Source organism: Ursus americanus, chromosome 1 (assembly GCF_024610735.1).
Source record: "Ursus americanus isolate L20-20 chromosome 1, mUrsAme1.1.p, whole genome shotgun sequence".
Lineage (NCBI taxonomy): Eukaryota > Metazoa > Chordata > Mammalia > Carnivora > Ursidae > Ursus > Ursus americanus.
This window is the reverse complement of record NC_142127.1, coordinates 50,104,943-50,348,735: the sequence shown is the minus strand read 5'-3', so window position 1 is coordinate 50,348,735 and position 243,793 is coordinate 50,104,943. Positions and strand designations below refer to the sequence as shown.

Here is a 243,793-nt window from a genome sequence, read left to right as displayed (position 1 = left end):
TAAACAATATTAATTCATGAATTAGTTAATTGCTCTTAAGAGTTTCAACTTTAGCCAGAAAGTACATTAGCACTGGAACTGGAAATTGCTATCCTGGTTATATAATGAACGTATTCATTCAAATGTTAATGTATAATGGTGGATCTTGGAAACAGAAATATTATGGTACTTATTAGCTTAATCCAACAAAGTGTATACCATAAGAGTAATTATGAACTTTCCAACCACATGTTTTATTTAGAAAAGTACAATTTTCTCAAGATGTTTTTAAATTGAGGCTTGGAAAATTATGAAGCAGTAAATTTGTGTTTGGTTTATACCATTTTCATCCATGTATTTCTTTCAAAATCCAACCTTTCACAAAATAATATATGAAAGCATTGTTTTTACATAGGGGGGTATCAGGGATGGGTAAAGTTGCCTAAGTGTGGAGTCAACACTATCAGATCCCAAGTAGGGACCATGGCTATTTTGAATGTGAATGGATTTCATCAAATGCTTTTTCTGTGTCAGCTGATATTATCATATCATTTTTCTTCTTTAGCCTGCTTATACGGTGGATCATGTTGATTTTTTTAAATGTCGAACCAGTCTTACATATTGGAATAAATCCCACTTGATATGGTATATGCTTCATGTTATGTACTTCTTCATATACATTGTTGGATTAAATTTGTTACAATTGTGTTGAACTTTTGTATCTGAGTTCATGAGAGGTATTGGTCTTTAGTTTCCTTTTTTTTGTACTGTGTTTGTCTGGTTTGGGTATCAGAGTAATCCTAGCCTTATAAAATGAGTTGGGAAGTGTTCCTTGCTCTTCTATTTTTTTTTTGGAAGAGATTGTGTAAAACTGATGTTGACTTTATTGATGTTTGGTAGAATTCTCTAGCAAAACCATCTGGACCTGGAGATTCTTTTTTGTAAACTTTAAAATTACATAAACCATTTCTGCAACAGTTAAAAGACGATGCAGATTAATTACCTAGTTCATCCTGGTTGAGTTTTGGTATTTTGTGATTCACCTTTTCACTATTTTTTCTTCGTGTAGTTGACACACAATGTTACATTAGTTTCAGGTATACAACTTAGTGATTTGACAAGTTTATAGATTATGCTATATTCACAAGTGTAGTTACCATCTGTCCCGTTACATTGCTATTACAGTATCACTGACTGTATTCCTTATGCTGTGCCTTCTATTCTCGTGACTTATTCATTCCATAACTGGAAGTTTGTATCTCCCACTCCCCTCTTTTTGGCTATTTTGAAAGGAGAGAGGAAAACTCAAGGAAAGGGCCACATATAATGTGAAGATCTGAGTAGTAATTTGATTTTACATTTACATTTATAGAATGTAAAGTATTTGATACTCAGAATTTAACTTGTTAAATGGACTTGTTAATCATGAATCCAAACGACTGCTGAATGCAATGTTGAGGGGTATATTTGCTTTTTCTTCTTCTACCCTAAATCTCTGATTTCATTGGCCTTATTTTTAAATTATTGAAAGTAAATGATTCCGTTTTTGCCACCAAAACCCCAAGATCCTATCGAGTATTTCACTCAAAATCATACATGGAGCCTAGGAAATAAAAACCTTCCTCTGCTGTTGAAATAATGCTTCAGATACATGTTTGCTGTTTTTATAGCTGTATTGGTCAGGGAGAATAATGAGGACAGAAATTACATATTTCAAATAGAGGAGATTTAATGTGGGGAATTGATTGCACAGATGATAGAAGACTGAAAGAACAAGGCCATTGTGAGGTAGCCCAAAGATTAATACCTATAAGAAAGTAAGTTTTCAGTCCTATCCAGGGCTGGAGAACAAAAGGGAAGATGTGAGGCTACAAAATCTTTGGTGTGACGAGGAGCACATGTGGCTGGTGCTGGGACCCCCATGGAGGTGTTGTGTGCCTGGTGCTCAGGGCTCTGAGGGGGGGCCTCACGGGGCTGGGGACTGGATGCCTGAACACACTGGATGCCTATTTGTCTGTCAAGTGATAACTGTAGAACAAGCAGGGCAACTAATCAGTGACATAGTAGATCCATTTCAGGGAAGACCAATCAAGAAAAGCCACTGTTGGGGTGCCCGGGTAGCTCTGTGGGTTAAGCGCCAACTCCTGATCTCAGCTCAGGTCTTGATCTCAGGGTCATGAGATCGAACCCCGCACTGGGCTCTGCACTTACCGTGGAGCTTACTTTAAAAATAAATAAATATAGACATTAAGGAGGGTGTGCGATGTAATGAGCACTGGGTATTATACAAGACTGATGAATCACTGACCTTTACCTCTGAAACCAGTAATACATTATATGTTAATTAATTGAACTTGAATTTAAAAAATGGAAAAAAATTTTTTTAAATAAATAATACGCGATTAAAAAAAAAGGAGCCACTATTGAAGGGACCTAAGCCTGAAATAGTATATTACAGAAATCATAGTAAAAGTATAGCTGGACAAGAAATCATTCATCTGGAAATTGAAAGTGAATGTCCATGGCAACTTGTACTCAATATCAGGAAGGTATGTATTTAGCACAGGGCCTACCACGTTTGTGGGATGAATAGTTCAGTTTCCTTTGGGGACAATACCACAAACATGAACAGCAGGGTAGCCATGCCTTCCAATGATGATGAGCATTTAAGAAAATGCATATACTCATTTTATAAACCTAGTACACAGGAATGTTTCCTTTCACTTCTTTGGGTTGTTTGGAAGAACCTCTTCTGTGTGGTCTTTATTTTAAAGAGTGCAGTGGATAATTTGGTGCCTGCAGCAGTAATAGCGCAAATTGCAGTAAATCAAATTCATGTCACTTAGAATGCTCCTGAGAAAAGTTAATCAGAGAAAAACATAAAACTTTCTTTCCATTATAGTAAAATTTCAGATTGGGCTTTATATGCTCCTTAACGGGAGAAAGTCCATTTGTTTACATTGAAGAGTAGTAAAAGGTATCTTTTACCTTGTTAAATTAAAGGTACTTGACCGAACTACCCCTTCTAAAACAAAACAGAGTATCTTCTATTTGAATGTGTTAAGTTTTCACTTTAAGAATCATTTTCTGGAGGCTTTGAGTGTACTTGTCATAACATTACACAGAATACCTCTGTAACTTTCTCTCGAATTGAAATCAAGTGCTGCTATCTGCTGATTTGAAATGAAAAGTACATTTAGTGTATCTCAAAAACACCCATTACTAACTCTACCCCTGTAGAAAACATAGATTCTAAGGCAAGGATATTTTTAGTTTTGCAATAGCCTTTTAGTCACAATAACCTTCCATGATTTGGGACTTATGTGATTTTTCATTATAGAAATTCAAAATTACACAATTGAATGTAATTTATGAAAATATCCAGCTGTTGTGGAATCAATCATCGTTGTGGGGCTCCTCATTCAGCAGGGAGTCTGCTGGAGATTCTCTCTCCCTCTGCCCCTCCGCCCCCAATAAATAAATCTTTAAAAATAAATAAACAAATAATAAATAAGTGAAATCTTTTTTTAAAAAGAGAAAATATCCAATTATCTATGAGCCTCCAATTTTTCTTTTTTCTTTCTTTCATTTATTTATTTTTAAAGATTTTATTAATTAATTAATTAATTAATTTATTTATTTATTTATTTATTTGAAAGAGAGAGAGAACATGCAGGGGAAGGAGCAAAGGGAGAAGGACAAGCAAACTCCACACTGATCGCAGTGCCCATCATGGGGCTAGATCTCCCAGGACTTGGAGGTCATGACCTGAGCTGAAATCAAGAGATGCTTAACCGACTGAGCCACCCAGGTTTTCTAACTAAAAATGAAACCCAATCAACTGAGTGGCTTATTAAATGATTTGGAGAAAGAGAAATTTAATTCCATGACATGGAAAAGCCATCCTTTTGTCCCAGTGCCTTTCATAATGCCTGGTATACAGTAGGCACTCAAAAATATATTTCAATAGATAAACAATCATAATTTAAAAAAAAATTAAAGTCTTTAATTAAAAAAATTTTTTTCAAAGGTTTTTCAAAGGGTTTAAGTGCCTCACACAAAAATGAATAACATATAATAGAGAAAAATAGTAGAGATTTTAATCAAACAGAAGAAAATTTAAGTGAAAAGATAAAACTCAAAAGAATAAATAAGTTGGGGGGTGGTAAAACAGCCATTGGTAAATCTATGGATTTGGTTTCACATGAACAGACTAAAACCACAAAGAATCATAAGCACTTGTACAATTTAGCATGATGGGACTTTTAAATTTACATTTTATTTTACCATTTTGCATTAAGGTGTCTCACCCTCAGCTGAGTCACGTAGTAAGTAGGCTACTATTAATGATCCTTAATTCAGACTTTTGCTTTATACTGCAAAAATTGCAAACCATATGATACTGCTTGAACAACTGTAGTCTAACACTGAACACAGCTCTTTTAAAAAATATTTCTTTCTAGATAATTGCCCAAGAAACTTGTTGGAGGGTGAATATCCACTGGATATGGTGGACTGTCCTGAAATGGAAGCTACAGATTCCAAATGTCAGTTGCCAATTATTATTCCCCTCCTGAGATTTCCCTCATTCACTGCTTCTCTTGCACCCACTGCTTCTTTCCCTGCTGCCTGCGGGTCCTTGAGGTTGGCTATTGCCAAAACTGCTTCCCCTAGGGCTGGCCCTGCTATGCCAGACACAGGACCAATCTCTGTTTGGAGTATGACCAACTTCCTAGTGCCATAGTTTCAGATTTGCTATCATATGCCTGTCCTTTCCATCTCATTCCATCTCCATAGTCAGAAGGAACAGGGAACTCGGCGTTGGCTGACAGCCTGCGGCTGCAATGATGGCATTACCCAGGCAGTGAGAGCTGGCTTGCTCTGGGGCAACAATGCATCTCATTTTGGTGTGAGGCAGACTGAGGGGTGCAAGACAACTGGAGGCATGTCGAAGTTATAATCCTCAACCGGTTCAAACTGTGCTTAGAGAGAAGTGTGACCCTCGGTGGTTTTGGACAGAAGCGTAGACACGACTTACCCAATTATATTTTCACAATTGTTTGATTCCATTTCCAAACTCATAAAAAACCAATGCACTTACTATTTTGGATTTTTAATTTAAAATAGACTCAAAATGTAAGCATGTTGATGTTAGTCTTTGGTTGTTTTGAAACATTCCTTTGAAGACAATATGTCCAAGAGCTAATTTAGGCACAAACTGTTTCTATAGACTTACCCTTGTGTATTTTTGCTCTTGCATAATTATACTGCTGTAGAAAAGAACTCCTGGGTAAGTTCCCAAGAATAATATCCCAAACCATGCTACAAAACTAACATGAGAAAGAAACTACCATTGCTTAATGGATGCAAGGTTTCCTTTTGGGGTGATGAAAATGTTTTGGAACTAGAGGTGGCATTGTACAACCTTGTAAATGTCCTGAGTGCCACTGAACCGCACTGAAAATGGTTAGTTTTAGGTTGTGTGAATTTCATCTCAACGAAAAAAAAATGTTAAAAAAAAACAAAAGAGGAGAGGGGAGAAAAAAAAATCATGACTATTCTCTCTGTCACCACTGAGTAACCTGGGAACTTGACTTTACCGCAGCATCTACCAACACCAGTACCATCGCCATTTCTGATTCAGGAACTCAACCATGATACCCTCTTTCTGAAAGCAAGTTAAGATGTGCCGCAGCTTATGCCAGCAATATGGGAAACTGCCCAGAGCTTGTTCTTCATGTTGCAGATGTTTCTAATTGTCAGCACCCAAGGTACTGTCTGTATTCAGGCAGCCAAGGAGACTTGAGGGAGCAATACTCATAACATGGGGGCTTACTAAGATACAGAAAGACCATTCAAAAGATGGTGGGCTACCACAAAAATAGCAACTATTTATTACATCATCCTTGCTATGTGGATGCTGTGGATACTGATTGAGAATTGGATTAAGTTCTAAGAGAAAGGACATCTTGTACCTTTTACTTCCCAGATGATGCAGGCAAAAGCTTGGTTTTGCTACAGTACCCAATTTCTGCTTGGGGCAAATCAATATTTGGAGTATGTACTCCAAATTAGACTATATACTCAAATATGTCATTTGTTGTTAAACTGGCCTGCATTCATCTCCCAGGCTTCACACTCCCATGAAGTATGACTGACCATTGACCCCTTTAGACATAGGACTAAGCAGGGGCACCAGAGATGCCACCTTTGGGGTATCCACAGAAGTCAATGATTTATTTCTGTAATAGTAAAGAGTTTTATGGTCACATAAACTGTGTGTGTGTGTGTGTGTGTGTGTGTGTGTGTGTGTGTGTGTAATGTGGCACATAGGGTTTGGGGAGGATGGTGAACTGGACTGTACAAGTTATGGCATCTACCATGTTCTTGAGGGGAATGGGTGGTTAGTGAGTATCTACATGCTGATATTCACCTACTTCTTTTCAAACAGGTAGTAAAATATCATTCCACAGATCCCACCCCTGTGTTGACCAGAGAGAAGCAAAGTGGGTGGTTTTATTTTGTGACAATTAATATTGGCATTAATGGGATAGCAATGAATATTAAAATCTAAGGAAACCTATTAGGCACAGCTTTAATGAGCCCAGTACACTGACTCAGATGGAGAGGGTGGACCAGCGAACAGTCTACATAGGTCCATATGCATATCTTTAAGCTCAGAGGCTCCTGTAGGCATGTGTATCCTACACAAGGGCCTTCAGTGTCCTTGACTGTTCAGAGTAGAATAGAGGGATGCATTATGGTATTCACTTCCATCTTGTGCCTCCTGTTGACTGGATCCTCACTTATAGGTAGAAGACTGGCACATAACTGAAAGGATGGATTGGAGTAAGATGCTGGAGAGAGTGATAAAGGTGTTCTAGTAACTAAATGGGCCAACCAATCCCATGTTTCCTAATTTTGGGGTGGGGGGGAGAAAGGGGCAGAGGGAAAGGGTGAGGGAGAGAGAAACTTAAGAGGCTTCACGCCCAGCACGGAGCTCAATGCAGGGCTTGATCTCACAATCCTAAGACCACAACCTGAGCCACAATCAAGAGTCGGATGCTTAACCCACTGAGCCACCCAGGCACCCCAGCCCATGTTTTCTTCTTAAAGAGGGGAGTACATAGAGACAAAAATTTTCTCTAAAAGCCTCAAGAATGTCAAGCATGACACCTACAAATAGCTGTGAGGCTGAGACCTTGAACCTTATATTTGCTTAATAAGCCATCTCCTGTCTGTCATTATGGAGATGAATGACAGAAGGGCATCAGAGATCAATGCCCCTGATGATGCTTGGATAAGGACATAATCAATATAAAGCTCCAAGATAATCCCAGTTAAAGACAGAACTAGAGAAATGGTCTGGCCACCCCATATTGTGGCACAAGACAAGAAAATTTCAACTGCCCCAAGTCAGGACAGTGAAATTATACTGCTGACCCTCCCAACTGAAGTCGAACAAATGATACTGTAGATGGAGGGGACTAGAAAGGCAGGCATGGTCAAGTTCATGGCAGCATGACATTAATTGGACATGCAGCCATTTACTCAATAATGAAGACCACATCAAGCACCAAATGAATATATGCGGAGCTATCTTATTCAGCTATCTATAGTCCACAGTAAAACTTCAGAAGCCATGGTTTATTCTGAGGTGATGTGCTGGAGATTTTAAGGGTGACATGTACTAGCAATGAACAATTAGAGAACAAAAAGATTCTTAAAGGATATTTATATTAGCTCTGAAAAATGAAATATGTGGATTTAAATCTAATAAAGTATATGCAGGATCTGTATGCTCAAGGCTACAAAACACTGATGAAAGGAATCAAAGACAATCTAAATAAATTGAGACATATAGATTGAAAGACTCAGTGATATCAAGATGTAAGTTCTCAAACTGATCTGCAGATTTAACATACCACAGTCAAAATCTCAGCAGGCTTTTTCCACATATTGATTTGAATGTTTTTGCCTATTAATAGTGACAAGGACATTCACTTTTCCAGCCAGGTCATAAACTAACTCTCCTTCACTATACCCTCAGCAGTCACCCTCTCACAGAACAGTCATGTATTAGATTATGCTTGATTACTGCATCATCTGCTAAATTATTGCAAAACATTACCTTCACAGGTATAAGAGGTCTTATCAGCTATCTTTGATATGCCCTGTCAAGATCTACACCCTGGAGACTGGATCCATATGCAAGTTCATCAGGGAAACAGTCACTTGGACCTTGCTATAAGGGGCCATACCAAGTCCAATCTATCTCACACTTCTGTCAGTGCCAGCACTTTCGGTCTTGGGCCCGTGCTTCCCACCACCAGAAGACTTTGCTTATTGCCTGAAGCAGACAATAAGGAGGTTAATGAAACTATCATTATCCACGAAAATTTGCTGTCATCACCCATAACCTCCCACGAAATGAATTTGAAGATGAATTTTTACATATGGGCATCACTTCTTTGCATAAACAAGGACTTCCACTACTTAAATGCTCCAGTGGGTAAGATCCTTATAACCCAGATTTTACCAGAGTTAACTAAAGAGATTAGATCTCAAGGTCATGGGTACACCTGCTAAGTACTCTGACTATCAGGAATGGATCCATCCTAGCCCTTTTTAGTACTCTTAGAATCAGATTACCAGATCTATCTGGCTCCCCACTCAAACTGCAACTGGTTTCATCTCTTCAGTTAGTCTTTTGGGATACTGATGGGAGTTTATCCCATAGTCTCTAAACCCTTGCTATTCAAAGTGTGGTCCATGCAGCAGCAGCAGCAGTATCACCTGGAGACTTGTCTGAAACTCAGAATCTCAAACCCCACTTTAGACTCGCTGAATCAGAATCTGTGCTTTATAAGATTCCCTGGGTGATTCTTGTGCACATTGTTTGAGAAGCATTGCTTACAAGGATGTAACTGTACCTTCCATTTGTTAACTGAGTCTGTGTGCAAACATATCGACCCAATAGTGAAAATCAAGGTCAGCTGTGCACCACAGAAAAAGAGCAATTGTCTGACGGTTCCTAATTGGTGATCATTCCTATTGGTTGCTTTTCTTGGTCACTGAAGGTTGATTTTGAGATTAAAGGGACATTTTTCTCCAAAATGAAGATTTGCTACTCCAGACTGAGAAAGTCTAGGCTTTATCAAACAAATGTGCTTGCCAAAACCACTAAGCCCTTTTATTTATTTATTTTAAGATTTTATTTATTTGACAGAGAGACAGCCAGTGAGAGAGGGAACACAAGCAGGGGGAGTGGGAGAGGAAGAAGCAGGCTCATAGCGGGGGAGCCTGATGTGGGGCTTGATGATGTGGGGCTCGATCCCATAACGCCGGGATCACGCCCTGAACTGAAGGCAGACGCTTAACGACTGTGCCACCCAGGTGCCCCACTAAGCCCTTTTATACTTTGTTTGCCCAAACACAAAGACATTGGATGTTTCTTTCTTCCATGTTGCAAGTATTGGACCAGAGTTGGGAGGAGGTCTCTCCAGGCCAGAGCTTCTACCTGGCAAATGGTGAAGCTCTGGACATAGAACTAATTACATTTTCCATGGCAGGGCTAACATGGACTCAGCCCAACAGATGATTCCAGGTTATGTCTTAGATCAGACAACCACTATCCACAGTTTATTGTAATGTCCAACAGTGGCCTGTATAGCGAGTTAAGCAATCATAATTATGACTAAATTCTCTTCAAAATAACATGAGTATTGAATTTTCTGTCCAAATATTGAATTTTAACTTGTAGTGTGATAAATTGCAGAAATTTTTCAGGCATTGAAATATCTTTGGATTCCTGGTAAGTGCCCCACTTAGTTCCTGATATATTATTTTTTATACACCATTATGTCAGTTTGCTCCTATTTTACTGGAAAATTTTTCCTCTCTGTTCATAAGATTAGTTTATAAATTAATTTTCCATACTGTACGTGGTCAGGTTTAGCTTCGAGATTTTATAAACTTTATGAAATGGATTAGGTCGCTTGCTTTCTTTTCTATTCTCTGAAAGTTTCTTTAAGATAGGAATTATCAGCTTCTTGATATTTTGATAAAATTCACCTTTAAATTGTCTTTTGGTGAGGTGTCATTATGATTACTAATTCCATTTCCTTAGTAGTTATTGGTTGATTTAAATTGCCAAAATCTCTTAGATGAATCCATTTCTTTTACGTTTTCAAAATTTGATCATAAAGTTAATGGTATTCTTACAATTATTTTCAATCTCTATTTGTAGTTATATTTTCTTGCTTTTATCTAAACACTGTTCATTTGGGCCTTTTTTCCTGATTAGGCCGTGCTACTGGTTTCTCTGGCAGAATTCCTCTGGATGCAGCTTACAAGGCTCCCTGGAGGTACCACCTCCAGCTTTTTGATGCCACACCTATCCTAACAGTGTTTGCTCAATTACTTCCTTATATTTTAAAATAAACCCACAGCTTTAGTAGTGCAGTTTTGCTACTCCTTCAACTTTTTTTCTTCTGTATTTCCTCCTTTTGGTAGGTTTCAAGTGCTGGTTACTACCTATAGTTTTCTTTCTTGTACTGATTCATTTTTGTGTGAGCTATCATTTTGAATTAGGGCGCCTGTTGAATTCATGATTCATTACGCATTCATAGAATACAGTTGTAAGTGCCTTCTATGTACTGGGCATTATGGGAAATACTGAGAGTAAATGATGAAAAGAAATTCACATCAAATAAGATCAAATTACAGTATTTTTATACTGTAATAGAGTAAAATAAATGACATTCAGTTTCTCTATTCCAGTTATGTAATGATGGACTTTTTAAAGTTTTTGGACAAATAGATATTTTCATACAGTATTATAATTCTATTAACTGTTATATTTTGAATTCTATAATGGAAGACATCATGGCAAGAATACTGTGGCCTTTTATATTTGAGTTAAACTTTTAAAATGTCCTGGCCTCATAAGCTGTTTCCGAAAGGGAATTTTCACCATTTAAAATTTATTATAAACAGATGTCAACATTTCCATTCAAAACTACAGAATTCCTGACAATATTCTATGTGACAACTGCAGGAAGTGCACTTCTAGACTTTCAGAAAAATAACTCCCAAATGAATGTAACATTCAAATGGAAGTTTCTCTGGTTTACCTTCCTAGAATGAAAATTGTATATTTTAGCTCAAAAATCTGTAATTTAATAGAGTAAAATATAGCTGTCCACCATTCCCTAATAAAAATAACAGCTTTTGCAAGATAAGAAGAAAGGCCTAAAGTTTTGCAGGAAAAACGGGCAATCTTACATCGGAATGAAGGGACCTAGAAACACATTGCAAACTCCACTAAAGTGTAACCTCATTGCTGGAACACTTTTTAAAATTACAGTTGGACTATGTATAACTATGTACAATATTGGCCCGGGTGAGGAAAGGGTATTATTATGAACGATAATAATATACACCAATATTGTGTTTACTAAGTGACAAGCACTGTTCTTACATGTATAAACAGATTAAGTTTCAAGTTGTAAATTAAAGAAACAAAACAGGCAATCTTGTCTTTTCCTGTTAAAATCCTATGGTTAGCAATCGCTAAAGAAATGCGAAGACTCTAGAAAAAAGTGCACAGTATGTCTAATTCTTTACAAACATGTAAACAGAACGAAAGGGCAGTCGTTTTAGAATGCCTGAACTAAGCAAACCAGCGTGTGCTCTTTTTTGACATATATAAAATCCTTCACACCTCATTATAGTATTTTTTCCAAGCATTGGGCTTGGCTGTAAAAAGATTAATCATTGGGGTCAGAAGCTAATCACATATGATGAAAAGTTCCTCCAGGAAAAGCCCTGTTTGCAAACCAGCTAGCTCAATCCTGATTACCCATCTATTAAAACTTTACATTTATGACAAAGCAATTGAAGATACAAACAAATTGGTTGACTGATTTTTGGCTTCCTCTCTGATTAGCCATTCACAGACCACAAAGGGACAGGAACACTAGTAGTTTGTTTCCCCAATTTTTCACCTATTGGAGTTTGTTACAGAGCTTGTTGGATTTAACAATGATGGGAAGTTGAGTCACATCCCACTATTCAGGAATAAAGATAGGAATCTATCTTTGACTAGAGTTAGTTCTGACTTCAACCGGTACAGAGGGTAATGCTAGTTAAATTAAGATCTTTCCTATAATTACTTATATTGTGAAAAGTTATTCAAAGAGTAGATTAACATAACTTTTCAAAAATCACACAACAGAAGATCTTCACTTATGCAATGAGTTAGTCATCAGTGGGTTTTGGATAATGAAAATCTGGGATAATTCAAACCATGCAAATTCTACCTCTTGCCTTCTTCATAAGAATATACACATTGGAAATCTAAGTTACTGTCTTACTGAAGACAGTGAGAACTTAATGCGAGTCATCTAGGTACAACTATTTGAATGTTTATAGAACACTGATCCCCGATGATGGAAGAGATTTTAATTTAAAAAATATAATTATATTAAAAAACCCTTAAATTGACCCAATGAATTTTCAAAATAAGATTGATTCATGTTTTCAGTTTATTGCCACACACAACACATTTTATAAAATAATATGGTAGACTTCCACTTCAACATCTTCATGTAAAAACTTCACAGTGCAAGAAAGTGATCACTATTAAGTATGAAGACATCTAAAGCCAGCCAGTATTTTAAGGATAGGGCAGAATATTTTTGCGAATCTTCCTAAAAAATGTTGGCACATTTATTAAATGCCCAGGTTATTAAAACATCACTTAGTATCCACTTCTTATCCTTCTGTATACTTCTATGTCTACATGGCATCACACTAAATGCTGGTGGACAAAATAGTGTTAAGAATCTAAAAACTTTACAGGTAGCACAATGATTTGAAACCATTGAGGAGAATGCTACCCCCCAAACATTTTTGTATGTAACTTTCTGTCCATAACCACATAACAAAGTAAAAAAGCTGTGATACCTTAAAAAGAAGCGAAAGAAAAACATTTCACTTTTGCTTTAAAAACATCATTTCTTAGCTCATAAATAGAGAAAAACTTTAATTTTGGGGTGTAGGGAAAGTGTTTCATAAGTAAAACATCAAGTTTATGTCAGTTGTACAAATGTCTCATTTAGGAAAGAAACTATTTTGATTCTAAAATATTTCATCATTACAAAAAAAGTGTAATTTAAAGCTAAAAAACTGTAACACCTTGAACTAATATAAATCATCCACTAGCATATCCTATTATTTTTCACAAAATCCATAATTAAGGAATAATAGATTGGGTAAAAGATCTCTTTTTCCAACATTCGGTCAAATTGGCTAAGAAGCCCTGGGCAAACCACACACCCTGAGTCTCAGGACTATCACCTCTCACATGAGAATCCTGGACTTACTGCCCTATTCCATCCCTTCCAATTTATAAATTTTTATAGAATTGTTAAACTTATGTAATCCTTTTGAGAATGAGGTGTTTCAACCCAATGTATTTTCCAGATAAATTTCCTGCATTTAAGTAGTAAAGCTGTTCTTTAAATATTTAAAATCTTACTTTAAAATTTATTTTCAATATATTTCCCTGTCACCTTAAAAGTCGAGGTATGACTAACAACATAGTCTCCTAACTTTATGGTCTCCCAGACTTGGCGGCTGACAGTGATCAGCAAGACAGCTCAGGCCCTGACTCCAATTCTGTGCAACTTTGGGCCACACTCTGAGTCTCAAAACAAGGATGATACCACCTGCTCTAGATCTGTTGTAAAGCCCAATAGAGTTATCGTAGTATACCAAAGTTTTGTAAACTACAAATTACCATAAGAATGCAAAGAATTGTTGATAAGCCCTAGCTGAATTTTTCCTGATAACAAAAGTCTAGATATTTCTTATAAAATATATGATCTTCATCAATACGTGAACATTTATGGTTCTTATTTTTTGGTTCCTGACTGTTCTCATGTAGTCAATTTGTCTCCTGCTTTTAATTGCACCAGGCCTGCGAGTGTTGGTCTCTTCTGGAGTCTAGAAGCCTGACCTTGCAATAAGTGAAAATCAAAACCTAAAGATCTCTGTTACTTTAACAAATGTGGTATCATTACACACTTTAAAAGCGTGGTTTTCTAACTAGGTGAAAAACTGAGATTTCTGGGCTCCAACTGTCAAGAGTCTGATTCTGTTTGTCTGGAGTAGGACCCAGAAAAACTGTCTCTCAAAAGTCCCCCCCCACCAGGTAATCTCAATAATTGATAGTTCAATTTTGGGGACTCACTGCTGTGTCAATTTCTTCTCTAGAATTTTAGCAGCTACTAGCTTGTTTTTAGTATAAGAATTTCCCCCTGCATTAATCACAAGCACATTAAGAGTATATTACCTACGATCTTGGCTTAGCTCCATAGGGAACGTATTCTAATTCTTTGCAGTGAAATTAAAAGATGATAAATCAACTTCAGAGGAAAGATTATGTATGTAGATGCTGAAAGGTGGCTGGTGCTACATTTACAGGGCAACTATTTTTTGCTTCTACTTAGTCACTGGTACATCTGAAGACCATCTTATTACAGTTGTCATTACACATTAATAAAGGATGGCAGAATTCCAAAAAACAGGTGGATGGCTAACTAGCTAATCAGGATCATTAAGAAAAGGTTTCTAATACACATAAATGAGAAGTTCTTTAAAAACCACACAGCTTTCTATAGAAACCCAAAGACTTCCATGCTTCTGAAGTCTACCATAAAGAGGCAAGTTGACCAAAACTACAGTTGTTTAAAAATATGTTCAATTAACTGTGAAAATATAAGTGCAAAATAGGTACAATTTCATCCTTTAGGAGGTTTAACAGACATAAATGGAATTCACTTTCCATTTATTCTACCCAAATAGTTAATTTTGAAAATAACACATGAAGTATTTGGTATAATGAAGTTCTGAACCTCATCGCTTCCAAATTTAACAAAAGCCACATTTGGGTTTTCCAGGTGTCCCAAGTGTATCTAGGCACTGCGAAATGTTGTCATGTCTTTTGGTTCCCTGCTGGGGACACACCAGTCATCAGCCTCATGGTTGGTGTTGTAATGCTTCCAGGCAGCTTTGTTATACACTGGGAGTCTCTCTATCGATTCCGTTGACAGAGCCTGAAAGAAAAAAGTGGGATCTAAGTCTGGCATTTTTTTTTAGAATCCACTATTTGAGAAAATATACAGTGGCAAAAGGTTACGCCAAATTAAACAGCGCTTTATTGGATTTGTATTTTACTAATCATTCGCACCATCTACATACATTTTGAAACAGATGTGTACATATTTGCAATGCATTATTTACTAAGTCTATGGCACTGCTTGGTGTACACATTGATTTTTTTGTTTGCAGTAACTGTCCAACCAGCCTGGAAGCTGCTGGATTGAAGTTTTACACAGGTGTAGGAGATGCCTCTTATAAAAACATGACCCAGAACAGAAGTTGGTTAATTGAAAAAGTCATTTAAGTGTAAAAGCATAAAAACTGACATATGCATCTTAATATACATAATTGTAAAATCATTTAATGAAATCTATTTTAATTATTTGTTAGAAGAAATACTATTTTTTCAGCAGTCATGGACTTAAAAAAAGTCATCATAACAACATTATCAATAAATACAAAACTATGTCTAAGGCTTTTGACTGAAAAATTCTTGGTCTTGTGTTTGATCCTGTGTCTTCTCCTCCTGCCATTAAAGCCACCAATTTCATGTATAATGGACATGATATCTGCATTGTGCATTGTTTCATGTTTCCAACATATCATTACCATTAATTCACTGTTCTATTTCAGCATCCTGCAAGTCACTGGGACCCAAGATAAACCATGTTCCTATCTTCTTCAAAGTTAAGATATTTCAGTAGGATTTCAACCTTTAGCCACAGGTATTCCCCAAGATGTAGAAAATATTGAACAGGCAATTTCACTCTAATAATGATAAGGAAAGTCTTCGACATTGACTTTAATGATTTTTTTTTTTTTAAAGTAGGCTCCACACCCAGCATGGAGCCCAATGGGGGCTTGAACTCGACCCGAAGATCAAGACCTGAGCTGATATCAAGAGTCAGATGCTTAACCAACTGAGCCACCCAGGTGCCCCCGATTTTAATGATTTTATAAGAGACCTGTCTTCTATTTTGTCCAAAGTGGAATTAAAAACCTTTCACCTATGTATCCTCTTTAAATATGCCAGAACTGCCAGAACCCGTTGATCTATGGGCTTGATCTATGTGCTAGATCAAAAATGTTACGGTTAGTGATAAAAATGTTACCTTCATGTTGCCCTTTTCAAGTTACTCACAATTGAGATGGTTTAAAAGAAAAGAAAAAGAATTATTATCTTGAAAATTTTAATCTTTTCCGTTAAACTTATTTTTTCCATTTTACAGTCTTCACCATTTCCTATACAATGGGTGCCATCTAGTGGCCAGAACAAGAAACTTGAGTCACTAAATTAGGTACCAAAGCCCACTGCTTAACCAACCCAGTGGTCTGATGGGCTCATCAGGGTTGGGTTGCTCTCCAACCCTTTAAAATATGCTGAACTCTGATAAACACATGCAACATCACAGGTCAGCAGGCTAAGTGCTTCTGCTCCCACCAGGTGAGCTATATGCTTGCCAAGAGTCCCCTGCGCTTGTTCCCAAATCTGTTCATGCACTTACATCTTTCATTTTAATTACATAATTTAATCAAATATTGCATAAACAAAATGAAAAAAAAAAGGCGGGGGTGGGGGGAGGTTCTTTGAAAACTAAGATGAATGTTTGGAAAGACTCATGAAGGAAAGCCACATAAAGACTGACTCAAATCTGAGTCAGAAGACTTATATTTTAAGTGATGAGGTAGAAGAAAATTTGATTACAGCTAAATATTGGCATCTTTTCTAATAACCAAAAGAAGTATCATTAAATAAAAAAGGACTATAGTTATTACCTTAATGTAGATGACCGCATCTGTCCCATAACCTTCTAGAGAATATAGCTTTAGGTCTCCTTGGAAATATTGGGCATAAAGACGTGATATGGGCAATCCATAACCAAAACCAGCCTGTTCGATGAGAAAAGTGAAATTCTATTCAGAAAGTCACATAGTGAAATACTTTTCTAGTTAAAAGAAATGTTTCTGAGTATCCTGAGGCTATCGGGGCCTGCATCTAAGAGATCGTTAATACCTAACCACTAATACAGATCAAGCTGAAGCCTATTTGGGGTACTACATTAGAGGACTCCCCTCTGGTCATTTAAAACTCATTTTTCTTTTTTCTATAAAATGACTCATGTAGATCTAGAACAGCACGTTGCTTTTCTTTGCTGCCTTGCTCTAGGGTATCCCAATACTACTTTTGGCAATATCATATGAAACACGTTCTCTCTTTTAGGAGCAAGGGTAGAAAAAGCTTTGTTGGCAGTCTCAGAGATACATCTCTTGATTTATTTCCAGCCTGCATTCTCAACCTGGATAGACCAGTAATAAGTCCACTTTGTTACTCACTGACAAATCACTACCCCTGTTTAAAAACCTACAAAGCACATCACCACTAACACCGTGCCCTACCCACCTACCATCCCCAACCCACTGCCCTGAGATAAAAATTCAAGCTTCTAAAAAGAACTTTCAAGACCTCATCAGATCAGGTCTCTGCCTCCCACTTTCTAGTCCAGCTGGACCAAATCTCCAGCTCTTAAGTTTCTCAAACAAATGTTCTTTTTCATTTCTGTGTCTTTGTTCATCCTGTTTCCAATACCTGGAATGGCCTTCTTTACCTGAATAAATCCTACAAATTCTTTAATACAAAGCAAAACATCTGGACAAATGTAAAAACAGTTTTTATCACCAAGCCAGACGTTCAATGATATTCCATAGAACACTTTAGTTAAGAGCTTATGTGGATTCAGGAATCGGAGTACTATTAACAAATGCAGGCTCTGGCTTCACCTACCTCTCCTGTTTATTACCTGGCTTTTCCAACCAGAGTTTCTGTTTACCCCTCCAAATCAACTATCCATTCTCCGCATGACTCCTTGCCCTGGGAGGATGCTATCAACCGATTCCCCTGCCCTCTGTTTCCAGTGAGTCCAGCCAATGGGGAACCCAAGTAGGACTTTAGAGGGAGTCAAGTCAAGGGTATTCACTCCTGTTTCCTTCCCACTGAGGTTTGCTTCCCTTGGGATTAGACCACTTGGGCGTAAGCAGCTACTCTGTCACTGTCCCTTCTTCTGGGTTCTGCTAACTTCTCCTTCTCCCTTTGATTCAGGGTGGTGACAGCTCTCCTGCTGCCAGACCTGGATCCCTGTACTATCCCTGCCCACAGCTCTGGAATTTGTACATCCCATCTCTCCCTTACTTCTTAGAGTAAAATCAGAATCTAAGAAGGCACTCATGTTTATTATTTGACTGTGTCTGCCTGTTGGCGCATTGATGATATGTACCTCAACTTGAGAGGCACAGTACTGGTGTAATCATTTTAAAAGTATGGTAAGTACAGATCACAGTTGCAGTTATAGAATCTGTGCTGTGTAACAGGTGCAATTCTAAGTCCTTCTAGTAACTTCTTAGAAAGAATCTAAAATAGATCCATCTATTTTATATTCTTATTTATACTGCATTTATATTTATTTATACTTATCTATACTGCATTTCATCCTGTTACAGTGTAACTCCAGTACATACGCCAGAGAAGTGTCAAAGCCCGGAAGACCAGTTCTCCCCAAGTTACAGGTCAGAGATTCAGCAAAGTGCTTTTCTAGGGGTTAGAGGGCAAGGATGGAGTCATTTCAAAAGCTGATCACACGAAACCTGAAAACAGGTGACTGAGATCAATAAAAAATACCACCACAACAATTATAATTTTAGCCTTTTCCAGGTTGGCAATTAAGCGATCAGAACTCTAGTCTTTTTTTTCTGAGTCTAGATTATGAGATTTTTTTTTAATAATAATTTTTTATTATATTATGTTAGTCACCATACAATACATCCTTAGATTTTGATGTAAAGTTCCATGATTCATTACTTGCGTATAACACCCAGTGCACCATGCAATACGTGCCCTCCCTAATACCAATCACCAGCCTATCCCATTCCCCCACCCCCCTCCCCTCTGAAGCCCTCAGTTTGTTTCCCAGAGTTCATAGTCTCTCATGGTTCATTCCCCCTTCTGTTTACCCCCCCTTCTTCTTCCCTTTCTTCTCCTACCGATCTTCCTACTTCTTATGTTCCATAAATGAGTGAAACCATATGATAATTGTCTTTCTCTGCTTGACTTAGATTATGAGATTTTTCTAATTATAAGTACCTGAGGAAAAACAATCAACAATGAAGATTAAATCAGTGCTGACCAAGTGCTAGCAAAACCAGTAACTTAGTCTTCATATTAAGACATAGTAACATCAAAATGTGGTTAACCACATGAAACTACTGACATATCACTACCCAGCTTGGCAGTAAGAACTGTAAAACAATACTCTCTGTCTTGTGCTCTTTTCAATCAGAGAAGAAATGAGCCAAAAGCTGTTTAAATTCAGAGGAAAGTGTTTTTTCTAATAGCTTCCTTTCTCCCTCATGGGTACCCTATACAATTGCTTAACTGATTTATTTGGTAATTTATTTGGTATTCATTTGATTTTGGGGGGGGGGCAATTCACAGAAACACACTCAATTCTTTCTTTCTTCTTTTCTTATATTCCGTTATTTCTTGATCACATACCAGGGGCACTGCTCGGGACGTCTCAACACGAGGCCGGGGTGCAGTTGAGTACATGTAGTTGAAGAGTCTGTCAATTTTCCTCAAAGGAACCCCACCTCCTCGGTCACTCATCTAAGGTGAGAAAGGATCATGCCTTATGACCAAGTCCCATAAACAGCAAAACACCAACACACACTCACAGTGTCACAGTTTAACTGCTGACTGGAAAGTACTCCTTTCTTTTCCTTTGTTTCCTTTCTTTCTCTTTCTTTCTTTCTTTCTTTCTTTCTTTCTTTCTTTCTTTCTTTCTTTCTTTCTTTCTTTCTTTCTTTCTTTCTTTCTTTCTTTCTTTCTTTCTTTCTTTCTTTCTTTCTTTCTTTCTTTCTTTCTGTTTTATTTATTTGCAAGGGAGAGAAACATGCAAGAAAGAGCAGGGGCAGAAGCAGAGGGAGAGACAAGCAGACTTCCCACTGAGCAGAGTCCCACGCGGAACTCGATCCCATGACTCCGAGATCATGACCTGAGCCAAAGTCAGCCACTTAACCAACTGAGCCACGCAGGTGCCCAAGGAAAGTACTGCTTTTCGAAACAAGTACCATGCAATTCAAGTTGTGAGTGTAAACATTTTCCTCACTGGTAGACTTCATAAAACTCCTCCAATCTGCACAGTTCTAATAACATAATGAGCTCCGTCATGATACGGGGTCAGTGCCGTGGCTCTGTATAGCCACTGGTCGCCCACGAACAGTGCAGGGAGCACAGAGTGGGGCATCAACTAAGTCTATCTTGGATATAACAATAAATTTGTTATTCCTTTCTGGTGGGCGGTTTGGAAATCAGATTAAAAATGCATGAACCTTTTGACCCAACAGTGTCTATCCTAAAAAAATAATCAAAGAAGTATGCAAAGTATGTATGAGAATACCCATCACAGCACTATGTAGAGTAGCTAAAACTGGATTATAACCTAAATAAGGAACTATTTAAGTAAACTAATGCACATTCTAAAATAGAAAACTATTGAGCCATTAAATATTATGTAGAGCTGTATGTACCGGCCTGCGAGAGGTCCTCACAATACTGTACAGCAGCACAGACCCCCAGACCACTTTCTGCTGAGTTTACAGAGTACACTGGTCTTTGTATTGTTCTAATGTCATTTGTCAACTCAAATCATATGGTAGGTTGAATTTAGTGATTTATTTACAGACTAATTTCATTCTGTCTTCCTTTACAGTTAATGTGGCCTTATTTTCCTAATTATTGTACAGTTCACATTCCCATCTACTACAGTCATTTCCCTTTGTCACAAAATCTAAATTGATTCCACTATCTATAACATTAATATACAAATAAATCTGCTTTAACATGTGTGTGTGTGTGTGTGTGTGTGTGTGTTGTATACATATATGTGAATGAATGAATAAATAGGCAGATGGATAGTGTTGAATGATTAAAAGGTCAATAGGCTGGGTGTGCCTGGCTGGCTTAACTGGTAGAGCTTGATCTTGAGGTCATGAATTTGAGCCCCACGTTGGGTGTAGAGACTACTTAAAAAAAAATAAAAAATCAAAGACTTGATCACAAATAAGTTTAAAAGAGCATTATTTAAAAAAAGGTCAAGGCTGGATGGCTTATAGCTGAGCTTTTAAATGATCTTTAAGTATCTTTATAGTATGCATATATATTACTTTCATAATGAAAATGACATATATATTTTAATTTTTAAAATAAAAATCTGCTTTGAAATACCACTTGAAGGCCTGCCTCTGATACATCTACAATTAGGAAATCACAGTATAAAAATATACAAAGACTTTAATCAGAACTTGTATGTAAGCATGCTTGAAATTGTTCTTGGCTATGAATTCAAAGTCCAGTGAAGAGATTTATTTTCATAAGATTAATAAAGAGCTTTGGGTATTTTCTGAGATCCATCGATTTGTTAATTATTCATTCTTTAATTTAATATTCTGCTGCACATTTACTGGTAACATGAGTAAGAAGTGTGGGTGTTCTGTAAATATTATGTAAGTAAACAATATGTTAGAATACATATTAAGATAAAAAGGTAGTCTTCAATAAATATTTCCTGGTTTTCCTTAACCTTTGGCCAGAAAGACGATAACAATCTTGTATGAAACAAGAAGTAATTTCTAGCTAAAGGCCAGTATTAGGAAAGCAGAGAGCTGAGCAGAAAGGACAGAGGTGACTTTGAGAAGGGTCCTCTTATTAGTGGTGAAGGGGGTAAACTAAGCCATTAAGAATGTAGTTAAAAACTGATAAAAGTAACCTCCTTTGCTTTGCAGCCAAAAACACAATAAACTGGAGCCAGTAGATTTTTAAAGTGGTCAAAACAATTTCCAAGGGAATTGTAACATATGATATTATGCCAGAGGATTTGAGTTCTTTAGAAAAAGGGGAGGTGGGATTAATGGGAGAGAGAGGGACAGACAGTTGGTCTATACCTATTTAAGAAGAATGGCAGTCTGATGACAAATATGTTGAAAAAGATATGTGAAAATTAAACAAAAAATTTCTGATTAAGATAATTTGAAGAAAAAATCTAGAATCATCAGAAGCAGCCTATGCCAAGGAAATGTGAAGAAATTATGAAAGAGATGGGTAGTGTGGAGTAATGTCAACAGAAAGGCTGGGAAAGAGAAGTTTGCCAATTATTCTTAAAGTTTTCTCTTAGTGTATGAAATCACCACTTCTCAATGTCATCGACCCAAGAGTCGCCATCCCTAACTTCCTGTTCCCCATAACACTGGCCTCCCTGGGCTAATCTGTGTGAATTTCAGGTCCAAGGGAAATGAACCACTACTAACTTGACAACAGCTCTAAAGGCAGGAGATTTACTAACCCTCTATTCACCCAGAGCTCCTTAAGTCTCTTACTCAACAGCTTTCTCAATGTCAAGTTTGTAAAATCACCAACAGGGAATGAACCAAGACATTTACATTTTAATTTAAAAGACATGTGGCCCTAACACTTATGTTATTTACTGAATATAGCACAAACACCAAATCTGAAAGAGCAGCTAGAGTCATTGGCCAGAAAAAACCAACTCTCTCACAGGAGTCTTAGCAGAGGGAAAAAAGGTGAAAAATGTCAAAAATCTGAGTAAGATAAAGAATGGGAAGAAAGACTACAAAGACTACTTAAAAACTCAACTATAAGCCATCCTGTTGACTTTTTTAATACCTATCATTCGACATTAGTTTTCTATGTATCTATAGACATAGGCTGAAAGCAGACCTTGATCCTGAAAATCTAGTACTAGTGATGGCGATGAAAACTCTACTGAAGAAAATTAAAGCAAGCATTTAACAGGAGCAGAGATAACAGGAGGAGATTCAGTCATGTGACCTTGGATGTGTAGAGGAAGAACAATATATGGAGACAGAGCCTAATATAGGTAGGGCTTTTACAGGGTAAGCTTTTAGAACAGTCTGTTCAAGACCCTTATGAGCCTTTTTTATTTTTTAAACAGCTTTATTGAAGTAATTCACATACCATAAAATTCATCTATATAAAGTATGAAACTCGATGGTTTTTAATATATTCGTAGATATATACAATCCTCACCACAAATTTTAGAATAGTTTTATTACTTCAAAAAGAAACCCTGGACTCTTTATTGGTCAGACTCCTAAGCAAACACTAATCTGTTTCTTGTCCTTACACATTTGCCAGTTCTGGACATTTCACATAAATAGAATTATATGATATGCAGCTTTTTGTGATCGGTTTCTTTCACTTAGTGTAATCTTTTCAGCATTGTAGCAGCCATGTCTTAGGAGGTACCCATACTTCATTTCCTTTTATGGCCCAACAATATTCCATTGGATGGCTATACCACATTTTATTGATCTCTTCATCAGCTGATGGACATTTGGGCCATTTCCAGGTTTCGGCTATTATGAATAATGCTGCTATGAACCTTCATGTATAAATTTTTGCTTGAATATCTGTTCTCATTCCTTTGGGGTATATACCTAGGAATGGAACTGCTGGGTCATTATGAAACTTTCTTGACACTAAAGAGACAGATTCCCCAAACAAATCCTGTCTACCAGCACAGGCCAAGTCTCTGCTAAGTGTCTAAGAATTCAGTGAATCTTGCTTGATCCATGCTGTGATGGATGACCACAAGTAAAAGAAAACAGCTACAGACCAACGTGTAAAAGCACATGAAAGACAAAACAGCAAAAGGTTATGAGAAAGACCATGCTGTAGCACAACTGAGGTCCCAAGCAGAAGACATGGGGGATTTATTCTGAATCAAGAAAACCTTAACGAGCACGTAGCTGACACATAACCAGCCAAAAAATAGACATACATTAGCATCTGGGCTGAAAAAAAGTGACGTATTCACATTACTTTTTTAGGAAACAGATGGTATTTGCCATATATTTATTTGTGCATCACTCTTCTTAAATGAACAGCCAAGAGAGACAAACAGAAAAAGAAACTCAGAGGAAACAGTGTAGAGAGTTAAGGCATATTCATTAAAAAAAAAAAAAGCTATTATTATCCTCAGAGTGATAAAAGAAGATAAAACTAAACAGAATACTATAAAAAAGGAACAATAAAAAAATAAAAAGTTCCTGGAAATTTATAAGATAATAGAAACAAAAATTCAATAGAAGAGTTGGGAATTCAAAGTTGAGGGTATCTCACAGAGTAGAATGAAAAGTTTAAAGAGATAAAAAGCAGGAGAAAAAAGATAAGAAAAATCAGAGGATCAATTCATGAAGTCCAACATCGTCCAAATAGGACTATCAGAAAATGAAGCAGTAGGGAAGAGAGTACCAAGGACACAGTGGAAATTCTAAAGGGTCCAGCTTGATGAGTAAGAAAAGACCCACACCAAGTCACATCATTATGAAATTTCAGAATAGAGCTAAAGAAAAGATCTTAAAAGCTTTAGTTAAAAGAGACAAATCAAGAAACCTGACACTTAAAACTGGTCGTATACAAAGGCACAGGAATTGGAATAAGCAAAAGTCTTCTCAAAAGGAATAGCAGGAGTTACGTCAGCAAAAAGAGTGGAAAAAGGAAGTGTCTCATCCATCAAAGCACCAAGAAAAAGGCAAATACTGTCAGAATCAACTTTGTTCAGAACTCTAGAAATTAACCAAAGATTAGCAGCAATCTGGGGAGCATTTAGTCAAGAAAAACGATGGACTCTGTGGTGTTCTAACTTGGCTTATTCCCACCCCCATCTCCACTCCCATCAATAACATGGTATCAGAGTGAAACTGGCAGCCCAGCAGCCACTGGGAAGGCTATCATTTTTTGGCCTGATTCTGCACTCCCCAGTGCAAGAAGTCTTGTATGCACCCACTTCCCATCCTCAGAAACATTTGTCAAAAACAACTGGAGATAATTGATTAATTTGAAAGCTGTCTAGGGCCATGTACAAGAGTTAAGGCAAACAATAGACTAACCAAATAGCTTAACAGGAAAAACTATGGAATGAGATGTCCTTAGGGGCTTAGAAAAGCTCAAGGATATCCTGGGAATCTAGAAGGTCATGTGTATGCCCAGGGCTATGTTCATGATCAGGATGACTGACTGAGGTTCTGTACACGCAGGACCTAAGGGTTAAGTCAGAGTTGTCAACTGCCTGAGTGTTGAAGGTGTGCCCCAATATGCACATGGAGTCCCTTTACAAAGACTGGGAGATGGCAAGCATTTAAGGAACTCTCAGTCCAATCATTAGTTGACCATTAAGCTAACCAAGTAAAAATCAGCGGCCATACACATTAAAGAATAAAGACTTTACAGAAATAGTTTAGAGTCACTAAACAAATAACAACAACTAATCTTGGAGAGAGGGGAAGTATCTTTAGATACTTTAGAGTTGTCACATTATTTTAAATGTCTAATTTTCAACAGAAACTATAAAAGATGCAAAAAAACCAAGAAGTATGGCCTATGCACAGGGGAAAAAACGGAATTGATAGACACTATATCTGAGGAAACTTAGATTTACTAAACAAAGACTTTAAGTCAGCTATTTTAAATATTTTGAAAGAACTAAAGGAAACCATTTTTTAAGAACTAAAGTACAAGGTTGATGTTTTCCCAAATAGAGAAGAGCAATAAAAATATATTTTATTAATTATACAGATAATTATATAGAAATATATAATTATATAGAAATTGTATAAGAGAACCAAACTGAAATTCTAGAGTTGGTAAGTATAATAACTGAATTGAAAAATTCAGAAGGGCTCAATAGCACATTTGAACATGTGGAAGAAAGAAACAGTGATAGTGAAGACAAGTAATTGAAATTATCCAGTCTGAGGAACAGAAAGAAAAAGAATGAAGGAAAATGGGGGAAAAAATGAAGGAAAAAAGTGTCAGCGACCTGTGGGACTCCATCAAGTATACCTACATGTACATACTTAGGAATCCCAGAAGAAGAGGAGAAAAAATGGCAGAAAGAATATCTGAAGAAATGAAGGCTAAAATTTTCCCAGTTTTAATTAAAAAGATGATGTTAATCAAACTCCAGGTATAATAAACTCAAAGAGATCCACATCTGGACAAGTCATAATCAAACTGTCAAAGGCCAAGAAGAATCTTGAAAGCAGCAAGAGAAGTGATTCATTACATACAAAAGACCTTAGTAAGATTAACAGCTGATTTCTCTTCAGAAACCATGGAGACCAGAGGCAGTAGGATTAACATTTTCAAAGTGCTTAAAGAAGGGCTATCAACCAAGAATTCTATATCTAGCTAAACTGTCCTTCAAAAATGAAAGAGAAATTAGGACATTCTCAAACAAGCAAAACCTGAAAGAGTTCATTGCTGGTAGACCTGCCTTATAAAGAAATACTAAAGGGAATCCTTCAGCCTGAAATGAAAGAACACTAGACAGTATATCAAATCCACATGAAGAAATAAAGAGCACCAGGAAAGTAATTACATAGGTAGATATAAAGGATGATATAGGTGTATTTTCTGTAAATTTTTTCTCCTATCTTATTTAAAAGACAATTTCAGAGAACAATAATTATAAGTCTGTGTAGATGAACACATAATGTATAAAAATGTATGTTTCATGACAATAACAGTACAAAGGATGGGAAGGGGGAGGGAATGGACCTATATAGGAACAAAACCTGTGTATACTATTGAAATTAAGCTGGTATTAATCTGAACTAGGTTGTTATAAATAAATTAATGTTAATTGTAACCCTGGGACAACCTCTAAGAAAATAACTCAAAGAAATATAATAAAAGAAACAAGAAGGAAATGAAAATGGTACACCAGAAATATCATTTTAACAAAAAAGGCATTAGAAATAGAGAATAAATAATCAGAAGAGACATAAATACATACACAACAAATAACAAAATGGCAAACATAAATTCTACATTAACGCTAATTATGTTAAACGTAACTGACCTGAACACCCCGATTAAAAGACGGACACTGGCCAGCTGGATTAGAAAAAAAGGAACATAATTTAACCATATGTTGTCTATAAGAGACACACTTTAGATTCAAAGACACAAGTAAGTTGAAAGTAAAATCTAGGGGAGCACCTGACTGGCTTAGGTGGAAGAACACGTGACTCTTGATCTCGCGGTTATGAGTTCAAACCCCACAGTGGGTATAGAGATTACTTAAAAAATAATAAAATCTTAAAAAAAAAAAAAGGAAGTAAAATCTTGGAAAAAGATACACTGTGGAAACAGAAACCAAAAGAAAGCTGGGATGGTTATACAAATATCAGATAAAAATACACTTTAAGACAAAAATTATTATCAGAGACAAAGAAGGACATTTTACAATGATAAAAGGCCAATATATCAAAGACATAAAATCATAAACATATATACACTTTAACAACAGAGCTCCAAAATACATGAAGTAAAAACTGACAGAATTGAAGGGAGAAATAGACAACTCACAATAATAGTTGGAGACTTTAATACCCCACTTTCAAAAATGGATATGACAACTAGATAGAAGATCAACAGGAAAGCAGAGGATTTGAACAACATTATAAACCAACTAGGCCTAAGTACTATCTATAGAACAATCTATCCAACAATAGCAGAATACATATCTTTCTCAGGTACACATGAAACATTCTCCAGGATATGTAACATTCCCCATAGACCATGTGTTAGCCATAAAACAAGTCTCAATAATGTAAAAGGACTGAAATCATACAAACTGACCATAATAGAACCAAAATTAGAAATCAATAACAGAACAAAATGTGGGAATTAACGAATACATACAAATGAAACAACATACTCCTAAAGAACCAATGGGTCAAAGAAGAAATCACAAGAGAAATTAGAAAATACTTTGAGATAAATGAAAATGCACCACAAAAAAAACCTTATGGGATAGAGAGAAAGCAGTACTTAGAGGGAAATTTATACCTATAAAAGGTCTTAAATCAGTAAACTAAATTTCCACCTTAAGAAACAGAAAAAAAAGAAACTAAAAAAATATCAAACTAAATCCAAAGCAAGCAAAAGAAAGAAAGAACAAACATTAGAGGCGAAATTAATGAAATAAAGACTAGAAAACAATGGCAAAAACTCAACAAAAGTTAGTTTTTTGAAAAGACTGACAAAACTGACACGCTTTTAGCCAGATTGACCAAGAAAAAAGAGAGAAGACTCAAATTGATAAAGTCAAGAATGAAAGTGAGGATATTACTAGCAATCCTACAAAGTAAGGACTATAAGGGAATACTATGAACAATTCTATACCAAAAAATTAAGACAATCCAGTTGAAATGTACAAATTCTTAGAAAGACACAAACTACAGAAACTACCTCAGGAAGAAAGAGAAAATCTGGGGCACTTGGGTGGCTTAGTCAGTTAAGTGTTCGACTCTTGATTTCAGCTCAGGTCATGATCTCAGGGTCATGAGATCAAGCCCTGCATCAGGCTCTGCTCAGGGACCGTGGAGTCTGCTTGAGTTTCTCTCCTTCTCCCTCTACCCCTTCTTCCCGCCCACATATTCCTCTCTCTCTAAAATAAATAAATAAAATCTTTAAAAGAAAGAAAGAAAAGAAAAGAAAAAAGAAAATCTGAACAGAGTGATAATAAATGAAGGGTCAAACTAGTTATCAAAATCTTCTCCCACCACAAACTCAGGCCCGAATGGCTTCACTGGTGGATTCTACCAAGCATTTAAAGAAGAATAAAACTGGGGCGCCTGGGTGGCTCAGTTGGCTAAGCAGCTGCCTTTGGCTCAGGTCACAATCTCAGAGTGCTGGGATGGAGCCCCGCATCAGGCTCTCTGCTCAATGGGGACTCTGCTTCTCCCTCTCCCTCTGCTCCTCCCCCTGCTCATGTGCTCTGTCTCTCTCTCCCTCTCGTTCTGTGCACTCTCTCTCTTCCTTTCAAATAAATAAATAAAAATCTTAAAAAGAAAAAGTGAAAAGATAAGCCACAGAATCAAACATTTTCAAATCATATATCTTATCAGGAACTAGTATCTATATAAAAAATATATACAGAAAGAGAATTCTTACAATGCAACAATGAAAAGACAATCCATTTAAAAACTGAGCAAAGGATCTTAACTGACATTTCTTCAAAGACTGACACATGGCCAATTAGCACATGAAAAGATGCTCACCATTATCACACAAATCAAAACCAGTGAGATATCACTCATAGCTATTAGAATGGCTATAATCAAAAAGACTGATTCTAACAAACATTGACAATGATGTGGAAAAATTGGAACTTTCATACAGTGCTGGCAGGAATGTAAAACGGTAAGGTCACTTTGGAAAACAGTTCAGCAGTTCCTCAAAACTTAAAGTTACCTATAAGCAGTTCGACTCCTATGTATGAACAGAAGAGAACTGAAAACCTATGTTCACACAAAGACTTCTACATGAATGGCAGCATTATTCATAATAACCAAAAAATGGAAACAACCCAGATGTTAATCAGCTTGATGAATGGATAAACAAGATGTGTCATATCCATATTACAGAGTATCATTCAACCACAAAAGGAGTGAAGTACCGATACCTGCTATAACGTTACATTAAGTGGCAGAAGTCAGTCACAAAAGACCACATATTGTAGAATTTCATTTTTATGAACTCTACAAAATAGGGAAAGCCATACACAGATTAGTGGTTGCCAAGGACTGGGGAGAAGGAGAATTTGGGGAGTGACTGCTAATGGGTGTGGAGGTTTTTTGGGGAGTGATAAAAACGTTCTGAAATCAGACAGTGGTATGGTAGCACAACCTTGTGAATATTCTTAAAAACCACTGAATCATACACTTTTCTTTTTTCTTTTGTCAAATTTTTATTTAAATTCTAGTTAGTGAACATACAGCGCAATACTGGTTTCAGGAGTGGAATTCGGTGGTTCATCACTGACACACAGTACCCAGTGCTCGTCATAAACAGGTGCCTCCCTAATACTCACCCCCATCTAGCCCACCCCCCACCCACACCCCTCCAGCAACCCTCAGTTTGTTCTCTATCGTTGAGTCTGTTATGGTTTGTTTTCCTCTCTCTCTTTTACCCCCTCACATATATTCATCTGTTTTGTTTCTTAAATTCCACAAATGAGTGAAATCATAAGGTATTTGTCTTTCTCTGACTTATTTCACTTAACATAATACATTCTATGTATTATGCACATCGTTGCAAATGGGAAGATTTCATTCTTTTTTGATGGCTGAGTAACTGAATTATATGCTTTTAAAATAAGGAACAATAGATGCCTTCAAAATTCTACAAGATGATTATTTTTAATCTAGAATTTCATGTATGAACTTAAATACTGGGAAAATAGCATTTGAGGCTGGGTTGGGGAGGGGAGGTGCTCTAAGAGAGCTAACTCCTCACCTACCTTAACAGAAATTAATATTTGCTGTTGAAAATTTTTATATTTCAGAAATAGTGATATCAGAATACTACTTAAAAATACACCAATAGATTCCAGAAAAAATAAAAGACTGAGTAGTGACCCACAAATGGCCATGAACAAATGTATTTGATTTTTATACTCTTTCCATTTATTACTTTAAAACAAAATTTAAAATTATTATTTAAAAAAGAGAATTATTATACTGTAAGAAACTGAACTATCTGAACAATGCAGTGGAAAAAGCCTGGGGTCAGAGAGCCTGATTTCATGTTCTGTGGCATTTATTTGCTGTGTAATTATGAGCTACTCACTGTGTCTTAGTTTCTTCATCTGTAAAATCAACAATAAGATTACCTGTGCTCCTAAGTAAGGAGCTTTTATGAGAAGCAAATGAAACAACATAAAAGTAGACTGAAAAACATTGTTTAAAAATGAAACATTATATACGATCTACATAACACTGTAAACACTCAAATATTTTAGAAACTTTTATTTATCCAAGTGGATATTCATGATTACTGCTAAACGGTCTGTCTTCAGGATTTACTTTTACTTGAATCATCTGGATTATGGACTGGAATAGAAAGAGACTCGGGATAATTTCCAGAATCTGCCAGGTATATGAAGCAATGTGCTGATGAGATAGTAGAGATAGGATTTCTTTCTCCCAAGAATAAGTTGTCTTCAGGAAATTATGTACATGCCTGTACACCAATTAAAAACAAACAAACAAGCCAGAAAGCATTTACCTTCACAGTCAAATCCTCATTACCCAGTGTGATGTGGACTTGAATAGGAGGGTAAACACCTTTGTCTGCATGGTGTTCCATCGTTGCTCTCATTGCATTCTGAAATACATTAGGGTTCCATTCAAAATACAGCTAAAAAAACAGAAACTAATTATAATTTTCAAATATATATGCACAATTTGAAATTTAATTTTTTTAAGTTTTTGGAAATATGCCAAAGTATCATAATTCTTATAATTATATTTAAAGAATTTTTAAAAACTATTGTCCATTTTGGAGGACTTGTGAGATACTTTGATTTAAAGATTTCAACTAAATTCTGCACATTTCCCAAAACCAGGCATCCCAACTCTTTGACTAGTTTACATTGAAGCCGAAAATTCTGTCCAAATACTTTTATAATTTAGTAGATAACAAGCAAACCTTACTTTTGAAAAGAGTTTTGTCTCTATTTTTAAGAATCCTTTTAATTGCCATAAATTACTTTGAAGGAAAAAAAAAATTTTTCATATAGCATTCACAGCAGTGGTCTCATTATGATGTAGAAACTAATCCAATTCACCACCAGTATAAAACTAAGGATATTTACACTGTAAACCTGTTTTGATCAATTCCTAAAGGATACATGGTCCACAAGGCCAACATAGTATAAGCACTAAAAGATAACATGACATGTAGCACTGGAGTAGAAATTGATAAAACTAGATACAGTTAAAAAGGCAAAAGATGGGACTGAATTTGGAAATAAGTGCGGTCCTGCACACCCATCAGGGTTGGGTATCCCTGAGGCAAAGATGCTATCGTCTCTACCAAAGGCTATTTAAGATAAGTTCCAGATGAAAGCCATTATTAATGACACTATGTAAAATCTATTCTATAATACAATCATATTTCTTTTATTAAGCATCATGGGGAATAAGATCTTTAGTAACTGAAAGTTCAAGGAAAAAAATTAATTTTAATCCTTCAAGTGCCAATCGCTTATATATTTAACCACTTTGATAGAAAGATTTTTGTATGCTGTCCTAGGAACAAAAGAGCATTCTCGAACTCTTGCTGTCCTAAGAATTCAGTCAGATTTTCTGTGTTTTGGCGTATTTTTCTTTTTCATGATCAGACTGAAGGCCACCTCTGCTCTCTACTAATCGGCTGCTGGCTGAAGACACGGTAACTAAAGTAAGAGAGACTGACTATATAGGCTTGATTTAGGATAGTCATTTTCAGCCACAAGAACCTGTACCACTCCTCATCACTCACTTTTCTATCAGCAAGTGTCATTGGTGTGTTATTGGGGAAAAAAGTACTCTTAACATTTCTAGCATAATTTTATTTAGTTTTTGAAATTTGTTGTAAAAAGCAAATATAGCAAAAACTCTTTATGTCTTATAAATGACTTTCTCAAAAAACCCCACAAACACGTAATAGTGGGACTCTGGTCTTCTAAGGGTAGAACATGCAGAATCATTCTTCTAAATACTCTGTTTTGTAAGAAGAGAACTTTACTGAGCACTTACACTGAGCTGCCATTGGGAGCATGCTACTCCCAATCTTCATAATAACCTGGATAGTATTATCCTCATTTTACAGAAAAGGAAACACAGGCTCAAAAAGGTTGACTTATTTGCCCATCGTCACACACAGATTAAGTGGCAGAACTGGAATTCAGACCCAATTCTTTTCTGACTTCCAAGTATGAGCTTAGCACTACACCAAAGTGCCCATCAGGGTGGACAAAAGGCTGATCTCCAGCAGCATGACATGACACTGAGCATGAAATGACATCTTTCAATGAAACTGAGGAAAACCTGGTAGAGTACTTAACTTTCAGAGCAGATCCCTAACCTCAGGAAAGGACTGATAAAGGTTATGTAATACTATTTTACAAACCTTGAAAAGTTCAAACACCATGTGATAGAGATGGGATGGTACATAAACCACTTGTATTGGCTGTCCTGGTGATTTTGCTACAGAGCAGAAGAGAAAAATATAAAAGTACAGAGAGATGTGCTTAAAGCATTTTTTAAGAATATATTGTGTAGTGATGAAAAGAAAACATTTACTATGGAGGGTAGTATTATTTGGGGGAGAACTGTCACCCCAGTTCTTCACTGTATTAGTATTTGACCCCACGTTCACATAGATTTATAACTAATGGTGACAACATGAATTTGCAGTCATTCTTGTGACCTCACATAACCACCTAGCCAACCCAGCTTCCCATTTTCTCTGTGATGGTGAGTCTTTTTAAAGGACTCTCAGCCTTAAGGTCAGAATTTTACTTTCCAAAAGTGTTAAAGTCTGTAAGTTTCATGGTCCAACTCACATAAATAAACTATTTTTTTAAAGTCATTTTTTAAATTGTTCATCCATGTGCAATGTTTTCTGTTTTATTTCAGGCATTTCTATGGATACAGATCTGAATTAAATTAAGCTAGCATCAATTTATCAAGGGATATGAATTCTACATTCAACATTTTATTAAATTTAGAAGCCCAGTTGGGGATGCAGTGGCAGGGGCAGGAGGGGGGGCAGGTAGTATGTAAAACAGAACTTTTAGTAGAGCAAAGGAGTAAGACTCACCATACCTTAGAATTCTAATTGATCCAATAAATTGGACTCTCCTCTGAATAAACCACCCCGTGGAAACATGGATGGGACACCTGGAAACTGCTCACAGTTCAGGTTCCTAAACTATCATTTGTGCACTGTGATTCTTTACTGAATGGTATTATTATGAAACAAAAGAGTTAATATAGCTTTAGAAAAACACCAAGCAATTCTATTTTCAACTGAAGAACTTCTTCCATTGCTCTCCTACTATAAGGTCCAGAATACAGCTTAGAAAAAGCCTATTTAATTTTATTTTTCTTAAAGTGACATCTTAATTTAGTACCTGTTTTTCCCTCTACCAAATTACCCATCCCCACAGAAACACAGTGCAACTTATCAACCTCCTTCCAAGACATCTGAATTTTTTTTTGTCCAAAAGGTACTAGTCAGGGTGAAAAGACCATCAGAGATTAACAGATTCTCAAACAGATGAGCATTTTTCTTTCCTCTCTACACCTCCGGTCTTTTTACTTTCTCAACAATAAAAATGATTCACTACTCAGGAAATAGAATTCTTAAAGGGTAAATTCCACATTATTGGAGTGCATATAATAGTCAAATGTAATTTTCTTGGCATCATTTTTTTTCTACAACTAACCAAAGACAGAAACAAAAATAAGAAAAGAATCAACATCATCAATTAAATACAAACAAAATGGGGAAGAAGAAGCCAAAATGCTTTTCAGACAGAATCCAACTAAGTTATACACACACGCGCGCGCACGCACACACACACACACACACACACATTCTTAACATGATTGGTCCCCTCAGCTTTCATATTCAGTAAAGAAGTTGATGAAAAGTCCGTTTATATTCAGACATATCTAAATTCTTTTTATCATTCCTCCTCAGATAATCACAACACTAATCATTGAAGAAAAGACACCATCAGGCTTACCATTTAGTTCTTCAAGTTCTAGTTCGGGAGAGTTAATATAATACAAATCACACAGACGCCTAGCATTTTCATAGCCATCTAGTATGAATCAAAACAAAAAAAAGCATTAAAATAAATTTCTATATCATGCATTAAGGTGGCAATAGTATTGATAAATGAAATTTTAAAACCGTCTATAGGAAATATACTGTAATTATCTTAGTTTGGGAAGGTCTTCTTAAGTATGACATGACAAAACCTGATAGCCATAAAGTAAAAATGACAGATAGATTATAAGAAAATAAAAGCATCCAAATAGAAAAAGACACCATAAACAAAGTAAATACAGCAGGGTGAAGAAACTATTCACAATACACATAACAAACACGTAGAGTTGGTGAAAGTTTAGGATATAGACACTCTCATTCATTGTTTGATACCTTTTTGGAGGTATCAAAATTTTAAATGCATTTTAAATGTCTTAAATTTTAGGAATCTTGCTTTCTAAAATACTAGCAAAGTCAGCACATATCTAAAGATGTTCACTGCAGCGTGTTGGTAATAAAAAAAAATGAAAACAACCTGAATATGCAGCAACAGAAGGATGGATTAATATATTCTGATATATTCATTAAGACATTCAAAAACCTGAGGTATATCCATATGTACTGAATGTGGAATGATGACTATAAACTTATAGAAAAATATACATACAGCACCCCATTTTCCAAAAACAAACAATGTAAGACCAACAATTATGATACATGAGTATATGTGGTATAACAGAAAAAAGTATGGAAAGATGCAAACCAAATTATGAATTATGGCTCCTAGTATAGGGTATTATATACTTTTTGAAGTGAAACAGATACCCTCATGGTATCACCACACTTTGCCTAACAAAGCATTATATCAACAAAATATTCATCTGATACATAATGTACAATTAACATCATAAAATCATTTTCAGATCCACACATTTGTTCCTAACATTTTATCTCAAGGTATAAACAATTGTTTTAATAGCAAGAAATAACAGTCAACAATTTTGATTTTTGCATCCTTCCTGAAAGGCAAAATATAAATATTTACCTTTAATAACTTCAACTACATTGCAGTTTGGATTTATGCTTCCAATGTGTTTTCGATGAGCTGGGCTTCCTTTGCCTTTTCCACCAAACAATAAAGCTATCAAAAAATATCAAAAGCTATCAAAAAAATAAAAATAAAAAACGAACAAAATAAGCTAAACTCTCTAATGCCCTTTTCCAGATTTGAATACTGTTTCTCTAAATGGTAGCAAACACTAGAACAGGTATTTTCCTTAAACATAAACACTATTTTCTACATTCAATAAGAATACCTCCTTTGTATGGCAATTTACTTAATACACAAAAAGGTAAAATTAAATGTTTACTAAAGGGAAGTTTTCTAAATAGATTTAAAATACACCAACATACTCATTTTATTTTGCTGCTTCTCTTGACTTCTGGATACTTACAGTGCTGATTGAGTAACATTCTAATTGAAATGCGACTCATGTAGAAACGATCCAAAAAGTACTGAACATTCTGGCTGGTGACAGGGTCCACCCCAAAGCTCTCCTTATATTCAATCACACCCTGGGCCATCGTGGGAATGACATCGTTGTGTCGGTTCCTGATCCGAATCACAGTATCTGTAAAGCTAAACAAGCCTGACTTGTCAAAACAGCTAAATGTTTTGCAGAGTGAATTTAATACTAAAATCTAAGTTTAACTAACCTACACTAGGCAAGAAATCCCCAATTCAGTAAAAAGATCATTGGTGTAGGTTTTCTTATGCTTATTTAAATATATTTCAGATCATAAATATATGGAATCTATGACAGTACAAAAACCTCCAATATAAAACCTTTGAAACTTAATTATTTTCTTGGCACTCCTAAGAGTAAGGCTGCCACAAAACATAATCCTAAAAATGTTAAGGGTTTTCTTTAACCATTATGAACTAAGATCATCTAAGCACTCCCTGTGAGGACAGTATTCCGGGGACATTCAGCATTAAGAGAAGACAGAGCGCTTGCTTCTAGGGAACACATGCTCTGTAAGGAATAAAGATGAATAAGCCAATAAAGCCTGCCTGTTTGGGAACTATTCCCTATGGTTCCAGAGAGAAAGAACCACTGAGAACAGAAAAGTAAAAGGAATTCTAATTTCATTGATCCTATTAAGTTTAAACATGGGAGAGGAAAATCCGACTGTTGTGTTAAAAGAAAAATTTTCAAGTCATCCAGCCTTCCCACTACTGTCATTTAGAAGACATTACCGCGTGGTTAATTTAAAGAACTAAATGAACGAGAAAAGAAGTCTTAATTATGAAATAACAAAATCCATCTTGTAACATTCCCATCAGAATTTACACTTCTGAATGAGTGCTTTCCCACTCAGAGTCATCATCTTGAGTACTATTAACTTATTCCAATGATGCTCTCATGGCTCAAAATATTTTGGGAATGCTTAGTTTGTAATCTGCTTCAAAACCAAACTGTTAATGCAAAATACAAGCAACAAAACTCAAAACAACAAACTCCTCATCATTTCTAGTCACTCTTTATTATACCTCTTCCATTCGGCTTGCTCTCCTTATTTTTTAGATTCAGCTCTGACGAACCATTTTCAGAAGGTTCCGTAGCGTAACATTTATTTTTAAGTAAGAGGGCTTGGGTTCAAATCCTGATCCCACCACTAGTTGGCTATTTGATTTTAATGCTAACTTAAGTTTCTTAACTTCTTTGTGCACAGGCAGCATTAACTTAATAGCATTGTTTTAAAGATTAAACACACAACGTGCTTCATACCTAGGCAGATATTATTTTCAGACCAAAACATGTTGAAAAAGTGAAATGTTGCCATCATCTTTAAAGACAGTAAAAAAAAAAAAAAAAAAAAAAAAAAAAAAGCGTAATAAATTCTGAGGACAACAAAAGAAGTGGTCTTTAAGCTCTAAGCAACATTCATTGGAATAAGCAGATAACTGCCTGAGAGGACTACCTGGGCTTATCAATTCTGGTATGCTGGTTATTAAATTGGTTATATTACTTCCATTATCTTACAGACCACAGGTCATAAAGTGAGACCCACAGACATGTTTTTATAGGCCTTCAGTATTTAAAAAAATTTTTTTAATTAGTTGCAATCTTCAAAATTGTGAGATTTTACATTAAAAACCTAAACTTACTGCTTTTCTTTAAACACACACACACAAATCAAGACAATCCGGATAGTGTTTCTACATTGGCAATGATCAGCTGGAGCTGAAGGTGGCATGCCCTCTCCAGGTGAAGAGTGTTCACCAGTCCCCTATCGCCCACATGGCACCGAGCCCACATTTAGATTTCCACTGATCATCACACTTGAACTTTGTCTTTTCTTATATTTACTGATTCACGGTATTTGCCGTACCTGTATCAGCTGCTATAGACACATACACTATTATACGTTCTGGAGTGGAGAGAAACTAAAAGTTAATTTCCCTAAAGTGATCCAATAGTAGGTTTAAGCTTAATACCTTTATGTTTTTTATATGACATTCAAAGAGTACAAAAATTATAGTCAGAATAGGGTCAAAATAGTGCACTTACTCATAAATAGTTTTAGCATCTTCAGCACTTTTGTCTTTAAATTCAAGAAGCTCCTGAAGACTCTGGATATACCTAAAATGCAAATCAGTAAGGTAAATTTGTTCTTTTACGTTTTGAAAGCTCAATATTGTAAAAATACTAAAAAGGTATTTTTAATTTTAATATCTTTTAATTTTTAATTTAGAATAGTGCTACAAATTATGGTTGAAGTAGGATTTTTAGACCCATTCACATCTAAGCAAAGTGCCTGGCACAAAGTAGTAGAAGGTGCATTTTCTCCTAAACACAGGTTAAATTTGATTTAAGAATTTCAACGTTTTGGGGTGCCTGGGTGGCTCAGTTGGTTAAGCGGCTGCCGTTGGCTCAGGTCATGATCTCAGGGTCCTGGGGGGGAGCCGGACTCCCCCCCACACACACACTGGCCTCCCTGTTCAGCAGGGAGTCGGCTTCTCCCTCTCCTTTTGCCCCACCCCCTGCTTGGGGGCACACAGGTACCTGAGCACGCTCTCTCTCAAATAAATAAAATCTTTTATAATAATAATTTTAAGATTTCCTACTTTTTTTTTAAGTTCTATACTCTAAGATAGCTTTTCAGTTTCTTAAATTTACCACTATACAGTATAAATGCTGATTGTCATGAACACTGAGTCTGTTACCATTAACTATGTGATCTGGGGCAAATGACTTAACTTGTCTTAGTCTCAGTAAAATGTGGAGGCCTGCCTCCTTCAGTTTATGAGTCTAACTTAAAACCTGAGCTTTAAAACCTTATATGCCTTATAGGCCTTCAGTGTTTTAAAAAATTTTTAATTAGTTGCAATCTTTCAAAATTGGGAGATTTTATGTTAAAAATCTAGATCTGTGGCTTTTCTTTAAATACACAAAAATCAGATGATCTGGATGGTGTTTCTGCATGGGCAATGATCAGCTGGAGCTGAAGGTGGTTATCCTTTAGAAGCATGCACTCTCCAGGTTAATAGCTTATGTCCAGTCAACAAATACTTGTTAAAAGCCTATAACTTACCACACAGTTCTTTTAAACAGAGCTGAACAAAAGCAAGTCATGAAAATGTCGGTTTTAAATTTATCTAACAATTCAAGGTGGCAAATCACCTGTTAAGGATGGAGCAAAATGAGGAAAGTCAAATGACTTTGTCAAGGTCATGCTGCCAAGCACAATGGCAGTACAGGGCCAGAGCTGAAAACACTTCACTACTATTCAATGACCTTCAATAATATAGCGTCTGCTTTGGCTGCTCTGTTGGCACTTTATTTACAACTGTCTTTAGTAGGCATTCAGGGGTAATGAAAGTGTTTTAAAAATCTGTAAATCCATATGTTGGTTTGGAAAGCTGTTCTTGACAAGCAATGTGCCTCTCTGCAGTTCAAAGCATTCCAAGTCAAGTGATTTTGATATTTGCTTTTAACCCTTACTTTTCACTGGCAAGAAAAACTATGCTCTTTATTCAAGAGACAGTTGAGCACAGACAATGTTTTAGGCACAGATCAGAATTCAAAATGCAGCATATTATATTTTTAATGAAGACTTTTAAAAACAGGAGTAAGCTTCCATAGAAAATTATATATTCTCATTTATATTCCATCATAGTTCCTAAACAAATGCCTCTTCTTTAAACCACATTTATAATTGTCCTGTATTTGAACTAGATAGCATCTCATTATCACATATTATAGCAATCATACTTCTTTCGCTTGGTTTTTAAAATTGAAGTACTATCAGTTTCTCCTATAAACTATGATACCTACAAAAAAAGCTAAGATCTCCATGAATCATAACTGGAGAAAATCTTGCAGCTAATTTTTTTTCCATTTAAGACTGAACTCTGGTAAACTCTTCTGTCTGAAATGTACAGTGCTTAAGAGAATAATACTTTTAAATTAATAATATTAACAAGAAAGGCTGTATTTAAGGCCACATATGTATGCACCTCCACTGTCATATTTCGAAAGAGAGATCATAGTTTCTTATATGATTCCACTAATTTCTAATTATTTTTAAATGGTAGAAAAAAGATTTTAACTTTGTTGTTTGATAAAGATATATTTCAATAAAATAAATTCAGTTTATTAAAAAAATATACACCCTTTAATACATTTCGTCATTCTGACTATAGCATGATATAGTAGAAAGAAACAAATCCGGGCTTGAATCCCAGCTCCACTATGAGTGGTACTGCCTTTGACAAAAGACCTTAGGCGCCTCAGTTTCCTCATCTGTAAAATGGCGATAATAATGCCAAAAGGGCAGAGTTGTTGAAGGGATTAAAGGTAATATATATATAGATATATATATATCTCTCTATCTCTCTAGCCATCAACACATGGTAGATATTTTTTATTATAATATAACATCCTGCAGATTCAATAACACAAATCATAAATTTAGTGTATTTCTGTGTAGTTCTGATTGGTTTGTTTTTTTTTTTCAAAGCCAAGGAATGGTAGAGTCCAGGATTCAGGGGACAAGCCCAGACATACCCATAAAAGGAGGAGGAATGCTCTTACTACCAGAAGATTCCACTGAAGAGTAAAAAAAAAAAAAAAAAAAAAAAAAAGGTACTTGCTTTCACCTTAAGTAGAGTCTACAAATCCACTGAAATTGCAAACACAAGATGGGAATCTTACCAGCTTTGTACCAATTGAACTGATGGAGTCCTGAGAAGATTATCTGGGAGAAGACTGATTTCTTTCATTATGTTTGCCAATCTAACAGGCAGTTCTTGCCGCAGAAACATAAATGAGGTTTTTTCACAAGCATTCATAGATCCTAAAACCAAACACAGTGGGAACAGCAATAAGTAGAGGCCACAAGGCAGTAGAAGCCAAGAGGCAGGAAGAAACACAGAGGGAGTGATGGGGCAACGTCAAAGTTGTAGCATCACCATAATGACAGGGAAAGGAAGAGGAGGCAAGGGACAAGATAACCCAGTCGGTAGGGTTGTGCGACATTCTAAATAACCTGCTAATTCCTGACATTTTAATTGTAGAGAGATGAAGATACTTTCCTGTCTCCATCACTTGCATCCTTACTGGGACCATTTTAGAACCAAGGCAATCTGAGCCAGTCTGAGCAAGGTGTGGAGTCTAATTCACAGGAGGACCTGCCAAAGCCTATCCTTTATAACCAGGTGCTGCTATTATTTAGAAAAATCTGTCTCCTAACTCCAGGTTTATAAGAAATGAATACCTAAGATAAACAGAGAAATGTTATCATATGCGTGGGAACCACGATAAGCAAGACTCAATGTAGAGGAGGGCTTTCAGGCAACAGAAAGCAAAAAATACCAATGCCTTTTCAGCAACCATCTTCAAGGTTTGAATCCCTGCACCCCCACCCCCTGGTTTTATTCAATTGTCTGATGCTTGGAAAGCAGGCTGCTCTCCTTCCACTCCTATCAAGATGCTAAGCAGAACGGTTATAGAATGGCCTTTGGCAAGCAGCGCCATTTAAAGTTAAACTAAAAAGTCATGTTATTTCAGCAATGCATTTTAAACTCACGAATTTTTTTAATCTTGCTGTTTTAGCAAGAGGCACCCTTAGCAAAAACTAGATTGTCCATAGCAGGAACTATCAAATTAAAGGAGAGCATTTTCTTGCTAAAGTTTAATAGGATACTGTGACCAAGCTCAAATTCACCCCTTAATCACACTGCAGTCATCTTAAGGTAAAAACAAAAAACCGAGGGCTTTGTGCCAAAAAAAAATTTGCCATTGTACACCACGATTTTAAGATAAAGCTGCCAGCTATGCTTATATCTTTTGAGCCCACTAAAGAGCCATTACTGACTTAACAGTCAGTACTCACAAAGCAGAAGATAACGTTTTCTACTGAAATTTTACGACTTTATTAGTTTATTAGTTTTCCTCCTCACCACCCTCATACGAGAAGTCAAAGTTAAAAGTCTAACTTTGCAATTTATCTGCAATCTGTTGCATCCTTTCTAGAGAAAATCAGGAAGCGTCCACCAGAGGAAGAGGAAAGTGGGTAGTCCCTTCTGCAGGGTGAAATGTGGCAATCCCCACAGCACTTGTGTTCACGCACTTTACACGTGCTCAAGACTTATTTGCTGATGATGAAATGAAGGTACTGTTGGTGGAAACACTATTAAGCAAGCGGCAAGGAAAACATTCTCTGAAACACTTGGGCCAGTTATAACCTGCTTCTCCTATCATCACGTCAATTTTATGCAATCGTCATGTACAAAACTGAGTATTTATCATCACTCTTAAGAATCCGAACACGACTCCCAGAGGTGTGCACACACTTGTCTCTAGCCGCAGCTCTGCTCTTCGGAAGGGAACTGGCAGAGAGCGCGGTTCTGCACACGTGCGCTGAAAGGCGGGAGGTCATTCCGCCCGCGGCCCTCCCTGTTTGTTTTTCAACAATACACAGTAAAAAGGCACACGCCCCCAGTTATTCATCCGGCCCGCCCCCGCCAGCACCTGAGCTAGAGGATCTGTCCGCAAGGGAGGAAGGAAGCACCTAAAGCGCTGGGGAAGGAGACGTTAAGGAGAAGGGGTGCGCGGGCGGTGAGAGGGGGATCAGCGCCAGCCGGGCCCGGCCCGGGTCAGGGGCCGCATTTCCCCGCGCAGGGCCGCGCACAAAGGCCCGAGGCCCGGGCCGCACTCACCGAAGTCCAGGAACTGCTTCATGGAAAGCGGGGACGGCGAGAAGCGCGCGTAGAAGTCCACCTGGCCCGGAACGCCGCTCTCAGGCGCCGGCCCGGAGCCCGAGTCGGAGGTAAGGCTGCGGCTGGCGCCGGCGCTAGCCGTGAGCAGCCGGGAGCCCCGGCCGGCCGAGGCGGCTCCGCGCAGCAGCCGCGCCAGCCTCATGCCGAGCCCCGCCGGAGGAGCCGGAGCCGCGGCCGCCAGGTCGCTGCTCCGCGCCTCGGCCCGGCTGTACGTGAGGGACGTGGCGACCCTCAGGGGCGGGGAGCGGCTGTCACCGCCGCGGCCACCGCCCCCCTCGCCGGAGCCCGGCCCCCTGCGCCGCTGGGCGGGACCCAGAGAGGGAGGCGGGGAGAGAGGCGGGAGCGTGCGCGGGGTCCGCCCCTGTGCCAAAGTCCAGCCTCCGCGCGCGGGGGCGGGGCCGGCGAGCGAGGGGGCGGGTAGTGTGTGCGCAGGTCCGCCGGCGAGAAGCCGCGGGAGCCGGAGCTCGCCCAGTCTCCGCAGTCCCGGGCCCGCCCCGCCCCGCGGCGCAGCTGGGAAGCCCGCAGGTGGCGGCGGCGCCGGGGCTGCTAAGCCGCACTCGCCTTGTGGCGCACCCCCTTCCCACGCTCTTTCGGAGACAACCACACCTTCCTGCTTTCTGTGCCTCCCCAGCCTCAGCCAAAATGCTCAAAGACTGGGCCGCGCTCCGCTTCCCACAACGGTGTGCTGCTGCGAGACCGAGTGCGTTCCAGACACTCTCCACTGTGATGCAAGCCCCACATTTTACAGGTGAAGAAGCCAAGACCCAGATTGCTTAAAGATCTGACCTTTGCCAAGCAGTGGTACAAAAATGCGAATGGACACGGTGGAATGTATCCCTAAATATTATCAGCTACTGCAGACCCAGAAGATGACTGGCAGCCCAACTTGAAGCTTTACGTGCAGGCTTTCTAGGCACGGTCAGCAACGTACTGAAAGGGTCCCTCGCCTTGACTGACTTTCTCTTTAACTGTCTTCTCAGCCTCACAGTTTGGCCGTTCCATCCCTTCCTCTTCTCCAATTTCCTCGACTAATGATGGGGTACCTCTGGATCTGGTAAGTTGAAAATGCATTTAATACACTTATCCAGCATCGTAAGTGAAAAACGGAATGTTTGTACATGGGTTGTTTACCCTGGTGATTGTAGGGCTGAGTTGGAGTTGCAGCTGCTGCTGCAAGCATCACAAAAGAATACTGTACCACTTTTTACCTTGCTTGGGGAAAGATCAAAATTCAAGGTATGATTTCCACTGAATGGGTATCGCTTTTGCTCCACTGTAAAGTAGAAAAATTATAAGTTCAACTGAAAATCGGGAACTGCCTGTAGTGAATACAAGCCTAGACAGTTTCTCATATTGGTTTAACCCCATAGAGCCGCAAAGCCAGCAATCTATGCTGAAAATCACCACTGTTGTCCTTTCCACGGCTACTTTCCCATATATCCATCCCTAGGGCTTTCATATGTCATTAGGTGCAACAAAATTTTTCATGGGTAGTTTATCAATAAAACATGTATACATGTATATCTCCAGCAGTTACTGGTATAGAATAGCAATTCATTTCTCCATGGTGTCAGGTCTTGGGTTGTATAAAAATATGATGTGTATAAAGAATGAGATGGCAATCTCTTTTTAGGGTGTATTAGTCCCACAAGTTTAGCTTGAAGGAGAGCAGTGCCCACCTGGAAACAGGTGTCGGTAGTTGAGAGGATGGGGTGGAAACAGCACCTGAACATAGTCTCTGAAAATGGTGCCTCTTAACAGTTTTTTCAGGTATCTGTTAACATGGTCGTTGTTAAAACTTTGGTGAAAATATCTTAGCAGAAGCAGTATGAACATAAGACCATGAGATATGTAGAGAAAGTAAGGGTGGTATCTCTTTTATATGTTTGCTGTTCCACCAGGAATACTCTGTACCCTCCAAATTTGGTCTTCCTTCATCCATTCCCTGAATGCTTCTTGAATGCCTACTCTAGGTACCTGGTAATGTTCTTGGTGGCTGGGAATAAAGCCACATGCAATTCAGATAGGATCCCATATTCAGGTATGCCTGCTCTTAGAAAGCACATACTATAGAGTCCAACATGGTAGAAGAATTTTATACCGTATCTTCAAAATACTAGAGCGCCTGCTCCATGAAAGAAGGATTAGATTTTTTCTGAGTGGCTGAGACAGCTGATGGGAGACTTAGGGGTAGAAACTATAGGGAAACAGATCTGACTCACACATGGAAAAACTTTGGATGGTTATTGCCATTTGACTATGAACCGGCAGCCTTAGCATACCCGGGGTTCTTGTCAGTTACCATTAGCGTCTAGAGCAGTTTTGTAATGACACTACAGGGAGAATTATAGGAAAGCAGCATGGTATAATGAAAAGAGCGTAGCGTCTGGTTTCAAATCCTGGCTCTGCCATATACTAGCTCTGTAGCCTTGAGTGAGTTACTTAAACTCTCTGAGCTTCAGCCTCCTTACCTATAAAGGGGGAGTAATACTATCTCCCTCAGTGACTGTGATATACATAGTGTAGCTGTTTATGTTAGCACAATGTCCAGGATGTACTAGACCCTCAGTAAATGGCATCTTTTTTTTTTAAATCATTGTTGCTGTTTTTTTTTAAATTATTATTTCTTTATTAGGATTTTATCAGAACCACTCATACACATGTTTTGCCTAAAGCCAACTTTACCAAAGGTTTGGGATAAAACAATTTAAAATTAAATATTAGTCATCCTTAAAATAGTCTCTCAACCATTTCTGCTACTCCGCTGCACCCTCCTGTTTGGTTGCCTTCCCCCTTTTCCTTTTAGACCACTCCCTGAGCTCCAAAATCTTAACTAGTAAGCACAGTATTATTCAGCTCCCTTGACCTTGTTTGCAACTCTGCTGCTTTCCACCTGAGCATGTCAAGGTACTCAGCTGAACGGTATCAAGTTTTGCTTTTTGGTCAAAGGCTTAGTGTCTAGAAGCTGGAGAGAACATTAGATTTTTTTTTTCAGGTATCTGTTATCATGATGGTTGTTAAGACTATGATAAAAATACCTTAGAGGAAGCGGTTGTAGGGAAGGAAAAAAATGCCCTTCCCTGTCAGGTTTCTCCAGCTGTTTTAGGAATTAAATTGACATGAGACAGATTAACAGAAGAAAAAAAACCCAAGATTTATTATGTGCACATGGAGACCCAATAGTGAAATTGACACTGAAATAAATGGCCAAGGCAGGCAGGTTTTATACATTTTAGGGAGACAATAAATTTAAGAGGAATTGACAGGATAAAGAAAACATGTTTGGGAGGTTTAATTAATAAGGAATTCTAAGAATTTGGGAGGTTTAATTAATAAGGAATTCTAAGAATTTGGGCTGAGGCTGTAGATTAGTAAAAAGGAATAAGGTTTGTTTCTACAGCTTTAAAGTCTCTGGTGATATGATGTCTTTTTACTTCTTAGTACAGGGAAGGTACCTTTCACATGGAAGATTTACTTCCTGCCTTTAGGGGGTACAGGGGAAGGTCTTTCCTTGTCCTGGCTGTTTCCCAAGTAGCTTTAATTCAAAATAATCAATATACCATTGTGGCATATTTTAGGGTGGCCTGCCCCGGGCCTCTCCAGTTCCCTCTGAAACTTGCCTGGAAGTCTGACATAGGAAAAGCTGAGCTGGTGACTATGGAGAGAGAAACTGAGTAAATGAGTGGTAAGGGATCTGCAAAGAGAAAAAGGCACATAGATTAGAGTGAGGATGGGCAAACAGAGAAGAACAAGTCAGAGCCCATTTCCCACACCCCATTAAACTAGCCCGCCAGCCCTAGAGATAGATCAGTCCAAAAAAATGTCCGTGCTTCATTTACCTGCTGAAAATATTAATCCTTTCTTGTAACAGATTGAAGTTAGGTATTACTTGTCCCATTTGGTTTACACGGAAGGAACATTTTTTCACCAGTTACTGCTTAAGTTCCCCCTTGCTGCACTGCCAGTGTGTTATCGGGCATGATGATTTCGGAGTATCATAGGGGCTAAGCTGTTAACTTCTGACTGGAGTAGTTTCAAAGTTTGTGTAGTGGTATTGAACTCTTATTCCACTACATAGAGAGACTTAGGATTGCCTTTTCTAATTCATAATCTACAAGATTTGGGAATAAAAACCCTAAATGCTGAAAAGAAGGCGGACTTGTGATGTACAAGCAGAATTTCTATGATTTTTCAACGATCATATTTATGTGGCATAATTTTACGAACAAAGGACCCAAGTTTGCACGTTGGCATTTAAGCTGGAGTGTTTAGTGACAGAAGGAGCCAGGTATGAGTCTACATTGTCCTGAATATTTAGGTGGGAACCGTTTATATACTTTGTTGCCACATAAAATAAAAAGAGGGATATGATTTACAGACAAGGTTAGGTTGAAACCTGTAATTTTATTTTTATTTTTTATTTTTTAAAGATTTTATTTATTTATTTGACAGAGATAGAGACAGCCAGCGAGAGAAGGAACACAAGCAGGGGGAGTGGGAGAGGAAGAAGCAGGCTCATAGCGGAGGAGCCTGATGTGGGGCTCGATCCCACAATGCCGGGATCACACCCTGAGCCGAAGGCAGACGCCCAACCGCTGTGCCACCCAGGCGCCCCGAAACCTGTAATTTTAAAAGGCTGGAGCATTCCATGACCTTTGCTGTTGATAATGTTAACTTCCATACATCTCTGTTTTTCATGTGCTCCTATCAGTCTGTGAGAGCAGAACGGGTAGCTGATGTAGGTCTATAGTTTGGTTCTGGCGGCTTTGAAGCTTACTTCTGTCACCCAGCCAAGGAAATCTGCAATTTCCGTCCACCCAAATATAGTTCGTGGTATTGGGCAGTCTAACAAGAGAGGCAGCTGAGCTACCTCCTCTTGTACAAGGCTGATACGTAAACCACTGGGTGATTTGGCAAACTTTTATGCTAGTTATTTTTAATCTTCTTGCCAAGTTTGAAAATGCCATTTTCAGCATCAAACCAGAGAGTTTGGTTGTAATACAAGCTTGGTTTATCACCCAGGAGAAGTCCAGTGGCATGTCTGTGTGCAGTGTAAAGGGAAGAACCTTCAGCTATTGTTTCAGCCTTGACAAGGAATAGTCCTTCAGCTTCTGTAGAGATTTTCTGGGGCCCACGTAACTCACCAGGGAAAAAGGCAGAGTGACTTTCTTCTGATCATGGATATCACACCTTGTTGTTTACCCTTTGCCCATGCTCAGTCCCTCAGGTGTTTCCCTTGGCAGGGACATAGACCAGTTCGGGGTGTTTTTTGCATTATCTAGCTGTTGACATAGTCAACAGTCAGACTGATTAATGTTTGGTAAACTGGCATAAGTGGCTGTTTGGTCTGCGACCAACTTGTTGAAAAAGAGTTGGTAAGAAGACGACATGGGTTGGAGAAGAGCCCACAGTGGAAACTTAAGAGCAGGGAAGTAGGACAGATAGAGACAAGCATTCTCTAGAAGTCTGCCTTTTATTAAATGATTTATAAATGTGGAAAAAGTATTAGAAAGGTGTTTTGTTTTAATATCATGGGGTCTTTTTAAAAAGGAGGGGTAGGTGCAAGAGAAGTTTCTTGATCCATGGTCTTGGGAAAAGCTATCTGTGTCATGGTGCCATCTGCTTCTGAGGCCTGGGACTGGGCCCTACAAATCCTTATTTTCAGGTCACCTGTAAGGGTCATCTCCCAGTTGTCTTGTGAGTGATGATCTGGGTCTATTTTAGTGTGGCTTGCTTGAATCCCGGGAGGATTTCTTTTCTATTTTGATGGCAGTGTAGGTGGTCAGCAGCACCTCGTAAGCTCCTTTTCAGCAAGGCAACAGTGCATGTTCTCTTTTAAAGACTTTGATGTATGTCCAGCCTCCGGGTCGAAAGGGGTGGCAAGGCTCCTCAGTTGGTGGAGGCCATGTCTCTTTTGGTAATATGCTTTGGTAATATGCTTCAAGTATAGTAGTTAGTTCTTGTATATAGTTAGTGATAGCATCAAATTTTCTTCACTTAATCCACAAATGAAAGGTTTAGAGATGTCAGAGATGCCAGTAGGCCTTGGGTTACCAAACACTGGTTTTTAAAAAAGTGATCAATCCATGTCTCCCATTTGGAATATGGGCCAAGTGCAGTGCTTCTGGCCATTGAAGTACAGTTTCTTCACAAATCTTTTCTAAAGTCCTTTTTAAGTCTCGATTTTTATGTTCCATTTGCCCTGATGATTGAAGTTGATATGGGGTGTGAAATTTTAATGAATGCCCGAGTTTTTGTAAGCAGGTTGTTTATCTCTGCTGTGATGAGTCCCTTGGTCTAACTCAATCCTTAAATGAATGTCAAAATGAGGAATAATCTCAGTTATTAATTTCTTTACCGCTGTTGTGACATTGGCACTTCTGGTCGGATAGCATTCAGTCCATTCACTAAACAGGCAGACAGTAGCCAAACAGGGAGAAGAGCTCAAGGCTGGGGGCAAGTCTATAAAATCCATTTGAAGTGCCACAAAGGGCAACGTGGGCTTAGAAGAACAGCTTGGGGTATGCTGATTCGGGAAGATTTACAAGGAGTGCACTGCGAAATAATTTGGTCAGAAATTTTGTGGATGCCAGGGCAGACCAATTGTCTTTTAGTTCCTTAATTACTCTGTTTTTTGCACGTTAACCTAAAAAATAAATTGCCAGTTTATTTTACCAGCAAAAATGGGTTTATGTGGGAATAGCAGAGAATTGCAGTTTGGCAAAAGCAGTTTATGGCAAAATTGTAGGCAAGACTGCAGAACAAAGGAAAGCAGTGCTCTTTTATAGAGGGAGGGGAAGTTGGGATGGCTGTTACAAACAAAAGGTCCATTGGAGTAAATGGGGTGTTTGAAGTATAGTGGCTTTTCATTGGCTGATTTGTGACTGTCTCTCATTAGCTGAGCTCCTGGGATAGTAAAGTAGTTTTTACTTGCAAGGTAGTCTCTTCTGGTTGGGTCTGCAATTGAAAAGGAGTGGGAGAGTCGGAGAGCTCCCCCTGCTGAACCTCCCAACTCCATTCTAGTGAGCTTTCCCTTCATTAATTTTCACACACCTGTCCCATTTGGTGGGAGATAAGTGCTAGCCAAAAGGTTAAAAGAAAAGGGGCTACAGTAGAATCCATCTGGTAATCATGTGCACCCTTTTGTATCCAGTTATCTTTTTCAGGTTGGAGGGCATTTGATAATTAATAATATCAGACTGGGATAAAGGTAGGGTTAAAAATTGGGTGGACTGAGGACAAGGGGGGGTGGTCTGTTTTGGGCTGCCTGTTTAGCAGCTCTGTTAGCCCTATGGTTTCCTAAAGATATATCAATTTCCTTAGTATGAACTGTAGTGAATAATGGTAATTTTAGAAAGGAGGTGAATAACTTTTAATAGGTCAGCGATTATGAGCCCATTAGCAATGGGAGTATCTGCCAAAGGTAAGAATCCATGAGATTTCCATTTGGGCTTGTTTACAGTGAGCAAAGAATATGCCTCCATTGTTTTGTGTGGGGAAATTATGGCACAATCAGTGATTATGTTTCCCTGGAAATTTTGTTTACAGGAGCCATCACAAAATAGAAGTAAGTCTGGATTGTCTGGAGGGATGTCTAAGAGATCCTCTCATGGTTTTGAAATCATACTTACAGTTGTAAGGCAATTGTGGGGAACGGTGGGGCTCTCCATTATCAGAGGGGGAGTCAGGTAGCTGGATTTAAAGTTTTTCAACGATGTAAGATGACGGGTTAGTTACAAGAGCTTATTCGTAAGTGGTCTGTCATTGTGTAGAGAGATGCTGTAAGGGCACAGGCACAGCATGGGAACACACGAGTGAACAGAGGAGCCTAATGTAAGAGTACCGGCTGTGTCCATCAAGGTGGTGGCTGCATGTAAGTATGGGGGCACACCTGATGCCACACAGTCTAATTGGCATAAGAAATATGCACACAAGAGAGGCAAATGTCCTGGAATGCCTGCCGCAAAGCTGTTATTTTCATGGCAGTATGAATGGAAGGGCTTGTCAAAATTAGGTAAGCAAGGAGTATGGACAGAGGTCATTTTAAGACTTCAAAAGAGGTTAATGCCTCTGAAGACCAGAAAATAGGCTATGGGGTGATATATCTGAGAAAAGAGCATACAAAGGTTTAACAAAAACTGCAGAGTTAGAAATCCATTGGTGGCAGTAGCCAGCTGCCCCTAAAAATTGACTTAACTATTTTGGGGAGAGGGCTAAACAAAAGAGACTTAAGGCATCTTGGAGTGAGCTTTTGAATGCCCTGAGATACCTCATGCTCTAAATAGATAACAGTTGCATGTACTCACTGATGTTTAGATTTGGAGGTTTTATGGCTTTGTTCAGCTACTGCCTTTGAGTGAATTAGAGAGTTATAAAAGCTCCCTACTCGGTTTGATTACAGAGCAAAAGGTCATCAACATATTGCACTAGGGTGGAAGCTTGGGTAAGGGTTATAGAGTCCAGTTTGGCTTGAAGGACTTGGGGAAATATTGAGAGAGACTCATTGGTAGCCATGTGGACTGTGAGTCCGTGGCAGCTGTCTCCCGTTAAATGGAAATAGAAAAAGAAATTGTGAGTCTGGGTGGGATTGAAAAGAAAGCTGAGGAAGGTGCCAAGGAATCACAAAAAAGTTTATGTCCCTTAGGTCCTTTACAAATCAATAAATTTGGTTTCCCTCTGAGTCAACCTTTGCCTTCTTTCTCCACTGGCAAGATTGAAGTGTACAGGTGAGGTAATAAAGACAAGGACGTCCCATTTTAAGAGAGCACCTGTTACGCCTGCGTGGCTCTTGATTTCAACTCAGGTCATGATTTCAGGGTTGTGGGATCAAACTGCACGTCAGGCTCCATGCTCAGCACTGACTCTGAGATTCTCTCTCCCTCTGCACCCCCCACCTCATGCTCCTGCGTTTGCAAGCATGCTCACTCTCTCTCTCTCTCTTTCTCTAATAAATAAATCTTAAAAAAAAGAGGGCCTGGGGCACCTGGGTGGCTCAGTCAGTTAAGCGCCTGCCTTCGGCTCAGGTCTTGATCCCAGAGTGCTGGGATCGAGCCCCGTGTTGGGCTCTCTGCTCAGCAGGGAGTCTGCTTCTCCCACTGCCTCTGCCTGCCGTTCCCCCTGCTTGTGCTCTCTGTCATGTAAATAAAATCTTAAAAAAAAAAAAAAAAGGAGGGCCTATCATAGGGTTAATTCCTTGCTGTGGTTTCTGGAGAGAGGGTTTTGAGCTACTGATTGAAATGGTTTATTCCTTTTCCAAGAAATAAACCCGGGCTCGTTCAAGACAGTTCAACTTCATTTGCATGTGTAGCCCAAAGGCAAATTGGACACCTTTTAAAGACTGATCCTCTTCTGAGGAATTTAGATTAAGATGAGTTCCCACGAAAGAAAGTAGGAAACTTGGGATTTGGTCTAATGGTAAAGAAACAAAAATGCCTTTCTCACTGCGATGTATAGTGGCATTAACTTAACAGAGTTCTCTACCAAGAAGGTTTGCTGGTAAACAGCTGGAAACAAGATAGGCGTGATAAGTGTGAAAAGGGCCTAAGGGTCTTGGGCTGGGCTGAGATACAGGCAATGAAATAGGTTGCCCTGAGACTCTGAGAGCCTGAAGAGAATCAGAGGTAATAAATAGAGATAGATCTTCCCAGCAGATGGTAGAGAAGGGCACACCAGTGTCAATTCAGGGATCCAGTCCTGAGCCTCTACTTTATGTTTTATGGTAGATCCGGGGTGCGACTGAGCCTCTACTTTATGTTTCATGGTAGATCTGGGGTGCTACTGAGGATCGGCTGTCACTTAAGGGAGAGTTGTCCCTCAGGAGAGAGAAGAATTTTCTGAGGGTTGTGGGGTTTAGGGTAATTGCTTGTTAAGCCCTCCTTTTTCTTAAGTGCAGGACAGTTTCTTTTCCAACATCTGCTTTTGTTTCTTGCAATATCAGCAATTGTTTAGAGGCAAATAGGGAGATTTCTGAGTGGGCTCTGAGTTATTCTCAGCGTCATGCTTCACCTTTCCAAAGATTGAAGTTTCAAGACAAGAATTACTGCTTTTGGTTCCTTGTTTTCCCTGCTTTCCTACAAACTATTTTCAAAGAACTGGGTGGGTGCCTCCATTCTTAGACTTTGCAGTTTCCCCACCCAACTGACCACATTCTTGTGGATTTGTTTTTTCAAATTAGGAGGAAATTTCCCGTTACAGCAGAGATTAGAAGATGTCTATGTTCTGAGGCTTCTGGAATGAATGCAGTGTGCCTTTGAAAAGGTTGTGTAAAATGTTCAACAAAGGCTTTTCAGTGTTCTCCTCCTTTCTGAGTCCATATTTCAACCTTAGACCAATTTGTTTGGGAAGGAAAGTCTTCCAGTATCACTCTATTGACCCTTGAATACCAGCCTGTAGCTGAGCCATCTCCTGGTCATTCATAGGAGGGCTGGGGTGAGACTCTGTCCATCTATTACCCTTGTCAGGGAACTTTTCTCCAGGGAGAAAAGTTGGCCTGTCTGAAAACCACCCGATAATCACAGGCTGGAAGAACTCCCCTTAGTAGCCAGGCAAGGGCTCTGGGTGTGAGGGGAGGTTGTGGAAGGTTACTAGTCTTTGCAATTCCTCTCTAAATTTGGTAGGATTCTCTAAGAATAGAGGTAAAGCAGCTTTACAATTTAAAAAGTCTGTTACTGTCCAGGGGACATGAATTCTTTGCAGTGAATGTCCAGGGTATATCCATAGACATTGCATAGGAATGCTTGAAACTGGCAGAGCTTGATTACAAAGCCCTGGGAAATATGAGGAATTACAAGGAACAGCAAAATGAGCTTTGTTGGACTTCCCAGGTGTTCCTGCTAGATTTACTCCCTGAGGTTCAGCATTTACTCAAGTAACCTGTTTTCCCAGGGCCTAGAGATAAGGCCAACATGCTCTCTGTAAATCTTGCAAAGAAAGGGTAGTTAAGGTAGGCAGCTGGTTGTTTAAGGGTTCTTCTTGGGGAAGTTGGAGTTCTAGGATTTAAGGAAATTGGTCGAGGAGATGGCACTGGGTTTTAAAGGGAAGTGTCTAGATCATGGGCCCAGAGATTCAAAAGATCTTCTAGAAGGTCAGTGATAGGGATTGGGGAATAAAAGAAGGGTATAAGAAGGAAGATTTATGTCAGATACGGTTTCTAATTCTTGTTTTAAATCTAACTTTGGTTCTTTAATTTTATTAAGGGATTCTCTAAGGTTATCCGCTATACTTTTCATGTTTTCCTTTCAATTCGATATTCCCACAAATACCAATAAGGCAGCTGCTTGGAATCGGAGCTTTCCGAAAAAAATTTCAAATATAGAAGTTTTTCCAGTTCAAAAGATCTGTCGTTTGTCCATTGACATGTGGGATCACCTTAATATATTTATTCCAATAGTAAATATATAGAAGAACCTGGAGGCAACTTTACAGGCTTAGAATAAATCTTTACCATGGATGTAAGAGGTGACCCTGGAGAGGGCCTAGATGTTGCAACCCCCCATGATCCAAAGTTCACTCCCAAAAATAATCCAAGAAAGAAAAAACTTTGTTGCACAGGTGGTAAGAATGATATGGTGTGTATGATGTCTCTGGTCTCCCGCAAATGTGAGACATAACTAGTCACAGGCCCACTAATCTGTGACACCAAGCAAGCACTACTGGAATGGGATTTCTCCAGCTCTGACAAGCAAGAAAGCTACTCTCACACCACTGGACCCTGCAGATAGAGATTCCAGTAGGCTGACATGGTAAGAAATCTTACTTTCCTCTGGCTATATGTCAGATGTCCCACAGTCTCTCAGCTGAGGCAAGGTGAGCAGTCTCCAGCAAGTTAGAGTATCCTGCTTGCTACGCCAACTGTAGGGAAGGAAAAAATTTCCTTTTTTCTCTCCAAGATTCTTCCAGCTGCTTTAGGAATTAAATTGACGTGAGACAGATTAAAAAGAAAAAAAAAAAAAACTAAAGTTTTATTATGTGTGCATGGAGGCCTGATAATGAAATTGAGACCCAAAGAAATGACCAAGGCAGGCAGTTTTTATGCATTTTAGAAAGAGACAGTAAATTAGTGAGGAATTGAAGAGATAAAGCAGATGTTTGGGAGCTTTAATTAGTAGGGAATTCTAAGCAGAATTTGGGCTGAGGTTGTAGATTAGTAAAAAGTAACAGGTTTGTTTCTACAGCTTTCTCAACTTTAAAGTCTCTACTCTGGTGACAAGGATGTCTTTTTACTTCTTAGTACAGAGAAGTTATCTTTCATATGGGAGATTTATTTCCTACCTTCAGCAGGGGTGAAGAGGGTCTGAATGTTCTTGCCCTGGCTGTTTCCCAAGTAACTTCAATTCAAAATAACGAATATGCCATTGTGGCACATTTTGGGGTGGACTGCCCTGGGCCCCTATACAGCATGAACATAAGACCATGAGATGTAGAGAAGGTGATCAAAACACAGTACCTCTTTTATATGAGCTTTACCAAAGAGCTATATTATTTAACTATGTAGATATAAAGCATAGTTATATTCTAAGGTTCTGTAAAAGTCTTTATGTATCACATACTTGGACCAGATCTTCTCAATTCACTGAGAATTTATGGTTCACGTTGGCTGGTTTGACTGAAAAAAGCGGAAATAGCAATGAAACAAGCTAGACTCTATCATGGGGCTCTCTTGCTTCATGGAGCTCGGAGGACAAGGAGAGAAAAATCATATTTATTCTCCTGTCCCTTCCTGCCAGGCAGTGATTTGTGTCTGTCTTAGGTGTGGCCACAGCTCTCTCCCCATGCCCAGTGGGCCCGAGAGGTGGTACCAGTTTCCCTCTGTTGTTAATTGGGATGCTTCAGCATCCTGGCTACTTAACTCTGTCAACACCTCTATTAATACTCCCTTCAAGCACTCTTCAGTTTCCTCTTTGAGTGTGCTATAATTTCCTGCCCCACAACCCTGACTGATACATCAGAAAGGTAATTTTTGAAAAAAGTAAAATCATGGCTTTGAAAGTAGCTATAAAATGAACATGTGATTATCACATTGTATACTTTAAATATCTTACAGTTTTGTCTGTTTTACTTCAGTAAAGCTGAAAAAAGTGAATATGCCAAAAATTTAATTAACACATTAATTAATTGAGGGAAACAGAAAAGATGTTACAACCAGTTCAGAGGAAAACTAAAAAAAAATAGGAAAAGAGAAGTGAATTAGCATAGGGCATCAAAATTGGGTTTTTTTCCCCTAAGGAGTCAAAAACCCTCCATCTGACTGTTTGTTTTCATGGATATAGGCAAGAATTATTTGCATTATCATTTATCTACAATTTACAGAGTTATAGCTCAAAGAGAATGAATCAGAATCGGACGCCTTAGAAAGTCATGCTGTAAGGAGTTCTTTGTATTCCCCTGGAACATAATTTTTTTTTTCTTACATACGTTTACCTCCTTAAGGAGAACAAAAATTCAACTGAGTACAATTTTTAAAATTTTTTTATTAGTGGGGCGCCTGGGTGACTCAGTCATTAAGCATCTGCCTTCAGCTCAGGTCATGATCCCAGGGTCCTGGGATCAAGCCCCGCATTGGGCTCCCTGCTCAGCAGGAAGCCTGCTTCTCCCACTCCCACTCCCCCTGCTTGTGTTCCCTCTCTTGCTGTCTCTGTCAAATAAGTAAATAAAATCTTTAAAAAAATTTTTTTTTATTATTGAAGTATAGTTGACATACAGTATTATTAGTTTCAGGTGTACAACATAGCAAATCAGCAGTTCCATACATTATGCAATGCTCACTACAATGAGTGTAGTTACCATACATCATCACGTTATTAGAATATTGTTGACTATATTTCCTATTCTGTAGTTTCATCTCAGTGACTTATTTTATAACCAGAAGTTTCTATCTTTTTTTTAAAAAAAAGATTTTATTTATTTACTGTGAGAGAGAGAGAACACGACGAGCAGAGGGGAGGGGCAGAAGGAGAGGGAGAAGCAGACCCGCCCCCCTGCTGAGCAGGGAGCCCCATGCGGGGCTCCATCCCAGGACCCTGGGATCATGACCTGAGCTGAAGACAGACACTTAACCAACTGAGCCACCCAGGCGCCCAGCAGTCTGTACCTCTTAATCCCTTTTACCTATTTTGCCCTTCCTGCAACCCCTGTCTCATCTGGCAACCAAGAGTTTGTTCTCTGTATTTATGAGTAGTATCTGTTTTGTTTTTGTTTGTCCATTTGTTTTGTTTTTTATATCCCACATATAAGTAAATCATATGGTATTTCTTTGTCTGACTTATTTCATTTATCATAATGCCTTCTAGGTCCATCCATGTTGTCACAAAGGCAAGATCTCATTCACTTTTTATGGCTGATTAATATTCCATTGGGTATATATATGCCACATCTTCTTTATTCATTTATTGATGAACACTTAGGTTTCATCCGTATCTTGGCCATTGTAAATAATGCTACAATAAGCATAGGGATGAATATATCTTATCAAATTAGTGTTTTTGCTTTCTTTGGGTAAATACCCAGTAGTGGAATTGCTGGATCATATGGTATTTATATTTCAAAAATTTTCACAAATCTCCATACTGTTTCCACAGTAGTTGCACCAATATACCTACCAACAGTGCATGAGGGTTCTCTGTTTTCCACATCCTCACCAACACTTGTTATTGCTAGTCTTTTTGTTACTAGTCAGTCTGACTGGTATGAGGTGATATCTTGTGGTTTGATTTGCATTTCCCTGATGATTAATCATAGTGAGCATCTTCTTATGTACCTGTTGGTCATCTGTGTCTTCTTTGGAAAAATGTTTAGGTCTTCTCATTTTTTAATTTTTTTTTGTATTTTGGGTGTTGAATTATATAAGTTTTTTATATATTTTAGATACTAAACCCTTACTGGGTATGTCATTTGCAAATATCTTCTCCCATTCTTTCATTTTGTTGATGGTTTCCTTTACTATAAAAGCTTGTTATTTTGTTGTAGTCCTAAAAGTTTAACTCTGCTTTTCATTTCTTTTGCCTGAATATATAAATATGTTGCCAAGGGTGATGTCCAGGAGATTACTGCCTATTTTGTCCTAGGAGTTTTATGGTTCCAGGTATCATATTTAGGTCTTTAATTCATTTTGAGTTGATTTTTATGTGTGTTCTGAGGAAGTGGTCCAGTTTTAGTCTTTTTTTTTTTTTTTTAAGATTTATTTATTTATTTATTTTAGCAGGAGAGAGACAGAGAGAGCAGGAGAGGGGACAGAGAGGGAGAAAGAGTCTTAAGCAGACTCCACACTGAGCACAGAGCCTGACTGCGGGGCTCCATCTCATGACCCTGAGATTATGACCTGAGCCAAAATCAAGACTCCAGTGCTTAACCAACTGAGCCACCCAGGCACCCCCAGTTGTAATCTTTTTTTTTTTTTTTTTATTCATTTGTTGGGTTGAGAGAGAGAGAGAGAGAGAGCAAGTGAGCACAAACAGGGGGAGAGTGTCAGGCAGAGGGAGAAGCAGGCTCCCTGCTGAGCAAGGAGCCTGATGTGGGACTTGATCCCAAGACCCTGGGATCATGACCTGAGCCAAAGGCAGACGCTTAACCAACTGAGTCACCCAGGCATCCCATCCCCAGTTGTACTCTTTTGCACATACTTGTCCAGTTCTCCCAACATCTTTTATTGATCAGACTGTGTTCTCCCCATTGTGTATTCTTGCCACCTTTGTCATAGATTAATTGGCCATATAATCATGGGTTTATATTTGGGCTCCCCATCCTGATATATTGATCTATGTATCTGTTTTTGTGCCAGTACTATACTGTTTTGATTACTACAGCTTTGTAGGATAGCTTGAAATTTGGGATTGTGATACCTCCAGTTTTGTCCTTTCTCAAGATTGCTTTGGCTGTTTGAGGGGTCTTTTATGGTTCCATACAAATTTGTTCTAGTTGTGTGGAAAATATTATTGGTATATTGGTATTTGGTATTTTGATAGGAATTGTACTGAATCTGTAGATTGCTTTGGGTAGTACGGACATTTTAACAATATTAATTCAACTAGTCTATGAGCATGGTATATCTTTCCATTTGGTTGTGTTCTCCTCAGTTTCTTTCATTAGTGTCTTATAGTTTTCAGAGTATAGGTCTTTCACCTCCTTGGTTAAGTTTATCCCTAGGTATTTTATTCTTTTTGGTGCGATTGTAAATGGGATTATTTTGTTAATTTCTTTTTTCCCTACTTTATTATTACTGTATAGAAATGCAGATTTCTGTGTATTAATTTTGTACCCTGAAACTTTATTGCATTCATTTATTAAGTTTAATAGTTTTTTGGTAGAGTCTTTAGGGATATATAGTATCATGTCATCTGCAAATAGTGACAGTTTTACTTTTTCCTTAACCAATTTGGATACCTTTGATTTCTTTTTCTTGTCTGATTGCTATGGCTAAAATTTCCAGTACTATGTTGAATAAAAGGGTGAGAGTGGATATCCTTGTCTTGTTCCTGATCTTAGGGGAAAAGCTTTCAATTTTCACCAATGAGTATAATGTTAGCTTTGGCTTTGTCATATATGGCCTTTATCATTTTGAGGTATGTTTTCTCTGTGCCCACTTTGTTGAGAGCTTTTTTCGTGAATGGATGTTGTATTTTGACAAATGCTTTTTGTCCCTCTATTGAGGTGATCATATGGTTTTTATCCTTCATTTTTGAATGGGATGTATTATGTTGATCGATTTGTAGATATTTATCCTTCCTTGCATCCCTGGAGTAGATCCCACTTGATAGTGGTGAATGATCCTTTTAATGTGTTGTTGAATTGGTTTGCTAATGTTTTGTTCTGGATTTTTCTTTGCAACTGTGTTCATTAGGGGTATTGGCCTGTAGTTTTCTTTTTTTGTAGTGTCTGTCTGGTTCTGTATCAGTAATACTGGCCTTTTTGAATGAATTTACAAATTCTCCTTCCTCTTCTGTTTTTTGGAATAAGTTGAAAAGAATAGGTATTAACTCTTCTTTAAATGTTTGGTAAAATTCACCTGTGAAGCCATCTGGTCCTGGGCTTTTATTTGTTGGGTGGTTTTGATTACTGATTGAACTTTGTTACTAGTAACCAGTCTATTCAAATTTTCTGTTTCTTTCTGATTCAATCTTGGAAGATTATATGTTTCTAGGAATTTATCCATTTCTTTTAAGTTGTCCAACTTGTTGGCATATAATTTTTTTTAGTAGTCTCTTAGAATGCTTTGTATTTCTACAGTTGTTATTTCTACAGTTGTCAGTTGTTATTTCTCTTCTTTCATTTCTGATTTATTTGAGTCTTCTATCTTTTTTCTTGATGAGCGTAGTTTAACAAAAGTTTTGTTTATCTTTCAAAAGAACCAGCACCTGGTTTCATTGATATATTCTATTAATTTAAATCTCTATTTCATTTTTTTTGATGGTCATAGCTTTTATTTATTTTTTCTTTTTTTTCTTTTATTATGTTAGTCACCATACAGTACTTCATTAGTTTTTGATGTAGTGTTCCATGATTCATTGTTTGCATATAAGACCCAGTGCTCATTTATTTCTGCTCTTCCTCCTCCTAACTTTGGGCTTTGTTTGTTCTTTTTCTGGATCCTTCAGGTGGAAGGTTGGGTTATTTGAGATTTTTCTTGTTTCTTGAGGTAGGCCTGTAGTGCTATAAACCTCTCTCTTAGAACTGCTTTTGCTGTGTCCCAAAGATTTTAGACCATTCTGTTTCCATTTTCCTGCAGGTATTTTTTATTTCTTCGTTGGCCCATTGGTTATTTAAGTAACATGTGGTTTAGCCTCCATGTGTTTGTACTTTTTCCAGTTTTTTTTTTAATCGATTTCTAGTTTCATACCGTCATGGTTAGAAAAGATGCTTGATATGATTTTGGTGTTCTTAAGTTTATTGAGGCTTGTTTCATGGTCTAGCATATGATCTATCCTGGAGAATGTTCCTTGGGCACTTGAAAAGAATGTATAGTCTGTTGTTTTTGAATGGATTGTTCTGTATCTACCTGTTAAGCCCATTTATTCTAATGTGTCATTTAAAACCACTGTTTCCTTATTGATTTGGGGGGGGGGGTCTGGGTGATCTATCCATTGATGTAAGTGGGGTGCTACTATAAGTGGTCATCCTACTATTATTGTATTACCGTTGGTATCCCCCTTTATGTCCATTGGTAATTTGCTTAATGTATTTAGATGCTCCTGTTTAGGGTACATAGATATTTACAATTGTTATATTCTCTTGTTGCATGGATCCCTTTGTCATTATGTAATGCCCTTCTTTGTCTCTCCTTATAGTCTTTGTTTTAAAGTCTATTTTGTTTGTTATAAGTACTTCTCCCAGCTTTCTTTTTCACTTCCATTTGAATGAAATAACTTTTTCTGTCCCTTCACTTTTCAGTCCGTATATGTCTTTAGGTATGAAGTGAGCCTCAGGGTAGGCAGCAATAGATGGGTCTTGTTTTTTTAATCCAGTCACCCCATGTCTTTTGATTGAAGCAATTATATAATTTACATTTAAAGTTGATTATTGATAAGCATGTACTTATTGCTGTTTTGTTCATTGCTCTCTGGTTGTTTTTGTAGTTCCATTTTTTATTCCTTTGCTCTTTTCCCTTGTGATTGATGACTTTCTTTATTGTTATGCTTTGATTCTTTCCTATTTGTTTATTTATTTATTGTCTGTTATAGGTTTTTGGTTTGTGGTTACCATTAGGTTCATATATGACATCCTAAATATATAGCAGTCTATATTAAGTTGATGGCTCCTTAATAAGTTTGAACCCATTCTAGCATTACATTTTTCTCACCTCCTCCATGTTTTATGTGCATGATGTCATATTTTGCATCTTTTTATTTTGTGACTCCTGTAACTAATTTTTTAGATATAATCGATTTTACTACTTCTGTGTTTTAACCTATACACAAGCTATATTAGTGATTGATCTACTACTCTTATTGTATGTTTGCTTTTTTACTCACAAAATTTTTTCATTTCATGTTTTTCTTCTAATTATGATCTTTTCCACTTAAAGAAGTCCCTTTAATATTTCTTGTAATGCCAGTTTATTGGTGATGATCTTTTTAATTTTTGTTTGTCTGAGAAACTCTTTATCTCTCTTTCAATTCTGAGTGATAATCTTGCCAGGTAGAGTGTTCCTGGTTGTAAGTTATTTTCCCCTGTAGCACTTTGAATATATTTTGCTACTCCTTTCTGGCCTACAAATATTCTGCTGAAAAATGAGCTGATTGCTCATGGGATTTTCCTTGTACATTGCTAGTTGCTTTTCTTTTGCTGCTTTTAAGTTTCTTTTTATATCTTTAATCTTTGATATTTTAATTCTTATTTGTCTTGGTGTGGAACTCCTTGGGTTCATCTTGTTTGGGGCTGTCTCTGCTTCTACCTGGGTTTCTGCTTCCTTCCCCAAGTTTGGGAGGTTTTCAGCTATTATTTCTTCAAATAAGTTTTTTGCTCCTTTCTCTCTGTCTTCTTCTGGAACCCTGTAATGCAAATGTTGGTATACTTGATTTGTCCCAGAATCCCTTAATCTGTCCTCATTTTTTAAATTCTTCTTTCTTTTTGCTCTTCAGTTTGGGTGCTTCCCATTAGCCTGTTTTTCATGTCACGGATTCATTCTTCTGCATCCTGTAATCTGCTATTTATTCCCTCTAGTTTATTTTTCATTTCAGGTGCTGTATTCTTCAACTCCGGTTCATTTTGTATTTTCTGTCTCTTTGCTGAAGTTCTAACACAGTTCCTCCACTCTTCTGTCCAGTGAGCGTCTTTATGATCATTACTTTGAACTCTTTATCAAGTACATTGCTTATCTCTGTTTTGTTTAGCTCTTTTTCTGAAGTTTTGTCTTACTCTTTCACTTGGAGCATACTCCTCTGTTTCTTCTTCTTCTTTTTCTTTCTTTCTGTGTTTGTTTCAGTGAATTATTCAGCATAGCTATTTCCCTTAGTCTTGAAGGAATGGCATTGTGTAAGAATGTGCCTGGTAGCTTTGGTTTTCTGGTTGGAGCTAAAGTGGGTATGGACCAGGGGCACCCTGGAAAGACAGTTGAAGCTGAAGTGGACACAGTCCAGGAGGGTCCCAGGGTATTCTGTACAGGGTACTCCCTGATGAAATAGTAGGAGCTGAAGCAGGTGCAGGCCAGGTGGTCCTGGGCCACTCTTCACAGGGGGCCCTCTGGCAGCATGGCTGGAGCTGATGCAATGTAGGTGCTCCATGCAGGGGGGCCATGGCAGAATAGCTGGAGCTAAAGTGGATGCAGGCTGGGAGGTCCTGGATGGTCCATGCAAGGGGTATTCTGGCACATTGTCTGGGCTGAAGCACATGTGGTTCTGGTGTGTTCTGGTGTGCTTTACACCTGTGTTGCTTTGGCAACATAGCTGGAGCTATAGTGGGCACTGTCCCTTGGTGACTCAGTGTGCATCACACTGGTGCTACTTTGGTGGTATGGCTGGAGCTTTGGTAGAATGGCTAGAGCTTAGGTGGGCAGGGACGTGCAGGATGTGTTTAAGTGCTCTCGTGGTGTTTCTGGGTGAACTGGGGCCTCAACCCAGCCTGTCCTAGAGATGTTGCTCAAGTTCTTGGTCTTGTCACAAGAAAGAATTCAAGGACAGGCATGACACAGTTGTATGAGCAACACAAGTGGGGAAGTTTATTAAAGCTGGAGAGAGAGAGAGAGAAAGAGCTGTGCACCTTTGGGGTTTGGTTTCTATCTTTTATTGACATTTGCTAACTAGGGGTGGAATATTCATTACTCGGGGCAAGGATTTCTTGGAAGTAAGGTTTCATGCCTTTTCTTCCTTATTTAGCCAGGAGTTTCCTGTCATGGCACCTGCCATCTCGAGCCTGTCTGGTTTGATCTGGCTTCTTGTGGAGTGCTGCCAGGACAGGCCTCTGATTTTCCTAGTAGCTGGCCATAACTTCTGCTTTCCTGTTAGGACCTAACTGCCTACATTAACATTCCCCCATCAAGGACTCTGGGTCCTAAACACCTTTTAAAGAAAAATTGGGTGATGGTGCATCTTCTGTAACTACTTCATGCTGGTGTGGGATGTTGACCCTGTCTGAGGGCTCCAGAAGTCCTTGCTGTCTAAGTTTTAGGAAATCTGGATGGATAGGAGGGAGTAGAAGGAAGTCTTGACTTGGTCTAGTGGGTGTCAATAGTCATTTGTTTCTGGGTTTCCTGCAGACCAACATCTGGAGATTCACCTGGTTGAGGCAAGAGGAAATCAATTTTGTTAGTAACTTTAGAATACAGGATCTAAACATCAGAATAAGGAGTATGGTTATTAGGGTCCAAGAAGAGGGTAAAACCATGAAAGGCCTGGAAACTAGGAGAATAAGAAGTCCCACCAGGAGGAGGAGGAGGTAGGTTGGGTTTATGGAAGACCGTGGTCCAGTTAGCTACTGCCCTGGTGACCTGGAGGCTTTTAACTTCTCCAGCTGAATTGATTCATGCACAGCATTGTGTGTTAGCCATTATGCATACTTTCCTGATTTTTCTAAGAATGAAGGCAAGGGCATCCTGTAGCCAGGTGGCTGTTGCCTGATTTTATCTCTATGGATTCTTACTTCCCAGGAGTAATACAGGTGCAGCAGCTGTGTCAGCCATCATAAAGACTCTGCCTTATTTAGTAAGCCAAAACGTAATTAACAAGAGGCATCTCTATGAAAACAAAAGGAAAATAACTTAATGAGTGGAGCAAATTACAAACCCAGTGTCTGAGTCCTGAGTGCTGCCAGTAAGAAGGTTTCTAGGTGTCAGGCTCAAAACATCCTCAGATGGAGTGGGAGCAGGAAGTGGCAATCTGATGGGTCCTTCTGGTTTGTAGTTTAAATGTTTTGGGTGATCCTTTTGAGTGGCCCATAGAGCAACAGGCACTAAGATCCTCTATACCTGAGTTTTGTGGCAATTTCTCCGAAGTTTTCCTCAAGTTGTCCAGCATCCATTTGCAGGGCTTCAGGAGAAAGGGTAGTTTTCATTTTTAATGATTTTAAGTCAAGAGAATGGACGAAGATTGGAAACCTTAGTTTGGAGAGTCATAGCCAGATAGTCAAGGAAATCGGAAGAATTCAGGATCCATCCCAGTTTTATAGGCAAACAGCAAACACTAAAACAATCAGAACTAGAATCTAACATCCACAAAGATGTGTTATTGAAACATAACTTTTCTCTAAAATCACCACTTTTCCATCAAAGATAGCCAAATCAGGACTAAGTCGTTTGTAAAGCAAGTACAATTTTAACAAACTTTGCTTAATTATTTACATAAACTCAACAAGAATAGTGATTGGCCATGTAAGTTTTCTTTTAATCTACTTTGCTGGAACTTTTATAAGGAATTTCAGATTGAACCCTTAATGGCCTCTCAAGGCCAGAAGCAAATACTTGCCATCAGATTTGCCTGCAATACCTGTAGATTTGGGTGAATTCCTCTTCTCGGGGTCCCCAAAATACCCTGAGGTTTCTTGCACCTGTGAGGAAATGACATTCTTTCCTGCTGGGAACTCTGTAAGCAAGGGGCTTAACATTTAACATTTCCAGGGGGCTCTGTTGGCTAAAGTCAACCTTAGCTCCTTAAAGCTGCCTGGGCGTATCTGAATCCATGCATGTTTCTCTCAAATTTGACATTCCAGTCAAAGCTTTGGTAATATAACCAATGTTTCCAGTGGTATCTCATTACAAGGAGAACAGATTCTCACTGAACTTATGCAAATAATTATAACTGCCATAAAAAAATACTCACAGAGAGTTACTGAATCCTGGAGGCTTCAGAGAGGGAGAAAAGATAAATGTTTCAATTTGTTCATGAAGAAATATTCTAACTGGCTGCCTTCGGCTCAGGTCATGATCCCAGGATCCTGGGATCAAGCCCTGCATCAGGCTCCCTGCTCGGTGGAGACCTTGCTTCTCCCTCTCCCTCTGCCTGTCGCTCTGCCTACTTGTGCTCTCTATCTCTATGTCAAATGAATAAATAAAATCTTAAAAAAAAAGAAATATTCTATCATATTTCTGTAATTCATAACGTCAGAGAAACTTAAGAGAAACTTAAATCTGGGAAAGCAAACATTAGAGAACTAGCAATGTTTGAAATAAGTAATAAAAACTATTCTCATCTTCTTCAATTCATTTAGTCCCATGTTATTGATTTTGTTCCTTTTGAATGCAGCTTTCCCATTAGTTTGGAAGTTCTTACCCAGTTTAGTTTTATGATCTTAAACATACCAGAAACCTCTGTTTGTTAGAAAGTTCTTTTCATGAATCTCCTTGAAGACAAAACACATTTCTCAAGAGCATCAGGACGGTAACTATAAATGACAAAAAAAAACTAAAAAATGGCCATGGTTAGAGATCTGATGAGAGTTCATTATAATGAAGTTGACAGGGAAATCCAATTACTTCTGTGACACACGTTTCAATAATTAGAACATCAAATGATGACCTTATGCCAGAACATATTAAAATTTTAGGAATTTCGTGTAATTTATAAAACAGTTATAAACCTTTACCTATTCAATATAACTGAAGGTTTTTCATCATTTGTTTGATAGTGCTTCCCATGTAACGTATATCAAATAAATAAGCCTAATTAGTCAAAAAGACTTCATTTAGATTTTGAATCTTGGGAATTTTGTTAAAAACCTTAGAAAGTTTTAAAGCACATACCTAAATAGGATTGCAGATTATTAATAAAATGTAATATTTAATTATCTATTTAATCAAGGTGGCAATAAGAGATTCTACAGAAGTTTATATAGTTGCTAGTACAACTTAACTCCTTAAGTATTAGAGAAGTTTCAGTTCTCTTAAGTAATCAAAGACCTGATAAAGACAAAACATAGAAACTTTGGTCTTCTGGGAAGATAGAGGAAAAAGAAAAAACTTTGTTTACAATTTCTTATCAAGAGCAGACCAACAATCCAAGAAGACATTGTCTTTAATAGAAAAGCTCAATCTTATACCAGTGTACTTTTTAAAATTCATTCATTTCTTAGTTCTGATCACACACATAAAATTCTTTTCCAAAGCTTTCCCTTCACAAACCTTCTAGAACTTTATTTTTCATTGAGATTTCATCCTAAGTCTTCTCTCTCTGAATAGCCACTCTCATTGTAGGACAAAATTACTTCCTTTTGCCTCAACAGAAATGTATTCCTGTTCCTCGTACCTCTTTTTCTTTTTTTACATATCTTCTACTTTCCTACATATGAGTTGCTTTTTTTGTCATTTCTGTCAGTCTTAATTACATTTGGCAGAATTTTAACTCTTAGAAACCTTGGTCTCCATTGAAAATTAAGTAGTAAGCAGTTGTGAGTTTTTGAACTGTCTGCTAAACCAGAATTCTTTAGATCTAATATTTATGAGTACATTTTACAATTTTTAGAATCCTTAGTTTCTCTGTAACAACACACCAAAAGCAGACAAACCTACATTCAGTAATTAATGTTTTAGTATTTTATCTTATTTGGGAAAGACTTAAATATCCAGTGAACTTAATTTACCATTTAACTTAGCAAAACTTCAAAGTTAGGCTGCCAAAGATTTTGAAAGCTATTTAAAAGTTTATCTATTGGCTTTTTTTAAAATCTATTCAGCCTACTCATTCTTAACAATCACCCATGAAAACTTTTATGAGACAAAGTCAACCATCATTTTAAGTCATCTTTTGCTGACAAATTGAAATAGGTACTGAACAGGTTGTACCTGTGTCCACTGAAAATCAATCGGTTTGTTCCCCACTGTCGATGTACTTGGGGCTCCTGTGGGGAAATCTGAAGTGGGTATTTTAAGTCCAGGGGAGTCCCTGGGCCCCCTCATGCTGATTTGGGAGGTGCTACAGTTTGAACCTCACAAAGATGTGGCCCAATGGCTCAGGGTGCTGTTGGCTCCTTGGTAAGTGTAAGAGGAGAAGGAGCCATTGGCACTGGTGACCCAGGATGATAGAGGAGCCAGTTTTGGAAGCCACACCCATGGTGGTGCAGAACAGGAGGGGAAGGTGATGGCGGAGGAGGTGAGGTGCTACCAGCAAGGCTGAAAGCCAATAAAAGCCCAGAGGACAGAGAAAGAGGACTGCCAGTCCTAAAGTTCATCAGCTCGCACAGATGAACAGATGCATGTTTTCTTCCCACCAACCAGAAAGGGAAAACAGGCAGTCCACATTGGGCCAGAGAAGACTGGGAACCTCCTTGAAACAAAAGGAGTTTCGGCAGCTGCTTGGGAATATTCCTCAAAGTCCGAGGCCCGAGGTAGACTAACCACAGACACTTGGCTCCACTTATAGCCATTAACGCAGGAAATGAATGAGGGAGAAGCCCCCACATCCAAGAATCAGGCAACATTCCTCCGGTCCTCTCAAGATATATTTCAGATCTGATACGCAAAAGAAACAAAGAGGAGATGTGAGACTCAGGAAAAGCAGAGGGAGAGAAGAACATGATCTTGGCACAACCTGTTTACAAGAGAGACAAAAGGGGGCACATAGATAATAGAACACAGGTGAGGTGGCAGATTAACAGAAATAGAAGGGCCTGAGGCAGCTAAACTGAGGGTGGGTTGAGGGGTAGAGGGTGAGGAGGGGGGTGTCTACGGGCCCCCTAAAGGAATATGGACAGATCAGGCTTTGGGTATAGGGCCATAAAGTCCTGACCATAGGGAATTTAGGTCCATTTCCCTGCCTTTTACAGAAGAGATCAAGTTGTAATATGGGGTTATAGTTCTGACTAGCATTTTCCTGTCAGACTTCCCCATTCTCTAGTTTATATTGGGGCCAAGCAGTGTTACAAAAGAAGATAAGTACTTTTGCTTTTTAAGCTTTGTAATGGAAGCTGGTCCCAGTTCCCAGTGTATCAAGATCCATCTTAGGGGAGAATCCTTGGAGACAGGTGGAATTTCCTATTGTCTTCAGGGAGAGAGTTGACTCCTGTAATGAGAAAAGGAGCAACTAAACATGTGCTCCTGTTTTTCCCAAGAGGGGGCTCTGACCCTCTCCTGGGAACCTCGATAGGAGCCCAGAGTCGTCTATTATCCTGAGGATAGCTGATCCCTCCCAGGATCTCCATGGGACCTTAATTAGGAACTCTCCCAAAGGGTTCTGATGGCAAGTGGATCCTGTGGTCTGTTCGCCCCCTGTCATCACAGCAGTGGCTAGCATACTGCATGAAGACCTGCCCCGCCCTGGCATTGCAGGGCCTGGGCCTCATCCTGGTGCCTTCAGTCACGGGAGTGACACTCTTTGTGAAGACCCCAATAGGAACAATAAGGACAGTGTTCATTAAGCAATAACCCTGATGTCCAGGGGTGGACATCATCATGATTCTAAGATCTCTGAGTATCTCTTTCCCCTCATTCGGTTAGGCCCCTCAACAGTTGGTGGCAAACAGTAGCTGCCAGGGCTGGGGGTCCCTTTGATTGTCTAAATGTTTCTTGTCTGACCTCCAGAAATATTTTGATCCCTTCTACTTTGTGGCCAGTGCAGGTGGAATTAACCTCTGTTTTCCAGTTCTCTTCTGAACCTATGAATTGCTTGGGTCAGATGGTATTCAGTTAAGTGGTGAATAAGGAAAACCCAGGGAAGATTATTGTTGGGCAGGGTCCCTTGCTAGGGAGTAAAAAGGCTTATAGCATATTTTAATGGTGAGCTGTGCAGGCACAACAGCGTGAGTTACAGGATCTCTGAGATAGGCAGCAGAACATCCTGCAGGTCTCTTTCCCCAGCCATCAATAAGGAGAATGTGGAAGTAGGTGTGAGAGGAGGTCACTGAAACGAAATGAGGGATCAGACCCCGGAGATGTGAAATAGACCTTTCAGATGCTGCACAGCACGGGGATGAGCCCCCGCCACTCTCAGGAGTACATTTCAGATCTGCCTGGTGTCTGCTTTGAGCCATCCCACCTGTGGGGGTTGTCAGAGGGAGCAGACATAAGTGGGCTGAGAAGAGTGAGCCTATAGTTGGTCAGAAAAGATGAGAGAAATAAGCACAAGATGCTAACACATAAGGGAAGGACCAAAGAATTCTGGTGAGAGAGAGACAGCCTGGGACTATGGGACAGTTTCCTAGGGATCCATGTAATGGATCTTGGAGTGCTGATTGTGTCACTCCCCGGAGTGGCCACAAAGCACTCTTTTGCATATCTTGGTTTCTCCCACTGGAAGTTTAAGACAACCAGAGGGGCTCAGAGTACTGGAGGATCAGTCCCTATATGTGCATCCCCAGATGAGCCAAGGTTTTAATTACCAGTGAGGCAGAAAGTGCTATGGGACTGTTGTGTGTCCTGGGAAATAATCTCTGACACTTCCATAAAACTCCTAGTAGCCTAAGAGTGCCTTTTGGCTGGAAGGAGCAAGTGTCCCTTTATTCTTTGAAGCTGAAAATCAGTCTCTTAGATGCTACCAGACCATTTGGTTCCCAGGTAGATTGGAAAGAGAGAGTAGAACACAGGAGAAACAGTGACTGAACAACTCTCCAGCACAAGGAAGGTGAAAGTTGGAGACTCGTAGATGAAGAGGGTCACTCAGTACACTATTTCCTGTCCTTTTGTGGTCACCAAAAAGATGTTGCTGGGTGAACTGGGGAGACCTCAGTCCTTGGGACCTTGACCCAGCCCATCCCAAAGATGTCACTGAAGGTTCTTGCTCTTGTCACCAGAAAGAATTCAAGGACAGACACAGCACAGTTGTATGAGCAACACAAGTGGGGAAGTTTAAAAGTGAATCTTGAGTAAGTAAATCATATCTTGAGATGTGAGAGTGGGTGAGCTCAAGTGAGAAAGAGAACTACATGCCCTGGGGGTTGGGTTTCTATCTTTTATTGAGAGTTGTTAACTAGAGGGTGGAATATTCGTTATTAGGTCAGGGATTTCTTGGAAGCAAGGTTTTGTGCCTTTTCTTATTTGGACAGGGTTCCCTGTCATGGCACCTGGCATCTTGGGCCTGTCTGGTTTGATCCGGCTTCTTGTGGAGCACTGCCAGGACAGGCCTCTGACTTTCCTGATAGCTGGCAAGACTTCCTCTTTGCTGGCGTTCATATATCCTGTTAGAACCTAACTGCTTACTCTAACAGTGGGACTTCTATTCTAAGGGGAAGAGATGGATAATAAATAAATATATAAGATTATCTCAGTGCTAAAGGCTATCAAGATAATAAGAGAAAATACTGTGATAAATTTTGTGTATGTTGTATGGAGGCTACTTTACGAGGAAGTCAGCACAGGCCACTGAGAAATTAAGGCCTTAAGAGGTCCTAAGAGAAGAAGGTCTTAATGTTACCCCTCCCACCATGATCCTCAAAAAAACCAACCCTTCCTACACCAAGAAATAAAACAAAAGAAAAAATCCCTAAGCTTGTTGGCCTTCATTCATTTATAGTTCAGTACAAAAGTCATTAGGTGAAACTTTTATTATAATTTTTGCGATTTGCTCAAAACGTATAGCTGGCTTATGGTCACCTCCAATTGCACATAACCATAGGCAAGGCACAGTGTTAAGCCTACAGAGCTAATATTTTATTTACTAGCTTCTGTGCTGCTCTGCCCCTAGCTCTACTGTCAGGAAACCAACTGAAGACAAAGGCTTTATTGAAAGGCCCTTTCCCATTTGCTCTTTGCCTGCTGAGATGCCCCCACTATCAGGAAACTATAACTGAAGATACTTAAAAATCTTCGAACTACAGGGGCGCCTGGGTGACTCGGTTGGTTAAGTGTCTGACTCTTGATTTTAGCTCAGATCATGATCTCAGGGTCATGAGATCAACCTCCATGTCAGGCTCCCAGCTGAGCATGGAGCCTGCTTAAGATTATCTCTCTCCCTCTCCCTTTGCCCCTCCCCAACATGTGCATACTTTTTCTCTTGCCAAAACAACAACAACAAACAAACAACAAAAAAACAAACAGAGCTAGGGTCACTTTTTCTTCAGAATGATATAATTGCTATATTTTAATGATACATAGGCTTTTCCTTCTTCTTTCACATTTAAACACTTCACAAATCAGTAGGGTCTTATAATCCCTATTATTGCCTATGCTCAATCATCAAAACTTGCAGAAGTGTTAGTGTTAGCTATCTAGAAGAAAATCCTGGAGATACTAGTGGAGTATTCTCTTAAGAAATGCTCCATTGTAATTCTTTTTTTGGGAAAACACAAACATTTATTATTCTGCATTAAAGGGTAATCCCAAAGATTCAAACTGCAAATGTAACGAGGTATACAAGTTCCAGGAGAGAGTTAAACAATTTATTTCATTTATATTTTTCTATTTATATATGCACAAAGAGTAATGTTAAAATCTGTCTAAGTGTAGCCGTGAGCTCTTAATAAAATACAATTGTGATGGATAAGGAAGCATTATGTTATTAGCAAACTTTAGTTTTTCTCCTAGTTCATAAATAAGGGTGTGTCTTACAATTGATAGTGTCCCAGATATGATGAAATTTGATTTAACTATTCTGTTTGGACTCTTTAAGTTCCATGGCTTTTTTTTTCTCTCCACTCTCTAAGATCCACATTAGGTTGATTAAAATTTTAGACAGCAAGCGGAAAATGGCCCCCCTAATCAGAGTTGTATTCCCTTCCATGTTGCCTCAAACTGTCTAGCTCCTCTGTGAGCTCAGTGCTTTCATAGGACTGTGCCAAAAACATCAAGAACCATCCAACATATGTCAACACTGAATCTTTTCTAGTTTTTTCTTGGCTGGGATATAGTTTCCGTTTGAAGGTATCACAGATGGTGGATGGTGTTATTAAATGTTTTGCACGGCATAGTAAGGAACACAGCATTCCAGCCTGTAACATCTGACTTCTCTTTGCCTGAGTCCAGATATTGCCATGGAGCTAATGCCATGGAGCTAATACCCAGATTTTATTCTGGGTAGTATATCTGCCTGCTTAACATTTGTATTATTATGGTAAAAAAAGAGAGAATGGATATTAGGAGGTGTTGGGGAGGAAAAAAATTTTCTATGCTCTTTAAGATTGTTCTAAATGGACTAAGAATTAAATTGACATAAGGATCCGGGGAAGATGGTGGAGGAGTAGGGGACCCCTTTTTCAGCCGGTCCCCTGAGTCGAGTTGGATAGGTACCAGACCAGCCTGAACATCCACGGAATCAGCCTGAGACGCAGGAAGATACATCTGGATCTCTACAAATGAACATCTCCAGTGCTGAGTATTGAGGTATGAAGCGGGGAGCCGTGAAACCGCCCACAGATATCGGAAGATAAACGGAAGGGGGAGGGAGCTGCTGCATTTGGACGCTGGGAAGCGGTAGCCACCTGCATGGGGGAGTGGCGGACTCACGGACCGGCACTCGCGAGAGAACAGACTGAGACGTGAGCCAGGGAATGCGCACCACCGACTGAAACAGAGCTCTGGTGCGCTCACTGGAACCAGACTGAGACTGGGAGCTCCGGGAGCGTACAGGGGCAGCTGGGGGCTGGCGGTGTTAGAAACACAAAGGACAGAGACATGCCGGCCCTGGAAGTGAGGGCTGGGATGCCGGGTGTGGGGTGCACATCCTGGGATGCTGCAGGGTTGAGCAGCACCAACAGAAACAGAGTTAAAGTGGCCAGAACCCCAGTGGAGAACGGTTCGCGATCCCTCTTCTAGACAGAGGCTGAGATTTGGCCACTGCTGCTCTGACTCTCAGAAGAGGCACAGCAAACCACCAGGGAAAGCCGCCAGAGAACAAAAGCCTGGAAAGATCGGCTCACAGTGTGCCTATCCACCTCCCCCCTCGCAGGGGGCACGGAGACTCTACCCAACAGGGCTGCCTGAGTATCGGCGCAGGCCTCTCCCCCAGAAGGCAGGCTGAAAAATCAAGAAGCCCACATCCCTAAGATCCCTATAAAACAAGGGCATGCGGCCTGAGTCCCCGTCAATAATTTGGGCTCTGGACAACCCCGCAACCTCTCCTCAACAGAATGACGAGAAGGAGAGATCCCCCCCAGCAAAGAAAAGACAATAAGTCTGTGGCCTCTGCCACAGAACTAATGGATATGGATATAACCAAATTATCAGAAATGGAATTCAGAGTAACAATGGTCAAGATGATGTGTAGACTTGAAAAAAGTATTAACGAAAATGTTAATGAGAATATAGAATCTCTAAGGGCGGAAATGGAGCGAATCTGGCAGAAATTAAAAATTCTATGAGCCAAATGCAGCCAAAACTAGAGGCTCTGATGGCCAGGGTGAATGAGGCAGAAGAACGTATCAGCGAAGTGGAGGATGGGTTAGTAGAAGAGAAAGCTAAAATAGAATCTGGGCTCAAAAAAGTCCACGCTCAAGAATGTAGGTTACGGGAGATTACTGACTCAATGAAACGTTCCAATGTCAGAATCATCGGCATCCCCGAGGGGGTGGAGAAAAACAGAGGTCTAGAAAAGATATTTGAACAAACTATAGCTGAAAACTTCCCTAATCTAGCAAGGGAAACAAGCATTCGTGTCCAAGAGGCAGAGAGGACCCCTCCCAAGCTCAACCATGACAAACCTATGCCATGTCACGTCATAGTGAAATTCGCAAATATTAGATCCAAGGATACAGTATTGAAAGCGGCCAGGGCAAAGAAATGTCTCACGTACCAAGGCAAAGGTATCAGAATTACGTCAGACTTGTCTACACAGACCTGGAATGAGAGAAAGGGTTGCGAGGGCATTTTTAAAGCTCTCTCAGAGAAAATTGTGCAGCCAAGGATCCTTTATCCAGCAAGGTGTCATTCAGAATGGATGGAGAAATAAAGACCTTCCAGAATCGCCAGTCATTGACCAATTTCGTAACCACGAAACCAGCCCTACAGGAGATACTAAGGGGAGTTCTATAAAAGTAAAAAGGCCCCAAGAGTGATACAGAACAGAAGGTCACAACGTATAGAGACAAAGACTTTACTGGCAACATGGCATCATTAAAATCATATCTCTCAATAATCAGTCTCAATGTAAATGGCCTAAATGCTCCCATAAAATACCACAGGGTTGCAGATTGGATAAAAAGACATGACCCATCCATTTGCTATCTACAAGAAACTCGTTTTGAACCTAAAGATACATTCAGACTGAAAGTAAAGGGATGGAATACCATGTTTCACACCAATGGACCTCAAAAGAAAGCTGGGGTAGCAATTCTCATATCAGACAGATTGGATTTTAACCTAAAGACTATAGTTAGAGACACAGAAGGGCACTATATTATTCTTAAAGGATGTATCCAACAAGTGGATATGACAATTATAAATATATATTGCCCCAACAGGGGAGCAGCAAGATACACAAGGCAACTCTTAACCAGAATAAAGAGACATATAGATAAAAATACACTAATAGTAGGAGACCTCAACACTCCACTATCAGGAATAGACAGATCACCTAAGCAAGGAATCAGCAAAGAAACAAGAGCTTTGAATGCGACACTCGACGAGTTGGACCTCATAGATATATATAGAACACTATACCCCAGAACCAAAGAATATTCATTCTATTCTAATGCCCATGGAACATTCTCAAGAATAGACCATGTTCGGGGTCACAAAACAGCTCTCAACCGATACCAAAAGACTGAAATTATTCCCTGCATATTCTCAGACCACAACGCTCTGAAATTGGAACTCAACCACAAGGAAAAATTTGGAAGAAACTCAAACACTTGGAGACTAAGAACCATCCTGCTCAGGAATGACTCGATAAACTAGGAAACTAAAAATCAATTTAAACAATTTATGGAGACCAACGAGAATGAAAACTCAACGGTCCAAAACCTATGCGATACTGCAAAGGCAGTCCTAAGCGGGAAATACACAGCCATCCAAGCCTCACTCAAAAAAATAGAAAAATCTCAAATGCAGTTTTTATATTCTCACCTCAAGAAGCTGGAATGGCAACAGAGGGACAGGCCTAATCCACGCATGAGGAAGCAGCTGACCAAGATTAGAGCAGAATTCAAGGAATTAGAAACCAGGAGTACAGTAGAGCAGATCAACAGAACTAGAAGCTGGTTCTTTGAGAGAATCAATAAAATTGGCTGACCACTGGCAAGACTTATCCAAAAGAATAGAGAAAGGACCCAAATTAATAAAATTATGAATGAAAAAGGACAGGTCACAACCAACACCAATGAAATTGGAAGGATTATTAGAAACTTTTATCAACAGCTATACGCCAATAAATTAAGCAATCTGGAAGAGATGGAGGACTTCCTGGAAATCTATACACTACCAAGACTGAAACAGGAAGAAATTGATTTTTTAAACAGGCCAATTAATTATGAAGAGATTGAGTCAGTGATAAACAACCTTCTAAATAACAAAACTCCAGGCCCGGATGGTTTTCCTGGGGAATTCTACCAAACATTCAAAGAAGAAATAATACCTATTCTCCTAAAGCTATTTCAAAAAATAGAAACAGAAGGAAAGCTACCAAACTCATTCTATGAGGCCAATATTACCTTGATCCCCAAACCAGAAAGAGACCCCATCAAAAAGGAGAATTACAGACCGATTTCCCTAAATAATATGGACGCCAAAATCCTCAACAAGATCCTGGCTAATAGAATCCAACAGTACATTAAAAGGATTATCCATCATGACCAAGTGGGATTCATCCCTGGGATGCAAGCATGGTTCAACATTCACAAATCGATCAGCGTGATACATCATATCAACAAGAAAAGACTCAGGAACCATACGATCCTCTCAATTGTTGCAGAAAAAGCATTTGACAAAATACAGCATCCTTGAAAGACCTCGATGTGAGACAGGAATCCATCAAAATTCTAGAGGAGAACATAGGCAACAACCTCTACGACATCGGCCAAAGCAACCTTTTTCATGACACATCCCCAAAGGCAAGAGAAACAAAAGATAAAATGAATTTATGGGACTTCATCAAGATTAAAAGTTTCTGCACATCCAAGGAAATAGTCAGAAAAACTAAGAGGCAGCCCACGGAATGGGAGAATATATTTGCAAATGACACTACAGATAAAGGACTGGTATCCAAGATCTACAAAGAACTTCTCAAACTCAATACATGAGAAACAAATAAACAAATCAAAAAATGGGCAGAAGATATGAACAGACACTTTTCCAATGAAGACATACAAATGGCTAACAGACACATGAAAAAATGTTCAAAATCATTAGCCATCAAGGAAATTCAAATCAAAACCACACTGAGATACCACCTTACGCCAGTTAGAATGGGAAAAATAGACAAGGCAAGAAACAACAATTGTTGGAGAGGATGTGGAGAAAGGGGATCCCTCCTACATTGTTGGTGGGAATGCAAGTTGGTACAGCCACTCTGGAAAACAGTGTGGAGGTCCCTTAAAAAGTTAAAAATTGAGCTACCCTATGATCCAGCCATTGCACTACTGGGTATTTACCCCAAAGATACAGACGTAGTGAAGAGAAGGGCCATATGCACCCCAATGTTCATAGCAGCAATGTCCACAATAGCTAAATCGTGGTAGGAGCCGAGATGCCCTTCAACAGATGACTGGATTAAGAAGTTGTGGTCCATATATACAATGGAATATTACTCAGCTATCAGAAAGAACGAGTTCTCAACATTTGCTACAACATGGACAGCACCGGAGGAGATAATGCTAAGTGAAATAAGTCAAGCAGAGAAAGACAACTATCATATGATTTCTCTCATCTATGGAACATAAGAACTAGGATGATCGGTAGGGGAAGAAAGGGATAAAGAAAGGGGGGGGTAATCAGAAGGGGGAATGAAACATGAGAGACTATGGACTATGAGAAACAAACTGAGGACTTCAGAGGGGAGGGGGGTGGGGGAATGGGATAGACCGGTGATGGGTAGTAAGGAGGGCACGTATTGCATGGTGCACTGGGTGTTATACACAACTAATGAATCATCGAGCCTTACATCGGAAACCGGGGATGTACTGTATGGTGACTAACATAATATAATAAAAAATCATTTAAAAAAAAAATACAGCATCCTTTCCTGATTAAAACCCTTCAAAGTGTGGGGATAGAGGGTACAATCCTCAATCTCATAAAAACTATCTATGAAAAGCCTACAGCAAATATCATTCTCAATGGGGAAAAGCTGGAAGCCTTTCCCTTAAGATCAGGAACACGACAAGGATGCCCACTCTCGCCACTATTATTCAACATAGTACTAGAAGTCCTTGCAACAGCAATCAGACAACAAAAAGGGATAAAAGGTATCCAAATCGGCAAAGAAGAAGTCAAACTGTCTCTCTTCGCAGATGACATGATACTCTATATGGAAAACCCAAAAGACTCCACCCCCAAACTACTAGAAGTTATAGAGCAATTCAGTAATGTGGCGGGATACAAAATCAATGCTCAGAAATCAGTTGCATTTCTATACACGAATAATGACACTGAAGAAAGAGAAATTAGGGAATGCACCCCATTTACAATAGCACCAAAAACCATACGTTACCTTGGAATTAACTTAACCAGAGACGTAAAGGGTCTATATTCTAGAAACTAGAAATCACTCTTGAAAGACATTGAAGAAGAAACAAAAAGATGGAAAAATATTCCATGCTCATGGATCGGAAGAATTAACATAGTTAAAATGTCCATGCTACCCAGAGCAATCTACACTTTCAATGGTATCCCAATCAAAATACCGATGACATTTTTCAAGGAACTGGAACAAATAGTCCTTAAATTTGTATGGAACCAGAAAAGGCCCCGAATCGCCAAGGAACTGTTGAAAAGGAAAAACAAAGCTGGGGGCATCACAATGCCGGATTTTGAGCTGTGCTACAAAGCTGTGATCACAAAGACAGCATGGTACTGGCACAAAAACAGACACATTGACCAATGGAACAGAATAGAGAACCCAGAAATGGACCCTCGGCTCTTTGGGCAACTAATCTTTGATAAAGCAGGAAAAAACATCCAGTGGAAAAAAGAGAGTCTCTTCAATAAACGGTGCTGGGAAAATTGGACAGCTACATGCAAAAGAATGAAACTTGACCACTCTCTCACACCATACACAAAAATAAACTCCAGATGGATGGAAGACCTCGATGTGAGACAGGAATCCATCAAAATCCTAGAGGAGAACATACATAGGCAGTAACCTCTACGACATCAGCCAAAGCAACCTTTTTCATGACACATCTCCAAAGGCAAGAGAAACAAAAGATAAAATGAACTTGTGGGACTTCATCAAGATAAGAAGCTTCTGCACAGCCAAGGAAACAGTCAACAAAACTAAGAGGCAGCCCACGGAATGGGAGAATATATTTGCAAATGATGCTACAGATAAAAGACTGGTATCCAAGATCTACAAAGAACTTCTCAAACTCAATATGTGAGAAACAAATAAATCATAAAATAGGCAGAACATACGAACAGACACTTTTCCAATGATGACATACAAATGGCTAACAGACACATGAAAAAATGTTCAAAATCATTAGCCATCAGGGAAATTCAAATCAAAACCACACTAAGATACCACCTTATGCCAGTTAGAATGGCAAAAATTGACAAGGCAAGAAACAACAATTGCTGGAGAGGATGTGGAGAAAGGGGATCCCTCCTACATTGTTGGTGGGAATGCAAGTTGGTACAGCCACTCTGGAAAACAGTGTGGAGGTCCCTTAAAAATTGAGCTACCCTATGACCCAGCCATTGCACTACTGGGTATTTACCCCAAAGATACACACGTAGTGAAGAGAAGGGCCATATGCACCCCAATGTTCATAGCAGCATTGTCCACAATACCTAAATCGTGGAAGAAGCCGAGATGCCCTTCAACAGATGACTGGATTAAGAAGCTGTGGTCCATATATACAATGGAATATTACTCAGCCATCAGAAAGAACGAATTCTCAACATTTGCTGCAACATGGACGGCACTGGAGGAGATAATGCTAAGTGAAATAAGTCAAGCAGAGAAAGACAATTATCATATGGTTTCTCTCATCTATGGAACATAAGAACTAGGAAGATCGGTAGGGGAAGAAAGGGATACAGAAAGGGGGGGTAATCAGAAGGGGGAATGAAGCATGAGAGAGTATGGACTCTGAGAAACAAACTGAGGGCTTCAGAGGGGAGGGGGATGGGGGAATGGGATAGACCGGTAATGGGTAGTAAGGAGGGCATGTATTGCATGGTGCACTGGGTGTTATACGCAACTAATGAATCATCGAACTTTACATCAGAAACCAGGGATGTACTGTATGATGACTAACATAATATAAGAAAAAAAATTTTAAAAAAGAAATGTAAAGAAACAAAATAAATTCAGAAGAAAACAGAAAAAAAATAAATTGACATAAGACAGATTAACATCTGAAAATCAAACTTAATTTTGTGTGTACAGGTAATCCACATAGAGATGAGATTCTAAAGACAGGCAAAATGAGATATAATGTCATCCTGAACTAAAGAGAAGGGAGTAGGAGTCTAGGACTTCAAAGGGAAGGAATACAATTCACAGGAAGATAAAAGAAGAGTAAATGTTTGGTAAACAAATTTTTTTCTGGGCTACTCAGAAACAATGGTTCATAGAGGACTTTGATGAAACAGGCATTGCTATGTTCCTGCCTGTATACCCTACCTAGTTCATATTATAATGTAGTTATCTATGGTACTAGCTCTTTTCCTGGAGTAGGTCCTTTATCTAAATTCTTTTAGGCAGTTGTTGTTGGGGTAAAAGGGGTCAAAGTTTCTCTCTGAGTCTTGGGCCTTGATTATATTCAGCTAGTCATAACCTGTATGCCAAAGTGGTCTGTCTTGGGGTAGCCTGCTCTTAGCCACCTACGGTTCCCTCCTTTGAAATTTCCCTGGAAGTTCCACGCCTTAAAAGTTGAGTTGGAAAAAAAAAATTTTTTTTTAATGAATTGGTAGATTGTTCCATCTCACTGAATTATTCTCTTAGTCCTGACAGTAGGTCAGTTCAGTTAAACTTGTTTCAGAACACAGTAATGCAGGTGTATTGGCAAAGTTAGGCCTGTGGTTCAAGTAATCAAGTTTTAAATAAAAGTCATTTTTATGGAAACAAAAGAAGAACAATGGTTAATGATTAGATCAAATTATGAATCCGTGTCTGAGTTCTGAGAGTAGCCAGTGGAGAAGATTTCTAGATGCCGGACTTGAAGCATCTTCAGATAGCGTGAGAGCCGGCAGTGGCAATCTGTCAGATTCTCCTGGTTTGAATGTCTCTGGTGATCTTTTTGAGTGGCCCACAGAACAACGGAAAGCACAAAGATTGTCTAAGTATGAGCTAGTGGGATTTCTCTGAAGTTCACATCAAGTTGTTCATATTCAGTTTGCATGGCTTCAGGAAAAAGGGAAGTTGTAGTTCTCAGATGATCCGAGTCAGAAAGGTGGAGGAAAAACTGAAAATGTTTGTTTAGAAAACTGTAGTGAGGTATTGGAGGAAGCTAAAAAAAATCCGGAACTAGGCCAATTTATGACGAACAGTATTAGAATCTAATATCCACAAAAGTGTGTTATCGAAACATTATTTTTCTCTCTATAATTTTATATTTATAATTTTTATAACATAATTTTTCAATTTTTCCCTCATTTCTACCAGACATAGCCTTATTAATTAATTAATTAAACTAATTTTTTTGCAAAATAAGTCTACTTTCCAAAAATCTTAGCCTGATTACTTATATAAGTCCAGCAAGAATAGTGGTTGACCATGTAGGCTCTTTTAAATCTGCTTTGCTGGAACTTTTCATAAGGAATCTCCAGAATGAACTTTAAATAGTCTCTTGAAGCCAGGAAACAAGCCAAATACTTGCCATTAGACTTCACGTGCAACACCTGTAGATTTGGGTGAACTCCTCTCCTCTCCAGGTCCCCAAAATATCTTGAGATTCCTGCATCTCCTGGGAAGTGACCTCCTTTACTGACCTGGTAAAACAGCTGGGAACTCTATAAGTAAGGTATCAGGTTAATATTTGCAATGGGCTTTATTACTTCCCTAAAGTCAACATTAGTTCCTTAAAGCTGTCTGGTCAAATTTGAGTCTATGCTTGTCTCTCTCCAATATGACATTCAAGTCAAAACCATGGTAATATAAGCAACATTTCCACTTGTGACCTGTTACAGGGTGAATAGATTCTTGAACTTATGAAAATAAATATATTGCCATGAAAATATAAGAATACTGAGAGTTTCTGAAATCTGAAGGGATCAGGTAGGGAGAAAAAGATAAATGTTTCCGTTCTGCTTACACAAATATAATTTATCAAATTGCTGTAAGTTAATTAGCTTAAGAAAAAGTTTCCTTAAAAAGTTGCCTTTGGAAAAACTAAAAAAAAAAAAAAAAATCAGTAGTTGAGGGGCACCAGGGTGGCTAAGTTGGTTAAGCATCTGACTCTTGATTTCGGCTTGGGTCCTGGGATTAGGGGTCCTGGGATCAAACCCCTTGCTGGGCTTCATACTCGGTGGGGAGTCTGGTTGAGATTCTCTCTCTCTCTCCTTCTGCCCCTCCCCCCAAAAAACGAATCAATAAATCTTTTAAAAAAATCAGTTGTTTCAAACAAAAAGTCGTGAAAATTATAATCATCCTCCTCAGTTCATTCAGTCCCATGTTATTCTTGTTCTGCTTGAATCCAGTTTTCTCACTGGTTCTAGACATTCTTACCAATTCAGTTTTATGTTCTTAAGGTTATCAGAAATGTGTACTCAAAGTTCTTTTCATGTGTCTCACTGAAGTTGAAGCACTTTTGCAAAAGCATCAGAGTAAAATAGTACTGTGACAAAAGACTTAAAAATGGCAATGGTAAAATGTCTGATTAAAGTTCATTACAATGTAGTTAAGGAAATTTGGTTATTTTTGTGACACATAACACTTCCAGATTAAATCAGGGTATATAAGATTTCTAGGTGTTTTATACAATTTCTATTTGTTGATGAATTATAATTGTAATTGTAATAACTAATATCTACACACATATAATCTGAGAAGGTTTAGTATAATATATTTGACAATGCTTCCCATGTAATTTAGCATACCAAATAAGTCTAATTAGCTTAGTATCTCTCTTTTATGAGGAGTAACAAACGTCTGAAATGTTCCAGGGGCCCTCTGGAACATGTCAGTTAGATTATGGTCAATAGACTTCATTTGGAATTTGATTTGGGGAAGTTTGTCAGAAACATCAAAAGTTTTGAACATGTGATTAAATAGGATCACAGATTATTATGAAACAATGTTTAATTATACATTTAACCAAGCTGACACTTAGATTTCAAAGGCAAATGCAGAATGTTAGTAGCTGTGAGCAAAATCTAGCTCTTCTCAAATTAAGACTTTTCTTAAGTAATCAAAGGCCTGATAAACATAGGGAATTATGTTGGCATAATATAGAATCTTTGTTTTCTAGGGTGATAATTTTAAAGGTAAACAAAAGCTCTCCTGTTTACAAATCCTTATTAAAAGCAGACCCACAGTTCCAGAAAACTTTGTCCTTTTAAAAAGAAAACAAAATTTTAATTTTGGACCAGCATACCTTGATATTAAAATTCATTTACTTAATTAAATTTATTCTAACCTTAGCCACACTGAACACACATAAAATTCCTTTTCAAAGATTCCTGTTCCATAAATCTATAATTTTCTTTTTTACATTCAGATTCTGTCCTGAGTTTTCCTCTTTAACCAGCCTCACTTAGGACAAAATTATTTTCTTTCAACAAAGATATATTTCCATCCCTTCTACTTCTTCTTACCAGAAACACACATCTTACTTTCTTGTGTAAGGGAGCATATTTTGCTATCCCAAGATATGCCTCTTTGGCATATTGATTGATTATTTTAGGCTGATTATTTTTTAAGAAACCGTAGACACAGGAGAAACTCTGAAAACCAAGAAGTTGCCCTTTTGTAAAAGACATTTACATGTGTAATGAAATCTTCATTTGTAAGGCTGTCTCGCTCAGCACGGGGAAGAGAGGTATGACTCTAAATCTCTAGAAACTCTTATCATTAAGGCAGTGTTTTAGATCTGCGTTTAACAACCTTACCCGTTTGTGCTTTTCCTGGCCACTTTCCACAACCAGCTACCCACCCCCTCCACCTCTGTCTTTAGTTGAAGATGGTAATTAAGGTGATGGCTTAGGCCATTTCACAGACTTATTCAGTTTTCCTGGGTCTCTCCCATGTGTACAGGAGGTATACATGTTACTAAATCTTCTTTGATTTTCTCCTATTACTCTGTTTCATGTCAAGTTCATTCTCATACCAACTAAAAGGATCTTGAGGGCAGAATAAAAATTTTTCCTCCCCAACACTTGCGTATAGATTTGTTTCCCTTATTATTTCCAGTAGTTTTAATTACATTTATTAGAATTATTAACTCTTAGAAACTGTGACTGAACTAACATGAATTTGCTCCTTGGTGAGTTACAGATAGAGACTACACCAGTTGGAGTTGTCACACAAAGGAAACTTTATTTGCAGCAAATAAGGTCACAGGGAATAACTGCCAAAGCTATGACTCCCCGAGCAAGGGTGAGTGGGTTCCTTTATTTTTTTTTAAAGATTTATTTGTTTATTTGAGAGAAAGGGAGGGGGGCAGAGGGAGCAGGGGAGAGAGACTCTCAAGCAGACTTCCCGATGAGCACAGAGCCCAAATGGGACTTCATCTTACAATCCTGAGATCATGACCTGAGCCTAAGTCAAGAGCTGGACGCTTAACCAACTGATCCACCCAGGCACCCCTGGGTTCCTTTTATTTAGGGTTAGGATGATTATTTAGAAGGGGAAGCCTTGTCATCTTATGTAGAGGTGGGCATAAGGTCCTACATGTACTTTAAGGAAACATGCCTATGCATGCATTTTATGTTATGTTAACGAGGCTCATGCTCCTCAGTCAGAGATGTTAGCTTTGTAATGAAGGAAAGGTAACTCCTGGTCACTCTGTGGTCCATCTGTGCAGGTGTGAGTCAGGCCTTGGGCTTAGACTGGTCAGGGTTGTCTGGGCTGGCCAGAGCTCTTCATCAGGGCGGTCATTATTGCTTGGGGGTAGTTTTGGTTTCCATCACGGGATGCTATGCCCATTGGGTCTTTTGCCTAAGTTAAAAGATAAGCTGGAAAGAAGAACTTAAGAAAAATGTGGGACAAAGGTCAGTGGGTACACGCAGGTGGGCCGTAGAAGTCAGGTTTTAGGATCTTGTTGATGACAAAACCTTAATTTCTAGTGAAATCTAAGTACTAAGCAATTGTGAACTGTTATACCAGTATTCTTTAGATTGGCAAATTTATGAATTCATTTCATAATTTCTAGAAACATATGGTCTTCATAGTACAGTCTTTCAGTTAACCACAAAATGTTTACTGACAGACCCAAACATATCTATAGTTTCTCTGTAATAAGACAAAACTAGATAAACCTATGTTCTGTACTTAATGTTCATTAATTTACTTTATTTGGAAATGATCTGGATGTGCAATGAATTTAACTTGACTCATCATTTAACTTAGGAAAACTAAAGGTTTCAGGTTACCAGAAAGATTTTGGAAGCTATTTAAAAGCCTACCTATAAACGTTTTTACATACATCTATTTCGTTTACTTGTTCTTAATGATTGTTTACCCACAAAACTTTATGAGGCAGCAAAGTTGTCAACCATTATTCTAAGTTTTTTTTCTTTCTGACAAATTTTGCAACACAGATAAAAAAAAAACTTATTCAACTTTCTGTAAACACAGGCACAACGAAAGTTTTATATTCAAATGCTAATTACTCTAAAAATGTGTCTATTTTAATTAAATCAACTTTTAATTAGTTTTACTACCAGATATTTCTCCAGATCATGTGCACTTGCAAAACATTTGGGTTAGTTTGTCTTTCTGAGAGTATTAGAATGCACAATCCTTACAAGCATTTGCCTTCAAACCAACTAAATAGAGCCCTTTTACAAATTCATTTTAGAAATACCATTTGGAGGTAGAGAAAATGTCTCACATTTGCAACATACGTATATGGACATATAAACACAGGAAATCTAATAGCTTTTGTTTTTACTAATATTTGTGGAGAAGACATTAGGCCCAATTTCGAAATACCTGTCTATCTCTGTCTCTTTCTTTTTTCTTTATTCCTCATGAAAAATTTCTCCCTAAAATTTGCATTTCAAAAAATGGCTCTTAGGTCCTAGAGAAGATGGGTATAGAAAATTCATTTCACAAAAGCACAGAGAAATTATCAAAGTTTTTTTCAAGGTGGAGATTTGGGGCATTGTGCCTATTATCACAGATGCTAGAGCCCTTATAACAGCTTTATTTATTTATTTATTTTAAGTAAACTACCCTCAGTGTGGGACTTGAACTCATAACCTCAAGATCAAGAGTCACATGCTCTGGGGCGCTTGGGTAGCTCAGTCAGTTAAGCGTGGAACTCTTGATTTCGGCTCAGGTCATGATCTCAGGGTCCTGAGATTGAGCCCCCCCCCCAACTGGGCTCTGTGGTGGGTGTGGAGCCTGCTTAAAATTCCCTCCCTCCCCCCACGAACACATGGGTGCACGCACGCAGTCTTTAAAAAAGAAGTCACATGGTCACATGCTCCACTGACTGTGCCAGCCAGGTGCCCCAATAGTTTGTATTGTAAAAGGCCACTCCACACTTTTTTGTTATTAGCCTCAGGTGATGTGAGCTATGTTTTCAAAGACATGATAAAATTTATAATTTTAAGGGGAAAAGAATGCAAAAAAATTCTTTTTCCTTAGAGTTCCAGGGTAATTGCTATTTAAAATTTACCTTTCTTAAGTACAGGACAATTTTGTTCCAATATCCTGATCTTTTATAATATCTACAAGCATTTTGAGAGGAATTGGGGATTTGGGGGATTGGTGAAGATAGATGGATTTCGACTTGTTTCTACAGTTATATTTCTGGTTTTGTAGAGATTCACACAACAAAGATGTCTGTTTTTAATCCCCCCCCCCCAAAGAACTGGCCAGTAGCCTGAATATCAAGGGTTTGACCCGCCTTTTTAACTAAACTTGCTTCAAGAAGATTTTTAACTAAAATGGGAATGAAAAGATTTATGCCTTTGTAAAGTCTGTATAAAGCATTTATAAAGCTTTTTTTTCTAAGTACACAGTTCAACTTTGGCTTCTGTTAGCCCCTGAATATTGGCCTTCTGGGACCATTTGTAGAACAGTCAAGTCATCTGTTTCCTCAGGGTGAGGTGGGCATGGGGGGTGGGGGGGGAGGTTGTGAATGGCCACTAATCTTTCTTAATTCCTCTCTAAATTTGGTAGGATCTTTTGAAAGTGGAGGTAAAGGGCTTTGTAATTGAAAAGATTTGCTGTTGTCCGGGGAACATGAATTCTTTGGAGGGGGGGGTATTGGGGATACACTTGTAAAGGACATTGCATCTGAATGCCTGAAGCTGGTAGAGCCTGATTACAGAGCCCTGGAAAGCAAGGGCAAAGTGAGCTGTACTGCCAGTCTTGGGGGTGGTTTGTTAAATTCACTTCTTGGCTTTCAGCATTTACATGAGTAACCTGTATACTTTGGACGTAGGGATTAGACCAGAGAGCTGTCTGTGAATTCTGTAGGGAAAAGGGAAGTTAAAACAGTCAAATGTGACTAGATTCTAAGAAGGGGAATTTATGTTTGCTGTGTTAACCTTAAAAATAAAATGTGGTTATTTTACCAGCAAAATGAGTTTATTCAAGAATAACAGAAAATTGCAATTCAGGACAAGCAAGTATGGCAAAACTATAAGCAAGTCCCACAAACAAAGGAGATGAATGATATTTTATGGAAAAGAGAGAGAAAGTTGGGAGGAGTTATTTTGAATGAAAGTCCGTTGGAGAAAAGCAAGAGTTCAAGAGTGATGACGGTTTCTCATTGGCTGGGTTGCTGGGCTAGTCCGTTTCTTGTAGGAAATGCAAGGTATGTCTTTCTCTGTTGGGATCTGTCATGGATGATTCTTTCTTGTTGATGATTCTTCCGCTGGGGTCTATAACTGACAGATCTTCCTGAGATTGCCATTGAGTGGTACTGCTCCCCCTTCTTGCCTCCCCTTCTAGGATCCCAAGTCCATTTTAGTGGTTTCCCTTTATTGATTTTCGCATTTCCTCCTTTTGATCAAGATCTTCTCTGAAAGCATCACTAATCAAAAGTCAGGTTTTTCATATTTAGTGGTTTTATCCCTCTGTGTCAGGAAAGACCTTTCCCTGTGTCAGAGGGAAAGGGCAGAGCAGTTGGAAACAAGGCCACATTTGAGTAACAGAGAGGGTTAGGAGGGAGAACCCCTAGGCATTTATCATCAGTAGTTCATGATGTGGGAAACAAAGGCAGAAGAAAAATTATTAAATTTCCTTACTACTTAGAGCCCCCTAACAAATCCTTGAAACAGGCAGAGTGACATTCCTCTAAGAACTCAGCTGCCTCAATGTTAATACTTTGCTAAGGGCAAAAGCCAATCTTAGCCTGACCCATAAGACCCTGTAAGTCTACTTAAACATATAAAAATTTGTTTGGAAACTTCCTTTATCTCTATCCCCCAAGATACTTGTTGACAATCATCCCTGAAGCTTATGACCAACCAATATACATCTGAAGGGTCTCATGACCGAGTTTCTACCAAACAGTAATAAATGACCTCTTCCCAACTATAGCTAGCCCCCTCAGGGTCCTGGATACCTTGCTTCCAAAATTCCTTAGAGACTTGCACTATCCCTAACCCCCTCTCAACTTGAAATTATATAATGGGCCACTCCTCAGTGCAGCTCTTTCTGCCCACGGGTCCTGTCTGCATGTTTTAATAAATCCACCTTTTTCACCAAAGATGCCTCAAGAATTCTTTCTTGCCGTTGGCTTCAAACCCTTACATCTTTCCTACATCAGTTCATATTTATCAAGTTCAAAAGCATTGGAGATTATCTCCTTATTGGGTACATCATTTTTACAAGTTTCACAGGCAACAAAATACAAAATAATTATACAGACCAGAAAAAGTAACATAACTCCAAATTGTATGATAGCTCTACAGCTGGACCCTAGATCTGAAAGTAGCCAATTGAAACATTTATTGGCACTTAATCAGACTTAGGGGAGAAAGGTTCTTTCTATCAGGGCAAATCCAGAGTCATGTATGCCTCCTGGAAGTCTCTGCCTCAAGTGGCCAGGAGAGCAGAATAGTGAATACTGCTGGAGCACACTGAAAGAATTCACCGAGTGCATTTGGGAAATACAGTGCAGGTATATACATGAAGCAACAGCTGATGAACTTTTTGTAAAAATAGCAAAACATCAAGGATGTATTAATACAGCCTTCTTATCTCAAAAGAATTGTTTGGAACCAAATATGTTCTCAGTAATACAGTCCACAGAGGTGTAAATCCAGAAACCATGAATTTGGATAAGAATCCAGAGTCAGTTAATAATCTAGATAAAAAAAGACTTGTGAATCCTGAACCTTCTAATCCTTCAGAAAAAGCAAGTGAAAAGATTAGTTTGTCCTGAGATCATGACCAGCCTGTTTCCAAAAGGTCAATAAGCTGCAATCAAAAGAAAAGGTTTCCACCTTTTGCAAGGGCTTGGGAAATGCAGACAAGGCCTTTGTGTTTTCACAAAAGAGATAGTAAAAGCAGTCAGTGAGAAAAGATACATAGGCCTGATCCAGACATCTTGAGAAAGCTGTCTCATCAGATATCCTCTGTTTCAATTCTGGGAAGTCTTTACTTTCAGGTCACCAGATGGTGTGCAGGTGCAGTCAGGGTTTGGTGCTTTGTTTAGATATGTCACATGAATCTAAGAGTCTGTTCCTTGGAACTTGGCAGCATAAAGTTTGGTTAACAGTACCTAATAAGGGCCATTCTTTTGAGGTTGAAGAGTCTTTCTAGAGGTGTCTTCCAATAGACAAAATCTCTAGGTTGGGTGTGATGCTTAAGGTCTTTGTCTCCCTGGAGAGCACTGTGAAAAGATGAGTCTACCAAAGCATGATTATTTTAATAGAAACAATTAGGCCTTTACAATATTGAAGTATATGTCTTTTACCAGTTGTGGGTCAAAGGAAGTCAAGTACATTGGACATTTGTGACTATCTCAAAGCCTATGAGTTCTAAAGGGGGTGTATCTGAGATTTAGAAGGACCAATGGCAATGCTTTGGGCCAGGGTATTTGGAGGGTCTCTATAGATTTTGCCAGCTGAGTCTTAATAATGCTGTTGGTGTGTTTAACCCTGGGGATTGAGAATGTTGTTCACAATCAAAGTGTTGTAAAACCAACCGAATAGCAAAGAGTTGTTGAAGTATCTGACTGGTAAAGTGGGTTTCCTGATCACTGTGAACTTCGAGAGGGTTCCTCAGGTAGGGATAATCTTTTCTAACAGAATTTTAGCCACAGAAGAGACATTGGCCTGTTGATAAGAGAGAGCTTTGGTTCAGTGAGAAAAATACAAACCATGACTAAAGCATACTTATATCCCCGAGACAGAGAAGTTGTATGAAATCCACTTTGTGAATTGGCTTCCCTGGATTATACTTTGGAAGGTGGGATAAGCAAGATGGCCACTTTTGTGGCCTTACTAATATTTCTTCACCAATATTGGTTCACAAGTGCTAGCATTTTGTCAGTAGACCAATGGCTTTAATGCATGTACAGTAGTAAGTAGTAAGAGTTTTGGAATTTCTGGTAGGGTCAGATTGTTATTTGGTCCAAACCAGACTTTTCTTTTTATTGAACCAGCTGTTACTAGATTTTCAATATTGTTTTTCCTTCTCTGGGAACAACTGTTGGGTATGTCTTGTCAGTTTTTCCGAATTATCATTTGGGAGACTATCCCTTTGGACCATGACAAAGGTTTGGCTATTGATTTCCTTGACAGCAGTATTTTTAGTGGAAATATCAGTGAGGTGATTTACTTTGGCCTCCAGGAAGTGGAGTCTGGAATGCCCAGGGACTTTAATAATAGCCAGAGCAGCCAGCAGAAGTGTGGCATTTAATAAATTTTGAACATAGGAGCCATTTTTAATTTTATCCCCATTGGAGGTAAGGATACCTCATTATTTTCATAATAGTCCAAAGTCATGAGCTACTACCCCAAAGGCATACTGACTATCAGTATGAATGTTTACAGTTTTACCCGAGGCTAAAGTGGGATCCCATGATTAATTTCTTCAGTGACATTAACTAAGAGGGCAGTGGCAGGAATGGCTCTGAGGCAAGGGGGTTGTTCCCATACCACAGAGTCAAGCTCTTGGCTCTAATTACTCTGTGGGCAATAATGGTCTGTGTTTTGGGGTCAGTATTCCAAGGGCATTTCCTTCCTTCACACATACAGAGAGGAAAAAGGGAAGTTGATAATTAGGATGTCCACGGGCAGGGGGCTTTATTAGTCTCTTTTCTCAAAAGCTAGGTCTCCCTGATCTTTCTAAATAATGGCATCAGGTTTGTCATTTTTTAGTAAAGCATATAGAGATTGAGCCATAAAAGAGAAGTTGGGAATCCATTTTCAACAGTAGCTGCTCAGTCCAGGAAAACCTCATAATTGGTGCTTAGTTTAGGTTTGGGGAAGTTCAGGATGCCTTGAAGTCTGCCTAGATCCAAATGTAGTCCTTGTTTCCAGATGAGGTGCCCTAAGTATCAAACTGCAATTTTCTTCAGAGACTTCACATCCCTTTAGAGTCAGAAATTTTAACAGGTTGCTATGGTCTTCCTGTGAAGAGGTTTGAAAAGGGGACCAGAGAAGCAAATCATTTTTATCTTATAACAAAGTAGAGCCTGCAGAAAACTTTCTGTTGTCCAAATCAGCTTTTTAAAAAAAAAAAATTTTTAAGTAAATTCTACCCCCAACTTGGGGCTCGAACAACCTCAAGATCAAGAGTCGCATGCTCTACTGACTAAGCCAGCCAGGCACCCCTCATCCAAATCTGCTTTTAATGTTTGTGAAAAGTAAAGACTCTCTGTGAAATCCTGGGACGTAACTGAACAGGTGTATTTCCATTCTTCCCAAGTGAAAGCAAAAGGTATTTTCTATCTCCGTCAACTGGAATACTAAAAATGCATTGCGTAGGTCAATTATAGTGAAAAATAGGCTCTCAGTGGAAATGGATGTCTGTAGCCTATGGGGCTAGGAACAACAGCATGCCAAGGGATAACAGTGTTATTTACTGCTCAGAGGTCCTGAACAAACCTTCATCCTTGGCCACTGGGTTTTCTCACAGGTAAAATAAGGGTATTACAGGGACTAGTACAGGAGACAGTGAGTTGCTGAGCCTTGTCTTCTGTTATGGGCTTGATGCTTTGAAGGGCTCCTTATACAGTGTTGATTAATTTTGTGGAGGTGGTTTGAGGGACCTATTTGAACCTTGATGGGAGGTACACTGTGGATTCTATCAATATCAGTTAAAGATTTTGCCCATAAGGGAGATGGTAGCTGATCCAGTAGGAATAATCAGTGTCCCAGCTGTTGTGCTATCAGGGACAGAACAAAGAGAAGATGTCAAAGGGTCATTTAATTCCTGATTAGCTATTTTGATTACTACTGTCCAGTTCTAGAATTATTTCCCCCTTTTGGCAGAAAGAAATTCCAGCATGATACTTTCCTAAGAAATCTTGGGTCAACATGTGAGTAGGGATGGAAGAACTAGGAGAAAAGCACGTATGTGTCTCAGAGGGTCTTAGAAGAGTATAGATTCAGACGCAGGAACCTGTTGCAGTTTATTAGAGACCCTGCTATTTGAACTGTTTTTGTTATTCTGAGACAGGGGTTGTGCACAGAGAGGGTAACCCCTCTGTCAGTACGCACAGAGAGCTAGCTATTCGTTCGCAGCCTGGAGAGTGGTTTCTCCAAGCCTACTAAGAAGAATTGGGAAGAGCCTCCTTCGCGCCCCATCATTGGGAATTAGGAGGACATTGGAGAGAATGACAAGAAGGCTGAAAGTGCCTGGAATGCTTAAGTTTGTAACAGTCCTTTTCCAATGCCCTGGGTCTCTGCAGTAATGGCAGAAATTAGGGGTGGTGGTGGTTAGGTTTAGGGGCCCACATTTGCCGGAGTTGAAAATGAAGAATTTTAGTGATCTTTCTTTTAGATGACTTATCTAGGATGTGAGTGAGCTGGTTTGCCATATTAACTAAATCTGGAGTGGGCAGTTTCTCATTCCAACCTTGTCCTCTTCACTAAAAAAGAAAGATCCCAGTTCCCCTATTAGTAAATGTAGATTGAAATGCTACCCAGGTGGATTCAGTATCTAAAGGAAGACCAGAATTGTCTTTAAAGACAATTTGGAGTTGATTGTGGTAGTCCTGAACAGGTTCATCAGGCTTTTGCTTGCAAACCTGAATTATGTTCCAATCAGCAGGCTTAGGAAACGCCACTGTAATTGCTTGGTGGGGGTTTCCAGTGAGTGTGTTCTAGCATCTTGCCAAAAGTTAGGGGTTTGTAACTCGGAGTTCCATTCAGGAGGCTCCTATTGGGCTAGTTTCATCTAGTGTTTGGCCTACCGTCACTACGCATGTGGACTAATTGACAGAAGTCTGAGAAACCAGGTTGGTAAGTTTGAATTTAATGATGTTAAATTCTTCAGCAAACTTCTGGGGGGCCATCAGTTACTTTAGGAAACTTTTTTACTGTGGCTCCCAATTCAGCTTAGTCCAGGGAATGTAAGAAGCTTGCAGTTTATTTAGTTCCTCAAAAGACTGAACTTTAAAGGAACAGGTTTTAAAAGGTTCAGGAGAGGAGGGAATGGGGAGTGGTTCAGGGGAAAAGGGAAGTTCAGCAGAAAGAAAATGGTGCTGGAGGCAGGACCTGAGCACGACGTGGCTGCCACATGTCTGCAGAGAAGATGAGGGAGGTTAAAAAAAAAAAAGAAAGAAAGAAAAAAGGCCTTGGAAGCCTAAGGTACCAATTAAAATATACATCACATTTTGTTTTGTATGTTTTTAGGAGCTGTGGCCTTCTAACTTAATATTGAGAAAAACAAGTTTGGGGAGATCGAAAGTTCCCCATAGTAGCCTTTGAAATTTCTAAACTACTTTTGATTAAATCTATCCATTTAGTTAGAAATGCACATGAGGAGGGATCATAGTCTTTCAACATAAAATTGGGGTCCAGCGAGGTGGGGCACCCTAAAAGCATTTTGGTGGCTGGGATCCCATTTCTTAGAGGTTTTTTTCTAAGGTAAGAAGAAAAATTCCTAAACAGCACAGTTTCAACAGTCATAGCCTCATTCCAGAAGGAATGAGACCAAAGGCCAGTACAGTTCCAGTAGAACAGCCCAGTTCCAAAAGAACTGGACCAAAGGCCAGCACAGTTCCAGTAGGATTGGTCCAGTTCCAAAAAGGAGTCAGACCAAAGGCCAGCACAGTTCCAGTAGGAACAGTCTGGTTCCAAAAAGGAACTGGACCAAAGGTAGTGCAGTTGCAACAGGAACAGTTTGGTTCCAAACAGGAGTTGCACCAAAGGCCAGCACATTTTTCACAAGAAGTGGCCCAGTTCCAAAAAGGAATTGGATCAAAGGCTGGTGCAGTTCCAACAGGCGCGTTTCCAACAGGAACAGTCTGATTCCAAAAACGTGTCAGATTAAAGGCCATCGTAGTTCCGACAGGCACAGTTCCAACAAGAACAGTCCAGTCCGAAAAGAGGAGCCAGAGGAAAAACTGGCATAGTTTCAACTGGAACGCTCTGGTTCTGAGAAGGGGTTGGACTGAAGGCCAAAGGAGTGCTCTCAGAAAGAGCAAAGTCTGAAAACAGATCCCAAGTAAAGTCTGGGAGCCCAAACACAGAGCATGAAGCTTGAAATCAAGAAGAAAATTACCCCCAAACTCCGTGGCCAGCAAGAAAACTGTGAGCCCACTTGGCTTTGTGCATACCAGCACCTGTTTGCTCATAAACCTTCAAGTTGTTGGGGGTCTTCTCTGGATCCCATTCTGATCACCAAGTAATGTTAGCCTTCAAAATAAAACTGTCAGTTATTTTACCAGCAAAACGGGTTTAGAAATAACAGAGAATTGCATTTCAGAACAACAAGCTATGGCAAAACCATAAGTAAGTCTAACAAACAAAGAAACAGAATGTTATTTTTATGGAGAAGAGAGAGGAAGTTGGGAGGGGTTGTTTTGAATGAAAGTCCAACAGAGAAAAGCGAGAGTTTAGGGTGATGACAGTTTCTCATCGGCTGAATTGCTGAGGTAGTCGATTTCTCATAGGAAATGCAATGTATGTCTTTCCCTGTCGGGATCTGCCATGGATGATTCTTTTCTATTGATGGTCCTTCTGTCACAGTCTGTAATTGACAAGTCTTCCTGTAATTGACATTGAGTAGTACTGCTCTCCCTTCCAGCCTCCCCTTCTAACCTCCTAAGACTATTTTAGTAAAGTTTCTCTTTACTAATTTTCTTAATTGTGGCCATTAATTTTTGTCTTGGGTGTAATTTCTGTTCTTTTATCTTAAAAAAGAGTCACCTAAAACTAGCCATTATATTAATAAGACAAGAGCTCTCCATAAATAATTTTTTCCTTTCAAATGTAGCCAATTTAAAGGATCCATCATCCATCCATTGGTAAGTAGGGTCTATTAATAGTGATTCAAACCAGTAAGACTTTTAATGGCTTAAAGATAGAAGAGGCGTCCCCAGAGAGGGCTGCCTCCATGATCCAAAAGTTCCTAAGAAAGCAAAGGTCTTCATTGCACAGGCAGTAACGACAGTGTAGTGAAAACAGTGTCCCTGGTCTCCCACAAAAATGTGAGGCGCCTCCAGCCACAGATTTGCTTGTACCACAGGCAGGTGCTCCTGGAATGGGACTCTTCAGCACTAACAAGCAATGAAGGTAGAGATAACAAAGGTTCCTTATGATCTGGGACCTCTTCTGACAAACTTCCCTGAGAACTGGCGCAGTCAGACAAGAGCTATGAGTGACTCTGTAAAGCAGCTGTGTCAAAACACGGGCAATCACATGTCTTTCCCGGCTTTGAACAGAATAGGATGACTTTCCAAGCCAAAACTTCACCCCGATTTTTGTTTAATTCCCTGAGTTTGGATCTGCAGCCTGTTCAGCTGTCCAGCAGATGTGCACAGGTACAAGCATCGTTCAGAGCTTATGCCAGGCTCTCAGGACATACAAGATGAAAGGAAACCTCATCCCATTTTTCTCATGTGTACACTAACAGCTTTAACTAAGCCTTGGCTCTCTTGGAGCCAAACCAGTATTGGGAGGAATGTGCTGTGGAGTTGGAGCTTGTATGGTGTTCTGCAGTGTATCTTGTTGCATGGACATTTACTCAAGGTTGACCGGTGACCTAGTATCAATCTAACCCATGCTGTGACCAACATGGCCTAACACAGGAGTCTTTGAGTTAGGTGGTGATCACTAACAGCTTCTAAGTGTGTGACCCATACCCACCTATTTTGCAGCTTTTGTTTCCAAGATGTCCCTTAGCAACATTCTTTACCCCATGTGTACATTAAACCACAGCAAAGCTTATCTAAACGGATGCTGATCTGGTAAGAACCATGAACTCACCAATCTGTGAGTCTAGCTTGAACAGCAGACTTATAATAGGGCCTATGCCTGCATTCATACCCTATGGTTTTTCCTCTTAATGACAACACATCAGACAAAGACGAAAACAAAGACCATCTCTGGGAGGAAATGAATTAATAAAACCAAGAGTACTCTACCAAATTTAGTAAGAGTTGCTAAGTCCAAGGAACTAGTTCTACAAATATGTTCTCCTGCTAATCTAAATTTAGAAAGAGAAAAAGGACTGTCATCACTCTTGTTCAGTTGGACCCTATAGTCAGAAATTCTGGGAGGCTGACATGGTAAGAAAACATACCTTCTGCTGGCTGTATTTCAGATGTCCAAGGATCTCAGCTGTAGCAATACTAGGGCAAGGAGTTGTCCAGAAAGTTAAAGAATCCTGCTGACTATGCCAACTGTTGAGGAGGAAGAAATGGTATTATGCCCTTCAAGGTTCTTCTTACTGAACTAAGAATTAAATTGGTGTGAAACAGATTAACTGAAAATGAAATGTAATTTTGTATGTACAGAGAATCCGCATAGACATGAGAGTCTAAAGTCAGGCGAAATGAGGTACATGTGTCATCATGAACTAAGGAGAAGAGTAGGGGTCTGGGACTTCAAACGGAAGAAATGGAAGTCACAGGAGCATGAAAAAGAGTAAATGTTGGATAAACAAATGTTTTCTGGGCCATTCAGAAACAATGGGACATAGAGAGGACTTCGATCAGATAGGCCTTGCTGATTCTTCCCTATCTACCATACCTAGTTCATATATAATGTAGTTATCTCTGGTGCTTGCTCTCTTCTTGGAGCAGGTCCTCCATCTAAGTTCACACAGTTGTTGGGAGTCCTAGGGTCAGAGCTCCTTCCTGAGTCTTTTGGGCTTTGATTGTTATCAGCTAGGCATGATCTGCATGTCAAAATGGTCCATTTTGGGAAGGCCTAATGTTGGCCCCTACAGAGACAACTCACTCTCTCTAATGAAAATGATAATTGTGGTTCCTGAGATCACCTTGGGAGTGTATGAAGCCCGAGATGGTCCTCCAAAGCAATAGCATTTAAGGGATGACCAATTGTAGGAGCCAAAGGAAGAATGCTTTCAAAAATGGGGGGGGGGGGCATTCGATACTGTTAGATATTCCCCAGCAGTCAGGTAAGATGAGAACAGAGAAGTATGCTTTAGACTTAACCAAAATGTTGTTGATGGCTTTGGAATGAGTGGTTTCATGAGAACAGTAGTGGGGAAGCAAAAGATAACTGTAAATAAACACAGTCATTGGGAAGGACCATGGAGTTGAATGGGTTTGTATATTTTACAAAGGGAAAGTTTTGAGTATGTCTAAATGCTGGAGGTGAGGGACCAATGAAGCAGGCTGTGTATAAAGAAGAGGAAGAGGGTAAGGACCTGAATAAGGTCCTCAAGGACTAAAGGGTTGCCTTCAGTGGGAGGAGGAACATGTCTCTGATTCTGATGCATTATCAGTGTGTTTAAGAAATGTGTGGAAGAGATGTGGGCAGACATGTGTTGGAATCAAGGCATCTCCACTTGCTAACTAACCTTGGCTAAGCTGCTCACTCTCTAATGATTATGTCTATTTCTCCTACTGAGCACTCTCTATGGAACAGGCGCTAACCAGTGAAATAGGGTTGGTTGTTGTTGTTGTTGTTGTTGTTGTTATTGTTGTTGTTGTAAAATAGGAGAATGCCAGGGCTGTATAGCTTAGTGGAAAGAATATGTTTGTTAAAGTAAGTTAGACCAAGTCCCAAATCTAAGCAAGAAATTGAGAAAACCCTTATACGATAATTGACATTTTTTTGTGAGCAGGAGACAGAGTACAGCTGAAGCTAAGGGGAAAGGTGGGGGAAGCCCATTGGGTAAACCATGTAAGGAAAGGAAATTCAGGATAACCCAATATTTATCTACCTTAGATAATCCTTTTAGTGGTGTCATAGAGTTGACAGGTTTTACTTTGTATTAGGCAGGACTCTTACAGATTTAGGTACAAAAAAGCCAGTTCAAACTTACTTAAATAAAAAGAGACTATTTTGTCCCAAGTCACTAAAAAATTCCTCAGGTGGAACCAAAGCATTGGAGTGTGTCCTACCCTCCTCCTCTTTCTGTTTCTCCCCATATTTCAGCTTTTTTTTTTTTTTAAGATTTTATTTATTCATTTGAGAAAGAGGACAAGCAGGGAGAGGGGGACAGGCAGAGGGAGACTCCCCGCTGAGCAGGGAGCCTAAGGCTCTGAGGCTTGATCTCAGGACCCTGGGATCATGATGTGAGTTAAAGGCAGATGTTTTACCGACTGAGGCACCCAGGCACTGCTCAGCTCTGCTTTTTTTTTTTTTTTTCCTTGATGTTGGCTTCACAAGGCTGAATCTATCCTCGTAAAGACAGAGGTGGGTAAAGTAGCAGCAGCCTTCAGCAGTCCTAGATGTGCAAAATCTCCCTGTGAGCACCTCTCTACTTAATTGCCCTAGAGAAGCACCAGGATTGACTCTGACTGGACAGGCATGGGCCATGTTACTACCCCTGGAAATTAGGAACAGGTTTGGAGATATGGTGCACATACCCATAACACACACACACACACACACACACACACACCCACACCCAACCTCTTGGACTAATTCAGGAGAGGTAATTCAGGAGAGGGAAGGATTCCCAGAGGACACGGTAGATTCTTTCACTCAAAAAAAGGATGTTGGGCGGGTGAAAACACACATTGGTCATCTGTATCCATGTTCTGCAGACTAGAAATATGTTTTCTTTTTTTTTAAATGTTTTTTTATTATATTAGTCACCACACAGTACACATCCCTGGTTTCTGATGTAAAGTTCGATGATTCATTAGTTGTGTATAACACCCAGTGCACCATGCAATACGTGCCCTCCTTACTACCCATCACCAGTCTATCCCAGTCCCCCAGACCCCTCCCCTCTGAGGCCCTCAGTTTGTTTCTCAGAGTCCATAGTCTCTCATGTTTCATTCCCCCTTCTGATTACCCCCCCTTTCTTTATCTCTTTCTTACCCTACCGATCTTCCTAGTTCTTATGTTCCATAGATGAGAGAAACCATATGATAATTGTCTTTCTCTGCTTGACTTATTTCACTTAGCATTATCTCCTCCAGTGCCGTCCATGTTGCAGCAAATGTTCAGAACTCATTCTTTCTGATAGCTGAGTAATATTCCATTGTATATATGGACCACAACTTCTTAATCCAGTCATCTGTTGAAGGGCATCTTGTCTCCTTCCACGATTTAGCTATTGTGGACAATGCTGCTATGAACATTGGGGTGCATATGGCCCTTCTCTTCACTACGTCTATATCTTCAGGGTAAATACCCAGTAGTGCAATGGCTGGATCATAGGGTAGCTCAATTTTTAACTTTTTAAGGGACCTCCACACTGTTTTCCAGAGTGGCTGTACCAACTTGCATTCCCACCAACAGTGTGGCAGGGATCCCCTTTCTCCACATCCTCTCCAGCAATTGTTGTTTCTTGCCTTGTCAGTTTTTGCCATTCTAACTGGCATAAGGTGGTATGTTGGTGTGGTCTTGATTTGAATTTCCCTGATGGCTAATGATTTTGACCATTTTTTCATGTGTCTGTTAGCCATTTGTATGTCCTCATTGGAAAAGTGTCTGTTCATATCTTCTGCCCATTTTATGATTTGTTTATTTGTTTCTCGCGTATTGAGTTTGAGAAGTTCTTTGTAGATCTTGGATACCAGTCTTTTATCTGTAGCATCATTTGCAAATATATTCTCCCATTCCGTGGGCTGCCTCTTAGTTTTGTTGACTGTTTCCTTGGCTGTGCAGAAGCTTTTGATCTTGATGAAGTCCCACAAGTTCGTTTTACCTTTTGTTTCTCTTGCCTTTGGAGATGTGTCATGAAAAAGGTTGCTTTGGCTGATGTCCTAGAGGTTACTGCCTATGTTCTCCTCTAGGATTTTGATGGATTCCTGTCTCACATCGAGGTCTTTCATCCAGTTGGAGTTTATCTTTGTGTAGGGTGTGAGAGAGTGGTCAAGTTTCATTCTTTTGCATGTAGCTGTCCAATTTTCCCAGCACCATTTATTGAAGAGACTGTCTTTTTTCCACCGGATGTTTTTTCCTGCTTTATCAAAGATTAGTTGCCCAAAGAGCCGAGGGTCCATTTCTGGGTTCTCTATTCTGTTCCATTGGTCAATGTGTCTGTTTTTGTGCCAGTACCATGCTGTCTTTGTGATCACAGCTTTATAGTACAGCTCCAAATCCGGCATTGTGATGCCCCCAGCTTTGTTTTTCCTGATTCAACAGTTCCATTGCGATTCGGGGCCTTTTCTGGTTCCATACAAATTTAAGGACATTGAAAAATGTCATCGATATTTTGATCGGGATGGCATTGAAAGTGTAGATTGCTCTGGGTAGCATGGACATTTTAACTATGTTAATTCTTCCGATCCATGAGCATGGAATATTTTTCCATCTTTTTGTGTCTTCTTCAATGTCTTTCAAGAGTGATTTCTAGTTTCTAGAATATAGACCCTTTACGTCTCTGGTTAAGTTAATTCCAAGGTAACGTATGGTTTTTGGTGCTATTGTAAATGGGGTGCATTCCCTAATTTCTCTTTCTTCAGCTGATTTCTGAGCATTTATTTTGTATCCCGCCACATTACTGAATTGCTCTATAACTTCTAATACTTTGGGCATGGATTCTTTTGGGTTTTCCATATAGAGTATCATGTCATCTGCGAAGAGAGACAGTTTGACTTCTTCTTTGCCAATTTGGATACCTTTTATCCCTTCTTGTTGTCTGATTGCTGTTGCAAGGACTTCTAGTACTATGTTGAATAATAGTGGCGAGAGTGGGCATCCTTGTCGTGTTCCTGATCTTAAGGGAAAGGCTTCCAGCTTTTCCCCATTGAGAATGATATTTGCTGTAGGCTTTTCATAGATGGTTTTTATGAGATTGAGGATTGTATCCTCTATCCCTACACTCTGAAGGGTTTTAATCAGGAAAGGATGCTGTATTTTGTCAAATGCTTTTTCTGCAACAATTGAGAGGATCGTATGGTTCCTGAGTCTTTTCTTGTTGATATGATATATTACGCTGATCGATTTGCGAATGTTGAACCACGATTGCATCCCAGGGATGAATCCCACTTGGTCATGATGGATAATCCTTTTAATGTACTGTTGGATTCTATTAGCCAGGATCTTGTTGAGTATTTTGGCGTCCATATTCATTAGGGAAATTGGTCTGTAATTCTCCTTTTTGATGGGGTCTTTGCCTGGTTTGGGGATCAAGGTAATATTGGCCTCATAGAATGAGTTTGGTAGCTTTCCTTCTGTTTCTGTTTTATGAAATAGCTTTAGGAGAATAGGTATTAATTCTTCTTTGAATGTTTGGTAGAATTCCCCAGGAAAACCATCCGGGCCTGGAGTTTTGTTATTTGGAAGGTGGTTTATCACTGTTTCAATCTCTTCATAATTAATTGGCCTGTTTAAAAAATCAATTTCTTCCTGTTTCAGTCTTGGTAGTGTATAGGTTTCCAGGAAGTCCTCCATCTCTTCCAGATTGCTTAGTTTATTGGCATAAAGCTGTTGATAAAAGTTTCTAATAATCCTTCCAATTTCATTGGTGTTGGTTGTGACCTCTCCTTTTTCATTCATAATTTTATTAATTTGCGTCCTTTCTCTGTTCTTTTGGATAAGTCTTGCCAGAGGTCTGTCAATTTTATTGATTCTCTCGAAGAACCAGCTTCTAGTTCTGTTGATCTGCTCTACTGTACTCCTGGTTTCTAATTCATTGATTTCTGCTCTAATCTTGGTCAACTGCATTCTCGTGTGTGGATCAGGCCCGTCCCTCTGTTGCTGTTCCAGCTTCTTGAGGTGAGAATATAAAAACTGCATTTGAGATTTTTCTATTCTTTTGAGTGAGGCTTGGATAGCTATGAATTTCCCCCTTAGGACTGCCTTTGCAGTATCGCATAGGTTTTGGACCGTTGTGTTTTCATTCTCATTGTTCTCCATAAATTGTTTAAATTGATTTTTGATTTCCTGGTTTATCGAATCATTCCTGAGCAGGATGGTTCTTAGTCTCCAAGTGTTTGAGTTTCTTCCAAATTTTTCCTTGTGGTTGAGTTCCAATTTCAGAGCATTGTGGTCTGAGAATATGCAGGGAATAATTTCAGTCTTTTGGTGTCAGTCGAGACCTGTTTTGTGACCCAGAACATGGTCTATTCTTGAGAATGTTCCATGGGCATTAGAATAGAATGAATATTCTTTGGTTCTGGGGTGTAGTGTTCTATATATATCTATGACATCCAACTCGTCTAGTATGGCATTCAAAGCTCTTGTTTCTGTGTTGGTTTTCTACTCCGGTGCTCTGTCTATTGCTGATAGTGGAGTGTTGAGGTCCCCTACTATTAACGTATTTTTATCTATATGTCTCTTTATTCTGGCTAAGAGTTGCCTTGTGTATCTTGCTGCTCCCCTGTTGGGGGCATATATATTTATAATTGTCATATCCACTTGTTGGATACATCCTTTAAGAATAATATAGTGCCCTTCTGTGTCTCTAACTATAGTCTTTAGGTTAAAATCTAATCTGTCTGATATGAGAATTGCTACCCCAGCTTTCTTTTGAGGTCCATTGGCGTGAAACATGGTATTCCATCCCTTTACTTTCAGTCTGAATGTATCTTTAGGTTCAAAATGAGTCTCTTGTAGACAGCAAATGGATGGGTCATGTCTTTTTATCCAATCTGCAACCCTGTGGTATTTTATGGGAGCATTTAGGCCATTTACATTGAGACTGATTATTGAGAAATATGATTTTAATAATGCCACGTTGCCAGTAAAGTCTTTGTCTCTATAGGTTGTGACTTTCTGTTCTGTATCATTCTTGGGGCCTTTTTACTTTCATAGAACCCCCCTTAATATCTCCTGTAGGGCTGGTTTCATGGTTATGAAATGGGTCAATGACTGGCGATTCTGGAAGGCCTTTATTTCTCCATCCATTCTGAATGACAGCCTTGCTGGATAAAGGATCCTTGGTTGAACGTTTTTCTCTGGAAGAGCTTTATAAATGCCCCCCCCAACCCTTTCTCTCATTCCAGCGCTGTGTAGACAGGTCTGACGTAATTCTGATACCTTTGCCTTGGTACGTGAGAAATTTCTTTGCCCTGGCCGCTTTCAATACTGTATCCTTGGATCTAATATTTGTAAATTGCACTATGACGTGACGTGGCGTAGGTTTGTCGTGGTTGAGCTTGGGAGGGGTCCTCTCTGCCTCTTGGACATGAATGTTTGTTTCCCTTGCTAGATTAGGAAAGTTTTCAGGTACAATTTGTTCAAATATCTCTTCTAGACCTCTGTTTTTCTCCACCTCCTCGGGGATGCCGATGATTCTGACATTGAAACATTTCATTGAGTCAGTAATCTTCCGTAACCTACGTTCTTGAGCGTGGATTTTTTTGAGCCCAGATTCTATTTTAGCTTTCTCTTCTACTAACCCATCCTCCAATTTGCTGATACGTTCTTCTGCCTGATTAACCCTGGCCTTCAGAGCCTCTAGTTTTGGCTGCATTTGGCTCATAGAATTTTTAATTTCTGCCAGATTCGCTTTCATTTCTGCCCTTAGAGATTCTATATTCTCATTAACATTTTCGTTAATACTTTTTTCAATTCTGCACATCATCTTGACCATTGTTACTCTGAATTCCATTTCTGATAATTTGGTTATATCCATATCCATTAGTTCTGTGGCAGACTCATTGTCTTTTCTTTGCTGGGGGGGATTTCTCCTTCTCATCATTCTGATGAGGAGAGGTTGCGGGGTTGTCCAGAGCCCAAATTATTGACCGGGACACAGGCCGCGCGCCCTTGTTTTATAGGGATCTTAGAGATGTGGGCTTCTTGATTTTTCAGCCTGCCTTCTGTGTTCTGGGGGAGGGGCCTGCCGCACCGATACTCAGGCAACCCTGTTTGGGTAGAGTCTCCGTGTCCCCTGCGAGGGGGGATGGGGATGGGCACACCGTGAGCCGGTATTTCCAGGCTTTTGTTCTCTGGAGGCTTTCCCTGGCGGTTTGCTGTGCCTCTTCTGAGAGTCAGAGCAGCAGTGGCCGAATCTCAGCCTCGGTCTCAGAACAGAGGGATTGCGGACCGTTCTCCACTGGGGTTCTGGCCACTTTAACTCTGTTCCTGTTGGTGCTGCTCAACCCTGCAGCATCCGGGATGTGCACCCCACACCCGGCGTCCCAGCCCTCACTTCCAGGGCCGGCGCGTCTCTGTTCTTTGTGTTTCTAACACCGACAGCCGCCAGCCGCCCCCGCACGCTCCGGAAGCTCCCGGTCTCAGACTGGTTCCAGTGAGCGCACCGGAGCTCCGAGCTCCGTTTCAATCTGGTGGTGCGCATTCCTTGGCTCACGTCTCAGTCTGCTCTCTTGCGGGTCCCGGTCCGTGAGTCCGCCCGCTCCCCCGTGCAGGTGGCTACCACTTCCCAGCGCCCAAATGCCGCAGCTCCCTCCCCCTTCCGTTTATCTTCCGATATCTGTGCGCGGTTTCACCGCTCCCCGCTTTGTACCTCAACACTCAGCGCTGGAGATGTTCATTTGTAGAGATCCAGATGCATCTTCCTACGTCTCAGGCTGATTCCGTGGATGTTCAGGACGGTCTGGTACCTATCCAACTCGACTCTGGGGACCAACTGAATAAGGGGTCCCCTACTCCTCTGCCATCTTAACTCCTCCCTAGAAAGATGTTTTCTTATATTGTATTTACACTTACAAATTTCTTACTGAAGATTTTTTTCATTTTGCTAGAATTCGTTACTGGGATTTAATGAATATTCAGTCCACGAAATATGACATTCTGAAATTTAAAGAATAATGATTCTCTTTGCTCTTTTTATTCCTCTTCCTGATGTTTCTTTTTTAAGTCAGATAATGCACATACACATTTCCACCCTCTCTTAGAGGAGATTTAGAAAAAAGAGGAAATAAGATTCACCTTGATATGAGTTGATTGGACATAAATCTTAGAGAATCAAGTTGATCTTAAAAGTAGTAAAAGTATTCTGAATCTAGCAATTTGCTAGAAAAAGGCAGCCACATCCTCTTTACCTATTTTCTCTTTCAGTTTCCTTGATCTTTTAGCATTTTCTTTGGGTAAGTGGCCATATCAGTCAGTTCAGTGCATAAAATAGAAACCACTCTAGCTATTATTAGCATGAAGGCATTTAATTCAGGAGATTACATGTATACAAAATAGACTAAGGTGACCTCTAGGCTAGGCCTCGGAGGATAATTTCTAGAATAATGACCCACCTGGGAAGGTCTGGGGCAATCACTGGAAATTGAGTTGAAGACATATGCCTTGTAGCTGCAGTCCAAGGTGAGGAAGAGTGATGAAGAGGCCACTACCAGTTAACCCTGCTCCGACACTCAGAAAGCGAGGAGACTCCAACACTGAAATTTAAATCTCCACCACTGTGCTCATTAGTAGAAATGTGTACCATGAGTTCACCTTTCAGATCCCAAATGAAGGTATGTATTCATAGACTCTAACTCACATGCAAAACCCTAGATGTGAAGGAGTCTTGGAAGTGTCTTTTTAGCTTCCCAACCCTTCCATCTAGAAGGGTGGAATAGAGGTTGAGCAAGCCAGGCCACAATTATCTATCACAGTGGCTTAGGCATCTTCTTTATTTTTGCTTGTTTTCTGGTAGGAGTGGTTGGATTGTTTGTGCAGGGAACAGGCAGAGGAAAACTGGAAAACAGTTGCTGCTTGAAAAAGGAAATGTGAGATTGCAAAAGCGTAGCTCTTAGAGTCAGCCTGAACCTTGTTTCAACCTTTCTGTTTTGTTACAGATTTAGAAAAGTCACTATAACCAGACCAACATATCTCTGTTTCTGTGGGTCATCTGCAAGAACTGGCCTAGTGTTCCTCATTCAGTCCTAATGGTGTTCACTATAATGAGATTTTGCTTCTAGCAGAGCATGTATCTCGAGGGCATGGACCACAAGAGTGGCCTAAGACCAGTGTCATCTATCCTTTCAAGACAGTGACCACTGCATACTCAGATATAGCAAAGGTTAAAATGTGCCCCAGTTGCTCTTTATCCATAGGGGGCTGGGAGTTTTATACAGATGAGCAGGGTGGAGTGCTTTTCCTAGGGCCCTGGTCATTCCATATACCATGTTACAGATGAAGAAATTAAGCGATTAGGGGTTAGCATATTTTTTAAAATTTCAATTCCAGTGTAGTTAATTCACAGTGTTATATTAGTTTCAGGTATACAATATAATCCAACAATTCCATATATTACTTAGTGTTCATCAAGATAAGTGTACTCTTAATCCACTTCTCCTGTTTCACCTGTCTCCCCCTACCCCTACCCCACCCCCGCCTCTGGTAACCATTGGTTTGTTCTCTGTAGTTAAGAGTGTTTGGGGGGGGGTTGTTTTTTTTTAAAGAGTTTATTTATTTATTCGACAGAGAGAGAGACAGCCAGCAAGAGAGGGAACACAGGCAGGGGGAGTGGGAGAGGAAGAAGCAGGCCCCCAGCGGGGGAGCCTGATGTGGGGCTCGATCCCAGAATGCTGGTATCACGCCCTGAGCCGAAGGCAGATGCTTAACAACTGTGCCACCCAGGCGCCCCAAGAGTCTGTTTTTTGATCAGTCTCTTTTGTTTTCCCTTTGTTCATTTGTTTCTTAAATTACACATATGAGTGAAATCATATAGTATTTGTCTTTTTGTGACTGGCTTATTTCACTTAGTATTATCCTCTAGATCCATCTATATTGTTGCAGATGGCAAGATTTCATTCTTTTTTATGGCTGAATAATGTTCCATTGTATGTATGTATGTGTGTGTGTGTATATATATCCCAGTCTTCTTTATCCATTCATCTGTTGATGGACACTTGGGCTGCCTCTGTAGTTTGGCTATTGTAAATAATGCTGCAATAAACATAGGGTTTTATATATCCCTTTGAGTTAGTGTTTTCATATTCTTTGGGTAAATACCCAGTAGTGTGATTACTGGATCATAGGGTAGCTCTATTTTTAACTTTTTGAGGAACATCCATACTGTTTTCCACAGTGACTGCGCCAGTTTGCATTCCCACCAACGGTGCTTGAGGGTTCCTTTTTCTCCACATCCTCGTCAACACTTGTTTCTTGAGTTTTTCATTTTACCCATTTTGACAGGTTTAAGGTGATCTCTCATTGTGGTTTTGATGCATTTCCCTGCTGATGAGTGATGTTGAGCATCTTTTCATGTGTCTGTTGGCCATCTGGTATCTTCTTTGGAGAAATGTCTGTTCATATCTTCTGCCCATTTTCCATTTTAATTGGATTATTTGTTTGGTGTTGAGTTGTATAAGTTTTTTTTTTTTTTTTAAGAGTACGTGCGTGGGGGGGGTGGGGGGAAGCAGAGAGGGGAAGGGAGAAAGAGAAACTTAAGCAGGCCCCACACTCAGTGTGGAGCCCAACATAAGGCTTGATCCCATGACCCCAAGATCATAAACCAAGCTGAAATCAAGAGTCGGACACAACTGAGTCACCCAGGTGCCCTGAGTTGTATAAGTTCTTTATATATTTTGGATATTAACACTTTATCAGATATATCATTTGCAGATATCTTCTCCCATTCAGTAGGTTGTCTTTTTAGTTTTGTCCTTTGTTGTGCAGAAGCTTTTTATTTTGATGTAATCCCAAAAGTGTATTTTTGCTTATGTTTCTCTTGCCTCAGCAGGCGTATCTAGAAAGACGTTGCTATGGCCAATGTCGAGAAATTACTGCCTGTGCTCTCTTCTAGGATTTTTATGGTTTCAAATCTCATGTTTAGGTCCCTAATCCATTTTGAGTTTATTTTTGTGTACGGTGTAAGGAAGTGGTCCAGTGTCATTCTTTTGCATGTAGCTGTCCAGTTTTCCCAACACCATTTGTTGCAGAGACTTTCTTTTTCCCATTGTCTATTCTTGTCTCCTTTGTTGAATATTAATTGTGGGTTTATTTCTGGGCTCTCTGTTTTCCTTTGATCTATATGTCTATTTTTGTGCTAATACCATACTGTTTTTATTACTATACTTTGTAGTATATCTTGAAATCTGGGGTTGGGATACCTCCAGTTTTGTCCTTTTTCAAACTTGCCTTGGCTATTTTGAGTCTCTGTGATTCCATACAAAATTTAGGATTGTTCTAGCTCTGTGAAAAATGCTGTTAGTATTCTGATAGGGGTTGCATTTTTTTTTTATATAATGATTTTTTATTATATTATGTTAGTCGCCATACAGTACATCCCCGGTTTCCGATGTAAGGCTCGATGATTCATTAGTTGTGTATAACACCCAGTGCACCATGATAGGGGTTGCATTAAATCTGTAGATTGCTTCGGGTAGTACACATTCTAACAATATTTGTTCTTCCAGTCCGTGAACACGGAACATCTTTCTATTTCTTTGTGTCATCTTCAATTTCTTTCATCAATGTTCTATAGTTTTCACCTCTCTAGTTAAGTTTATTCCTAGGTATTTTATTATTTTGGGTTTAGTTGTAGATGGGATTGTTTTCTTCATTTATCTTTCTGCTGCTTTGTTATTAATGTGTAGAAATGCAGTGGACAATGTACATTGATTTTGTATCCTGTGACTTTACTGAATTTATTAATCAGTTCTAGTGGTTTTTTGGGTGGAGTCTTTTGGGTTTTCTGTGGTCTCAGGTCATCTGCAAATAGTGCAAGTTTAACTTATTCATTACCAATTTGGATGCCTTTTATTTCTTTTTGTTGTCTGATTGCTGCTAGGACTTCTAGTGTTTTGTTGAATAAAAATGGTGAGAGTGGACATCCTTGTCTTGTTCCTGACCTTAGAGGAAAAGCTCTTAGATTTTCCGCATTGAGTATGATGTTTGCTGTAGGTTTTTCATATAAGACCTTTATTCTGTTGAGGTATGTTCCCTTTAAGCCTACTTTGTTGAGGGTTTTTATCATGAATGGATGTTGTACTTTGTCAAATAATTTTTCTGCACCTATTGAAATGATCATATGGTTTTTATCCTTTCCCTTATTGAAGTGATATATCACATTGATTGATATGCAAATATTGAACGACCCTTGCATCCTGGGAATAAATCCCACTTGATCCTGGTGAATGATTTTTTTAAATGTATTGTTGGGTTCAGTTTGCTAATATTTTGTTGAGGACTTTTGCAACTGTTCATCAGCGAGATTGACGCATAGTTCTCCTTTTTTGTGGTGTCTTGGTTTTAGGTAATGCTGGCTTAATAGAATGCATTTGGACGTTTCCTTTCCTCTTCTAGTTTTTGGAATAATTCGAGAAGAGTGGGTATTAGCTCTTCTTTAAATATGTGGTAGAAGGATGCCTGGGTGGCTCAGTTGGTTAAGTGGCTGCCTTTGGCTCAGGTCTGACCCCAGGGTCCTGGGATCAAGCCCTATGTTGGGCTCCCTGCCCAGAGGGGAACCTGCTTCTCCCTCTCCCTCTGCCTGCCGCTCTGCCTGCTTGTGCACGCACTCTCTATCTCCCTCTCTCTTTCTGCTAAATAAATAAATAAAATCTTTAAAAAAAATTAAATGTGTGGTAGAATTTGCCTGTGAAGCCATCTAGTCATGGACTTTTGTTGTTGAGAGGTTTTTGATTATTGATTCAGTTTCATTGCTGGTAATCAGTCTGTTCAAATTTTCTATTTCTACCTGCTGCGGTTTTGGCAGGCTATGTGTTTCTAGGAATTTATCCATTTCTTCTAGGTTGTCCGATTTGTTGGCATATAGTTTTTCATAGTTCTCTTGTAATCCTTTGTAAATTTCTGTGGTGTCATTTGTTATTTCTACTCTTTCATTTGTGATTTTGTTTGAGTCCGCTCTCTGATGAGTCTAACTAGAGGTTTATCAATTTTGTTAATGTTTTCAAAGAACCAGCTCCTGGTTCCATTGATCTGCTCTGTTAAGTTTCTATATCATTTATTTCTGCTTTGATTTTTATTGTTTCCTTCCTTCTGCTGGCTTTGGGTTTTGTTTGTTTGTTTGTTTGTTTGTTTTAGTTCCTTTATGTATAAGGTTAGGTTGTTTATCGGAGATTTTTCCTGCTTCTCGAGGTAGGGTTGTGTTGCTATAAATGTCCTTCTTAGAACCGCTTTTGCTGCATCCCAAGGATTTTGGACCATTGTGTTGTCATTGTCATTTCTCTACATGTAATGTTTTATTTCTTCTTTGATCTCTGGTTGATTCATTCATCGTGTAGTAGCATGTTACTTAACCTCCGTGTATTTGAGCTCTTTTCAGATTTTCTCTTGTGGCTGATTTGTAGTTTCATAGCATTGTGGTCAGAAAAAATACGTGGTATGACTTTGATCTTTTTGAATTTGTTGAGAGTTGTTTTGTGGCCTAATACGTGATCTGTTCTGGAGAATGTTCTGTGTGTACTTGAAAAGAATGTGTATTCTGCTGTCTTAGGATAGAATGTTCTGAATATGTCTGTTAAATCCATCTGGCTCAGTGTGTCATTCAAAGCCACTTGTTTCCTTGTTGATTTTCTGTTTGGATGATCTGTCCATTGATGTAAGTGGGGTTTTAAAGTTCTCTACTATTATTGTATTACTGTTGATTAGTTCCTTTATGTTTGTTATTAACTGTTTTATATATTTGGGTACTCCCATTTTGGGTACATAAATACTTAAAATTGTTATATCTTCTTGTTGGATTGTCCCCTTTATTATTATATAGTGTCTCCTTTGTCTCTTGTTACAGTCTTTGTTTTTTAAAGTCGATTTTGTCCAATATAAGTATGACTAGCCCAACTTTCTTTTGACATTGATTTGCATGATAAATGTTTCTCCATTCTCTATTTGCTGTGTGTCTTTAGGTCTGAAATGAGTCTCTTGTGGGCAGCATATAAATGAGTATTGTTTTTTTATCCATTTTGTCACCCCTTGTCTTTTGACTGGAGTGTTTATTCCATTACAGTCAAAGTAAGTATTGATAGATATGTATTTACTACCATTTTGTTACTTGTTTTGTAGTTGTTTTTGTATTTCTTCTCTGATCCTTGCTGTCTTTCACAGTTTGCTGGCTTTCTTTAGTGATATATTTGGATTCCTTTCTTTTTGTGTTTTGCATACTTAGTAGTGGTTTTTGATTTGTGGTTACCATTAGGTTTGCATGTAACATCTCGTGCATATAGTTTATATTAAATTGATGGTCACTTAAGTTTGAACCCATTCTGTACTCCCCTCCCCCATGTTTTAGGTATATGGTGTCATACTTTACATCCTTTTATTCTGTGAATCTGTTGACCTAATTTTACAGATGTGCTTATTTGTACTACTTTTGTGTTTCCTTTTTTTTCTTCTTTTGAAGTTTTTATTGAAATTCCAGTGAGTTAATGTACAGTGTAATATTAGTTCCAGGTGTAGAATTTAGTGGTTCATCACTTACGTACAACGCCCAGTGCTCATCACAGTGAGTGCCCTCCTTAATGCCCATTACCCATTGAACCCATCCCCCTGCCCACCTCCTCTCCAGTTATGCTCAGTTTGCTGTCTGTAGTTAAGAATCTGTTTTCTGGTTTGACTCTTTTTTCCCTCCTATGTTCATCTGTTTTGATTCTTAAATGAGTGAAATCATATGGTATTTGTCTTTCTCTGACTGGCTTATTAGCATAATACTCTCTAGCTCCATCCATGTCATTGTAAATGGCAAGATTTCATTCTTTTTTATGGTTAATATTCCTGTGTGTGTGTGTGTGTGTGTGTGTGTGTGTGTGTACACCACATCTTTTTTTTTTTTCCCTATTTTTCTTACTCTTACTTAAGATCTTTTATTTTCACTCAGAGTCCCCTTTAACATTTCTTATAGGGGTGGTTTATTGGTCATGAACTCCTTTAGCTTTTATTTGTCTGAGAAGCTCTTCATCTCTCCTTCTATTCTGAATGATAGCCTTGCTGGATAGAGTATTCTTGGCTGCAGATTTTTTCCCTTCAGCACTTAGTATCTTGCCACTTCTGGCCTGCAAAGTTTTGGCTAAAAAATCTGCTGATAGCCTTTTGAATGTTCCCTTGTGTAATTGTCTTCTTTTCTCTTGCTGTTTTTAAAATTCTCTCTTTATCACTGCTATTTGCCATCTTAACTACTGCATGTCTTGGTGTGGACCTCTTTGGGTTGATCTTGTTGAGGCATCTTTATGCCTCCTGGATCTGGATCTCTGTTTCCTTCCCCAGGTTGGGGAAGTTTAAGGCTATTACTCTTCAAATAAATTTTCTGCCCCTTCTTCTCTTTCTCCTTCTGGGGTTCCTATAATGTGAATGTTATTATACTTGATGGAGTTAGTAAGTTCCCTAAGTCTGTTCTCATTTTGCAAATTTTTTTCTCTCACCTGCTCATCTTTATTACTTTCCATTACTCTGTCTTCCAGATTATTAATTTATTCCTCTGCTTTCTCTACCCTGCTATTTATTACATCAAGTGTATTTTTAATTTTATTTATTGTGTTCCTCATCTCGGATTGGTTCTTTTTTATCTCTGTGTTAAAGGTCTCACTGATGTTCTCTACTCTTTTCTCAAGTCCAGTGTGTATCTTTACAATCATTACTTTAAATTCTCTATCAGGCATGTTACTTACATCTGTGTTGCTTAGGTCTTTTGTTGTGCTTTAGTCCTGTTCTTTTTTTAGGACATATTCCTCTGTCTTCTCATTTTGTCTCACCATTTCTGTGTTAGGAAAGTCAGCTACATCTCCTCTTGAAAGTGATGGCCTGATGAAGAAGTCCTGTGTGTAGTGGCCTCGGTGCAGTGTCCCTGTGTACCAAAACCCAGCAAGAAGGGGGGGTGTCTCCTGTGTGTGTCGCATGTGCTCTGCTTTTGTGTTCTGGGTGCTTTTTCCTTCAGCCCAGATGTCTGCAGAGGCTCTTTTTGCTTGTTGTGGCCAATGTGTTGTCCCCAGCTGGGGTGGGACATGCAGTTTTAACAAAGTTTGCACCAGTCTGCTTATGAAATGAGACCTCCTAAAGCCAGGACCAGAGCTGGCCTGGGAAGATCCACAGAGCCCACGTGGGCAGGGCATACAACTTTAATAAGGTGTGCCTTGAGCTTCTGCAGGGCCTACCACCACTGCCGCCAGGACTGAGGACCCACCAAATATAGGGCTTGGTGTAAGCAAGTTAAATAGTGAATGTTGGTGCCACACTGTTGCCCGCAGATGGCTGTGACTTTATGCTGGGGTGTCGGGAGATACCTGCCAGCTCCTTTGTAATGGAGAAGTCCCTCAGTGAAACTGCCCTCCTGGGACATGCTATGAGATTAGTAAATAACTCTCCCTTATATCCCAGGCATTTTTCAAACTGTTCTTTCTGCTTCTCTGCAGGCTTTTTGTCATGCTATCTCTTTAAGAGCGGGGACTCAGCTTCCTGTCACCTTCTGAGGTCTCCCAGAGACCACTGATTTTTAAAATGCCAGGCTTTAAGTTCTGCTGGTTGTAAGAACTCACAAAATTTGGTCCCTCTCACTTTCAAAGCCAAATGTAATAGGGATTGTCTTCCCTGTGTGGTCTGTCTGGTGTGGTAGTCTGTCTTCCTTCCCCATGCCCATGGGTCCCTCTCTCCAACGAACCATCATGTGGTTCTGGTTAGCCCCCCCCCCCCCCCAGTGTCTCTGCCCTTCCTACTCTCTTCATTGTGGCCTCTTCTCTACATTTAGCAGTGGAGTCTGTTCTGCCAGTCTTTGGGTTGCTTTCTTGGTTATTTACGCTGATGCGGGTGTTAGCTAGTGCTATCTGTGGGACCAGGTGAGGCTAGGATACTCCTCTTCTGCCACCTTCCCCGGAAGTCAGGGGTTAGCATATCTGTCCAAGGTCAGACAAGTAGGAAGTGCAAAGAAGTGACTTGGATGGAGATGGACCCCGGAGCCCCTTGCTCCCCACATGGAGCTTGTTAGAAATGTTGACTCTTAGGCTCGGTTGCAGACTGCCTGAATCAGAAGCTGTAGCTTCACGAGACCCCCAGGTGATTCTTGGCCTGTCACCGTGTGAGCAGGGCTGCTCTTAGCCACTCTGCTGATGGAGACTTCCTAACCAGGGGTGCTTTCTCCATTCGGCATGTGCCTTAGAACTTCTGTGAGTCATTTGATGACACCTCGTAGTCAAACAGAATCTGTCTTCCTCGAGGAAAGTGCCCTTTTTGGTTTTTTGCCTTGAATGGGTCTTTCAGTCAGTGCATTGTGACATGTGGGAGGAGAAATGGGAGTTTCCAAGCTGTTCCTCCAATCATAAGCTCTAGCTTTTCATGTTCATGATGTAACTCAAGCACAAACTGGGCTCTGTGAGCATTTCCTCTTCTGCATAGCAACAAAACTGCAGGCACCTTCCCACTAAAGGAAACCAAAGAATTGATAGTGTGTGTAAAGAACTGAGAAAGCATTTAAAAAAAGAATCTGCTCCTTTTACATTCTTCCATGTCAGAAAAAAAATCCAGAATCCATACAAAACAGTTTCAGGATGCCTACACACTGTGATTTTGTGCGCATGCCCCAACCTGCAGTACAGTTATTGTGTGAAGGGCTAAGACACAGCTTAACGGAAGTAGGGTCAATCTTGTACACAGTGACCTACGTTGATAAGGAGTTCAAATTCAAGAGCTTGGTTCACAGTATCTTACAGTCAGTTAAAGGCACTGAAGCTTGTAGGTTGGAGCTAGAACACCTACGAGTAACTCGTGGGGTATGATAGAGATTGAAGAGTGGGACAAAAGGCCAGTGAGAATTAAAAGAAACTGTCTCCCCGTCTGTGAAATGAGGCAGTAGAACTAAAGTTCTGTGCTTCCTTCCTACCTTAATGTCTTATGGTCTGATACAGCAAGCATAATTATAAAAATATTTAAGGAACACTTCCAGAGAGTCCCCTTTACTCCACAAGAACCTGTGAGATTCTAATCATCAATCCTGTTTTGCAGATGAGGAAACTGAGGCACAAACATGTCAGTCAGTCACCAGCTGATATTCTAAGAGGTGAAGCTAATTCACACTCAGAAGTGTGACTCCGGCCGTGCTCTTATACACCCTGCCCACTTGGCCCTCTCTCTGTGGCAGATGCCTCTGGCTTCTCAGCTCTTGTTACTGGTGTATTAGAAACACCACAAGCAGGAATGAGGCATTTCCACATGGAGAGCAGAGCCCTTTCCATAAATATTCAGGCCCTCCAACGACCTCTTAAGCAATTGTCAGCCTCGGCTGCACTTGGAGTCCCCTGGGATCCTTCAGCAGCACTGATGCCTGGGTCCCACCCTGAGATTCTGACGGGGTCAGTCTGGCATGTAGTTTAGGCAGTGCGGGGTTTTTCTTAAATGTTCCATAGAAATTCAAATATGCAGCCCAGGTTGAGAGGGACTATTCCAAATTTTCTGGGATTGAGGGTGGTTCTGGAGGCAGGTTCACCCACACAGGATCAGGTGCTGACCTTCTGTGTTAGCCGTTTGTATCGTAACGCAAGATTTTAAATTCTGCCGCTTAAAGTGGATTCATCTGTGTTTGACAGTGCCATCTGTTGTTTAAAATTTTTTCTTAGAGTCTATTTTGTTTGTTTTATTTTAATGTTTTTTTATTATGTTAGTCACCATACAGTACATCCCTTGTTTCTGATGTAAAGTTCGATGATTCATTAGTTGCGTATAACACCCAGTGCACCATGCAATACGTGCCCTCCTTACTACCCATCACCAGTCTTTCCCATTCCCCCACTTCCCTCCCCTCTGAAGCCCTCAGTTTGTTTCTCAGAGTCCATAGACTCTCATGCTTCATTCCCCCTTCTGATTACCCCCCCTTTCTTTATCTCTTTCTTACCCTACTGATCTTCCAAGTTCTTATGTTCCATAGATGAGAGAAATCATATGATAATTGTCTTTCTCTGCTTGACTTATTTCACTTAGCATTATCTCCTCCAGTGCCGTCCATGTTGCAGCAAATGTTCAGAACTCGTTCTTTCTGATGGCTGAGTAATATTCCATTGTATATATGGACCACAACTTCTTAATCCAGTCATCTGTTGAAGGGCATCTCGGCTCCTTCTACGATTTAGCTATTGTGGACAATGCTGCTATGAACATTGGGGTGCATATGGCCCTTCTCTTCACTACGTGTGTATCTTTGGGGTAAATACCCAGTAGTGCAATGGCTGGGTCATAGGGTAGCTCAATTTTTAACTTTTTAAGGGACCTCCGCACTGTTTTCCAGAGTGGCTGTACCAACTTGCATTCCCACCAACAATGTAGGAGGGATCCCCTTTCTCCACATCCTCTCCAGCAATTGTTGTTTCTTGCCTTGTCAGTTTTTGCCATTTTAACTGGCGTAAGGTGGTATCTCAGTGTGGTTTTGATTTGAATTTCCCTGATGCCTAATGATTTTGAACATTTTTTCATGTGTCTGTTAGCCATTTGTATGTCCTCATCGGAAAAGTGTCTGTTCATATCTTCTGCCCATTTTATGATTTATTTGTTCCTCGCATATTGAGCTTGAGAAGTTCTTTGTAGATCTTGGATACCAGTCTTTTATCTGTAGCATCATTTGCAAATATATTCTCCCATTCCGTGGGCTGCCTCTTAGTTTTGTTGACTGTTTCCTTGGCTGTACAGAAGCTTTTGATCTTGATAAAGTCCCACAAGTTCATTTTATCTTCTGTTTCTCTTGCCTTTGGAGATGTGTCATGAAAAAGATTGCGTTGGCTGATGTCGTAGAGGTTGCTGCCTATGTTCTCCTCTAGGATTTTGATGGATTCCTGTCTCACATCGAGGTCTTTCATCCAGTTGGAGTTTATCTTTGTGTAGGGTGTGAGAGAGTGGTCAAGTTTCATTCTTTTGCATGTAGCTGTCCAGTTTTCCCAGTGCCATTTATTGAAGAGACTGTCTTTTTCCCACCGGATGTTTTTTCCTGCTTTATCAAAGATTAGTTGCCCAAAGAGCCGAGGGTCCATTTCTGGGTTCTCTATTCTGTTCCATTGGTCTATGTGTCTGTTTTTGTGCCAGCACCATGCTGTCTTTGTGATCACAGCTTTGTAGTACAGCTCGAAATCCGGCATTGTGATGCCCCCAGCTTTGTTTTTCCTTTTCAACAGTTCCTTGGCGATTCGGGGCCTTTTCTGGTTCCATACAAATTTAAGGACTATTTGTTCCAGTTCCTTGAAAAATGTCATTGGTATTTTGATTGGGATACCATTGAAAGTGTAGATTGCTCTGGGTAGCATGGACATTTTAACTATGTTAATTCTTCCGATCCATGAGCATGGAATATTTTTCCATCTTTTTGTGTCTTCTTCAATGTCTTTCAAGAGTGATTTCTAGTTTCTAGAATATAGACCCTTTACGTCTCTGGTTAAGTTAATTCCAAGGTAACGTATGGTTTTTGGTGCTATTGTAAATGGGGTGCATTCCCTAATTTCTCTTTCTTCAGTCTCATTATTCGTGTATAGAAATGCAACTGATTTCTGAGCATTGATTTTGTATCCCGCCACATTACTGAATTGCTCTATAACTTCTAGTAGTTTGGGGGTGGATTCTTTTGGGTTTTCCATATAGAGTATCATGTCATCTGCGAAGAGAGACAGTTTGACTTCTTCTTTGCCGATTTGGATACCTTTGATCCCTTCTTGTTGTCTGATTGCTGTTGCAAGGACTTCTAGTACTATGTTGAATAATAGTGGCGAGAGTGGGCATCCTTGTCGTGTTCCTGATCTTAAGGGAAAGGCTTCCAGCTTTTCCCCATTGAGAATGATATTTGCTGTAGGCTTTTCATAGATGGTTTTTATGAGATTGAGGAATGTACCCTCTATCCCTACACTCTGAAGGGTTTTAATCAGGAAAGGATGCTGTATTTTGTCAAATGCTTTTTCTGCACCAATTGAGAGGATCATATGGTTCCTCAGTCTTTTCTTGTTGATATGATGTATCACGCTGATCAATTTGTGAATGTTGAACCATGCTTGCATCCCAGGGATGAATCCCACTTGGTCATGATGGATAATCCTTTTAATGTACTGTTGGATTCTATTAGCCAGGATCTTGTTGAGGATTTTGGTGTCCATATTCATTAGGGAAATCGGTCTGTAATTCTCCTTTTTGATGGGGTCTTTGCCTAGTTTGGGGATCAAGGTAATATTGGCCTCATAGAATGAGATTGGTAGCTTTCCTTCTGTTTCTAGTTCTTGAAATAGCTTTAGGAGAGTAGGTATTAATTCTTCTTTGGATGTTTGGTAGAATTCCCCAGGAAAAGCATCCGGTCCTGGAGTTTTGTTATTTGGAAGGTTGTTTATCACTGACTCAATCTCTTCATAATTAATTGGCCTCTTTAAAAAATCAATTTCTTCCTGTTTCAGTCTTGGTAGTTTATAAGTTTCCAGGAAGTCCTCCATCTCTTCCAGATTGCTTAATTTATTGGCATAAAGCTGTTGATAAAAGTTTCTAATAATCCTTCCAATTTCATTGGTGTTGGTTGTGACCTGTCCTTTTTCATTCATAATTTTATTAATTTGAGTCCTTTCTCTATTCTTTTGGATAAGTCTTGCCAGTGGTCTGTCAATTTTATTGATTCTCTCAAAGAACCAGCTTCTAGTTCTGTTGATCTGCTCTACTGTACTTCTGGTTTCTAATTCATTGATTTCTGCTCTACTCTTGGTCAACTGCTTCCTTGTGAGTGGATTAGGCCCGTCCCTCTGTTGCCATTCCAGCTTCTTGAGGTGAGAATATAAAAACTGCATTTGAGATTTTTCTATTCTTTTGAGTGAGGCTTGGATGGCTATGAATTTCCCCCTTCGGACTGCCTTTGCAGTGTCCCATAGGTTTTGGCCCGTTGTGTTTTCATTCTCATTCGTCTCCATAAATTGTTAAAATTGATTTTTGATTTCCTGGTTTATTGAATCATTCCTGAGCAGGATGGTTCTTAGTCTCCAAGTGTTTGAGTTTCTTCCAAATTTTTCCCTGTGGTTGAGTTCCAATTTCAGAGCGTTGTGGTCTGAGAATATGCAGGGGATAATTTCAGTCTTTTGGTATCGGTTGAGACCTGTTTTGTGACCCAGAACATGGTCTATTCTTGAGAATGTTCCATGGGCATTAGAACAGAATGAGTATTCTTTGGTTCTGGGGTGTAGTGTTCTATATAGAACTTTCTTAGAGTCTTTTAAGCATTCCAGTATTTTATTACACGGTGATAAAGGAAAAGAACACAAATTAATTCCTACTGAAAGCAACTATTACATTATTTCACTCTTTGGGAACAACTTTTTCACAAATTGTAATTATGATTTTTGGTCCCTTCTATGTAAGATATGATAAGTAATATCACTATATAGATAAATGGCAGTGGATTTTATATTTAAAACTACAAATAAATTAGCTATTGTGCTGTCCGTTTCTTTTTTATTAAATATTAGTTATCACGTAGGCTCCACAAGAGCAGGAATCCTGTCTGTATTACTTCTGCGTCTCTGTCCCCTTCCACAGGCCGTGGCCTGTAACAGTACAGTACAGGTACAGTAAGGGTACAGTAAGACTGCTCTAGAGCTAACAAACATGGAAATCAACGAATGAATTACAGATAGCTTCACATAATGAGGGAACTCAAACCACTGCACGTTGTACGAAAAAATGACTATGTCAAAAGAAAACCGAACTATTGTAAAGACCCCCTCTCATTCTTACAGGTCATAGAAGAGGTGTTGGGGGGGGTGGGAGGACTGTAGTAATAGAAATTTGGGATTTGTTGTTTTTTTTTTTTAGAGAGGGTGAGGGACAGAGAGGGAGAGAGAATCTTAAGCAGGCTCCACTCCCAGTGCGGAGACTGACACAGGGCTTGATCTCACAACCCTGGATCATGACCGGAGCCGAAACCAAGAAATCGGGACACTTAACTGACTGAGCCAGCCAGGCACCCCTTGTTTTTTATTGAGGTGCAGTTAACACATGGTGTTACATTAGTTACAGGTGTACAACATAGTAATTAGACAACTCTATACATTGTCGTGTTCAACACAAGTATAGCTGCCATTTGTCGTCACACAATGCTGTTACATCATGGATGATCTTCCCTATGCTATCGTTCATCCCTGTGACTTACACATTCCAAGAATGAAAGCCTGTACCTCCCGCTCCCCTCCAGTATTTTCTTGTTTCCTCTCCACACCCCCCCCCCGGCAACCACCAGTTTGTTCTTTGTGTTTATGTGTCTTTGTTTGCTTTTTTATATTCTACATCTAAGTGAAATCACATGGTATTTGTCTTTCTCTTATTTCACTTAGCATTATGCCCTCTAGTTCCATCCATGTTGTCACAAATTGCAGCATCTCTTTTTTATGGCTGCATAATATTCCATAGAACATATATATTTTCTTTATCCATTCATCTATCAATTAAACTACATCTGTCTCTTTCACAATGGCAGGATCTTTTTTTAAGATTTGAGAGAGAGCATGGGGGGAGGGTAGAGGGAGAGAGACTCTCAAGCAGACTCCCTGCTGAGCGTGGAGCCTGACAGCAGGGCTGATCTCATGACCATGAGATCATGATCAGAGTCAAAACCAAGAGTCGGACGCTCAACCGACTGAGCCACCCAGGCACACTTCACAATGACAGATCTTAACCAAACACATCTATCATCTACTGGTTATTAGTGAATTGAGTACTTATGTGCTAAGCTCTGGATAATGAAAGCAGTACATGCTATCCCTGTAGTTTGAGACTTTGTTCTAGAAGTATGAATAGTAAAATTTTATCTGACCCCTGCTAACATGGGTCTGTCGCTGCCCATTTCCATGAACAGTCTGAGAGATGGCTTTGGGGAGAGGGCAGAGAGATGACTGAGGCCCTTAAGCTCTGCTGACAACAAAAATTGCACTTGACTCCTTCATTCCAGTGTCCTCATTAACCATTCCTTGGTTACACACTGTGGCACCTGGTCCACCCTTGTACTGTGCTAGACCAGTTTTTTCCCTTATTTCTGTCTTCTAATTCACTTACTCTTAAAGGATTTAACCATAAATCCCTTTACAACTTTCCTTCTAGATGGGTCTGTTAACACCTCTGCAGACCTGGCCTCAGCCACTGGTACTCAGTGCTCCCCCATTCTAACAGCTGGGCCAGATGCATTTCAGAGTCGGCAAAACCTGTTTTTTAAAGGTACCAGAGAATAAGAAAACACTTACTTGCCTTGTGACCATAAGCAGGAACTACTGGAAGAACAGAGGCCTACTGGCTTTTTTGCGGTAGCTGCTGTTTTGAAATCATTCTGAAGTTCACTGTCTTCATCTCTTTGAGCCTGGCCTTTTCCTCGGTGGTTGAACCATGATTAGACCCTACACTTGGGTCTTAAGGAACTGCCTTTAACCATTTACTTTGTTACCTCTCCTGATCACAACTTTCATACATTCCTGTTTTCTCAGGTTGTACTTCTGTGAAACCCAGCCACCTAGAGCATTTCACTCTTTCCTTCCTTTAAAACAAAAAGTCTGTTCATCCCAGTCTGTCTTCCCACATTGTCCTTTCATGGGGTAGTGTGCCAGAGATCAGTTCTCATGAAGATGTTTTCATTTAGGGTAGAAGGCTTGATCTTATCCTTACTTCCCTAGTCTGGACAAGTATCTACCCCATATTCCAGAACAGTCTCAGCCCCAGGGGCATGACGCATTGTGAGATTGTGGCAAGTGATCTGTAACCAGTAACAAAATGTCAGTGTTTGTAAATGGACCCAAGGATATTCCTGTTTACTACTGTCATTCCTAGGCATTCCTGGAGGATTTTTTAAGAGGGAGAGAAAGGGGTAGAATCCTATCAAGCATTGCCATGATGTCCAGCCCAGGTCATTTATGCCATAGCCACAGCTCAGCTACTGACACTTTGAACGGTTATGGTGATTACCCATTGTAGTCTGAGTAGGTCCATGGGACTGTGAATGAAGGTTCACACTGGTCTGTCATTAAAAAGTACCCATCACATTTCTTGGGGTGGTAAAACCTGTCTGATCTTTAAAGAACTAAGAAGACTAAGATTCACTATATAATACCAAGTACAATAGAAAACTATTAATTTACTAGGCAGATAATACATTTTGCATTGGAAATTTATTCAGGCCAGGGCATGCTCTGTTATCTGAGCACTATATACATGCCTTATTGTCATTTATTAGATTGTGATAATCCAGCTAGAGAAGGCTCATAAAATTGCTTACATCTAAACAAAATCCTTTGGTGAAGAAAATATTTTCAGGCCAGCCAGTTCTACCACATCAGTCCTTGGTGATCGGTAATGTCACAGCCAAAACATCTCCTAAGAAGAGAGCAACTTTGCCGTAAGAACGCTTACTCTTCACGCCATGGCATCACTGCTAAATGACATCTCCCAATTTGTAGGTATCTTGAATAAAACCAAGATCATTTTCTTTTGACATCAACTGAACCGTAGAGCCCAAAGGAAAAAAGAAAACCTTCAATCAAAGTTTGGCTCCATGAAATAAAAAAGCAGTTCAGGTTATTTAGAGTTTGTCACATATATAACGTTATGTCACTAAGCAATGAACACTTTCATAAAAATTTTATTTCACACTTTTATACAAATATCCACAGGTATTTTCTCATCATAATTTTACAGTGCTAGTTAGTATTAAAATGTATCAAATGGAAACAGACCCCAGTGACTTGACTTGAGATGACGTTTTTAACAGTAAACACCACTACATTCTTTGTTGTTGAACTAGCCTTCCACCTCCTCCCTCTCTTTTAGGACATTTTTTTTTTTTTTATAACAAAGGTCGATAGACACTTTCAAAATAATCAGCTGCTTGGCAACCTATAAAGCCAGTGCATTCGGTTACAAGTTACCTACCGAAGCAAGAAATCGAGATCTCAAACACTGGTATGACCTGTTTTAGAGAAATTTTTGTAAACAAAGAAGTGTTTGGAATTTTCATTCACAAAGATAAGTTTTACAAGTACAATGAGAATAATGTCCTCAGTATCTTAAGGGTGTACGGTTTCTGAAAAGAAAAACCAAGTTCTGAAGCACCAATGGCACACAGAGCTGTATTTTGTTCTAAAAGATTGAGATGCTGCTTATACCAGATCTGGACAAATTAGCACCTGTTTGCTATTATTCCCCATATAACAACATTTTGAAGTAAATTTTTAAAAACTCAGATTTCCTATCAGTGTCTCTCTCTTGAATGTATAGGCATGTTTTCCTCCTTTGCCACTTCATTTTTACAATACAAACCATTTAAAACCGTACTTAGCACAGTCCCAAAGTAATTTCGGGGAATATAGATAGGGGAAGAAACAAAGCAAAAACCAGAACACTGACTCGCTGATTAAATGATTCCAATAACATTTAAAAACGTACAAGCCACGACGTTCTGACTTTTGGTATCAGATACTCAGTAGTCTCACACTGGATCCGTTTGGACCCACCATAGGCATCAACCCTTTCAAGTCCTGATGATACAGTATTTGTAGCAGGGCCTACACTGCACCAAATTTCAGCAAACGAACCCATTATTTCCAAGAGTTCCTGAAAGTTACAGCACAAAATGCAGATCTTGCACAAGGCTCTAAACTCAAAAATATGCACTGTCTGATAAAAATTAAACATCTTATGGTTAAATCCTTTTCTTAAACCATTTGGGTCTGGAGGAAGGGGGTGAGGGCTGTCATGAAGGGAGATGTAATAATTTATAAAGGATTTTTTTTTTTTTTGCACTAAATTCAAACCAGTGACCTCCATGTTCTAATTCTGATTATTTAAAGGGTAAACTAGAGACTCTTTGGCCTGTCAATGACAAAATGGTTTGTAAAAAAGGAAAAAATAAATACCATATACAAGTGAAGTATAACTAGCATTCAAGTCTGTTGCACCTGTGTGTTTTAGTGAACAGGAAGGGTGAAACCTGTGTGTTATTTGGTGTGAGGAGTAGTCACACATCTAGGAAACGGGGAAAGACGGCAGGATGGCAACATCACCTATTGCACATTTCACTTAAGATAGCACTTGGAATTGAAATCCAGCTACCCCGACGGCATGGTGTGCCGCGGGGCCGCTCACTCGCAGGCTGTCCAGTCCTAGGATGGGTGCAGAGGCGGTGAGGACGGCCCACAGTGGCTGGGTGCCGGCTGCAGCTAGGCTAGCGGGAGGATGGGGCGTGAACGCCGCGGGGCAGGCCCTTCCCCGGCACGCGCAAGTCAGCCACACCGAAAACAAAGGCAACCGGGGAAGTAAATTAAGGCAGTTAAAGAAAACTCCATTCCCACAGTCTTAAATTTGGCTGTGCAGGCTGGAGAGCCTCAGGCTACACGACAGCGTCCACGGTGGAAACTGTAAGCCGTACCGTGTGCCGTCTGAAATTAATATTCAGGTATTGAGCAGGCTTGTAAGTCCGCTTAGATGTCGGAGTTGGGAAAGCAGTTTGGGTCCTGGGAAGCTTTTTTTAGCCCCTTTTAGGAGTAGCTTTCATTTTCATTCCACCTTGTGATCCACTGTTTTTTCTCAAGGTTATCGTTGTATTTTTCATCTTTGATCTCCCGCTCTTCCTTCCGGATCCTCACAGCATGGTATCGGGGAACGCTATCGTCGTACCTAGAGCGCTTAAAGAATCCACACTGACCAAGGGGAGAGAGAAGCAGAAACAAATTAAGTATTGCAGGAAAAGCAAATGCACAAAATGGGAACGTCTAAGCTTTCTGTTCAGCTACGCCTACCTTTGGATCAAAGAAAAAAGGACATGGTTTCTTTTAAGAAGGAACTAGTAGGTTGAAAAGACACTACAGCCAGGGGGGATAAACAGAAGAGAAGACAGTTGTAAAACTAGAAGTCAAGTCCGTTTTTCCATCTTGTCTTTACATTTTGTAAGAATGTGGTAAGCTAGCTCTTTACTAACCATTTCAGAGTTATGGAAGAGTGCTTCCATTGTTTATAATCATAACACTATTTTTAAAAGATCTCATTTTCAGATTATTAGAACATCATTTTAAAAAAACCATCTTTTTAAAGGCCACAAACTAAAGATAATTTCATGCCCCTCTCCCACTAACAAAATTGAATCAAATCACAAATATTTTACAGATTACTATTTGAATATGCCAGTGTTCAAATGAGTCAATTTAAGAGTCTTCACTCCTCTGAGACTAAGTATACATCTCTCATTAGCTACAAGGTAGGTTCACTGCCTGGATTTCCCATTGTGCTTCCAAATTAAGCTGTTTCATTAATCATTTAGTAACTATATCCTATAATAAAATGAATCATGTACTGCAAAGAACTTGAGGAAAGTATCACATTGAATTTCAAAGCACCCCAATATTTTCTTTTGCAGAAGACATGTACACTTAAATTATTAATGTATATTTTATTCATTTTTTAAAAAAATACTCAATCTGATCCAAAGTAGATTTTTATTGGAGAACATATCAGGAAACTTTAATCAAATTGAATTTTTTAAATGAATAAAATATGTTTCATGGAAAAGATGTGTTTTTGATTTGAAATTGCAGCTAAGAGGAGGATAAGGAAGATACTTGGAATGGTGAAGGTGTATCATGTAACAGGGACAGAACATTTATGTTGAATGAGGTTATAAACATGTCATGGGGCAAAGTAAATTTAGACTCAGTCATCACAATCATTAGGGAAAATGGACCAAGAAGTTTTGTTCTAAGGCCATTTCCACATGGACTCCTTTATTAATTTGTGCAAAAAGCCAAAATACCTATTACAAAATGTGGCTCTTGCTTCGTTTTTAAAAAGGAGGAAATCAAGGGTGGTACGTAGAACTGAAATGGAAAGGCTAGGATTCGCCATGACAGTGCCATGGAAAGGGATTATAGAAGGAATTCCATCCTCTCATGCCCACAGAAATGGAAACAGGAATTAACACCAATTCCTGTTTCCGTGGATTTACAAACAAGAGAGGCAGAACACGAACTTAAAATCAACGAAGACCCAAAGTTGAATAAAATCTCTGGGAACATGAAACAAAGTCAAACTCCATTACAACATATTGAAACAGTAACTGTCCAGAGCATTTTTACATTCAAATTTTGTATAATGAAGGTCACTTTGGTAAAGAACCATCTACAATTGGCCATCATGTCCACCAGGTCAACAGTCATAGTTTGTTGTAATGGTCTTTGACCTGTAGTAGATATGCAGGAAGAGGAAGCTGCATGCTTAGCTAGCATAAAACAATTTCTGAGCAACAATAAAAGCATTCCAAGCCTTCCCCATTTTATAGCAAGATCAAAAAGGACAGTAGTGAGAAAGCCTTCTCTTCAAGAGAAACACAGTGTTTCCAACATGCAACAGGTTAATTAGGCAGTCAACACAAGCTTCTATCTGTGGGAAATCCCAAAGTGGAGAAGAAATCTGCAATGATTTCTTACTCATCTTTGAAATTCCAAATGGGATGCTACAGACTGGATCGACAACACATGGCAAACTGGGCTACTAGGGAGGGCTGGTGCCTCCTTTTGTGTGCACATCAATTCCAATCATCTTCATTGCTGGGGATGATGTTTAACAACACAAAAGTAACTCACCTGCAACAAAAGATTCTTTGTGCATTTCTAAAAAAACAAACCCTGAGCTTTCAAGTGAAATAAAATAAATCCAAGCAAGGCAAGCCAGTGTGGACATTTGGAAACATCTGTTAATGGGACACACACAGCAAGCTGTCGCTCTTAAAGTTAGCCACCACAACCATAGCAGGTCCCACAGCTAGCAATTAAAAAACATTGATCAATTACCAATTACAGAAGGAGATCAATACTATGCATCAGAAGTAAGCCTCTCTTTATCAGATGGCTGAGCATGGATCTCAGCCTTGTGATAGGTGGCATCATAATGATCTTTCTTATTTCTCTTGAAGAAACCACACTATAAGGAAGCAAGGTATTGAGTCAGTTTTACAGTTTTGTGTATAAGAGCTAAACAAAAGAAAAATCTCAGATTGTAACCTGTTTTCTATTTCTAGCTTGTTACAGAGACCACTTATGGATCAACCAGAAGTGAACAGCCACCACACTATGTTACACTGTGACAGCAGCCAAACCAACTTGATTACCATGTGTCTCTGGTCAAGTACTTATATGGATGACATTAATTAGCTAATTGGTTTTTCTATCTGTAACCGAAATCCTGAGGACAAAAAAATCATCCTAAAAGGAAAATTATATACCCATCTGATTATACCTTTGGGTGGTTTCTTCATGCAGGAGAATATGAACTCTAAAATAGGCAAAAGACTGACTTCTGCAGTTTACTGCGACAAAGAAGTTCGCCAAGATTTAGCACAAATGCAAATAAAATAGATACTGCATTTTTCTGCCTTTCACAGTAAGTTTTATAGAACAACTACATCAACTTGAGGCCTTTGGATTGTGGATAAATCACAATATAAATTTGAATACATCATCACGAAAGAATGATTGCTGTCGTTTTCCCAAATTCTGAACCACCAGGTAACCCTTAAGTGATAGGAACCTGTGCTCCTCGGGTTAGGTCACTGTAAATCAACACAGAAGTTTAGTTCCACTTTTTACTATAATTTCCTTCACTCAATGAGAGAGGACTTTTTCTATTTACTTGTTCATAAGGCTATGGAACTGCCCTTTGAAATATAGCTTGGCCAAATACATCTGCCCTCCTGCAAAACTCTGCTTCCTAGTCTGGCAACTCATTAAGGTAAAAATCTAGATCTGTTTTGTACAGTACGGTAACTGCTAACTACATGTGGGTATTAAGATTTCAATTAAAAATACCTTAGTTGCAACAGCCACATTCCACCTGCTCATTAGCCACGTGTGTCTCACTGGAGAGTGCAGCTTCAGAACCCCTCCATTATCACAAAAAGTTTTACTGGGCGGCACTGATCTAAACCCTTTATCTTGGTATCTGCTTGTGCCTCTCTCCGTTTACTACACAGTAACACACCCAGTCAGCTTTCAATAACACAGGCCCGTAAGTAGAGTAGGGCGAAGGAATGAACCAGGAACCAAGCTCGTCTTGCTTCCAGCTCGGCAACAGTCTTAATATCCCTAGGCGTGAGCATCCTTGTTGGCTGAATGAAGGTGACTGGACCAGCCTGAAGGACTTTTCTCTTTACCTCCAAACACAACCCTAGGCAATATCCTGGTATTTAAAGCAAATAACATCAGAACGACTCTGGCTGACGTGGGGTATTGGCCCCCGCTGCACCACCTACCTTAATCTTGGCCCCAGTGTGGATGTGCAAAACCCAGTTTAAAGGCCCCTGAACTCGAGTTCTTTCTGGCCCCTAAGTTCTATGATTTTAATACACGAAAACAAATAGTTCATTTTCAGAAAGAAGAGTATCAATAAAGTAATAAACATGGTCTTCATGTAGGGTTATAGTGGTTGTCTGATTAGAGCTCACTTGTGAGGTCTGGATACTCTAGAGCTACAAACAACCCATGAGATCACATAGTCCAATCCACTTTTTTTTTTTTTTTTTTTTTTACAGATTACCATTTTATTTTTTTAATGATTTTTTATTATATTATGTTAGTCACCATACAGTACCCAATCCACTTCCTAAAGAGCTCAAGCAAACCAGTGCCCCTGGGAGAGGAAATGATTTGCCTAAAACTATGCAGCTTGGGTTTCTTAACGCTTAGCCCACTGCCATTAAAGAGTGCCAATAAGACCTGCTCCGAAGAAGACTGGCCTTGTGACCTCCTCCAGAAAGCACCCGAAGGCCATCCTCAAATATCAAACTTCAGATTCAGTTCTTGATACGAAACTAATTTTCAGAGCATGTCCTATGGCTGGCTGTGCTGACCGGAGAAACCCAGTGCCTGAAGTGAACCTCAGAGGTAGGACTGGCTAATATCCAATGCAGGGAGGCGTCTTGGCGCTAGCAGTCACCAGGCTCCAAATCACACATTTGGAAGACATGAGAAAATTATCTCAGACTGGCAAAAGGAAGTTACTTGGAAAAATAATGCAAAAAAGAAATGTCCAGTATTTGAAAGTGACAATATCCTGAATCCTTGGCAATTATACTCTTGAATCTAAGGGAAAAGATAAAGATGGTTTGATCCTAGAGATTGTTGGTAGAGGTTCATAATCATTTAATCCAAAATCCTCTGGACCAGAAAGGTATGGAAATCTAGAATTTTGGCATTTTAGAAAAGTAATATGCTATATACATAATGCCACTCTAATCAAAACATGAGTTTCATAACAGAACCATTAAATAAAAGAATATAAATAGCTTCTCTTCACATGTCAAGTTTTACTGCCAACCAAGTCACCATGAGCTTTTAGCTTTCAGAGTTTTCTGCAGTTTGTAATTGTTGCTAAGGAACTATCAACCTCCATTAGTCACTTAGAATAATCCAAACTCTATGGGTCATAATCTTTGGCAACAAAAGTATATATCCATCTCATACACACATTTTTACAACGTAGACTATTTACTGGTAGAAATCAAGGAGAAGATACTAATTTTATTTGCAGGACCAAATTCTAATGAAGGACATCCCATTAAACCCAGGCCTTCCTCATGTTTGATAGAGGCAACAAGGGCGCCCTTGCAATGGAGTTATTAATTTCATGCTTTTCTGCTCAAAATCTAGCTGCAACTATCACAAGCCCCAATGGCTACCACGGACAGTTCTTTACAGAGGTTGAAATTAAAAGGGACACAGGCTCAGATTAATGCAATATCCAACAATTTGGCTTAGATTCAGAATTTTAGATGAAGAAAATGCTAAAGTAGTAACGTTTTTTAAATTATTTGCCAACATGCTACATTATGTGGAAAACACTAAAATTTATTTAAGAAACTCCTTATAATATACAAATAATATACTTTTAAATATAAGGTACTAAACAGATATAATAAAATATTGGGAAAAGGGAAGCATTACAAAGCAATGTACAGATTATCAGTGTTAAGTCATTCTTTCAAAAAAAACATGAAATAAAGTTTAGGTCATTAGAACTCAAATGCCAAATAGGACTTACCTTCCACAGTAGAAACACTAAGAGAGCGAGCATCAAAATCCCAGCGAGTATAGCCACTAGGATGATCCACCAGGGTATTCCTGAATACTGAGCCACAGTCTTTGAGGGAAACACGGTCACACGAATCTATGGGGCGTAAAAGAAAACACCATTGTAAGGGGGTTGAGAATACCAGGACTTCATCATTCTAATTCTGCTTCCAGATGCATTTTGAACAATGCAGCCTATGGATGAATGAGATGCCCTTTTGATGTGAGATCTTTTTCCAGAACATGGAAAATGCTCAACTGTGTTTTGACAAAGTTATTCTTTTGCTAAGTCATCTTTTTAAAACTTTTGTATTGAAGCAAAATAGAGAAAATTATATAATTAAAGCATTTTTTTTTCATCACCAAGTTTCACCAATCATCAATACACATCCATTCTTGTTTCATCTGTATAACCTGGTATCTTGTTGAGAACGATCACTTCCCTTTTCGTTTTCAGTAGTGGAAATAAAAGGACCGTTTTATGTTCAGTTAGCCTATATTCCCCACTTGGATATTAAAGATGTTGTGAAATATAAAAATAGGGACAGAGCTGCATCACTGACATCATTTTAACTTTTCCTGAGGATGTCCAACTAAGGACCCTCATGCACAGAATTTCCTGAAATGGTCTGGTGCGTGTTCTTCGACGATGTATTTAACAAAGGAGACCCTTTCAGAGGTGGCTTAGAGCGGTAAGCAGCAGCTGACAAGAAGCCTAAGCTCTAGACATTTAATAGCTGGCAGATACCAACTAAATAGAAGTCGTGTTTACTCGGAAACCTGAAAAGTTGCTTCTGGCAATTTCCAACAACTTGGTTATGTTTAGGATTCCAGTGGATTTCCGTGGTGCCAGGAGACTATTTTTCAAAGCTCCTAGAAGACCTGGTGTTTGCTACAAATATGATTTCATAAACAGATTAGACAGCTTCCAGGTTGAAGTTTCTGGTATCTCTGACGCAAGAGAATGTAAAGTGAAGGGCAAACAAAAAGTGCGAGTATTCAAGCTCTGAGAAGTGTTTTCAGTCAAGTACTCGATTAATATTGAACTCCGGATGCTGCCTAAAAATGCTTCCATGTCTATCTACATTGTGCTTCAATTAAAAAAAAAAATCTCTCCACTAAAATACTTCCCTTTCTACATATACTAGAAAACAGCTTCTCAGACTCATCTGACTTACAGAATATACTTTAAAGCAAGAGAACTGCTTTTCTTGGAACATTGAAGAGCAGAGAAATCAGTTTTCAGTCTGCTATACCGACTCTAACACCTTTATCAGCTATGTTTCCTGTTATGCTCTCGGTGAGGTTTCGCTCAAACTGCCAGCCAGCCCCCGGGGGAAGGGGGGGTGCCCCATGGCTCACTTCCCTTCGCCTCCCTTCCCCCAACAGGCACCCCAGCTTTAAGCTAGAACAACCCCTTCTTGAGATTACTGGGTCTAGCACAGGGGCATCCAGGAAGTGGGAAGAATGGTGAGAGACCAGTAAGCTTGCCTACTCTGAACCGAAACGAAACAACTAATTAGCCTGTCCTGTAGCACTTAACTTTGCTTCCCTATCTAGCATAGGGCAGCATACGGTACGTCCTTGGGGGCAAGGTGACAGCACGGTGTATCTTATTAAACTTTTGCTTCTCTAGCATTTGTGCAGGGAAGGCACACAGTGTGTCCTTAATAAGTGCTTGTAAACTGCTTGTAAATTTCATGGATACTAAAATGTGACCATTTTATCTAGTTCAGTTAGGTGACCAGCTCTCTTGGACTTTGTTCTAACAATGTGTTAAAAGTGTTGTATTGAGAAGTGAACACAGAACTCTTAAAATTGTTTGGGTTATAAAGGAAACTAAAAAAATTTTTTTTCTTCCTTTTTAAAGCCAGGATAAGAGTAAGAGCAAGGAGAAGTTTTAATGTGAAGACCAAAAGACAAGACTGAATTACCCCATCTCCTCTGTGTCTATCTCCAAAGAAAAATGATCTTCAGGCTGTAAAGGACAGATGAAGCAAGATAAAGATAAAACTGAAACCCACAGTAAGTGAGGGAATAAAAAAGGAAAGCATCTTAACACTTGAATAAAGCTTAAATTTTTAGGCCCAGAAAAAGTACACTTTAAACTAAAGAAACCTGTAGATAGGACATGGGAGCTGTTGTCGCTCAGAAGTCAGAGTCAAGAGAAGAGGTACCAGAAAACTAGACATAAGAAAACGTCTCTGTTTTCAAAATAAATGCACTCTAGATACAAGCCATTAATCCATTCATGTATCTACCAATTATTAAACCAGGGAGGATCACAGCAGAGATTCCAATTCCTATTAGCATGTGTGAATTCTCCAAGCCCTAACATGAAATGCCCCAGAGAACCTCACTTTCATTTGTGACCCAGCGCTAGACCGGGTACCAGCACCCCAGTTCCATCATCTTCCAGCAACAAGAACACCTGATGAGGGCTTGTGAGCCCAACATCTGGTCTTCCCCCCCCCCCCCCATAGCCTGCCAGTCAGTCCTGTGACCCTGAGGGAGAGACAACCTTCCTTGGATTGTTTTCACATCTGAATTTGAGATCTGGGGACCTAATGGGGAGCGACTGCTACAGAGTTAAGAACAGGAGCCCTGAAACCAGACCGTTTTACAGGTCTCAATTCAGGACCCCAACTGGCATCCCCTGCTGTGCCTGCTTCTTTTGGAAAAGAGTACATCTGCCTTGTCATTCTGAGGTTTACATGACTGACTACGCACAAATAAAATGTCTAGTAGGCCGCAGACATTTTACTAATGCATCATCGTCTGCCCCTTCCCTCCAAATTGTGTGTTCTTTTCCCAGCTCTAAAAACTCAGTGATTCTCCAGGTTACTGGTTGCAAGTTACAGAAAGTGATAGCAGCTGCCTCCAGTCAAAGGGGCAGAGACCTTCAGGGAGGTTGTGCTCAGCTGACAGTCCCTTGTGCTGCCTTATTGGTAGGGGGCAGAAAGGTTGGCCGGAGTAGCATGCAGAGATTATCTAAGGCCAGGGTGACCGGATGTCCTGTGAGTCTGGGACAGTCCTGATTTTTAACCCTTGTCCCAGCATCCTGTCCGGTTTAGCATTTGCCCCAGACAAATGTCTTCTAGGTTGGATGATAGATTTTAACAGCCAGGGATCACTGTACTCAGAAACCAGTGCTCGGGGGGCTCACTGCACTTTCAGCTGGCTCAAAGGACCGACGCCAAAACACTTCCGTAGGCCCGTCAGTAGATCAGCTGGAGAAAGGTAAGTCACAGTCTTTTTCTCCATTCAGTCTCTTTTGCAAAACATTCTGGCCCATGACATGCAGCATTATATCTCGAGACATGCAGGCAGTTATATCGCGAGAGCACCCAGACCCTCACAAGGAACCCTTCCCAGCGCGCCCCCACAGCCACTGCTCCCAGTTCTATCCAGTACTTTTCTCAGTTGCCTGGATGAGGACACAGAAGCTGTGCTTCTCAGCTTGGAAAAAGATGAAGCTTGCAGGAATAGAAAGCTAAGAGAGGGCAAATGATCAAGACTCTGAACTACTCTGTGAACTGAAACGACGGACCACAAGCAAACCACCTAAAATGTGAGGATACATTTAAAGGCACGCATTTAGATTTTTAAAGTTGCTCAAGGATGGGCTATGGGAGCTACAGCTTGACAACACTCCTACTGACAACACTTGAAGTTTCAGCAGAACAGAAACACACAACGGTAGCTGCTGGAAGTACAAACACAGTCTTCCATGTGCACTGAAAAACCAAGTCTTAGGCTGACGGACAGCAGTGAGGGCCGCGGCGTGAGCTGAACTAGGCAGACCACGCGTCTGCGCTCTGCCCGTCCCGGAGTCACGCTGCCTGACTGGGGCCAGCCCAGGAAGGAGAGGGCCTGGCCCACAGCTAACTGAAGAGCTGGAGGCTGTGCTCTGAACACAGTGAGAGACCTGTCCAAGGGCCATGCCAGTTCCCCTCAGTTATTCCAAAGGCTGCTACGTGGCTAAGAGAGTGAGCTTATTTCGGGCTTGTTCCAAGGGGCATAACCAGCGACTTGGTTTTGTAAGACTCAACTCTGGATTCATATATACAGAGATCTTTTCTGACAACTACAGCTGGCCACACACGCATGAGCCACTCCATAAAGTGGTGGTTACCATCACTGGGGACACTCCAGCAGTGGCTACAGCACCGGGAACAGTTTATGACCTGGGGTTTCTACAGAGGTGGGAGGTGCCCCTGTTCTATCCCTGTGTCAACCCTGTACACTGCAGAACGAGGGGACCCGAGACATACTTCTTTTTCCAGTGATTCTATTAAAATACAGCTTGGAGGGGCAGCACCTTAGGGTATCATCGGACTTCTTAATGGGGGTAACGGCGTTGTGAGGGGAAGGACTGCCAAGGTCGCGCGTCCTCAGGCTGTGGGGGGGACTCCGTGAAGGCAGAGTGACCGCTCACCTGAGTGCCTGCGTTTGGCAGCTTGATGTTCTCGGCGGCGGCAGCTACGTCGATGGAAGCCCGCATGAGAATGTCCAAGTAGTTCATTTTGGAATATTCCTGTTTGGAGACAAAGTTAGCAGATGCGTTAAGGAAGTGAGAAACGTCCTAAGAGATAGCAAATGACTTCCAGGGACAGCCTCGCGGCAGGGCCAAACCTCTAGAAACGTGCTGTTCCATAACCTCGAGCGCAGAATGACAGAGGCCTTGCTGTCCAGGCCTCGCAGCGGACAGCTTATGTTCACGCAGTTCACGTTCGTGCTGCAGTTCTGCGGAGACAAGCGTGGTGGTTAAAATCCAACAGTGTGGGGAAGACCCTCCTGCTATTCACAACTGCTGAAAAATACTTACAAGGGTCTGATATTTTCTTTCAGCAAATAAAGAAAATTTTCTGCTATCATCTGTCTGTTTTTCAGCAATTTCCCGTTTCCTTCTTGAGTTGTGAAACTCCTGAAAAGAAATTATATCCAAAACATTTTTCCTTAATGTATGGTCACTACTGCCTAGACCCCTTGAGCACTCCCTCCCAAGTGATGCCAAATTCACATAATCAGCAGTTAATATTTCCCCATCTCCTGTCGCCAAAGGCACAGAAATAATTTAAGTGTAAAATCCACAAATGTTCCAATCTCATCGCAAGTTTATTGATTCAGGTAGTTTATTCCCATGCTGACTTTAAAACTCAGGCGAAGAGAAAGCGGCCTTTCTTTGTTCTTCTGTCTCCTCAACAAACTGAGCTTCCCGAGGTCACGTACCACCTCATCCCTATGTCCCTAGCACCCAGCTCGGTAACCAGTGCATGGTAAAAAGTCAGCACATTTTGAATAAATGACACCAACGAATGGAAAAAAGCGAAAGAACTAGTATGTGACTTATTCAGAGTACTGAAAACTAATGCACGTGAGAAGTTTAAAATAGCATTTTCCTTAAGACAGGATTAAGAGTCCTGGGCCATCTTGTTTTACAAAGTTGAGGAACCAGTAATGTCTGTGCACAGCCGCACAGAGCAGTTACGAGTACAGGCTTTGAAAACAGGCAGAGCTGAGCCTGAATGCCTCTTGAACTGCTGAGTGATTCTTAAAACGTCAATCTCTCCGAATCTCAATTTTCTCATCTGTGAAATGGTAGGAATAAGAAAAACACCTCAAAGGACTACCAAGAGAATAAAATGAGAAAAAGCAAATAAAATGCTTAGCACAGTGCCTGAGACACAATCAACACCTCATAAATATTTACTATTTAAAAAAAAAAAAAAGCCACCTGGGTGGCTCAGTCGGTGAGGTGTCTGCCTTGAGCTCAGGTCATGATCCCAGGGGCTGCATGAGGCTCCCTGCTCAGAGGGGCGTCTGCTTCCCCCTCTCCCTCTGTGTGCTTGCTCTTTCTCTCTGTCAAATAAATAAATCTTTAAAAAAATTAAATAAGAATGAAAGCTTTGAAGGTCTCTTGCCAAAGTGCCAATATCTTTTGTAATGAGTTTGGTTCTATTAGGAGTGAACACAGACTGGCCCACCCCAGTCCTGTTTATAGGTCATACTGGGTCCTAAAACTCCAGAAAACATCATTTCCTTCAACAAGCACTGAATCCCCCTGGGCTGATGTGCCATCACGATAGCGAATCAGAAGAACTCAGCACGCCACTATGTGACTTTTCTAAGGAAAGGAAGGATTTTTCCCCACAAAAGTTCCCTTCCCTTATTTACCCTATAGAAACATTGGGTAAGTCAACATACCTTTAGGTTCAGGAAGTTTATTTCACTTCGTGGCTCACAATCTAGCTTTTCCAATCCTTTGGATTCTACCTTCACCAAATAAAGCAACCATTTGCCATTGCTGATTTCTTTTGGCCACTGGATATTCAAGGTGGCTGTGCCAAGGTTTTTAAGAGGTTTACCCAAGTTAATTACCTGTTAGAAAATAATATATATCTCAGTGTCATTCTCTCACTATAAAATTAAGTAGCAGCTCCTAGTGGCCAAGGAAAAAGAGTGAAAGTATCTGGCATAATCCTACAATGAAAGTACAGGCTCCAAAATGGACTAGAGATAGACAGGGTGTCCAAAATAGAGACAGAGGCCTAGAATAGGTAAAAGAGAAATGATTGCCCGTTCAACCCAGGAACCACTGTGTGCAGGAGAATCTGTGTTAGATACACCACGCTCGCAACATGCTCCGGGAAGCTACAGGTGTCTGTGAAGCGCTCGGTAGCCGCCTGGCCCCGCAGAGGGCTCTATACAACGGCAGGGCACCAGCAACTTGCTTCTGGGAAGCCTGCCTCTGCTCCTACTCCAAGGGGAGGGGGGCTCGGGCAGCACCTGAGAGCCTGGGAAACCATTCTGATGGCCATGAATCAGGAGTCCAAGCCGGGAACAGAGCAGCTTCCTGCATCAGAAGCCAAATGAGGAGCGAGTGCTGTGTGTGTGGCAGGACTGCTGTGGGACCCACAGTCGCCTCCTGCAGCCACACCTGCGCAGGCGTCCTCGCCGCCACCGCCACCTGTCACAGCTGTGTCTGCAACGCTCGGAGACACACCGGGCAGAACTCAGCCCCTCGCCCTGCTGGAGTCCAGGGTGGCGCATCCCTGCCACCTCAGACCCCGCCTCAACCACGGCCACTGTGCTGTCTTGGCTGCGCTGAGCCACGAGACCCGAACCCCCGGACGGGTGGTAAGCCACCTCGTACCACGCACTTACGTTCCCCCAACTGGCCTTCGAGTCACTGTGATCCTTGCTTAGAGACCCTTCAGAGCAAGCACAAGCGTTCCTCACTGGCACTGGGCTTGTAAAGCATGCGGGAGCACTATCCACACGTGTGAGAGAGGACCTCCCGGGGGAAGAAATAAATCCTAACACATTTTAAAGCCAGGTATCAATTACTTGTGTTTTACAGACAGATTCTGGGGAGGGCCAGGGGTGGGGGATTCCTTTGTGTCTACACCACTTACACATCAAAACTCTAATAAGAAAATGACCAGACAAAACTGGATTTTGAACGAAGTCCTATGTTGAGTGATAGTTGTGTTCTCCATTCTGAAGGACAAAACTTTGACTGTAAGCCAGTATGTGGTTCAAACAGTGCTGAACTCACTTTTAACTGAGGATTTATCATGCTTATTTTTACTAATGTTGATATTCCATATTAAAGTTACATATCCACATTTATTAAAATTATATTACATATATTACCGTATATAGTATATGTTCGCTTTTGGCATATACAATAAAAAGACCAACCACTGCAACTTACCCTGAACTCATACTCTATTAAACTTCCCACCTCATCTTCAGATTTCATAGCTTGCTCACCAACAACTGTACCTCCGAAATACACCTGGGAAGGTTTAGCAACTCTGTTAAATTAGAAAACACCAGTTTTAGCGAGGATTGTAAACGGTTCTTTTAAACACTGATTTGTTATGCTAAACACAAACACTTACCCAGAGACCGATAAAAGGAGTTCAATAACCACTTTTGCTGTAGCTGTAATTGAAGCCAAATTATCTTGATTGCTTGTTCTGAAAATGAAAAGGAAACAATAGGGTTTCATTTTAACAGTCAGTTTTCTCATTACAATTACACTTCTTTTATGAGTCACAGCAGAGCCAATTCATTGGCTGTGTTTTCATGAAATAATTCTGGATGGAAAGGTTGAAGTAATTCTTACGTTTCCAACTTCAGATTAATATCCAGATCTGTGGTGTCAAAGGTGACCTCAGTTGTGCTTAAAATCAAATAAAAAGTCACCTGAAAAATAGAAATAGACGTTAACACAGACCAAGCAAGTCGACCCTGTCATGGCATGAAACGCAGCACAAGACAGAATTGTGAAGGCATCACCTACACTGGAATTTCTTTTGAAAGGATTTCCAAGCTCACAGTCCGCTTGCGAGCCGTTCTGATTGGCAACACAGCTCAGCTGCTTCTCCTGCAACAGAAAAACACGGGATCACCCGCCACTCCCTTGCCGCCCAGGGCTGCGGGTTTCCTCCCAGCTGCTGGAACAGCACTCACAGGGAAAGCCCTCAGTTCTCTGTAGGCCGAGTAAGTCAGTGTGTCCGGGAAAGCGGCCACGAGCTTAGCTTCGTGCGCGTCGTCGCCGTCCTTCGCGGGGTCCCTCGGATCGGAAGGGCTGTTTGTCACTGTTATTTCTAAAGCAATGTCCTTCTGGTCTTTTAGAACTAGTTCTGGTACACCTTTTTGACTATAAAACACACACACACACACACACACAAAAGACAAAGTCTTCAGTACGTTTTCAGGAACCCAATGCAAAGCCAGTCATTTTTGCGAGGACGACAAAGCGATCCTTACATTGGTAAGTAAGAAAATTTGTCTTGATTTCCTTCTCGGGTACAAAATTTATATTCTAGTTTAAGGTTGCTGTTACATACGTTGTCGTCTCCACATCCCTCTTTTAAGAAGTGCACCTGTAGGAAAACAAAACCATTGTTTTTTAAAATTATTTTTTATTAATTTAAATTAACATATAATGTATTATTTGTTTCAGGGGTACAGGTCTGTGATGCATCAGTCTTACACAATACACAGCGCCCACCACAACACAGACCCTCCCCAATGTCTGTCACCCAGCCCCCCCCCCCCCCGTTCCCCCACCCCCCTCCTCTCCAGCAACCCTCAATTTGTTTCCTGAGATTAAGAGTCTCTTATGGTTTGTCTCCCTCTCTCTCTGGTGAAAACAAAACCATTGTAATTCATGCCATTCTGGAGGCAGCAGTGACTGGCTATTTCCACACAGCCTTTTCCCTGTGCGACAATTACCATAGCAGAAGCTTCAAACGTACTCTACCCTGCATCCAGTGTCTTTAGCTGAACTGTCTTTTGGCTCGTCCTTGAACAGAGCTGTGCTTTAGGAACACTCTGACCAGGCCACGGAGGTGTAGCGAAGAGCGTGAGCCCCGCAGCCACACAGGTCCACCTTCCAAACCTAACTCTTAGCCATGGGGCTTTGGGCAAGTCACTTAACCTTTCTGAGCCTAAGTGTCGTCACTGGTAATATGGGAAGCCACCGGCCGACTTTACAGGGATACTGTAAGAAGTACCAATAATAATGATGAGGTTACTTAACACACGATTACGTATTTTAACTTCCTTAATCCTCACAACAGACTTAGGAGGATACTATTAGGGGCTCCATTGTACAGGTGAGGAAACGAGCTGAAGGTCAAGAAAACAAATGGCACAGTGCTAATGAGTGCTTAATAATCACACTGATAAATAGGAAAACTGTCTACTTGCTTGTTATGTTCAACAGGACTACAGAGCTGGGAACATACACAAGAACTATTCATGTGATAAGCAGCAACATCCAAAGTCTGAAAAAGTACACAAAAGTACAAGGAGCCAGACTTTGTGACAGCAAAGACAGCGTGCAGACTGCGGCACCACCTCCTGAGCGTAAAGCAGCAAGTACTCACTTCTGAAAGGCTTTGCCGGAACCAAGAGCACAGAGTGGACACTCCAGCACCGAGGGATTTTGAGAGCAGGTGCACACCCCAGTCGGTGCTGGGCTCTCCGGCCTATGCGCGCGCCTCAGCCCTACACCCCAGCAAACAGGCCCCACCCCACAGGAGAGCTGCAGCAAGCCGCACGATGTAAATTGTACACAGGCTACAGTAGCCACGAAAGGACTATTTGCTACCTTGCTGAACTTTATATTCCTTGATTTTAACATTCAGACTAACAAGTTTATTTTCTACATTTTAATGTTCTCAATAGTAAAATGCAATGTATTTTTCTTTCTACATACGGCCATAGGAAAAACTCGATGTGAGAGTAAGTTCTGGCAGTTAGAGTCTCTGTAAGTCACAGTGGCCGAAAATTATTAAGAACAATACTCTCTGGCTCCAAGTTGTATTCCACGTGTTTCTATATTCATTGTTAATTTGGGGAACAAATCTCAAACTTCACATATATTAAAAAGCTTATTTAATACAAAGCAATGCACTTTAAAAAGCAAATCACTGGTGCTACTGCCTTCAAAGACATGTGATGTAGTTGAGCCAGATACGAGAAGCTTTGGCAACACAAAAGTCTGGAAGACTTACATCTCTGTGAACGGTCTTGGGTTCGTTCGAATTCAAAATGGGAAGAACTTCCGGAAGCGAATTCACTCTCCTCCGCGTGTTTGGCTCTTGGATCTCTACTGAAGCAGTTATGGGAATGGGACGCAGTTTATCTCGGATATTTTCCTGAAAAGTGTGCAGAGTGAGGCATGGTTATCAACGCTACTGGGAACTCCCAACAATGCTCTCTTTTGTCCTGAACGAGAGGTTGTGGGTGTACGTTTCCGAGACCTACCGATGCCCCCGTAAAACCCAACTGCTGTCCTCACGACCGACCTGACAGGCGGCGGGCCTCACCTGGAGCCAGAGGGTCTCCTCTATGCACGCCTTCTGCTTCTGCCTGTTCAGAGTTAGCTCCTGAGTATACTTGGCCTCAGAGCCTTGGTTTCGAAAGTGAACTCTTGATGACAGGCCAGATTTTCTTCTCTCCTTTTCAGCCTCGAGTGTGCCCAAAATGGCTAGACAAAATGAACAGATCCTATGAACTTAAGAGTATATCCCCGTGCAGTGCAGCTGTAAGGACAGCGAGTTCCCTTTTATGTCATTTTAATTCCTTGTAGAAGACTCTTCCCACCGCCCTTGTTGCTGTTCACATTTCCTGGTAATGTACACTGTCACTGATCAAGCCGTCCTTCTCTTCGCACTGCTGGTAAGAGTTTGTAAAGTTCAATTTCCATTGGGCCACCTGGGGGAGCTCGAGAATAAGTCAAAACCTCTGAGCAGCCTCAAGGATTTCTGGCTCAACTTCAGGACTCCAAGCACTAAAGATAATGGGGACCCGCACTCCCTGAAGGCTGCCGGGACCCCCAGCCAGCAGCCTGTTGCTTCCATGGCCCCCCCCTGCATACTCAGCAGCAGCAGCTTCTCAAGCCCCAGCCAGACCTACTTAGCCAGAGTCTGCATTTTAACAGGACCGTCAGGTGCTTCTAAGAAGCACCTACGAAGGATCCTTGTCCAAAATGGGAATTATGTGTATTAGAGGTAGAGAAGTCTTTTGACAACAGGAGACTTTTCACTTAAAAGAAATGAAAGGTGAAACACATTCCTTTTAGAGTCGAGGGCCCATATGCCAGCTACTGTATCTCCCACACACAGTTTCCAACCTCCAAAGGCCTAGAAGGCACATCCTGTTCTTGATTACCTCTACTAATGCAGCTCGGAGGCAGGCCAGGATTTGGGGGATCAAAATCTCATTTCTCGACTTCAGAATGCATTCTGTTGCTTGCCTGCTGGATGTAGTTACTATGTTTCTTTATGGGATAGTATTTAAATTACTTACAGTCAGTAATCACTCACTAACCGTCAGAAGGGGAAGCAAACCAAAGTGTGTACAGGGCCAGAGAAGGCGGCCTCGAGGAAAAAAACCTCCATAAAACGCAGGAAATGAACCACCCATGTTCTAATATTCATGTTGGAGTTCAGAAGAGGCCTCAAAGAGCATCTATTTTAATACCCTCTTCTTGCAGATAAGCAGCGGGGGCCCACAGAGCTAGGTGACTGGCCCAGGATCAAACAGTGAGGGGCGGAGGTGGCACCAGCTTCGAAGTCTCTGTCACAAACACACAAGACAACTGCTGTATAAAGCCTCTTAAGATGTCCAGGTTTCCACTTCCTCCAGGCCTCTGCATGAGTCACTCTCTTCCTGTGCCAGCTGGACCCCGGCCCTCCGCCTCCCCCTGACTGCCTAACTCTCCTTCTCCTTCAGATCTCAGTGTGGACAGCACTTCCTCCGGGAGGACGCTCCTGACCTCTCCTGGGGGATCGGACGGTATTCTGTTTCCCCACTCGCTGCACTTAGCCACTGTGCTGACCCTCTTCCCCAGGCAAAGGCGTGGACAGGGACCACATCAGTCTGCTCGCCACTATGTCCCCAGCAGCGGGACAGCACCTGATGTAAGTATGACTTCAGAACAGCTGAACGGGAGCGGGAGTGACTGGCACCACACCAACATACACACCAGTGCACACGGAGACACGCACACAAACAACAGGACGTTACTCCTATGCCGAACAATAGCTACTGAGATACATAAGCCCAAAATTTAGAGACACTGACAGTTTCGATAGTAATTTCTGCCAAATGGAATGTGCCTCCATTTTAGCCTTGTAGCCTTGACATCATCCATTTATCAATGACCTGTTAACTTCACAATGAACCAGACGAAGGCTCACATGCTGAGTGCCCCTCACGGCAAAAGTAGGGGAGGGTGTGGGTGCATTAAAACCGTTTATCTACCAAGCCCACTCTAACCTTCCCTGACCCTCCAGACAGTTCACATAATCTTAAAATCCTTGCAGGCCACCTTTGCTGACCTTTTGAGGGGCAAGCCAAGTAGAATACTCATTAAGGCTCAATTATAAATATCTGTATGTATGGAACACCACATGAGGACCACCGAGTTAGAACAGCCTGATGGAACAATACGCTCCCATCTCAGACACTGGGGATGGGTTTTAGATGGAGTCGCTTGTGCAGCCTTGTGGACGTTCTATTTGGTGTAGAATTTCTCAGTGTTGTGGAAGTGTAGGCAAGGAAAAACAGGTCCCTCTAAACACCTTCACAGAAAAAACTTCTACCCATGATAGGCCATCAGTAAACACTCAGGTAACGGAGCCATTCATAAACGCTTGGTTAATGGCATAGTTACTGAACATGAAACTAATACATAGGGCATCATGCTGCATTCAAGCTAGAACAAAGTTTGTAATTTTATGGAAACGATTGACGGGGAAGACAAGACAGCTCTGATGAGATTTCACATCTACGGTCAGAGTGGTGTGGGAAAATGACAGACTAACAGAATAAAACTGCTTCCCAATTTCCTCTCCTCATCTAGTCAAAGATTCACAATTTCTCCTTGTCTCTCTAGTCTGTTCAAACACAATGGTGAAATGCCTGTTCTCCAAACAGGCAAGGGTAAGGTATCGCATTTGGGTAAAAAGAACACAAATACTAACAAGATGACAGAGTGTGAGAAATCCTAGAAGACGTTTTCTTCTCAATGAAAGCCACCCCAAGAATTGTTTCCAATACTCAGTGAAATACCAGCCACATCAAAAAGCAAAGTGAAAGGCCACCACTCCCCTGTGCACAACCCAGGATACAGCAACACCGAGCACGCACCCCACAGGGTCGGAAGATCCCTAGGAGAGAGGCTACAGTGCGAGACAGCCCAGGAGAGGAGCCACAGAAGATCAGGGAGGCCTGAGAACGGCTTAAAATCTGGAAAGACGGAGGCTTAAAATAGGAAAAGTGGGCCTATGACAAGGTGAACTTGGGGAAGACAGACATATTTGCCAAATTCTGGGATAGTAAAAGGGATATCTTTTTAATAAAGAAACCAGAGTAATACTTTACATAACAAGAAGGAAACTTAAGAAAAGTCAATTCCTCAAGGTAAAGTAAAAACTGCAAACCACCCTATCCCTCCGGAAGGCTCCCCTCGGTGGCAAGCTACGCCATCATACGGGGCCGCCGGGACGACGGCCTGACCCAGGATGGAGATCACCCTCACTCTTCGTACTTGCTCTTTGGGGAAAAGCTTAAGTTGCCGTGTGCCCACCTTCACCCTGCAGCTGGAGCAGGTGGCTTACGCGTGACAGGTGTGACTATTACTAACACCCCCCATGGAAGGCTGTGGTGGTGATCACCACCGTTAGAGTGTCATTAGCCTCGTGCAAACGTGCGGCAAAAAAGCCTGCTTGGATTATAAAGGAAGCCGCAAAATACCGTACAAATAACAGCCTTAGCCACAGTATCTCCTTTGCTCTCCACCACAGTCCTATGCAGGAACTCCCATTAGAGGCATTTTTACGGGGCGCCTGGGTGGCGCAGTCGTTAAGCGTCTGCCTTCGGTTCAGGGCGTGATCCCGGAGCTCTGGGATCGAGTCCCGCATCGGGCTCCTCTGCTGGGAGCCTGCTTCTTCCTCTCCCACTCCCCCTGCTGTGTTCCCTCTCTCGCTGGCTGTCTCTCTGTCGAATAAATAAATAAAATCTTAAAAAAAAAAAAAAGGCATTTTTATTACTGACGGGAAAATGAAAACTCAAATGTTGAGACCTGCGCTGTGCTGCGGGGTCCGCCAGCCCTGGAGCTACAGCCCGGAGCGGAGCCCAGGGCTGTGAATTCCCGAGACCAGCCTTCCAGTCCCCCAGGAGCCTGCTCGCAGACACACGGCGTGGGTGTTCTAGGCCGGGGAGGCCTCTGGGGGGGCCACGCCGGGAAGAGAGACTAAGCCGGCAATTCCGCGAGACGCCGGCTCCGGTGCGCACTCTCCCACAACCGCCACCCCCACCTCCCAACCGCAAACCCAATTTTCCACGTTGCTCTTCAAAGGCAGAAGAGGAGGAAACGGTTGTGGTAGCAAATGAGTACTTTCCCAAGGCCTGCTGTCCCAAACCATCTGCTCTGGAAAATTCAAATGAGGACCAAATGGAGAGTTACCCGTCATGTGCTTCGCCCTCCTGATTAAAGAGAAGACAAGGGCTCCGCTGAATTCCTTGTACAAGAATCTATGAACCCAGGTTGGCCACCGCAGTTTTATTTTTCTTTACTTATGCATTACTTTCAAGCCGGCAGACAGAACGTATATAATTTTTAAAGGTACTAGGTACTTACTTATCAAAGGATTGTAACCTGCGGGTTTGGCAGTGTATTCAAAACAGGCCTTCACCTTGAGGCTGTATAAAGTCAAACACACATTCCTTAGAAGGGGCGTCGCTGCAGCAGAGAGAACACACACCAGCCCTCGGCCCCCGGCCTCAAATCCCCCCCGCCCAGCGATGAGTCAAGTGTCCCATGTTCCCTTGTCCCTTGCTCGTGCCTGTCTTCCCGCTGCCCGCGGCTCCTCAGAGCAACAGCGGCACCGCAAAGCAGAGCTGCGGGAGCGAGGGCCGGGCCTGCGGCGGGAGCTCTCACCATATCCCGCTGGGCGCCCCGCAGAACGTCTTCTGGCGGAGATCGATCGTGCCCGGTGTCACGGTGAGCGTTTTCTGAATAGTAATCACAGGCCGGGACCTGAACACAAAGGAGTGAAACACAGGCTCAGCCTTCTGCTACCTTCGGTGTGAGGTGAATTCACGTACTCCCACGTGCCTGCTCGATCTTAAAAACCACACAGGGAAAAAAAGGTTCCCCCGTTGCTAAAGAACGGTTAACAGATATCATTTAAAACACAAATTTTATCAAAAAATTTTAAATATAACATTTATCTATAAAGTGTTTTGTCATTTTATCAGAAGTTTTTAAATGGAAAGGAACGTGGGCAATATGTAAAAGTTCTAGAGTTTTCAGGCAAATATTACGGCTCTGTCCCCACCCGAACCCCCAAGCGGCCAGGTATGTCCTTCCAGACACCTCTCCGCACTGCTTTTTCTCACTGACGTTTCAGCGCCCTTCTCCTCTCTCTCCAGCGATCTAGCTCCCGCTTTCTGAGGCCGGGGGTGCGCCTCTGCGCCCACGCCACATCGCGGGTTCAACCGGTCCCTAACGGGTAGGCGTTTGTGCTGTCTTCAGGCTTTCAGCTCTGACAAACCTCCTCAGACAGGTTTCTAGGCACACGTTTGAATTCCCCTGGAGGATAAACTCCTAGCAGAACTTCTGAGCTGAAGAATATGTGCATATCTAATTATGAGTAATCTTGCCAAAATACCTTCCAGAAAGGTTAAAAACCCACATACACCTACTACCCGGGACGCTCACTATCAGGCTTTCTACATACACGTGAATTTGAGGAATACATGCAACCCTGAGCAGACAGACTCCATCCTACGAACACTGCCCTTCCTTGGAACCTCCCATCCCCAGCCTCAGTCTCTGTCCTGCTGCCACAGAATGGACTACAACTTTTCTACCCCCACGAAATCTCCGTAAGCAAAAATGTCAAGCCCTCAGCCTTTCCCATCTCTGCTCTGCCTAACCCCAACCTCGCAAACCCACTCGAGCAGCTGGAATCCCACACCTTTGGCCCTTCTCACCACATAAAATACACCTCTGCTCTCCCTTCCATCTTCCCCCCTACCTCCCACAGCCAAAGGGGTCTCCCACCAGCTTATGTCCAGACCTCCACCACACATACAACAAATCCAAGTATATGATGCAAGTGGGATGGGGAGGGGGCCCCTATCATCCCTGTCACTCCCTAGCCAGAACTCAGAATGGGTTCCATGTATTCATTACTACACGGATCCAGTCAGACTGACTTTAGTGGGCTTCTGGTAACCCAGCCATCCTGGGGAAGATAGGAAAATGCATTCCAAATCCCAGACAGCGAGCTGGAGCTTCTGGAATCAGTCTGTCGGTAGGTTAGAGGAGACACAAGTACGTTCATGGGCAAGGTGCGCGCCTGTGGAAGGACAAGCGCTGCCCATGTTCCTGTCTCTACACTTCCTTCTCACAGCTGTTTACCTTCCTGTTATTTCAGACAGCTGCTAGTTTCTAAGCTACTAACCAGATCCATTCCGGATTAAAGTTCTGAGAGCATATTTAAGAGGCAAAAATCCACAAATACCTTAAAACTAATTGCTAGAGACGCAAGAGTGTTTTAAGTATCATAGTATTAAGGCCTTAATGTGACCTAGATATCAGAAGGAAATATTTTCACACACACTTCTGCCTAAAACATTTTTGTTTTTTCATTTAAAATCCTTTTAAGTTTGTTTTTTTTTTAGTAATCTTTACACCCATCCCAGGACTCAAACTCAAGACCCTGAGATCAAGAGTCGCATGTTCTTCTGACCGAGCCAGCCAGGTGCCCCTGATTTCTGGGTTTTTTAAACACAACAACAAATACAATTTTAAGCTCACAGTACATTATGAATCAGGAAAAACGTGCCGTAACACATAAAGCAAATCTTACTGGTTCAGCTACTGCTTGTTTGACTGGCATGTATTTATGAACTACCTTGAAGTACTAACGTGATTTAGTGGGGAAAGTGCCCGGACGTTGGGATCCTGTGCTCCCAGGATCCAGCCTTCAAAGCTTAAGCAGTCCTGGGCCTCCATTTCCTCATTTGTAGAATAAGGGAATTGGGTGCTCCCTTTTTTATGGAAGGATTTAAAATTTACTTTTGTGCTATCTCTGAGGAAAGAAAGAACAAGTTCACAAGGTTCATACTCAACCTACTTATTAGGACAGGAAAATAGTATTTTAATGTATACCATCTATATACAGAAGCAAATATTTAACTCACTAAAAACAGGTTATGTGCTGAAAAAACTTGGTAAGCAAATTTTGGTACAGGAAGTCAAGTCTTCTTGATACCCAAAGGCTATTCCCCAACTAGAAGTACAAACTGCATTTTGATGCAAACTTGGCTGAATGTTCTATATTCTTCCACCCTTTAAAAACATTCAATATTTTAAGGGGTGCCCGGGTGGTGCAATCGGTTAAGCCGATTCTTGGTTAAGCATCCAATTCTTGGTTTCGGCTCAGGTCGTGATCTCAGGGTCATGGAATCAAGCCCTGAGACGAGCTCCACATTCAGCACAGAGCCTGCTTGAGATTCTCTCCTCCTCCCTCTGCCCCTCCTGCTTGTGTTTGCATGCACTCTCTCTAAAATAAATAAATCTAAATAAACACACACACGCTGAATATTTTAAGGTTAATACCTATATGAACAAAGAGAAACAGACATATAGAGGCAGTGTTTGAGAACCACCGGACAGAACACAGGCTGGACGCTTTAACCTCGGAGGGCACACAGTACCACACACAGTGTCCCCAGTATGACAGCTCAGAAGGTCACTGGGTTCCTAGGACAGATACACGCCACCACCAACACAAACCACTACTGATCCATCCATGTTTTCCCGAGGTCTCTCTTTTCTCGATCATGTACACACAGTTCATTTATTTTTTAACTTCCTTTGTCCTAACATCTCAGATACATCCTTATCCACTTGTTTTCACGTCTCCTACTCTTGCCGTCTATAACTTCTGTGGTGGCTCTTCGTCTTCCCATGAAATGGCTTTCACAGATCTTGCCATCTAACCAGAAAACTATTTTTCTTTGATCTTCTATGCTGCATTCTATATACATATACTATATTCTATTTTTTTTATATTATTCTCTTCATTAGTATCCTCCTGGCATCAGTTTCTTACAAGACCCAGGGGTTGGCTTAGGATTATATTTTAGATGTTGAGGGTACATCTCTACCTGACACTCTTCTGGAAGTCTACAAGGGCAATGATGGTTTGGTTTTTTTTTCCCTTTAGGGTTTCAGTGTACATTGACACCCATTTAAAATATCCTTAAAGAGGGGTGCCTGGATGGCTCAGTCTGTTAAGCGTCTGCCTTCAGTTCAGGTCATGATCTCAGGGTTCTGGGACTGAGCCCCACATCAGGATCCCTGCTCAGCGGGGAGTCTGCTTCTCCATCTCACTTTGCCCCTCCCCCCTGCTTGTGCTTTCTCTCACTCTTGCTCTCCCAAATAAAATCTTTTAAAAAATAAAATATCTTTAAAGACAGTCTTTAAGATTAAAATACCTGTAAAGTCAAATAGTTAAAAAAAAAAAAGAAAGAAAGAAAGAAAGAAAGAAAGAAAGAAAGAAAGAAAGAAAGAAAGAAAAAACAAACCCAAATGGTTCTAACAATCCAAGAAATGCAAATTCAGCCAAAAGATGGGGTCACGAAGCACATGGGCAAAAATCAAATAGATTCATCATGTTTGATGCCGTTAAGGGTGTGAGGAAATAGGCTTTCTCACAGCTTGCTGCCATGAGCATAAACTATCACAACCTCTCTGTAGATATATGTATTAATACAAAAATGTGCTAACCTGTATCCCAGGGATTCTATTTCTAGGAATTTTTCTTAAGAAAAAACGACCGAGAGACGGATGATACTCTGTAGAACCCGATTTACATCAGCTTAAAGTCCGAGACCAAAAAGTCCACCAACTGAAGATTAAATGCGTATGATGGAATAATATTAGCTTAACGTTAAGAAGAATAAGATGGATGTGTCTATACTGACAAGGAGAGATAAGTAACAGAGATTAGATTTTTAAGAACCAGGTTAGAGAACAGCCGTTGAGAATGGCCCTTTGATGATGCCCTCGAGGCAGAAAGAGACCCAAAACTATCCGAAGTTGTTTTGTGGAAGACGGGAATACTGGGGAACTTGCATTCTCCACAATTGTGTATCAACTTTTTTTTATAAGAATATGCTACATTTAAAATTAAAAGTTAAATAAATGATGTTAAATGGTGATTCTCAGCAGTGATGAAATTTGCTAGGACAAGGGGGACTCACGCAAAGCTGATGGGCAAACCGAGGCAGCCTTTCTGGAGGTCATTTTGGTGAATCTGAATCTAAAGTCTGAAAACACATATGCCCTTCCACTCAGCAAATTCACTTTTAAGAATTTATCATAAGGAGGGACGCCTGGGTGGCACAGCGGTTGAGCATCTGCCTTCGGCTCAGGGCGTGATCCCGGCGTTGTGGGATCGAGCCCCACATCAGGCTCCTCCGCTGGGAGCCTGCTTCTTCCTCTCCCACTCCCCCTGCTTGTGTTCCCTCTCTCGCTGGCTGTCTCTGTCAAATAAATAAATAAAATCTTAAAAAAAAAAAAAAAAAGAATTTATCATAAGGAAATAATTCAGGACATGAACAAAAGCAAGGATGTTTGCCAGCTTGTGTATCATTAAAAATAAAAAGAAAAAAAAAGCAAACAAAGGAACGTAAGTATCCAAGGACAGTATGGCGATGGTTAAATAAACTAGACCCAGCCATGTGACACCTTATGGCAGCCATTAATTTCATCTCAGGAAAGTACTCGAGGACTGGGGACAGTCCAGTAGGCATTACAGACAGACGAAAGCAGGTTACAAGACAATACGCACATTGTGAGCTCAGCTTTGTTAAATATACATGTGCATTCACAGAACACAAAAGACTAAAAGGATATAAACCAAAATTTTGGAGCTTACTAATGGGTAGTGAAAGACAGGGGATTCATGTTTCCTTCCTTATATTCTTTCTGTGGTCAAATTTTATGTTTTCTCTTTTATCAAAATCTAAGGTTTTAAAAGTACCTATGAAGTAAAAATTTTCACCAGTTCTTTTTTCGCAATTCAAAATTAGCAAGACATTACAAAAATGGGTTTCCATCACAGTTATACCACTCCTAAAAGAAAAATCTTCAAGATCCATATAAACCTTTGACTTTGAAATATAGGGAGTATGACTTTCAATGAGAAAGGTCAAAATTTGAGTGGAACTGGAATATCGCACACACTTAACTGAAGTCCGAGATCACACACCTGAACACAGCTACGGAGTCTGAGAGGGAACCAACAGCAACATCGGGGTAGGAATTTCTATCAAGGTCCATATTCCCAGCAATTGAATAGCCAAAATAAGGGGATTTACCCTCAAGAATCTGAAATGAACAGGGCATCAGTAAGAACAGTGAGCGCTCGATGCTTTGAAAAAGCCACAGCTTTCCTCCTAAAATGAAGTTCAAGAGTTTACTTATAAATTATACTAAATTATAAGTACACATGTGCTCCAGCACTTCATACATTTTATTTCATAGAAGTCCTCTGATTTACATTCTATCTCAAAGGATAAAAGGGCCATTTTTGATGAGCTTCTTTACTATATACCAAACCTCTCTACCTGTCCTCCAAATGTCCTGTTTTTCTCAAAAGCGATTTTTAATTGTTGGCATCTCAATTCTCCATGTAATCAAAATCATCTATTTCATTTGCCCCATTTTACCGCCAGTTAGTATGCTACTAAAGGAAAGATCTCACGTTTCCATCTACATATGCTATCTGGGTAAAACTGTCTTTTCCTTTGGATTATTTTGATTCCTAACTTATCTAAGAAACTTTACAAATAAACGCAACAATGTGCTTATTTTAAATCTATTTCCAAGCTCTCTTCTAATAGTACATGTTAAAAAAACACACAAAGTTCATACTATTATAGATTCGTAAATAAAACATGAGTCGTGTGAAAATGCACGTAAACCCAAATATCTTATTACAAGGCAAAAAGCTGAGACCCTTATTGCAGAAACCCAGACTGTTTGGTTACCTGTGTTGGCTTGGTATTTATTCCATTCGGGGATCCGTGATAGATAAAAACCTTTCCCAGATCATCATAGGGAGCTCCAACTGCAATATCTGTTGGCGACATCACATTTCAACAAACACTACATTTTAAAAATGTTCCAATATGACATTTCATAGTAAGATGCCATAAGCATTCATTATTTTAGACAATCAAATAATCCGCCTGTGAGCATAACTATTTCACAATCTATTACCCACCTGGGTAGCCATCCTGATTAATATCACCAATATTTTTCACTGCGATGCCAAACATAGAATCTTTGGTTCCATTAAGACGAATTGGCTTGACATTATTCCAGCGGCCTTGCTCGTTAATGTAAACATACACAGCACCTCCAACTTCTCCGTCTCTATCAAAATACTGCGGGGCTCCAACAATTATATCTTGCCACCTAAAAACGTAACGAGGGATAAAACTGAACCATCAGCTAAAATACCAGCAAGCTCACAGAGGATGCCGTCAGCCCAGGTACTAAGGACACAGAGACAGGATGGAGAAAGGACCTCAAATCTGGAACTGATTTCTCATCCATTAAGACACTTTTGCAGGTGTGTTTATGTAATGTAAGTTTAGACATGTGAGTGTTTATGTTTAGGTAACACATTTTCCACAGCAGCCTACAATAAATGCCCAGAGGAAAAGATCACCGGTAAGAACCTGAAGACAGTCCCCAAGTTAGAACGAGGGTGCACAGACTCTACTCCCCTCCACCCGCCCCCCAAACTGGCACCACCAGACAACTACACTTTGTCACCCATCCTTATTTTCAAAAGGACATCCTGGATGCTCCAACAGCCCCTTAGGAAGCTACAGAAGAACCACACGTGTCATTTTTCAAGTTAACTTTTTTTTCCAAATTTTAACCCACAGACCCATGATCCCAAAATACAAGTAAAAACTGAAAACCGAGAATGTAAATTACCCGGGGAGGGTAATGAATGTCTGCTGCCAAAAAACAAGTGATAAACACGTGGCGGGATGGTAAAAATCTGGCAGCAGGAACATCCTTTGAATCAACTAACCTGAAAGGATGGCTCTTCTCAAGACTGAAAAATGCCCAAGAACCAACGATTCCTGGGCGGATGTAAAGTAACCTCAGACGCTCTTACCCATCTTTGTTAAGGTCCGCCACTGCCACGTCATAACCAAAGGAAGAAGCCAGACCTTCCCCATCAAAAATGTACTCAGGGAGAAGATGTGCAGACTTCAAGTCTCTTTTTAGCAAAACCACAGCTCCACTGTGATTGGCTCTTGGAGCTCCAGACACGAAAGTGATCTCATCTTTAGAAACAATACCTTTTCCTGAGTCCAAAGAAAAGCCTAGAAAAAGAAAATAATAGTTCACATCACCCTGTATTTCAGGAGGTATCCAACATGGTACCTCCATCACTCCCTTTTCCTCTGGCTTCCCACCGCTCTCCTTCCAGGCCTCTCTAGCAGCTATCGTTATTTATAACACGAAAGAGTTACAAAGCTGAGGGGTCTGACCCAAGTACAAAGTAGTTGGCTCTTTCACGGCTTTCTATGGAAATATATGCAGGCTTTTAAAGGAAAACACCTGTGCTACTTAGCATGGGTGTAACTTAAACCACGAAGCACTCATCACGCACCTCAAGCGGCTGTTTACACTCCATTGTAACGCTGGAGTGTGGTAAAGGTGATCAAGCCAGGTTATCCCTGGGAACTGTTCACAGACGTACAACCGGACACAGCATACCTGAGTGCACGTTACAGGGTTCTGCTATAACGTAACGATCAGTCACTTCCACATTCATCAGTCTCCTTGGTAATACAAATGCTATCATTCATGTACCACAGACGGCATCAGTATTTTGGACCAACTTAATTCTCAGACACAGACATGCAAACAAGACGCGACTGGTGGGACAGAGTATTTGAGAACCTAGTATAAACAATAGAGGTGAGCAAGTTGTCACTGAGGACAATTACATCTCGTTCAGAGGGCAGAAAATACTAGACGCCTACTTGCAAAGCATCAGGTGGGGTGTCAGATAACAGACTGAGGCCTGGCAGCCAGTGAATATAACTGCCCACGTCAAAACCACTCCAATGAAGCAAATCTTGCTTAGAAGGGTGAGGCAGATGCAGACTAGTGTAAGCTCACCCCTTTTATTGTGATTTATAAAAAGCTTCACCACTACTGTTGCAGTTCTCAAACTGTGAAGGGAGTTGAAAAATAGGATGAGCTCCAAGTTTAGAACAGGGTGATCTAATCGGACCCAGCTCTGAAAACCATCTGGCAGCAGAGCCTCAACCATGCATGCTTTTCATGTGTGCTTCACTCGAAATGAAATAGAAAATAAAAAGATTTATGCTCTGTATGGATAAAAAAAAAAATTTTTTTTTAATGACCATGACCAAGACAATTCATTTGTCATCTCAGAGGTCACAAACCTAGGTAGCTATTCATCATCACATCGGGGGACGTGTCGGGCTGCTCCCTGGGAGGCTGTGTTTTATAAACAAACTGATCAGGATCTGTATAGGACACGCTGGTCAGAAACAGCAGGCCTGGACACACGCGTGCAACGGAAGAGATTGAAGAGAAAGCAGTTATGGTTCGTAGAGGCATGACAGCCACTGCCGCTCCCACTGCATGAGGAGGCCACCCTCCTCGCCGGCTTCCAAAACCTCAAGCAGATCATTTTCTTCCTCAAACCCACTGATTTTTTTGAAACGACAGATGCACACACAGCATGGACGACAAAAACATAACAATACAAATTTGACAGTTTCCCCCTCCGGGCACCCACTTTTGAGGCAATCCATTCTTAAAAGTGGCAAGTGTGTTTAATAAAAAACGCTGAATCTTTTCAAATGGTCCAAGAGCAACTATGTTTATAAAGTCCATGGGCATCTATCTTAAAGATCGAAGTGTCGGTTTCTTGACCAGAAAACCCTGCCCAGGTTTCCTGACCATTAAATTAAATTTTAATTTCAAATTACTTCTCATCATAAATAATCCCCAAATAACACATTTGATGAGAGGCTGCCTGTTAAAATATATTCAAATAAAATGCTGGTGTGTTGATGGCATTTACCCTGAAAAACCATACTGAATAATTGAGACTGCAAACGGCTGGCATCCGCGTCCCATTCCCGTCCTGCAAAGCCACTGACGCAGCGCTCACACACCCAGCTGCTTCCCACCCCGCCTCATTTTCACCAGCCTTTCTTTCCTTGGCTGAGGGATGAGCAATTGTGTGACCCTGGACTAAGAAATCATTCTCCCTAGGTCACACTTTTTTTCCACCAGCGAAAGAGGGATAATCATACTGATTTTATAATATTGTTGGGAAGGTCAAGTAAGACCTGCCTAGCAGTAAATACAGCATGTGGTCGGCACTTAACAAGTGGTTAAGTTTAACTTTTCTCTGCCCTCTTCTATGCCTTCACACCAGATTTTTAATTTGGAGGGAGGAGGGAATGTCTGAAAAGTTGTGTTTTTTTTTTAATTAACAGTACTGTTCATGCATATCTATATAATTAGAACATTTTAATATGCTTACTAACACGTTGTTTAGAATTATTCTTATGTTTTTACTTTTACCTTCCGTTTTTCCAATAACATCTCTAGCACTGGGTACTTTAGAAAAAAAATAGGTTACTATTTAGGTTGAGATTTTTTACATTTTTTTCCAAGAAATGCATAGTAATTATTCTTTATGTCAACTCATACCAAGAATTACTTTTAAAAGCCTTTGTGTAATTACCATAATGCACATGAATAATTTAGGACACCCATTAGTAATGCAAACGAGCCTTAGGAGTTAGGGGATTGGCACTTAGACACCATCTGGGGGTCCTCCAAGCTGCTCCAGCAGTCCTGCTCAGCTTCCGCTAGAAAGCCACCGTGCCACCCGCCAGGGGCCTGGTGACAGGGGGGCCCCAATCCAGAAGCAGAGCCAACCCTTGGAGAACAACAGTCACAAAGGAAGGACCTGGAGGTCTTGACCTGCCACTTCCGAGTAACTTCATAAACGTAGCTCTTAAGAGCATCTCTAAAAAGAGGCACTGGAGGGTGAGAGGAGACAGCTCAGCTTCCTGCTGACATCCCTGCATTCTTCCCCCCTCCAGCCGCACCAACAGCATGTTTCAGGTTACAGGGGCCGATGCTAGCTAGCTCCAGAGACAGACTTCCATGCGGGACAATTTTGGGAGACAGTAGGTTTCCTCCCGCCTTGATGGAGCCCAGGTCAGAAGGGAAGGGTCCCAAGCATCAGTCAGGTTACCTCGGGATCACCAAAGCTTAAATCCAATTCCCCTCAATGCAGCCACAGGCCCCTGGCTCCGCCTGGCCTCGTCTCAGCCTTGCGGTCCAGGGTGGGTCCTGGGAGGACAGGGTCGCACTGAGGCATCTGGCAAGGCGGGCATGCCAGCTGCACTCATTCCTACCTAAGTAACTGTTAGCGGGAACAGGAACTAGACTTTCGTCATGGTCAGTCTCTCCACCAACTTCATAAGGCCCATCTTCAAAGATGTTCATGTCAAAAAAAGTGTTATTCTTTTGCTCTACACGAACGATGCCTAAAGAAATGAAATGGCAAAAAACAACAAAAAACCATGAAGATGGAACAAAATAAAAGAGATGGTTCCTAATAAACATGCCTCGTGTTATCACCGTAAGGACAGGAAGAAGAGTCTGGAGGAAGGAGGGCAAAGGAAAGAGAGGGCTTTTGAGGTTATTAACGTTAAAAAATCATGTTTATGTGAATATTTTTAAAGAAATTTGTTCTAGTAATAAAAAAAAAGTGCCCTGTGCATTCTTAGGAATTCTATTAATGCCACAAAACCAGATGGAAAATGAAATGTTTACTTCATTAACTAAACTTACAGAAAGTAACTTTTTAGACATTGTATGAGCCGGATGTATTTTACATTGTCTGTCATCCTGTATCAATTTACCTACTTTATTGTGTAAAAGTGAAAAGTTTTGATTCTTTCTCCAAATCATTTGAACCAAGAGTTCATCTTTCTAAAATTTTCACAATTAACAATTAAAAAGAGAAGATTTCATATAGTAAGCCCACTATGTGACTTTTTAAAAACAGTAACATTTAAAATCAGGGTTTATAAAGCAAGTAAGAAATGTTTCCCATAAATACCATACATACATAACTGGTGGAGTGTTTTTGTTGTTTTAACTATATATGTCATCTATTCTTGCTATAATCAAACTATTTCTAAATTCAGTGTGTTACTTGGATTAGGTCACTATAACCCAACAAATACTGTTATGTTGGGGGTGGGGAGGCTAAAGGAAATTCCTCCCAAAAGTTACTATCGATGACATAGAGAGGAAGGTATTCCTCAAGGACTATTTCTAATAGGAATTCAAACTTGGGAGATTTTTTGAATGCAAAAGGGAAAATTTTCCTAAGTTTTTCTTAACTAGAGAAAATGTTGTAACACAGCATTTATTTTAATAAATTTCTCAGAAAAATGTCTGATGTCTAAATCCTATGCATTTCTCTTCATTATACATTAGAGTTACGTTAATTGTTCTCCATAACATAGTGGTTTTCTCTGCCTGCCTAATTTCTTCAGAGAAGTTAAACTTGATTACAGGAGCTGACCAGGTTCACCCAGTCAACCTGAGGGCCCTTCTCCCTCCTCCCTCCCAGTGTCTCCTTTTACCTACATCACAATCATGATTAAACGATACCATTAAACAACTTTCCCGTAAATTATCTAAAATTATCATCTCAAAATTCCCTAATTTGTCATCTACCCTTCTAACTTTTCTGCTTTGTTAGCAAAACACAGCCTTTTAAGATATAATGAAAACATGTCTGTATTAATACACTGTTACTTGTACATGATGTCACTCTATTTGGTTTTCAGATCACTACCTTAAAACGAAATGTTGGCCAACATTAAAATTGCAAACACGTTCGGCCTCAAAAAAACAGGAAAATACAAAACAGAAAGAAGTACAGATGTTAATTATTATATTCTTAGAGAAAAAAGTTAACTCCTTGTATCAGTGTAAATTGCTAACAGAGGGGAAAAATATCTTCAAATATATATTTCCACCACTGTTTTTGAAATCCTGTAATTGAGAGATTATAATATCCTACCTTACTTCTTAATATACAAGTGCCTTATAACACATTTTGTTTTAACTTAAAACGTACTCAATCATGGTGCATGTAAGAGAAATCATGCAGTCATTCTAATCTCTATTGCTACAAATACATGTCCTACCTTTCCAGTTATAAGTGCCCGGGGCTCCGAACACAATGTAATGAAAGTCTTTAGTAAAAGTAGCTGCTACTCCTTGCTGGCAAGAACCAAATTTTTCATGGCCTCTCAATCGCCCATCGCAAAAACTCCAGTCTCCTCCATCCATGTCATCCTCAATCCTCAGATTTTGACTCAGGACGTAACACCTTCCAAAGATGTCTCGGGATTCCTGCTTCGTATTGACATGTTGCCTTTTTTCATATCGGTGAGCACATGTCTGCAAACAGATGGAATAAAGTAGCCCGTGCAGTTCTACAAACCTTACGTTTATTATCAACCATTTTCAATTGAAATAAAGAGAGATTAATTCTAAATGGATTGTTAAACATGTCCTCACCCTGGGACTGCATCCCAAACCAGCAACTGTTCCCCAAAGTGGCAGTAAGGAGACCATGACCTAGCCTAAAGGAACCAGGACTTCTGTCTTGTTCTCAGCCAGAGGATAACGCTCCAGTCCATATACTGAATGCCAATCTGTAATCCACAGGCTATTTATTTGTAAATTTACCTGTCACATAAGCAGTGGGAAATATCTTCTTTCATTTTATTAATTGGCTTTTATTGGCCATATAAACTTTCAAGTCAGTATGTTTGTGAAAATTTGTAATAATGTTCCAGAGGAGAGAAGTCATGGACATACTTTCATGGGATCAGGCAAAGATAAAGATAAAACAGCTAAAACAAAGATACTTCCCTTTTCTCCCCACACTATTTCCTTATAATCAGTCCTAACTTGTACTCTAAGCTCAGATTAGGTTTATTTTAGAAGTCAGAGAGAATTACACCGCCAGAAAAGATGAAATAACCTCTATAATTTTACAAGGTACTCATGGTTACCCTCCATGTAACACAGGCTGAATAGACTGTATGATATCCAAGTTGATTTCCTGTAATGATGACCCCTTAATTATCAACATTCAGGGTTCAGTGAAATTCTTTTCTTTTTTTTTTTTCAAAATCCTTTATCAATTTGCTAGAGCAACCAGATTTTGAAAGAGACACAGAGAGCACCGTAAGCCAGCCTGGAAGACATTTCCAAGACCACCTCCCGCAATGCACCTAACAACCCCTGCCTGCACGGCTACTTGTATTTGAAGACGTTCAGAACAAACACCCAGAGTCTTAAATTTACCTGCTCTTCCTTTCCAAGGCCATTCCCATATTTTTTAGAACTCATCTAAAAAAGCCAAATAGTTCCAGGGACATGAACCACGTCTAGTTTTGTTCTGCCTTCTAGGCATTTTAGGGATATTCACTGAGGGTTTATGAAGTTCTTTGAGTCTGAAAGTTCTAAAGAAATATGACTATTTCAAAGCGTATCAGAAATCACAGAGGGGCACCTGGGTGACTCAGTCAGTTACTCCTCCGACTCTTGGTTTCGGCTCCGGTCATGATCTCAGGATCACAGGATCAAGCCCCGCATCAGGCTCCAGAGTCTGCTTGAGATTCTCTCTCTCTCCTTCTCCCTCTACCCCTCCCTCTGCTTGTACACTCTCTCTCTCTAAAATAAGTAAATAAATAAATAAAATCTTTAGAAATCACAGAAAAAATAATGCCTTGATTTCTTCTTGACATCAATCCTGCTGTAAAGCAGTGAGTCTTCTGGAATGTCCAACTGTGCAGGCAGGGGCTCTGTCTGTCCTGTTCGCGGCTGTCAGCCTGGTGCTGGCGCATGACAGGCACTCAGACACTGCGGAATGGGCAGGCTTCTCCACACTTACCACAATTTTGCCCCCTGGACCTTGGCTCTGCACGGTGACCCCCATCCACTGATCTTCCTTGCTTTCTGATGAAGGGTCAGCTGTGGAAAGCAGCACAGGTTACATACACACAGTCAGGACTTGAAAGTGATGGAAGCAGGCAATGAAGCAAGAGAGGAACACAAATACAAGCTGGTTTCTAAACTGCCTAGATCCCAAGTCTTGCTCCTTCATAAATTCAGTTACTCAATCCAGAAAAGTTACTTCTGCTTTTGGGAAAACACGTTAAGTGGTTATTGGTAAGAACCTTCTTAAAATTCTTTACATAAAATATATAACAGCTTTACCTGGTGGCCCTACACTTTCTGACAACCAGGATCCTGAGTACAAAAAGCTATTTGAAAATTGTAAGACTCAGGGGTAGCCTTCCGACATACGCGACTTAAAGCAGTGATGTGAAAATCCAGTCTCCAAACTCCGGCTACCATCCAAACTAACTTCTCTACATAGTCCTAAACTCGTTATATAACATCATGAACTATTCTTTTCTTTCTTGGAGACGAGAAGACCTCAGGTTCACTTTATATTTTTCTATCAGTGCCAAGAAGGAAAGCAATATATTTAGTTGTTACCCCTCCCCCCCAAAAAAGAGAGAGAGAGACCACAAATACCATCACGTATGTGTTCACTTCAGTATCAATCGGAACCTACGGTATGACCCTATATGCAAATCTTTGCCTTCCTCAATGAGAAGGCAGGCATGATTTTTTTTAAATCTTGAATCATTACAAAAATGTGAAAACTAAACAACTAAGTAGACAGAAGCCAAAATGCCAAAATGTTAAAGAGTGATTATGTCTAGATTACCCATGGGTTTTTGGGTTTTTCTTTATAAAGGTTGGTGTCTTTTACAACTTTCCCACAATTAACACATATCATTTTCTAATCAGAAAAAAAATGTTATTTCTAAAAGATAAAAAAGAGAAAAACATCAGCGTGAATCTGCAAATCTACTTAGACCAACTATCTCAAATCTGGTTCGCTTAGGGTTTCTCAGTACACTAACCGCTCGGCTCAGCATAGATCCCTCACAAAACAAGCCTCTATCTGAGCCAGCAGGGCACAATTATCCATGATGGTCAGCTCTCACTTCAAAGAGACGTGCAATTTAAAATAGTCTTTCTCCCAAATATTTTAAAAGCAAGCGAGAACTTTTGGCAGCCAAGCACACGCTATGCACAATTTTCTTGGCTGCTCTGAACGCAGTTTTTCAACAGCCTCCTGTAGAACCTCAGCGCATCACTAGGTGGCGACATCAACACACCATAGCCGTTCAGGAAGCAAGCTTAGGAAGGGCTGCAATCCGGTAGGCAGCCCAACCTCATTCAAAAAGTAGATGTTTTCAGGGCAAACAAGAAACAGTCAAGACACGTAATTAAAAGAGGCCCTCTCTCCAAGAACAAAGCCTTGGACTCCCTTTCCCTCCTCATGGAAAAGGCAAGTAGGGTACAGGCGAGCTGGCCAACTGGGCACAGAGCGAGGACAGAAGAACACACCATCGTTATCAAATTCGATCCGTGTGCAAGGCCCCGGGGAGGTGATGTCACAGCTGTACAAGCCGCCCGTTCTGTTGGCCCTCTGCAGTGGAAGCGCCGCCGCCCGAGGGGCCCCCACGAGCAACCTGTTGACAAAACACAGAATTTGGAGAGTTTAGTTTAACAGACACAATGAACATTTCAATCAGAACCATGATGTCAAGATGTCAGCATTATTCGTCCTGATGCCCTGCTGGCTTAAGCACTGGGGATGGTAAAGGTGGAGTCCTGTGGCTGGCTCGTGCCACACACACGCACACACGCAGGCACGCACAGCTAGGCAAGTCAAGCCCGAAAAGGGGTTGTTGAAACAAGGCGCAAAGTAGGCCACCTCTCATGGTATCGGCACCTCTCCGAGTAGGATTCTGGTGTTTTAGAAGACACACGTTATAGAACTTGACCCCTAAACCTAAGCCAAGGACATCCGGAACTCAACAAACACACGCTGGAGGGGGGAATGGCCCCATTAAACTTAGCAAGCGATGATATGTCTACTTCTACCACTGTGCCTTCCTGAGGCATTTTTCAAAGGTAATTCTGACTATACCCGGAATCTTCAGTTCACATACTGTTTGATTAATTAACCAAGGAGGCCATTAGGCCCATGTGGCTCTAATGACGTGGCAGTTATGTAAGCAAAACTATCTAAGCCTGTAAATGCCTCAAGGTTATAAAATCAGACCCTAAGGACAACCAATCACAAGCAGCCAACCCGGCTTTAAACTACAGCTGATTAAAGCATTTTTCTGTGCTTTTTTACTTTCTCTGTAGGAGTGTTTCCCCTGGTTCCTGTTGGCAGAGCACTCCCAACCACTTCCAATTTGCCGCTGCCAGATTCCAATCGATTTTTGCTCCAACTCGTAGAAGTTTTTTTTTTTTTTACTATGCCTCAGTTAATGTATCTTTTAATAATACTGACTTAGAACCTAACCTTGCCCAAGATACAACTGCATCTCCCTCCCTCTGTCCCGCTCTCGTGCTCTCTCTCTCTCTGCCGCAGCTCTTACTTTGGGCACTCTCGCCTCGGACAGCTTCGTCCGCGACCATCCTATCGGTCTGGGCGGTGCCACCTACTTACTGGGTATCATAATATGCCTTCTTCTCTCCCACCCCAGTGCTCTTAGCTCTGGTAAGAGGGGGCCCCAACTCCAACCCACAAGCCTTAAAATCGCAGTTTCCCAGCCAGGAGGGACCTTCAGAGACCGACTGTCTTTCTGCAGGGCTCCTTTTGATCATCCTCTCTTCTCACCATCTTTGGGTCTGGCTGACTCAGAGAACAGCTAGGAACAGAAACAAAGAGAAGGAACACACCTGACTGGACAGAGACAAACGAGGCTAGAGCTGGGGGCAAAAGTTGGACACACAAATGTGAACAAACAACCCCCCCCAAACAGAAAGGAAGCCACTCCCGGCCTTTAAGAAACCCACAAATCTCAGATGCAAAAACAAAAAACCATACAAACAAAAAACCCACCTACAAACAAAACAGCCCCTACCACCTGTCTCTATGATCCCAATAAAGGATTTAACAAAGAAAATTTTAAACCAGTACAATGCAGCAGGTGCAACAGAAGGAAATACACTCAAAAAACAGGGAGGGTGCCAGAATGTCCAGGGAGGACCAGCGAGGCAAGGTGTTCCAGAATGAGAGCTGGCTCACGTGGGGACACATGGCCCTAGAATTGTCCTTCCTCCCACATCCCTGGATGGCAGGCACGGTCTGCTCCTATCCTGAGATCTGTCCTCCATACGAAGAGATGAACAGCATGCACCAAGATACAGAACTGGAACGGAGACTTAGGACCAAGGCAGGATCCTTGGGACCTGGAAGCTCCTGGCAGAGGGTAGAGGCAAGGCCAAGGGCCACAGGGGTCTCCCCGGACCGCCACACGCATACTCCACCAGTGTTGTCCAAGATCCCAGGAGCTCCGACAAACAGCTGAGAGGTGAACTGGCCTCGACCGTAAGTGAACTAGCTCAATTACCTGGCTCTTCTGGGGATGGAACCCTGATCCAGGGACAGGGCGGGATTAGCCAAGTGCTGGGGTCAATAGGACTGAATCACAGCACGGAGCACGGGAAACAGCAGAGAGCATCTAGCCCTCTAAATGCGCAGATAAGAAAACAGAGGCTTTTGCAAGAAGGGTAATTACTCTGCCCTTAAGATCTCAAAGCTATATATACATGTATACATATACATATATACGTGTAGGGACAAAAAATTCCTTTGGAGCACTATTTTTCCCATTCCTGTCAAATGCTTCCTAGGATATAAAACCCCAGATTTTAAGGCATTTATAACCTAGCTAAAAGGGCGAAACCTACACAATGAAACCCAGAAACAAGAACTGCTGTTGACGGACAGATGTAAGCAAAACACGGAAAGGCTGTGGGCAGAGTGAAAGCGTTCCGGGAATCAGGCGGGGTGAAGACTGGAAGAGGTTATCTGTAAAGGTAACCCGCTCCAGCCGGAAGGCTATAAAGAGCAGCCCCGAGTTCCAAGGTTATTAGAGTCTTCTCTGCCCACTTCCTCTCCTCCTCAGCCACACCCCAGGAGCCAGGAAAGCTACCTCAGGCAGGTGCTGGGATTGCTATTTCCTGTTCACTGTACCCACTCTTTCACTTATTCATTCCACGAACCTTCAAGAGCCTTCTAGAAGGAGTAAGTGTTGCCCCCACTCCCCGCCAAACTCTGGCCCTGAGGGAGCCCGAGCCCAGCCAAGCCGTAGGCAGGTATGAAACCCGAGAGCGGCAGGGGCGGTGGGCGGGCGGGACCGGAATCCTGGGCGCGTCCAGAGGAGGGCGCCAAACCCGCTTGCCAGCAAGGGGGTCGGCGACGCGCGCCTGGAGCTGGGGCGGCAAGTGGGGGGCGTGCCCCGTGTAGAGGCTGACAGAGAAAGAGCCAGAGGACACGGAGCGCGGGGAATCGGTGGTGCCACAAGACAGGCTTGGGGACGAGCCAGCTGGTGTGTGGAGCCCGGGGTCCTGGGGTAAAGGGCCGGAGCCGCGCACCTGCCGAGCCCCTCGGAGCCCCAGGCTGCCGGGACTGCGGTCCCCCGCAGGGGATGGACTCTGATGATTTCCTGTTGTTGCGAAAGCTGCGGAGATTGTTCTATTCGGGTGGACAGAAGGCTCTTCAGAGCAGGCCCGCCGCCTCCCCGGCCCCCTTTCTCCCGGCTGCGTGGCAGCATTTCTCCCTCCTTGGTACCTCCGCTCTGCATTTGTTCTCCTTACCCAGAGTGGCTACGGCAAGCCTTCAGCAGGCGAGCGAGAAAGAGGAGGCATTTCCCTCCAGTTCGCCAGCTGGTTATAGAGCCTGTGGCAGCACAATTTCTTATGTGCTAAAAATGCCAAGCTTTTTTTTTTTTATGTTTAACAAAATTTATTAGGGTGCTATTTCAAATAAAAATGCCAAGATCTTATAGGAGTCCACATATTTTACTTGCAGCAGCTACTGCAGATAAAAGCCAACCATACAGAAGAATGGAAACAGCAAGGTTTGAGAGGGTGGGGAGGGGCAGGAAACACAGAAGAAAAGAGAACTCAGCAAATAAGAGAAATGTCCCTCTGGAGAATAACATTAACAGTCACATTGCAAGGGGGGGGGTTCCGCCTGCACGTGTTTCCAGCTGTGACAGTCCTTCCTCCCAGGGTCCTGGACAGCTGGCACAGTGAGCCCACTTCGGAATCGGTCCTACCTTAGATGGAGGGAGGCTGGGGTGCTCTGCTCCCTGGCCTCAGGCCCCAGTCAGCCAGAGGAAGGAGAGACAGCCATCACCAGGGGGCCACCCTTGCTCTGACTGCACCTGGTTCCCTGGGACCACACTTCATAGGAAATTCAGGAAAACAATGACTGGGGGGCAGGTGCAAGTAAGTTGGATAAAATCAGAATCCTAGAAAACCTAAGGAAGCACCTTGATGGAAGAACACAGTAACTAACCCAACCAAACTCGACAACTGGCAGGTGTCGTAATTCTCAAGGTAAAAGCGGTCTTTTCTGGGTCAGGAAATAAGCAAACTCTTAATTCAGCTTGAACCCAACCTGAATCAGGAGGTCACAGCCCATTCTCAGAGGCTATGCCTGGCAGGAACAAACGATCAAAAAGAGCTGCGTCCAAACGATGGCACCGTCCCTGCTGCAACAGCCCATCTAAGTCCTACAGGAGGGCACTGGGCTAAGCCATTCTACACAGCTGACTGCGTACAGCTCCAAGACGGATAGACTGCATGCGGAGGAACGCTCAGGCCACACCAAAATCCAGTTTCTGTTCAAATCCCAGCTTTCTTCACTTTGCCCCCAGTGCCCTTTGATGCTGGCTCAGTGTAAGCACACGTTCTCTGGGCACTGCCACGATACCCACGGCAACGCCTGGGACTTGGGCAGCAGCTGCTGGGCTGCTCAGTTCATCTCCTCTTAAGAAGAGGTGACAGCAGCTGCTGTCATTACCCACCCAAGGTAACGGAGCAATTCAAAACTACAGTGACAACTCACAAAGTGACAGGGACGGGGGGATTTAAGTTACGGCCTTCAAAGGGAAACGGCAGAAATTAACAGAACGGGGTCTAGGAAGCCTATTTCCCTATCAGGTCAAGAGAAAAACTGTCTAGGAAGGGTGAGGATCTAAGTTTGAACTAAGATTGTTTCAGACACCAAAAGGAACAGGAAAAATTACTTCCCAGATAGCTTTCCCCAGGGCTAGGGAACAATCACCTCCACGGTTTTGAAGCTGAAATGGCATAAAAACTGAACTGGGATTCCAACATATTAGAAAGCCGCATTCAAAATACAAAACTCTGGGCGCCTGGCTGGCTCAGTAGGAAGAGTGTGCAACTCTTGATCTCAGGGTCATGAGTTCAGGCCCCAGGTAGGGTGTAGAGATTACTTAAATAAAACTTAAAAAAAAAAACCTACAAAACCACATCATCTTTAAAGATGAAAAATAAAATCTGAAATAGCAAAATACAATATAAAAAGCTAACAATGACCCAAGCGTGGCATAAAACTGAGGGTAGGATATAAACTCAGGTCTTTGGAGTCTAGATCAGAATTCCTGGCATAACAATAGCTAAATCGTGGAAGGAGCCGAGATGCCCTGCAACAGATGACTGGATTAAGAAGTTGTGGTCCATATATACAATGGAATATTACTCAGCAATCAGAAAGAATGAGTTCTCAACATTTGCTACAACATGGACGGCACTGGAGGAGATAATGCTTAGTGAAATAAGTCAAGCAGAGAAAGACAACTATCATATGATTTCTCTCATCTATGGAACATAAGAACTAGAATGATCAGTAGGGGAAGAAAGGGATAAAGAAAGGGGGGGTAATCAGAAGGGGGAATGAAACATGAGAGACTATGGACTATGAGAAACAAACTGAGGGCTACAGAGGGGAGGGGGGTGGGGGAATGGGATAGACCGGTGATGGGTAGTAAGGAGGGCACATATTGCATGGTGCACTGGGTGTTATACACAACTAATGAATCATCGAGCCTTACATCGAAAACCGGGGATGTACTGTATGGTGACTAACATAATAAAAAATCATTATTAATTAAAAAAAATAAAATAAATAAAAAAAAATAAAAAGTCCATTGCATGGCAGTAAAAAAAAAAAAAAAAAAAGAATTCCTGGCATAAATATTCGGGGCCCACTATCACGCTATTAACCACAAGGTTATTTCAAACTTCATATCCTCAAGTTCTCTCCCAAACAGAGCTGGTATACTTTTGTGTAACTACTTCAACCAAAAGATCTAAACACTGGAGCACTTTTAAAACTCTAAGGACAATAGCAGCTTTGCTTCATTGTTTTTGGCAATAATTCGTTTCCTCAAGGATTAAAGATTCTGCCTCTAGCCACGCAACTTCGTCCCAGGAAACATGAAATATTGCTTCATTAGAACAAGGACATTATTATTGCTGAATATAAAACACAACCTTCTTAGTTTGTCCAAAGTAAGTATTAACAAAATTAAAAGATGGCATTACCATGGCATTTGTGTCACCTCTACATTTAACCCATGTTCAAAATCAGTTTTTAATTTTTGTTAAATATATACAAACAAATAAACCAAAAAGTAAGAAAGAACTTATGATGGAAAGCAACAGATTCCAAACTCATCCCGAGCCCCATTCTCTAGGAAAACCTCTTTTGAAAAACTCTGGATTTACTTCTCCATAATTCCATGACTTCTGCTTCTACTTTCATTTCTTGATTTATCAGCTTTGGACGATAAACTGTGGACCCCACAACAGGAAAAGGGAAGAAAGAACTTAAACCACTTGCGACCTCACTTTCCTTCCCATGTTAGGAACTGTATTCCCTTAGGTCTTCTATCCGTTACACGTAAAGTTTTACGCAGTATGTTTAACCTTCTATTTTCCCTTCATCAACTTCCGACACCATCTCTCCTTTCCCTGACTGGGGAGATGCAGCCGTCGCACGCTGACCCTTTCTCCCCAACTCCTACCACCCATTAGCTGAACTTTTACGCTAGTATCAGACTACACTACCACTTACATTTTTCTTGCATAACCACAAGACGCCTGTTCTTTGACATAACCAGGTAAATATGCAGCGTTCAAAGTGTTCAATCAAACCACATTGAACGTATGCTCTTTCCATCTGGGACCAGTATCAGAGCCCTTGGCCTCAAAGGAAAGTGCTCCCAGTATCAAGGTCAAACAAACGTTACTTCCAGTCTATCAACTGCTTGGTGTACTTCACATTTGAACCATGACTTTTGCTTTTCTTGGCATTTCTCGTTACCGTTTTCCTTTCACTGCTCTTCTTCCTAGCCTCAATCATTTCTAAGCTCTCGGTCATACCTTGCATTAAATCAGGACTGCTGCTTTGGTCGCGTTTCCTCCTCAGAGGCCTCGGACCTCCGGTTACTACACAGGCTGTTCCAGGGCAGCTGTTCCGGGACATCCGAGGACTGCCCTGCTGGGCTGATCTGCTTTGGAAAACAGGTTTCCCTCTTGTTCTAATTATTTTCTTAAAAATCATCCTACGGAACAGTACATGACAGTTAAACTTAGTCCCTCCATATGCAAAAATGGCATTATTCTGCTCTTACCCTCGATAGTGTGCGTGTAAGACTCTAGGTTGAAAAACATTTTCTTCGAACTTGGATACTACTGTTCTTATTCTAGTGTCCAGTGATGCCGATGAAAATTCTAACGGAAGTCCAATTTTCGTGTGTCCGAACTTTCAGGCTCTTCACTTACCCTCGGCGTTCTGAACGGCACAACCGCGTACCCGCACGCGCGCCTTTACTCTCTAACTGCGCGCTGACTGCTGGCCTCCTGACCACTGGACTCGCGGCACATCGATCACTTCACGCATCCCACTGTCTGTGCTCCTGCTGGAGCCCTGGTAGCTAGTCAGGTAGTGGGCCTCCTGGCCTCCTTCCCTCTCTGTGGTTCTGAGGTTTTTCCAACTTGATCTTCTAATATTTCTACTGAAAATTGTAAATTTCAGCAGCTCTGTCATCTCCAAAAGCTCTTTCTTGGTTCCAGTCGTGCCTTTTACATAATAGCACACTCTGTTCTTAATTTGTGGATCAACGTGTTCTTAACACTCTGAGCATTTTACCTGGAAGGTCTCCCCCCCCCCCCCCGGTTCTCGTTCTGTTCCTGGATTATCTGTTTCTTCCGGTGTTTCTCTTGGTTTACTTCAGCCATTGCCTTTTATGCCGCTAGCTCTCACCACATGCCTCATAGTCCTTGGTTCTCCTGTGTTGGTGTTGTCTTAAAAAGGTCCGTTTTTGGCTTGGTCTCACCCTGAGAAGGAATTCTGAAGGGAGCCCTGGGTGGGGCCTGCCAATGGCAGGATTCGCTTTAGGCTGAGCGGGTAGGGAGCTGCCGTCAGACTGCAAACCACTCTTCAGGTAAACGCTAGAGGAGGAAGCCTTAAATTCTTGGGGTGCCAGCATTCACACTAGAAGTCCTAGCTTTTAGGGTTGTGTTTTTTTTTAAATAACACATTCCCGCCTTATCTACAAGAAGCAATTCTTTATTTTTGAGCTATAATCAATTTAAGCTCTATAAAACCGGTCAACATTCCCATCTCCCCCCCCCCCAAAAAAAAAATTGCTATAGGGTTTGGTTTAGTTTTTGGCCAGAGTGTTAATGCCAGCAGCCTATACTCTGTACAGACGTGGGAAATGATGGTGTTATCGGGCATCTGTGGTCCTGCACATAGACCTTCCCTTGCAGATCTTCAGTCCCCAGTCCCTGCCTTACCTGATGATTCCCAGGGTGGTCACAGGGCAGACCATCTCCCCCCTTGGCCCTAGTTCTGGCATAACCTGTTCCACACCGTGGCTCCTCCCCTTGTTACAGTCATAAGCCAGAGCCCTCAGCCTCCTGTCTTGTAGTAACCTAATCTTGCCCAGTATGGAGCCCTGAGGATCCTGGAGGGAAACCTGCACACTGAGTCCACCATCTGCAACCTTAAGTCAAAACCCAATCGTTTGATTGAAGGAATCCGATCTTTATCCCAGCCCTGTTTCCTTGCAATTTCAAGAGGTCCTTCTCCCAACAGTTTCCACGACACCTCTTCATCGCTACTACCATCCCTCGTCTACTATGGATGCCTACGGATAAGACTTGTTTGAAAAAAAAAAAAAATACAATACAGGCATTTTGGCCAATTTGTATTATAAGCTTTTATGAATATAGATGAAACGGCCAATTGACATCTGATCATTCACACAAACATGTAAATAACACATTAAACATTTAAAAGTAGTTTTACTTGTATTTCATGAAGCGATTTTATTCAAACTCCGTATGTTTCTTTGACATTACTTTCTGAAAACCATGTCTAACCCAGTTTTCAGGAGCATTCCCACGACATTTTAAAGTTTATAACCACATACAAGACTTGCAATTATGATGTCAAATCCTGAGGAATTATTACTAAATGGGAGCTAAATTTCTTTGCCTTTTTAAAAGCAATTTATTTTATTTAAAATATTTTAAAACCAATTTAACCTCTATCCGTATCCACAATTATAACTGATGAAGGTCCTTTTAGGCTAATGTGTTTATAACAAACAGAACTTTGTTATTCAAAATAAAGTAATCAAGAGGGCAACTCTCACAGAACAACTTTATAAGGGCTCATCTATAAGGTGAAATGATTTGGGGGTGAAAAAAATAGATCTTGCATTATATTCAAGGACGTTCAGAAAACAACTCTTCAAGACCCCCCGGGCTGTGGACAGGCATCATAGGAAAGGCCCCTGGGTCATACCTTCTCTCCTGGAAAGCCTAGTCCCTTCAACACAAAGGCCACTTTGTATGGAGTCATTTTTGGTCACCAGACTATCCACAGAGTGAAGCTTCCAGCACTTAGCTTGGCTGACCACGCACCCAGGTTTTCCAAGGACAGTCCTGGTACACACCTGTTGTCCCGGATTCCCCTTCCCTCACACAAACATCCCAGTTTGGTAGACAAATTACACAGTCACCCCAGCCTCAGATATAAAGCTAGCAATGGAACTTGACTGATGCAACAGCTTGAATTTTAAAACAGTGTGCTTGAAATTCCAACTATGTGGTTGGATCTGGCGATGGTTTCACAAGCACTGGTGAGTTTTTTGGCCTGGGAGGCCCTACGGTCAATCTCCCCATGCCCGGGCTACCTGAGGATACCTCGTCTGGTCAGCAAAGCTCCCCTGGCCTTAGGAGAGTCCCTCTCCCCAATGAGGTTAACTGGAGAGTCATCGATAGATACTTCTCCCTCCAGCCAGGGGCAGGACAGCGCTTCTGCTCTCCAAGGACCAGTGGTCAACAGGGAATGTCCATCCCCTGCACCGCCCCTGGTCACCATCAGCACTCCAGGTAGCCCGCCCAGATTGCTGAGGAGGCTTGTCCTCCCCTCTCTTCCCCACCTGGTAAGGAGAAGCAAGGAGGCATTTAAGCTTGCTTGCACTTTTATCTAAACCCTGCAACTGTGCCTGCATCTGATTCCTTCGGGGAGAAGCGGCCTGCTTCTCTCTCTTGCAACCAGAAAAATCAATCATCAGACTAATACCTCCTGTTAGGCTTTCCAGCCAAAATGTATGTATACATATTACTTAAGTTATGAAATCTTACACTGTTTCCCTTATTTTGGTGACTGGTCGTTTGGAAATTTAAAAAACACATCTGAGAACTCTGCACTCACAAAGTTTATATCCAGCAGTCAGGAGCTAGAAATCTCTACCCTCACCAGCCCTCTTAATAGGTCAGGGCTGTGAGGCACATGGACTGAAGCTCTAGGAGGGCACAGATCTTTCTGTTTTGAACCGACGGACTCCTCCCACGCTCCGAGGGCAGGCTCTGGCTCATGGCAGTGTGTGATCGATACCTGCTGAAGAACCGCCAAGGCCAACTGCCTCAAGAGAGGGTGGGCAGGAGCCACTCCCACTGCTCTGCGAACATCAAGCAGGTTATCAGAGACCGTTACTACCAGGTGCCTTCTCTGGTTACTACCAACAGCCGTCTCTGCCAGGAGACCTTGACGTTGGCAGGTGGAAGGGTTTTCTCTGGCTGCTATAACACGTTACCACAGACTTGTGGCTTAAAACAACACAAACTTAGCATCTTACAGTTCCATAGTTCAGAAGTAAACATCAAAGTGTCAGCAGCAAATTCTTTCTTGAAAGTTCCACGGGAGAATCGGTCTCACCCTCTCTCTTTTGCCCCCTCTTCCACGTTAGGATCCCTCCGATTACACTGGCCCACGTGAGTAATCCAGGATAAACTCCCTAATCTTAAAGTCATCTGATGAGCAACCTTAATCTGCAACCTTAAACCTGAGACTTTAAGTCCCCTGTGCCACTTAACCTAGTAATTCACAGGGTTAGGGGGTTAGGACACAGACTTCTTCATAGGCATTAGGCTCTCTACCATGGCACGAAATCTAAACAGCCTCTTCCTTATTCATATTAAATTGCACTCAGCCACGGGAACTTACATTTTGATGATAACCTAAAATATTTTTGCTGAGGCTAGGTATTTCTGAAGAGCACAGTCTGAGAGTTAAACTTTTCCCTCACTCCAGACCCTTTAGCTAGACTGGGCTTCTTTCGAACCCTTGACCACATGCTCTCTCCTAGCTCAGGACCTTTGTACACGTTCCTCTCTCCCTGGAATCCCCTTACTCCACTTGAAGTCTCTGTTTAAAAACCTTCCTGTACCTTCCAGGCTGGGTCAGGTGTCGGTTCGCCTTTACCTTTCCTTCACAGCAGTAACCATGGTTAGTCATTAGAGGACTTGCATGCTGTCCATGTCCCTTATCGCAGGGCTGGCTGCACGGGGCAGAGGCCACATCTGTTCTGTTCACTGCCGCAGCCCCTCACGCTCCGTGCTTAGCGCTTAAAGGTCACTCAGCCAGGAGTTTTACTAAATGAGCCATGTTCATACAGTAGCTTACGCAATTCACTTTTCACAATTTCAACACTGCGGATTTTAAATCTGAGCAACCTTGAACCTTCTACCATTCCTACAAGGAGCCTTCTAAAAGCAGAGGACAACAGGGAGCGCCGCCCGCTGCTGCTGACCCCCCCACACTCCTCTGAGGGCTCTGGATTATTTTTTTTAAAATGCTTGCACTGTGAGTTTTTATTTTTTGAAAGATTTGAGAGATAGCATAAGAGAGAGAGAGCGCACACACAAGCAGTGGGGAGGGGCAGAGGGAGAGGGAGAAGCAGACTCCCCGCTGAGCAGGGAGCCTGACAGACGCTTAACTGACTGAGCCGCCCAGGGGCCCCTGTACTGAGGTTTTTAAATGTAAAAGTTAGACCATAATCATACGACAGGGTCTTAAAGGTGTGTCTATAAATCTGAGTAAAAGGACATGGCAATGCTGGCTGCCGGTCTGATAGCACAACCTCTCAATCATCTGTTCACTCCTTCATTCATTCAGCGAATATTCCCCGAGCACCTCGCTAAACCAGTGCATGTCCCACGCTGTCACTGACCCGCTTCCCCACATCAACTGGACCTATTAGAGTTGTCAGTGGTCCTAATTCCAGCGATTCCTACTGATGAATGCATTCGCAGAGGAAACTAGTCTTTCAAAAGGGAACACTTAGCCACAGCTTACACAGAGAGCAGTTTGCCTCACACGCCCACACCACCCTTGGAAAGCCCAGAAGGTATCAAAAGGTAGCGTTACGTAACGTTAATGCCCTCAGCTAAAAGGACAAACACCAAAATGAGCCCATTTGATGGGTTTTGAGAGAAAGCTTTAAAACTTCTACTTGTCAAATGAAGCATGAACTTGGTTTCTGGTTTGAAACACGCAGAATTCACAGCCCTCATGTTTTTGAAGGTCTTTAACTTAACCCATTTTGGATTCTCCACATGGCTGCTTACAGATGAGAAAATACAGGAAGATCACCTATTCCCATACAATAGTCCCCCTTATCCACGGTTTCTCTTCCCGTAGCTTCAGTTAGCCATGGTCAGCCATGGCCCGCAAGCAGGTTATCCTCCTTCCGACTCTAGTCAGAAGGGCAAGAGTAGCCTAATACGGTGTCAGTAGTGTCCCAGTGCCCACCTAACTCACCTCAGTTCACCTCATCACTCAGGCATGTTACCTCACCTCACACAAAGGATGAGTACAGTACAATAAGATATTTTAAGAGAGAGACCACATTCACCACATTTATTACAGTATATTGTTATAACTGCCTTATTTTTATTTTTTTAAAGATTTTATTTATCTGACAGATAGAACACAAGCAGGGGGAGCAGTAGGCAGAGGGAGAAGCAGGGAGCCCAATGCAGGACTCGATCCCAGGACCCTGGGATCATGACCTGAGCCGAAGGCAGACGCTTAACTGACTGAGCCACCCAGGCGCCCCGTTATAACTATTTTATCATTGTTATGAGTCTCTTACTGTGCCTAATTTATAAATGAAACTTTCTCACAGATAGGTAGGAATAGGAAAACACATAGTATACATAGGGTTTGGGACCATCATGGTCTCAGGCAGCCATTGCGGGGTCTTGGAATGTATCCCCCTCAGATAAGGCAGCACCGCCGTGTACGAGGTCACCACTGGAGCTGGTCCTGTGACACTGCAGCCTCGTCACTTCCCCCGCCACACCCACCTAGGCTCCAAACAGACCAGCCCTCTGAATGCACTCTTTCCACCAGGCTCTTCGCCAGCATTTCCACACTCTGCAGAAGCTCTGCCAATGCCGTCCGTTCTCCACAGAACGTCTGCCCTGTCCCCAGCTCTTCCCAACGTTTTCACTCCCCTTGAGCGTCACCTCATGTGTGAAGAAGCCCAGCCCTTTCTGCTTCCGCCAGTACTGGCTGCCACACACACTAACTGAGCCCTGGTACCCGGGGGCAGAGCCACTGCCCGCCGACGCTCACTAGTCCCAGTTTCCTGGAGGAGCTCAAGGAGCCCAGCCTGATCTCATTTGATTCCCTAATTTTAGGGAAACAAGGATGAAGGTTGAGAGAGGACCTGCCCAGGGCCCAATGTCAATTATGCAGTTTGCATTTAAGACCTTAATAGTCAAAATAATTAACAACCTGGAGAGAGGAACTAGGGTCTAGGAAAGCAGGCCAAGGAATCAGACTACCTCTTTCTGAATCAAATTCTAAACGACAATTTTTTAAAGATTTATTTATTTGAGAGAGAGCATGCACAAATGGAGCGGGGGCAGAGGGCGAGAACCCTCAAGCAGACTCCCCACTGAGTGCAGAGCCAGACGCAGGGTTTGATCTCACCAACCATGAGATCACGACCTGAGCCAAAACCAAGAGTCAGACGTCCAACCAACTGAGCCCCCCAGACGCCCCTAAACCACATTTCTTTAAATTGTTTCAGAGGAATCCCCAGAATGTCAAACTCCTTCACAATCTTAGCAGTGGATCAAGCACCAGGGGCTCCTTTTCATTGTTAGAGCTTTAAATGATAATTCTAGAAGGGTACCACACAGAGCCCCTTCTAACCTCTTCTCCCCCCAGTTTAACAGAAAGTGTCTGTTACCTGTATATTCTTCACAGTTGGGAACTGTGTCCACCATGACCATTCCTGTCGTGCCCCACAAGAGCTTTGAACTGTGGGCTCATTTCCCTTCTGTAGGAGGAGAGGGATATGAGAGTCTCTAACTTCCCACGTCTAGTTCAATTTTGACCCTCAAATCCTGTCCAAGTAGGAACTAGACTGGCCCGGCTGAAGAAAGGGCAGCAAAGTCTGTGCCAGCCAGTGGTTACTGGTCAGCCCATTCACGGCTGCTCCTTCCCCGTAAGAGCTCAGACCCCCCCCCCCCCCAGTCTCTCACTCTACTCTTGGAGTAGTGCTAGATATTCCTTCCATTAACAGAGGACTCCCAAAACAGCTCTTTTCAGCTCAGACCTCCCCCCAAGCTCCACTCTCTACTCCCAGTTGCCTCCTTGGCATCTCACATTCAGTATGTTCAAAACACAACCCCACTCCCCGCCGTGCCCCCCACCAGCCTCCACTCTCTCGGTAAATATACACTCTCTACCCAGGTGCTCAGGCCAGGCACCTAGGAGTCAGCCTTGATCGCTCGCTTTCCCCTCCTATCCCATACCCAGCGCGGCCACAGTTCTCTTGGCTCCGCCTCCACATCACACTCTGCCCCACGTCTCTGCTACACGGGCCACCATCTGGTCACAGCTGGACAAGTGTAGTATCATTTCAACTGGTCTACCTCTTTCCACTCTTGTCCACCCCGGCCCATCCTCCACAGAGCAAACACTGTTCTCTCTACATCTCAAGGCACATCGCATCAGTCCTCCGCTTACCACCCTCCCATCAGTCCCCACGGCCACTGGCACAAAATTCAAATCCTGCCGTGCTCCACAAGATACTATGGGAAGTGCCCTTCATCCGCCCCAACTCGCTCCCCCAACACTGGCCCGATTTCTGTCCTTTGAACACACCAATCTGGTTTCCATCTCAGGGTCTCTGCAGTTGCTTCCTTGGGCTCAGAACATTCTCGCCCCAGATATTTCGCATCCATCGGGGCTCAACACCCGTCACCACCTCAGAGAGGCCCTCCCTTGATCATCCCAGCTAGAGCTCTCCCTCGGTCACTCCCTACATTCCCTAGTTCATCATCGCCACAGTCCAATCGGCACTTGAAATTATCATATTTCGTTTTTTGTGTCAACTCCCTATCTTTTCTCCAGAATGCTACCGGTCCAGGGCTGCAGGGGCTCTTCCCTTGCTCTCTGACTACAAGAGCCGAGGCGGTACCGGACGCAGCCGGGACACTCAATGCGTGCACGGACAGCAACCCCCCAGGTGGATACTTCTCACGCATTCCCCTACTCTTCTTCGCAGGGCGGGCACAACCCTGAGGAGGGGGAACCTGCCTGCACGGATAGGACAATGTAATTACAAGGGTATTCACATAGACTTTTATTCTAATGTTTCAGTAATCGGCAGGCAGGTGTCTGCATCTTAGAGATGAAGACAGCGAGGGTCAGACACTACGTGATACCACCCTTCCTCCACGCGGCACCGGCCTGCCACACCCGGGGGCCACCCCCTAGCCATTCCGCTCCAGTTGCCCCGACCTCCCAAGCACACAAAGGCCTTGTGCCTTCCCTACAAGTTTCCTGCCATCCCGCCCGCTCCAGAGCTCTCCTCACCAAGAATTTCCAAACTCCAGCTCCAGGCTTTACACATGAATGTGCCTTCAAGACTCAACCCTAATGTTTCACCCTCCCCACAACAGCAAGCTTCCCTGGACAAGCATTTCTCCCCACCCTGCTTTCATCAGGCTATAAACTCCTCAAGGGCAGGAATTTGGTCCAATTTGTGTGTGTGTGTGTGTGTGTGTGTGTGATCTCAAGAGTGGCCAAGGAAAACCAAAACCCTATTTAACTGTACGGACTGGCTGATCCAGTTGGGCAAGTACAAGTTAAAATTCACGGTGGAACAAATCTGTTCACCTCTTCGCCTAGGGTCTTCACATTTCCACAGAAGGTGATCAAAAGGCCGACACTCCCTTTTGAACGACAATCTCACTTTCAGAAGACGAGATTTCTAATGACCTTCCAAGAAATCACATAAATACACATCTGACCTGCAAATTAGGGCAAACAAGCTATTATTAAGAATACACTGGCAGCTCTCATCTCTTATTATATATGAGGCACTCTGAGTTCATGAAGAAGCAGAAACCACCACCACCACCTACTTTATAAATGTGGATGCAGGTTCAGAGAGGACAAGCAACTTGTCTAGTGTCACACAGCTGCTAAGTGATGAAATAGGAGTTGTGCCCCATACTCCCTGATCTTGCTCTAAACCACCACACCCCAAATCTCCTTTCTGCTTGATTCCATAACATCACCAAAGCACTTTCATTTATCTACCTTAAAAAAAAAAAATTTTCCAAGAGCATGGCCAGTTATAATTAAGGCCTATAAAGTACATTGAGCTCCATGCCACAGGGGCCCAAAGAGTATCTGCCCCCTGTATGTGAACCACAAAACCAGTCATCTCGTCCTGGCCATCCAAACATTTTATAAGGGACTTCTTCCCTGTGCCCTTGAAGAAACATGCTGTAACTAAATCCAGTTTCCAGGGACTGTGAAACTCCTGACATTTGAGCCTGAAGGTTCCAGTTCTTACCTGACTGGGGACATTCTACAATAGGTGTGTCTCTGACCAAGAACAAGGGAGCTCATGCAATAAAGAAACACTGAGAGCAGGCAGTGTGTTTACTATCCACCATATTCATCTCGTCTTCCAGCTCAGAAACGTCCACCACTACCAGGGTGGGGAAAAAGCGAAGTGAAGGCACCAATTTCAACGATTTAAACGGAATACCAACTAGAGTTGTCAGGTCAGCAAAAGGGAGAAGGGGTGGAGAAAAATTCTGGTTCCATCCCTGGCATCAATTTTTGGAGTGACCTGGGTTCGACACTGGCTTCAAATCTCCCAACAATAAGGACTTAAATAATCTCAAGGAAAAATTCAATTAGCATGAACAAGGTAAAATCGCAATAGTCTGTATTTAAAATGCCCAAGAATGCCGCTTCAACAAAAACTGAGAAAGTGTAGGTATCAATACACAACCACCTCATTTTAAAAATAAAATCATTAACTGGAAGGGCTTTTCAGCTGATCAAGCAACTTATTACCGGTAAGTCCTCAAGGAATTAGAATAAAAATGCTGTTATCTACTGCAGTAAGAAAAGGAAAAATGAAACGTCTCCAAGCAAAACTGTTGTTTCAGTTTTACAAAGCAGCTGCTTGACCTTGTCAAATGTGCCATTTGATCACTTCCTGTGTTTCTGAATTATGAGATACCTGATTTCCAGCTGCCAAACAGAATCACATTTGTCCTTCTAGGGACTTCACCGTCCAAGGAACCAAGTCTAACCTGTTTGAGCTGGACTGTGAGCCCAGCCTCCCATCTTTGATCTTCACACACTGCTTGGCACATAGTAGGCACTCAGTTAAATGAATGAAGTTCACTTTGTAATTTAGTACATTTAATAATTTTCAATTTGAGTATGTTATTACCAAGCAGGTTTTTTTTTTAAAGATTTTTTTATTTATTTATTCGACAGAGATAGAGATAGCCAGCGAGAGAGGGAACACAAGCAGGGGGAGTGGGAGAGGAAGAAGCAGGCTCATAGCGGAGGAGCCTGATGTGGGGCTCGATCCCATAACGCCGGGATCACGTCCTGAGCCGAAGGCAGACGCTTAACCGCTGTGCCACCCAGGCACCCCATTACCAAGCAGGTTTTTATACTCCAGGTGTGCCGAGCATCGATAGTTATCAGTGTTAACTCTCAAAAAAAAAAAAAAAAAAAAAAAAAAAGTCTTTCTTAAAAGCCGTTACCAAATAGTTCATTTGCAAAGGAAAAAGTGACTTCAATTTCCATCATTCTTCAGTAACATATTTTTAATAAAAAACCAGGAAGATAAAGGGTAAATTTAAAAAACACACAGCTGGTAAGTCACCATATCCATTTTCACTATTCCAACAGCCTAGGAAATCCAAATTTTTCAATGTTTAGAAAAGGAAATTAATCCCACGTAGTTTATTTTCTAAATAAGAGAACTCAAATAACAGGCTTAGTAGCCGTGCCGGCCACTGCTGGCTGTGGCCCAGGACTGGTTCTCCCCTTTTTCCACAGTGAAGGGATCACCTAGGCACAAGGTCACCCTGAATAAGGACGGCTCAGCCCAGCCTCCCTTTCCAGCAGGACGTGACCTACAATGTGGTCCTGCTAAAGGGGACGCACGATGAAAGACCACATTGCTGCTTCCAGGAATTTTCTTTAGAAGACGGTCGTCGTGGGCCTTTGGCTCTACTCTTCTTTGACCCCTTGATCGCCCCGCCTAGGGCACACATGCTGCCCTCGTGGACTATGGGGTTGAAGCTACACATGGGGGAGCAATCGGGAAAGTGGGTTCTGGTTCCTCGACGCCTCAATCCAGCTACCCAGATTTTTATATCCAACAGCAAAACAATAAACAACAAAAACAACACAAAATGCAAAGCCAAAAGCGGCTTTTCAGGTAAAAAAAAAAAAAAAAATTAAAATTAAAAACTAGAAATAGGATACTATAAACAAAAAACCACAATTTCAAAAGTGTATGCATATAAAAATATTTACAGAAGCAACACTGCTAGACATTCGTACTGTTGACTACTCCACTCCTGCATTTAAAGATATTTAAATATGTATGGCTTGGAAACGCATTAATCACGGATGGTAGCACAGCGCCCGGGGCTGCAGCCCAGAGGCCCCTATTGTGTTAGGACGCTTCTCCTTTCGTTGCTGGACTGTGGGGAGACATAGGGGGTGGGTGTCCTATAGGAAGAGTGGCCAGGAGGGACACTCAGGGGGACTGGGGCAAAACGATTTCCCCAACAGAAGTATTTAAATAGCTTAACAAGTGGTACTTCACTGGCTACACCGCTGAATGACAGTCCTGCTTGGATCTGTCATTACCGGGATAACATGGTACGAGCCTGTAGCAGCCACGACCTCCAGATAGCTCACGACTTCTTACCTGCCCCGGACCAGACCGGCAGGCCAAAACCGTAATTAGAAATACTGAGGGAGGGGGCGCCTGAGTGGCTCAGTCGTTATATGTCTGCCTTCGGCTCAGGGCGTGATCCCGGCGTTATGGGATCAAGCCCCACATCGGGCTCCTCCGCTGGGAGCCTGCTTCTTCCTCTCCCACTCCCCTGCTTGTGTTTCCTCTCTCGCTGGCTGTCTCTATCTCTGTCGAATAAATAAATAAAATCTTTAAAAAAAAAAAAAAAAGAAATACTAAGGGAGTGACTAGGAGACCTGATGGGGTCAGATCCTGGCTGTAGCACCTATTAGCTGGGTGTCGTCTGTGAACTGGTTCTAAATGTTCTCATGGGGTGTTGCAAAGATCAAACGAAAGAACATCAAACAACCTTGTAAACCCTGATGTGGTGATGAAGCACCATCCGTGCTCTTGCTGGTGCTCAGTTCACACACATTCCAACGAGCCACTCTCATTTTCAAACCTTTTTTAGCAAGTAGAGGTGCAGGTGAGGCACAAATGCTGAAGCCATCAGGACTCCAACAGCGTGCGTGCAAGACTGTCAGTTCTAGTTGTCGCAAAGATTCCAGTACCCCAAAGGCAGAGTAGCGGTCCCTGACAGATTCGGACAGTAGGACATCGCTTGTGATAGTCGTGGAGAGCGGCCAGTCGCTCCTCAAGAATCAGCCTGGTTCATTCCGACAGTGCTGGGCAAATCACTGCCCTGGGAATGGACCCGCGACTTAGGCGAAAGCAAAGTGTGTGTGTGGGGGGGGGTATCAAGTTTCTTCACTGCAGCACTGCTTTTAACAGCGAACAATTAGAAATTACCTGAATATCCAGACTGGTTAAATTAATCATGGTTCACCATTAAAACTGAATACTACGCAGACAATAAAAATACTAAGGAAGCTACCTACCACTTCACACAAGCTCTAAAACATGCCAAGAAAAAGAAAAGCAAGGTGAAGAATACAGACAGCGCACTACCATGTGTGTAAAAAAATGTATGCATTTGCTTATAAATGTTTAGGCACCTGTGCAAGGATTCACAACAAACTGGTGAAATGAAGGTTGATGCCGGGAAGTCCAGGGTAACTGGAGACCAGGGCTAGGACAGGGATTTTTTTTTTAACATTTTTTATTTTAATTCAGTTAATTAACATATAATGTATTATTGGTTTCAGAGTCACAAGTCTGTGATTCATCAGTCTTCTATAACACCCAGTGCTCATTACATCACATGCCCTAGGAGGGGGATTTCCCTCCACATCTTTTCATAGTTTTTATATTTGTACCAAATAAACTTACATGTAATTTTTAAAATAATGTTTTAAAATTTTTAAATTACTTACATGTAATATTTTAAATAAAATAATGTTTTTTAAAATAAAAAACATGAAATTTTTAAAATAAATAATTTTTAAAAAAATTTTTAAAACCCCGATGCACACTGGGTCACTGAAAGTCTTGCAAAGTGAATGACAGAGATGGTCACGGAGGTTAAATCCAAGCCCAGAAGTCATGCAGAAAGCAAGCCTGGTAAGGGCGTGAGGCAAGCTCACACATGCTATCTTTATGTACGCGGCTACGGGCAGGCAAAAGTCAACGCTGGTTTTTACAGCCCATTCCAGGGCCGTGAGGACACGCCAATAAGGCAGCATACAAGCCCTACCTGGGGCACAGCAGGCACGGCAGTAAAGGTCACCTGGAGGGCAGAGGCTGCCATCCCCACAGCTGCGAGGGTAGACAAGCTCCCCACCAGGGCCAGGCGAGCTGCAGAGCGATCTGCAGGGACCCCAGAGAGGAACCGCACAGCCCCCCATGAAGCCCACAGCACTGCCGGCGTTCAGACGAACATCTCAGCTCTGAAGGGCCATCAACACAAAATCCGCACGCCTCAAATCCTCCTGTAGAAGGGGATGAATCCATGCATCTCAGGGGCATCCCAACATACAGCTCTGAAATGCGGTGAGCGCTACTGATAAATAGCCGCGGGGTTTCAACGCCTGAGTCTTCGGGGCTGTGGCCGCTGCCCAACCCACGGTGCAACAGCCGCCTGTACAGGGAGGAGCAGGAGTGAGTCACGGCCTGAGTCAGGCACCTCACCTTTCATCTAATCTAAAGCGTGAATGAGAGGAGTGAAGCGAACTAGGAAGCCTTGTCCAGGAACGAGCCAGAGGGGGTACGGGTCCATTTGGGGAACACGCCACTGCTTCTGAATTTGTGGTCAAAGGCAAATCCAGGCCCAGTTCCTCATCAAGACACGCTTATCTCAGGAACTCAGGATGGCAGCTGTTTTTGATGAGAAAATAGAGCTCTCTTTTTCAGAGAAGCTTGGTGGGACTTGAACAGATCTGCCTGCGGTTCTGCGGACATTTTATAAAAACAGAAGCACTGATCAGACAGACCCTTGCTTGGGGGTGGAGGTCGAGGTCAGGGGTTCAAGCATAGGAAGTGGGCAGGGAGGAGGGTGTGGGTGCAGCCCCCTCAGTGGCTGGCTGCATGACCTACAATAAATCTTAGGCCTCCATTCCTTGATCCATAAAATGAGGGACATAGTCTATCTTTCTAGATCATTTACTGGGCTCCTTCCCAACTTCAGTAGGCGATAAACAGTTCCAGCGGTAAAGAAATCCACAAAAGCATTACTGGGTGATATTACTAGAATACACCCACTCTTCCTGTGCAGATGAAAACACCTACAGCTTGCACACGGGCCTAGATTTCTTGTAAAGCAGCACTTTTTTATTTTCAAGGAATGACGTGTGCCAGGCTCCACACGGAAGCCCTGGGTAAGGACAGATAAATTAGACCCAACTCCCTGCCTTCAGGGGGCCCACAATTCAGAACCGTCAGCGAGCTTCTGATAGCTTCCAAATCGCTTATTAGAAATTCCACAATAGGGGTGCCTGGGTGGCTCAGTCGGTTAAGTGTCTGACTCTTGGTTTCAGCTCAGGTCGTGACCTCAGGGTCGTGACACTGAGCCCCGGGTCGGGTTCTGGGCTCAGCACGGGGTCTGCTTGAGATGCTTTCTCCTTCTACCTCTCCCTCTGCCCCTTCTCCCACTCACTCTTAAATAAATAAAATCTTTTTAAAAAAGAAAGAAATTCCATGATAAACACATCAGTAAGAATAAAAAGAGTCCATTACACTAAACAGAATTCAGGCAACAGAGAAATTAATCATTAGAAAAATCAAAGAGATGAACAGAGAAAGAAAAGAAAGCTGCTCCCAGGTAACAGATGAGCGAGGCTCTAAAGGAGGTCGGGGTGTGGGTGGGAGGTACCAACCAACAAGAACGTGCAAGATAAGCGGAAGAGACCTTACTGCTCGGGACAGCTGCAGTCTAATCTGATGTTCCCTGAGTGCATATGCACTACCTTTCAAACTTCAACCCGCAATGTGCCGCTGTCACATCAAAGCTCAGCTCCAGCCTGACCTCCGTGGCCACCGAGATGGAGGGTTTGTGCTAAAGCCGCCGCGTCAGATGGGAAGAACAGCAAGACCAAGTGAGAAACCAACGACTACAGCCAGGCTTTTTATCTGCGCGATTCGCTCTCACACTCCATCAGAAACTGAAGACAAGAATTTTGGCTTTCCGAAGGACAGGTGTTGCGGAACCCGGGAGTTCCACACGTTTCCCAACGCGGAAAACACATGCTGAGCTCGGACAGGGGACTTTAACGTCTACCGGAAACACCGGAAACGTGTTCAACTTTTAACTTTGTTGCCACCGATCCGCATCAGAATATCCTACCAGAGGACAGGACATAGCACAATTCTCAATTTAGTTGTAGTTCAGTTTATCAATATTTTATGGCCCCAGTAACATGGACGTTCTGATTCCTGGACACTCCAAAACAAGTTTAAGGAGGACCAAAGTGTTCACAACCATGTGAATATATTTAACACTCCAGAACTATACACCTGAAAACAGTTACAATGGTAAATTTTATGTTCTGTGTGTTTTACCACAACTTAAAAAAAAAAAAAAAAAGGTAGTACCACGGTGTAAAGGGTCAACCGCACTTCCTATTCTCCAGAAGTCTTTAATGTACCTGGGAAATTAAATCAACTCAAACAGCTCAACCAGTACCACTGGGTACCCTTCTCTTTAATGAACCAAAAATGGACAAGCTGTCAGCCTTGCTCTTGAGAAGCTCTCAGACCAGTAGGGATGATACCCATCAGGCAGACATTTATAGAGTGCCTTCCGTAGCAGGGGATTTGGCCAGACCAAGCAGGCAAACGGGTGTTGTCTTATGTGCAGACACCCGTTCATCAGCAGAGGCTAACCCATGCTGACCTGGAGAATTTGGAGACTTTGCTGAAAAAAGTGGTATGGTCATTGGGAGAGTCTCCAAGTACCAGGGGAAAAGGGCAACAGTGTCTGTATATTTGCTATCACTACTCCAGGGAGACATTTAAAAACGTAGGACACTGTTCTGTCAAGGGCAGGATGATGTGGCACAGGATTAATTCTGAGAATGGGCCACTTCACCGAAAGGCAGTAGACGGTACAACATCAGGTGGACAGGGCATCAGGCAGCGGTGTTTCAGGGTCCATACTCCCACCACCTAAGTGTCACTTGACTGTTTTGGTCTCAGCTGTCCCTCTATGGAGAAGAGTTTGGGCTGGTCAGTGTTTCTCAACCATTTCCACGAAAGCACTGAATGACAGAGGAAGGTAAACATGTACAGGGGACATAACCCAAAATGCCCACCAAAAGCTTGAATTGATTTTAAAGCCTCATGCTTTATATTAAAAAATTTACACATATTCCATTCTGCACTACAAAGAGATAACTTTTTAAGAAATAACTCCCCACCACGCCGCCCCAGGGAGATGGGCTGCAATTAATTCATGGCACACCCCAGGGCAATGGATGCTAAGGTCCTGATGAGTCACCCTCTTGCATAATTTCAGAGATATTCTATTTCCTTCCAGATTCAGATTTATCTCAAGCTTGTTAGCCTATACCACTTATCTTGAAAGAAGAGATTGAAAACCAGCAGTATTTTAGAACCCAAAGGGCTATTTAGCCTGGTTTTCTACATTCCTGACAATTCAACAAGGCCACGCATCATTTTTACTCAACACACCCCATGATACACTAGATAACGCTGACCAGGATTACAAAGACAAGCAACCAGGCCCCAGGAGCGGGAAGTCAGGCCAGGGCACTCCTGCCGTGTTCCTGGCTCACTTCCACCCACACGGCACACACCTACCTGTCAATGTCCTGACGTTTACCGGCGGGAGGGGGGACGACAGGCACACAGACACTGTGCCATCCTAGACGGTACCGGATCCTGGAGCTGCACACACTCGCATGTGGGCAATGCTCACTCAACACCTACCATGAGCCTTGTAAGAATTTAACAATATAAAAAGCTGTGGTTCTCTGCAGCTCAAATATGGCCTAAGGAGCTAGAGATGGTGAAAGGGGTTTGATGCATTGCCATTTTCTCTTCCTTCTTCCAAGTCCCGTGTTTCCCCTTCTTCTCCTTCAAGGTGATACTACAGTTTCTATCTAACTATGAACTGGCCCTAAGTCCAGCTGTAGCTCCCCTGCCCATGGGACAACTTCACCTGTGACCTAATCCCCAAAGAGGCGCGCCTGCTGTCCACCAGACTTTCAAGACAAGATAGCTACAAAAGCTCCGTGGGGGAGAGAAGTCTACTCCTATTTTACTTGAAGGGGCCCACAGCAGTGAAGGCTGATGACTACTGGATGTGCCAGGCGCGATGCCAAGTGCTTCATCCCCACCACACTTCCCCACAACCCCATGGGGCAGGGACTGTTAGCACCTCCACCTTCCCGAGGAGTAACTTGCCCGAGGTCAAATCCACAGAATGTGAAGAAGCGGGGATTCAAACCCCGCATTCCTCTATCTCTAGAATGGAGTTCTTACCCCTACAAGGCAAACTTCTACACAGGTATTGAGGAACTGAGGGCTAATGAGTAAGGTTATTGATGAGAAACAAGAGGCAATCAGGAAAAACCTCCCCCAGCCTCCCACCAGGCCAAGAACCCAGCCACCCGCATCTGCGCCCCCTTACTCTGTGGGGAGATGAGCTACCTGGGCTCCAGTGAGGAGGCTAACCCCTCTACGGGTTCACCCCTCCCACCCACCCACACACATCACACCAGCAACTCTGTCCTCTCCTGCACCCACTTCTCCTTCTCTACGAAGCATCCCCACCAGCAGCCCAGCTCACTATAACTTGCTTCCATCATAAAAATAATTCCCTCTTGACCCCATTTTCTCCTCTAGCTCTTGCTCTGCTCCCCTCTTCAACAAAACTCAGAGTTCCTATTTTTTGTCTCCAATTCCTCTTCTCTTCTCACCAATCCATCCAACCAGGCCCTGCTCCCAGCCCTCCACGAGCGCCCTGCACAGGCTGCTGATGGCCTCCACATGGCTACTCCGGGGGTCAGCTCTCAGCTCGCTGACACAACCGGATCACAGCCTCCATCATGTGGCTTCCAGGTCAGCACACCTGTTCTCCCGCTTACTGGCCGTGCCCTTCATCTTCCTAACCTCTGCAGGGGGATGCCCTACAGCTTTGCCCTTAGTCTCTACCTCTGCTCCCTCCGTGACCTTATTCGGCATTCAGTCCCCCCACTGGAAATACAACCTAGAGGCCCAGGACTCCACTATTTGCACCTCCTGCCCACACCTCCCCCACTGAATTTCAGACTGGCATTCAACTGTCTACGCAGCGCCTCCGCTGGGACGTCCAGACATCTCAAACCTAACGTGTCTAAGAACCAAACTTTCACCCTTCCTCCAAAATCCCTTCCTCTCACGCTCTGTCTTAAACCATCATAGTTGTCGACAACTTCATCCTTCCAGGTGCTCAGGCCAAAAACCCTGAAGATGTTCTTTTTTACACTCTCTTCATCCTGCCAACTCTACTTTCAAAATATATCCAGAATCCAACCACTTCTATCTTCACTGCTACCACCCTGGTCCAAACTACCATCATCTCTTATCTATCATTACAGGCGTCTAATTAATACCACTGCATCTACCCTTGCCCTCACCCTTGTCTATGCTCAACCTAGCAGCTAAAGAAAACTATTTAAAATCTAAGTCAGAACATGTCATACTCTTCTCAGAACATTCCAAGGCTTCCCATCACAGTCAGGAGTAAAAACCAAAGTCTTTCAAAGACCTATAAGGCTCCACAATTTGCCTCCAAGGAGACCATAAGCTTCCTTGCTGTTCTAAATTTGCTAGGCATGCTTCTGCCGTGGGGCCTTTGCACTGGGTGTTCCTGCTGCCCCCTCAGTACTGACAGGGCTTGCAGCTTTGCCTTTTCAATGACGTCTTCCCTGGCTGACCTACCGCCAACCGCTCCGCAGTCCCTTCCTCCATGTTCTTTCCCTCTGTATCACCCTCTACCTTCTAACATAATATCCCTATTTATTTTGTGTCTCCCCCAACAGAACTAAACAGAGACTTTATCTATTTAGTTTGCCGCCATATCTCTAGCACCAGAGGAGTGCCTAATACACAGTAAATGCTCAGTGAATGTCTCTTGAACTTACAACTTCTATAGGAAAACCCCCCCAAAAAAAGTTGATTATGGTTTCTCTAGAGGTCCAGAGCACATTCCCCTTTAAATTTTTACTTGTTCCTCATGTTCAAGGATCAAAATCCCTACTTTCTTTTAAATTAAATATAAAATACACATTTTTGTATAAATGTGCACACATAGAAATAACTGAGCTTACAAAAGATCAGTTTCTTACCCTAGGCCAGTGCAAAAGCTTCTCCGATGGCCTCTGGCTGGTGCTGCTGACCTTGGGGGATTCTCATCTTGCAGTCCTCACCTCCTGGGATCATCCTGAGTGGGGGGCCCCGGGATGCCTCTCCACATGCCCACACCCTCACTTCATCTCCGTAGCAGCCCTGAACCCTTTCTAAATAGAAGATTTAGACTTTTCCTTCTAAACTGGCTGATCAGATTGGCATCCGATATGGCTTGACCACGTCCTAAGCACAAAAACGCTTTTCCGGCCGGTCCCCGAAGCCCTCCCCTGAGCTCTGGGCCATCTAAGTCAGTAGACGTCTTCTCCAGGTCCTCTATCCTTGGGCCTCTAGAAGCCGCAACAGTGTCCAAACCCACCTTCTCTTGCACTTGTGGGTCCATGTGAGACCCCTTCATCACCCAGATCTCAAAGCCAGCTCTCAACTTGGTCTGAGTATCATCGTAAGTTGGCACCTGGGCCAGGTCTCACTAGCAGCCAGGAGGCCGCAGGCACAGAACGATGTTTTCCTAGAATGTCGTCTCCTGCCTATCCACCCGATCACATCCGAGCCTCTTTAAGCTTTCCCCCTTGTTTGAAAACTCTTAGGTTTATATGTGTCGCAGCAAAGCAGGATTCCCTAAACCCTAGTCAACTCGTTTTCAGCACTTTCATGTCCAATCTCACCAAAGCCTTGCAGAATTCTAAACATTTCCATTTCACTTCAAAATATCCTTGTTCTCAAGAGACAGTCCTACACTGCCAGTTGGAGGGGTCAGGCCATCATCTGACAGATGGATCAGTGGGAAAAGGACCCAGGAAGGACTGCTTACTCTCCTTAGCAAATAGAAAGAAAAACAGGATTTCAAATTCCTTCTGCTGTCAAGTGGTCCGTTCACCCCAGGAACAACCATCGCACATCCCTAGCTGTGATGCACCTTGATGAGGACCCTCTTGCTAACTTTAGATTATGTTGCTTTATCAGGACCACAGAAGACTGTGACCACTTGACCAATGGCAGTATATCCTGAAGAGAAGGGCCCGCATCTGCAAAGACAAGAGGCTTTTTGGCTCAGGAGACCTACAGTTCAGTGACATCCTACCCTTATGGCTCTGAAATGTTTATCATTTGTACACTTCCCCCCACACCCACACTTAACCTCAGTACAAATCAATATCCTTTATCAAATGAAGAAACTATAGTGACATTGATATCCCCAAACAAAGCAAACACAGCCCCAGGGAAACAGGCACTACTCTGTGCTCCATTTACTCTTCATATCACTAATCAATGTGCCCCTTTCACATTTCCAAAGTTTATTTTTATTTCTATACGTTTAGGCTTAGGAAGCATATTTCGTTAAAAGGTTTTCTTATACTGTATCCGAAGTGGCTCTTAAAAAAAGTAATCATCGGGTTGTGTGACATTCAAGACGTATGTAGCCGGTTAGCAAATAAACATGCGAGCAGACGTCCACGGCTCCACGCCGCTTGCTTTTGCTTTCTGCACTTGCTTTAGTGACACTTTCCCTTCAGTCAAAACAGTCTTCTTTGCCAGCTCATTGGTTTTAGAGTCTTCAAAGTTTTTAAAGTCTTTCTGCCAATTTGGGATTGGGCGAAGTGACGGCAGTATCCAACACTGGAATCCAGCACATGTGTCAGAGGGACAGAGGGAGTGAGGGACAGAGGGACAGAGAGGGGGAGGGAGGGAAGAAAAGAGATGTGGGGGAGAGTCTGGGGCTACACTGTGGCCTAAGAAAGCAGTCGTTCTACAGGCACACCAACTCTGGAGTAAACGGATTTGGAACTCTCTTGCCTTATTCACCTAAACAGAAAAGCCAGACAGCAGCAGATTAGACGGTGATCATTCCACCCTGTTATTTAGGCTAACAGGGACCCACTCTGCTGAGGAGCCAATGCACCTGCCCCAGTTCAGGGCTAATCAACAATTAGCCTCTTGATTTAGATCCAAGGGATCACTGTTTCCAATTCCAAGTGCCAGTTTAACAAAATTCTACTAGCCCACACGACTTCCACGCTTTGTCTGCGCATCTTCAACGTTAGGCAGCTTCATTGTGAACAATCAGACCCAGCTCTGCACCAACGGACCCAGCATTCCTACTGTACATTAATGCCAAACAAAGGACCAGGAAAATAAATCATCATCAACCCTGCCCTGGGTAGAGTGCAAACTTCCCAGTCTCCCAGGGATAAGGTAGGGGGATACTTCCAAAGTCAGAGAGGTCTGAGAAGATCTGGAAACCAGGAAGTTGGTATTCCTCATTAACTTGCCCTATTACTTCACAATTCACCCTCCACGGGTACCCTGTGCACGAAGTCACTGCCCACCCAGCCCCTCACCATCCCGGCATCTGTCTGCCCGCTGATCTCCACATACTGAAACCCAACTCGTATTCAGCTAACCAAAAGGCTACGAGGCATGTTCCTCTGAGATGTACTTTCCAAACATGGTCACTGTAGAACGGAAGGAAGGATGGACACTTAACCATGATCATAATCAAGCCCAACGAGAGAAACCCCATGCTGCACGGTCCGGGGGGCACGGAAGACGTAGACTGAGAACCAACGTGCCCAACGATGAGCCACAGCCACTTCATCTTTTACAGCCCTGGTTTCCATTTATTTAACAAACACAAAAGGTAAGAAATGGTGAGTGCTGGCCCTGGCGCCCATTACTGCAGGGCTGAGTCTTCACCAACCTCCTAAGAGGGCAGCAGAATTCTGCTTCTGACACAAGGTCCAACCGGATCACCATTCCACAGCTCTGAGCAGAGGAAGTCAGCAGCCTCCCCACGCCCCCTAGAGTCCCACACATTCAAGATTCCCCTACTAGCCTTGAATAACTAAAGCTTTAGCCATCAATTCCCAAGTACCCTCACGGGCTCTCATTTGACCCCCACACACCCTTGTCAAGGGCGTTCAGGACCTTGCTCTACAGCCACCCTATCTAGTCTCATTATAACAACCCACAAATCCTAAGCACCCACTGCAGGGCAGGGCAGCCTGCATTTCTGGGGGTAAGCTCTCAAGTCTGCCTTTAAGGCAAAAATCAAATGTAATTAAAATCACTCGTGAAAATCCCTTAGCTGGGAAGGGAGTCCTTCAAAACTCAAAAACCAAGAATTAACATCTTGGGTATCTATTTGCATCACGCCTATAGCTGCCTTTTCCCTGGGGGCAGCAGAGTCCAAGGGCTACTTTGAGGAGGGAATGGCAACGGGTGAAATCAAGGGATTTCTTTCTCTCTCTACCCTGAGCTGAAAGAGTTGATTTCACAAGTTAAATTGAGTGTACGATGATAGGACTCCATTGTATTTGCAAGGTATATGCTAGCTGCTATCAGGCAAAGAAATGAATCTAAAACCTCTGCCCTCATGTAACCTATAATCCAGTTGGGAAGGATTGGTTCATCCTCGGAAAATCATGGCTAACAGTTAAACACGAAACCATGAGAACTGTCAGACACGTGATACTAAGTGCTACTGACATTCAAAGGAAGAAGAAATTGCTATAGTGTAGGGTGGGCTCACAGGCTTTCATGGAGAAATCTAAACTGGCTCTTGAGATTGACTACGTTCTTTCTTAAGATGGGCTGATCGAGAACCCAATCAGTGTTCCACACAAAACTGACCCAGTCATGTAAGCATACAACAGTATTTTCTATTATGTCTCCACTATCCCTCTTGCAAGTGCCAAATAATTCACTGGCCAACTCTGTCACAGTACTATGTGGAGCCAAGGTCCTAGGGTAACCATGTGCCATAGCTCAAGTTCTACTTGATGACCAAAGCTTAAACTAAATCTTACTATTGTTATGCTAAAATAGAGTACTATACAACTAAGAACAACATGGTACCTGCTTCTTTACAATCATGGAGAATCTTACATAAGCATTTAACCTGACTTTCCTGACAAATTCTTCATACCATGAGTACTCCGATCCATTTTTTCAAACCCCTAAGTCATTACTTGGATGGTCTCACACCAGCTTGTGTTAAAATTAAACTTGTCTATTTCTCTTTCTTGTAGAGTCCTATGACCTCCTCTAAGTCTCCCTGCCCATTTTGGCACTTTCTCCACTCTTGGGACTCAAGGTGACTGAGCACAGTCCCTGGATGCTGGCCCTGGGCCACATGGCACTGTGAATGATGCAAGGGAGCCAGTGCTTAGGGACACATCCTGGACACAGCTCTCATCCCTGGCTAGTTCCACTCACCCCTCAGTGGGCTTTTTCAGAAGGGGAGAGAGTAAGAGGCAAAGAAAGAAGGACCCAGATTCTGGTCCAAGGCCAGCTGGAATACGGGTCAACTGGAAGAGAGTCCAGGCACAGGTATTTAAAGAGATAGCCCTGATTCACATGGGAAGCAGTTTAATAAATCAACATAACATAGTACTTTTCCAAAATTCAGATGCTGGCCAATTTCTCCAGGTCTGAAAGACATTTCCGACTTTTCCTTTAGGAGATGGCATGAGCACAAGTCAGAAATACCAAGTTCAAATTCAGATTCTATTAAGACTCTGTTGAAGCACTTGTGAGACTTCAGACATTTCCTAACTTTCAGCTTTAGTTTCTTACCTATAAAGGGAGTAGCTGGACTAGATGATTTTTAGGACTAGATGACTAGTTAATGATTTTAAAGGCAGGAGTATCACAAGTCTGAGAAAAATCAAAAGCAAACATCAGAGTCAGAACAGAAGGGACAATGGTTGCGGGGGGAGCACCTGGGTGGCTCATTGCTTGAGTGTCCGACTCTTGATTTCCGCTCGGGTCATGATCTCAGGGTCGTGGATCCAGCCCCACGTCAGGCTCTGCGCTCAGTGTGGAGTCTGCTTGTCCCTCTCCCTCTGCTCCTCCCCCCAAGTGTGCGTGCGCACGCGCTCTCTGTCTCTCTCTCGAATAAAAATCGTAAGAAGAAAGAAGAAAGGACGACAATGGGCCTGGAGAGCCTCTGGAAGATGATCAGAACGCTCCCCAAAGAAGAGAACGGACTGGGGAAAACCCAGAACTGCTCTATAAGAATATCTTACAGATGTCTCCCTTCTAGGTTCTGCCTTATAGTCAAACATAGATCCATCTCTTCCCAGAACAGCTAAGAGTGATGATTCATGGAATGGACATACCCACAGAGGTCGTCCCACATGGTCTGCCTGGAAGGGGTGGTAACTCAACCTTCACTACCTAAGAGAAATGAAAAGATCCCATGGAGTGCACAGCCTGACCTCAGTAACTCAGACAACTATCTCATCATCATGTGGAGTCTCCAACTTCCTTAATGCACAGCCTAAAACCTGAGTGCAGTTTTACAGTCTCCAGCTCCGTTTTATAGTCCCCAAAGTTTTACGAACACCCAACACGTTCTAAGGCTCTCAGATACATTATTCTGTTATAAAATCTTAACTAGAGTTCAAGATGGTATTAAATATTTAAATAGCACTGTAGAAAATTTAACCCACAAAAACCTATGGCAATTTCTGTAACAGCGCATTCATCTGATATTCCCACAATTCTTCACTTCTCCTGCCTCAATAAAGGCCCTTGTTCAGCAAATTTACTTTATCAGTCTAATTAAGGCCAATTAAAGTTCAATTGCTTTGAACATGGGCTTCATAAATGTGACTAAGCTTAAATTATCAATTACCCCACCTATAATAAACTTTGGCTCCGCTCTTTGGCAGTCAGAATCAGAACGGCTAACACCTGTCCAGAGCGGGCACACAGTAGGAATTCAATTAGTGCTTCTCCACGCATCACCGCTAACCGCCACCATTTAGTCAGCAAGTCCCCACGCATTGTGCATGCGGCCTCTTACTCCTCACAACTGCCTTATTAAATAGCTCCATTTTACAGATAAAGAAACTAAGGCTTAAACTAACAGCTGCCACATGGCCCAGAAGGAATTTGAGCTCAGGTCTCTCTCTCACCGGTTCTCCATTGAACTTTTCTGTAGAGTGCAGAGTTTAGGACACTGGACCGAAGCTGTGGGGTCTCAACCTCCCCGGCTGTTATTTATACCCACAACCGTTACAGACAAAGGTGACGACTGATGTGATTACCGTCTGTGTGCCCTGGTTCTCCCGGGAGGGCCAAAGCTGCTTCTGAAGCCGGAACACTTTACCAAAAGAAGGGGAAAGGACAGAATCTCACATAAACCACGGCCCCCTACAGTGTGGTTACTGCCAGACTCCAAGCTCTAGGGAAGAGACGCTCCGGGTCTGGTCAGCCCCTCCCCTCCGTCAGCCTCCTAGAAGGCGGCAGACTCCCATGACAGGCTTCTTCTCACCCACAGGAGCACGTGAAGCAGCAGTAACAAGTTTTAGCAAGCACGCTGCTTAGTGACAGGGATTCCTGGCTAGCGTCACATTTTGCAAGTCTCCATCCCAAAGATATTTTCTTGGCCCTTCACAGTGTTGGCTTGAACACCTATTCCAAGGAAGCCATCGCCTTCAGTAGGCGTCAGGTGCAAGAGAATACCCCGCTGAATGATCCCCTCTGCTGGCCCACAACCAGGCCTGCACTAACCAGTTCAAATTCTCCATGTGGGTGGAGGCACATTTACACACCCCGAAGTACTCAGAGACACTAAACGTCATCCATTAACTGAGGTAACAAAAACCACCTTTCATTTCAGATTTACAGCTTAACAATGATTTCTACTGAGAGAAGTCAGAGTATAAGCACCTGGCCAGCCCTGCAGACCACCAGCCCTCCAGCTCCCCACCCCCAACGACTTTCTTTGCTTCACTAGCAGGTGTTATCAGAAAAACCTGACATGAAGATTCACCAATTTCAAAGTCGTTAATTGCAGAAATCAAGAGCTTTCCTCCAGCTCTAACATCCCATTTGACCCTCATAAACAAGTCCTCTCTTTACGAGGCTACACTTTGCTTTCTCCGGTCTGCTGGTCCTGGAAGGACCTCGGCTCAACTAAAAGCCTTAGGGGAGGAGGGAACGTCCGTGAGTTTATTTTTCAGTAGCATAGATCAAGACGAAGGCTCACAGCGATTAAGACGGACTAAGCTCCCTCTCTAGCCTAAAGAGTTTGCTCATGTGGGAACCAAACACTAAGAAAGAAAAAGAGAAGCTAAGCAGTGCCAGTCTCCACTTTCTCCCGGGAGGAACACCGATATACTATGGGGGGGGGGGGGTAGTGATCTTCCAAACTGTGTTTCCAAAGCCCCAGCCAGATCGGATATTTTGCTTTAACCCGTCGGCTTGGGCCTGCCCAATGCAGGGGCCCAAAGGGTCTTTGGGTTTACCCCGGACGCTTTGGGGCCTGGGCAGGGACGGGGCACACCACTCATAGGGTCTTGTTTTCTCAGCTGATCTAGTCATGCGAACAGGTGCTTGGTCAATTCCATCTTTAAAAAGGGGGGAGGGGTATGTAAAAGTAGCTCCCACAGGAGCGCCCGCCGGGCGTGGAAAGCCACGCAGGACAGGATGAAAAGTGGCTTTCCAACTTCTGCAGGGCTCCCGAGTCTGCGGGGAAACCGGGTATTGCGTGAGGTTGGGAAAGGCCTGGATCTTCCGGAACAACGCTCCCAGCAAGTCCACAGCAGCGACACGGCGACCCTACACCCCAGGTCACCCCCCCCCCGACTCCCCCTCCCACACACACACGTGAAGCTCAGCAAAGCGTGCCACCTGCCGGGTTCCCAGCAAACATGCCCGAAGGCAAGGACCGCCGGAAAACACTTTGTTTAAAAAAAAAAAAAAGTAAACTCTCCCGGGGCCGAGGACAGCCCCGCCTGGCACCGGGGCCGCGGTCCGCGGGGCTCGGCCCCCGGACCCTCCGGTTTCCAGGGCTGCATGGGGGGAGGCGCCGCGCCGGGCCGGGCCGGGCGGCGGGCTGCACTCCCCCGGGGGCTGGCGGAATCCCGGGCGGGGCAGCGGCACTGGCAGGGCCGGCGGGCGGGAACGCGGCGCGCCCTCGCCCCTGCTCGCGCGCGGGCCGGCGCCCTGGCGGGGGTGGGAAGTCGGGGAACTTACAGCCGCCTGTCCTCGGGCTTCAGCTGCTGGTGCATGGCCAGCGAGAAGCCGAAGAGGCTCCCGGGCTCCCCCGTTCTCCGGATCACATTGTCCTCGCGGGTGTCCAAGTTGAAGGCGGCGCCGAGCCAGGGCAGGAGCCCCGCCGACAGGTAGAGCAGCCACAGCTGCCCCGCGGCCGCCATGGGCGGGCGCACCGGGAGGGGGAGCCGGAGCCGCGGTGGCCGCCCTGCGCTCGGGGCCGGGTTCGAGGCTGCCGCGCTGCTGCTGCCGCCGCCGCGGCCACCTTCGTCTCCTCTGGCCACCGCGCCGGCCCCACCCCCGGGACGAGTAGCGCTGGCCGCCCGTCCGCTCCCCCTCGCGGGCAGCTCCCGACCGCTGAATGAGCCCGTTGTTCTCTGGAGACTCGCAGGCGTTTTATCAAGTGACGAGGACGCCGGCCCCGCCCCTCCCCACCCCTCCCCACCCCTCTGGCCCCTCCTCGCGCGCCCGCCGCCCGGCCCCGCTGCCGGCACCTTCCCGGCCGGCCTGGCGGCGCGGCGTTCCGAACCTGCCCTCCCCCGCCAGCCCCTCGCCTCTCCCGCCGCCGCCTACCTGGCCCGGAAGCAGCCGTGGCAGACCGGGGTGCTGGGGGGAGGCGAACTCCCGGCCCAGCGGCCCCGTCCTGGGGGTCCTCCGGGAAAGAAGCTCTGGAATTGTGGTTGCCATTCGGCGCAGAGCCAGAAAGGCGTTTACTACCTGTTAGCAAGAAGTGCTGGTGATGCGCCGGCCCTGATCGCCTTAAGCCGCGGATTCTCACCGACCGAAGCCCACGTGCAAATGCTCACTTCATTCATTCAGTCCACAAGTGCTTCTGGAGCGCTTCACGCTTGCCAGATACTTGGGGGAGGGAGCTGCTTGGATTGTTTTCAGCCCTTAAAGAACTAATCGTCAAAAATGATAATAGCCCAAACTTCGATAGTGCTATACAATTGATATAGCTCATTTTATAGCTCATTTAGCCCTCATAACAATCCGCAGATTAGAAAACTGAAGCTCAGCCTTGACCCTGAGAACCCAGGGAGCTGCCCCGGTGAAAAGGAGAGCTTGTGGGAGAAGTCACACAGGTGTCAGCAATTTAAAACTTGGTTTCTAGGTGCTCTGAAGCGGAGAAGCAGCTCCTCAACTGTAAAGGATGGGTGTGTAAGGTGGTCCCCATGAGCTCAAAAGCCGTCCTTTCCTGCCCCCAAATTCCCAGGACTAGATCCTTGCCAAGAGGCAGCTCTGAGCTCTGTGTGGGTGGCCTAAAGGCTCCTGCCTCCAGAGCATGGGGTGGGGCCTCCAATGTGGTGTTGACCTCCAGGGCGATTTTATTGGCAGGGGTTCTTAAGCAGGGGAGAGAGAATTCAGGGTTACTGTGATATTGGGGTGACAAAAAATTTTTACACTTTTATTTTCACTAACGTAACTGACATTTAGCATTTCTTTCCATTATGAATAGAGGCAAAACACCACAGTGGCCGTAGGATAAGTATCTATGACTTAGTCTCCAACATCACATCATAGTTGTTACAATATCTTTAATTGCAGTAGTTATTAGGTAGACCCTCCACTAGATCTTGTCATGCAATAGGTCAATTAGAAAGTATATACGTTGCTACAACACATTTTTTAAACATTTTGTTAACTGTATTTCAAAATAATTGGTTTCCTTTGCAATCCCATGTATTTTATGCTTTTAAAAACCTTGTTCTGAAAGGGGATTCATGATCTTTGGCAGCCTAACAAAAGGGGGTCCCATGCCATTAAAAAAGTTTAAGAAGTGCTAGCCTGAAGTCTCCTGGAATGCCTTGGGGAGCCTGCCTTGGAATCTGATATCCCTGTGTTAGAAACAGAAGCAGAGTACAGTCCCAGAGAAGACCTGGAGTTCCGTGTGTACACGTGGGGATAGGGTTGGGGGTGCCCTTCGCCTAAAGGAGTATTTGTACCAAGGGAGCAGCCCCCACCGCACAAAAATGCTGCCTGACGTCATCAAGGGTCCTCGGGTGATAACAGCTTCCAGAGCAAGTCGGTCAGCATAGGAGGGGCAGGTCCCACTTGTCTGCCAATCAATAACTCCAGTCAAGTATAGTTAAAAGTAGGGTGCAGTGAGTTCAAATTCAGTAGACAATGTGGGAGATCACACTGTTTTCACAAATGCATAATAACCTTGATAAGATTGTGAGACTGTTGGAAACTAATCGAGTAAGCTAAGAAACATCTGTATTATGATTTTTCATGCAAGGTAGCCTTTTTTTCTTCATGTTGAACACATACTATTCCAGAGAAACAGGTCCAAGCTAGTACAGTTAGAGCCCAGTGAACCTTACTGCAGGCTGGGACCCAGTGGGAGCCACTCACGTGGCTGTGACAGTTGCCGAAATACTTCTGAACTGGTTGATAAAAGAGACTTGTCCTGGAGTGTCCCGAGTGACCATCGCAGATGGAAAACTTTCAACCACACTCCTACCTTTCACCTATGTCCTGCCTGAGACCCCAATCATACTTGAAGTTGAATCAAACTCAGACTCTTAACAATAATCTCTTTGAAGACTGTTAGCTTTTCCTGATTAACTGTAACAATCAAGTGTTGTGAATCCGTTGTCATTTCCATGGTAAATAGGGGTGTGCTAACATAAGAGAGAAATAGCTTATGAAAGGGAGGTGTAGAGGTCCTTCCGGATCTGCTGAGGATATTGTCCGTGTCTGGGGCCGAAGAAATGAAAGAAGCAAGAAACCTAAAAATTATAAAGTCAAGACCCAGGGAGGGAGGTACATAGTTTAAATGAAAAAAACTAAATCTGAGACAAGAATACACTTGTCTGGAATCAAAGGGAGAAAGTTAGCTTGACGATAAAGGTGTGCTGACCGTATAGGGCATGGTGTGTGTGTGTGTGTGTGTGTGTGTGTGTGTGTTTTGTGTGTGCACCTGCCCATTGCAAGAAGGGCTCTACAAATCCAGTTATGACAAAATCATGTCATGTTCCAAAAAAGGTTGATTAGAAAACAAACAGGAATACCTAAGAATATGATTATAAAATCACAACATACTTCTACAAACTGAAAATTTTAAATAAAAAGGCTGTGGAAGCTTTGAATAGATATTTGCTCAGATGAGAGCTTTTGAATAATATTTTACCAATACACTTTTCAAAAGAAAATTATTTGTTCTATATCCCACCTTTGGTAGGGGAGCTTTCAAATAATTTTAAACTGTCGCTCACCTATGGAGAAGTCGAAGAAACTCATGTCATGCCTGAAATATTTTCCATTTCCTGGGACCTACTGTAATCATTTTGCTATCAAGTTCGCTGTTGTACTGACTTCATCATCACCAACAGCAGAGAATTTCATATTCGCTGCTTTTTAGGCAACGTGGAAACTAGCTTTGGAAAACTTCTCTTTATTCTCCTTTTGTGGTTACATTATACTGATGGTTTTACACTTGCATGTGCCCTAGAGCACATGGTCTGTGGAACCCAAGACCCTTGCTTCAAATTCGGCCTCTGTTCCAGCTTGACCAGATGACCTTAAATCATTTAATCTCTCTATGCCTCAGTTTCCCCAGCTATGAAGTAGGGATAAGGATAGTATCTACCCCCAAAGAATTGCCTTGCCTTAACGATTAGTAAAGTAACAGGATCCGAAGCTCTTCAAATGTTGTATTAAAATCAGAATTTCCACTTGTGTAGAGCCTTTCAAAATTTGGCTTTCGCGAGTTATGTATTGACCCAGGATAAACATAGTGTGTGAACTAGACATATGTAGTAGGCTTTTCCAATAGGGATTGTACTAGTCAATGTCAGACTTTATGCTTCAGAAAAAGAAAAAGAGTTTTCCATTTTACTTTTTTGTCTCTTTATACAAGTGATCAGGGGTTTGCCTTCCACTCTGAACCTTACTGCTTTTTGTTTGACATTTTATTTGCTGTAAGTCACAGCACATTTTATAAGGGCAAACCTACCTTTGGCTGGAATCAGGAGAATCCAGATTGCCAGCTATACCCTAGTTTAAAACCCAGATGTATTTATTTATTTTTCCGGTTTTATTGAAAGATAATTGACATATAGCGTTGTATAAGTTTAAGGCATACAATATGATTATAATCTATATTATATATATATATACATATATAAACAATCATCACAGCAAGTTGACAATATGATTATAATCTATATTATATATATATACATATATATATTATATATATACATATATAAATACATATACATATATAAATACATATACATATATAAACAATCACCACAGCAAGTTTAGTTAACAACTGTCACCTCACAGTTTCAATTTTTTTCTTGTGATGAGAACTTTTGAGATTTATTCTCTTAGCAACTTTTAAATATAAAATACAATATTATTAACTATAGTCACCATGCTGTGCATTAAATCCCCAGAACTTATTTATGTTATTAACTGGGAGTTTGTACCTTTTGACAACCCCCCCCCCCCCCGTACTTGTTGTAACCACCAATCTGTTCCATTTCTGTGAGTTTGGGGTTTGGATGGTTTTTTAGATTTCACATATAAGCGAGATGATACAGTATTTGTCTTTCTCAGTCTGACTTATTTCACTTAGCATGATGTCCTCGAGTTTCATCCATGTTGTCATAAATGGTAGGATTTCCTTCTTCTTATAGCTGAATAATATTCCACTGTATATATATGTATGTATATGTGTGTGTGTGTGTGTGTGTGTGTATACACACTCACACCATGTTTTCATTATCAATCCATCAGTGGACATTAAGATTATTCACCCAGATATATTTTCGAGTAAATTTCAGGGCACCTGGGTGGCTCAGTTGGTTAAGCATCTGCCTTTGGCTCAGGTCATGATCCCAGGGTCCTGGGAGCAAGCCCCACTTCAGGCTCTCTACTCAGCAGGGAGCCCACTTCTCCCTCTCCCTGCTTGTGGTCTTTCTCTCTCTCTCTCTCACTCTCTCTCTGTGTCAAAGAAATAAATAAAATCTTTTTAAAAATAAATTTAATTTGAGGGGCGCCTGGGTGGCACAGCGGTTAAGCGTCTGCCTTTGGCTCAGGGCGTGATCCCAGCGTTCTGGGATCGAGCCCCACATCAGGCTCCTCTGCTATGAGCCTGCTTCTTCCTCTCCCACTCCCCCTGCTTGTGTTTCCTCTCTCGCTGGCTGTCTCTATCTCTGTCGAATAAATAAATAAAATCTTTAAAAAATAAATAAATTTAATTTGAATATTTCTATTTCATTTATAATGAGCTCATTAAAATGTTGTAGAGTATTTCACATTGTCATTTTATGTGGGATTCCTTTTTTAAAGTTTGTTTTGAGGGAAATTTTCTAAGAAGCCACATTTTGCCAGCTAGCCAGAAATAAACTAAACTTTAAATGAATCATGTTAAATTTAAAACTGAGCTCCCAAGGCTGAGGTGAAACCGCCACTTGGAAAATTTGGTTTTCCATTCCACCATCATCAGAAACAACATGAAGTTCTGTGTATCTCATGCCACACACAGTGTAGTCTTTTTTAAAATTCAATTGTAATTAACATACACTGTTATATTGGTTTCAGGTATACACTATAATGATTCAACAATTCTATACATCACTCCTTGCTCATCACAATAAGTGTATGGTTCATCCCCTCACCTATCTCACCCATCCCTCATTAACCTCCCCCTAGTAACCATCAGTTTGTTCTCTATATTTAAGTGTCTGTTTTTTGGTTTGTCTCTTTTTTTCTTTGTTCCTTTGTTTTGTTTCTTAAATTGCATAAATGAGTGAAATCATATGGTATTTGTCTTTCTCTGACTGACTTATTTCCCTTAGGATTATAGCCTTTAGATCCATCCATGTTGTTGCAAATGGCAAGATTTCATTCTTTTTTATTGCTAAGTAATATTCTACTGTATGTATACCCCACATCTTCTTTATCCATTCATCTATTGATGGACACTTGGGCTGCTTCCATATTGTAGCGATTGTAAATAATGCTACAATAAACATAGGTATGCATATATCTTTTTGATTTAGTAATTTCATTTTCTTTGGGTAAATACCCAGTAGTGGAATTACATGTGGTAATTCCATTTTTAATTTTTCGAGGAATCTTCATACCGTTTCCCACGGTGGCTGCACCAGTTTGCCTTCCCACCAACTGCATGAGGGTTCCTTTTTTCTCCACATCCTCACCAACACATGTTTCTTGTGGTTTTCATACTAGCCATTCTGACAGGTGTGAGGTGATATCTCCTGTGGTTTTGATTTGTATTTCCCTGATGATGAGAGATGTTGAGCATCTTTTCATGTGTCTGTTGGCCATCTGTCTGTCTTCTTTGGAGAAATGTCTATTCGTGCCTTCTGCCCATTTTTTAAGTGGATTACTTGTTGTTTTGTTGTTTTGTTTTGGTTGTTTTGGTGTTGAGTTGTGTAAGTTCTTTATGTATTTTGAATATTAAGCCCTTATTGGATATATCATTTGCAAACATATTCTTCCATTTTGTAGGTTGTCTTTTTGTTTTGTTGATGGTTTCCTTCACTATGTAAAATCTTTTTATTTTGATGTAGTCCCAATAATTTAATTTTGCTTTTGTTTTCCTTGCCAGGGGAGACATATCTAGAAACATGTCTACAGCTGATGTCAAAGAGATTACTGCCTATGCTCTCTTCTAGGAATTGTATGGTTTCAGGTCTTCCATTTAGATCTTCAGTCCATTTTGAGTTTATTTTTGTGTCTAGTATATGAAAGTGGTCCGGTTTCAATCTTTTGCATGTAGCTGTGCAGTTTTCCCAACACCATTTGTTGAAGAGATGATCTTTCTACCATTGCATAATCTTGCCTCCTTTATCAAAGAATTAATTGACCATTTCATAGTGGGTTTATTTCTGGGCTTTGTATTCTGTTCCATCGATCTCTGTGTCTAATTTTGTGCCAGTGCCATACTGTTTGGATTACTACAGCTTTGTAGTATACTTTGAAATCTGGGTTTGGGATACCTCCAGTTTTGCTCTTTTTCAGGATTGCTTTGGCTATTTGGGGTCTTTTGTGGTTCCATACAAAGGTTAGGATTATTTGTTCTGATTCTGTGAAAAATGCTGTTGGTTTTTTGATAGGAATTGTATTACCTCTATAGATTTCTTTGGTTAGTATGGGCATTTTAACAATATTTGTTCTCCCAATCCATGAGCATGGAATATCTTTCCATGAGTTCGTGTCATCTTCAATTTCTTTCATCAGTGTTTTATAGTTTTCAGAGGACAGGTCTTTCACCTCCTTGGTTAAGTTTATTCATAGGTATTTTATTATTTTTGGTGCAATTGTAAATGGAACTGTTTTCTTAATGTCTCTTTATGACTTATTAGTATGTAGAAATGCAATGGATTTCTGTATATTGATTTTCTGCATATGGAAAGGCCGAACTTGGAGGAGATATATTTTAAATTGATTTCTTTAAAGAAAAAATTTCTTGCTTCCTATAGAAAGAACTTCAGTGGAAAAAAAAAAAATGATTCTGAGTTGGGACTTAGGCCAGTGATGTCTGGGCTGCATCAAGTCAGGTCAAGGCAAGCACTCAAGGAGGCAGCTTCGCCTCAGCCATCTCCCAGACGAGGGGTGGAACAAGTTCCTCTACTTCCCTAGGACTCAGTTTTCTAATTCATAAAATGGCCAGAAGTCTGATCTCACCAGCTTGTTCTACCGATTAAATGAATTGTACGCGTGAGGTATGTAGCACAGTGTCTACTCTTCAATATGCAGAGAATAAAATGGTAGCTATGAAAATGAAGGAGGAGAAAATAGACTAGAAAATAAAACAAGAGTAGGTTCAGGTAATGGGCACTAAACACAGGGAGAGAGACGCGTAAATGAGATCACCTGTACCCCACGTTCACTTCATGTAAATGGTCAGGATAAACCACTCCTTCCCATTAGAGCTTGGCAGGTGGCCCCTGTCATCCCAGTTTCTCAGGGCCTGACGTTTTGGAGGAGGCAAGTTCGTGCTTCACACTGGCTCCAGATCACTCGCATCTCCTGCAGTGTTTGCAGAAGCAACAATGGGCCCCAAACTGGGCACCATAAGCTGGAAAGGGAAAACAGCACGGAGGACTAGCCAGCGAGGAGGCTGCTGGGAGAATAAGATAAAAGCTGAAGGACATTCCCAAACACATTCTTATCTTCCTTTTCTCACATTCTGTTCAACCAGCGGGAGAGTTAGTGCTAAGGATTATCCAAAACCATGACAGATTTACAAATCATTGTTACCGTTCGGAGCTTTAGCTTATCGAATACACCTTGCCGCAAATAATAAAGCAGCTTATACCACAGAATATAAACTGGCAGCGTGCTTAGGAGAACATGCAACTTCATAGGGAAAACAGACCCCAAACTTTAGAATTTCTTCAAAAAGTCTGAATGTGGAAAGCAAGCCATTTGCGTACAAATAATTAAGCACTCACTATTTAACAAGAGAGCTGAAGGCAAGGTACTAAATTCTGCCCTGTGAACATACCACTATATAGAACAAATAACAAAGAAAGCAGGAAAAGAATGCAGAAATTTGGACCACCTAATAGCTGAGAATGTTCCTGTAACAATGGCTTTGCTGTCCTGGATCACATGATTAAAAGTGAGGGGTCGTACAGTTCTGCATTATACAACATATTTCTGGGCATTCCTGGTGAAAAAGGAGGCAAATGGGCTCACTGACATTTATATCACATTTCATTTTCGAGTCATGGAAAGTCAGTGCATTTCCAAAGGCAAAGCCATAGTCCGAATTTTGTATCCGGAGACATCAAAGTGGGGACTTTGCGCAAGAGAGAATGTCAGGGTCCCTGACCGATTTAAGACTCAGGATATCCCAACTTCTGATTGGGTAACTAAGACCACACCTTCATAGCCTTCTTCAGCTTGGGCCCGCAAAGACCAAATTTCCGGCCTCCCAAACCGGGAACTTGAGCAGTTCACCAAGAGTGAGCTTGATCAAAGGTGTTTTCTGGCAGGAAAACACTTCCAGGAACATCGTATCAGTTAGGCTGAGGTGTTCAGACAGAAACACATCTGCGTGCTCTTCCTGCTTACAGAAGGGTGGAAGCGTCAGAAGGCCAACCAGGGGGATTCCTGCCCTGTCCAGTCTAGTGAACCAGGGCGAACTTTTTCAGCGTTGGATCCTACTTGCAAATAGAGTCTCCACCCCGGTGCTCCAGAAGTTTACCTTCCCCGAGTAGCCAACCCACCCCCAGTTGCTATTGGTTACAGAAAAGTTTGGGTAAATGCCACACTGGTTGAAAAGAAGGTAAGAGAGTATGGGAGACAGTCTGCTCTTTGATTTTGAAGGGCTATTAGAATTTCCTAATTTACACTGTGTAAATAACCAAAATACATTTATTTCTCTGAGACTTTCTTTATGTGCTGACTACAGTCATCTAGCAATGTCTATAGTGGTTATAAATAACTTTAATCTGTATTTTTTTAATAATTCAAATACAGGAAAAAGGAAAAAAAACAGTTTAAGTGTTATGTGTATTTTTAAAATATATTCCAAAGTTGAAATCTTTGCAAGTGTTAAAAGGACATATATATATTCCAGCCATTAACCATTTAACAACAGATATTCAAAGAGGAGCGTAGCATTGAGTAGACACCCTGACCATCTGCCCAGGCACTCCCTTCTCAGACTCCATCAACACTCTGCATACACCCTTCTCCCACTTCATCTTGAGTGATACACTGTGATTCATCTGCTTACAGAACTGTCTGCTACTAAACTTAGTTCCTTCAAAGTCGAGGCTGAGCTTTACTCATTTTTGTACCCCTGGTACCAACACCTACGCCTGGAACATGGAAGCTACTGACAAATGACTGACTATGGTACCTCAGGTTTTCACTTTTATGCTAGTAGGCTTCTTTGAAGTTGGAGGGTTTTGTTTTGTTTTGTTTTGTTCTTTTCAAAGAAAATGTACTACATGTTTAAAATGGAGCCTACCCAACTGTATCCTTTATTCAAAGGACACATCCTCCCTACCCAGATTCCTCTAAAACTTGGTAATTCTCATGGAAAAGAAAAACTCCTGCATCAAGTCAGCCAGTTAACAAGGCACCATTCTGGACTCACGGTCTCCGATGCTCTAAGCCTGCCAACAGTTCAAAGACCGGTAGGAAAAAGTGAAAGTGGACTGCATAATCTGGAGTGGAAATTCTTAGGGCTTGGAGGAGGCTAGAGGGACGTTGGAGAGACGGTGGGAAGATCAAAGAGGGGCGCATGCAAGCTGAAAATCCAGAAGTTCTTTGAACAAAGAAAGCAGCAGAGTCCTTGGAGGGCTAGATCCTCTAAATTGGAAAATATATTTGTTTCACTCTTTGGTCTGCTGTCCCAAAGTCCTCACCATGCTGCCAGCATCAGTATGCCTCATCCTTTAGCCACCAAATAGAAAGATGACATGGTGACATGAAGTGGGAAGGGTTCAGGTGATATTCTTCCCTAACCTCTCCCCAGCTCCACCACCCAATCCACCCGACAGTGTATCCCTGCCCTCTCCCCATTCCAGCTATACATGCCTAACTGGAAGGAATCTCAAGGCCAGCTAGACCTTCTCAGGCAAACATTTCTGGGAGAAAACATGCATGGAGTATACGTGGCAGGCCTGGCTGAGGCTTATGAGCTTGAAGCAATACCACCGATGTGACTTTTTATTGCAATGAAAATCGAAAGACTGGAGAGCATAAGCTTCAGTGTGCACCTGCAAGGATGATATGTTATGGCTCAGAATCACAACTACAGTTAACATAGAATTCTAGAGACACAGTTAGTGGGTGAGGTCATAGCAATCAAAGGACAAAGCATGAGGTAGACAGCAGGAAAAGGCATCTAGTGTGTGAGTCCCAGAGTCGAATACTTACAGACTAAATTTTTTTATATAAACATCCATTTTCTCTGGCATTTATTCAAGACTGATCATAAAACTGTCAGCCAAGAGTTATCTATTTGGAACCTGTGCAATTACTCTCAATCATATATTCCATTTAATGGATCTCTCGATTGTTATGAAATATTAAGCATTCAGCGCATACCAGAGTTTGGTAAATATTATTAAATTAATAAATACTAAGTATTATTAAATTACTAAATAAGCTGAATATTACTAATTATTTAGTTTATATTAGTTATATAAACGCAATAATATATATTAATATATTAAATACCAAATATATTAAACTAAATTAAATTTAGTTTATTAAATATTACTAAATATTATTATTCGGTGCATGCTCAGTGTACACATAAGGGTTTCTTGAGAGTTTTCTTCCATGTTTTTTTCCCATTATTGGGTAAGAGATTTGAGAAATGACTATAATAGCGAATTCTTTCTTAGAGTTCTAAGGTCACAAGAACGTGTTTAAGGAAGACTCAAGATAGACACTGATGTTTTGACTTTCCTCTCATTGAGAGGTGGGGGTCTAACTCCCTCACCCTTGAATCTGAACTGGCTTTAGAGATATTCTTGATTAATAAAAATAAGCAGATGTGACATTCCGGGACTTTCCAGGCTGATGCATAAGGAACCTTTTAGCTCATTCCTGGGACTCTTGGAACACTCATTCTTGGACTCTGGGCTGCCAGGTGAGAAGTTCAACTTCTATAGCAGAGCAACCGTGAGACCCCGTGGAGAGAGAGAGACCCAACTGAACCCAGCCTTCAGCTGTCCATGGCAAAGTGCCAGGTATGGGAGTGAAGCTATCTTGGACCCTCCAAACCTGCCCAGACACCAGCTGAATACCCCCAAGTAATCCCTGTTGAGACTGTGTGGAGCAAAATCAGCACCCAGTCCATCCCCACCTGGATTCCAGACCCACAGAACTGTAAGATATTAATAAAGTGTTTATTGTTTTAAGCCACTACGTTTTAGGATAGTTCGTGATGAAGCAATAGCTAGCCAAAACCGATGTAGTATGAGGTTCCCATGTGGGACTCCTCCGAGGCCGGTCATCAACTTCTACTGAGCCGGCCCCTCCTCCACACCGTGGGAGCAAGCCCACAGCCTAGGCCACGGTGGCAACACCATTAGGTCATGCTCTTAGAGAAACAAGATCAGTTATACTTACTTAAAGGTAAGTAGATAGAGCTTTGAGGGTGATGATTTCATGGCTCCATGACTAATTCTCAATCACTCAATAATAGGGCCAAGACATGGACAGATAGGGTAGGCTTTGTACAGTTTCTCCCAGCCTCTAGCATGGAGGGTAGGGAAAGAACAAAAAGCGGTTCTGTCTGGCATCGTGCAGTGGGTCATAGCTTCCACTTGTCCACATGGTGCTCCCTGACCCACTTTTACCTTCAAGAGTCTTTTATCGGCCCTGGTTCCCAGTAGTGTTATATATATCCGTTATCACAACATACTTTCAAATGGCACTGCAGAGTGTCTGGTGACCAGGAGGGCAAGTCCCAAAGGGTCATTCCAACACGGAGCATAAGAACCCCTGCATCAGGGAAGATGTCTAAAAACTTAGAAGATCCCCCACCAATGTCTCTCAGCCTCCCTCTTCATTAAAGGCCTTTTCTCCCTCTCCAGCTCTAGTTTCATTTTGTGAAAAGGTTCACTGCCTTATGTGCCATGAGCAGACAAGCTTATCGAATGAACTGTAAATCTAATCAGTTTGGCACAGGGGTTTCATGGGAGCCATGTAAACAATAGCTGGAGTTGTGTTAAGCTTCACTGACTCCAACTGATTCCCAGTTTGGTTCATTTGTGCAGAACAGTTGGAGATACAAAGCCAAGCCCGTTAATTTCCAGAGAGCAATTCTAACAGAGGAACGAGCTGTCAATCCCCAGGAGGCTTTCAATCCAAGCTCTAACTACAGGATTTTATTTAAGGCGTAAGATATGTCTTCATGTTACTCAATTTCTTTCCATTTCCTCAATATTCCGTATTTCTAAGGAGATCCTGGCAATTCTTGTTGAAATTGGAATCCTGTGGAGAAATGAGCAGAGAACGTCTCCAGGCTCCCATGGCCCCTCATAATAGTGATCCAAGTGAGGTCCTGAGTCCCCACCCATGAATTTTTCTTAACATAGTTGTGCCCCAGGTTACCTCTGAAAAACAGACTTAGTTAGCTTCAGCAACTAGTTCAGTTCTATTCTCATCGTATACTTTTACAGCACACATTCGTTTTTTTCATGTGAATTACACCCTCAAGATTGTAAAGTTTAGTAGTTACAGGGCTGAAGTCACACCACTTTTCAATCTCTTAAATAGCATATGCTTCATTTCCAGATGGAAAAATGAATATTCACCACAGCGCCATTAGGAATACCAATTTCCCATCACTCCCTGGCATTGGGCAATGCAGTTATAATACTGTGCTAATTTAAGGCATTTTCTGGTCCTCTGAGCCTCGTATTTACATAGCAGCTGAAACTGCACGTGGAAATGAATGGAGATGATGATATTTGCCTTATCTCAATTTTTCTGTGAGAAGGAGAAAAGCACTTAAGCTTGAAATAAGCAGATGTGAAAACACTTCTCACTAATCAAAATGTTTACCACTAGGTTAGAAGAGGCTGCCTGTTTAGAGGCATTGAACCTGATCTGTATACTTAGCAAGATGAATGTAGTTAGTGTTACAGAACCTCGGAGCAGAACTTTTGCAGCTTAGTTCAGATGACAATGAGCAATACCATACTTCTTTATCAGGCTTTTCACAGTTGATGAACTTGGTTACAAGAGTGCCTCGTGCATCTATTCACTATAGACTCTCACACCAACGTACTTGAAGCTTCAAGTCACCATACCCAGAAGTAGTAGAGAGCAAAAAAATGTAAAGAACAATGTCACTACAAGATTCAGAGAATTAGCTTTGTAAAATTATTTTATATTCAATTATGGAAACTTTACCTGGAATAAAGGAAATTAAATATCTAACATTCTGGAAGACAACAAAAAGCGTGCAACTGCTCTCAATTTGATCCCAGGCAGTTGAAAATATTCATAACAGGAAACTTGCGAGATAACATATATGACGTTGGCAGGAGATTGCCAATGTGATTCTATAAAGAGCTTGGCGTAACAAACCAGGCTAGAGATCCACCTGCATTTTCTTGAATAAGACCACCGTGGTTTAGAAATTACAGAATCCTACCTCAAACTAACTTAAGCTATACAACTGATACTCAACAAAGGCTGTGGAATTAATTATCACAATAATAACTAACATGTATGGGATTTTTGCCATGCAATAGGTAGTTCCCAGCAAACATTTTACATTGATTCATTCATTTAATCTTTACAACAATGGGTACCAGATATATTCTTAGTGGTCCCATTTTACACATGAGGAAACTAAGGAGCAGCAAGATCACAGGAGCCCCCCAGGTTATACAGATCAGAAGCGTCGAAGCCAGCTTTTGATCCCAGTCAGGCCAGCTCCAGAGTCTGCATATATGACTCCCACCCCCAACCAAGTCCCAGAATATGTGACTTTTTAAAGTTACCAATCAAGAAAAAGTGTTATCTTTTGACTTTATTTTGGTATGAGTTGGAGTCATGGCTTTCAGATTGAAATCACAAGGGAGTAGTGGTCAATGGGACAGTGTCCACCTGTGATGTTTCAAAGAAAGTCTGGTGGGGTTCATTCTTAAAATCTATCTCAGATAGATAGGTGGCTCAGTCGGTTGAGCATCCAACTCTTGATTTCGGCTCAGGTCATGATCTCAGGGTTGTGAGATCGAATCCTGAGTCGTAGTCAGCAGGAAGTCTCCTTGAGATTCTCTTTCCCTCTGCCCCTCCCTCTGCCCCTCCTTCGAGTGCTCTCCTCTGCTTGCTTGCTCTCTCTCTTTCGAATAAATAAATCTTTGTAAAAAAAAAAAAGTATCTATTCAATATCAGTGTTTATTAGGTAGACAAAAAGTTCGAATGTATTTCCTCAATTTTTATATGCTAATGACTTTAGGGAAATTGTTAATATCCTGGAAGACAATGGAATTCAAACTAACTCTCAGAAAATGGGGAAAATAATTCCATAAAAACTATTCAATTCACTTTAGATGTCCCAGAGATGTTTATTAATCACAGTGCCAATGCCAAAATCTCTCTACTCTAAAATAGTTTGGGGAAATATTGATATACAAAAAGAGAAAGAAAAATGACTTAGAATTAAGAATAATTTACCTATGTGAAACCATTGTTTAAAAAAAATACAATACTGACCTATATATCAGGGACATATTACATAAAATCATGAGTTTTTAAGAGGTAGGATTAAAAAAAACTTTCTGCTCTCTTTTAACCAAATCTTACTTGGCACACAGTGTTATTATTGCCATGCTTAAGAACAAAAAAGATATAGAGTTAGAGAGTTCCTGACAAGGGTTCCAAGAATAATTAAAATTATTAAAGTATGACTTATATAAAGCTACAAGGAATTGGGTCTCTTTGGTCTAGAGAGAAGAAAGTTAAGGAGTGACTTTTGTCTTCGAAGAGATGGAAACTTTTTAATCACAATTATGTCTTATATTCATAAAAGTAGGAATGAACTTTGGTCAAAGCTCTCTGTCAAACAGGAGGAAGAGTCTGTACACAGGCCACAGAGGGTCAAGGACTGCCTAATCCTGGAGAGATGTTCAAGAAGAAATTGAGAAAACACATGGAAGTCCTCTATGGTTGAAGACTAGAACTCAGTAGCATCTTTGGGTCTGAGCTGCCAACCATTGTGTAATGGCCATCCAGGAGTGCAATGGGAAGCCATGAGTCAGATAAGAAGGAAGAAATAGAAAGAATATAGAAGAAAAAGAGAGGAAGAAGATGAAACAAGCAGACAGGGACATACGTCAGAGGAAGTGGTCAAGTTAGCATTCACCTTTCAGATGGTGTCCAAAGGTCACTCCTTGCTCTCTTATTTTGTACAATATAGTATGTAACAGGGCAGTTCATCATCGAACCACATCCTGGTTTAAAAGTGACCCAGGTTGAGAATGACATCTAGGGTGGCCAAGAGTTCAGGCACTTCATGTGTAGTCCCCCTGCCTCGCTCTCCCCAAGACCTCCCTGGGGACTACAACTGACTCACAGCTGCCTTCAGGAACCCACGTGAGAGTAGCCCCCACTGGAGTGGGAATGCCTTGACCGGAATATCAACTATGGTGCCGCCCTGCACTGCGCGTGCTCTGCACAGCTCTGCCTCCAGGCGAACGTGTCACTTGAAGGACAGTGGGTGACATGGTGCTCATTTCTAAGGTTCCTTGCTGAGGAAGAGAGATGTGAAGGCAGCTATGTCTGCACATTGGAGCTTGGAGGACTAAATCCTAATTCCAAGTCCATGTTTATTTCATGAAAAACCTGGAACATACCACTGTTCTCGGTTCTCCATTTCCGTTCTTATAACACAGGGTAGGGTGACTTCTCCTTGATGATATATCAGGCTGCATATGACGTACGCATATCTGAGTTGCTGTGTTTAATTAAAGTTGGGCTGTTTAAGAAAGTTGGTCTTTTACAAATGAGAAAGAAACTGTTACTCCTCAAAATACTTGCCTAATGGACCACTTTAGAGGTCATAAACCTTTTGTACTAAAAGAGACTTTAGGGATCATGTAACATTCAATCTTCTGACGTGCACAGAGTTGAGGGACCTGAGATCCATAAAGCGTTAGGGGCAGAATCAGGATTAGCTCCCGAGTCTCCCTAATCTCATCAAGTATTTTCCCCAGCCGACCAATCAGCAGAGGCGGCGTGTTCTTTTTCTCAACGACAACCCGACACACTAGAATTCATAGGGCTTTGCAGTGGAACGTAACCATGCAAGTGATATTCGCCCAGAAATGCTAAAATTACAGAGAAACACGTGGCGGAGGCTGAGGTGATTTCGTGGCTGTGTCCCGGCATCGCTTTCCACGGAGCCTGGATCTTGTCCGCTGCCACCCAGGTTCCACCCAAGGGCTTGCGATCTTCCTGGCTTCATTCGACTTCTAATCCACAGGTTTGGACGAGAAGAAACTGAGAGAAAGCCTCCCTCCGCCTGGTAGAATAGGCTCTACCCCGGTCGTGTCTGTCTCTCCGCAAGTTCCTCCTGAAGTCAATCAGTTCAAATCAACTTATCCTAATGTGTCTTCATTCATAACTGCTGAGGGCTGAGTGTGAATCCAGTTAAGGTTTCATAAGGGAATGAAATTCTTCTAAATAAAAACAATGTTTTTATAAAGTTAAAATATGACTCACAGGCTCGCTATGAAAGCAACTTAGACAATAGAAGTGTATAAAACAGAAAGTGACGTTTTCCACCCCGTCCAATGCCGCTCCCCTGAGATAATCATTGTTAACAGTGGGGTTTACATCCTCCCTTTTATGCGTGTAGGAACTTGTTTATAAATATTTGGCTTTCAAACCTTGCATGATTTAAGGAGCTCCTTACTAAAGATCATAGGTCAAACTCCCTCTTAATAATGTATTAAGCCCTACTTTGGGGACCCTGATAAGTACGGAAGAGGGCAACCTGGCTTACTGTGCCTAGCTTGGGCAGATTACTCCCAACAGGCAAATAAGTCAAATCTGCTCATTTAAACACAGGACTCTGGCGCTTACTAGAGTTAATAATAAGAACTATGGAACTGAAATTATCTCCCAGTGCTATTCTGCTGAGTTGCAGGAAGGTTGCGAGCATAGGAAAGCTCTATTTAATACTAAAGAGTATCTTTTAAAACATTCATTAGGAATCTACTTGACACAGTCTCTCTGGAATTCTGTGTTCTCTGGTGATTTCTTTTGGTTACACTAGTCACTATGGCAAGGCGATGTTCCCCTGGTATTTGCGGAAGCGGTTATGACTTGATCTGGTTTGAAGGAACATTCTCTCTAGTCTCACTATGACTAAGGCAAGTGCATGCCCAAACTCCTTGATGGCTGTGCCGGCACATGCCCCGGTGACGCCACGTAACCCGAGGTACTATTTATCCGAAGGGCTCCCGGGCTGCCGAGCACCTGGCAGCTACTCAAGAAGGGACACCTGTACTTGGGAAACAACAGTCGCTCCCCATGGTAAGCCTTCACCCCGTCCAGGTCTATAATTAGAAGTGGATAACACCTTTCAGGCTGACTGCTGGCTCTCACGGTCCTCATCAGACAAGCTATTAAGCGTTCATTGAGTCCTTTGTAGGCGAATAGGACACACGGGGGTAAGGGACAGGGAGTGTGTATTTAGCACAAGTGCTCGACCAGGCTCCGTGCATTGTGGTCTGAGATACCAAGGAGTCCTGTTTCGCCAGAGAAGAAAAAATGTCAAGTCGAGGTGATTGTCAGAGCAAGCCAAAGGCTAAGCAATTTGTGTGATTACCACTCACTTTCCCTCTCAATGAGCTACAAACAACTTTGACCTCTAATCTAAATTTCACCACAATTTTCTCTGTGCTCCTGAGTGCTGTCGCTGCCTCAATTTCTTGTCCTGCAGAGGAGGGGTAGCCGTGCCTATCTCCAAAGGAGGATCGATTGGTTCATGCCAGACATGGGTGTTGAAAATATAGATCAATGTTCACAAAATCTATTCACAACAATCACAAAATGCTGCCCCATTTCTTCTGTTCTTCTGAAATTTTCCTTTTTTAAATCAATTACTACTTAAATAAGCTAGGGTGATGTTTCTCAAACTAAGATTCATAAGTTCTGAAAGAATTATTTTTTAAGATTTATTTCTTTATTTTAAAGAGTGAGAGGGAGGGAGAGAGTGCTAGCGGGAGGAGAGGCGGAGGGAAAGGGAAAGAATCTCCGGCAGACTCCCGGCTGAGCGCGGAGCCTACAGGGGGCTCAATCTCATAACCCTGAGACCATGACCTGAGTGAAATCAAGAGTCAGACACTTAACTGACTGAGCCACCCAGGCGCCCCTGAAAGAATTTTTTGATTCGGTGTTTTCTTTTAGATTAAGATCTAAGAATAGTAGTACAAGAGAGTTCTGAACCCCTGGGATGACCACCAGCGAGCAAATACTATCTTGAGCTCAGCTCCTTCATTTGTGCTTCCACGAGACTTGGTGCCAAACTCCAGTGTTGTATACAACACTGTCCACGAATTGTATACAAGGCAATGTACTAAATTCATTGGACACTAATATAATGGATCGATGGATCAAACTTCAAACACTGTAAAAACTAAAAATAACACCAGTGACAATAAGGAAGCCTCATATCATGGTCTTTCATTGTCAAGATCGAAAGAATCAAGTCAACTAGTGAAATGTAAAACAACTAAACACATCTTTCCACTATTAAACGCAATATCAGCAATTTAGTTTCTACAAAATACCATCTACTGCTCACTAGGATTTTACCGGTTTTAGAAGTACAGATGTTTAATTGATAAATGCATTTTAGTATTATGCTTACCTAAGCTAAGGTTATGCTAACCTTAGGTTATGTTATGATGCTAACATAAACCTAAGAAGTATATACCTAGTTTCGTGTGTGCTTATATTTAAGTAATGTTACATTAAAAAAATAATATGAGTCATCACTTGGGCTAATAAGAATTTTTTCCACAAACAGCAGTCTATAAATTAATTTGGAAAACGCCTAAGGCATTAGCTGCAGTTTGGCTTGTTAAATAGAAAATCTCATTCTAATGTCAGCTATTAAAAAGGAATTTTGTCAGTAACTCTCAAGCAGGGATTTAAAGCTTCCTAACATTATTCAAAGTTTTCTTTCCAATGCACATGTATTCATATAGTCATTTATGCACTCATCAATCATTGAATACCTCTAGGCACTGTGCAGGCATGAGAATGAGGAATATGATATTATTTATACCCTCAGGGTCCACAGCATAGTTGATAACCTTAAAAAAAAAACAAAACCCAGTAGAAATCTACTTGGGAGGTGAGAAGCCTCTTTGGGGAAGAAAACCCCAACCATATGTGTTCACTCCTGAGCATGTCTACTCGGTTGCTGAAATGACCAAATATGTCATTTATTCCCATCCTTATCATCTACCTCTGTGATAGTACCATACTGCTTTGATCAAAATAACTTTATGATACATATTTAAGCCTGGGCAAGTCCTACATCATATTCTACTTTTTCAGGATTTTCCTAGATACTCTTACATGGATTTTTTTTTTTTAGATGAACTTTAGAACATTTTTGTGAAGTTCTCCCTAAAATCCCTTTGGCAATCTCATTACAAATTTGTTAACAGCCAAAGCTTAATTGGAGGGGATTGACTTATTAAAGGTATTATGTCTATACTGGTAGAAAAATAGAACATGTGTTTTCATGGATTCGAATCCTCTCTTACACATCTCAAAAAGGAAACTGGTTTTTGTCTACAGATAGGTCTGACATATTTCTATTCCTACATAGTTTACGTGTTGTCTATGTCTTATTGTGAATGAAAGCTGTATTTTTATCATATTTCCATTTATTGCTTGCATAGAGGAGCAGTCTTGATGGACACAATTGTTTTGTAACTAATCCCCCTAAATGCTTATCCATTCTGATAACTGAGTACTTTCAAATCTTTTTACCTCAATGCCCCCAATGGCAGATGCCATTTTAACTGATGTTATTAACTCAACATTTCTTTCAATCTCGGATTTGGCTGATATTTGCATTTGATTCCTTACTACAGTATTTGCTGTGATAGAAATAAGTTTGGTGATACAATATTACTAATACAATTGATTCTCGAGGATGATGTGGCGAACGTAGTTCCCAGGCGCTTTGTGCCAATGCAACCAACATAATTTGTTTTTCTTTTGCTTCCCTTGGTTTAGACAGTCTTCTAATAGAAGTCTTTCCATTTTTGAATAAGGATGTTTTATCTCCTTTTAAATATATAGCTCTTGCAAAATATTTTGTTACAAAACAGCACTGTAACAGGTTATTAACCTTTATGCTACACTTGAGTCGGATGCCTCACATTAACTCGGAATTTAGTGATAACTTTGAATAATAACACACTGTTTCGTATTTCCAAACAGTGACAGGTCAGAAGCAAAAATCTGGTTGCTAACGTGCGGTGCCTGTGCCATGTTAAACTCTGGCTTTTGAGCAGCAGAATTTTGGCATTTTTGTTCTGCTTGCTCACTGCTCTGGCCCAAGGAAATGAGTTGGATGAGGGCCCTTCTTTTTTATTCAGAGATGCCATAGATTAATTTTAAAGACTTCCTTTCATCTACATCAGAGAATGGGTTCAGATAGCCTTTTAAGCTATTATCTGCAGTTTGGAACTTTGTGCTGGAAAGTCATAGCAGTTATACAAAAGAGGTCTGTTAGAAACACTGAACAATGAGAGTTTGACATTTTTCTCCTTCTGCCTCCAGAAAAGAACCAAAGCAACTATTTTATTGCATTTGTGTGTTTCATAAAAGAATGTGGGGTTATATTTATATGCCGGCAAGCTTCGTGGAAATGACAAAGCCGTGCGGCTTGTTTAAGGGGACACTCTCATTAATCCCTCATTCTCGCTGAGTTGTTGAGGGAAAGTGGCAGCAAATTATTCCATGTGTCCTGCTCAGCACTCAAACTGGGTCCTTGTTTAAACGTAAGAAAAATAAGGAGTCATGCTTCATCTGGGATGAAACTCAGCCTTATTGTGTAGGGGGAGGGCAGCCCGGGAGGGGGAGAAAAGGAAATAGTGAGCAACACATTTAGAATCTTGGCTGAAACGAGGCTATGTATACAGATATTTTCAACAGAGAGTAAAGACAAAGAGACAAAAACATTTCTTTTGCTCTTCCACGTACGTGCTTCGTGGTTACATTCATGTTTGTTTGTTTGTTTTTCTGTTTCCTCTCTTGATTTCATTGATTTTGTGTGAGCCTGCATGTGCATACCTTCTTTGAATATAAATTGCTTTAATTAAAAACCACCTGAGCCAGGAAATGCAGTGCTCAGCTTATCAGGGTGAAGATTTAGCAGAAGGGGTTTCATGCCCTGGTTGCCCTTCCAAAGGCGCTGTGATTCTCCAGGACAATCTCTTCTTTGAACCCAACATGAAAACACATCAGAGTTCTTTTTGGAACAAAGAAATATACATAGGAAATAAAGACATTGTTTTATCAAAGCCTCATCTTCTACTCTGACGTAAGCTGGCTAGGAAAGAAAGTGTCTCCTTCCAAGAGGAAAGTGGATCAAGTCTGTTTTCTCCATACTTTATCCTGCTGAACTCAATTGGTATGACGGCTCCGTAGTGTATACAAATGTCAGCTTATTATGTTGTACATTTGAAACTAACATAATGTTATATACCAATTTCACATACCAATCTATTAAACACAAAAAAGTAGAAGCGAGCTTTCCCCCGGCCATCCCTGGAGTTTCGTCCCAACTCCCCTCATGTACCCAGCACACACTGTGCGTCCACTGCCTTTCGGCTAGTGTGAATCACTGGCTGGAACACGGGGTCGGGTCTGAACTCCTTCATCAGGAGTGCTTCTGGCACATTATTAATCATATTTATTTAAGCCGATTCTGCCTCATTCTGGGATGAGGAGGAGCTTTTGCTGTCCAAATCTGGGCTGCTTAGAGAGGAGAGTTAGAGAGGAACAACCACCCATCCTGTAGCCTGTCTTCCCACGCGACTGCCATTGCTTCAGGCCTCAAAGGAAGCCTGGGGGAGACCAGCCCAGGGTACCCTTGTCTACACGGTGTCCTCTGACACACATGGTGTGTTTGTGGTGGCCCTCCAGCTTTCCACTGTATATAACCAACAGACCAACTCCTTCCTATCCCTTTCAGAGCTCACTCATTACCCCCAAACAATCCCTTTCCACCCACAGACTCAGTTGCAGGTTCATGGTGACGAGGTCCTTGCTGCATCCTGTTGCCTCTGGGAGTCTTTCCGGTACCTTCCTCCAGTACCTCCCTAGCTTCCTCTCCTTTTAGATTCTCTACGTGGAATCCAGCTTTTGCTCTACCAGTCCATACCTACTAGTATGGACTTGATGCCAGCCTTAACCCTACACTCGTTTTTGGGCACAAACTCCGGCCCCATACACCTCCATCACCAGTCTGAGGTCTTAAGACCCCAGCTCAGTCAAAGACGTGGGCCCCCTCTACAAGGCATACCTCAGGACATAAATAATTATGGCTGCGTGGTACACAGACCACCCAGATCATACTCATCGTCTCTCAGAGTTTGTTCTCATTCTTGTATCAAGAGTAAGAGTAGTCTAGCCATGCTACTTAATAGTCTGGTACCTGGGGACATTTAAGGAACATCCAAACCAACTGTTGACCAAAGTCACATGGCTTAGTTCATATTCAATGAGCAAGCACTCCAACAGATACAAACAGAAGGGTGTATAATAATCTGCCACTTCAAAACATTTTCATTAAAGACATCTACGTTTAAAATGCTTTTTACACTTACTTAGCGCCTACTGCATATACCATTGGACAAGGTGACAGATACCAGGAATTAACAAAGACATGGGCAGTTACCACGAGGAAGTGTACCATGCAGCAGGGGAAGTAAGACACACAAGCCAAGAGCAGTGTGTGCGCTGGGCTCGGCAGCGACCTGCCGCTGAGCTTAAGCGACTCTGAGGGGAAGGCATGGGTCATTCTCCAAACGGTTATCAAAGGCCTACTGAAACTAGGCATAGAGTTAAAACACAGCTCCTGGGGCACCTGGGTGGCCCAGTTGGTTAAGCTTCTGCCTTCGGCTAAGGTCATGATCTCAGGGTCCTGGGATCAAGCCCTGTGTCAGCCCCCTGCTCAGTGGGGAGTCTGCTTCTCCCTCTCCCTCTGCCCGCCCCTGCTCATGCTCTCGCTCTCTCTCAAAAATAAATAAAATCTTTAAAAAAGCAAAACCACAGTTCCTGTTTCCAAGGAGTTCACTATCTACTGGCAGAGAGCAAGATAAACAGATGAACACCAAATGGCGTGATACAGGGCACACTAGGGACATACAGGAGATACCAGGGAACTCAGAGAAGGGGCTCTAAACATAGGTACTCAAGATAGATACCTGAGCAACCGGCACGGACTCCGGAAGTAAGCAGTTGGCTCCATAAATAGCAATACCAGCTGCTGATGAAAGAACCCTGTCCCTAGCCCCCGCTGGATAGCCAGAAAGTTTCCTGGAGGAACTAATGCCTGATCAGACACTTAAAGAACAAGTAGAAATTGACCAAGCAAGGGCATTTCGGACAGAGCTAACAGCACTTGCAAATGCTTGGTGGGGTGAGCACGGTGCATATCCGGGAGGATCGGTGTGACTTCACCAAACACCCCCCCTTCCGTGAGCACCCAGGCCACACGCACCCAGGGGGGCTTATCAGAGTACGCCCTATGAAGTGAGGTAGCCTGCTTACCGTCTAGAAGCCATCAGAGGTGATATTTGACAATAGTCAAGACTGGAAACAACAGTATACACACACACACACACACACACACACACACACGCACACACACACACGTACAAACAGTGCTGTTCATAACCAGAAGCCCAAAATACACCCTGGATGATGAAGAGCAACCTCTGACCACAGACAAAAAGGGAGAATTTGGTGAATAAAGAAAAGCAGACCACAGATAGAGGGTAGACACAAGAAAACAGCCTACCTCAAGAAAGGCTGAAAAAAATTGCCCAAAGGGGGAGAAAAAGAGGTATAGATCAAACCATTAAACTCCAATAATAACCTAACTTGGGACTTAAGAGAAGCAGGTAAGACTGCATGCAAAAATGAGAATGAAATGGAAAATGGATAAATCCGATGTTACAAGTATAGTGAGCACCCGCTGTTTCTGGCTGCCCAGAACCACTCCCCTCATTCGTCTGTTGGAGCCCCCCCTTCCTGTGAGGGCACTAGGCTGTGAGGCTCTGGTGAAGCTGACCCTCCCAGCCCCTCCTCCACGACAGGTGTGAGATTGCGACCCAGGCGTGTCTGAGGTGGCCCATTCACTCCGGCCTCAGGACGGGTTCACAAGTTCACAAGTGATCAAAGCCAGTCTTCACCAGGACTTTTCTGGTAGAGTTTTGGTTTGTTTGGTTTTTTTAAGATTTTATTTTATTTCTTTGAGAGAGAGAGAGAGAGCAGAGGGAGAGAGAGAAGCAGGCTCCCTGCTGAGGAAGAAGCTAGAAACGGGGCTCCATCTCAGGACCCCGGGATCATGACCTGAGCTGAAGGCAGACACTTAAGCGACTGAGCCACCCGGGCGTCCCTCTGGTGGACTTTAATGAAGGCCCTCTTCCTCACTGGGAGCTGGAAGCAGGTTGGATGTGAGCCTCAGGCTGCTAGAAACCATGGGGTCCTGATGACTTCATGGCAGCCTCTAGAGCTGATATTCATCCCTGGGTTTCTCTGTTATTTAAGCTAATTCTCATTTTCACTTGAGCTAATTTGAGTTGGAGTCTGTTGCTTACAAACTAAAAGTCCTGATTAATTCAGGAAGGCTTTCAGTCATCAACATAATGTTTCAAGTGACAGGCATTCTGGCTGGTTACTAAAGACTTCCCTGAATGACTAGGGCTGACCTATATTAAGCTCTCATAAATGGAAGCATTGGAAGCGAGAGCTAGGTAGCGTTCGCAGAAAGCACTGGTTCTGATTTATTAAAGAATGTCTGATACAAAAAGTTCATGCCAACAAAAAGCATTTTGCATAAATCAGAAACACTGCCTAATTTCCACTTCACTCCACGAACACTTATGGAGCAGGTCCAGGGCCAGGCACTGCGCACGGTGCTAGGGAGACACATAAGACAGCGTCCTTGCACAGAGAAACTCGTGGTCTGGGAAGACAGATCCATGAATGCGAGCAGAGTAAGAGCTAGACTCCAGGAGAGACAAAGTGCTGAGGGAGCCAAGGGGGAAGCAAACAGCTTCCTTCCATCAGAAGGAGAAACAACCCTTCCACTTCAGGGGAGAATAGATCACCACCCGCTCACCTACCGTATTCACTTTAAACATTCATTATGGCTGAGAAGAATCCCTTGAGCTTTGAGACGTTTCCACACTCAGGTGGAAGAAAGGGCACCTCGACTTGTTTGTTGGGTCCCTGCTTCGTGCCGGGCACAGTTGCTGGATCTACGTTACCTCTGAACAGATGGCGCGCCGTGACGCAGACATGCCAGGGCTTGGACAGGTTCTGAGACCGTCACAAAAACAAATTCAACAGCTAATCTGACAGTACTGGTCATTAAAATACCGTTAGCTCAGTCAAAATGGAAGGGGTCGCCAAAGAAGTCAGTAATCAGGATAATTAATATTTTAAAGCCAAAAATCCAAAATAAACGAGATATTAAAATTTTAAATAAAGCTGGGATCAGCCCCTGTGCTAAAGTGACTTGTCCTCACTTGCCTTACTCCAGTTCCAGCCTTGCTCTGGAGATGGTGGCTCTATGGACCTGGTAAGGTTTGTCATCTCCGGTCTATCTTCCTGTCCTAAATAGCAAAACAATCCTTAAAATGGGTGTGGCTCATGTGCCCATATCTGGGGACACCAAAATAATGTGAGGCCAGAAACTGCCTAAAAGCTGTGCCTCCCTAGAAGGAGAGGGGAGGTGGGGAGACCCACCCTACATCCAATCTAGGCTTGGAAGGCAAAGAAAAACTAGCATGGATCATGGAACCCCATCTTCACTACTTGAGATAAGGGTGAGGGGACTGTCTGGCCTGTAAGAAAGCCTCCCTCACCAGGGTTACTGAAAACATCAGAAACATCGGACCCTCTCCAGTTCCCCGACTAGCCATTGCCTCAAGAGTTTTGAAGACTCCAGTGAGTAATGAAATGCATGCCATTTCCCCTGTTTCTCCTCTCAGTCCCTCAATCCAGCCCCATCTTCTAGGAGACTCTGGGGCCGAGTATACCAGTTGTAGAACTGTCCTCATCGAGCTCCATGCAAAGCAAAGGGAATGAGGCAGAAGTAAAAGGAAGAACTAATGGCCTACCACCAAAGGATTAGGTCTCTGAAGAGACTGGGACCTAACATTGAGCCAAATTCTGCTAAACCATCAATTTTTTCATCTATAAATTGAAGGTAATATTTCTTGCCTTGCTATGTGAAGGAGTTCCTAAAGAATGAAGACTACAAAACAAAACGGGCTTCAGATAAAGACATTATTCTCTGTGTTTAACTAGAGAATTTTTCAAGTTATTTTTTGTTTTTATTATTCTTTTTATTTGCTTTTCATTTACCAAAAGGGTAGGGGAGTTCTTGGCATCAACCATGATTTGTACCGAATGAGGAAGCATGCCACTTCATTATCTACGTTAAAATAATCAAAATAGCTAACATTTACGTGCCACACACCATACTATGTTTATATATATTATTGCCTTTAAAAGTAGGGTATTTCTTTTGATAATGGAGTTCAAAGAAAGTTAAAGGGAATTTATGTATCTTCTGTTTATTAAAAGAGTCATTTTTCGTTCATTTTTTCCTTCGGCAAATACTTCTGGATGGATAAATAAGCACACAAGCTTTTTCCTTCGGCAGGCTTAAGGCCTTATAGGGTTACTTCATGTTATCTTGGGAGACTTTGGAGTCTTACTTGTAAGAAAGAAAACCAGTTTAACCAATAATCTTATTACACTACCACCAAAAGTTAACTCGGTCTCTGAACTCATAGCATTTCCTCTACTGATACCTTGAAACCATGCAGTTTTAAAAATATTTTGACTCTTGGTGCTCTCGCTTTTCCTGGAAAGTCACCAAAATGCCCTGATGTAGTTCATGCGAAGCCGTCATTCAAATAATGTGTGATTGAGACCTACTATGTGCTAAGACCTAATGCTGTTAGCTGCTGAATGTATAGGAATAAATAAGGCACAACTCCCACCCTTCGGGGGGTCATCGTTAGGTGAAGTACGCAAATAATGACGATACAGCATGATTTGTGACCCAGACGAAATGCTGCACGAGGGGCTGCAGGCACGTGAAGGGAAAAAGTACAAAAGCCACTTCATCATAACACAAACTGAGGGGTGCTTTCAGACTAAGAGAAAGATCCACAATCAAGTAAGAAAAAGGCCCAGGAAGAGTGGCGTTTGGAAAGCTTATCAGGAAGTGTGGATTATCACACTCTTGAGAGCCGTCCGTTTTACCCAGTGTGCAAGTCTTTTGGAGTCAGATGGGGAAATCAATCACTGAGGCATCGGATTTCTGAGCCAGCTGGGAAGAACTGGCAGGATTCCACCTCTAGGGAATGACCTGGGAGGGGCAGCTCTCTGGGACAGGCATCTCACCCTCTTTGCTGAAACCCCTTTCAGCCTGAGCTGTAGGAGCAGCTGACTGCATTAGGACAGCCCCCCTACACGCCCAGGCCTTTCCTCGGTGCCCCGGTCAACCCCCCCACCCCCCGGAAGTCAATGAGTCTGGGGGAAGAAAAAGAGAGAGAAAGAGAGCACAACAGAAATTCTCAAATGAGTTAGAAAAATGAATTCTCTCGTGCTAAGCCAAAGAGGATCCATTTAATATACTGAGGCTACGAGGAGGCTATAATTTCTTCCCAGTTAGCCTTTTATTTTGACCACATCTCCACAAAATAAAAGAACAGACATCCATGTGGATTCAAGTCGCTTGGAAATAGCCCCCTACCATCCTTGCCAATAATTGTAGTTCGTTTCCCGTACATGGTATTTGAAGGCTATTGACTGCTGACACCGTAGGTGAGGAGGAATTTGCTGAACCGTGGAAGTGTTGCTAGCACAGGTAGGTACCCCGCCGTGAGCAGTCTGGGGCCCAGACAAATGAACTCAATTGTCACACAGGAAGTTAGAGGTAGAATGAGGTGTAGAAGACCATAGCTGAGCTCTGGACTCCTAGACTTGAGGGCTTTGGTCAGAAGGCGTCTGGTGTATGTTAAGGCTCTCACTCATATAATAATACTGAAGAAGAAAGAATGAGAGTGTTTCCATTTGTGAAAGATTTTTTACACATTAACAAGCTTTCGTGTACTTTTTTTTTTTTTCTTGGCAAGGCTGGTGTCTCTCCCTAGCTACCCGCTCAGTCCCTTAGTGTGCTTCAAGTTCTTCGAATCAGGATGAACAGCCCTAAAGTTCAGCCTGAGAGGTCTATTCACATTCCCCAATCTCCTCACATCTGCTGTGGAGAGGCCGCCTGGAAGCCTCCCAGCGCGAGTCCTCCTGAGGGAAGGGAAGAATTACCACCCAAAGAGCTCTGTGAGTTCCCGCCACCTCCAGTGCGCTTGTGTTCCTGGGCTCTGGCAGAGAGAGTTGTTGGAATTTAGCAAGAAGCCTGTAGAATAATTACGATTGCTGTGAGGCTGACAGCTGGTAAGGACTCATTAGGGAGTGTCAGTTTTCGATAGGCAACTGCATTTCTGAGAAAAGGGCCTGACCTTGGTGCGGGGGGAGGGGGGGGTAAAATCCCACAAAACCAGCAGCTATTTCTATTTCAAGAGAACAAGTTGTTGAATCTGAAGTGACAAGAGGGTTCACAAACCCCTTAATCGCCCACTTCTGGCACGTTCCACCCACTCTTAAGACTAAGATGTGGATCAGGACTATAAAATAAGCACTTGATGAACCTTCCTTTTCCCTCCTCCAAACACATGCTGAGAACATGATGAACGATCTCAGGAATTCTTCACAATCACGGAGGAAGTTGGGGAGACTTGGTTTTGAAAGATGAGAGCGACCTGTTTGGCTATCCATTAGCAACCCCGCCATATTTGGGAATAGCGGTACGTGCACGTATAGTGTCTGGTGTTTGGAAGGAATGAGGCATCAGATACCATCCCTGCCCTGAAGGAGCATGCAGTCTGGAATGAGAGCTAACCCTTTTGGCAAAAAGACCAAATTAGAAGCTCTACATATAATTCAGATCTAATATCTTGTGACACATACAGAGTTTAGGGACCAGAGAGGTCACCGAGGGCTGGAGTGTCCTCAGCCTCCCTTTCTTCAGGCCCTCTGTGGATGTTGTGTCCTCAGGAGTCTGTCCCAGTTTTCTCACTCAGTCTAACTCTTCTGGTTCAGTGGTTTCCAAGAACCCACTTTAGGACTCTCCCAGTCGCTGCTGGATACCTACCCAATTTGAATGAGCATAACAGTGGATCTTCATCTTGGTAGCACACTAGAATCAAGTGGGCAGCTTTCAAAATGACCTGTGCCCAAGTCCTATCCCAGACTGACTGAATCAGAGTCCCCAGGAAAGGGTTTCGAGCATCAGACTCTAATGGGCAGCCAGGTGGAGAACCATCAATTGAAGCAAGAGAGGGTAATTTGCAGACTCACAGAGGAAAACCAGAGGAAGGGCCCAGTGGAGCTGCCCTGAAGGACGACCAGAGCCAGGACACGGAACACTGTGAAGACGCTCTCTGCTCCCCTGCTCACTCCCCCTTGTATCTGCTGCATCTTCTCAGACTGACTCCTCTGTGAGATGCGAATCATTGCCGCTAGCAGCTCTGACTCACACTTTAGCAACTAAAGAGGACAAGCTCCCTGCTAAGCAGGGAGCCGGACTGGCCTCGGAAAACTGGAAGCACGTGGGAAGCACAAACACATTACCTAGGTGTCACTCTGGTGTGCTCCCTGAGCCCCCTTCTCTCAGCTCCATTTTGAAACCCTCAAACGCCCAATAAAAAAGAGCAAAAACTCTGATTGTCCACACAGTGGTCATGTGTGACCCCTTGACTTGTGTTGCCATATTATTGTTGGTTCATGTTCAAGTTCCTACCCCGAAGGAGGGGTGCTAGGAAACAAAAATAAAGCCTTGCTATTCAAAGGGGGGGCCATGGACGAGCAGTGTAAGCGTTACCTAGGTGCTTGTTAGAAATAGAAATTCTCAGACGTGGGGCACCTGGGTGGCTTAGTCGTTAAGCGTCTGCCTTGGGCTCAGGGCGCGATCCCAGGATCCTGGGATCGAGCCCCACATCGGGCTCCCTGCTCTGCTGGGAGCCTGCTTCTTCCTCTCCCACTCCCCCTGTTTGTGTTCCCTCTCTTGCTATGTCTCTCTCTGTCCAATAAATAAATAAAATCTTAAAAAAAAAAAGAAATTCTCAGACCCATCTCAGATCTGCTGACACAGGACCTGCTTTCTTGCAAGACCCCCAAGTGATCTGTATGCATATGAGATTGAGAAGCTTTCTACGCTCTGCATCTTTTTCTCAGGTTGGTAAGAATATAGGTATTCTTTCCTCTTGGTTTCACATCAAAGCCTCAGGAATAGGATGCCACCACTCCCCCCTTTCTGCTTCTGACAGCAGCAGTACCCACACCAGGTCTTGCCTGGTTGGCAAGAAACCCAATCAAGTTCCTTGCGCTATTTCACGTTCCCCTCCTTCAAAGCTGGCTCTGCTGGCTTACGGGATGGGGTCTGTAGTTTGTTGCAGGAGCTGATATGGAAGAGGATGTGGAGCTCAGGGCCAAGTCGGGTCCAGCAGCTGGGGCTTATCAGCCACACCCCGCCGTACACACAGATGCGTCCACGCTGACCTTCCTGGCTGAGGATGTGTGGGAACTCAGAGCTTCCCATGGGAATGGATGACAGAGCAAGGAAGTGAGAAGGTTGATGTAGGTGTGGTGGCATCCTGCCAGCTGCCCCCGAGTACCAAGCCCCAGCACCTCTGCTAAGCAGGGAGCCGGACTGGCCTCGGAAAACTGGAAGCACGTGGGAAGCCCAAACACATTACCTAGGTGTCACTCTGGTGTGCTCCCTGAGCCCCAAGCCCGTCTTCTGTGTCCAGGCAGTCAACCAGGTTTTTTCTCTTCCCTTTTTCTTTCCCTGCCCATTTTCTGTCCTGCTCCCAGAGGAAAGGGTGAGGCTCAGGGGGCATTCGATAAACATGAGTTGAAATAATAAAGAGATGAATAAATAAATCAGGGAACTTTTTCACATTTTTGGAACAGCTGAGCTTGGCTTTCATCTGCTTTGATGGATAAATAGCTTCCATTCTGGGAAACGACATGGAATGGCCACAGGAAAATCATCGCTTCATTTTTGTTCTTATCTCCCCTGCATCTCCATCCTCCACAAGAAGTCCTCTATACAGTTGGGCCTGAAAACCTCAAGTTTTTATTCTCCCTCATATGAGCTGTAGGAAAAGCCTACCTTTGGTCTCACTGGCTTCTTTCCAGCTGTGCCCTTGGGGATGAAGACAATTTCTTCATCCTTTGAGCACCTTCATCCCAAGGAGAGCTTTATTTCCATCCTCATGTTCCAGAGCAGAATTAGAACTGAGAGCTGGCCTACCCGCTTCATTCTGTAGAGGAGTAACTGACCAGCAGGAAGGGACTAGATCTGTCCAAGCCAACACAGCTAGGAAGAGTTTCCTGAGTTTGGATCACCAGTTCTTTCTCCTTTCACACGACAGGGCAGCCTACTGATGGCCCTGCTATCAGCCCTCAGCTTCGGGGCAACCGTGCTGTCACTCTCCCGTGACCAGAAGGCAGCCTATGAAAGGGCCCCTAAATGTTCCAGCCAGCAGCGCCGCCTCTAATGGGGGCTGGTGGGAGATGGACCAAGTGGGATTCCAGTGACCAGTTCCACACCAGCTCCAAAGTTACAGACCTGATTTTCCAAAAGCCCATTTTCTTCTGTCTCCTTTAAGCCAACCCAAGCAGCCGTGGAGAGGATTTTGCTCAGACTTTCCAAAATAACTTCCCTTTGGGCTGACACCAAGCATGTGTAGCTTCAGGCCAAAGGAATATGGAGAAGTTTATAAGCACTAAAAATAGACAGTTACAACAGAAACTCCCTCCATCTTCTGCCATTTTCCCTGTTGGCTACACAAATACGGAGGCAGACTCCAGCCAGGACGGGCGGAAAAAGCAGCACATACTCCAAGCTGCAGTGTAATCAGATGGGAAATAAGCAAGAGTAGTGCCGTCTCAGGAACAGGGCTGACCCAAATCTCATACCTGGACAGTAGAGGACCCACCAGCATGTCCTCTGCACCTGGATTCTCTCTCCCACAGACAGAGAAGGGCAGAGGCAGGACTAAACCACCGTGAGAGCAGCAAACCCCCCATAGGTCTCTGCTCATTTGCAGGCTCTCATCTCTTTGGGGGAATGGAAGCCAGGTTTAACCATGCTGTAGCTTCAAGAACATTCCAAAACAATTCCAACGGTACAAATGGCTTCTTCGAAGTATGATTGGGCTGGTTATGCAGATTATCCTTTGCCTTCCGCCTAGACTAGGTCTGTACCTGGCTGCTTTAAAGATTCTGTTTCACTTTATTCACTTTATAAAGCTTGGAAAATAAGCAAAGTAAGGCTTTAGGTTCCAATGTACCTGGCTTCCCGCCAGCCACATACCAGGAATCCCTGAAATACACTCCACTAAGGTTAAGGACTGAGACTTAGAGACTTGAGTCAGTCCAGTGTCCACGAGGCCTGCACGGCTCTCTATATGGCCCTGGGATGAAATTATGGAATCCCACCAAGAATGAGGATCAACACAAGTGCTTACGAGGAAGTCGCATATTTGGTGGGTGCTGAGCAAACAACTTACGACCCTCAGGCTCTATAGGTATGCCATGAAACACCTGCACTTACACCAAGCAACAAACCAAGAATAACAGCCGTCTGCAGAAGAGAAAGCACATCTTTTCCATCCGCTTCATCCAGGAGGTGAATGGGGCTCTGACGTAATTCTCCCAATACTGGTTCTCCCCCAAAGGAATAATTTAAGGTTGAGCATGTTCCAAGTATCACCTGTGGACTTCTTATTCTTGACCTCTCTTTATATAACTCTGCACTGAACAGTGACCCACTGTTGCCGGATGGCTCCTCCTTTCTTTCTGTTTTTAAAGACTCTCGGAGGAGGAGAACCAGAGCCCTCCCTCACTGGCCTTTTCAGTGTTTTAACAGCTCTTTGGAGAAAGTACAGTCATCCTTTTTTTTTTTTTTTTTTTTTGAGATAGAGAGAGAGAGAGACAATGAGCAGATGAGCAGAGGGAAGAACAGAGGGAGAAGCAGACTACCCGCTGAGCAGGGAGCTCGATGCGGGGCTTGATTCCAGGACCCTGAGATCACGACCTGAGCCGAAGGCAGCCGCTTAACTGACTGAGCCACCCAGGCGCCCAATTAAGTCATCCTTATTCCTAACCCGAATCCCTCCTGCTGCTGTGTAAATCCATTTCTTCGTGTTTGGGTCTCGGCAAAGACAGGAAACACCTGGCGCCCTTCCTGTGTCTGCTGTACGTGTTGTCTCGGGCTTCCCATTTTTATCTTTCTTTATCTTCTTATCCATCTCTTCTAAGTCCTCTCTAAATTCTTCATCTCCCATCCTTGTTAGGAAGTCCAGGGGTAGTCACAATACCTGAAATTGGACACCAGTGCCTTATGTAATGTGAGATTTATGAAATATAAATATTAGATAATATAATTATACATACATATAATCTTTTTTTACCCCCCACTTCATCCATTTCTTCCACCCCCCACAACCTGTTGCTGGCAATCACCAGTCTTCTGTATTTCTGACCCCGGTTTGGTTGTTTGCTTGTTGTTGTTTTGTTCGATTCCACATATAAGAGAGATCATATGGTATTTGTCTTTCTCTGTCTGACTTATTTCACTTAGCAAAATGCCCTTGAGGTCCATCCGTGTTGTCACAAATAGCAAGATTTTATTCTTTTTGAATAGCTGAGTAATATTCCGTCAGGTGTATGTGTCTCCACATCTTCTCTACCCATGCACCCAGTGCTGGGCACTTAGGTTGTTCCCGTATCTTGGCTGTTGTCAATAATGCTGCAGTGAGCACCCAGATTCATCTTTCTCTTTGAATGAGTATTTGTTTTCTATGGATAAACACCCAGAAGTGGAACTGCTGGATAATAGCGTAGTTCTATTTTTAATTTTTTGAGGACCCTCCATGCTGATTTCCCCAGTGGCTGCATCAGTTTGCACTTCTGCCAACAGGGCACAAGGATTCCCTTTTCTTCACATTCTTGCCAACACTTATTCTTTCTTGTCTTTTTGATACTAGCCATTGTGACAGGTGTGAAGTAATATCTTACTATGGTTCTGATTTACATTTCCCTGCTTTTGACCATCTTTTCATGTAGCCTGCTGGCCATCTGTGTGTCTCCTTTGGAAAAATGTCTACTGAGATCTTTTGTCCATTTTTTAATTGGATTTTTTTTTTTCTGTTGAGCTGCATGAGTTCTTTACATATTTTGGATATTATCCCCTTATCGAATATATGATCTGCAAATATTTTCTCCCATTCAGTACATTGCCTTTCATTCTATTGATGGTTTCTTCTGCTGTGCAGAAGCTTTTGAGTATGATGTAGTCCCACTTGTTTATTTTTGCTTTTGGTGTCAGATTCAAAAAATCATTACCAAGATCGATGTCAAGGAGTGTACTGCCTGTTTTATTCTAGGAGTTTTATGGTTTCAGGTCTTACCTTCAAATCTCTAATCTATTTTGAGTTAATTTTTGTGTATGATGTAAGACAGTGATCATATTTCTTTCTTCTACACAGGGTTGTCCAGTTTTCCCAACACCATTTATTGAAAAGATTGTCCTTTCCCAATGTGTATTCTTGTCTCTTTTGTCATAAATTACTTGACTATATATGTGTGGATTTATTTGGGGGCTCTCCATTCTATTTCATTGATCTATATATCTGGTTTTATGCCAATACCATACTGTTTTGATTACTATAGCTTTGTAACATAGTTTGAAACCAGGAAGCTTGATGCCTCCAGATTTGTTCTTTTTTCTCAAGATTGTTTTGGCTATTCAGGGTCTTTTGTGGTTCCATATAAATTTTAGGATTATTTTATTTCTGTGAAAAATGCCATTGGTATTTGATAGGGATTAGATTGAATCTATAGATTGCTTTAGGTAGTATGGCATTTTAACAATATTGATTCTTCCAATCTATGAACATGGAATATCTTTCCTTTTGTGTGTGTCCTCTTCAATTTCTTAAATTGTGTCTTACAGTTTTCTGAGTATGTCTTTCACCTCCTTGGTTAAATTTTTTTCCTAGGTATTTTATTCTTTTTGATGTGATTGCAAATGGGATTGCTCTCTTAATTCCTCTCTCTGTTATTTGTGTATATAAATGCTACAGATTTTTGTGTATTCATTTTATATCCTGCTACTTTACTGAATTCATTTATTAGTTCTAACAGATTATATATGTAATCTTTTTTAAAAAGATTTTATTTATTTATTTGACACAGAGAGAGGCAGCAAGAGAGGGAACACAAGTAGGGGGAGTGAGAGAGGGAGAAGAAGGCTTCCCGCAGGGCAGGGAGCCCGATGCGGGGCTTGATCCCAGGGCCCTGAGATCATGACCTGAGCCGAAGGCAGACACTTAACGACTGAGCCACCTAGGCGCCCCTATATGTGTAATAATCTGTAAAAAGGATTTTCATTTGCATGAGCTCATTTGAGCCTTAAAACCAGTATTCTATGAGATGAGTGAACAGCTATTATTATCTCTATTTTGTAGATGAGAAAACTTGGGGGAGTTGAAGTAAATTACCCAGGGTCACAAATCTAGTAAGTAGCTGAACGAGGAGCCAAACCCAATCCCTCTAATTCCCAATGCAGGGCCCTTTTCCTGACACCTTCTCATCTGTCATGGGTAAATCTGGCATTGCAGAAGGGCTGTGTGGCCCAGGCCCCTGTCTACGTAGTTCCTCTGCATTCTTTTTGTACTTGTGTCAAAGCTGGGCAAACACTCCATCCCACTTGTTTTTTTACTCCAGGAGGGCGAAGACCAGATCCTACTCATCTTGGAATCCTGAATCCTCTTACCTTATACCACGGGTTGGCCCTTGTAGATGCTCAACCGGCAGTAAGAGAGTGAATGAATAATGAACGGAGGGAGGCAGAGAGAAGGGTATTTATGCAATTAATTCCACTACTCTGAGGCAAATAGGCTTAAGAGAACAAAAGGTACAATTACACAACTCCTTTTGAACATTAAATGAAACTTCCACCTTGATAATTTTTATGAAATGAGCCTTACTAGTCACAGTGTATTATTCAGCATTACGTCATTCAGATTATAAGCAGGTATTTTTGTGGTTATAAAATATTTAAAATGTATATAGCATGAATGTTAAATATTAAATGAATTGTTTCATGTCACTTCAAGTGACAGGAAACTCTTCTCTCATGCTAACAGGGAGTCACATTCTCCATAGGAAAATGACCCTCCCTTTTTAAAAAAATTTTTCAAAACATCGCCAAACAGTAAATGTCTAATCTATCACTAGGACAGTGATAAGCACAGGACAAATATTTATTGCTCACATTGATGGGTCACATTTTTATTCCTAACTTCCCACAAGATGCTACATAAGATAAGCTAGCTTAATATTTACAAAGTATTGCCCTCACTTTTTGTCCCATTAAAAAAAAAAATTACAGCATATTAGAAAGCCCAACCTAGGGACGCCTGGTTGGCTCAGGCAGTTGAGCATCTGCCTTCAGATCAGGTCATGATCCTGGGGTCCTGGGATCGAGCCCCAGGTTGGGCTCCCTGCTGAGCGTGGAGTCTGCTTTTCCCTCTTCCTCTGCCCCTCCCCGTTTGTGCTTTCTCTCTCACTCGCTCTCTCTCAAATAAATAAATAAAATCTTTTTAAAAAAAGGAAAAAGGAAAAGGAAAAAGGAAAAAGGAAAAAGGAAAAAAGGAAAAAGGAAAAAGGAAAAAGGAAAAAGGAAAAAGGAAAGGAAAGGAAAGGAAAGGAAAGGAAAGGAAAGGAAAGGAAAGGAAGCCTAACCTCTGTTTAGGGAGTGACCTGGCTTTTAACTTCTTCATGGTTTGGGAGAACCTAAAGTTTTGATAGTTGAAACTAAGTAATGGCGCTATGGTTCACACCTAAAAGCATAGTTTTAATCTGAGCACTTCGTATAGCTAGAAAATTTACGTCCTCAACGACATACTGTAAAAATGGTCCTATTCTTTGCTTGGGGGAAACAAAAACTTGCATTCAGTTTCTTAGTCATACATGGTTTACAAATTAGGAGCCAGCAATGCATCAATAACGGTGTCTTCTCACAACTAATGAAAGTCTTAAACGCCAAGTACCTATACTATTAAAATTTTCTTTCTATTTTTATTCACTGTAAAAACTTAAGAAAAATAGCGCTGTTTGATGTTATTGCTAAAGTACCATTATAGGATTAAAATAAAAAAGGCAAAGGCTGAGTAATTGTTTATGTAATTATTTATGGCTTCTTATCTAAGATCAAGTTTTTTTAGGTTCTCCAAAGGGAGAAGGGAAGTGGTTGTTTCCTGTACACAAAACTTGCTTTGTCACAATCAACAGTTTGGAGACCATAATAAGCAGTGTAGAACTTCATGGGTTCTCCACCAGAAAGGACATTCTTTAAAGACTTTCAACTGGGCTGTTTGATTTTGATGAGCCCAAATGTCCCTTGCTGGCAGCCATGGTGGTGGAAATTTCTGGCATTTTCAATTCTCACGACTTGGAGCTCCCTTTCGGCTAAGAGAAGTCCAGTGTGATAAAGAAAGGATGAAACAGTTCCCACAAACTTGATTTTAAGGTGAAGTGTCATAGGCTGGATTACAATTTGGCACAAGAAATATCTTCATAAGCTGAAGGGAGAACACAGTAATCCTTGAGGGTGAGCCAGGCTGAAACTGCGGGTAACTAAAGGCTGGCTTCCAAAGATGCCATATTTGCTTGCTGTAGGATGTTGAGTGTTTGGGGGGGGTCATTCCAGCACCCCAAGATTTTTGTCCAAAAACTTGACTAAGAAACCGAATGAGAGCCAGAAAGTGAGGTCAGGCCAGTGGAAGTTCAGCACTTGGTTTAGACACATTGGGCCTTAGGCTCGATGCTTAGGAATCTGGAACGTTGATGGGTTAGCACAGACTTCAGAAAAGCAAATTTAAGGGTGAGTTGACTGAATATAATGACCGGTCTGAGAATCATGTGGGGATCATGTGGTCTGAGAATGCGGTTGGGGTCAAAGTTCAACAGTGCCAAAACAGTAGAGAGGAACAGCCGATACCCACATGAGGTTTGAAGTTCAAGAGTTTGAGACACATCATCTAGACACAGAGCACCGGTAGACGGATGTGAAACCGGCAAAGTGGAATAGGCGGGAACACAGGCTTGACCTCAGCTCACCTCTCCAGTCTCATCGGAAACCAGACACTGAGCCTTACCGAAAACCTTGCAACTTTCCTGAAGAAGCTCAACTTCCCTCCCTTGCTTCTGGACTTTCCGCATACTGCTACCTCTGTATGGAAGGTACACAATCTCCTCACCCCACCCTACACACATTCAGGAATCACTTTTTATGGAAACTTTTTCCTGATCCATGCCTGACCCTCAAGACTGGATTAGGTGTCCCTCCCCATGTATCTTCGTGGCCCTCATGGAAACACTGCCAGAGTATTAGAATAGGGTTTCAACCTTATGTCTAATTGACAGAGCATTTTCCTCAAAAGAAATCTTACTCAGAACTCAGTGCAAAAGAGCAGGTGCTCTAAAGATATGGAAGCAAGAGAAAGAGAGAGACCCAAGCAAGAGAAAGAGGGAGACTGTATGCCACCCTGCCTGCTCGGCCCCATTCCTTACCCAAGGAAGTTGTCTTGAGAAGTATCCCAAGAAAGGTTAAAGAGGCTCAGAAATGCTTTTAAAATCCCAGGCCTAATATATGTGATTGATTATACATAAAATACAGGAATTTTTCATTTAAAATTGTCCCATGAGGGGCGCCTGGGTAGCGCAGTCGTTAAAGCGTCTGCCTTCGGCTCAGGGCGTGATCCCGGCGTTCCGGGATCGAGTCCCACATCGGGCTCCTCCGCTAGGAGCCTGCTTCTTCCTCTCTCACTCGCCTGCTGTGTTCCCTCTCTCGCTGGCTGTCTCTCTGTCACATAAATAAATAAAAAATCTTTAAAAAAAAAAAATTGTCCCATGAAATATTTATTTACATTAACACTATTAATCACTGAAATGGTTCCAGTCTGTATGGCATGACACCAACTAATCAGAAAATACACCAGCTATTCACAACCAGTGTAGCTGTCCCAGCGCCTACCGGACGAATGCGAGAGCTGAGTATCCACTGACTGTACAAAATTGATTCACTGAAAATCTTCTATTAGTACGTATTTTCTCCACGCGATGCGCCACTAGCACTCAGCCACACCCTCTTCGGTTAACAACCATATTTTTAACCCTATACGGTCTTCCTCCCTGCCCATCATTTTACATTACGGTGAACACCCACCATGGCCAATAAAGCATGAAGTTATGGCGTTGGGCCTCCCAAGAAGCAGTGGAAGTGATGTGGAATGTAGGATTTGGAAATGCCCATTTTAGGGTACCTCATGCCCCCTCCAAACTAGTGGCTAAGGAAACCGTTACATATCAAGATCAGTAGGCAATTAGGGATCGGTACACGTCACCGGTATCACAGTAGCATGGGAGGTCTAACCCCAGTTACACAAGTGAGAATGGAAAAAAAAGCAAAGTGTGTTTGCTAGTGTACAAGGGCTGGGGACACTGCTAGAGTGACTGTACACTTCCCTCTTCAGTCAGGGTCCCCTTGTCCAGAAGGCATCTACTGTATGCCACCACCCCCCGACCCCTCCCACCCCCGCCAGGTACCTGCATGCATTCACGCAGGCATCCCTGGAGGCATTTCGACTAACTGGTTGAAGTTGGGGTGGGGAGGGGAACTGGGAACGTGCACAACAGGAGTGGGAATAAAATGATTCACTCTAAATCTGCTACATGCTGTGAATTTTATACATTCATGTATCAAATCACTGGTGTTTTTGCCTTGTCGACTAAACTGTAGGTTCCCTGAGGGCAGAAACCACGTCCTAGTCATCTCAGTATCCCTGCACCAAGTGCAGCACCTGGCATGTAGTAGGAAGGTAATCAGTGGATGGACAGATGGACGGATGGAAGGCAGACCAACAGTTTCAGCACCAAAGAGGGATGACAGCAGGGACTAAAGGCCTGGGCAAAGAGCCCGGGGAAGGAAGATCTCCATAGCACCCATCACGTGAGGCTCAGAGTCGAACTGCAGAAGGCATAGGCAGCAGGTGCAGGAGGGTGTGGTGGCAAGACTGGCTCCTGCCCAGAGATGCAGGTGGGCACGCCCAGGGTCCAGGGTCAGCCCAGAGGCTTACAGTAAGTGAAACTCCATTGTGCCCAGATCACCAGGGAAGTCAGTAGAAGAACATCTGAAATCTCATGCTCAGAGCTTGTAAAGTACTTATCTGTCTCTTACATAAGTGGCTTTCTCAGTCTCTAGAAAGAAAATGAGCATTATGAAAGGGCCTTAATTGGCCTGGACAGTGCCAATAGTTACATAAGTTACCATGGTAGCTAATGCACACACTTCCTTCTCAATAAATAATGCCTCCTTATCTGCTTTCCAAACAAAGATGAATGAAAGAAGGAGAAAAGAAAGCAAAACTACACCTCCTGCAAAAGGTGTCCATTTCCTTCTGCTTTCACTTTTCTGGATTCCAGCTGCTGCCTGAGACGCTGCCCTGTGATTACTTGGGTCTCAAAGAGCAAACAACGCTTACTTCGCAACAGATGTGGTGAAGCGGTACGAAGGGACATTTTACTCTGTTCGGTGGCTGTAAGGTGGACGCAGTTTGAGGCACCGGAGCCAGTTGGGAGAATTACACAGAGCCCACTCATGAGGACATCTGCAGTAATTATGGAAGAAGAAATGGGAACACGAAAGGCTGAAGTGAATTCTCTCTTTAAAGTGGCAAGGATGCTCCCACAGTATTTTAGGATGGCAGTGTGTGTGGACACTTTTAAAACTTCTTCAGTGGATGGGGCGCCTGGGTGGCACAGTCATTAAGCGTCTGCCTTCGGCTCAGGGCGTGATCCCGGCGTTCTGGGATCGAGCCCCACGTCAGGCTCCTCTGCTGGGAGCCTGCTTCTTCCTCTCCCACTCCCCCTGCTTGTGTTCCCTCTCTCGCTGGCTGTCTCTCTCTGTCAAATAAATAAATAAAATCTTAAAAAAAAAAACACAAAACTTCTTCGGTGGAGACAATCGGGAATCAGAACCCAACTACAGACTAAAGGGGGTGGGGGGTAGGAGGGGGTATGAACTTCCTTCTTTGTTTCATGGCTCAGCTCCAGTCTTTCTCCTTCATAGAAACCAGACACAAGAAAAAAACTCTGAGGTCATCTTATGGATGCCCTGCAGGGTCAGCGCCAGTCTATTCTCCTTACTTCTGAGTGAAGTGCTTTATTCAGGCAATTTTGAAAGGATTTAAGTAATGCAGTTCCCACCGCTTCCTTTGGCAAATTTTAGTATTCACAGCCTTGAGCAAAGGTTTGGGGTTGTTTTGTTGTTGCTGTTTTACAAAATGGCAGGCAGATAATGGCTGGCCCTTGCTTTCAGGCCAGCAACCCGCAGCTCTGTCATTGGTAGAAATGCCATCTACATAATAGGGACCTCAGTAAGAGCAGGCGCCCAGGATGCCCTGACATCAGGGGTGCTCTCAGGTTGCTGTGGAATTAAAGAAAATTTCATTTTCTGCCTTTTCACCTTTGGTCTTACATTCTGGAGGGAGCCATCAAGTGCGGAAAGCCCACAGTCTTCCACCAGGGGAAAACTCCTGAGCCTCCTGCAAAGAGACAGGACTAGGCGGGCAATACCACAGACGGGTACGTGGCCCCAGAGGGTTGTTGGTGACAAACCTGGACCAGTCACATTCTGTCTCTTGTAGATTCTTGAATATAAGATATGAGAGCACTGATCTGCAATAAGCGGTGAGAGTCCACAAGTGAACCAAAGTTAGAAGTAAACGGAAGTCATGAATATCCGAGAGTTGTGGGCTAGCAGAAATCCTTGACATAGAAAAAAGATAGGGCTCTCGGGTGGCTCAGTCGGTTGGGTATCAGGCTCTTGATCTCAGGGTCGTGAGATCGAGCCTCATGTTGGGTTCAGTGCAGTCTGCTTGGGATTCTTTTTTTTCCTCTCCCCCTGCCACTCCCCCTGCTCAATCTCTCCATCTCTCTCTCTCTCACTCTCTCCTAAATAAATAAATAAATAAATAAATAAATAAATAAATAAATATCTTTAATAATAAAAGACCAAGTTCTAAAACATTGTTCATGAGCCTTCTTTTGGTCATGGGTCTCTATTGGGGCAATAGAATAATTTGCCAAGTGTTTAGTACGTGGCAAAACCAGAGGAGACTCTCCCCAACATGGGGCTCATCTTGTCCCTCAGACAGGGACTCGCTGTCTGAACGCAAGCCTGCTGGGACAGGCAGGAGGAGCGGGGTTGGAGTCAGAGGTCTGCAAGCCTCCCCTGCCTTCCCCCAGGCACAAGCTTGGGAAGCCACAGACCCCAGAGCCAGCATGACACCATTCCAGGGTGAACGGGGACCCTGGAGCTGTGCAAGCCAGCCCTGCCTGGTAGCATCTGAGAAGGCCCAGTGGCAGGAAAGTACGTTCCCTGGCTGCCAAAGCCACTGCACCTACTCCCCCGCGTCCTGTGTCTCGACTCTATGCGGTCTCACTGTGCTCCCAAGAGATAGCCCCAACTTGATCACTTGCAACACCAGCGTCACCCTGTTTTGCCTTCTTTTTCACTCCCGTTACAGCCCCTTCTTCTGTGACACAAGAGGGACCCAGATCAATGACCTGAGGCAGCCGCGACAATTAGCCACTGACAAATGGCAACGCTGTCCCTTTCTGAGTCAGGAGCATGGGATGCGGGACCCCCTCGAGAGGGACCAGGGCAGCCATGGGTACTCAGTTGGCTCTTCGATGAAAAGAAGCTGGGGCTGCAGCTTGTCCACAGCAGCCAAACAGTGGAAGGAGCCGAGATGCCCTTCAACAGACGAACGGATAAAGAAATGTGGTCCATACATACAATAGAATATTCCTCAGCCATCAGAAAGGATGACCCACCACTTGCATCGACATGAATGGAACTGGAGGACATTATGCTAAGTGAAATAAGTCACTTATTTGTGGGGTTTCACTTATTTGTGGAACATAGGAATAGCAGGGAGATCGTTAGGAGAAGGAAGGGAAAATGAAGGGGGATGGAAATCAGAGGGGGAATGAACCATGAGGGACTATGGACTCTGGGAAACAAACTGAGGGCTTCAGAGGGGAGGGGGGTGGGGGATTGGGATAGGCCGGTGAAGGGTATTAAGGAGGGCACGTATTGCATGGAGCACTGGGTGTTATACACAAACAATGAATCACAGAACACTACATCAAAAACTAATGACGTACTGTATGGTGACTAACATAACAATAAAAAAATAAAAAAATAAAAGAAGAAGAAGAAGAAGCCGGGCCTTCTAAGGAGGGATGAGCAGGACAGAGCAAGCATGGCCATTGCTACATTTCCCTACAGCAATTCATTACCAAAATAAACTGTAAAGAGACAGAAACTGGACATCTTCAAAAGCAAAAACGCAGCTTATTCGTGTGTTTGATTAGAAGCAGGCACAGGGGCGCCCGGGTGGCTCAGTCATTGGGCGTCTGCCTTCGGTTCAGGGCGTGATCCTGGAGTCCTGGGATCGAGCCCCACATCAGGCTCCTCCGCTGGGAGCCTGCTTCTTCCTCTCCCACTCCCCCTGCCTGTGTTCCCTCTCTCGCTGGCTGTCTCTGTCAAATAAAAATAAAAAATAAAAAAAATCTTAAAAAAAAAAAAAAAAGAAGCAGGCACAAAGGAGGGCAAGGTGATGCGTTTGTCGGATGCTTCTGTGAGTCCCAGCTCTGGCACTGGTACAGCACGCTCGTGTGTGAGAAGGCGGTGCCACAGGGAATCATTACGGGAGATAGGTCTCAGACTTCCATGCCAAAAGTGTGCTGGAATTTGTGGCCAAGAAAAGCAGGTGGGCCAAAAAGCAGCCCCCTCCCGTCTCCTACAGCATTGTTCTTTTTATCTGAATGCTGAATTCCTTAAATCTCTATGCACAGTTCTTGTTCCCAAAATGTAGTTATGAGTTCAAGACGGCTCATTGCTCAGATCCTACGTACTGATGCTCTCTCTTGGCTATGGATTACCCCGGAGTCCTGGGTCCTGACAGGCAAAACCTCACAGGCCACCATGCAAACCAGCTGGGGGGTACCTGTCTAAAAGGCCACTCGCAAGCAGGATAATTCCAAGGAAATAATTGGGACAGGTGTAGGTGCGCTCCGGCCTGCTTCCTCAAGAAATGGATGTCCTGGGAGTTTGCATCTAATCGACACACCCTGCTGTTACCCTCAAAGCCAGGGTGGGTCCAGCAAAAACTATGGAAATGTCTAGAAGGTGCAGGATGCTCCTCTGGTTACGGGGCGCCTGGGTGGCTCAGTCGTTGAGCGTCTGCCTTCCGCTCAGGGCGTGATCCTGGAGTCCTGGGATCGAGCCCCACATCAGGCTCCTCCACTGGGAGCCTGCTTCTTCCTCTCCCACTCCCCCTGCTTTTGTTCCCTCTCTCGCTGGCTGTCTCTCTCTCTCTGTCAAATAAATAAATAAAATCTTAAAAAAAAAAAAAAAAAGGAAGCTCCTCTGGTTCTGAAAAGGCACCTTGTAAGGTAAAGCCTCTCGCCCCAGCTGAGCGTGTTTGCAGGAAGGTCTCCGAGTGCCTGGCTTTCCGTCCTCATGGCTCCATTCCCATGCCCTTGGCTCTCACAAATTCTTTTTCAACACAGTGCCTCAAATCCTTGCCTGTGGGCCCATGGAGATTCTATACGAGGATTTAGAACCAGCCAGGCATTCACCGGAAGAACCCAGCCTTCTTGTCTCTCCTTCGATTGCTATGTTAATGAACCTGCTGGCCTTCTCGGAGACCTACAAGCTCCTACACCGCGGGGAGCCCTGCCTCTGAACTCCGTCCGTTGCCCTGAGAAAGGAAGAGAGGCCCTGGCCAGGCAGAGGGGATCAGGGAGTTTCGGAAGCCTTCCAAGACTCAGATCATTGTGTGGAGACGTAAAAGATCCCAACTCTTCTGGTTATTACCAGTGATAAATGGCTGGGCGGGCAGCTCCGCGCGAGAATTGCTGAAATTGAGGAAACCTCCTGGAACAAAGAGCGATTGAAGGGGAAGCGAGAGGCCTGTGGCAGAGTGACCTTAGTGGCAGAAAAGCCGTGTGTCACATGGCTGCAATAATTTACAGCAAATACTTCACTGTCTGGGATTTGCCTTTGAATAGAAATCGCAGATGCTGCAGAAGCTCGGGGACGGCACGTCAAAGCGCACGGCCCTGCTGGTGGAGAGCACTGCAGGGCGACGGGTCCCGGGTTCGGCGGGAAAGAGCCCAGCTGCCGGAGTCTCATCGGCTATCTTCTGAAGGAGCGCTGTAGCCGTGGACAGGCAGCCGTTATCTTGGAGGCTCGAAACCATCTCAGGGTTCTCCGCTTGCCACCGCCCAAATTCTCCCAAGCAGCTCAGACCCCAGGCCCATCTCTTAGGGGTCCCACCCGTGAGGACTTCCCAAGAGTCTCAGGCCTCCGGGGGGGAGGAGCAGTGTCCACGGGTCTGGACGAAGGCACCCATAGCCCAGAGACCCCTGGCACCATGTGGGTCACACCCATTTCCTAGTTTCATCTCGGTGACATTAGAAACAATGCTGGAAAGTGTGACTGGGCTGGGTTACCTCTTCAACTCACAGAAAGACCTGCTCAAGGCCCTAGGAAACCAGGCAGACATCCAAAAGTAGGCCTTCCAGGGGTTCAAAGACAGTCCATCACAGGGGGCTGGCCATAGCAAGTACTTGATCCAGGAGTGGCCAGGGAGAAGCGTCGCAGGCGCCCCCGCCGGTGGAAGGAACAGCGGCACCTTTGGCTCTCCCCCAGCAAGCCCTGGTCTTGGGCCCAGTTCCTTCAAACTGCAGTTCTGTCTGTCCGTCCCCATTTGCCAGTCACGAACGTGCCTCCTCTTCCTCTAGATCTCATGAAAAACGTCTATCCCTGCATTTCTGCGGGGAGAATTTTCTCTGAGAGAGTTTGAGTGGAGGGAAGGGCTTGGCTTGGTCGTCACAGCTTAAATAGCGTCTTCTTTTTGCATCCACTCCCCATGCCCCTAGTCAAACAGGGCCACTCAGCGTTATCAGGCAGCTTGTGAGGGCCGGGCATTCCACTCTCCAGGCCCGAACTGAGCCAACCAGGAAACAAAATCTACTCGACTGTTAAGCACACTCTTTCTGGGTATTGGGCCCAAACAAGTTCTGTTACACAGAGCACACTGATAGAATTTAAAATGTAGAATATTAAACACTTAGCGGCAAGGATCAGTGGCTCAAAATACACAGAGGTGAAA

At 42.0% G+C, this 243,793-nt stretch overlaps 2 protein-coding genes and 1 long non-coding RNA gene across 14 annotated transcripts; 1 reads left to right on the top strand and 2 right to left on the bottom strand.

The window, feature by feature from the left end:
- Nucleotides 1–12,509: 12,509 nt before the first annotated feature.
- Nucleotides 12,510–43,437, bottom strand: PDK1 (pyruvate dehydrogenase kinase 1). 2 transcript variants are annotated; one of them, XM_045779784.2, is made up of 11 exons: nt 43,080–43,435; nt 41,074–41,215; nt 38,428–38,499; nt 36,307–36,491; nt 35,898–35,993; nt 34,827–34,904; nt 33,203–33,279; nt 31,316–31,414; nt 19,694–19,804; nt 16,924–17,037; nt 12,510–15,101 (listed from the first exon to the last, which is right to left on the bottom strand). In XM_045779784.2, the coding sequence occupies exons 1-11, from the start codon at nt 43,279–43,281 to the stop codon at nt 14,961–14,963; spliced, it is 1,317 nt and encodes a 438-aa protein (XP_045635740.1). In that variant the 5' UTR covers nt 43,282–43,435; the 3' UTR covers nt 12,510–14,960. The 2 variants fall into 2 exon arrangements, with proteins under 2 accessions (XP_045635740.1, XP_087717575.1); XM_087861449.1 differs by lacking the exon at nt 35,898–35,993 and having other exon boundaries at nt 43,080–43,437.
- LOC123783185 (uncharacterized) lies at nt 43,068–149,758 on the top strand. 9 transcript variants are annotated; one of them, XR_015724145.1, is made up of 5 exons: nt 43,068–43,189; nt 43,771–43,887; nt 44,120–44,193; nt 127,580–131,925; nt 132,496–135,499. It is a non-coding gene; the product is annotated as an uncharacterized LOC123783185 (long non-coding RNA). The 9 variants fall into 9 exon arrangements; XR_015724151.1 differs by lacking the exons at nt 43,068–43,189; nt 127,580–131,925 and adding exons at nt 140,371–141,830; nt 142,887–149,758 and having other exon boundaries at nt 43,558–44,193; nt 132,496–132,650; XR_015724153.1 differs by lacking the exons at nt 43,771–43,887; nt 127,580–131,925 and having other exon boundaries at nt 43,069–43,189.
- Nucleotides 122,666–197,042, bottom strand: ITGA6 (integrin subunit alpha 6). 3 transcript variants are annotated; one of them, XM_045779772.2, is made up of 26 exons: nt 196,641–197,042; nt 161,791–161,915; nt 160,256–160,335; nt 158,496–158,751; nt 156,684–156,815; nt 154,683–154,799; nt 153,377–153,587; nt 152,465–152,658; nt 152,229–152,317; nt 151,448–151,566; nt 146,098–146,196; nt 145,798–145,859; nt 141,479–141,639; nt 141,164–141,307; nt 139,410–139,525; nt 139,110–139,299; nt 138,940–139,023; nt 138,763–138,842; nt 138,536–138,613; nt 138,346–138,448; nt 136,833–137,006; nt 135,454–135,552; nt 135,261–135,371; nt 135,064–135,162; nt 130,597–130,722; nt 122,666–125,210 (listed from the first exon to the last, which is right to left on the bottom strand). In XM_045779772.2, the coding sequence occupies exons 1-26, from the start codon at nt 196,820–196,822 to the stop codon at nt 125,049–125,051; spliced, it is 3,393 nt and encodes a 1,130-aa protein (XP_045635728.2). In that variant the 5' UTR covers nt 196,823–197,042; the 3' UTR covers nt 122,666–125,048. The 3 variants fall into 3 exon arrangements, with proteins under 3 accessions (XP_045635728.2, XP_045635712.2, XP_045635719.2); XM_045779756.2 differs by lacking the exon at nt 154,683–154,799 and having other exon boundaries at nt 196,641–197,041; XM_045779763.2 differs by lacking the exons at nt 122,666–125,210; nt 154,683–154,799 and adding an exon at nt 127,353–127,482 and having other exon boundaries at nt 196,641–197,041.
- Between the last annotated feature and the right edge of the window lie 46,751 nt (nt 197,043–243,793).

Bases quoted from the DNA above. Each gene is read 5' to 3' on its own strand.
- PDK1 (XM_045779784.2), bottom strand. From the start codon at position 43,281: ATGAGGCTGGCGCGGCTGCTGCGCGGAGCCGCCTCGGCCGGCCGGGGC. The intron at 41,216-43,079 runs GTGAGTGCGGCC...GTTTGGTTTTAG, and splicing joins GAAGCAGTTCCTGGACTTCG to GATCTATGAATGCTTGTGAA. The intron at 15,102-16,923 runs GTAATAACTATA...TTTTTCTTTCAG, and splicing joins ATGCGGTCATCTACATTAAG to GCTCTGTCAACGGAATCGAT.
- ITGA6 (XM_045779772.2), bottom strand. From the start codon at position 196,822: ATGGCGGCCGCGGGGCAGCTGTGGCTGCTCTACCTGTCGGCGGGGCTC. The intron at 158,752-160,255 runs GTAAGTGTGGAG...ATCTGTTTGCAG, and splicing joins GTCCAGGGGGCAAAATTGTG to ACATGTGCTCACCGATATGA. The intron at 152,659-153,376 runs GTAAGAGCGTCT...TTACGTTTTTAG, and splicing joins GCGGACCTTAACAAAGATGG to GTGGCAAGATATAATTGTTG.